General features: G+C 41.7%; 40 protein-coding genes, 2 long non-coding RNA genes and 3 other non-coding genes across 73 annotated transcripts in view; 20 read left to right on the top strand and 25 right to left on the bottom strand.

Moving 5' to 3' along the window:
- The window catches only part of LOC102719831 (cationic peroxidase SPC4-like), a 2281-nt gene extending 184 nt beyond the window's left edge, over positions 1-2097 (bottom strand). The window contains exons 1-2 of the mRNA XM_015838927.2: positions 1360-2097; positions 1-586 (exon numbers count right to left, since the gene is read on the bottom strand). The exon at positions 1-586 is cut by the window's left edge and continues 184 nt beyond it. Coding sequence (XP_015694413.2) covers positions 1-586; positions 1360-1842 — 1069 coding nt within the window. The 5' untranslated portion in view covers positions 1843-2097. The remainder of the gene's footprint in view (positions 587-1359) is intronic.
- Positions 2098-4212: 2115 nt separating this feature from the next.
- On the top strand, positions 4213-6680 carry LOC102715628 (40S ribosomal protein S10-1-like). Its single transcript, XM_006645291.3, has 5 exons — positions 4213-4305; positions 4406-4454; positions 4923-5205; positions 5766-5901; positions 6330-6680. Exons 1-5 carry the CDS (start codon positions 4303-4305, stop codon positions 6396-6398), a joined length of 540 nt encoding a protein of 179 aa, XP_006645354.1. The 5' UTR covers positions 4213-4302; the 3' UTR covers positions 6399-6680.
- A 160-nt stretch (positions 6681-6840) lies between these two features.
- Positions 6841-10391, top strand: LOC102719550 (putative box C/D snoRNA protein SPCC613.07). The gene is made up of 5 exons (XM_006646652.3): positions 6841-7361; positions 7460-7670; positions 8281-8349; positions 8747-8879; positions 8965-10391. Exons 1-5 carry the CDS (start codon positions 7085-7087, stop codon positions 9946-9948), a joined length of 1674 nt encoding a protein of 557 aa, XP_006646715.1. The 5' UTR covers positions 6841-7084; the 3' UTR covers positions 9949-10391.
- Positions 10392-11351: 960 nt separating this feature from the next.
- On the top strand, positions 11352-13398 carry LOC102715902 (ubiquitin-fold modifier 1). Its single transcript, XM_006645292.3, has 4 exons — positions 11352-11603; positions 11740-11837; positions 12551-12583; positions 13166-13398. The coding sequence occupies exons 1-4, from the start codon at positions 11506-11508 to the stop codon at positions 13243-13245; spliced, it is 309 nt and encodes a 102-aa protein (XP_006645355.1). The 5' UTR covers positions 11352-11505; the 3' UTR covers positions 13246-13398.
- Positions 13399-13950: 552 nt separating this feature from the next.
- Positions 13951-14771, bottom strand: LOC102719266 (V-type proton ATPase 16 kDa proteolipid subunit-like). The gene is made up of 2 exons (XM_015838944.2): positions 14642-14771; positions 13951-14543 (listed from the first exon to the last, which is right to left on the bottom strand). Exons 1-2 carry the CDS (start codon positions 14718-14720, stop codon positions 14125-14127), a joined length of 498 nt encoding a protein of 165 aa, XP_015694430.2. The 5' UTR covers positions 14721-14771; the 3' UTR covers positions 13951-14124.
- Positions 14772-16077: 1306 nt separating this feature from the next.
- Positions 16078-19994, top strand: LOC102716178. Its single transcript, XM_006645293.3, has 7 exons — positions 16078-16444; positions 16996-17095; positions 17185-17305; positions 17684-17805; positions 17894-18015; positions 18304-18463; positions 19535-19994. Exons 1-7 carry the CDS (start codon positions 16273-16275, stop codon positions 19662-19664), a joined length of 927 nt encoding a protein of 308 aa, XP_006645356.2. The 5' UTR covers positions 16078-16272; the 3' UTR covers positions 19665-19994.
- A 193-nt stretch (positions 19995-20187) lies between these two features.
- Positions 20188-21448, bottom strand: LOC102718984. Its single transcript, XM_040520213.1, has 3 exons — positions 21243-21448; positions 20963-21142; positions 20188-20876 (listed from the first exon to the last, which is right to left on the bottom strand). The coding sequence occupies exons 1-3, from the start codon at positions 21405-21407 to the stop codon at positions 20250-20252; spliced, it is 972 nt and encodes a 323-aa protein (XP_040376147.1). The 5' UTR covers positions 21408-21448; the 3' UTR covers positions 20188-20249.
- Positions 21449-26537: 5089 nt separating this feature from the next.
- LOC107303473 lies at positions 26538-27506 on the top strand. Of its 4 annotated transcripts, none has more exons than XR_001549451.1 (2): positions 26538-26658; positions 27212-27506. XR_001549451.1 is itself a non-coding variant. In XM_015832757.1 (2 exons), exons 1-2 carry the CDS (start codon positions 26575-26577, stop codon positions 27454-27456), a joined length of 312 nt encoding a protein of 103 aa, XP_015688243.1. In that variant the 5' UTR covers positions 26538-26574; the 3' UTR covers positions 27457-27506. The 4 variants fall into 4 exon arrangements, 1 of the variants encoding a protein (XP_015688243.1); XR_001549449.1 differs by having other exon boundaries at positions 26949-27506; XR_001549450.1 differs by having other exon boundaries at positions 26912-27506.
- Positions 27507-28508: 1002 nt separating this feature from the next.
- On the bottom strand, positions 28509-33382 carry LOC102718708 (CBS domain-containing protein CBSCBSPB3-like). Of its 3 annotated transcripts, XM_015832756.2 has the most exons (15): positions 33189-33382; positions 32914-33073; positions 32412-32544; positions 31272-31442; positions 31115-31193; positions 30917-31030; positions 30714-30780; positions 30506-30611; positions 30376-30434; positions 30103-30206; positions 29904-30025; positions 29723-29805; positions 29331-29420; positions 28954-29094; positions 28509-28809 (listed from the first exon to the last, which is right to left on the bottom strand). In XM_015832756.2, exons 1-15 carry the CDS (start codon positions 33302-33304, stop codon positions 28783-28785), a joined length of 1572 nt encoding a protein of 523 aa, XP_015688242.1. In that variant the 5' UTR covers positions 33305-33382; the 3' UTR covers positions 28509-28782. The 3 variants fall into 3 exon arrangements, 1 of the variants encoding a protein (XP_015688242.1); XR_005810984.1 differs by lacking the exons at positions 28509-28809; positions 28954-29094 and having other exon boundaries at positions 29332-29420; positions 29904-30030; XR_005810985.1 differs by lacking the exons at positions 28509-28809; positions 28954-29094 and having other exon boundaries at positions 29332-29420; positions 30107-30206.
- Positions 33383-43361: 9979 nt separating this feature from the next.
- On the top strand, positions 43362-46019 carry LOC102718423 (protein NRT1/ PTR FAMILY 2.3-like). The gene is made up of 4 exons (XM_040528519.1): positions 43362-43531; positions 44031-44248; positions 44354-44934; positions 45013-46019. Exons 1-4 carry the CDS (start codon positions 43453-43455, stop codon positions 45839-45841), a joined length of 1707 nt encoding a protein of 568 aa, XP_040384453.1. The 5' UTR covers positions 43362-43452; the 3' UTR covers positions 45842-46019.
- A 505-nt stretch (positions 46020-46524) lies between these two features.
- Positions 46525-47747, bottom strand: LOC107305112. Its single transcript, XR_001551204.1, has 3 exons — positions 47708-47747; positions 47346-47411; positions 46525-46679 (listed from the first exon to the last, which is right to left on the bottom strand). It is a non-coding gene; the product is annotated as an uncharacterized LOC107305112 (long non-coding RNA).
- Positions 47748-48276: 529 nt separating this feature from the next.
- On the bottom strand, positions 48277-48683 carry LOC107305170. Its single transcript, XR_001551275.1, has 3 exons — positions 48627-48683; positions 48477-48542; positions 48277-48336 (listed from the first exon to the last, which is right to left on the bottom strand). It is a non-coding gene; the product is annotated as an uncharacterized LOC107305170 (long non-coding RNA).
- Positions 48684-70698: 22015 nt separating this feature from the next.
- Positions 70699-72687, top strand: LOC102716463 (mitochondrial import inner membrane translocase subunit PAM16 like 2-like). The gene is made up of 4 exons (XM_006645294.3): positions 70699-70986; positions 71081-71168; positions 72137-72267; positions 72406-72687. Exons 1-4 carry the CDS (start codon positions 70984-70986, stop codon positions 72523-72525), a joined length of 342 nt encoding a protein of 113 aa, XP_006645357.2. The 5' UTR covers positions 70699-70983; the 3' UTR covers positions 72526-72687.
- A 1006-nt stretch (positions 72688-73693) lies between these two features.
- On the top strand, positions 73694-73766 carry TRNAR-UCU. Its single transcript has one exon. It is a non-coding gene; the product is annotated as a tRNA-Arg (tRNA).
- Positions 73767-74848: 1082 nt separating this feature from the next.
- LOC102716741 (E3 ubiquitin-protein ligase RGLG3-like) lies at positions 74849-79323 on the top strand. The gene is made up of 12 exons (XM_006645295.3): positions 74849-75121; positions 75870-76011; positions 76326-76410; positions 76532-76672; positions 76766-76879; positions 77502-77599; positions 77673-77749; positions 77818-77923; positions 78149-78276; positions 78380-78524; positions 78617-78673; positions 78864-79323. The coding sequence occupies exons 2-12, from the start codon at positions 75883-75885 to the stop codon at positions 78945-78947; spliced, it is 1164 nt and encodes a 387-aa protein (XP_006645358.1). The 5' UTR covers positions 74849-75121; positions 75870-75882; the 3' UTR covers positions 78948-79323.
- Positions 79324-79942: 619 nt separating this feature from the next.
- LOC102717586 (tRNA uridine 5-carboxymethylaminomethyl modification enzyme MnmG) lies at positions 79943-86385 on the top strand. Its single transcript, XM_015843780.2, has 13 exons — positions 79943-80216; positions 80325-80464; positions 80909-81000; positions 81294-81407; positions 81638-81968; positions 82520-82699; positions 82848-82928; positions 83274-83492; positions 83575-83717; positions 84223-84389; positions 84526-84743; positions 85400-85492; positions 85821-86385. The coding sequence occupies exons 1-13, from the start codon at positions 80051-80053 to the stop codon at positions 86016-86018; spliced, it is 2142 nt and encodes a 713-aa protein (XP_015699266.1). The 5' UTR covers positions 79943-80050; the 3' UTR covers positions 86019-86385.
- Positions 86386-86452: 67 nt separating this feature from the next.
- LOC102717313 (protein ALTERED PHOSPHATE STARVATION RESPONSE 1-like) lies at positions 86453-89789 on the bottom strand. The gene is made up of 4 exons (XM_015835616.2): positions 88442-89789; positions 88128-88339; positions 87788-88011; positions 86453-87693 (listed from the first exon to the last, which is right to left on the bottom strand). The coding sequence occupies exons 1-4, from the start codon at positions 89787-89789 to the stop codon at positions 86922-86924; spliced, it is 2556 nt and encodes an 851-aa protein (XP_015691102.2). The 3' UTR covers positions 86453-86921.
- Positions 89790-99605: 9816 nt separating this feature from the next.
- Positions 99606-99678, top strand: TRNAF-GAA. The gene has a single exon. It is a non-coding gene; the product is annotated as a tRNA-Phe (tRNA).
- A 1234-nt stretch (positions 99679-100912) lies between these two features.
- LOC102717036 (probable gamma-secretase subunit PEN-2) lies at positions 100913-103847 on the bottom strand. Its single transcript, XM_006646646.3, has 2 exons — positions 103452-103847; positions 100913-101332 (listed from the first exon to the last, which is right to left on the bottom strand). Exons 1-2 carry the CDS (start codon positions 103762-103764, stop codon positions 101169-101171), a joined length of 477 nt encoding a protein of 158 aa, XP_006646709.2. The 5' UTR covers positions 103765-103847; the 3' UTR covers positions 100913-101168.
- Positions 103848-105684: 1837 nt separating this feature from the next.
- On the bottom strand, positions 105685-107055 carry LOC102716472 (NAD(P)H-quinone oxidoreductase subunit O, chloroplastic). Its single transcript, XM_040530005.1, has 6 exons — positions 106762-107055; positions 106587-106642; positions 106410-106475; positions 106263-106304; positions 106122-106181; positions 105685-106018 (listed from the first exon to the last, which is right to left on the bottom strand). Exons 1-6 carry the CDS (start codon positions 106985-106987, stop codon positions 105989-105991), a joined length of 480 nt encoding a protein of 159 aa, XP_040385939.1. The 5' UTR covers positions 106988-107055; the 3' UTR covers positions 105685-105988.
- A 2430-nt stretch (positions 107056-109485) lies between these two features.
- Positions 109486-116605, top strand: LOC102716188 (phosphatidylserine decarboxylase proenzyme 2). Its single transcript, XM_015835598.2, has 21 exons — positions 109486-109801; positions 109969-110048; positions 110527-110551; positions 110664-110723; positions 110871-110939; positions 111327-111419; positions 111505-111555; positions 112269-112352; positions 112458-112549; positions 112656-112811; positions 112918-113002; positions 113172-113283; positions 113561-113661; positions 113919-113966; positions 114437-114583; positions 114963-115058; positions 115188-115262; positions 115392-115484; positions 115930-116016; positions 116101-116151; positions 116246-116605. Exons 1-21 carry the CDS (start codon positions 109589-109591, stop codon positions 116387-116389), a joined length of 1962 nt encoding a protein of 653 aa, XP_015691084.2. The 5' UTR covers positions 109486-109588; the 3' UTR covers positions 116390-116605.
- A 6510-nt stretch (positions 116606-123115) lies between these two features.
- On the bottom strand, positions 123116-123188 carry TRNAA-UGC. Its single transcript has one exon. It is a non-coding gene; the product is annotated as a tRNA-Ala (tRNA).
- A 114-nt stretch (positions 123189-123302) lies between these two features.
- On the bottom strand, positions 123303-127088 carry LOC102715914 (pentatricopeptide repeat-containing protein At3g13880-like). Its single transcript, XM_006646642.3, has 3 exons — positions 127085-127088; positions 124780-126517; positions 123303-124596 (listed from the first exon to the last, which is right to left on the bottom strand). The coding sequence occupies exons 1-3, from the start codon at positions 127086-127088 to the stop codon at positions 123864-123866; spliced, it is 2475 nt and encodes an 824-aa protein (XP_006646705.2). The 3' UTR covers positions 123303-123863.
- Positions 126947-127760, bottom strand: LOC102717023 (abscisic stress-ripening protein 1-like). The gene is made up of 2 exons (XM_015840807.2): positions 127458-127760; positions 126947-127332 (listed from the first exon to the last, which is right to left on the bottom strand). Exons 1-2 carry the CDS (start codon positions 127605-127607, stop codon positions 127168-127170), a joined length of 315 nt encoding a protein of 104 aa, XP_015696293.1. The 5' UTR covers positions 127608-127760; the 3' UTR covers positions 126947-127167.
- Positions 127761-128522: 762 nt separating this feature from the next.
- LOC102717300 (abscisic stress-ripening protein 3-like) lies at positions 128523-129401 on the top strand. The gene is made up of 2 exons (XM_006645297.3): positions 128523-128733; positions 129050-129401. Exons 1-2 carry the CDS (start codon positions 128608-128610, stop codon positions 129200-129202), a joined length of 279 nt encoding a protein of 92 aa, XP_006645360.1. The 5' UTR covers positions 128523-128607; the 3' UTR covers positions 129203-129401.
- An 85-nt stretch (positions 129402-129486) lies between these two features.
- Positions 129487-133931, bottom strand: LOC102715640 (serine/arginine-rich splicing factor SR45-like). Its single transcript, XM_006646641.2, has 12 exons — positions 133692-133931; positions 132728-132838; positions 132253-132341; positions 131889-131935; positions 131729-131809; positions 131490-131652; positions 131063-131306; positions 130910-130978; positions 130543-130671; positions 130376-130445; positions 130192-130229; positions 129487-129842 (listed from the first exon to the last, which is right to left on the bottom strand). The coding sequence occupies exons 1-12, from the start codon at positions 133871-133873 to the stop codon at positions 129770-129772; spliced, it is 1296 nt and encodes a 431-aa protein (XP_006646704.2). The 5' UTR covers positions 133874-133931; the 3' UTR covers positions 129487-129769.
- Positions 133932-134877: 946 nt separating this feature from the next.
- LOC102715367 (DNA mismatch repair protein MLH1) lies at positions 134878-140728 on the bottom strand. 2 transcript variants are annotated; one of them, XM_040523712.1, is made up of 16 exons: positions 140440-140728; positions 140133-140305; positions 139980-140052; positions 139756-139890; positions 139475-139685; positions 138958-139106; positions 138718-138816; positions 138204-138276; positions 137892-138024; positions 137465-137559; positions 137277-137385; positions 136853-137012; positions 136554-136715; positions 136140-136311; positions 135591-135739; positions 134878-135093 (listed from the first exon to the last, which is right to left on the bottom strand). In XM_040523712.1, exons 1-16 carry the CDS (start codon positions 140674-140676, stop codon positions 135049-135051), a joined length of 2175 nt encoding a protein of 724 aa, XP_040379646.1. In that variant the 5' UTR covers positions 140677-140728; the 3' UTR covers positions 134878-135048. The 2 variants fall into 2 exon arrangements, with proteins under 2 accessions (XP_040379646.1, XP_040379648.1); XM_040523714.1 differs by having other exon boundaries at positions 140133-140326; positions 140440-140470.
- A 695-nt stretch (positions 140729-141423) lies between these two features.
- On the top strand, positions 141424-145243 carry LOC102715086 (lipid droplet-associated hydrolase). Of its 6 annotated transcripts, none has more exons than XM_015843384.2 (14): positions 141425-141572; positions 141721-141758; positions 141838-141962; positions 142074-142147; positions 142255-142326; positions 142408-142436; positions 142617-142667; positions 143011-143061; positions 143584-143643; positions 143721-143803; positions 144169-144316; positions 144457-144467; positions 144589-144693; positions 144801-145243. In XM_015843384.2, the coding sequence occupies exons 1-14, from the start codon at positions 141569-141571 to the stop codon at positions 144913-144915; spliced, it is 966 nt and encodes a 321-aa protein (XP_015698870.1). In that variant the 5' UTR covers positions 141425-141568; the 3' UTR covers positions 144916-145243. The 6 variants fall into 6 exon arrangements, with proteins under 6 accessions (XP_015698864.1, XP_040377316.1, XP_040377314.1 ...); XM_015843382.2 differs by having other exon boundaries at positions 144417-144467; positions 144801-145241; XM_015843378.2 differs by having other exon boundaries at positions 141424-141572; positions 141752-141758; positions 141846-141962; positions 142255-142436; positions 144417-144467.
- Positions 145244-145353: 110 nt separating this feature from the next.
- On the bottom strand, positions 145354-150728 carry LOC102717753 (MACPF domain-containing protein At4g24290-like). Its single transcript, XM_006645298.3, has 7 exons — positions 149769-150728; positions 148775-149013; positions 148291-148492; positions 147725-147793; positions 147457-147643; positions 146615-146781; positions 145354-146204 (listed from the first exon to the last, which is right to left on the bottom strand). Exons 1-7 carry the CDS (start codon positions 150045-150047, stop codon positions 145509-145511), a joined length of 1839 nt encoding a protein of 612 aa, XP_006645361.1. The 5' UTR covers positions 150048-150728; the 3' UTR covers positions 145354-145508.
- A 2375-nt stretch (positions 150729-153103) lies between these two features.
- On the top strand, positions 153104-155385 carry LOC102714803 (GDSL esterase/lipase At1g71250). Its single transcript, XM_006646638.3, has 5 exons — positions 153104-153344; positions 153453-153592; positions 153940-154191; positions 154284-154539; positions 154986-155385. The coding sequence occupies exons 1-5, from the start codon at positions 153104-153106 to the stop codon at positions 155195-155197; spliced, it is 1101 nt and encodes a 366-aa protein (XP_006646701.1). The 3' UTR covers positions 155198-155385.
- Positions 155386-155417: 32 nt separating this feature from the next.
- LOC102718037 (RNA-binding protein 24-like) lies at positions 155418-162606 on the bottom strand. The gene is made up of 6 exons (XM_006645299.3): positions 162076-162606; positions 161591-161732; positions 160240-160351; positions 158375-158411; positions 157835-158150; positions 155418-156676 (listed from the first exon to the last, which is right to left on the bottom strand). The coding sequence occupies exons 1-6, from the start codon at positions 162268-162270 to the stop codon at positions 156567-156569; spliced, it is 912 nt and encodes a 303-aa protein (XP_006645362.2). The 5' UTR covers positions 162271-162606; the 3' UTR covers positions 155418-156566.
- A 3195-nt stretch (positions 162607-165801) lies between these two features.
- On the bottom strand, positions 165802-168976 carry LOC102714529 (CRM-domain containing factor CFM9, mitochondrial). Of its 3 annotated transcripts, none has more exons than XR_001549462.2 (6): positions 168634-168976; positions 167962-168283; positions 167171-167572; positions 166690-167083; positions 166279-166551; positions 165802-165913 (listed from the first exon to the last, which is right to left on the bottom strand). XR_001549462.2 is itself a non-coding variant. In XM_015832831.2 (5 exons), exons 1-4 carry the CDS (start codon positions 168738-168740, stop codon positions 166724-166726), a joined length of 1191 nt encoding a protein of 396 aa, XP_015688317.1. In that variant the 5' UTR covers positions 168741-168976; the 3' UTR covers positions 165923-166551; positions 166690-166723. The 3 variants fall into 3 exon arrangements, 1 of the variants encoding a protein (XP_015688317.1); XR_005810976.1 differs by having other exon boundaries at positions 167962-168232; XM_015832831.2 differs by lacking the exon at positions 165802-165913 and having other exon boundaries at positions 165923-166551.
- Positions 168977-169760: 784 nt separating this feature from the next.
- LOC121053269 (EP1-like glycoprotein 2) lies at positions 169761-171191 on the bottom strand. The gene has a single exon (XM_040519950.1). The coding sequence runs from the start codon at positions 171189-171191 to the stop codon at positions 169761-169763; it is 1431 nt and encodes a 476-aa protein (XP_040375884.1).
- An 863-nt stretch (positions 171192-172054) lies between these two features.
- Positions 172055-174968, top strand: LOC102718317 (cell division protein FtsY homolog, chloroplastic). The gene is made up of 11 exons (XM_015835571.2): positions 172055-172401; positions 172480-172584; positions 172652-172725; positions 172818-172876; positions 173356-173393; positions 173533-173653; positions 173748-173816; positions 173912-173994; positions 174233-174301; positions 174400-174462; positions 174546-174968. Exons 1-11 carry the CDS (start codon positions 172105-172107, stop codon positions 174657-174659), a joined length of 1092 nt encoding a protein of 363 aa, XP_015691057.2. The 5' UTR covers positions 172055-172104; the 3' UTR covers positions 174660-174968.
- Positions 174969-175587: 619 nt separating this feature from the next.
- On the bottom strand, positions 175588-190844 carry LOC102714257 (ribosomal RNA-processing protein 12-like). The gene is given in 31 exon segments (XM_040519945.1): positions 175588-176395; positions 176503-176573; positions 176671-176728; positions 176808-176947; positions 177334-177451; positions 177543-177663; positions 177751-177823; positions 177926-178038; positions 178136-178165; positions 178245-178335; positions 178415-178483; positions 178485-178500; positions 178603-178922; positions 179648-179993; positions 180083-180147; positions 181323-181424; positions 181521-181649; positions 181732-181893; positions 182988-183101; positions 183295-183360; positions 184218-184349; positions 184448-184501; positions 184592-184685; positions 185875-186062; positions 186856-187095; positions 187224-187405; positions 187479-187689; positions 188174-188262; positions 188773-189018; positions 189625-190147; positions 190226-190844. Coding segments are annotated over 31 exon segments (5259 nt in total). The 5' UTR covers positions 190787-190844; the 3' UTR covers positions 175588-175860.
- Positions 190845-192108: 1264 nt separating this feature from the next.
- Positions 192109-194423, bottom strand: LOC102718882 (desmethyl-deoxy-podophyllotoxin synthase-like). Its single transcript, XM_006645302.3, has 2 exons — positions 193449-194423; positions 192109-192834 (listed from the first exon to the last, which is right to left on the bottom strand). Exons 1-2 carry the CDS (start codon positions 194421-194423, stop codon positions 192217-192219), a joined length of 1593 nt encoding a protein of 530 aa, XP_006645365.2. The 3' UTR covers positions 192109-192216.
- A 20338-nt stretch (positions 194424-214761) lies between these two features.
- Positions 214762-216066, top strand: LOC102713980. Its single transcript, XM_006646635.1, has one exon. It carries the CDS (start codon positions 214762-214764, stop codon positions 216064-216066), a length of 1305 nt encoding a protein of 434 aa, XP_006646698.1.
- Positions 216067-220558: 4492 nt separating this feature from the next.
- On the bottom strand, positions 220559-221953 carry LOC102713709. Its single transcript, XM_006646634.1, has one exon. The coding sequence runs from the start codon at positions 221951-221953 to the stop codon at positions 220559-220561; it is 1395 nt and encodes a 464-aa protein (XP_006646697.1).
- A 2040-nt stretch (positions 221954-223993) lies between these two features.
- Positions 223994-228958, bottom strand: LOC102713437 (protein RETICULATA-RELATED 4, chloroplastic-like). The gene is made up of 8 exons (XM_006646633.3): positions 228130-228958; positions 227954-228022; positions 225903-226034; positions 225746-225799; positions 225623-225667; positions 224823-224962; positions 224403-224528; positions 223994-224317 (listed from the first exon to the last, which is right to left on the bottom strand). The coding sequence occupies exons 1-8, from the start codon at positions 228709-228711 to the stop codon at positions 224263-224265; spliced, it is 1203 nt and encodes a 400-aa protein (XP_006646696.2). The 5' UTR covers positions 228712-228958; the 3' UTR covers positions 223994-224262.
- A 2992-nt stretch (positions 228959-231950) lies between these two features.
- On the bottom strand, positions 231951-235428 carry LOC102713157 (probably inactive leucine-rich repeat receptor-like protein kinase At3g28040). The gene is made up of 2 exons (XM_040520179.1): positions 233909-235428; positions 231951-233811 (listed from the first exon to the last, which is right to left on the bottom strand). The coding sequence occupies exons 1-2, from the start codon at positions 235363-235365 to the stop codon at positions 232302-232304; spliced, it is 2967 nt and encodes a 988-aa protein (XP_040376113.1). The 5' UTR covers positions 235366-235428; the 3' UTR covers positions 231951-232301.
- A 964-nt stretch (positions 235429-236392) lies between these two features.
- Positions 236393-242141, bottom strand: LOC102712880 (probable NAD kinase 1). Its single transcript, XM_006646631.3, has 11 exons — positions 241847-242141; positions 241575-241691; positions 240143-240326; positions 239896-240015; positions 239527-239819; positions 239298-239392; positions 239083-239189; positions 238475-238548; positions 237921-237999; positions 237459-237766; positions 236393-237131 (listed from the first exon to the last, which is right to left on the bottom strand). Exons 1-11 carry the CDS (start codon positions 241871-241873, stop codon positions 236826-236828), a joined length of 1710 nt encoding a protein of 569 aa, XP_006646694.1. The 5' UTR covers positions 241874-242141; the 3' UTR covers positions 236393-236825.
- A 4882-nt stretch (positions 242142-247023) lies between these two features.
- On the bottom strand, positions 247024-253056 carry LOC102719252 (probable disease resistance protein At1g61300). 7 transcript variants are annotated; one of them, XM_006645303.3, is made up of 6 exons: positions 252843-253056; positions 252374-252468; positions 251919-252099; positions 248682-251799; positions 247570-247630; positions 247024-247481 (listed from the first exon to the last, which is right to left on the bottom strand). In XM_006645303.3, exons 3-4 carry the CDS (start codon positions 251937-251939, stop codon positions 248818-248820), a joined length of 3003 nt encoding a protein of 1000 aa, XP_006645366.2. In that variant the 5' UTR covers positions 251940-252099; positions 252374-252468; positions 252843-253056; the 3' UTR covers positions 247024-247481; positions 247570-247630; positions 248682-248817. The 7 variants fall into 7 exon arrangements, with proteins under 7 accessions (XP_006645366.2, XP_015688069.1, XP_015688070.1 ...); XM_015832583.2 differs by having other exon boundaries at positions 247024-247630; positions 248682-251069; positions 251169-251799; XM_015832584.2 differs by lacking the exon at positions 251919-252099 and having other exon boundaries at positions 247024-247630; positions 248682-251069; positions 251169-251813.
- Positions 253057-258888: 5832 nt separating this feature from the next.
- Positions 258889-260622, top strand: LOC102719720 (xylan glycosyltransferase MUCI21-like). Its single transcript, XM_006645305.3, has one exon. It carries the CDS (start codon positions 258948-258950, stop codon positions 260427-260429), a length of 1482 nt encoding a protein of 493 aa, XP_006645368.2. The 5' UTR covers positions 258889-258947; the 3' UTR covers positions 260430-260622.
- Positions 260623-262243: 1621 nt separating this feature from the next.
- On the top strand, positions 262244-266644 carry LOC102720286. 10 transcript variants are annotated; one of them, XM_040524087.1, is made up of 8 exons: positions 262244-262579; positions 262673-262751; positions 264697-264801; positions 264879-265189; positions 265278-265353; positions 265437-265981; positions 266151-266165; positions 266303-266644. In XM_040524087.1, the coding sequence occupies exons 3-8, from the start codon at positions 264699-264701 to the stop codon at positions 266369-266371; spliced, it is 1119 nt and encodes a 372-aa protein (XP_040380021.1). In that variant the 5' UTR covers positions 262244-262579; positions 262673-262751; positions 264697-264698; the 3' UTR covers positions 266372-266644. The 10 variants fall into 10 exon arrangements, with proteins under 10 accessions (XP_040380021.1, XP_040380003.1, XP_040380015.1 ...); XM_040524069.1 differs by having other exon boundaries at positions 262656-262751; XM_040524081.1 differs by having other exon boundaries at positions 262656-262751; positions 266121-266165.
- A 3025-nt stretch (positions 266645-269669) lies between these two features.
- LOC121053240 (U-box domain-containing protein 14) lies at positions 269670-270931 on the top strand. The gene has a single exon (XM_040519818.1). It carries the CDS (start codon positions 269859-269861, stop codon positions 270846-270848), a length of 990 nt encoding a protein of 329 aa, XP_040375752.1. The 5' UTR covers positions 269670-269858; the 3' UTR covers positions 270849-270931.
- The last annotated feature ends 3656 nt before the right edge of the window (positions 270932-274587 follow it).

Here is a 274587-nt window from a genome sequence, read left to right as displayed (position 1 = left end):
CCACGGCGGCGGACCACGGGAGGCCGCCGGGGTTGGGGACGGAGCAGTTGGCGCGGACCTGTCCCTGCGAGCCGGTGAGCACCTGGATCTGGCCCATCTTGACGACGGAGTAGACGAACTGGTCGAAGAAGGCTGACTGGTCGACGGCGAACTTGGTGACGAGCGGCTTGGTGGTGGCGTTGACGAAGAGGTCCTGGTCGGAGGTGAAGAGGCCCTGCCGGTTGAGCAGGTCGACGTAGTACTTGTTGTCGAAGGTGTTGGGCGTGCGGATGTCGTTGACGGTGGTGTTGGTGGTGTTCTTGACGGGGCAGGTGAGCTTGAGGTGGCCGGCGAACCACTTGTCCATGGTGGCGTCCACCTGCGGGAAGAGGCGGCCGTCGAAGGAGGTGCAGTGGGCGAGGCCGACGGTGTGGGCGCCGGAGAGCGCGATGAGGTCGGCGGCGTCGAGGTTGAGCTTGGCCAGGAAGGAGAGGAGCACGGGGACCTTGGAGCTCGGCGGCGGGAGCGCGCCCAGCACCTGCTCCCTCGTCCCGAACGTCAGACCGTCGCGCCGCCCAAGCGGCACCTTGTACTCCGGCCCGCCGCCCTGCCAACCAGACCGTAATCAACTCACTAAGAGAGGCAGAGAGCTACCAATTAAACTTAACGTCTATTAAAAAAATAAAATACATATATTTAGTAATTAGAATTGCCACTCAGGGTTGCGGTGATCCATGTGGGGGAGACAGCAACACGATTTCCTGTTTCCTCATCTCTATCTGCTGCCATTCAACGCACGCCAATGAAATTGACACAGGACCGATCGATCGTGACGGACCAAATTATATATATATATATATCCCGCGTTAGCCTTTTCCTAAAAGTTGTAAAGGGAGTTAATTAATTGTCTTTTTTAGATCATGCAGAGCTAGGGTGTGCATGCATAACTTTGTTTTTCTCGATACAAACGCATAACCTAAATAATTTGAGATAAAAAGAGTATTTTGATGGGACGATGAATTATTGTACAGGCGCGTACAGGAGTATTGATTAATTTAGAACCAACCAAAACGCAATCTTGTCTGTTGCCAGAGATAGAAGATTGGACGAACACAGTACTTAATTTTCCTTGCTCCGTTCATTAACTCCACTTTTAGATACTGCTTAATCCATCTTTTCCATGAGAAAAACCTCTACTACTATTGAGTGAAAGTTAATTAGTATCTCCGCCCATGACTTGTGTATCTAAGAATTAAAATTTATCCAAAATATAAATATTTTAACAATAATAGTCATGGTTTTTTCTTCTCAAATTTTATTTTAGTCTATATAAATAATTTAGAATGGTAATTAATTTGAAACAGATGGATAGTTCGCTACCAGTTTGACGGAGTCGCGGGCGGCGATGGTGAGGATGTCGGAGCAGGAGACGACGCGGCCGCACGCCTTCTCCAGCAGGGCGCGGATGTCGCCGACGGCCTTGAGCGCCGACGGCCGGAGCGTCACGTTGGGCGGCTGCTCCTGCTCGCTGTCCGGCCCGCCGGGCGTCTTCGTCAGGAGGATCGAGCCGTCGCAGCCGTTGACGAAGCAGTCGTGGAAGTGGAGCCGGATGAGCGCGGCGGCGAGGCCGGCGTCCCTGGCGACGGCCTTCCTCAGGTACCCCAGCACCACGGACTCCGCCTGCGGGCAGCTCTTCTTGTAGAACTCGAACGACAGCCCCTTCGCCAACGGCGGGTACGACTTCTTGTTCTTCTCCACCTCCACCGCCGCCGCCGCCGGAACGCCGCCGCTCACCAGCAAGCACAAGCTCGCGCCCAGCACAAGCAGCGTCGCTGCCGCCATGGCCGTTCTACCAGAAGCCATAGACAAATCAAGGCCTCCTCTTTTAATGGAGAAAGCGGCCGGAGTTGTAGCTTGCTCCGATCCGGCGTCGGGCTTTGTGGCGAACTTGCGCCCGCCGGCGAGTCTTCATTTATAGCCTAGACATCGTTCTTTCGCCACAGTGTGACACAGCAAGCAGTGAGTGACAGTGCAACTTGCGGGCAAGCACGCGGATTTAAGCAAAGGAATATGCCCTCGATGATGATCAAATCCGTATGTAATATTTCAGTCACCAACAACTCTCTATCGGTCTGCAAACCAAGAGGTGAGTGTTCCAAACGTATATTTATAAATAAAAAATAATTTATAAATAAAATTTTTATATACCATATAACTATAAAAAGAAAAAACATTAAGATCAAGGTTAAGCATAACTAGAAGCGAGAATGATGGTGTACGGCTCTGACATTCGTTTTTTTCTACATGTAGTAACTATCGTTGTACAGTACGTAGATTAGTTTGTCAGCTGTCACTTGCAATATTATTAGTGTGTTCTCACCCTCCCTCTATGTGAAAGCGGCATTGCGTTGCATAGAGAAAAAAGATGATCCGAATCATCTGATGTTACGATAATTGTTTGTATAAAACGTGTCAATTCAGAGATTAAAAAACGTGCATAAGTTCTCACTGATGAATACCCATGCGTCGGATCGACGAGATAGCGTCCACACTTTCTAGCCTTGTATGCCCAGCTCCCGAGAACTAATTTTCCTTTTCAAAAACATCACAACCAAGAATAAAATTGTTTGGCTAATTAAAAAACAAACGATATATTTATAAATAATATAATAATTTATGAATAAAAATCTTATACACATGTTTTTGTGACTGAAAAATAAATAGAAATTGCTATGAGTATGATCAAGTTGGACGATTTACGTACGACTAAATTGAGCGTCACTTTGATTGACCGATGGTTGCATGCTTTTACTCGTACGCAAGTAGCATTGAAAATAAACTTCGATCAAAATAAATCCTGAAATATACTTTAATTTAAGGTTAAAAAATAAATTTTAGTTTAAAAACATAAATATAAATGAAAATATGATATCAAAACATCGGCTCAGTCACAGCGCTGTCAGCTTGATAAAACTTCTCAGTAACTTCGCTTTCTGTGACAGAGCTGCACCCTGCACTGTTCTAAGCTGCCAAATAACTGTTCATCCACTGAGAAAAAAAGATTCACTGGCCTAGGCGGCTAGCTAGTCAGATTATCCCAGGATTAATCGAAGAAACAAATATCCTTTAACAATTATGCAGCCATTTTTTGACTAATCAACCGGTCTTTTGCTTGTCTAGCTGTGTCGTCACCATCTATCCCCTCAAAGGATCTTCCTTCTTTTTAACCAACTTGCTAGTACTGCCTTTCCTTTTTTTTTTTCTATCCATGATTCTATCAATCAATGGACTCGCTTTTTCTTCCAAAGATTAGCTAGCAATTCAGCTTGCCTGTTACTCCGAGAGGTTGGCAACCTGCAACTTAAATTCTGTACAGTGACACTGATGTGTTGAAATCATGTTAAAAGTTGTAGCTTCCCAACCAACTCAAAATTGCCTCTTCTTTCACTGTTTTATGACCTGTGCCAAGGCAACATCGTAGGATAAGGTCTTTATATAAGCAGATTTAAGGACTTGATTGTGTCACGTTATGTAAGATTTGTTTTAATTTTTGGTCTTCCAAAACCGACTCGGCTTGTCTCTCTCCTATTGTTTTGTCATATTGAACTTTTATCGCTCCTCAAGATCTCAACCGTGCGGTTTCCCAAAAGCATTATATTTATGATTTTTTAGAAAGTTTCTAAATCTATTTTCGAATTTACAACATTTAATTAACCCCTTTTACCCTCAAATAATCACTATCACAAGTCATTCAGCTATTCAACACGTATATTCACCACAGAAGAACAGACCGACATGCGGCTAGCAGGACATACACAATGACCTTCGACTTTGGTTAAGATTATTCTCAACTTTTATCCGCATACCTTTTCAAATAGCTAAATAGTGTATTTGTTACAAAATAATTATTTCATATGTACGTAAAAGTTTCAAATAGGATGGATGGTTAAACATAAGTAAAAAAACCAGCAGCATCAAATAAAAAAATAATGATGGTACATTCACACAGATAATTACCAGAATACCTAATTAGCTGAGTGTTTCAGTGGAAAATCTACCAAAGTCGCCTGAAATCCTTTTCCAGAAATATAAAATGAAAAATCTTTTGCAGCAGAGGAAAAGGGCAATAGGCCCATTGGTCCATGGAGGCCCATGAAGCCGAAACGTAGGCCCAAGTTGTGGCCTCTATATATGAACCCAGCACAAAGTTAGGGTTTCTCTCCCCGTCAGCCGCGTCGCATCTCGTTCCCACGCCCCGAAGCCGCCGCCGGCGCCTCCCCCCGCCCTCGTCGTCTCCCTCCTCCGGCTCGCGCGCCCTTCATCATGGTCAGTGGCGGCCTGGAGACCAATGCTGCATTCATTTGCTCTGCGATTATCCGACTGTTTCGTCGTGCGACGCGATGACCCGCTTTGTCTTGTCTCGTAGATCATCTCGAAGAAGAACCGCCGCGAGATCTGCAAGTACCTCTTCCATGGTGAGCTTGTGTTTGTGCGCCCCCCTATCTCCTCTATACACCCCGCCTTTGTGCATTGTGTTTGTGCCGATCGTAATTACAGGCTTCGACTTGATGTGGTGCCCTAGTAGGGCTAGGTTGTTGCATTCGCTTGATTGTTAGATTAGATTTTGATTGCATTGAGGTGCAATTGTTCATTCAGTGTGGCTTTCTGAGGTTTAGGCCTGAGAAACTCAGTTCCATTGCTCCTAGATTTATCTCTAGCGATGTGAACCGCGTGTATGATGTAGCCATGTTGTGTAGGGTACTTACCAGCCATTGATTCAAAGTTAAGCATTCGAATTCGCACTTTAGATTTAGAAAGACTATAATGAAACATGTTTCTATCCATGTTTTGATCCTTGTGTATTTTTGTGTGAAGTCTTGAATGGGTACATTTAGTTGTTTTAGGCTGAGGAGCTAAATATATGCTTTAATTTCTATGTGCAGAGGGGGTCTTGTATGCCAAGAAGGATTACAACCTGGCTAAGCACCCAAAGGTCGATGTGCCGAACTTGGAGGTGATTAAGCTCATGCAGAGCTTCAAGTCAAAGGAGTACGTGAGGGAGACCTTCTCGTGGCAGCACTACTACTGGTACCTGACCAATGATGGCATCGAGCACCTCCGCAGCTACCTCAACCTGCCATCTGAGGTTGTGCCTAACACCCTCAAGAAGTCTGCCAAGCCCCCGTCTCGCCCATTCGGCTCTGGCCCTCCTGGTGACCGCCCCAGGTGAGCATTTATTCGTTGTGTTTATCATTTGTATATGCAAATGTGGAAATTGGATTATGTTGTTTTCAGGGAATATTTTATTTATGTATGCTTTGAAAAGCTAGCTGATGGTCCTGTTTCAAACATGTAAATTTTATAGGAAGCCTGTTGAATTGTTTGAAGTGCACCATAATAGTTTCTACTACAATATTGAGTCCTTAATAAAAATGTTATTTACTCTGAATTGATGAGGTAGACTGAGTAGTGGCAATATAAGAATAAAATGAACTATTTATTAACTTATGCACAGAGATGTTGAATTCATTTTACAACCTAGTGAGTCTTTTCTTTGTACTGACTACTGAACATGAAACCTGTTCTTTTGGTCGGGATTGCAATTTCTTACACTTCATAATAGTTTTACTCATCAATATTTACTTCTTCATAACATCAAAATATCAAATGCAGTCAAATGATCTCTCATCTGGATACCCAATGTGACTGCTTCTGTTTATGAATGTGCTGCCTGAAAAATCTAGTGGCTAATTCATGATTACTGATGATTTCTGTTTCTGTGGCAGAGGCCCACCTCGCTTCGAGGGTGACAGGCCCAGGTTTGGTGACAGGGATGGTTACAGGGGAGGCCCGCGTGGTGCTCCAGGTGATTTTGGTGGCGAGAAGGGCGGTGCTCCAGCTGAGTTCCAGCCATCTTTTAGGGTAAGAGCTCTATTGACTGAATGTGTTCCATTGGTTGGTTAATTCAGATTGCTGTTAGATAATTTATTAGCTTGGTAATGTAGAGTTGAATAGGATCTACGGTTTCTTCTAATTGCTGGGAGCTTTAGCACATCTGTTTGCATCCTTGTGTTTACTTTGATCAGTGGTGTCTTTGTACAAACTGTTAGTGTCCTTTACCTGTTAAGCTTCTTGGTTGCTCATTACATGTATGTTGAAGTTCCCATCTTATGCCATGACTGTTTTTCTGTTAACGCGTTTTTAAATAATGGATAGAAATCTGTCCTTTTGTTCGCACAATCTGTCTTTAAACATATATTCAGTGATCATGGTGTTGATTATAGCAAATATATATATGCCTAGTAGCTGCTTGAAACTAACTTGGTGGCTTGTTCATCTTGGTTGTTCAGGGTAGCAGACCTGGCTTTGGCCGTGGTGGCGGTGGCGCATTCGGTGGTGGTGCATCTTCCATGGAGTGAACGAGTGGTGCGCACTGAATCGCCCAATGGCTTCTGAGATCCAATGCGCATAGGGGTCGTCCTCTCCGTTGGTCTTTGAATTATGGGAACAATGAGATTTTTGTTTATGAGCTTTGTAGCAGAGGCTGTTCTAGACATGGCTTGTTGTGCCTTTTGTTCTGTTATTAGGTATCACCCTCGAAATGAATCTGTTGGTTGACCGATAATCCTTTAAAATTTATGAGGGCATCTATCATTCAATCAAATTCATCTGAGTTTTGACGCGCAAGTTTTTGATGAATATTCACGGTTGTTTTAGTCTACAATGTTCTCTGAAACCTGTGCTTGTATATACAAGTGCAAATGGATTGTGGATGAAGCCGATTTTACGACGCACAGACACAAATTCAAATAATAGAAAGTTCACACAGTTGATTTAAAAAGTTGTCTTTGGCCAAAATCCTGCGTGAAATGAGAATTCGGAGCAAATTCGGAATCAACGCAAAATCTCCCTGCGCGGCTCGACCTCCCCTTTCCTCGCGTCGCCGCCGCCTCGTCGGTCGCCGCACTTGGCAACGGAGCCACCACGCGCTTGCCTAAATAAGGCAACGGTCGCCGGCGCAGCTAAACCCCTCACCAATCCATAAACCCTAATAAAATCGCCCGCTCTCGCCTCGTGCCGGCGCCGCACGCTCCCTCGAGTTGAGATGGAGGGGGAGCAGGAGCAAGGAGGAGGGGAGCCGTGGGGTCCCGAGGCCGGCGCTAGCTCTGGCGGCGGCGGCGGGGAGATCAAGAAGGGGAAGGGGAGTCCGTGCGAGGAGTGCGGCGAGCAGCCGTGGAAGTACCGGTGCCCCGGCTGCTCCCGCCTCACCTGCAGCCTCCCCTGCGTCCAGTCGCACAAGCGCCGCACCGCCTGCACCGGCAAGCGCCGCCGCGCCGACCCCGTCCCGCTCGCCCGGTTCGACGACAACCAGCTCCTCTCCGGTACTCCTGCTCTTACCCTCTCCCCCGTCTCCTCAATCCCTTCTTCCTCCTGGGATTCACTCACCCACCCATGTCTCGCTGCTTTGCTGTATGCGAAGATTACAACCTCCTGGAGGAGACGAAGCAGGTCAGGGAGTCTGCGCATAGGCTTATCGGCGCCTTCGGCCGCAACTATGGACTCCGGGGAGCTCAGCTGCCGAAGTGGCTCTTTTTCCTCCGCAAGGCGGCGCACCGGCGTGGTATCTGGCTCCACTTCCTTCCCAGGGGCATGGTCAGGAGGGAGAAGAACCGTTCAAGACACAACCACAGGTATCGTTTTATTATTCTCTTGTTTCATATTGTCATATGATGGCATCAGATGGATTTTGTAAATGCTCTTAAATGTATATAACACTGGAGGCATCATGCATTTGAAGTTTTGAACTGTGCTGCATTGTTGGTGGAAAATACAGTGCGTGTGGCTATCTAGCTGCTGTTGCTGCCCACTAGGTCAGCAGGTTATCTTGACATGCTTGCTAGTGTTTTTCATTTCATATGGTTCAAAAGGGTCATGTCATGATCCAGTAGAACTTCTGCATTATTCTACCATTTGCCGCATGTTTTTACAACTGGTGAGTTTACCATTGACCTTTTTATCCAAATACCGTTAAGGCGTCAACACTTAAGCGGTCAGGCATCTAACAGACTATATATTTATTAAGAAAAAAAAACCTGATCATTTTTTTTTTTGCCAATTGGATTCATTGGTTAATATATTGTAATGTGCCACAGTGTCTATCTGCTGCAAGGCTTCATTTGACTCTGAGCCATTCTGTCTTAAAATTATTTTGAGTGAACTGTGTTGGAGCACCCTCCTTTGTTTCCTTTCCTATCCTGTATGATATAACTGCTGTGTTATATATAAATCTCTCTTTTACAGAAAGGACTGCATATACTGGACAATTGAATGGAGATTCAATTCAACAGATGTTGTCCTAACTGACCACAAGTAAGTTTATACTTACCATTCAGTTCACTTCTGTTTTTCATTTTAATACCTTATGGGTTTGGAACTGATTCAAGATGTCACTATGTCTACATTAAACTGTTATAATTTCTGAAACAGTTTCTCTCTTTGTTATCAACTTATATTAGTGCACAAAATGCACATGCAAGTGTTAGACCTGTGACCTTCATACTTCTTATTAGCACATATTTAATATTTTGTGCTCAAGTGGTTCTATGAAGAAGTCGAAGCAGATTAGAAAGTCATTGAAGTTATTATATTTTGCAAGAGTTACACCTGTGACCTTCATGTAAATGCATTATGACAGCAAAAGCCGTGTATCTAGAGTATTCCCTACCACCCTCTTCTTTCGGTGCTGATTTTATGCCCTCTTTTGCAGCATAGATGAGCACGCCAGCTTGCTATCATTATTGGAAAAACATCTGAGTGCTGGCCCTTGGAAAGATCAGCTCACACCATACCGCAATACAGATTTGCGTGATCTAAGACTTTTCATTCAAAAGTCTGCCAAGGTATTGTAGCCAATTTACCTTTCATCTGTTGCAATTATTGATATTTCCTTTGTACGTTTTAAAAGGCACTTTTAACTTGCTGCAGGAATCAGCATCACCATATCGCCAACTCAATGTAGAAGAACCATTGGGTCCGCAACTGAGGAGCATTAACATTGTTGAGTACCCAACTATTAATGTCTTTCTTCCATCAGACAGTTGTGGCTTCGAAGTTGAAAAGATTGTAAACAAGCTTCCTGCAAATGGGAAGCCCCCTAGCAGCTCGACAGATAGCCCAGATCTAGAAGGCACTGAGTTTCATGAGGAAGAGATAGAAGAAGGAGAGTTAGCATCAGAAACTCAGGTTATAGATCTCAAGGATTGTGGAACTTCACATACCTCTAGCCTTGCTTCAGGAAAGGATACAAGTGAATCTAGGGTAGACATCAAGACAGATTCTTCGAAGGTGTCTTATGTCAGCAGTCATGGTCAACAAAAAGTACTGAATGAACAAAGCAAGATGGCACCAAATACAACTTCTGGGACTTCCAAAACTGACATTTGCATGAAATTCCGTCTGGCGGACATGGAGGAAAGTGGGGATGGTGGGTTGAGCTTGGAAAGGCAGGACATAGACAGTAAGAACCAAGCAGCTTCACGTCCTGATAATCTTACACCAGTGAAAGGTACAACCGTATCTAAGATAGATAGCAACACAGATTCTTTAGTACTGTCGTCTGTCAGTATTCTAGCATCTGATGGCTTCAATTGTCCTCAGGCTGAACATAATCAACAAAGCAAGCTGACACCAAATTCAACTCCTGAAGCTCTAAAAAGGAAGTCTTGCATGAAAGTTTATCCACTGGACACCGAGGAAAATCTGGGGTTATTCTCAGAGGTTCCCAACTTGGCCTTTGAGCAAGAAATCGGAAATGCTTATTCAGATTTGTTTGGGGACATAAATCCTGATGATTTCCTTAACTTTGATCTTGAAATAATGGATGAAGATGAATTGGTAGGAATACCATCCCCACTTAAGCTGTGGGAAGATCTGGAGGAAGGGGAGATTCCAACCGCTTCATCACTGTGACTGTGGGATGATCTTATATTCTTATATATCAGTGTAGCAATTAGCAAATGAGCTTTGCCAAGACAGGAATTTTCTCTAGAGTCAATCTGTAACAGTGAAGCACTCAGATTTATCTGTCAGTGCCACATAGTTTTTGTTTCTTGGTCTATTATTCGTTAGAAATTATTTGTCCAAGTTTATTTGTCTCTTCTCCGTCTTGCGGAGCAGCATAGGTCGCCTGGTCGTGCAAACGTAAGGCTACTTGTTTGCTGGCTGCAGTAATTTTGGGGCTGTAACTTTGTCATGCTTGTCGATTGTTGCCAGTTGTCTTTTTTGAATGGAATCCAATTGATAATGTAAAATTGGATGTAGAAATATTAGTTTACAAAATTTACCATCAATGTTACTGTCCAACGTATCAGCATGTTGGTTACAATAGGCATTTGTGTTTTCTGAACCTGAAATTTCAGAGCCCACCCACGCCGAACCTATGTTTTGAAGCTCCAAGTTCCAAATATGGTTGTCCAGAAATCAAAATTGTGCAAGTTGAAAGAAATAACTGCTGCAAAATTTTGATATGTAACTCTCATATATTTGTTCTTAGCAATACATATGACCGTTTGCACAACCAAAAGTAAACTATAATGAAAATTCAATTTTAGACAAATAAGCATAAGCAAAAGCTAAAATATATAGAAGGTGGGGGTGGGGGTTTAAGATAACTCTTTGCAGATAATATATGGCCGTTTGCATCTGTAATGTGTTTTTTTTATAAAAAACATGATTAAATAGTTTCAGAAAAATACAAAGGATTATATAAAAGAGAGGAAATTGAGGGCAAAATAATAAGTAAGAGGAGAAATTTAAAAAACTAAATAGAAAAGGGGGGAAATTGAAGGGAAACAAATTTTTAAAAAAAGGGAAACTAGATAATAATACTAATACGGGAAAGAAATTGAGAAAAATGAATAAAAAATAAAAAATCGACGAGAAAATAAAAAGAATATTAAGAAGGGCAAATTGAGAAAAAAAATATACTACCTATGTTTCATATTGTAAGATGTTCTGGCTTTATCTAAATTCATCGATGAATGAATCTACAATATATATATATATATATATATATATAATATGTCTAGATTTATTAGTATCTGTATAAATCTAAACAAGGTTTAAACGGATGAAGTAAGAAGCTAAAGAATTCCAGATGGCACGGCACATTGGACACACATTGGCTTATTGGCACATTATAAAGGGGACATTTAACTTTTTGCTACTCTTAGAAATGACAACTAACATATTTGTCATCCAATTCTCATGTGTCTATGACATATGTGTCCAGTAATAAATATGTTAGCATCATTTCTAACGGGCAAAAAGTTAATTATTTCATTATAAAGCGGGCCAAGCCAAGCCACCCGTCTGGAATCCCCTTTTCCAAAAGAAGAAAAGAAGAAAAGAAGAAAAGAAAAGAAGGGAAGAAGCAACCATTCGGCCCGCAGCTCCCGTCGGACAAAACCGCGCATCTCGCCGTCCGAAGCGAGACCACACGCGTCTCGGCGATCCCAGCACACACCCATGGCGGCGGCGGGCAGCGGCGCGGGAGCGGCAGGAGGAGGGGGGAAGGTGTCGTTCAAGATCATCCTCACCTCCGACCCCAAGCTCCCCTTCAAAGTGTGAGTAGCATGCACCCCCCGCCGCCGATCTCAGATCGGATCCCTCTCCTTCCTCGGGATAGGGTACCGGCGGACGGTGGCCGTAATCTGTTTGGTCTTCGGTCTCATCCGCGGGATGGTTGCCTTTCGCTCGCAGGTTTAGCGTGCCCGAGGCGGCGCCGTTCACCGCGGTTCTCAAGTTCGCCGCCGAGGAGTTCAAGGTCCCTCCCCAGACCAGCGCCATCATCACCAACGGTGAGTCGCCCTGCTCGTGTTCGCCCCCCGCGTTGCGGCTGTTCGTGAGATCTCTCTCGTCTGGCCGAACCCTAACTCCGTTTCCCGCTTATGCGGTTGGGAATAGGATTATATCTGTCTCGATGTTCTGTCCGCTGCATCCTGCAGTTTCATGATTAGAGTTCCTTGTGTATGGTCTAGTGAATGCAAGGGAGAATTGATGTGTTATTGAATTGGAAAATCTAGGTTCGTTCAAACTTGAATTCACTATATGATACTACTTCATACATCATACAGTGAATTAAACATACTGTATGACTGGTTGAACTTGGATGCCAAGGTTTATGTAATAATTTCATGGTGCTGTGTCAATCTGATTTGAGATTACAAGAGTGACATGATGATTTGCATGGAACGCTTGTTTCATTACCTGTTGATGTCTTATTGAGGATTTCCATGGGGATGGCCAAGGGCAATGCGTCAGCCTGTAATTTTCGTTGTTCTAATAGATTCTCCTTTTGGTTTCGTTTACTTTGCATGTTGAAATTTAGGTGATGCATTTGTGCATTGTTAATTTTATACCTTTCAAGCTTATGTGCCTAGCCATCCTCATAGCATGTTGTTGTCCTTTAGTGATATGATCACTGATCCTTAAACCCTGCAGTTTTCTTATAATGGACTAGTGATTCTGAATGCCATATCTTGAAATAATGTTGTGTTTCCCTCCTTTGCAGATGGAGTTGGTATCAACCCGCAGCAAAGTGCAGGTACAATTTCTCGATTCTCACACGTATTTTGCTTTGTGTATTTGCTCCTTTCCAGTTTCATGGCATTTAACGATCTGTTTTCGACCACTCTATAAGGCTATTAATGCTTTAAATTTGAAACACTATTTTGTTTTAGAGAACAGGTTGCCTCACTAGCCCCCAACCCACATAGTTGTCTAGACTCTAGAAATTCGAGATTGCTCACGCTTGAATGACCCATTTGATTTGTGCTGACACTTTAGTTCCCAGAATTTTAAAGTAGATGGTTGGAGGTGTGTTGTCCTTTTACGGCTGCATCAGGTTAAGTGAAAGGACTGATTGATCAAACATCAAGTTTGATGTGGGCTGTGGCACAAAGCAAATGCAATGCAAATACTTGCCTATACATGCATGACTTTTTTTGCGGGTTTTGGATGAGCATAATATGCAGTCCTCTAGTTGCTTCAGTTCTCAAAATTAGGTTTCATTACAATTACAACTAGAAATATCTATCTTAAGTATATACAGTGCCATGAATTTTGAACTTCTGTTTTACACTTTATCTTTTCTACTTACTGATGTGAGCTGCTCTCTTTCGTTCAGGCAATGTGTTTCTAAAGCATGGATCAGAGTTGCGCCTCATTCCCCGCGATAGAGTTGGAGCATTGGGTACTTCATTCTAGATTCTACAGTCCATAACTGAGAAACATAACAAACTTAACAGAATAAAGTCTATGTTGAGTGCGAGCTTGCTTGTATAATGTGACAAGTTGATGATAATTTATCGACAGTCTATATGCTACTTTCAACGTGTTGACCGGGTATTATATGGTTAATGGTTGATTGAATGTTTTAAATTGCCAAACACTGCCCTGAAACACTACCAACCAGGGCAAACATTATCAGCCAGGCAGGAAGCCGGATTTTAAAGGAATACCTTCTGGCTTGGCTTCGGCTAGCGACTGCTCTCAAATGCAGCCCACTGAGGCTGAGTCCGGGCTTGAACTTCCTCTGTTTTTTTGGTTGAGAAAGTAACGGCTGCGTTCGACCTTCGTTAGGTCATCTACAGTGCAGATTATTTTTCGGTTTTTACGTGTATGTCTTCCGAACTACTAAAGTGTGCTTATATAAAGAAGTTTATTTATATTTCTAAAGTAGATTTGCAGTTTTGTAACAGTTAATTTCATTGTTTATACCAATTAAATAATCTTTTATCTTCATTCTAACTAAAAACGCAGCTAGTCGTGTCCGTCTTTCAGCGTTTCAGTCCGACTGAACTGAAACAAAACAGCCTTGGTTTGTTAGTCTAAACTGAAACAATATTGAGCTGTTCGCGTTCAGTCTGGCCTTTGGACATAAAACGACATATGAATATGGTTTGGCATTCGGTCGAAATAACTATAGATAGAAATGTATGATAACTATATTCCATAATAAGTAGTTGATTTGATGGAAGAATAAAGCTAGTAGTAGAACAGCAATGCACAAGAGGATCATGGATGAAAATATTGTACACGGCAATGCACAAGAGGATCACGAACTAGATGAGACTATACTCCTAACTAATTGTTGCGCGACTGGCCGGCGCGGGAGGCGAGGATGATGCCGACGATGAGGCCGTAGAGCGCGAGCGCCTCGGCGAAGATGAGGATGAGGATCATGCTGACGAACAGCTTCGGCTGCTGCGCGTTCGCCCTGACGCCGGCGTCGCCGACCACCCCGATGGCCAGCCCGGCGGCGAGGGAGCAGAGCCCCGTCGAGAGCCCCGCCGCCAGGTGCGCGTAGCCGTCGAACAGCAAGTAGGGCTGCGCCATGGGGTTGATGCCCGTGCTGACGATGACGGCGATGATGAGCCCGTAGATGCCGAGCACCCCCGCCATCACCACCGGCACGATGGACTTCATCACCAGCTCCGGCCGCCTCACCCCCATGCTCGCCACCCCCACGCCGCTCCGAGCCGTCCCGTACGCCGCCCCCATGCCTGCAAATTCACCATCTCCTACGCATCACAATGCATGCAAATATGCAATGCACTACTGTTTTGATCGATGCATTTGCTGATATGCATGCTTATCTTACAGGAGAAGACGAGGGCGGCGGCGGCGGCGCCGAGGAAGCCGAAGAACGGGGCGACCTCGTCGCCGCTAAAGGTGGACATGACTCGATAGCTAGGTTTCTCTCGCCGGCGATGCTGTTAAGGGATTAATTATGCCATTTCTAGTTTATGAGTATCTAAGTTGCTTAATTATTGAAGTGTTCAGTACCCGATCACATAATAATAATAATGACAGAGGTGGTGTCATCCTCTGACATGAGCTTTATCAGATACAGAGATAATGTCATGAATTGGGATTGCACTCGCACAAAAAAGATGCCCTATGCTCCATTCTTTTATTGCTGAAAGATAAAATATTATATGATTTTGTGATGTCTATTTAATTACGTAAATGATATAACTAATGAATCAAAAGTTAAAAATACTTTTAAGAAAGATAAGAAGATGGATATTTATATAAAATCTTTTTACCAAATATCGGTTGACGATTTAGAAAGCGTGTAAGAACCAATCTGAGAAAAATCTAGTAAAACAGCACAGCCTACATCCCAATACCAACGTCTTTCCATGACCAATGAGCCCATAAATTCAGGCTTAGCCGAACTGGGCTCCTCGGCGTTAACTACTATAGAATACCGACGGAACAAAAAAGCTTGATTAGTATGGTGGTGATCCTTTAACTTTTTTTAAAAAACAAAAGGATATATTTACAAATGAAAAATAATTTATAAATAAAATTTATATATATATATATTTATAAAGACATAAAGTAAATACTTAAAAATAAACAACGATTAAAACCTTAAAAATATGATTGAAAATTTAAATTTTAGCTTATAAATATAAATAGAAAGATGAACCTAGGTTACAAACACAGAAAGCCAAGAGAAAAAGTTGGTGAATCAACTATACAAAACCATACATGTATGACAAGTGCATATGATGGAAGAAGACTATTAGACTAATAGACACCTCAACTCTACCGGCTTAATTAACATGGAAGATAATATATTCTCTTTCTTTTTTCGATTGAAGGAGGTGGATGATGATGATGAGGAGCAAGAGGGTTTTAATGAAGGCATAAGAAAGAAGTCAAAGAGTGCAAGTGAAGCGAAGGTCACAACACGAAAAGTCAAAAGCAAACAAAGCATAATGAGAGGGCGTACATGTTCTTTATGTCTTCTCTCTGATTCCACCAATCCTCCATCGTGACAGGGAGGATGCGATGACACAAGGGAGGAGGATGAGAAGAGTTGTAACGAAACGTACAAATGAAATGGGGACATGCAAGTGAATCGAATTGAAAGTCACAACACGAAAGTCAAAAACAAACAAAGCATAACAACAAGGACGTACATGGTCTTTACGCCTTCTCTCCCGATTCCACTGATCCCTCCATCGCAACACTGATCCTCCATCACAATATGGGGGACGCGACGACGCGAGTGAGGAGGAAGAGGAAGAGTTGTAACCAAGTGTAAGAAAGAAGTCGAGGCGTACAAGTGAAACGAAAGTTACAAACAAACTATAATACAAGGCGTACGCAGTCTTCACGTCTTCTCTCCCATTCCACCTGTCCTCGAGGGAGGACGCGAGCGAGGAGCAGCAGAAGAAGAAGCAGCGGATCCGGCGGCGGCGGAGACAGCGGGCGGCGATGGACGTGCGGCGGAGGCAGCGCGCGGCGATGGACATGGTCAGGAGGAGGAAGAAGTGGGTCGCGTGGGCGGCGGCGCTCACCATCTTCGTCGTGCTCATGCTCGTCACCCCCGCCATCCCACAGAACGAGGACTACCACGACTTCGCCGACCAGCGCCGCCTCTTCCTCGGTACGGACAACCCCCCCCCCCTCCCCTTCCCCGTCGGAACCTAGGGCGAGCCCTTCCCCTCCTCTTCTTCTTCCTCGTCTCTCCGAGCTGTTGGGCAGGCGTCGCTGCGACGGTAAGGCGAGCCATGAGCATCGGTTGCGCCCCAGCGCCTGGTACTGATGGCGCAATGGCCAATCTGATGGGTTGTGGGGGTGGGAAATCGTAGAGTGACAGTCGACGATCGCAATCGATCGGTGTCACTTCCATTGCCCGAAATTGATACCTTCAGTTCAGTATACTAGGGTTCAATTCAATAACGTTAGCTTAGATTATTAGGAAGAATTTTGCGGGTAGGTTTGGTGTATACTAATTTGGTGCTTATTTCATGATCCACAGTTACCTGATCTCACTAAAGTCGAATAGGGCATAGCTGATGGGGAATTTGAGGCGTGAACAAGTAATGCTTTGATTCTGTGTGCAGTATATGTTTACTGCGAGGGTGGAAATGCTTGTAATCTCGTTTTGATGCTCTAAGTTTGCAAACTCATGTGTGGATTTTTTTCATTTTGCAGGGATCCCTAACACGCTGAATGTGATTTCAAACATCCCCTTCTTTTTCGTGGGTGTTGTTGGGCTCATCTTGTGCCATTACAAAAACTTCTTCAGGCTAAAGTTAGATGCCTACACCAATGTTGGTTCCTCTTCTAGTTCTATTTTAGACTTGAGGCAGTCTGATGTTAAAACCTTGATGTTCCTGGCAGCTCGCAAGGGGAGCTCTGGAGTTGGACACTCTTCTTTGCTGGTGTGACTGCTGTTGCTTTTGGTTCATCTTATTATCATCTCAACCCCAATGATGCCACACTAGTTTGGGACAGATTACCAGTGAGTTGTTTCTGGACCTTTATGCCATACATCCCACATCTGCTCTGGGATTTCTACAAATCCCATAATTTTGTAGCCTAACAAGTCTCAAAATATCAATGCATACAATATTTTTGTCCAGTAACATTTCAATAGACGAGCCTTTCCCTGAAAGGTTGTTTTAGGTGGAATTGAATTCAACTCAGTTCCTTGTGTAGCACTAAATAATTTACTATGGCCCTATTTAGATAGTTTTGTGAAAACAGTGGACCTAATCCACTTGGATTCTTCAAAATTACCTGGCAAAGACATAAAAAGTACAATCAGTTCATAATTCTAATCCTTTCTTTCTCAATTCTTAATATGTTGAAGGGTGACATATTTGTTTGTTCTATCTAGATGACTATTGCTTTCACATCTGTCATGGCCATTTTCATTATTGAGAGGGTTGATGATAGGGCAGGAACAAAGTCCCTAGCACCTCTTGTTATTGCTGGTGCACTGAGCATCCTGTATTGGAGGTAAGCTCCTTCAATTGTTTCACTGTTCTTCCTCGGAGATATTTTTGTTCTTTCATACATGTCATCTTGCTGTCTTAACTCTATGTAGGTTCTATGACGATCTTCGCCCATATGCAGTTATTCAGTTTGTTCCATGCATTGCAATCCCTGTGATGGCTATAGTAATTCCCCCAATGTATACACATTCAAGCTACTGGCTGTGGGCAGCAGGTTAGTGTCATTTTTGATCAAAACCATTTGATATATGTACTTTCATAAGAGTTTAGATAAAGGAAAGGGGTTCACCTGTATATAATGAATCATTCAATTGATCTTCTCTGACAGCTGATAAGTTTTAATGGTACTTAGATTATTTCATTTTAAACTATTTCTACATAGCCTAAATTGATCGGCAGCGGGCAAGTTAATTTTGTTCCTTTCCCCATATCTGTTGTTTCCTCAAAATTCATTAACAGTCAACACTTCACCTTGTTTTCTGACTTCTTGAAACAATTCCAGGATTTTACCTCCTTGCTAAAGTAGAAGAGGCTGCAGATAAACCTATCTACAAATGGACCCATGGAATTGTTAGCGGTCATACCCTTAAGCATCTAGCTGCAGCAATGGTACCTGTTTTCTTGGCAGTCATGCTGGCGAAAAGGACCATCGAGCCAGAAAGGTATTCTTATATACTGCCCATAAACGTTCTTTACTTCATGCCAATGAATCATTGTGTTCAAATCTGAACTGTTCTGATCTTTAACCTGTTAAATGGATCTTGATCAGAATTCAGAAGATATATTTGCGTTGGCATTTGGCCTCATCAATTTGTTATAATAAGTACTCCGTTTATTCTAAAATATAAGCATTTCTAGGATTCAAATGTTGTACCATAATATAAGCATTTATGCACTGATTCCAATTATTCCGGCATTTCTTCACTTAATCTAATGATTCTAGAGCCAATCAGATGCTTAGAAATGGAATCTAATCAATTCAAAATTTAAAAATTGACAACTGAACTGATTTGAAGGAAATCTTTTGATATGTCCTTAGTCTATACTAAACAAACTAAAATGCTTATATTTTGAAACGTATGCAATATAAGTGAAACGGCATTTTAATAAATAAAAAATAATTGGTGAGTAATTTTTTTGCGTACGCGTCCTTATTGTCCTAAAAGTAAGTGATGATGAAAAAACCCTGAAATAAAATTCAAATGTAGGCTTATAAGCATAAGCTAAATGATGGGGGACATTTTTACTTTGTCATTAAGAAATATTCTGTCATAAATTACTAATTTTGCAAATGCAAAAGCTATTTGTTATTTTGGAATAAATTGAAGTTTATTTTGTCATCTGGTTTGATTACTAGAATGGTAGAAATGTAATTGAAACTTTTGCATTAGTATCGTCTGTTGCCCAGTAATTCCATGGTGTTCTATAAGTTCTCCCGTACCTTTGCTTCTTATCAAGTTTGACGGGGAGAACATTAATCTAAATAACGTTATCCCCTACATTTTAGATGATATCAGTTTTGGCATTCATTTAGACATGTCCTCACATCTGATTCACTGCATTTGAAATATTGCCTTGAATATGCATCATCTGTTGTCTGTTGATTGATTGGTCAGCCTCTTTTAGTCTGATAATACCATGGTGTAATTTTTTTAAGTCTTGCTTAACTACATCACTGATGACATCAGTGCGACAGTGCGGGCTCGGGGCTTATGAGATTTTCTGCAATGCAGGGTAAGCTTATTCCAGAAATGGAAGGTCAAGCTGATTACTGTCAGGGAGAGTCGATTCAACCAGGACAGGAACACAGTTAACTACAACTACACTGCCGTTTCCACTACCACATCTGAAGCAGAGCAATAGATGTATGCCTTTTTTTGTCTGTCTTCATACTACATGCGAGGAAAATGGCACTGGGTGCACAGAAACTAGATCAGTGTACAAACGTACGATACAACACGAGACGTGTGACAGTGACACGTGTCATCGCTGCTAATCAGAACTCATGGTGCTAATCAGAGGTATACATATATGTGTATCAGCGTGTCCAGAGACTTTTGCCCTAGTGACCAACTCAGTTGATCAACAGTGAAATCTCCAAGTTCTATTCTCAAAACTTTTTGTACGTACATGATCCTTCCTAAATCTTGTGCATATTACTCTTTAACTCATCAGTAGTAGGTAGGATCTCCTTCAGCAAATACATATATGCAATTTTGCTTCTCTGCTCACAAATAGTACATATTTTAGCCAAGTTTCTCGATCATATCACATTTGCAAAAGTTATAAGATTTGTAGTTTTGTACATTGCTAAAGTATCATGCGAGACAAGTGTAGGGGCTTTACCGTTTAATCCATATGATTAACCAGGCATGCCTTGGTAAGGAAAACACAGTAACAAAGTGTATTAATTTACAAGTGTTTTTATAGTGTACTAGTACGCGGCCACTAGCTTGAGAGTGGCGCAGTGGCAGAGAACCAGGCGACGGCCGGGCCGACGAGGCGGGCGGCGCGCGGGAACACGGCGTGGGCGGCGCCGGGGAGCATGGGGGAGGTGAGGACGCCGAGGAGGAACCAGTTGAGGCTGAGCAGCGCGACGGCGTCGTCGGGGGCCGGCCTGCCGCCGCGGCGGAGCGCGGCGGCGCTGCGGGAGAAGCGCGCCACGCTGCACATGGACATGCCCACCATGGCGAACAGCCCCGCCAGCAGCGGCAGGCACGGCGCGTCCGCCGTCCACACCACCGCCCCCACCGCCGCCGACATGCCCAGGCTGAACAGGCTCCGCCGCCGCGCTACCGCCTTGCCCCGCCGCATCTGCAGGGTGTAGGGCTCCTCCGGCGCGACGCCGCCGCTCTCCTCCCCCTGAAGTGCAGCGGCGGCGGCGGCGTCCTCCACGTCGTCTTCTTGGTCCTTGGTGTTCGACGGGCGCGCGTCAGGCTTGGAGGCCGTTGGTAAGTTCTTGCCATCGCCGCCGCCGCTGCCGTGCACCACCACGGCGGCCGGCGGCTTCTTGTCCCACATGGACTTGCCCTTGTGCTCGTTGAGCCGCATGTTCTCCAGCTTGACAGCCTTCAGCTATACATGGCGACAAGTAGCTCATCGATCAGCCATTGATTGCTTCCATCCTTGAACACCACAGCTGTTCAGTTCAGTTCAATTACCTGGCTCTCGAGGAGAGTGATCCTGGCAATGGCGTCGTCGTGCTCCTCCTCCATCTCGTCAAGAATCTCTTCCATGGCCTTGCTCTCCTTGACCGCCATGCTGAGCCTGTCCTCCAGCTCCCTGTTCTCCCACACCAGCGTCTCCATCTGCCGCTGCATCTCCTTCACCAGCCTATCCAGCTAGAAATTCACAAGCAGCAAATTCGTAATCATCAAATCGATTCCAAGAACTGAACACGCGGCAATAATGATCAAGCAGCAGCAGTAGTAGTTTGCGTGCCTTGCGCTCTCTGTCGACGGCGGCGAGGAGGCGGAGCGGGAAGGTGAGGAAGGCGACCGTGGAGAGCATCACGTCGCAGCAGAGGGTCGCCGGGAGCTTGACGGCGGCGACGGCCAGGTGCCAGCAGGAACGCGCCAAGATGGCGACCAAGCAGCCAACCACCATTGGATGATCTCTAGATGGACATAGCCACACGGCGAGGTGGATCGAAGTAGGCGGAGATGGGAGTGATTGAAGTGGAGGGAGGATTAGATGGAGATTGGGGGAGGAAGGTGGCGTGTTGGTCAGGTGACACGTTGAGGCCCGGTGGCCAGCACACGTGCACGGCGGCGCGTCTCAGGCCGCCGCGTCACCGTTCCGTCGGACTCGTCAACGTCGTTGCATGGTTGCAAATCCTATCCATTGCGACCGATGCTCTTTCTGGATACTCTATCTGTCTGTCGCTTACCACCTTCTTATCTGACACACTGACATTGCCCCCATTCTGCAGGGAGCTTGAAAATTAGCTCCTCTGGATCATTAGAGTTAAAATACATTAATTTTATTTAATTTTTAGTATTATTTTAGTCTAATATAGCAATGAATTTTGTCAGCCGACCCGGACGGTTGTCCATGGTTTCGCCCCTGCAATTTTGCCTAACTTCTCACAGGTCACAACTAAGGGCAGCTTTGTCTTGCATTAAATTACCCTTCTTCTCGTCAGTCATTTGGGCGAGAAGAGTAAAGTAATCTATTCTTTTATATCCTCGTCATTTTGTTTGTGTTATTACAATAGTCAAAAAATGGGATAACATATAATATATTACCCTACAAGCAATTGTTAGATAATATATCGTCCAGAAACATTATCACACATGCAATTATGGATAACATATCATATGCTAATCTATGTTTTTTTATAATTACTAGCTGAAATGATTGTGCTTTGTAAAAGATAAAAACATATTATGTTAGTCCTAGAATAAATAAAAAAATATTTTTCATAAAACAGGGTATGTGACCATTTTTTTATATATGAAATATTCATATTAATTTGATTTTATATGGATATCCATCTAGATTTGATTGATTTTTAATATTACGAAGTTAAGAAGGTAAGTTGTATAAATGCAATGGAAGTATAGGGTGGTGGCAAATTCACACTAGAGACTTTTATAATAGTTAGACACCATTCTAAAAAGGAGAAAACATCTTTTTGAGAGATTAATTTTTTTATTTTCTTCGCCAATAAACGTTTGAAATGGAAAGAACCTCTGAAAAATCCATTTTTTTCAGCACCAGTTTATGTACTACAAAAAACGTGATAAAAGGCGTTTGCACGAGGGTTCGGCCACCACGCCACGGTGGTCCAGTTTGGAACAGCCCGGGAGGAAGGATGCGATGGCCCAGGAGGAGGCGATGACACGCTTTTGTTCGCCTCAGCCTACAGTTCTTCAACCACCAACCAAGCAGTCCATTTTGGTATTCTGTCACTGGAATAAGTTCATCTGAAGTCTTTGTCAACGAATTTGATTTTCGTCGTTCAACTGAAAAACTAATACACTACAACACATGTGACCTTCTGGGATGAATTTCTTGTAACATTAGATCTACTCGTCATTATGTTGTGACGTTCTCAAAGATGTGGTGTGGCTTGGTAAATGGTGACGAAATTAAGGTGGTTGTGAGTTAGTCACTAAGACCAACAACAAATCGTCATAGACTAGCCCAACAACATATAATGACGAATGTTTTGCTGTTATAAGAGACTTATCACCAAACGTCATAAGTTCGTAGCAATGCTGGTTCATCTAAATATCATTATTTTATTTTATTTTCAAAGCTGACATTTGAGCCACCACTTGTTAGCCTACTTGTGCAATAGCCCCAATGGTTAGTAGTTTCAGCCTAGCCACTATTGTACGAGGTGTGCCATCAGTCCATGTCACCGCCTAAAATTATTTTATTTTAATAATGTATTTTAAGAATTTACTTAAAACCCTATAGAGAGGCTATGTTAAATTCTATAGAAAATTTTCAACATAAAAATGAGAAATATAAAATTTATTATATAATTAGAATTTTAATAAGTCCTATTTTTTCTATAATTTTTTGGAGGATATAAAATATTTTTGATAAAATCAAAAAGTATTTCAGAAATTATTTTAATTAAAAAATCCTTTTAAAAGCCCTATCCAAGGCCACTGGGCTGAATGTGGCCCAAAGCCCCTCTCTCTCCTTCCCCCGCGCTTGGCCCACACGTCCCATCTGCAAAGTCCACTTCCCCTCTCCTCCTCCTAACCAGCCAAGTCTAGTGTTGTCTCCCTGCTCTGAAACGCAAAGCCTGGCTGGGCCAAGATAATTCCAAGGGAAGTCTAGTTTTGATACCTTCTGCCACCTCCAGCACCATCTCTTCTCCCCGCAAAAATCCTCTCTTTTACTCTGAAATCCGGTCAAATCTGTAGGGGAATTCTCAAATTAGTTGAGGGGTTTTGTTTCCCACAATCTCACCTTCCTTTTACCCAAAGCAAACCATGACCTATTTAAGTAATATATATGTTAATGCTTTAAATTGATCCAATCTTCAAAAAATTACAACTAATCCATACGAACTCTGATTGAGTCAATTAAAGTTTCTAAATTCATTTAAAATAAATATATATTTAATGATAGTGTTTTTGCATACGTTTTGTGTGTTCTTGTGTACTTTATTTTTTCTCATTTGCTTTTGCCCTATAGTTTTTTTTGACACTTTTGAGGAGAACATATTTGTAAATGAAAAATAATTTGTTAATAAAATTTTTAGATATGTGTTCTTATCTATTTAAAAGCAAAGGCTGAAAAATAAATTATAAAAAACTTAAAATCAACTCCAAATTTATTGATAAAGATTCAAAAAATAGCTTATAAACATAAAGCAAAAACAAAAAGATAAAACTATAGTTTTGGTTATGAATGATATCTTGTACACATAACCAATAAACCCTTTAACCGGCAGATAAACTCTGTATATAGACATATTAAAAAAACTCTACAATGCCTATTGGAAGAAAATAAGTAACACTCTAATCAACATAGTTTGAATATATATCCCTCTAACTATTTATATGTTACGATCATATATACCCTCTACCTCCAACACTACCGAAGGGCAGATGTCCACACTAGTTAAGTTCAAGTCGTACTTTTTTGCTGGTGAATAACAAGTAGGATTTATCGCAAGGAGTGTTTCTTGTCACACTACTACGGTCAGATCCATGATAGATCATAAATTGCTGACAAAATAGTAAAACATTAAACATTAGAGACAAATCTAGAAAAGACCATCAACATAAACATCATATTAAAACAACACGGTACTTACATTCGGCTGCATAATACAATACAAACCAAGTATCTTATTTCCACTCCTACATTATCCAGAGAAAACCATTACAGTCCTTCAACAGACCCGTTTAGCAGAAGAAATCGGGGTCAATAACTTATTAAACAGAATGTGGGAAAAATTTCGAATTGAGTCACAACTATCAAGTACCTTCAATTGTTTTGGTAGTTCATTGAAATGATTGTAAGTGTTTCTACACAACCTGACATAGTCCAAAGATTTTTTCTATATTGTAACTTGCTTTCTTATCAGCATCAATTATACTTGTGAGAAGTGACTCTATAACTCCCTTAGACTCTTCTGCCCATTTGATTTATAAACTATTAACTTTTGATATTATTATTTTTTTGGAACATAAATATGTCAAGTATTCACCCTTCAAGTCCTTACCCACAGATTTGGTTATTGAAGGAGTGTTGACACACGTACAGGCCCAATAAATAAACAAAACATCATAACAAATTCATGGGGGGAGATTTTACAATTAGAAAAACACTTATTGACTATAATCCTTACATTATCCTAAATTGTACCTTAATCTACTTTTGTAGTCAGGCACTCAGGCTTTGCATTGCATTGAACAACAAAAAGAAACTTAAAATGTGCTGATCAATATAAGTATTGGCAATAACTGATAGAATGCAGTTGAGTACATAAAAAATAACATTCTCATGGAGCAAGACTTGTAGCTTAGGTTGATGGCTAACAGCATGTTTTATATACAAATCATTGATATTTAAGTTCTCGATGTACTTGCTATGGTTCCGTAGACTCTTGATAAGACTAACCAATGAGCTATATGTACAACAAGATACAACAGATTAGAAAAATTTACACAGAATAGACAATCGAGTGTAAAGTATAAATGAGCAATTACGTTATCATGTCTCTTATTAATGGCTGTAGGTGATCTTCAGGACTAATCAGATTATCAGCAGGTGTCTTCATCAACTATTTATGAAATGTGCCATCAACATGACACAATCAGGTCACCAGAGATCATGAAATTTTCGACTAGTGAAGTAGCTGGATGCATAAAAGTGCTAAGAAACATATAACTTGATGTCAGCTTTGCAGAAGTTTCTTTTTTAAGCATGCGTTCTGTTTTAACTGGCCCAATCTTGTATACACAACAATGAAGTTTCATGTCACTTTTATCAAATATGTCAATGGTTTTTTGGCCACTTTTTGACCTTTTAAACTACTGGAAACTTATTATGTGGTTGTACATTTGTAATGTACTTTTTATGAGAACCATTTCTATTTTTTTTGTTAAACTTTATTATTGTGTGGGTAAAATATTTAGTCGGACATATTCCAAAATTTTAGGCTAGATATATTTTTGGATTATTTTTTCGGGGTTAATTTGACAAACTCTTATAGCCATTTGATTTGTAAACTATTAACTTTTGACATTGTTATGTTTTTTCGAATATAAATTAAACTTTACCAAGTCTAGCAAAGTTTATTAAAAATATACTAACATCTACAATATTAAATTAGTTTCATTATATCCACAATAAAATATGTCTTAATGACGTATTTAGTAGTTACTCCAAAATATTTATTGTTACTAAATCTCTACAACAATATTGGTGTATTTTTCTATACATGTATCAAGTTAGAGAAGTTTGAGCTCACTTGAAAAATATTTATAATGTATTATAATCATTAGATTTATAACAAGTGTCACTCCCTTATATTATAATCTTATATTATAATCGTTAGATTTATAACAAATGTCACTCTCTTATGTTATAGAGTATGACCTGCTAGCTAATGTTAGGTGCAACAGTTAGTGGTTGTAAATAGTAATATTATTATAAAAAAACAAAGGTAAAGAAAACAAGAAAAAGAATAATAATACAATGATAAATAATATATACTATATAAAGTATGGCATCTCACCCTCTCTCTCTCCGTCACTCCCTCACTCCCTCTTGTCGTCACATCCGTGAGCAGCAGGGCATGCCGGGGTATCTTCCATGTTTCATTATCTCCGATCGGCCAGCTAAAACTCGTCCTTGCATCCTCTCATCATCCGTCACCAAGGTAAGGAAACCCGAAACCCTAGCTTTGGATTTTCTTTATATTTGCCAGATCTGTTTGATTTAATATGTGATAAACTAGTAGATATGAGAAATAATTAATAAGTGATGTGGGTAATTTCTGATGAGATGATTTGTTCAAGACTATGACATGGCATCATTTTTTCTGGGAATTGCATTAACCCTATGTTCTCTTCTTAATTTGCCTTAATAATATTAAGGGTGACCAAGGACATTTTTTTTTTGTTCCGAAAAAGTTCGGAGGTTCAACTAAACCCCCATGTCCCACATTAGATCCGCCGTTGGCAGCAGCAAACAAAAAGATGATGAAGAAGAAGAACAAGACCAGCTTTGGGGATCACGAGTGGAGATCAGCTTTCCCGAGTTCCATCGATACTCCGAGCAATTGCTTGACAACGTTTCTAAACTCTGCTATCCGGAGCTTGACGAGATCATAGAGCACCTTGCACGCTATCGCATTAGATTCTATGTTTATAGCTTTAGCCCTCTCGTGTTTGTGTTAATAATTCCTTGTTTAATCATCTTGTTTCAATTAGGTCTTGCCTTTGTTTAGATGTTTGCAGCAGAGTCCGGAGATGAGCTGAAAGATCCAACATATTACTCTCTGGATGAATTTCGGGAGGAGAGGTATTTCGTGCGGTATGAGAAGGATAAAAGTCTTGGTCAGTACATCCATCCTGACCACATCCGCCTTGCAGGCTTGAGTGATTACCATAAACTTGTGCTTATAAGTGTAAGTGACCGCTCTAGCAGCCTTAAGCCCGTAAGCTACTTTCTTTAGTTGAACTGGTTGCTTTATAGGTCAATTGAATCTTAGCCAGTTTCTTCTTACTCCTTTTGTTCTCGTTCCCGGCCAACCGTGCCATGAAGAGTCGAGCAAGAGCAATCGCAGCTTTATCTCTGCCTTTGCTGCTCTTTAGCTATTCAGTCGACTTGTTAATTTTTTTTTTGAACGTAACACCGGAGGGGGGAGGGCCCCACCTGAATCGATTGAGTAGAAATAAGCGTAACAAACACCGAAGCAAACCCAAAGTAAAGAAGAAACAAAACAGTAGCACTACAAGGCCTTAACAAAAGAAAAAGAAAAAGAAAAGAAGAAACAGGGACAAGTAAGTTATTCTAGCAGCCTGCAAGCCTCTCTGAAGATCAAATTCCAGACTAGAACATTCGGCTGAATTTCATCTTTCGGAAGTCGTTGTGCCCAGACTGTCGTTGAATCAAGTCCTGTCAGAAAGAGTTGATAAAGGGAAGGCGCTTTTCCATCAAAAATAACCCCATTCCTATGGGTCCAGAGAAGCCAGAAACAAAGGGAGAAAAAAACCACCGAGTGTTCTTTAGGCAGACAGAGAGGATGTTATATGCGGAACAGGTTTCGCATCGTTGAAATTCCAGTGTTTATGCGCAGAGCGGCCCAGAAGGCAGAAGCGAAAGGACATAGTAAAAGCAGATTATGGCTCTTGATTTAGATTCACACAATCATATCCTCTATACATTTTGTACCACCTACGATTTTAAATGTAGGTCACTTTGAATTTTAGTACGTCTGACTGTTTATCTTATTCGAAAAAATAGTATAAATATATACAATATTTTGCTATAATAGTACCTTTGTTTTTAAATATGTGATGCTGTTTTTCTAAAAAAAAATTGGACATTATGTTAGGTTGAGTTTAGTTTTTAACCAAACCCTCACTTTTACTTAGAACTAGCAAGGTTTAGTTTTTTAGTGAAGGTCCTCTCATCCACTGCTCATCCAGTTGATTAGCTGATAATTAAGACAGAATAGATGAAGTCTACAGATGAAGAAGTTTCATGGATATAAACATGCCATTGAGGTTCATCTGAAGAGGGACTGCAAATACTTCAGATTGTAATCATATAATTCAGTGATCGCACATGCATGATAACGGAAGTTAATTAACTGAAAGCAATTTCTGTGTACAAGAAACTTTTCCAAGCTGATTGAATTGTTTACATTGTGAACAAACTGTTGCAAAAAGGAGTAGGAAGATAAAAGAAGACTCCCAAAAAAACGCTCTGCAAACCTCTAGTAGACTAGTAGTGGTACAAGCTTGGCACGCGGAAAACTTTCACCATGGTCCACGCCTTATTGCTGACGGTGTGACTCATGTATCTGCTATGTAACGTACTTAAGTAATTTTATAGTACTACTTATACAACACATCTCACCTTCCGTAGAAGTATTCTTACGATGTTGATGTGTTGATGTATGTGTGGAAATTAATCAGAGTTCAGAACGTTTCAAGTAGAAGATTACCCCAACACCGGCAAGCGCAACTGCACCGGCTGCGATGCCTAACCGGAGAAATGGCCGCCCTTTTTGCGCTGGTGAGGTATCTACAAGCGATGTGGTGTGCTCTGCATTGCTCCAAGGCTCATCCATATGCAGCCTCAGAACCTGGACAGGAAAAGAAAACCTCTGAAAATTAGTGTGTGTATGGGTAAAGAGTGAGAGATGAGTCCCAAAGGAAATGCCTGCAGCTAGGACTTACAAGAATAGTGACAAACTAATACTACGTAAGTGAATGCTCTCTGTTGTGACTTGTGCTTATGTTGCAACATACTAGTAAAAGTGCATATGATACTTGAAGTAATAAAGTTAGTGAATCGGTCAGCAAACAAGAAGAGAATAACCTTCCATCCAGCTGATCTTGCATGCTGAATTGCCGCACTGAGGTCACCGTCGGTGGTCAGAACAACCCTGTCACCTTCGTCGTCGTCGTACTGCTCAGTACAATTTAAGTTAAGATTCTAAGGTGTAAATACTAGGGTAGTTTGATGAACAGATTCCAACCACAAGCTGGAGGGGCATTGCATAAACAAGCTCAATTTTAAAAGCCTTTGCGTAGTAAAAGATCCTCTAGAACTAGTGAAATATCATTAAACACAATATCTTCTGAATGAACAGGGAACAAGATGGGCTTGGCCTAACAGGCTCGATCATAATCTATACTGAAGCACTACATGTTGCAGTACTAATATTGTGTGTACAAGTTATAAGTACAACACAAGAATTCTGATCTTACCAGAAGATTAATCCTCGCCTTGTCATTTTCCATTCCCAATCTGTATGATACGGCAGAAATAAGCTCATCTAAGCTTTCTGAAACTGCACCAAAGGAAGGATGTAATTAAGTACGAAATCACAGTTTTGCACTACAGCGTCAACAAACTGCAATAATGAAATAAAGATGAGAATACACTAACCACAACTGAATCTATGCATACGCCCTTTTCTATCTTGAAGTTTAAAGGAGAATGAATTGCCAAAATGAGGGTGTATATGCTTCCCCTCAGCATTGTCTGATGTTGCCATACGAGATTCTTCACTGCGCTATAACGGAAGAATAACCATAATGTTCTTGAAAATGGGTTGAATTAAGCAAGTAAAAAGAAAAGAACAAACCTACGGGCATCGGATTCCTCTGCAGGTTGCAACGCAAGAGCTGAATCCCAAAACTTCTGCATCATAGTATTTGCCATATTGTTTGCTTCAGAGGTTCCCTCAACCTAATACAAATAAGTGGCCTTTAATCCATCCAAACTCCAAAGTACTCAAAATAACGAGGCCACAGGGACTAAAATCCTTTTTTAAAAGTTCAGAATGGATCCCTTTATTTGGCCAGAAAATATAGAAAGAAAGGATTTGTTAATGAAAAAAAACACAGCTGGCTCCTACCATGGAAATAGCTGCATGAGTTAATTGTAGAGCATCCAAACAGGCGATGATCTGTCCATCTAATAAAATACTAAGTTAGATATGCACATTAAAAAAGGATTTCCTGATGCTATTAAAATTTGGTACTTGCTTTTGTCTGTAACAGGAATATGCAGAAATTTTCCATCTTGCATTGAATGTAGGGCCTCAAGGATTGATGTGTCCAATGTCGCACAATCAGGGTTTGTGGTCATAACCTTCAGATATGAACCAGAGTATTCAATCAAATTGTAAAAAATAAAAAATATAATGAAATCACGATGGTTGAAAATGTGTAGGCTTCAGCTTTGTAAAGGCACCTTTTCTACAAGAGTCACATCTGGGGATAAACTTTGCGCCAGTACTCGCAAAACCAAATCCTTGGAACTGCAGAATATCCATCACAGCTTCAACTAATTACTCAAATAGAATTGTGTCATAGAAAGCACTCCACAGCATCTTAGTGCTAAAACTGAGCAAATATCTGTGATAAGAAAGGAAATTTTATTAAAAAATGCCATACGTAAAAATTCCTAGCAGCATGTTCCCTGTCATGACAACCACAGAGTTTGCTCGGTATTCTCTCATCTTTTTGGCGGCAACTGTTACAGGATCTGAAGGAGATACCACTGGAACACTAGAACGGGAATTGATGTCAAAAGTTCGGTACAAACATTTGGTATCATAAGTCTAAGTCTTCCTGGAAATATAGAACAAGTACCTGCTATTCTCTGTTATGATAGTTGACAAGGAAGGCTTGAACAATTGGTCTCGCAAATTTTCAATAAAAGCATGTGGACCTGAAGTGAGGACAAAAAATGTTACATCGGTTAATCAAAAGAGACGGTAGAAAATATATAAAACTAAAACAAAGCAACCTGGAAAGTCATTTCCCCACTGTCGTTCAACCCCTTCCATAGCAGCTGCTATTGCACTGCCTTGTTCTGCTGCCTTCTCCATTCTTGAAATTGCGTCATAAAGGAATTTAGTAATGTCCAGCATGGCAATTACCTCACCATGTTCCACTACAGGAAGATGTCTGAACTTTCCTGTTAAAGAATGCCAAAAGAGAACATTCAGACAAGAAAAGAAAATGCACTCAGAAAAAAACATGGCAAGAATCTAACTTCCAATTTTCAGAAAAAAAATAGTTCTTAGCTGTGGTTTTCCTGTTGTTGTAAGCTGCAAGTCTGTAACACGCGCTGCCGTGCTAGCCCTTTGTAACTGTGTAAACTCTGATTCTCTCCCTGCTTAATAAGACACTTTGGCCGGCTTCCGCTGGCCTAGCGGAAAAAAATCTAACTTCCCCCAGAAAAAATGCCCAGCGTTTGTAATTTTTTTTCGGAGAACATTTTATATCAGACATTTGGCCCTTTGTCCCTAGTGTATTTTACTAGTAGCATAATACTACCGGTAGAACTAACCTCATCCGTTGATTTAAAATGGTATTTTGATACTTTGTAACTAATTGATTTGTAGTATTTTGTAATTTAGCAATAAAGATCACAATAAAAAGGACGATATTATCCCTTTAAATTTCTACTGCACCTAATATTGTTAGTAGTATAATTTAATCACAGCCGTCCGATAAAAATAGATCAACGATATAGATTAAATTTTACTACCAGTAAAATACACCGGAGTTAGCCCCTTGACCCTTAGGCTATATTGATGAGTTCAAAAAGGCTCATACACTACAACAATTATTCTGCCATTGCTTTATCATACAGCTATAAACGAACTGAACCGGTTCTAGTTATTAATTAATTACATTATCTACATATTGATTCATCATCTATTTCACACGGTCTATGTGGCGTGCACATTCCAATTTTCGTTGATTTTCTCCTATTGTGAGCAGCTCAACACTACCACTTACCAGACTTATTAGACCGTAGACCTTAGTAATTGATAAGACAAAAGTAAGTTATAATAAACAAAGGTAAAGTATTTCAAAAAAAAAAGAGGTAAAGGGAAGAAGAAATGGCGATGTTGGGAACCAAAAATGGTATAAATACCTTTGACCATCTTTTGCAATGCTTCAATGGCTGATGAGTTGGACATAACAAAAACTGGGTTACGCGTCATCACTTTGGCCACATTTGTTTCCTCAGGTCTGAGTCCCTCAGCTATGACCCGTCCTGATATGTCCTACAAAACAAAAACACATAAAAATCCTTTTGGAAACTTGACCCTCGTCACTAATGGCAACAAAACACGATGCGCGTCATGTTGTACAGTAAACCCCCCCAAAACTTAGCAGTTTATGGTGTATTGCATTCATAGCATTCATTGTCAAAATCTGATGCATACCATGCTCCACATTGAAAACTCTGTTATCACTGAAAATAAGTTCTATTTGGCTCAAATAACATGATAATGAGCTTATGAGGTATTTTGTCATGGTCAGGCTGCATAATCATCACCGCCTATGCAATTCAAACTGATTCAACACAAAATAAAATGCATTTGGCTTTGATCATTTCGCGACAAGCCAATAAGAGATTCAGAGTTTCGGACCTCTGCCGTGAGTATGCCAGAGAGCATCCCGTTGGCGTCAGTGAGCAGCGCGGCGTCCACCCTCTTCACCGCCATCCTCCTGCACGCCTCCGACACGGCGGTGGCCTCCGGAAGCGTCAGCGCCCTGGTCAACCTCAGCTTCTTCACCGTCCTCTCCGCCCTGCGCCCAACAATCACAGAGCTCCAGTTCAGCATGGGCCAGGGTAGGCAGGTAGGTAGGTAGGAACTCCCTTCCGGCGGAAGCCATGACGAGAGAGCGGGCGGCGTCGCCTTACGATGGCTGGATGGGCGAGGCAGGAGGCCTGGAGGAGGCGGCCTTCCCATTGGGCTCCGGAGAAAGCGGCGCACGGCGGAGCGACGTGGGCTGGTGGCGGCGGGCGGAAGCAGCCATCGCGCCTAGCTCCTCCTCCTCCGTGAGACGGATGCGGCGGCAGGCGGCGGCGAGCGATCGCCTGAGGAGGCAGGCGGAGGGGGGATTTGAAATGGTGGGTGGAGTCCAAGGCAAGCGGAAGGAGACTCTCGTTGCGTGCTGCCGCGAGGGGGAGGGTGGTGGGCCAGGGTCGAGGTGGGGTCTACCTGTCAGTGACTCCTGGGACCCACCTCGACGGGTAGTGCGCGCCAAAGCGGGTGATAGGAGGAGTAACTGATTGGCGTCGAATCCCCCAACCCCCCCCCCCCCAAAAAAAAAAACTGATTGGCGTCCGGATCATCTGTGAACAACTTGGGAGCATGAGAGCATACCCTGGTTTTTCACTATTTGACCATTTTCAAGAACTTATGAAAATGAACTGGTTTAAAAATATTTTTTAAAAATAAACTGTTTACTCCATGCCACCCGAAGGCATGGAAGTCTTTTATCTCCACGCCTGAGTGATTGGCGTGGAGGTCCTTGCCATCTAGATGCTAAACATCACGGCACTAAGTTAACAAGTTTCAATTCAAGCCCCGGTGGATAGAGGAGATGAAGTACCTTTGCGTCTTCAAGGCTGGTGTGAAGCAAAACGGTTTATTTTTAAAATAAGGTTTGAAACTGATTCATTTATATAATTACTTCTAAAAAAGAATTAAATGGCGTAAATTTCAAGAGTATACCTCTATTCAAAACAATAATAGCTTTAATTTATTTTGGGAAAGAGAGAGTAAACATCTTGCACAACATATCTATTCTCACGCAGATTGCAGTGCTTTCACTTTATATGATGCGATAGCTTTAATTTGAAGAAAAATGAGTTGATGTGTACTCTTTCTATTTCCAGTAATAATATGATTTGATCCTATCTAGATTTATCTATGAGTCAATAAATATGTATTATATATATATATATATCTTTAGATTTCTTAGCATATATATAAATATGAATATAGAAATGAAACTTAATCTTTCGTCCATGGATTTATACCGAGACAATTCACCCTCTTAAATGTACGTGATGCATAATACTGTTATGAGTTATAATAGTACTTTAAAGTTGGTTAGAATAATAGTACTCCTACGTACCATAGTCACATTGCTCATGAATTAAGTTTTCTTTCTTGACCTGAAAGGCTGAAACATTCTTTGTACAATCGGTTGGTGCACAACATCCGATTAGCATATGATTAATTAAACATTAGCTATAAAACTTTAAAAAATAAACTAACATGGCTTTTAAAACAAATATTGTATAGAATATTTTATTAGCAATTCGGAAACTGTGCCTACAGAAAATGAGACGATAAAAATTAGAAACGTGTAGATATTCTCCAAACCATCCACCCACCCATAGAGCACATTACTCAGTGTGCACAGAAAATCAGATGAAGGGGGAGAAAGCGGCAAGAGAGAGGAGTCATCATGTGTTAAGAATTAAGATGCTGAAGCTATTTGTCTAAAAAAACACGCTGATGCTATGACGGAAACGTAGTTTAAAGCTGGAAAGCAACTTTCAGATATGCCTCCGGACCTTGTAGAGTTCAAATGTGGTCGGCTGTTTCTTTTCTTTCTTTATTTACATTTAGGTTCTGTTCTTTTCTACGGAAAATTAACAGATTATGAATTATCTAATTTCATATTTATTTAAGAATGCATACAAATAAATTGATTGAGTTGAAAAGTTATTTTAGAAAAGTATTTGAAGAAACTTATCTATATAAATCATTTATACAAAACACGTCGTTTATGAGCTTGAAAAATTTGTCCACGTAAGCTATAATCCATAATACATTCTATTGCAAGATTTTTTTAATTGTATAGATTAATCTATTGATTAATACTACCTCTGCTTTATATTATAAGACTTTCTAGTTTTACCTAAATTGATAGATATATATATATATATATATATATATATATATATATATATATATATATATATATATATATATGTCTAGATTTATTATAAGTCTAGAAAATTTTGCATTGTGAAATGGGAAGAGTAGTCTATATATGTATTCATATTCATTAGTATTTATATAAATTTATGCAAGACTAAAAAGTTGGGGGAGTATTATATACCGTTGCAATGTATGATGTATTAACTTTCAAGTCATGTAAAGCCTTCATTAAGAAAACATAAAAGAAGAAAATATACGGAAGTTTTGTTTAAAAAACATAGAAATCGTTCTAGTGTAAGTATATGTTGTTGCGTTTCTAGAAGAGAACAGGAAAACAAAGCCCGGTTGACGAGGCGTGCCAGGAAAACTATCATCACCAAGACCCGTTCTGTAGCCCGTTGCCTTGAGCATGATCCCATCAAATTAATTAACTAAGCTGGTAATATATTTCGAAACTCAAAAGGCTGTCCCTTTCCATTTCACAAACACAATTAATTAATCATTCCAGTGTATGAAAGGAGAATTACAGTCTACAGCACATGGTTTCAGGTGGACCAAGTACTTAATCTTCTTCTCTCTCAACAAAATAGGCCTTAATTTCTTTATTGCAGAAAGAAACAGAGAAATGACTTGTTGGTCAGTGTGTTGATTTTTTTAATTTACGATCCAAATGTCAAAACTTAGAATTATTTCAAACGGAAATCCGGAAAATGTGAGCTAAGCTACAGGTTTATGCAAACCGCTGCTCATTTTCTGTGTACCAAATTCCAGATGGTTGGGACGTTCTTCTTTCAGTGAATTTGGGCCAATAATGTGATGGGCCATACTAGCTTTTACTGGGCCAAAGCCTGTATAAGAAGCCTGAAGAATTTGACATTTTTGTCAGCGTCCTTCACTTCTTCAGGCCTCTCGACACAGCTATATATTTATTTTTTACTAGTAATAGATAGAATGCGAAGAAGCTGCAGTGATATTTTATTTATAATTACCGGTATCTTATATGTCCAATGCATCTCTTCTCTCGTTGTTGTCCTGTTTAGGCAAAAATATACATGACACTTTAATCATGGAGAATTTAAACTTGCAAGTGAAACCGATATTGTTTCTTCGAATGATGGTTAGAAAAAATAACTTTAAATGGAATAGTTATCCTTCATTTTTAGGATAGTCCTAATTCAGATCCTAAGTGTATGTTGCACTGAAACTAGATGCCTACAGGGACGTTGATTGTACTCCCTCCATTCCATAATATAAACCATAACCATATTTTACTTTGTCCCATAATATAAGGCGTGCATGTAAGTATACATTAACTAGCATATTTTTCATCATCAAAACATCCAACCACGTTACATGCATGCATACATGCAATTAGGTAATTTAAACGAGTTATAACTCTTTCTTAGTCTTTGGGTTAGTGGTGGTTGTGCCTTATATTATAGAACGGATGGAGTATTAGCAAATGCAACGTGGCCTGGTCAGCTGCATGTGATCCCCTAAAATTGGGCCCCCCTAAATCCTAGCCCACTTTCTTAATTGAGTACGCTACTTAATTAGAGAAAAACAATTATATATCATTATGTCATTATCATTACAGTTATTGACGCATGGGTCCCATTATCCGTGAGACTTACATGTCAGTGACTATAATAGCACTACTGTAATGGTAGAGGATCCATATCCATCTTATCCACAATTATGAATGGAAAACAACACTTGAAAATGATGCCTTGCATAATATTAGGTCTAAAGATGTAGCTGCAGATTGCATTTTAAGAGAAACTAAAAAGATGAAGCTTTTCGGTAGAACATCAAGTCGGTTTATTGCTTTAGTACTACATTTACTGTTTTCACATCAATATCTGATATAAAGTATTGTACATGTTGTTTGTATTTTGCAAGCCGTGTCTCCTTAGCGCATGGCTTCGTTTATTTCCTATTAATAGTATTGATAACAATTTCTCATTATAATTGGCTAGAAGTTTATTTTACAACTACTCCATTGTTCTATAAATCTAGGGAGGAATAAATCGTCTCATAATATAAAATAGAGGTAATATCTTTTATTCAACAACAATCATGTAAATCTATGAACATAAGGATGTCAATATCTCTCTTTGGTTTTTTTTTAGAAAAACAGATAGATTTATTACCACCAGCGAAATATATATAGAAATTGAGCATTTTCCAATCCTTGACGAGGTACCACTGTTTTCTATATAAAATTTGTTACCTTTTATTATCTAAGATATCAAAAGATATGAAAAATAGTAGTACATCGTGCTATCTTCTTAAAAATGATAAAATTACTCATAGAAATGAAAGAGATCCATAAGACGATAGACAACATTAATGTACCTCAAGACAAACATATGATCAGCCATTGATGGCCGGCCCTATTCTCAAGAAGACCGACCAGGCCACTACCATGACCACTATATATATATCATTCGAGCAATAATTCATTTTAATATTGCTCTTTTTTTTTCAATATGCACTACCGTTATTTTTTCTGGTCTTAATTAAACCAGCGGTATATATGGGGAGTATATATAGCTACCTATCATTAGCATTTTCTAAATTTTTCCCAGTTTAGTTGCATATATATAGTTACATATTCGTGCTTCAGATGTGCTTGATTACTGAACAATTTGCTATACTATTCAGATCTTAATTGTTCCTCAAATCATGAATATTATTATTACACGCACATGCCCCTAAAAATCCGGCTAGGCCAACTGGGTATATGTATTATGGTTAGGAAGTATGGGTTACATAACACGTGATCATAAACAAATCGAACCCCAGGAGAAAATCATCACATTTATGTACTATGCAGCAACAATGATCTGCCTGGTATTTAATTTCTCTCCAGAATTAAGATCCTCACCTATGAATTTATGAATTTATAGGAACTGATCTCTAATTAGTTTGTTATCTGTATATTACCCAACCTCTACATCTTATCAGGGATAGATCTAGCGTGTGAGCTGCGGCACGCTGGATCCCCTTAGAAAATAGGGGAGAGAGATTAAGAAGGGGAGAGAAGAGTGGAGGAAGAAGAAGAGAGGGTTGGAGGAGAAGAAGGTAATAAGCCCCCCAAACTACAATTTCTATATCCACCCCTACATCTTATAAACTTTTTCTTACTAGGTTTTGTTCACATACGATTACATACAGATAAATCAGAACTGAAAACGAAGCACTTAAGAATTTAATAAGGGGAATAGAGAGAAACTGATATGTATCTTGAATCTGAATGTAATGATCATTTCTACCTGAACAGTAATTAAGTGAAAAATTCACAATTTCGCACGCAATATAATCTCAGTTCCTCAAAGAAATGACCAATCGATCGGCCGATCGATCAACATTTGCCGCTAATTGAACAGCACTCAACTTAATTCGATTATCAAACAAAACGATGATTAATTATTTAATGGAGGCATGGGTAGCTACCTAGCTAGTTCACCCTAGCTAGTGTCTGTCAAGCCTGGACATGCCGATCATGGAGGCCGCCGCCGGGGAGTAGTAGTACGTCGTCGACGTCGCCGATGTGGCCGGCGAAGACGGCGGCGGCCGGTGGAAGACCACGCCGGAGAACCGCACCGCCACGAGGATCGCCGTGCCGAGCTCCATCGCCATGGCGAAGACTTCCTGCAGCCTGCTGATGCTCCTCCTAAGGACCACCTGCATCACGATCGGGACCACGCAGTCCATCGACTCGATCGATCCGCCGCGCGCCGATCGATCGTTGCCACCGCCGGCCGGCCGGTCAGCCAGCCGTTTGACTCGCCGGCGGCAGCCTCTCGATCTGCAAGAAAGCAAAAAAAAAAAAAAGCGCAGGTTTACTTCGAGTCTCTCTCTCGGTCTAGCTGTTTATTATTTGGACTTTGAAGTGTTTGCGTTGCGTGAGCGAAGGCAGCAGGTGAGGTTGGATTTGTCATCTACCATCCAATAATTAATTGATCGATAATTTGGATGACAACAGCATGTCTGGTTAATTATTGATAGCAACTGATATAATGTGGCAGACGTATGCTGGTATACGATGGATGCAATTTTAGTTAAATTTAATCTCCAGAACTATATATTTTGATGATGCAGGGAAATGGACATTAGAACTATTTTCTTTATTTCATATTATAAGATTTTTTAAAATTTATCTAGATTTATCAATGTATTAATGTAAGATCAGAATATCAGAGCGGAGAGAATAATTATGAAAATATGGATGCTAGCTCCTTAATTTTTCAAGTTATAGGCGCAGTAGATGGTTTGAAATGGCCGCATTTAATTAGCTCGTGCGGATGCATGAAATCACGATAAAAACCGGGGGAAAAGAAATTTAGCATGAAGAGATAGTGAGAGAAAAAAACAAATGAAAAGGACGGCTATGAAGACATGCATGATGCAGGACGAGGTGTGTGTGTTTGGAAACATGATGTGCTCATCCCCATGTGGTCCGTGTACCCGGCTGGCTACGCTGTACTCTCTCTCTCTCTCTCTCTCTCTCTCTCTCTCTCAATGGGGCAAGCAAACTTGCTGAAATTCATACAGTAGCATTGAAGTACAAATTTGCACTAGCATTTTCCCAATTTTCCCACACAATTCCACATCAGAATATGCAACAGATATAAAACAAAGCATTCTTCAACTGTTTTCTTCGGATAGATATGATTTGCAATCTTTTTTTCTTTCATCAAGATATATATTAGACAACACCACGTTCAAACCATCTTATCACTGCCGATTAGGGTAAACCTTGATGACGTATAACCCGGTCTGTCGACTTCACTGTTGCATTTAAATTAAGCATAAGAGACATGCCTTATTAATGCTTAAAAATATTTTGTGGATAAAACTTTTATATATATATATATATTATTAGTGTTCTAAAAATAAAGGCTGAAAAATAAACTATGATGACAAAACCACAAAGTCAAATTTAAATTTTAACTTATAAACATAAGTGGAAAGATATGAAGCCATATATGCATAAAAAACCATAAGTGGAAAGATATGAGGCCATATATGCATACAAAAGCCGGCACCGATAACCTTGATTACGTTTACTAAGATAGTGCACTCTCATATATAACTTCAATGTATATACTAAAAATTAAACAAGGCAAAAAATGATTTTAGGATATAACTTTCATATTTCTAACATTGAAAAAAGAAAATAAATAAAAAGGTATAGTATAATTTTTAAAATTTGGGTGTTGCTTATATGCTACCTCAGGCCTTATATGTAAGGGATTGTACGGGGTCACATCAACGGCCTTCTATTTATATTTCTCTCCTCCTTACGGCATGCTCAATTAATGTATATTGCCTAAGAGGGTATTAAGGTGGATCCTAACAAGTTATGTTGTAACCTCCACGATGATACTTTCTCTGATCAAAAATATTTATCGTTGAGAATAAGATTTTATTAAACTTTTAAAAGTTTGACCATCGACAATTTCTTAAAATACATAGTTTAAATACAAGGCAAATGATACACTTTTCCTTGAAAAGTAGTATCATATCATAAACTTATTAGATTTTATAAGTTTATTTAACACACAATTATTTATCAGAATTTTACAAGTTTGATCAAATCTTGTACTAAAGGTTTCTATATAGAAGTTCATCATCCCACCTTTCTAAAACAAGCCTTCAACTTTTTACTAGATTTGTTTAATAATATAACATTTTCTAACATTATCTATATTCATATTGATTTCATATTGATGCTAATGAATCAAACATGTATTATATATATACACAGTATACCTTAACAAACACATGGATTTAGGTATAGCTAAATCTTCTTACATTATGAAATAGATGGAATATAGCTAATTTTTGTAGTCTACACCATTAAATAGGTATGAAAAAAATCAGATAATGAATCATCTCTAATTTTCAGCTGAAAAACATCAAAACCCTAGTAACAAACAAACAAGGTACATGTATAGGAACTTGTCATCCGATGATCGTAACATGACGACAAGATTGCATGGTCGGAGTAGCAAGCGAGCCCTACTTGTCGGTGAGAAGCCGGGGATCATTGGTGCGTGCGTGAGGACAGAATGTGCTCATCTCTCCTGGCCCGGTTGCGGCGCGGCGGCACCCATCTCGATGCACCCACTGGGCGGGGCCAACGGGCATCAAAAGGGTGTCGGCAACTCGGCATACACATCGGTGCCATTTCGATCCATCACGGTCGATCGATCGAACAGAACGAATCCATCAATCATAGGTGGTGTTTAGATTAACAAAAGTTTTGAGAGAAGTATCCCGTTAAATGTTTGACCGGATGTCGGAAGGGATTTTTGGACATGAATGAAAAAACGAATTTCACGGCTAGCCTAGAAACCGCGAGACAAATCTTTTGAGCCTAATTAATCCGTCATTAGCACATGTTGGTTACTGTAGCACTTATGGCTAATCATGGGCTAATTAGGCTCAAAAGATTCATCTCAAGATTTCTTTCATAACTGTGTAATTAGTTTTTTGGTTCATCTATGTTTAATGCTTTATTTAGATATACAAAAATTCGATATGATGTTTTTGAAGAAAAAATTTGAGAACTAAACAAGGCCATACTACCGTCCGTCCTTACTAATCAGGCCGCGTTCTTCTCTCCTTTTACTAAATCAAGCTCTCTCGCTTTTCACACTCAACTTCGTTTTAGATATGTTTATTTTAAAAAATCAATAGAAAAGTTCATTTAAAAAATCATATTTATTTATTTTATAATTAATTATTAATTAATTATATACTAATCTATTAGTATTTTTTTACACCACGTAACTTACCCTCAGCCAAACGCGACCTACGTATATTTTAACTATTCATCTTATTCTAGGCAAACCTAAGTTAAAATCAAAATATTAAGTAACGAATCTAATTATAATAAAATAAATAATAATTATTAATTTTTAAATATAACGGATAATGATACGGTCCACGTGGCAATGCATTTTTGCAACTGGCATCGATCTAGATGCTTTTTTTCCCGATTAAATCTGCTTATTTGCTACCCCTACTGAATACATATAGATAGATGCAGTGCACCGAATACCTGACAATAATAATACTCCCTTCGTCCCTAAATATTTAACGCCGTTGACTTTTTTATATATGTTTGACCGTTCGTTTTATTTAAAAATTTTACTTAATTATCAATTATTTTTATATTATTTCGTGTATTGTTAACTATATTTTTATGCATATATAGTTTTACATATTTAATAATTTTTTTTAAATAAAACGAATAGTCAAATGTGTATAAAAAATTAATGGCGTTAAAGGGATAAAAGGCACCTCGAATATTATTATATCCGTGCAGTGCACTGGTTAAATACTGTGACAGAAGTGATGGAGGTATATATCCTGATGCATCTCCCTTAGTGGCAGACCTACTTATATATACGCTTTAATCAATTAGTCTCACAGCTACAGATATATAGATATACATGAGAGATCTGATGCATGTATGATGCTACATTATATTTATATTCACCATTAGCCAATGGAACGACGACGGTATATATACTGTAGGTATTTTTATTATATATATGTGCATATGCACGATGATCTATGTGTTAACAAGCATGCTAAGAAAGGTCCTTCAATTCCATCCAACCATTCATCGAGCTGTAGTGTACCCCTCTAGCCATGTGAAAAGTTATTCCATTCTTCATCATTATACGTGCACTACCTAGATCTCTTTAGTTCTTCGCCTCATGTCCTCAGGTATGTGTTTAGTTGTTTATATCTATATTTCTATAAAAAAAATGTAGTGGAGATGACGGTGAATTTGTAACCACCACCTACCCTCACTTTAGTTTTACAGTTTAGCCTTTAAATTTCTTGATATTAAAAACCAGTTAAATATAGATTGATATCTACATATAAATTTAAATTAAGATGACTATTTCATATAAAAAAATTTAATAACACATCATAAAATCCGTAGCAAAGCACATATATTTAACTGTCATATACGTGTTTGGTTGTCTATATCAAGGGTGATTCGTATTTAAAAAATGTTATGTTTGCTCCTCTGTACATGCTGCTTGCCTATATATATTTGTGCTATATCCTCGTTGTATCTCTATGTACTTAATTAACTAATCATCTGGTTATTGATCACCATTCAGTGACAATAAATAGCTAGCTTATTAGGAGATCGATCATTCGACCGATTGATGAGTCGCTCGGACGACAAGAATGGCATTTGACCATGAAAACCAACTCCAGGCGTCTGTCACCAAGAAAGGAGGCTGGATCACTCTTCCGTTTCTCGCAGGTCATACTAACTATCATGCACTTGCAATCTCGTTTTACTTAGATTCTATGTCTGTTTCATATTATAAGTAAGATGGATTATAAATCAAACATCCATAAGTTTAAATAAATTTATAAAAAATGCTGATTTATACACCATCAATTTAGTTTAATTAAATCTACGATTGAATATAAGTTTGTATTATGTTTATTTGTGTTGAAAATAGTGATATATTTTTATATAAATTTAGTCAAATTTAAAAAGGTTTGATTTAGGATAAATCTAAGGTAGTTCCTAATACCAATATAGTCACTTCTAATTAACTACATACATATGATTAGTGCTAGTAAGTACATGCATATTGTAGGTTAGCAGATCAGTCTAATGGGAATGTTTAATTTGGATATCTCCAGATTAAAATCCATTTGCATAGCTTGACACATTAACTAAGTTCCATACATAATTTTGTGCATGGTTAGAGATCTAAGCGTGTATTAATTAAGTTGAACGTTGCATGCAGGAAGCGTGGTAGGGTTGGGGATGGCCATGAGCGCGACGAGCAGCAACCTCATCGTCTACCTCCTCCACAAGTACAACGTCAGCGCCATCGACGCCGCCCAGATCTCCAACGTCGTCCGCGGCTGCATGCAGCTCGCCCCCGTCGCCGGCGCCGCCGTCTCCGACGCCTACTTCGGCTGCTACCCCGTCGCCGTCGCCGGCGTCGCCTTCTCCCTCCTCGTAAGCTACTAAGCTAGCTGCTATAGCATATGCACACGTCATGTTACACGTACGTGTCGTCGTCGACGTATCAATGTCGTGAAAGCGATCGAATTGGGCGTGCAGTCGTTTGTGCTGTTCACGTTGACGGCCACGCTGCCGCCGCTGCTCCCGCCGCCGTGCCAGCGTGCCTCTGGCGGCGTCGGCGCCACCGCGTCGTCGGCGTCGTGCGAAGCGCCGAACGCCGTGCAGTCCACCGTACTCTACGCGGCGCTGTGCCTCATGGCCGTCGGCAACGGCGGGACGCGGTACAACATGGCGGCGCTGGGCGCGGACCAGTTCGTCGGCGAGGGGGCGCCGCGGCGGCGGCAGGGCGCCTTCTTCAGCTGCTACTTCGCGCTCCTGTACGCCGCCTACGCGGCCGGCGACACGGTGCTGGTCTACGTGCAGGACGGCGTCAGCTGGGCCCTGGGCTTCGGCGTCTGCGTCGCCACCAGCGGCCTGGGCCTCGCCGCGCTGCTCCTCGGCTCCCGCCACTACCGCCGGTCCATCCCGAAGGGGAGCCCTTTCACGGCCCTCGCCAGGGTCGCCGTCGCCGCCGCGAGGAAATCAACGCTGGATTTGGGTTCACGAGTCCAGTATTACCATGGATGCAATCGTGAGGCAGAGACGACGACGACTCACCAAGTTCCAAGCGAAAGATTCAGGTTAATTTGCAAATTATTAATTCAAATTGGTGAAGAACATGAAGGAATTTTAAACAAAAGTTAAAGAAATTTGTTAAGGTTTTTGAACCGAGCTGCGATGGTGGCGCCGGGCGAGACGAGGGAGGAGGATGGGTCAGTGGCGAAGCCGCGGCTATGCACGGTGCAGCAGGTGGAGGACCTCAAGTCACTCCTCCGCGTGCTGCCGCTCTGGTCGTCGGGGATCCTCGTCGGCGTGACGGTGAACGCGCAGGTGAGCCTCACCGTCCTCCAGGCGCTCACCATGGACCGCGCCGTCGGCCCGCGCTTCGCCTTCCCGGCAGCCTCCATCACGGTCACCGTGCTCGCCGCCTTCGTCCTCTCCGCCGCGCTCTTCGACCGCCTAGCCGCGCCGCTCTGGCACGGCAAGCTCGTCGTCACCCCGCTCCGCCGCGTCGGGCTCGGCCACGCCCTCAACGTCGCCAGCATGGCCGTCGCCGCGCTCGTCGAGCGGAGGCGGATCCGCGCCGCCGCCGCCGTAACCGTCGTACCGATGTCGGCGCTCTGGCTCGTCCCGCAGCTGGCGCTGACCGGCGCGGAGGAGGCGCTGCACCTGCCGGGGAACACGGCGCTGTTCTACGGGGAGTTCCCGGCGGCGCTGCGCAGCACGGCGACGGCGATGCCGCCGCTGTTCATCGCCGCGGGGGCGTACCTGAGCACGGCGCTGGTGGACGCGGTGAGGCGGGCGACGAGGTGGCTGCCCGACGACCTGAACCAGTCGAGGCTGGACAGCGTGTACTGGACGCTCGCCCTGCTCGCCGCCGTCAACTTCGGCTACTTCCTCGTGTGCGCCACCACGTACAAATACAACAACAATTACGGCGACGATGGCGACGCGAAGGCACAGACACAGAGAGACGACGGCTCGTGACAGATCTCGACATGTATTAGTATCTTTAGTAAATGTATTGCGAGTATATACGTTAATTTGTACATATATGTACGTATTGCGTGTGCCACAGTGACGCATATTTGGTACGAAATGTTGACCAAAATCTATGGCATTTGACATTTGGAAATTTGCTTTATTGGTTACACTCACTACAACAGGAACCCCTCTTTAGCAATAGATCTTTGTATTGCTAGAACTCCAGATAAGCATTGCAAGGTCCTAAAGCAACGCATTTGGTTTGCGTTGGTGTTGCTGGCGTTGCAAGGGTAGCAATACAAGCTATTCGTTGGTGATAGTAGAAATAATTGTTGCAATATTGTAACGGATAGCAGGGTAGAGGTGTACTGGCATACTACTATTATGCGTTGCTACCAATAAATCACAATATTATTTTAATGCATATTATGCATATTCCAATTTTAATAGTAATTTGAATCAACCAAATATATAATATCAAAAGCTTGGACTCACATCACCAGAAAACGCTTATAAATATTGCAATATGGATAACTATCCATACTATCTGGCATTTGAATATTTTATTTCTGTTGCCTTAGGGACAAACAAACTCAAAGCAGAGAAATTCCAAAGTCTAATCAATCATAATTATCATTCGTATATTAAATATAAAATTTTGCATTGCAAAAATAATTATCCTCATAATTCATGCCAATAAAAATGTTGTTCAGAACATCATGTGCAAAATAAAAACAATCTAAATTATGTACACAAAACATCTATAGTTGCCACCAATGTTCGCCATAGCCATGTCCCTTCCGGTCACCATCTTCCCTACTAATCAACTGTTCTTGTCAACCTAGAAGACAAAAAAAAATATATAACCATTAATGCACCATCAAGTTGAAAATAGATCATATATGCGAAGTAAGAAATTAAGAACTAGCATCGTACCATAATTATAGGCCATGCAATATCAAGTCCTACGACATTACCAATAATTTTGTAGCTTTTGTATGGCCTAATCAATTCTTCAGATTTTGCTAATGGAACATCAACATGCACCATCAAGAACTCAGTTCCCAGCTCAAAACCTCCAACTTTGCGTGCTGGATCACAACTTACGACAGTGGCAAGGGCCACATTTTTATTTCAATTTTTCCAGCTTTTTAAGTAAACTCTAGTTCCAATCTATTGCATAAACACATATCCATTACATTGTTTGTTACACATCAAGAAATTTATGTATCGAAAACAATCACAGTAAGAACTTTGGCATGCATTGAATTGTTAGAGATAAAGTCCATCATGTTGCACCGTTGCTTCTGCACAAATTATTTTAATCATGACTCCACATGTTAATTGTAAAATAGAAAGAGATAGACTAAATAGAGAACTCCACAGTTAATGCATATATTAGTTGGCTACTATTGGTATCTAGAAAAAGTACTTTCAAACATTGGAATCAAATAACTTTGATGCCTAGCCATGGCTTTGAGTTCCAAAGAGGAAAGTTAACACATACCTGGTATGAACTAGAAATATTTGTCTCTAGTTGCATATGATCATTCTGTTCCAAGGTTCTTTTTTCCTGCAACATAACAGATCATAGTATTAGCACAAACTATAGTAATTTTATTATTTCTATGACTAAACATTGTTAGTTTGAGTCAATAAGAAAACTGAAAACTAACATTTTCACAAATAATCTTCCTTTTTTTTGTCAATGTCATTTTGGGCCAAGGTTTGTTTGTTCTAGAATAAAATAATATATAAGAACATAATGAACAACAGTAAACATTCATTGTTACAAACAATACTGAAATAATATCATGCTATGTAATGATGGTAACTGTAGAATAATAATACAAATGTAAAGACAAGAACCTTCTCTACATTTGAGTGCTTCCTTGGTGGGTGAAAATCCTTGTTCTGAGCATGCTTTGTGTGTTCTATTGTAACAGAAAGCAAACATTCTCAGTTATAAAATGTGATGCTATGCTCAATTAAGGAACACTGTAATTTGTATGCATTACCATCATATTGTTTTCCTGCTCAACCATAACAGACTGTTGCAAGGAATGGTTACTGTACACTCTCTGTCAGTAGTAAAACCCACATAGAGACTTAGCTATTATTTTATAAAACTATGTTAAGTAAAATAAAATTGATTGTGTTGCACTGTCTTTCTTTCTTTTCTTTTAAAAAAATTAGAGTTATTTGGATCATGATTCTGTAACTTAAACAGAAAATAGAAAGAAAGAGTCCAAGCTGAGTTCCATAGAGTAAAACAAAAAACATGCCTGGCATGTAGTGAAAATATTCTTCCCATGTTGCATTCTATTGTTTTGTTCCGAGGTTCTTTTTTTCTGCAAAGGAATAGCTCATATCATTGAAACTGTAGTGATATTTTTTTATGGTTGAACATTGTGAGCTCTATTCAATAAAAGACTGACCTCAGTGTGAATAATCTTGGTTTGTTTCCCATAAACATGTTGAGCCAAAGTTTGCTTATTCTAGAATAAAAGAAGGCATAAGATTATACTGAACTATGTTAATTATTCATATTTATAAACAATTTAAATCATATAATAGTATATAATAGTATGTAGCAATGGTTTCTTTAGTATAATAATATAAATGGAAAAGCAAGGACCTTGTCTACAGTGGAATGCTTGATTGGTGGATGCAAAACCTTATCCTGAACATGGCTTTGTGTATTCTATTGTAAACAAGTTAAGATATTTCCAATTAAAAATCAGCAACCATTCACAGTTAAAAATTAGTTCAATTTTCTATACATTACCATTGTGTAGTTTCCATGCTCAATCATATTGTTTTCTCCCTCGACCGTATTATTTTCCTCCTCAACCATATAAGTATCTTCCAAGGAATGATCACCATACACTCTCTATGAACAGAAGAAAAGAAAGGGAGGATTAGATCTTATTTGGCAAAACTATGCATACAATCTTTCCAGGAAATGCATACCCTCCTTTTTGAACTGGGTCCGCCACCATAACTCAATATTTATTACAGGTGACAGCATGCTTGAAACTGGCGCTCAAATTCAAGAACTAAAAACCATCATATAACCCAACTACTAGTAGTTATTAACCGAAAATAACCTGCCAAACCAAATGCACCACACAACCATACACGGTTAATCCAGTTCAAATAATTTGGCACGTCCAACCAAAAATAACCATGGGTCAAATTAGACCACTAACAATTAGTTCATGCTATCCCAAAATTCTACAATTATAAAAACTCCGAATTCAAGCTAGTACATCAGGCTAATAAACATAGCAAAAATCATTACAGCCGCCATACTGAACCATGGCACAAACGAAAATACGATATGACTGAATACCGAGCTTTTGCCATGTGGTTCTTCAGTATTATACTACCAGCTTCGCTGAAAGCCATGGCAGTTAGTAAACTCTAGAACAAAGGATTACATGATCATATATTCATATCAAAACTGAACCTAGCTATCAAGTCGGGTAGTTAGCCAGGACGTCTCCACCTCGCTGCTCCTCCGCCGCAGCAGCGAGCTTCAGCTCCTTGCCTTTGCCCCAAAGGAACGCGTACAGCCCCAAGACAACTAACACTCTGTCCCCAGAACGCTGCATATGTAGATATACATCGCTTAATTAGTTCATCATCACACCCAATGTGTACAATCTCACGCTAGCCAATAGATTAGAAAATCTAAGCAATTACACGGTAGATTAAAGATAGATTGATTCGCATGAGTAAAACATATGCGAACCTGAGATTTGGTGGAGAGATCAGCGACGGATTGTTGTTGTTCCTCGCTGTTCAGCTAGATAACCTAAACAATTAAACGGTAGATAAATTTAGATTGATTCGCAAGAATAAAATATTTGCAAACCTGAAGATCGGCGACAGATTAGATCGGCTTCGGCAATTGTGAACAGGAAGCAACAGGGCTGCTATGGCTTGCTACGCAGCTGCTGGACAGGAGGCGGCGCTTGCGAAGCAGAGCGACGGCGTAGGCGCAGCGCGGCTGAAAAAGGGACGGAAAAGATGGGGGCTTGGGGGGTCTATTTATAGGAGAAAACTAGAGATAAATCTAGTTATTCCGATAAGGTTTCAAAGGGATAAAAATTGGAGTCCTAATCGTTTGGAATTGATTGTACCGTGAGAGAGGAGGTGGGGGCTCACGGTTGGCAGGGGGCAAGATGTGCGTGCGGCACTGCATGGGGGTAGGGGGAGTACGTGCGACCAACAGGGAAAAAAAGGGAGATCGCACAGGAGAAGGGATTCGGCCAAGGTGGGAAAAAAAGAAAAATAAAAGGGTAAAAGGGAGAAAGGAAAAAGGGAAAAGGGGAGGAAAAAAGAAGGAGGGAAAAAAAGAAATTGCCTCCAATTTTATCGATTTTTATTAAGTTTATTTAAGCAAATTTTATTGACTGCAATTCAAATATAAATCCTATTAATAATTTAAAATACTTTCGGGATATTTTAGAACATTCCGAAAAGCTTCCAATTAGATTAAATTAAATTAATTTGTACACTGGGTTTTCTCCTGAACTTTACTTAACAAATTATTTTTAATGTATTATTTAATTAATTCTTGACTTGTGACACACTACAGGTGATGTGTGAAAAAACCCTAGCGATGGCCACCGCGGCTGCTCCATGGCCCCCCGCCAACGTCAATGAGCGAGTTTAGCTTGTGGAAGATGCTGCGGGCCTCTTTCAGCGCGACATCCATGACGAGGTTGCTGTCCGCAACACAGGCATGGTTCATGGCATCGTTGTACGATGCATCAATCTCGGTCAAACTCCATGGAGACATGCCGTGAGCCATCTCGAAGGTCGTGCCAGCAGCAGGATCCCTGAACCACGCTTCTAGATTGAAGAATGTGGAAACTGTTGTATGGGGGCGCGTAAAGAGGAGAAGCAGCGCAGACATGTCACACGAAGTTGAATCGCCTTCCTCCTGGACGAGGAGGCGGGATGCCGGAGAGAGCGTGTACAAGGTCTGACTCTCACCGGCACGCGATGACGTCGTCGACGATTCGCCGAAGATGCCAAAGACGGTAAGCGCGCGCATGAGCCGGCGGAGGTACGGGAGCTTGGCCGTGTGGAGTCCGGTTTCGGTTATGACGTCGGAGATTGTCGCCATTCCGCCACGGTGGTAGATGGCGCTGGGGATGCCTAGTCCAACTGCACACCTAATTGCTGATGACTTGAGATGAGCGAGCCCGCAGTTGTGGAGCTCCGAGTAACCTTGCAGCTTCTCGGTGTTTAGGATTTCTCCATCTCGCTGCTCCTTCGTCTGTGCTGCCGCCGTTGCAGCACCGGCCTTCAGCTCCTTGCGTTTGGCCCAAAGTAATGCATACAGCACCAAGACAATAAACACCGTCCCCAATACGCTGCAGATATATGTCGTTAAAGTCATCATCACATTCTATATAGAGATTCAATTATTCCTATAAACTTATACTAATATATCCCTAAAATTTTAGCTAATCCTTTCTATGTCCCTGGATCTTGCTTACTTCCTTGTATACCCCATAAATTTGATTTTGATCCCTTTCATATCACTTCCGTCAATTGACCGTCTAATTTCTATAAAAATAATAATTTTACCTTTTGGATGAACATAAAAACTTATGAATTACATTATTAAAAATCTAATAGTTTATCATATGAGACTAAACCCTTGACCTAGCTTTCCATCTAGGTCTTCCACCGCCCCGGTCAAGTTGTTTACTGGGACTCCTGATCGTACATCGGCTGAATCCCAGTGTCCGATACGCATAGAAATTCCCCCGACCAGGGTTTCCTTGAGATGCATTCGTAGCCTTCCGACTCCCATGTTGGTAGGTCTGTTGTGGACACGTTGACGGATCTATCGGCTGCTATCACCTCTACTTGGTCACCGTGCCATTGTATCAGGTTCTGATGCATGGTGGACAGGATGCCGCAATTAGCGTGGATCCAATCTCTGCCTAGAAGTAGGGTGTAGGACCCCTTGCCGTCGATAACGAAGAACGTGGTCGCCAACGTTTTGCTTTTGACTGTTAGCTCCACGTTGAGACAGCCCTTGGCCTCCGATGAGTTGCCCCCGAAGTCTTTGAGGACCATATTTGTCTTGACGAGATCCTCGGGGGTCTTGCCCAACTTCCTGTAGGTGGAGTATGGCATTAGGTTGACTGCCGCTCCTCAATCGACCAAGATTTTGGCCATTGGCTTGCCATCGACGTGCCCCTGGATGTATAGGGATCGAAGGTACCGATGGTCCTTCTCTGCCGGCTTCTCAAAGACAACTTGTTGTGGCGGGAGCACCAGTTGGGCGGTGGCTTCTTGGGCTTCATCATCGGACCAGTCGGCCCTATATTCTACCGGGAGTATTATGACCATGTTGACATCGGTCGCCGGCTTGTGGACTTCAGATTTGATGCACCACTCTTTGTGTGTCCTCTTGGGCGTCGATAGCTCCTGTTCGGCTTGTTGCTGCTGCAATTCTCATTGTCGAAGGAGCTGCAGCCACCTTTTCTAGTCCTTGGTGAACAAACCAGTCAGGCACCACTGCTCGGGTTTCATCGGCTGGTGTTGCTCTTCATCTTCAACAGTACTGCCCGAGCTCTTCGTCGTCGTATTCTTCTTCCCGCGGGCCCAACCGATCGTGCACGGAGACGTGGCGCTTGTTTCCTCGGTGGCGTTCTTGGTCTCCTGGGGCGTGAGTGTCGGCTGGTTTCCTGCCACTCTTCGGGGTTCAGGGCAGTCTTTCCTCGATGGCAGCCGAATCCTTCGCTCCCAACAGTATTGGAAGAAGGGACAGTCCCAATGGTCGTCGTAGTCGGTCCGCTGCTCATATTCCTGACTCCTTTCTTGGCGCCGATGGTACCTGTTCATCATGGATGCTGAGGTGATACGCGTCGTATCTTCGCGCTTCTTAGAAGATCGGCCTAGCCCATAGCCGACGCTGGTGTGCACCCATGTTAACCGGGAAAGGATGCCCATCTATTTTCATCGGCTTTTAGCCTCTTCAAACTTGATGCGGCCTTGCTCCACAGCCGATTGGATTTGCTGCTAAAACATGTGGCAGTTGTTTGTATGATGAGACACGGAATTGTGCCACTTGCAGTACCGCTTTTTCTTTAGTTCTTCAGCCGATGGAATGGCATGTCCTGCTGGCAACTGGATATGCTTCTCTTGCAGTAGAAGATAGAAGATTTTATCAACTTTATTGACATCGAAGTCAAATTTTTCTTCAATCTTGCCACCTTTCACCCATGGGCAGTTAATCGGCTTTTTGTTCCTGGTCCACTCTGCAGGCCGACATCGGCTTCTTCGGAATCGCTGTCTGATGGCTTGTCGGCCAGATAGGCCACTCTGCGCTGAAACTTCTCCTTCCTGGCTTCTTGGTATCGGATCTCGTGGGCCGATACCTTTTGGACTAGATGAGTCAGGCTCTCGAACTCTTGGGCCGAGAACTTCTCCCTGATCTGGCTATGCAGGCCATGGTATACCAGTTTGGCCAGCTGCTGGTCGCTCAGGTTGAGGCTGTTGCAGCGGCTCCTGGTGTCCCTGAATCGCTGTATGTAGTCATGGACCGACTCGTCCACTCTTTGTTTCACGGTGGTTAAGTCGGTCAGCATCATCTCTTGTACTCCCGCGAAGAAGTACTTATGGAACAGTTTTTCGAGATCGGCCCAACTTCTTATAGAGTTTGGTGGTAGAGAGGAGAACCAGGTGAAGGCCGATCCCGAGAGCAACAACGGGAAGAACCGCACCTTCAATGCATTCTCGGCCGATGCCTCACCACACTGGGCTAGGAATCGGCTGACATGCTCGATTGTGGAGATGTCGTCTTTCCCCGAGAACTTGGAGAAGTCCGGTATCCTGTACCGGTGTGGTAGCGGCACTTGATCAAACCACTCTGGGTACGGACGTCGGTACCTAATTGTCTGTTCCTTTGGTTTCAAACCGAAGTGTTCCCACATCACTTTGGCTATGCGGTCTGCCCAGTCTTCGTCCCTGAATTGCCCTCCAGGCGCATGGTTAGGCTATCGATGTTGGTCATCGTACATCAGCTCCCTCCGATGTGGCCATGCTGGTGGTGGCTAGTATTGGGCATCCGCACGATGGTATGGCTCAGCTTGTCGAGCGTATCTTGGCGGTGTCTGCTCTTGGCAGGGTTGCCGAGGCCTTTCTGGGGTCCTCTCGGGTTCAAACCGAGGAAGTTGTTCTATCAGCTCCTCATCTGCAGGGGGATCTCTCATATCCCTGTGGAGCCGATATCTGGGCCTTTCTCCCCTTGGGAAGTAGATCGACCCTCTCTGGCGTGAATCTTGATCCGGGGCCCCGGAGTGTGCAAGTGGGCGGGTAGCCTAGTTACGATGGGGGTGACTGGCTAGGTCTGCCCCAGTGAGTTGATTGTTTTGTGTATTTGTTTCGTGTTTTACTTCTCCCCTATGAACGCCAAAACTCCACTCACTGCTAGTAAAGGACGTCTAGAATGTAATGGGGCTTAAAGTTCATGGAGCGGGCACTGCCAAAGTAAGGTTATTGAAAAGTTTTGCCATGACACATCTCATGTGTTGGGACGAGGCTCATTTGTTGGGCAGTCATGGAGCAGGGGTAAAGTATACAACCACTGCAGTGTGTGAAGGAAACTATTCGAATAGCCGTGCTCACGGTTATGAGCACTGGAATATGGCATACACTTGGCTAGACTCATAAAATTAACTTGATGGAATTGGGATTGATGCATAATGGTGTTTTTAGACTAGGTGACCTTCCCCTTGAAAGACATGGGATTGGTGCACCTAGAAAATCATGACGACACCACGGAGGAAAGCTACCCTTGGGAGAACATGGATGGTGGACATAATCTATACGGTGAATAATGAACCATGGAGTAAAACCCGCTACTAGAAATACGTTTGTGAAAGTATTTGTAAACTCGTAGTTAAGCAAAAGAACCATATGCCTTCCTTTGTTGATACCCTGCATGTCCATACGTTCCGTGGTAACTTGCTGAGTACTTTCGTGCTCACCCTGTATAATCTTCTTGGTGAATACTAATGAACTATGGACTAAAACTTGCTACTAGAAATAGGTTTGTAAAAGTTATTTGGAAAAATTGGCATTTAAGCAAAAGAACCATGAGCCTTCCTTTGATAACCCTATGCATATGCATGCTTTCCGTGTTGACTTGTTGAGTACTTTTGTATTCATTCTTGCTCTATATAAATCTTTAGCAGAGTGTTGAAGAGAAGCCCTTGTTAGTGCGATTGCATACTTAACGGGATGTCCGAGTGTGGTTCATTTCTAGGTGTCGTGTTCCCCCAGTCGGTTGCCGTGGCATGTTAGCTGGCCCTGTTGCTTCGTTTGTCTTCCGTCGTTGTTCTTTGATAAGGCACCGGTGTAACCGGAATTGTTATTGTAAGTAACCCCTTTAGCCTTATTTTCTTCGTGATATGCTATGATCCGACTATGTATGTGTGTACCCACTACTGATTCAGGGATTGGTCCTTAAACACAGAAGGTTACCTATTATTGATCCTATTAAGCACAGAATGTTACCTATTTCTAAAATCGGTGGTCTAACAAGTTTACCTCCTTTAATTGCCAATATTTAATAATTAATTTAATCATTTTTCATACATCAAAATTCCACTATAAATCTCGTTAATATTTTGGAATGCTTTTGGAATATTTTAGAATATTCCGACAGCTTCAATTTAAATAAACTAATTTGGGGATTTGCTCCAGATTTATTAAACAATTTGTTTTTTCAGTGATTTACTTTGATGTTTTGGGCTAGGGTAGAACTTCAGGGCGTGACATCGGCGCTCTGGCTCGTCCCGCAGCTGGCGCTGACCGGCGCGGAGGAGGCGCTGCACCTGCCGGGGAACACGGCGCTGTTCTACGGTGAGTTCCCGGCGACGCTGCGCAGCACGGCGACGGCGATGCCGCCGCTGTTCATCGCCGCGGGGCCGTACCTGAGCACGGGGCTGGTGAACGCGGTGAGGCGGGCGACGATGTGGCTGCCCGACGACCTGAACCAGTCGAGGCTGGACAGCGTGTACTGGACGCTCGCCGACGTCAACTTCGGCTACTTCCTCGTGTGCGCCACCACGTACAAATACAACAACAATTACGGCGACGATGGCGCTGCGAAGGCTCACAGACACAGAGAGACGACGGCTTTATAGCATTGACTAATGTATATGCAAATAAATCTATACACATATATAAAACATATACATGTATACATGGAACATGGAGGTAAAACATATAGAGGTAAATATGGATGAATCTAGATAAATTAAAAACATTTATAATATAAATCAGAGAGAGTAGTATCTTCAGTTAATATATTACGAGTATATACGTTTATATATGTACGTATTGCGTGTGCCACAGTGACACACATTTGCTATGAACTGTTGACCAAAATCTACGGAATTTGACCTTTAGAAATCTGCTTCATTGGTTACATTGTAAGAGGTAATGTTTTGGCTTTTTAATGAACAAACGAAATAGCATATTTGCAAAAAAAATATTTTCTAAAAAAATTTCTATATATGTGTTCTTAGAGATTTAAAAGTCAATATATACGTGTTCTTAGAGATTTAAAAGTCAATGATGGAAAATAAACTACGATGAAAAAACTCTAAAATCAACTCTAAATTTAAGGTTAAAAATTAAATTTTGGCTTATAACTAAAAGTAAAAAGATAAGATTAATGAGTATGCATCAATCGTGTTATCTAGATCCCCATATTCTTAAAAAAATTATGGGTTGGCATACTACGTCAGCGCCACATAGAGTTCTAGGTAGCTCATAGCGGTTTGGAACCAAAATGATATACCTTAGCAAGTTCTAGACATGTAGTTGAGAGCAAAATAAACTAAACTAAGTTAGGACGCGCCATTGGCACGCCTCCTGTTTATAATTTTGTATTTATTTGGCTAGGAAAAGTCACTCGGGATCTCAACCCGGGGGCGGCTCCCGTCCGCTCACATGGGGCCGAGACAGTCACTCGGGGCCACCTGGGGTCGGACCGCCACCCAGGGCACCTGACCCAGGGAAGGGTCCCGTTGACTGCCCGGGGTCCAAGGCCGAGGCCAGGGCCCTCACCCGAGCTGGGTCCACCGCGTCCTCTAAAAACATGACATCACCGCTCGCCGCCGGGGCCGCTCGCCGGGTGTCAAGGTGTCCACCCGTGGCCGGTGACCACCGCACGGTGCCGCCTCGCCCGGGGTCCGTGTCCGCCGCCCGAGGCACCGCCTCCGATGGCTAGGGCCTCCGCCCGGGGGGACACGAAAGCGAGGGTCCTTCACCACCCGGGGTCGGGTCCTCGAACACGGGACCGCCACTCGGAGCCCTTAGCCTGTTTTTCCCACCAGGGGTTCCGTAGCCAGGGCGGGTCCTTCACCTGGGCCTCCCTAGCCCGGTGCCGAACAAAGCGGTTTCTCGGGATTTCCACGTTATTGTTTAACAACGGGTACCGATAAAAAAATATTGGTAATCCATGGGCCATCTCATAAAGACTAAATGGATCCTTTCATACACTGTAAAAATAGTATTCGTATTGTTGGTACGTAGTTGAGGAGCTTTACAACAATAGGTGTAAGACATAATGTGAGAATTTATAGCCAAAATATAGGCCATCACTGCAAACCATACTCTCGCAGTCCACCATTTTTGTGTCTAGAGAAATAAAAATAATTCGGTCGTTCCTCCTATCACAAAAATTTTCAACCTTTCATTGCTTAATCTTTTTGAAGCGCTTCAATAAAGGAAAAGGAAATATTCTCTGTAATCTGTTCAGATAATGATCGTTCGACACATCAATAGCCATACATGGCTGACGAGGAAAGATGCAATTCAATCGTCATTTTCATGTAAAAAACATTTTGTCTTTCATAAATCCGAATGAAAAACTCGAATGCAAACAACACTAAAATTGTAACAGTATTACCTCGGGGCACTCTTCCTCGAAAAAAAAAAATTACCTCAGGGCACTGTTTCTGTTACCTATTAGCAGGAACAACGAGGTCGGCGGCCATGGGCTTTCCACCAACGGATTTTAATTTACATGTAATATTTTGAAAAGCACACCTGTATCACCATGGAATATACCGTATTTGCATGCAGTAATGCTGAATTCTTCTACCACTAAATTTCAGTAGAATTGCTGGCCTTATCTTCATATTATGGCCAAACCTTTTATTTTGCTAATATTTGAACAAAATTATTTGCCAAAATTAAAATGCCGGCCGCCTGTCTCGTGCGCGAGTCGGAGATGAGCGCAACAGGCGCGCAAGTCGAAGCGACGGCTGAATAGTTTGCGCGAGTGCTGTTGTGGGCACGGAGACTGAAGCGTCAGGCGGAGACGTCGCACCGGTCACACGGTAAAGGCGCAGATAGTGGGAAGTCACACGGCCACACAGTAAAGGTCACAAATCGCGACGATAGTTCAATTGCTCAGCCCCTTTTGCCCGCCCCGCGTCCTCACACTTCGTAACGATGCCGCGCGCTGATCGCAACCCTGCTCCCTGGGGCGGAGGGGCCTGCTGCCGCCCTCGCTGATCCGGAGTGCTAAGGCGGTGGAGAAGGTGCGCCTCCTCATGACTGCCCCGAGCGAGCGCCGGCCGGCCGTCGCCATCGAACCAGGCGGGCGATCTGCTCAGGGCCCAATGAGCCCACCCAAGTGGTCTTCTACCTTGCCTACATCTTGGCAGGTCTGATCCCCCCTTCTCCGACTTCTTCTTCCAGGTACTGGAGCTGTACGGGCTGCAGATGCTGCACCTGACACCGCACGGGATGCTGGTGCTGGACATCTTCGCTCACTTCTGCGAGATGTTCTTGGGCATCTTCCCATCGATGGACTTGTTCCCCCGCCTCTTTACCGTCCGCTCCATCGGGAGGAACAAACGGTTGGGCGTGCCGGTGCTGGCTGGGTGCGTGTACTTCTCCCCTCGCGCCGGCGTGGAGTTTCCACCGATGGTCGTGAATGTTAGAAATCACCAAACAATCGGCAAGCTTGATCATGAACAGACCTACGTGCAGCATTTGGACAATCTGAAGAACGAGGAAGATCAGGATTGGTGCAGCGTAAACTTGGCTGCTTTTCTGGTTTTCTTATTGCTGTATATATAGACTCTCCTAAACATAGAAACACTCCTAAACATATAGAAACACCCCTAAACAAAGAAACAAACTCTAAATAAGGCAGGAGAAACACGCTAATCCAAAATAGGAAAATAAGCTAAACTTAGGAAAATATAATCAGCATAGGATTATCTTTAACATTCTCCTCCTAATCCTGATGCTGGAGTTTGATGTTGATGACGCCGAGTTGATCACGCAGATCCTGGAACTTCACGCGACCAAGCGACTTTGTCAAAATGTCCGCGAGCTAATCCTCCGTAGAAATCTGCGCGAGAACGATCTTCCCGTCCTCCATGCACTCTCTGATGTAGTGAAATTTTGTATCTATGTGTTTGCTCCGAAAGTGATGGACGGGATTCTTGCTTAGATCAATGGCAGACTTGTTGTCCACCCTGAGTACCGGCGCACTAAGCTCTGACCCGACAAGATCGTTCAGCAGCCGAGATAGCCATACGCCTTGGCATGCTCCATGTGCTGCAGCGATGTACTCAGCTTCGCATAACGAGAGTGCCACCACCTTTTGCTTGCTTGACTGCCAGGTGATGGGTCTGCCACCCAGGCAGTACAGCATGCCACTGGTGCTCCTTCGATCGTCGATGTCTCTGGCGTGATCGCTATCACTATAGCCGATCAACCGGTTGGGCTCTTCACCCTTCTTGCTGTAGAACACACCAAGTTCCTGGGTACCCGAGATGTACCTTAGTAGATGCTTCACTGCCGCACGATGATCCTCGCGTGGCTGCTCCAAGAATCTGCTCACAAACCCGACGGCAAATGCAATGTCTGGCCGGGTATTCACCAGATATCGAAGCCCTCCAACGATACTCCGGTACTCCGTAGCATCCACCAATGGACTGCTACTCACCTTACTCAGTTTACACCGCGCCTCTAGGGGCACAGCGCAGGGGTTGCACCCCTTCATACCGCTCTGCTCAACGAGTTTCGCGGCGTACGCCGCCTGGCAGATGCTGATCCCGGTCGCCGTCTGCTTCACCTCCAACCCAAGGTAGTAGGACAGCCGCCCCAGATCGCTCATCTTGAATAACTTCATCATCTCGCCCTTGAACTTGACGATGTCGCCGTTTCCCGTGATGATGAGATCATCGACATATACGCCGACCACCAGGCGGGAGCTCCCGGTGCCCCGAACATACACGCCATGTTCCGCCATGCACTTCTGGAAACCAAGTGACACTAGACTGTTGTCAAGCTTGGCATTCCAGACCCTGGGTGCTTGTCGAAGTCCATACAACGCCTTGCGCAGCCGCAACACCTTGTGCTCGGCTTTGTCGACGATGTACCCCGCCGGCTGGGCGACATACACCTCCTCCTCAAGATCACCATTGAGGAATGCGCTCTTCACGTCCATGTGATGAACTTCCCACCCTGCAGAGGCAGCAAGTGCAAGTAGCATTCTCACCGACTCCAGGCGAGCTACCGGAGCGAACACCTCCTCGAAGTCGATGCCGGTGCGCTGGACATACCCCTTTGCGACCAGGCGTGCCTTGTGTTTCACGATGGCACCGTGTTCATCGCGTTTCACCTTGAAGACCCACTTGAGGCCGATTGCTCTGTGCCCGGTTGGGAGGTCGACAAGTTCTCAAGTCCCATTTTCCCAGATGGACTTCATCTCCTCGTCCATCGCGTGCTGCCAACGCGCATCCTTTTCCGCCTCGGCAAACGACGTCGGCTCCTCCGCGGTTACCACGAATAGCTCCTCGCGGAGTTCGCGCTCAGCCTGTCCCGGTGGTGACGCCGAGCCGAGAATGTCGTCGATACGACGGTAGCGAAGCGGGGCGTCGTCGTGGTTAGCATCAAGATTATCCTCCTCCACGGGTGAAGGCAGGACAGATTCCACCGGTGGATCTTTGTCCAGGGGTGGGCTTGGAGACGGCGCCGAGTTTGGTGCAGGCGTGTGCGGTGAGTCTGGAGCTTCCCCTGGCTCCACCCCGATTTGTGCCGAGGACGTTGTTGCCGGGTGGTATGCCGTGGTGTACTCGATGGTGAAGTCGGAGTCGACGTCAGCAGCTGCCTTGCCACCCCAATTCCATTGGGCATCTTCGTCAAACACCACATCACGGGAAATGTGGATGCGTCGTGTCACCGGGTCGTACACACGATACGCCTTGGAACCAGGCTCATACCCGACGAAAATCATGGGCCGACTGCGATCATCTAGCTTCTTCGCATTCGGCGTCGTCACCTTAACATGGGCCACGCACCCGAACGTGCGCAAGTGATGCACGTTCGGTTGAGTTCCATTCCAGAGCTCATAAGGTGTCTTGCCGTCGATGCTTTTGGACGAACTCCTGTTCAGCAAATACACGGCGGTGTTCACCGCCTCCCCCCAGAACATACCTGGGAGCCCCTTCGCCTTCATCATACTCCGTGCTGTGCCCACCACCGACTGGTTCCGACGTTCGACGACGCCGTTTTACTGCGGTATGGGGCTGTCAGCTCACGTCGCAGCCCGAGCTCCGCGCAGTACTCGGTGAAGTGTCCAACCGTGAACCGCCCCCACGATCAGTGTGAAGCGCTCGGAGTTTGTGGCCGCTCTTGCGCTCGGCGGCCGCCTGAACTCGCTTGATGGCATTTGGGCAGCATCCTTGGTGGCAAGGAGCGTGAGCCACATATAGCGGCTGTAGTCGTCCACGAGTAGGAGGAAGTAGCGATTGCCACTTGGGGTCGCTGGTGTGATGGGCCCGCAGAGATCACCATGAATCAATGCGAGCGGCTCGGAGGCGCGATGCAGGGTCTTATGGGGAAATGGGGCTCGTCGATGCTTGCCGGCGAGGCATGCTTCGCAAACCTGCTCCACCTGGGACAGGATTGGTAAGCCTCGTACGAGAGACTCTCTCCCCATCTTGCGCAGCACAGCAAAGTTGATGTGCTCGAACCGACCGTGCCAACACCACACATCCTCACCTGCGCGCGCCATCAGGCAAACCGGTTGTGCAAGGTTGACGTTGAGCACGTAGAGTCGGCCTGGACTGCGCATAATGCGGGCAAGCAGACGTCGTTCCTCGTCCCACACGCGCATGACGCCGTCCTCGACCTCCACCTTGAAGCCAGTTTCGTCCGGTTGGCCGATGCTGATGATGTTGGCGGCGAGGCGCGGGAGATAATACGTATTATGGAGCATGCGATGTTCGCCGTTCTTGCATGCAAGCAGGACCGTCCCACGTCCTTGAATGCGCACGAGCGAACCATCCCCGAGCCAAACATTCCCGGTTATCTTGGTGTCGATGTCGCAGAAAGCCGCCCTTGAGCCGGTCATATGGTTAGATGCACCGAAGTCGAGGATCCATTGTTTGTGATCGTGGTCGGCGGCGGCGTCCACCGCAGCGAACACTTTCTTCTCCACCAACTCAACGATGTCTGAGCATGGCCGCGACATGGGCTGCGACGGCGACACGCATGCGTCGTCCGTTTGTTCCACCACATCGATGCAGCCACCTGTCAAGAGCATAAGCGTGGGCTCATCCTCCGTGAGCTCATCCTCCTCTTGAGTGACATGAACCTGCTTCTGCTTGGGCTTGCTCCTGCATTCTTTGGCCCAATGACCAAGTTTGCCACAATTTCGGCACTTGTCCGTCTTACGCGCCGGGCTTGCATTATCACCACCACCACCGCCACTGCGCCCTTGCCTGCCACGGCCGTTGCCACCGCCATTGCCCTTCTTGGCCGCCTCCTTCTTCTTGTGGCGTTCAAGCCACTCCTCCTCGGTGAGGTAGAGTTTGCCGCTGCCACCTAGTGAAGACGAGGATGACGACTGGATGGAGTCCTCAGCTGCCTTAAGGCGTTCGGTGACCTCCTCCAGGGACAAAGTAGAGATGTCGAGCAATGTCTCAATTGAGAGAACGAGTTGAGAGAACCTAGGTCGTGCAACGCGGAGGTACTTCTCGACCACCTTGCCGTCTGGCTCGGGATCGCCCAACGTGGACAACTGTGTGACGATGGTGTTGAGCCGCATGGCGAAGTCTTCGACCGACTCCCGTCGCGGAATGCGAGAGCCTCATACTCGGAGCGCAGTTTTTGTGCACTTGCCTTGCGAATGCGGTCGTTGCCGACGCGCATAGTCTTGATGCATTCCCATGCCGCCTTCGCCGTCTCCTTGGTAGCCAACGTCGAGATCATCTCGACAGGGACAGCGCTGCATATGGCGTCCAACGCCATCCGATCTTCATGGAATTCCACCGCAATCCCTCCCGGATCGATGGCTCCCCATAAGCATCGTGCTTGCAGCTTGATCTTCATCAACAAAGACCACTCGTTATAGTTCGTCTTCGTGAGCACGGGGTAGTTCGCCGGGCCTGCCGCCTCCTTGACCACGCGGTGTATCACCAGCCCGCGGTCGTTCCCGCCACCGCCCGGGGCGTGGCTGCCGGAACCTCCTGGAGTGCACTCCGTCGGGGAAGGGGAAGACGAGCGACGGCGAGGCATGAGTACGACTTCAGTCGCACGATCTCGTGTTCAAGCTCTAAACCTCGCTCTGATACCAATTGTTAGAAATCACCAAACAATCGGCAAGCTTGATCATGAACAGACCTACGTGCAGCATTTGGACAATCTGAAGAACGAGGAAGACAAGGATTGGTGCAGCGTAAACTTGGCTGCTTTTCTGGTTTTCTTATTGCTGTATATATAGACTCTCCTAAACATAGAAACACTCCTAAACATATAGAAACACCCCTAAACAAAGAAACAAACTCTAAATAAGGCAGGAGAAACACGCTAATCCAAAATAGGAAAATAAGCTAAACTTAGGAAAATATAATCAGCACAGGATTATCTTTAACAGTGAAGAGCAAATGGGAGGAGTGGCGGCAGCGCTGGGTCTACATCGGCGTCGACACAACCGATCGGCTGCTTCTTCCGGTTGCCTCGGCGGTACCCAATCCTTCGTGGACCGCCGTGCCCCCGTCGGATCCGCGCTTGGAGTCCACCCTCGCACGGATTACGGAGCTCACTAGAGCCGGCGTCACTGGCCCCATGGTGCTCCTCCTCGGTGGGGTGCAGGCGGTGGTCCAGACCTCACTATTGCTGAGGCCGGGTGAAAGCTACGAGCTTCCTCCAATCGTGCAACCGCTGTGCGGCCACCCTGACCGGGTAAGGCGAGCTCCCGGCCTTCACCATCGATGAGAATCGGGCCCAGGCAGCGGTTGTCGATGTGCTCCTGCACGTGATGGAGTCGGAGCCGGACGACGAGGAGACCATGGAGGTGAGGGAGCGCCGCCGGAAGGGGAAGCGGCACATGGTGAACTTATCTGTGCCGGGGGGCGGTGGTAAACGCCGTCGCATGGTTGTTGCTCGATGGGCGATGATGACGAGAACTCGGTGCCACTGACGCATCTATATTCTAGGTCCACCAGCAACCGGGGGAGGTCCCGCCAGACACCAACGCTGGTGCCCCAGCGGATCTTTCCCCGGAGGCGACGGCGGGCGGCGGCACGACCCGTCCTACCCCCGTCAGGTCACGGCCTCTCTGATAGCGGCGACCCTCGGGGGCTCGCCCGTGCGGTCTGTGGGCTTTCTCACTGCCAGGGCGTGTTCCTTCTCTAGGCCTTCCTCTACGTCAGCCCGACCACTCACACTGTTTTCGGTCTTGACCTTCTTGCTTACTGTTATCTTGTTTTCGCAGGCCGGGACCCTGTGGAGCCGCTCCTCGGGCACGGTCACACGCTCCCGGGTCAGGACCGACGGCGGCATTGACGACGCCGGTGGTTGGCGTGCCCGCGGTGAAGGCGGCGGGGGTGGAGGCAAACGCAAAGCTCTCGGCCGCACCGGCGGGAGGACCACTAGCGTTGCCGTTGGGCTCTACGACTCTACGAGCGATGACCTTCCCCCAGCGCCGGCGGAGGCTGAGCTGGCGGTGGTACTTCACCCCACAGCCAGCCGACCTCAAACTGCCTGCGTAGGGCCCCTAGGGGTGGTTGATCGTGTCGTGGCGGAGGCGCGGAGTGCGGCACAGCGGATCGAGGTTGCTGCCGCGGAGGCTCGGCGGTCGGTGCGGCGCTAGCTAGCGGAATTTGAGCGCCGCTCGTCAGCCTTATCGGCCCGGGAACGCACGGTGGAGGCCGCGGAACGGGAGCGGGTCTCCCGGCAAATGGCGGCAGCCCAATCGCTGGCGGAAGACCTGGCCTCCCAGAAGGCCGAGGAAAAGTTTGTTGCGCTGCAGGAGCGGGCCCGGGCACTGGAGTTGCGGGAGGCAGCAGCCGCCATCCACGAGGAGGGGTTCATCTCCAGGGAGCGCCTGATCAAGGGCCTCGAGGCGGACCTCGTCGCCTGGGAGTTCGTCATGGCCTTCGCCGAGCAGCTTACCGAGGCCCGCAAGGAGGCTGCCCTCCGCATGGTCACCTACGCCCGCGAGCGCTTGGAGGGGGGTGAACCGCACGAGGGAGTGCCTGGCTAACTGGGAGGCCAAGGTGACGGAGGAGGAGGCCGACGTGGCGCGGCAGATGGAGCAGCTCGAGCTCTAGGAGTCCCAATTCGAGCTGGAGGATGCTTCCGTCTACACCCGGGTCTCCATCGTGGAGGAGCACGAAGCCGCCTTAGCGGCGCGCGAATCCGCTGTGATTGCCCGGGAGGTGGCCGTCTCTCGCCAAGACACAGGACCGTCTGACGAGACCCGGCTCTGGGCACAGTTGGAGACGGTCCGCCACTCTCTCTGCTGCCTCCGTAAGGCTCGGGACCTTTGGGCGGAGAGACTACGGGAGTCCATTGACCTCCTTCGTGGAGTGCTTCGACGCTGGCGGCTCCTGGACGCTAAGGGTCCGGTAGTGCGGACCCATATCCTCCATGAACTCCTGACAGAGACCCGCGAGGTGTCTCTGGCCCTGGGGGGCTGCCCCGCCGTGCCCATGAGGTGATGGCGACCGAGGGACGCCAGCTGGCGGCGGCCGTCGCGGAGTACATCCTGGGATGCCTCCGCGCCAGGGACCCAAATTTCTCCGCCGCCCTAGTGCTGGAGGACTTCCCTGCCGGGACGGAGGAGGCGGCCGACGTTGCCAGGGAGGTCGCGGCCTTCCTCGATCGGGGGGAATATGAAGACTCTGAGTTGCCAGAGTCCCCGCAGGAGGAGGCTAGTGACGCGGCGGAAAGCAAGCCCCCGACTCCCACCGCCTAGGGCTCCTTCTCGTTTACTGTATTTTTCTTTGCCTTGTAAATACAGCGTTTAATACGAGTTCCGGATCATGCGTGCGCGGAAGTCCCGAAAGTATCCGCGACCCGCGACCCTTGGTGCGCTCGGTACACTAGATCCAAAATGCTTCTCTCGTCCGCCTGAACGTCAAAGCAACATAATTTCAATTAGGGGGAACAAGGTGGAATGAGGGGAAAAGAAAAAAAATAATGACTTCAGAAGTCGTACTTTGCCAAATTTATTCTGCTTTCATATAGTACTCTATTTTCTAAATTAGTTACATTCACTAATCATTAGTCAACAGAGAAGTACTTCATTGTTTGTTAATTTAGACAAGCCTGAAACTACTATCTATACCTTTACATTGAGATTAGTATGACGAGAGTATGACAGATGAAGCTTACACTAACCACCCTCATATACGCAGCGCCCTTCTAAAGCTTGTTTCGCTCAGTCATATATCCAATAAACTTTGAAGGAATCATAATAATATGCAGATTAGATATTTGAAAATATGAATTAAAATAGTCTCCAATGGAAAGTGATGAATCCATTTGTAAGGCATGTTAATCAGGAAAATATTTCCATTTGATGAAGTCATTTCAATAGTCGAAGATTTGATCAGACCCCACACCCCCCGCATCCCTTGCCGGATGGAACCAGTCTTAACTACTACCCCACGTCGCCGGCAGTTTCGCCCCGGAACCGGCCACGCCTGAGCTCCGCGCGCCTATAAAGAGATGCAGGTTAAATCCCACTGACTGACTCACTTATTGAAAGATCGACACGGAGGGTTCTGCAGTTTTGCTCATTGTCAAATCCTCGTTGCCTAGCTGTGAAGCAACCATGCACTGAACAGTGCATGATGAAAGAAGTCCAGAGACTGGAAAATAGGTAGTAAACATGTATTGTTAGGTCTCACGGTACATTTACCGGTGCCAATTACAGTAACCTAGCATTTCACTTAAAAAGGATTCTCATCCTGTGAAAATTGTATTCTGAGAGAACAAATTCATCTTAAAAGAAAATTATGATCCCATGCAGTAGTATCACAGAAGTTGCATGCCAACAACTACAAATACTACAAAAGAATCTTAAAAGAAAATTATGACCCCATGCAGTAGTATCACAGAAGTTGCATTCCAACAACTACAAATACTACAAAAGAATGGAAATTTACACATTTCTAGTGCATCTATAATATCTACATTTACTAAGCAAGGCCTCGGCGACGAACGCGCCCCGGGTCTTCTTGTTCGCGTACTCCGACATGATGGTCGCCGACAGCGGGTAGTCGTCGCCGATGCCGAACCCGAGCCAGAAGCGGAAGTAGCAGAGCGTCGCCATGACGCTGGTCGGCGTGTTGGAGAACGAGAGCCCCGACGCGACGGAGCAGATGACCATCATCACCAGCGTCATCCCGTACACGCTCTTCCGCCCGAGCTTGTCCCCGAGCCAGCCGAAGAAGAGCTGCCTGCAACGAACGAACTAACGCACGCGCGCAACGGTACGTGTACTTACGCTAGGTCGGCGGCGGTGGGAGGTTGGTTGCCGGGGCCGCCGCTGGAGCTGGACGACGCGGCGGCGCCGTCGCCCGATCTCGCCGACGCCTCCTCCTCCTCCTCCGGCTGCGCGACCGCCGCCGTCGTCCCAGCCACGTCCTCCGTTAGATCCAGCGCTGGCACATCATCCCCCAGCTCCGCCAGCACCACCGACGAGTACTCCACGAACACATCCCCATGAAACGGCGACCACTCCCTAGCAGCCCCAACGGTTATATATTGTACTGATCCTCGTGAGTTTATTTATAGCATATATCTCTAGAATTTTATCTTTATCTCTAGAGTTTTAATTGAACTTTGTTATATCTAACCGTATGTATCTATATCTCTAGCATTCTCCCTCGGTTGTAACAGGAGCGAAGCGAACGTTTGCGACTGGATTTGAAATCTTGTGTTTCATCATCTTCTTTTCTTTGTTTCTCCATTATCAATTATATCTTTGATGGATAATCCTCTACCGTGGTGGATGAGTCCTCTTCTATGTCATCTCGGTCCTCCACCTTGGTGACTGTGTCCCCTTGTATATCGTCACTTGTCTCTCTCCTCTATTCCCTCCCGTAGTCATAGCGGGACTGTGATGGACAATAGCGATGACACAGACGCTTTTGACTGAAGTTGTCGAGGATGACTTGTTGTAATGTTTATCGAGGTAGCCGATCATGTAGAAGTTGTGGTCGTTGTAGACATGGTAGTTGATGTAGCTGCATATAGCCGAAGGCGAAAAAAATTAGAGACGGAGCTACGATCATAAATGAGGCACCTTACAGATGTCAGAGGATGCCATTGAAAGTGTTTCTGCATATGTCAGAGAATGCCCTTGGGTCATCTTGCAGATGTCATCAGAGAACGCTGTTGACGTCAGGTCACCAACTTTTGATTGTACTCCGTACGTCGTGTAGGAGGTCAATAGTATAGTCAACTGTTGGCTTTAATTTGTCTATAGCCAACTTAATAGTCAATTCATACAGTAGTTACCTATAAATATATACTACACAATTAATATCTAGTCTCACATATCATACACATATATGTCTTGGAGTTTGTACTGCAGTTGGCTACAAATCTGTATAATCTTTTGAGCCTAACTAATCTATCATTAGCACATACGGGGTACTGTAGCACTTATAGCTAATTATGGATTAATTAGGCTCAAAAGATTCATCACACGATTTCTTTCCTAACTGTGCAATTAGTTTTTTTATTTCATCTATGCTTAGTGCTTTATTTAGGTATCTGAGGATTCAATATGATGTTTTAGAAAAAGTTTTTGGTAACAGGGCCTAAACAGGGCCGATAGCCGAGGCAGGAGAAGAGGCGGAGCTCAGAAGCAATAAAATCGACACAGCACACGACAACTGAGGGCTACAACTCAGATCCACAACATGCAGAGAGCCAGGCTTTTCTTGTGGGGATCCTCTGACTTAAGTCACCGCGGTGACATGTAGGCTACGATCGGTGGGACTCACATGTCAGCCACCCGCGTCCCTTTGACTTAAATCAGAGGAATTGCGTCTGACTTTCCTTCCTCCACCACCCAGCTAGGCCGAAAGCAAACAACCGAGCGTGCTGTTCCTATCCTACGTGGCATAGGCCAGCGGCCTCGCCCGCCACTCTTCTATATTAAGCCCCGGTCAAAATTTCTAGGAAGGTTGCCATATAGATATACGAATATATATATTTAAAGTATTAAACATAGTTTAATAATAAAACAAATTACAAATTTCATCGGAAAACTATGAGACAAATTTATTAAATCTAATTAATCTGTCATTAGCAAATATTTATTATAGCACTACATTGTCAAATCATGGCGCAATTAGACTTAAAAGATTTGTCTTGCAATTTACACGTAATCTACGTAATTGATTTTTTTCCTACATTTAGTACTTTATGCATGTGTCCAAACATTCCGTGAGTACGTGAAAATTTTTGTTTCTGAGAACTAAGCTGTAAGTACATGTGTACTTTACTCTAAAATAAAGTGTTGATATAATTAAGGGTGTTAATGGGCCAAACTTTTTGGATTGTTTCACGATCCTACTTAATTATTAGAAATTATTAACTCAAAATCTATAAAATTTTAATCCATTCTATTTTAGAACTAACCCTTAAATTTATGGAAAAAAGGTTAAGCCTCAGCCACATGTCAGGTTTTTTCTCCCTTCTTCTCTCCCTTCCTCTCTTCTCTGCTTCTCTCCCGTCCTTCTAGCTAGTGGCCGGCAGCAGGCGGTGGCGACCTGTGGGCTGGGGCACAGATGACGATCAGCGGGCGGTGGTGGGGAGGCGGGCACACCCATACACGGAGATGACGCGGCACCGGAGGGGCTCGCGCAGGCGGAGCGACGCGAGGAGCTGGGCGAGGACGAACTCCATAGCCGGGAAGAGGCGCGCAGCGGCGAGCTTGCAGGCGATGATGGAGGGAGTAGCAGAACAATGCGGAGGTGGTGGAGGAGGAGGACGGACCGACGGCCATGGGGCTGAGGAAGAGGCGGAGCGCAGCAGCTACGTCAGGATTCGGGGGGCTAGGGCGCGGATGGCAGCGAGGGCCGAGGGTTTGGGGCGCGGACGGCAGGCGGCGGCGAACGGGGCACCGGGGAGAGCAGAGCCCCGCCGCAACCACTCACTAGCGCACTCTGCCTCACGCTGCTGTGCGTGAAGGGAGAGAGGAGAGGAAGGGAAAGAAGGAGAGAGAAAAAAATAAAAAAACTTATGTGAGACTCTTCGTTCGTCACATTTACAAAATCAGTAAAAAATGTGACGAACGATTTTTTTAATGGATTATACGAGTTTAGGGGTACACATTTATATCAATTAAGCAACGAAAACCAGATTCGTATTTAAGTTCGGAGATGTTTGATGGACTTTTTCCTTAAATAAAACCACCAACAAATTGAACTGGCCCAATGTAGACCTGACAGTAAAATCGTAACTGGGCCGAACGTAGTTCGCGTTCTGCTAGGACCACTACCAGTGGTCTTTCGTGCTTCGCAAGATGAGGCCGAGAACCCACAAAGCCGAACCCGACCGCTCCTCTTCGTTTTCAGAAGCCGAACACCACCGCCTCCTTCGCCGCCGCCGCCGAGAAAGAGGAGAGAGAGAAAGAGGAGAGAGAGATTCGCCGCCGCCGCCGTCGCCGTCGTCTTCAGGTTTCGCGGGAGCAACAAGCCAGCGCCGCCTTCCCCTCCCTGCTGCTGCCTCTTGGGGATTCGCCGCCTCCTGCGCCGAGGTCGCACCCTAGGGTTCCACCGCCGCCGCCGCCGCCGCCAGCGGGAGGAGCAGGAGGATACAGCGAGATGGTATGCTGATCCTGATTCGTTTATCTTTTACTTGCGATTTGTTCCCCCCTTTCGATCTTCGCCGCCTCATGCTTGCGTCTAATTTTGGCGGCAGGCCGGTAGGCTTCTCGCGAATCTCATCGTCATGGGCGGGACTGTGCTGGGCAGGGCCGCGGTTCAGGCGTATCGCCAAGCCATCGTCAGTGAGTAACTCTTGTCTTGATGAGCTGCTCTAACATGCCGTTGCTCGCGTCGTGATTGATGGTCACTGTAATAACTATTGTTAATTGTATTCGTTGTAGCTTACTCATAGTGACTGATGGAAATACACAGCCCTGTGATTGATGGTCACATTAGTAATTATTCTTAATTGGATTCGTTGTAAATAAGTAAATTACTAATAGTTGTCTAGCCCAAATAGTATTTTGCGTATTTGGAAATACGCGGTCTGTTCCCCTGTTCCTTATGGCTTTTCTTTTTTGCCACAGTTTGGATGTGCCAGGCTGCCAGACATGATTTATCATGACTTCTGTTGTCAATCAAAATGAGCATAGCAAAGAGTAACTTGATAATGGATAGGAAATAAGCACTTGTTCTACGCATATATTGTGTTATGTTGTGTATTGAAGTCATTTGGTAGATTAAATAACCATTTGATAAATCAAAATGATGCCTTGAACTTTATTCCTTTGTGCATCATGGGTCTTTAGTTCACATCCTTTTTATGCATATGAGGATCGTACAATAGGTTTAGGCTGTGTTTGCAATCTGTAACTTTTGATGATTCTTGATCATGACTGAGTTAATGGGATTACACATATTACACTGTTCCAACTTGTTTGCTTGAATATTAGCTCTTCTGTTGATTGCCTGTGATGCAAACTGTCTGAGAATTTTCAGTCTGGATATTGCTGAACAAATATTTTTCCTGGCATAATCTTCTTACCAATATTTATGCAAAAACACCTGTTTTTTTTATTATTTTCTAAAGTGGCATACGTGAATTTGCGACCAGGCTAATATTCCATGCCATGTACTTTTTCCGAAAGGCAATATATACATGTAGGAATTGCTTCCTTTTTCTGTCAGAAGCAACATCTCTTTGAATACATCATCCATGCCATGCATGTTTGCGTTAATGAAATTAATAATTTCTACCTTTGCCCTGTAGATGCAAACAAAACTGGAGCTGCCCAGGAAGTTGTAAATGGTATTCGAAGGGGTAGCAAGGCCATGACTGAGCAAGAAGCCCGGCAAATACTAGGCATCAGCGAACAGTCCACTTGGGAAGAGATTATCCAGGTTTGTGACAATATGCTCTCATTAATTTTATACATTCTATCAAGTGGTATTTTGTTTCAGTCTTAATTTCATGCCAATTAAGACTGTTGAAAGCACATGGCAGTCATTGAATTTCTGTCTTGTTCGAATATTTTGCAGAAATACGATACCATGTTTGAGAGGAATGCTAAGAATGGGAGCTTCTATCTCCAGTCGAAAGTTCATCGGGCTAAAGAATGTCTAGAAACTGTATATCAGAAGCCCGACATGCCTAGCTGAGGTCGCGTAGTCTGTATTTGAAGCGTTAGGGATCTAATCGATGAGCATGCCGGCGTGGCTGAAGATCGCGATTCTTGTTAATTGGTTGTAACGGGATGTCACTTCACCTGGCAATAAGTACTGTTCCACAAATGAAAAACACAAATTTCGCATATTTTCATCCGTTGTGTACCTCTTTGTGCTTCCTCATCGATTCTTGTTAAGCCGTTCGTTGTGAATTTGTGGTCACGCCAGTGCCTAACAAGCATAGCAAGAATTGCATCCGCGATTTGTGATCTTCAGGCTTCGAGCTTGTGTTTGGGGTTTGGAACTCACCGGGACTTAAGTTTCATACCGTATTTCCCTTTTTCTTTTCCTTGCCAAAAAAAAAAACTCCCAAACGTGAACCAAGGAGATACGATGCACCAGATGAAAACGTTCGTGGAAAGTGATTGTTTCTGAACAGATCCCGTTTTCATACAGAGAGTTTATTCAAGGGCTGAGTCTAATGGACGAACGTCCAAAGAAAGTTTATATATATAAACTTTTATACTTTATTTTTTTATTTTTTATATGAAGTTTATTGTAGAAACAAATTTAATATATAAAGTATCTGCTAGAAAATATCCACATAAAGAATATTATCTTAGAAATACAGAGATTATACACTGAAAAATTGCACGATGTTTCTTCCGTGTACCAAGTTAGTGTGTCCTTTGTCAAGTACTCTCACTAGTCACGTTTTATTTGACGTTGGATGTACTTCTTCTGTGTAAGTCTTTTCAGTCTTATCTAAATTCATATGGATATCAATGATATATATATTTATCAATTGATGAATTTAGATAAGGCTAGAGAGACTTATAATATAAAACAGAGCTAGTACGAAGTTAACAGTACTTGTAACACGGGATCAATTTCAGTAGGTGCCTGGCTAGTTGCTTTGCCTATTCACTGTCTTCTTCCATGCGACAGACTGTGAATACTCCTCGGTAAAATGGCAGTAGAAAACAAGACGGGAATAAAATATTCTGCAACAAAAATTTCTGGGGGACCTCTCTAATGTTCTGTTCAAACTTCAAACCCATTTCTTAGCTATATTTTGGAGGGTATTTGGCAATAAACATGTTACAAACTTACAATGGGTCTAAGGATTAGTACTAAAGATTTTCTTGTGAGAATCAGAGAAGCGCCCGTGGCCTAATGGATAAGGCGTCTGACTTCTAATCAGGCGATTGTGGGTTCGAGTCCCACCGGGCGTGATTTTGTTTTTGATATTTTTTTGTTTCGCTACCGTTTGTACTAAACAATAGCACTGACGCCGTTCGTTTTTTTTTTTTACAAAAAAATAGTAAGTTATGGGTGGTGATTGCCAAATAGCATATTTTTAAAGAAAAAATAATTTATAAATAAAAATTTTATGTATGTATTATTAGCGATCCAAAAGCTAAAAATAAACATTAGTGAAAAAAACTAAAATTAATTTCAAATTTAATGTTAAAATTTTAAATTTTGACCGTTAAGCTCACTAAGTCTAATTCATTAAATAATAAATTTAATTATAATAAAATAGATAGTAATCATATATATTTTTTTAATAAGACAAACGATGAAACATGTACAAAAGATTAATAACATATTAAAATTCGGAGAGTATCGCGTAATTTTCTGCCCATTCGGCTAAAGAAGATTGATAAGAATACGGTGATGATAGACGACGACACGACGACTGCGTCCTTCCTCATTCCCTGTTTGTATCTTTGCCTGCGGTAGTGCGGTGTCGTGCGTCGTCTTGTCTTTTGCCATCATCATCGGATGGCATCAAGGCATGGCGCTTGATTTTCGTGATGGTTGCTCTCACGCAACATCAACCTGTTGTGTGCTGTTGGCACCCTCGCCGGGCCGGCGTGTCTACAGAAGGAATATCCATGACCATGGAACTCACCTGCCAAGGGACGACGGAGCTTTCTTCAAATCGACAGGCACCTCTCTCTCCGTTTCGGGTTAATTGATATTTTGATTTTATCTAAATTTATCTATAAATAATATGTATTACATATATACTGCTAAAACATCTTATAAAAATAATTTTTTATTTAACACCGTTATTTTTTAAATCTATATTTAATAATGTCTTAGGTAAATTCTTTTACAAATATTCAAATGGTAGGTCATGTTTAAAATACATTTACTAATAAATCTAATCTCGAATAAATAATTTATAATCATTATTTTTAATATAAATAGTTAAATGCAAAGATTAAATGGGTCGAATTTAACCAGTGGCGTGACTAGTATTAAAGCCTTCGTTGACCATCCATCCGGTTCGGCACCTCCTCCTCCGTCGGTCTCGTGGGTTGCGTGGACGGACCGGACCCACCACTCCACTCCGCCACCGCAAAGCTTCCGCTTCGCTGGCCCGTCCAGCCGCGGCCAGGCTTGCGTTGCGACCACGCCTCGCCGTCGCCGGCCACTCTCCTCCCGTCCTCCGCGGCGGCGAACCTCACCATCTGCAGGACAAGAGCAGCTCCTCCTCGTCCCCGTGCTTTGCTTTCGGCTTGGGGGATCCATCCATCTCTTGTTCCCTTTTTCCCGCGGTTCTACTCCAGGCTGTCTGGTAAGACTTGCGTGCGTTGTTCTTGCTTCTTTTGCTTTATTACGCCATGGCGCTTCTTCAGTTCATCACGAATTTCCACTTTATTCACCGAGTTGGGGCGTCTCATACATGCTTTACCAAGAATCAGATTAACGCTCCATAGTCTCTCAGAATCTCCAGCACCTCCAAATAGTTCAAATTCTCACCCAAATTGATTCTAAGAATCCATAGCTGTAGAATCAAAAAAAAGAAAAGTTGAGCTAGAAGCAAGAAGCTGGAAACCAGATTTTCCAGATTTTGAGAACATGGCTTCGGTTCTCACCGGTTGCTCTTAAGCTCCTCCAAACAGGACCGACATCTTGCTCGGTAACTCAAGTAATGCTAGCTGAATTCAACATTAGTTTCATGTTCTAGGATGTCTTATGGCTTATCAATTTCTTCCTATCATAGTTGTTGTTAGTGTTAAGCAACTTACAGACTGATGACAACTTTTGCTTCTGGAGTACTAGTGCCTTTCGCACTTTTGACTTGGCCCTTTGTAGTTTGTAGGATTAAGGGGGCGGCAAACCTTGTACTTTAGGTTGCAACTTGCCTCTATTGCTACCGTGAAATACGATTGCTTTACAGTTGATGAATCCAGAACTGTTTACTCTCCATTTTCTCTCTGTTTGCATCCAAACTACGTGTATGCAATTTACAGCTGGAAATGTACTTCCTTTGGGGGTGTAATTTCATCCTAATGTATCGGGAATTCCTTATGGTTATGCAGATCATTACTGGCCATGTGGGGTGAGCGAACTCATCACAAGCACTTGCATCAAGCTCATGCTTCCTCTGGAACTTCTAAGGAGAAATTTCAAGCCAGAGGACAACCAAAGTTCATACCTGACAACTACAGCTCAGTGGATGAGGTGACAACCAGTAAAGCTCTTTGTATTCCTGTGTTTATATCTCAAGCCTAAACAACTCGCTCTCCTACTTTTGATTCTCTCCTATTGTGTTGGACATAATAGACAGATACCAGATACTAGTACTAAATCTTGTTCTAAAGGACAGATAATTTTAACTGGAGGGAGTACTTATTTTGTTTGCTTCAAAGATTTGTTTGTTTCCCAAAATTTCTTCCCACAATTATTCAAGATTGAAATGCTCTTCACTAAACGAAAAACATGTCATGTGCTTGTATGTACTGTTGTATAACCTGTTACATGTTTCTGGTTTGAAGGTAACTTCTGCGTTAAGAGAGGCTGGTCTTGAATCTTCAAATCTTATTCTCGGTATTGACTTTACTAAAAGCAATGAATGGTCAGGTGATGATACTTCTGTGTTACTGTTACATACACTGTCTGTTTCATTTAAGGCTTTCTTGCGATTTTACTTGAGGGTCCGTTTTGGTTTAAACAAACAAATCTTTCTGCTGATTTTCTGTAGGCAGATATTCCTTTGGAAGAAAATCTCTGCATGCTATTAGTGGCGCTCCTAATCCATATGAGCAAGCAATTTCTATAATTGGGCGAACACTGTCACCTTTTGATGATGACAACTTGATACCATGTTTTGGGTTTGGTGATGGTGAGTATTATCTGAATTTCCTCTTTTCCCTTTACAGTCTAATTCAGCAGTATACTTCCTGTATGAACTGCTACTATCTAATTCATTCTGTAGCCTCTACGCATGATCACTCCGTCTTCAGCTTCTACCAAGATAATCGTTCTTGCTGTGGCTTTGAAGAGGTTCTTCAAAGATATAGGCAAATTGTCCCACATTTGAACCTTTCAGGTAAGAAGGACCCTTCATTAAGCACAGTAGAACAATGGTAACAGGTTATGATTTTCACTGAATATTTTATTTCAGTAACTACCACAGTACATACTTCAGTATATTCTATTGTTCTTCTTTCTAGCATGGATTATAATTTAGAGTAGCCAATGTTTTTGGTGTGCATCTTTATTTGTACAAGTTGTTTTAAAAATATCCAAGATTTCTTGTATCAAATTGTTAATGTTATAGCATAGCACACACTGAGTTCTCCTTGAGAATGCTCAGTAATCTGGAAACTAGTTTCAGTCACTTTTTCAGCGTTATTTCCTCTTTATTCATGACATCATGATTATATACATTGTTTGATTTCACAAAATTTTGACTAACTCCCCTAAACAAAAGTTATTGTGTAATATAGCTCATTTGTTGTGTTTCACTGAATAATAGCTCAATAAGTTGTTTGTAAGCATTACCTCTGTTTTAGGTTATAATGTATTCCCTAGATTCATATGGATACTAATGAATCTGGCCATATATATAAATCATATACATTAGTTCATAGATTCTAGTAGGTAAGTTTACTTGCACTACTGTTTTGTACTTTTTGCCTGGTTCATTATTTTTCAACTGGTGTGTGCAGGACCGACTTCTTTTGCTCCTCTTATCTATGCGGCAATTTCTATTGTCAAAAATAGTAACTGGCAATACCATGTCCTCGTCATCATAGCTGATGGGCAGGTAATTGTTTGCAACAGCAGAAACCTTCGCTGGCATTGTCAGCATGTCTTTCTTACATAAGCAAAAAATGTAGGTGACCACCTCAAATACTAAGGATGGAAAATTAAGTCCGCAAGAGCAAGCAACTATACAAGCAATTGTTGATGCAAGGTAAATTAAATTCGTTCTTAATTAGAACTCGGTGTTAAGGTTTTACTGAAACCTATTTGGTTGCTCAGCTATTATCCTCTTTCAATTGTGATGGTTGGGGTGGGAGACGGGCCATGGGATGCTATGCAACACTTTGATGACTGTATTCCTGACAGAGCTTTTGACAATTTTCAGGTGATTATAATACGATTATTTTGTCATTTCAATTCCACCATTCCAAATTTTCAACATTGCTCCACTTAATGATGTGAGCAAACTGATGATTCTAGTGAGAAAATTATACTACCTTGAATACAACCTACTTTCTGGCATTGCCTTCTGAGTAGAAGAGACCTGTGAAACGATTTCTCAACGATTTATTTGACTAGAAGTTAGAACCTTACTGATAAACTACTGCAGTTCGTGAACTTCACAGATATTATGTCAACAAGTAAGGATACGCCGAAGAAGGAAGCGGCATTTGCCCTTGCAGCCCTTATGGAAATACCTTCTCAATATAAAGCAACACAAGGCCTCCGACCTCCTGAGTACTTGCTCTTCTCAGTTCTTTGCAGTCCTGCATTAATTTCATGGTCACACACTTTCTTTTCTTAATTTTTCTTATATTCTACCTATTTCCTAATATCACAGAAAGCATGCGGGTCACGCGGCCAGTTATCTGAGGATTCTTCCTCCTCCAAACAAAGTTCTTGAGCATGATAGTGCTGCAGCATCACGTCCTCCAACTGCAAGCTCCCAGTCAACTGGCTTTGGAAAGAATTTAACTGATGAGCAGGTAGGCACCTCTGGCTAATAAATATAACCAAATCTTTTTTCCAGAACTGTGGCATGTAAACCGTTCTTATTTTCTTTTATATCATCTTCAAGGTTTGTCCCATCTGCTTAACCAATCCAAAGGACATGGCTTTCCAATGTGGTCACCTGGTAAGGTTTTCTGTGCATGAGTACTGTTGTTGGCGAAACATCAAACTATGAAATGATCCTGTATAACTATGTTTCTAGTTAATTATAGGTGAACGTTGTGGGAAATCATGTTTTTACCAAAACTTGAAATGAACAAATCAGTAGTTACTTTGAGTGATTAACAAACCTTCTTTACTTGTGTTTGTTCAAGACATGCAAGGAATGTGGCCCAACTCTATCAACATGCCCCTTATGCCGTGTGCCAATTACGATGCGTGTAAGGCTCTATTCGTGAGGTGATCTGACCTTCTAGACTGCAGGAATAAAATATTCAATTCAATCAGTACAGTACTACAGTGTATATGGTGTTCGACATTAAGGAGCTCAAGAGCTCGGAAGCACAAGCACACTTGCATCGCATGCCGAGATGTGGATGACATAAAAACCATGTAAAAAAAAGCTAAACTAGACTATGTTGGATTAGTTTTGAAATTTCAGGTAGTATATACTTTGGGCTATTGTATTTGTTTCTTGTATGTACCAGGAAAAGAGCTGACTTCTGATGCTTGAATCAAGGCTGAAAAATTTATAATGTGTATTTTTGGATGCATTATGCTCTTCAAAATAAATGAGTTCATTTACGCACTTCCAACATGTGCACAATTTGAGGCGTATTCATGCTATGTGTGAAATCTTGCATAGTGTGAATACATGTCTACGTAGTAGGCTAAATTCGTTCCTACTGTCTCTGTCCCATAATAATCTCATTTTTCGTTTTTCCGTGTCTAACGTTTGATCATTCGTTTTATTTGAAAAATTTATAAAAAACTTAAAAAAAATAGACATGTATAAAGTACTATTCATATTTTATCATCTAATAATAATAAAAATATTAATCGCAAAAAAAATTCAAATAAGATAAATGGTCAAATGTTGGATATAAAAAAATAAGATTATTATGGGACGGAGGTAGCACTTATCAAACATTAAACAGGTAATGAGGCTAATGAGTAGTACTTCCTCTTTGGATTTTTTATCTAAGTTTGACTTTTCATTTTATTTAATTTTTTTATAAATATAAAAAACTATAAATCATGCTTAAATTTACTATAGTAATAAATTAAATTATAAAAAAATAATTAATAATTACATATTTTTAAATAAGATAAATAATGATAAAAAATGAATGACATAAAAAAAGCGGACGGAGTAGTATGAACTATGAAGTGCAGTGCAGCAGCAGCAGGCACGCAGTCGGGTAATTCAGAAATCTTGCAAGGGTGTTTTTGTAATTTCTCCTTCCTCAACAAAACCTGAGCCACAGCCGCGACGAGCGGGGAGGCTCGCGGAGGAGGGACAGATAGCGCCGCCGCCGCCTCGTCGTCCTCCTCGGCCGGCATGCTGCTCCGCATCCGCCCGCCGCCGCAGCCGTCCAGCCTAGCGTCCTTCCTCCCCTTCTCTCCCTTCAGGCGCTTCCTCCACTCGCCGTCGTGGCGCTCTCCTCCTCCTCCCCCTCCCCGCCGCCGCCGCCGTCTCCTCTCCACCGCCGTCGCCTCCTCCAAAGGTAACAGCTGCTCTCCTCATACCTTCCCAACCGTGCTCGATGGCTTGGCTGGCTTTGTGGAAAACGAACAAGAGATTGCTCATTGATGTGTTTCTGCTCTGGCATTAGACCCGACAAGTCTTCAGGAGCGATACGATGTCATTGTGGTTGGGGGAGGCCATGCCGGCTGCGAGGCAGCGCTCGCGTCGGCTCGGCTTGGTGCGCGCACCCTCCTCCTTACGCTTAACATTGATCGGATTGCGTGGCAGGTCTAACACTGAGCTCCATTGCAATTTTCACTTGTAGATTTCTTCAATTGTGCACTACCATATCCCTGAATTAGGCCAAATTGTACTTTCTGATTTATGTATCTTTGAAAGATCTTATGCTAAAAATATGTCCATGAAACAAGCCATTACACCATGTATTTTAAGAACAGTTCAGTGCTTATCAAATCCATGAATTTTCTTACAAGTTTATGATATGCATGTATACTGGATGAAAGCCTACATGAATACTACTTTTCTTTTACTCCATAACTCGTAGCTGAAGAATAATTTTCAATACGGTATGGTCTAAGTTAAATCCAGATATGTTATAAGGATCTTAGGAATCATCTTTTCTAACCAAGGTATTATGTGTTGATATTGTGATATTACAAGGACTAAAATTGTGGTTATGCTTCCTAACTGTTCTTTTATTCCTTATGTCAGCCTTGCAACCCTGCGGTGGGAGGGCCTGCAAAGTCTCAACTTGTTCATGAGGTAGATGCCCTTGGTGGTGAAATGGGGAAAATTGCAGACAGGTACATTTAGATGGTTATTTATTTTAGATGGATGAATTTTCTCTTCCCCCTATTTTCTAGGCTTGTAGTTTGTGCGTTGGGCTAAGAGATGAAAACTATGCTACTTCTTCCATTTTATATTGTAAGACTTTTTAGCCTTATCTAGATTTATCCATTGATCAATGTATATGGTTTGTATACATGTCTAGATGTATTAGCATCCATATGAATTTAGATAAGGCTGGAAAGTCTTACAAGGGAGTACTACCAAATCCACAAAGATCTTGTAGTATACTGATTACTTCATCTCTTAGGTGCTACCTACAAAAGCGTGTGCTAAACAGCTCAAAAGGCCCTGCTGTACGTGCGCTGCGTGCTCAGACTGACAAGAGGGAGTATGCAGTTGAGATGAAGAAAGTTGTCGAAAGGTCAATACTTACAAAACCTGTACTTTTTACTAGTTTAACTTATGAAGCTTTATTCATTTGACATGTGGTTTTGTTGGTACTGACCAGATTTTATTTCTAATTTCTTGAGTTGAGGTGAATCTGTTTCTGTGTGTTTTTGTACCTATCAAATCAACAAATATAGGTAGGTGTTTTCATTAGTGTAATATCTTTCACGTTATTTACTGATTAGTGCATATGCTATTTTTCAGTACAGAAAATCTTTTCATTAGAGAGGCAATGGCTACAGAGGTTTTGATAGGCCAGAACGACAGTGTTGAGGGTGTCCGCACTTTCTTTGGCATGGACTTCTATGCCCCTTCTGTTGTACTTACCACCGGAACATTCATGAGTGGTAAGATTTGGGTTGGTAGGACTTCAATGCCTGCAGGGCGGGCTGGAGAGTCAGCTTCACATGGACTTACTGAAAATTTGCAGCAGTTGGGTTTTGAAACTGACCGCTTAAAAACTGGCACACCACCACGAATTGATCGCAGGACTGTTAACTTTTCTGGATTGGAACCCCAGCATGGTGATGAAGAGGTATAGAACATCTGACAATATGTTTGGGTGAAGTTTTGTGTTATTAGTTATCTTTGTCTTCCACTTGTACCTGAAAATGATAATTCCATCTTTCTCATAGACTTTTGCTTGTTTCTTTTCCATTGGCCACTTTACATTGCATTGTTAAGGCAATGCCTTTTTATACTCTTATTAGTAAGATCCAGAAGCACCATGCTTCTGTCATTACTTATTAGATATCAAAAGTACCCCTTGAATAGTGTGTGCTTTATGTTAAGGTTGATGAAAGCTGTGAATACTTGTGGATAATGGATTCTTTTGCTATCGACTTGGCACACAGAAAATAAATTTAATGGACTTTGCACAAGTTGAACCTTGTTCAAACCTCTCCAAATTTATGTGGTAATTTTTCTCTGATAGACTTTGAACAGCATTTCCTGCAGATGTAGTATCTGGTGCATATCTTGTGCACTAAGTTGCATTTGTATATCTAGGACTTATCAGGAAGTTAAGTTTGCAGTTCAAGTTTGCTTGGACCATATATGTTCAAAGGACGGTGTCTCTTGAAACAGGTTGGCTGGTTTAGTTTTGATCCTGAATTCCATATTGAGAGGGACCAAATGTGCTGCTACTTAACACGGACTACCAAAGAGACACATCAAATTGTTAGAGACAACTTGGATAAAACACCAACTTATGGTGGTTGGGTAGAAGCAAAGGGACCAAGATACTGTCCAGCAATTGAAGACAAGGTACAGTTATATCATCTGGGTTCTTTTAGTTTGTAACATGGCAGATTATTCTGTTTTAGTACATGTAATCAAACTCATTATTAGAAAGAAAGAGGCCATTCTTCTTATTGCACAATCATGAGGATAACCAGGTATCTCTTTGCTTCAGATTGTAAGGTTTAAAGACAAAGAGTCCCATCAGGTATTTCTTGAACCAGAGGGCAGAGATGTTCCTGAGCTTTATCTGCAGGTCAATCTCCATCCATAGCTCCCTCTATCAGTTCAACATATTTTATATCATGATCATATTTCTTAATCATCTATTATGGTTCTCGTGTCCCCTATCTGTTAGAAATTATGCCATGTACACTGTTTTGCACTTTGTGGTCATATTTCTTAATCATCTATTATGGTTCTCTTGTCCCCTATCTGTTAGAAATTATGCCATGTACACTGTTTTGCACTTTGTGGTCATATTTGTTAATCATCTATTGTGTTCTCCAGTATTTTGTCCCCCGTTTGTTGAAAATAATGTCTTTGCACTGTTGTGTATCCCAAGTCCAACCACTCAAGATCACTTGTGCATCTTAAGCAGGGGTTTTCCACTGGGCTTCCTGAGCGATTGCAATTATCACTTGTGAGAACAATACCAGGGCTGGAGAATTGTGTGATGCTAAGACCAGCTTATGCTGTTGAATATGATTACTTGCCAGCTTATCAGTGCTCAAGGTCACTTATGACAAAGAAGTTTGAGGGCTTGTTCTTTTCTGGCCAGATTAACGGAACAACAGGATATGAAGAAGCTGCAGCTCAGGTTAATTTATTTTCTTTGCTGTGTTCATATGGTTGTTCAGCAATTTTCTCAGAATCCTAAGCTTGGTTACTATTGTTTACAGGGTATAATTTCTGGAATAAATGCAGCTAGGCATTCTGATGGAAAGCCACTTATCATTCTTGAGAGGGAAAGCAGTTATATAGGGACTCTGATTGATGATCTTGTCACAAAAGATCTTAGGGAGCCTTATCGCATGTTAACAAGGTATAGGTTTTCACTTTTCAGTACAAATCCTGTTCGTATTAATGCTTACAGAAACTGATTGAAAAATGATGGTTGTATTAAACTGAAGCAGTTGGTGAATTTTGTGTATCCTAATTAATACTAGAGTGTGTTACTCTGAGAAGCAAAGAGTCTGTGCCTCTGTGGGCACCAATTTGCCATATAATAATGACCACAAACATTAGAGAATATCCATAATCAAATCTAAATGTAGGGCCCAATGTCAACCTGATTAGAGCAATGTTGCAAGGATGTTTAATTGGTGATACTATCAAAAATTTTGCTTTTCTTCTGCTACTAATATCAGAAATATGCCCTGGCGTATACATTGTTCAAACCATTAGAAACAAGAAACTTTACACATTACTTGTTCAATATGAGCAGGGAAAATCAATAATCTGGTAACCGGCTTTACCAGTAGCATTATGATTCCTTTAGTCATAATAACTTGTTGACATTTTTTGTTGTTGCACTTACGTACATTCAGCCGTTCAGAGCACCGTCTATTGCTTCGAGCTGATAATGCTGACAGTCGGTTAACTCCTTTGGCACGAGATATTGGTTTAATAAATGATAGACGATGGGACCTTTATCAATCAAAGCAATCCAGGATTAAAGAGGAAAAAAAACGACTTAAGTCTACAAAAATCCCAGGTAAGTTCTTATCTTTTATGCCGAAGTACTTCTATGAATTCATGCCAAGTTTTAAAATGCTAATACCAACATGCACTTGTTCAGTATAATTACTAGCATGGATTCAGATTCTCTAACTCGGTATTTCTGTTCTCAGGAGGTGAATTTTCTGCTGCAGTTACTGCTGTATCCAACCAACCTGTAAAAGAATCATCAACACTAGAGGCCATACTGAAGAAGCCGCATGTACAGTATAAACTTCTTGACGAATATGGATTTGGAAATGAACATTTGTCTCGAATTGAGAAAGAATGTGTGGAGATTGATATTAAGTACGAAGGCTTTATAGCACGGCAGCAAAGTCAATTGCAGCAGGTAATTTGCTTTGTGGATCATGCCTATCTTGTAACTCCTAAGATGCATTTATAAGGGAAGGTCTTTGAACTGAGAGAAAAATTGTGCATGAACACTTAATATGTTTAACTCTGATCCATGTTGCATCCCATGTTCAAATATTTGCAATCCTATGCGTCTGGATTCTTTATTAACTTGATTAACTCTTTGGTAGCTGTGTTCTGTTGGGCCTCCCAACTTGGGAGCAGTTGTTGATTATTTATCATTTCTTGTGTAGTTGTGTTCTGTTGGGTCTCCTAACTTGAGAGATGTAGTTGATTACTCCCTCTGTCTTCGTTTACTTGTCACGGTTGACCATTACCATTTTAAATTTGACCATTAATAACAATTAAACGATCAGCTGATGATTAGTGGAAGTTGTACTGCTGTATATTTATAAGTCATACATCATAAATATAACATATTTTTCGATATACACAATATTTTTTTTAAAAAAAACGAATAGTCAAAGTTTCTAGATAAAAAGTAACTGGTGTCAATTATTTGAGACCGGAGGAGTATTTATATTCACCAATTTGGTAAAGAATGCTGATGTTGTTTCTTATTCCTTTGTTTAACATCTCTTGCTTTTCTACCTAAAAATATGCTGACCCCTTCTTGTATTTTTCCTCTTTAAGATTGTAAATCAGGAGCACAAGAAACTTCCTGAGGACTTAGATTACCAATCAATGACAAATCTGTCACTTGAAGCTCGTGAGAAACTTTCAAAGGTGTGTGATCTTCTTTAAGACTATGTTTTTCCCAAAATAGCTTGAGGATGTTTTAAGAACCTTATATAGAAGATGACCTGTAAACATATATCAGTGAAATGCATTATGCGGTTCTCGATTTATTGACACATGTTACCTACACCTCAGTCTTCTGACATTTTTTTTCTTTGAATGGTTTAGAATTGTCAATGTATCAGTTGCTAAGTTTTAGAAACTGGCAACTGAATATCATTCAAGATCTGTAAGAAATTCGAGCTGACAGATTTGCATTTTAATACAACTAATTTTTTCGCCGTGCAATGCAACTCATATTATGTTGTATGTTTAGGTAAGGCCACAAACAATAGGTCAGGCTAGCAGAATCGGCGGGGTGAGCCCAGCTGATATGACTGTTCTTCTCATTTGGATGGAGAGCAACCGTCGCATGGCCAACTACAAGCGACAGCAAAGCATGCTGAGATCTGCTTCGGCCAAGGCAGATGATTCTTCAGATGAAGTGGTTCATGCCAGTGCCACCAATGCATGATAATTTCCAGACGCGTGCGTGTGGCAGAAGTAGAACTAGACAGGATGTGTATATTGATGTGGTATGCCTCAAGGTGCTTTTTGATACTTGAAGGAAGGGGTGGTGTCCTCTGTCAGTTCTGGTGTTTCTCCATACCTACGCTGAATTGCTAATGTGGTTTTATAATGTCGGATCATACTGGTAGGATTAACTGTGCTTGGTAGTGGACAAGAATGTAAAGAGCGACAAAAATGAAAGTGATACGGCAAAATTTATGTATATATACATCTAATTCGCCAATGCAAGGAAGCAAAATGTCATTTACAGAGAAGTGTGATGTATGTAATCTGTAAACAGAATGAGCAAACTTGTTGCAGTTTTATCACTATATGTCCTATCACCAGAATTAAAATTTTGTGCAAGATTAAACAGAATGCATGATGGATCACTGCGTCAATTAGCAAACATGGATACATTATATAGTCAGTTACCATGATATAAGCAATGAGTCAGTACATCAGCGGTTCCAGTTCGCAACCACTTATAGTTATGTACAGAATAAATATCATATGAAACTTCTCAATAATACATCATTAGTCTACTCCGTGTGCTCAGCTCTCAGCAATTAAGCATCGAGCCAGACAACAGTAAGAATCTATGGTCTATGGATAATCTTACATCCTATGTGAGTCAAAAATCAATAAGAATATATGGATAACACTAACCTTCTATCACCACCTGCACTGTTAAGTATTGTAAGAACTGAATGCCTAAACCCCAAATTAACCAATAACTCTACAAAAAGAATTCCAGCACTGTCCCTCGTTCAGACAGCAACCAACAAGTTCTCCTTTGTGCATGCAACAAACTGTTTAACCTCTGGTCACCTATCAAACAATTCTGTGCAACACCATTTCTAGGCGGTCAGTGGGCTTGGGCACCTTGGACTCTGATGCCTTTGTACATTTGCACATTTCCTTGAGAGAAGCTGACAATTTGGTCCAGCACGGGGACCAAACCGACTGGTAGCGTGGCAGAAGCTGCAAGATGAGCTTGTTTTACAATCTCCTCATGCTTGGTCTTCTCCTCATCCCTTTTTTTCCTCATCTTATCCAGCTCCATAACACGGTTGTCATGGCTGTGGTCAGTGTTCTCCATGACTGCAACCATATCCAAACCGGTACCCAATCCAAATTCCCTCTGCAGAACCTCGCGCCTTCTGTTGTAATCTCTGGAGGCATGGTCAGCTTTTCGTTTCTGCCTGTTCTCATTTTCCTGGCTCTTCTTGAACTCATGCACAAGCTTAGAGAATTGGTCAATTGTCTTCAACACTTCATTTTTGGGAACCCTATCAATCGCTTGGAGCCAATCATTTGATACAACGAATACAGGCGGCGCACCAAGCCTGCCTGGGGAGAAAGGCGGGGCGCCATCCGGTGTATTTTCCTCCGGCACCTCAGGAAGCCATTTCCTCAGCCATCCGTTCAGTAGTTCAACAAAAGACCTCTGTGAGCTGATCCACTTGTTGAAGCAGCGGTACCATTTTGTGAGCTCCCTCTCTAGTTCTACTGTGGCTACTGCAGCAAAATTGGATTGGCTAATGGTCACTGCCTTTACCAGGTGCATTTTGCTGTCCTGAATGGCCGATAGCTGCTTCTCATGACACAATAGCACAGATTTCCACATTCTTCTCAATCTGTCGTGAAAACCAGCAAGTCATATGCATTAGATGAAACTGTTAACAGGATAAAGTGTGCACGAGCATTAATTAAAATCATGAAGCTTCATACCCAAGAATGAGATCGACCAGTTGAGGATATAGTTCTTCATCTCGGATCTTCTGTATCTTTGATGAGAATGCATTGGCTGTTCTAATATTGATGGTAATCCTGGACTGCAAGTTCCTTACTGATAACCGGGTGGAGTTGATCGTACTTGACTCTGATCCTCCTTCATCCAGAGATCTTAACCTCCTGTACCTCTTCTCATATTCAATCCTCAGCTTCTCTTCATCCTAGAACAACCACCTAACCATCAAACATGTGTTCGGCGGTAAATCATATAGCATATGAATTAACACCTACATCCTGTTCTACATTGCGATAGCTAGTGCAGAGGTAACGTATGTACCTTAATCTCCTGGTAAAGCTTCTTTTCCCAAGCACATAGCCTCTCCAGAGTTGATGAGAGGTTTCCATCAATGTTTCTTCTACCAGCCACTGACGGGTTTGATGAAGTGCTGGCCTTTCTGCTCAATGATCTTGACTTTCTATGTGGCCTTGGCAGGCACGAAGATGATGGCACAGATAGAGCTAGAGGATCCATCACTCTGGAAGACAAATCTGCAGGGATAACACAAGGAAATTTGTAATGCTCTAGCATACATGACATAGTCGCAGCGAAATGGTAGCTAAGAAACACAATGCAAATGCTGCATTACCCACATCTAAGAACTCGGGGTGTGGAAGAATGGTGGGGAACCTTCCCCACCTCAAGCAGCCTGGAAACTTCTGCACCACAATTCAGCGCCTCGTCGAACCGCTCCTTGATCTCATCCATCGCCTCCATGACATCCCTCTTCCCCTGGTGAAGCGGCGAGAATGATTCGCTGCTCACAGTAGTCGACTGAACAGACTTGCCACTTCCTCCTTCACTCTGAACAGTAGCAGCTGGGTGCTTATTGTCATCGAAGGCTATAGCTTTCTTCTTGCTGCCGGTGGAGCTCCCACCATGGATGTCCCCTTTCTGGGCTTTCGAGCTGGCATTCTCTGGCTCGCCATTGCCACCGGATCCCTTCCTCTGCAGCTTCCCATCAGAAGCTTCCCCCTTTGAACTGACATTTGAAGAAACTGGTCTCTTCCCTTTCCCACCATGATCGGCAACGCCCGAAGTCGATGGTTTGGACGCCTCCAGCTCCGCCTCGTCCTCCAGCTCCGGGATCCCCTCCATCCGCCTCAGCTCCGAGTAATTCGGGCTGTTGGAAGGCATGCTGCCGTCGTCGTGGCCCTTGCCGCGCGAGTAATCCTCCACCTCCAGGAATTGATCGTAGGACGAGAAGGGGTCGAAGAAGTCCCACGCCGAGACCTCCGCGGTTGGCGGCGACGGCGGTGGGCCGGGGGGCCTCGCCGGCGCCGTCTCCGGCCTCTCCTCCGCAACCACCTCGCCGTAGGGCCCGTATGGGTACGTGTAGCCGTAGCCGTAGCCATGGCTGGTCTCGCCTTGGGCATACTGCGTATTGGGATCCTCGTACACCACGTTGGGCACGGTGGGAGAGTTCCTCATGTAGTGATGGTGATACCTCGTCGATGACGCCGGCGCCTTCCCGCTGCCGGCGGCGGCGTGTTTGGCGTCGCCGTGCGCCTCCAGGTCCTCGTCGGAGAGGGAGTGAGAGAGAGGCGAGACGGTGGAGGACGAAGACGGCGAGGGTGGGAGGCTCGACCTGCCCGCGGCGGTGGCCGAGGCGTCGACCGGCTTCGCCGGAGACGGCGGGAGGGTGAGCACCGGCGAGGACCCGGACGGCGGTGTGGCCGGCACGAGCGCGGCCTCCGCGAACCTCCGGAGCACGTCCCCGACGGCGGCGAGCGAGCGGAAGTACGCGGCGTGCGCCGACGCCAGCGCGAACCGCCGGTCGGCCGCGGCGCGGATCAGCGCCGCGCGCTCGCGGCACAGCGCGGCCGGGTCGGCCCCACGTCGCGGCCTCGACGACGAAGACGCCGCCCCCCGCCCCCTCGCCCTCGACGCGGCTGCTGCGGCGGCGGTGGTGAACGCGTCGTGCGAGGTGCTGCAGCCCATGCGGCGTCGAGCACCCTAGCGGCCGGCGGCGCGGTGGGAAACGGTCTCCTCCGGTGGCTCGTCGGCGTCCATTACATACACACACGCACGCACGCACACGGAAGCCGCGCGACGCCGACTCCGACTCCTCGTCGGCAACGGGGGGAGGAGGAGGCGGCGGCGCGCGCGGCGGAGGAATGGGGAGAGGAGTGAGAATGAAAGAAGCAGTTGAACCTTTTCTCCCTTTCGGTTTCATTTTTTTTTATGCCAAAATCTCCTTTCGTTTTCGCCCTTGTGTTCCATTTAATTTAGACTTGACCACTTTTCTTGTACTATATAAATGCAGGCCTAGTACTAGTACTACTCAAATCGCACAAGTTATACCCAATATTAATAGATAACACTTTATCTAAACAGTAAATTTGAGATAATTATAAGTATTTTATCAAAATTATCTGTTTGATGTAACTTTAGCTAGCAATTTCAAAAAACCACAATAATAGTGTATGATTTTATCGTAATGCTACAATTTTATTTGTTTGAAAAATTTTAAGACCATATATCATACACATTTTTATGACAAAAGACAAAACTGTTTGTCACTATTTCAGCTTTGTGGAATATCACTTTAAAGTTGTAGCAAACTGATAGTCTTGATAAAAGAATTATGGTTTTATAAAATTTAATCTTGTTTAAATAAAACACGAATTGGAAAAATACATAACCCTGCATTCCATGCTAGATATACCATTTCCCTTGATAAACTTCAGTACGTACCACTCCTGTCCGCAAAAGAATTAAGAGGAATCTAGATAATTATTTTCTTGGAAACAAAGTGATTATCTTCTTGTGTTTTTAGATTGGGTTTGTTAAAACCACAATACTCCATTCAGATTTTAGTAGATGGGAATGTTGATTTTTAGACATATGTTTAACTATTTTTCTAGAAAACATAATTATCTGTGATTTGATTTAGCAATAAATGTACATTAAGCAAGACTTACATCAGTACATATTTGCATAATTTTTTTAATAAAATAAATGATTAAACATACAACCGAAAATCAATGGTATCATCTATTGAAAACCAAGAGTAATGCTTTCACAGTGTTCTATTTTAAGAAAATCAAATCGAAGTAAAAAAGAACATGTATTTATGAATGGAAAGAACATATGCAAATATATGATTGCATGGTAAGGCTAAATGCAACTTTAAATGGTACATGTTTAGAATGTGATTAGATCTTACCAAAATGAGATGATGTAAGGCCAATCAAGTAAAAAAAAATCTGCAACTATATGATTGCATGGTAAGCTTTTGATGACCATAATTTGATATCATAAAAAGGTTAGAAGAACATCGGTGGTGTGGTGGTGGACTTTAGATGTGGTTATGGGTCGACTCTTGTGTATTTTATAGTTGAATTTAATTTAACTAAATAAACTAATTTTATTTTATAATAAAACTTAATTTATTTTATTGAATTAGAATTACTCGTGGGTTAACCCGTGCCTATCCTTACTGGACTTCACCCATTAGATTTAAATTATAACGTTAGGGGACGTATTAGTGAGTATATGAATGTGTGCGTATAATGCAGGTACGATAGTGTGTGCATGTAAATAGAAACATTATTATAAAATTTCACACAATATAACGAACTTCATGCATGTTTATTTGGTTCCTTATTCTTAAACACTACAAATTCCAGGATACGTAACAATTGGAGGATGCATATGCAAATTTGTTGTAGCAGGTGTACCTTTTTGTCCCCCATCGACCCATCCGTCACTGACACCGTCAGCGAAACTTTTCGCTGTAAGAAAATTTAGCGATGAACAAATGCAAAACGATGCAGCCTCCAAGACTGGACGCCGCCGGAACGAAATCAACAGCGGAAAATTACGAAAATCCATCCATTGGGTCGATGAACCATGCTGATTCGTCGTCGTCTTCTTGGTTTCTACCGTTCTAGATGCAGCAGTATGTATGCGTGTTCTTGCTTTCAGACATATACACATACATGTTCTTCGAAACAGATTTGAATTCCTCACCTACGATCTATGAGGTGTTGAGATGGAGAAATTCAGAACCAACTCCTCCTTGCTTTGAAACCGAGAAACATTAATTCCTCGTTTGAAGGTCAATGGGATTTTGGATGTTTTATTATCCGATTTATGTGATATCAATTTAGTAGTATATATTAAACGACTCAAGTAAAACCATTTTAAATGTAAAAAAAATAATTAATTAATCGATTAACAGCTATGCCTAAACCTAGTTAGTGCGATGGTGCAAAACATTACAGAATCTAAACGGTTTAGAACAAGTGTGTGCAATAACAATGCAGAAGGAATTGCAGTGGGTGCTGTACAAAACTCCAAATGGTAGTTGTTTGTCTCAGTCAGACAAATTCATTCAGTCAACAGATTACAACGCAACATGAAAAGTACAGATGAGATGTGTAGAATTCGATCGTTAGGAGAAATTTTTTTTAACTAAATTGCAATAATATATGGATTAGCTGAGAAGACTTGACGCATGATCTCAAGTCATCGATCGATCTCCTTCGATCTGTTAGTGAGTTGATCAGTTGAACCTGACATCAGTTGGAGGGAGAGTTAATAATAATTAAGAACAAATGGACAATACTGAAAAGAAAATAAGATAGTAGGTGTTAGTTGTGGACTATATAATGCTCCAGTTAATGAATTTAATAAATAGGATAAATAAACACTTCCATTTCTAAAATGTTTTCTGTAAAGTCAACCACCTCATCTTTTTATTTTTGATTATGTTTATAAAATTTAAATTCTTAATTTAAGTTGATTTTGAATTTTTTTTTTGGTCATATATGGTCGTCTCATACGACGCAAAAGCAAAGTACACGCACAGAGGCTACGTATGCCTGTAGAGATCATGATGTGATGTGATGGATGTTGTGATCCTACTACCTGTCACATGCATGAATCATGATGCATACACATATGCTTGCTGCTGAGCTTAATATGGTTGAGTTCAGTCTCGATAAATGTTCTATCAAGTATTATACATGTTAGATAGAGTTTTATAAAACGAGAGAAATTTTATCATATAAAATTTATCTAACTCGATTATCTAATCAACGGTATGTGTCATGAAACTATAAATTCAGACTAGCCTAATAATCTCACCATGCTAACCGCTGTCAGATGAAATTAATGCTAGCTGCGGCGTTGGCGTTAACGCATAGTACAGCATGCACACATAGATTTCCTAGGATCATTACTTTTGATCAAAGTCAACCTGTCCGCGTGGATCACATCTCGACGATCTCTTTTTTCGCTTTGGTTAGGCCTTGTTTATTTAGTTCCTAATTTTTTTAAAAAACATCGTATCGAATTTTTGGACACCTAAATAAAGTATTAAATATAGATGAACTAAAAACTAATTACACAGTTACTGAAAAAATGTTGAGACGAATCTTTTGAGCCTAATTAGTCTATGATTAGCCATAAGTACTACAGTAACCAATATATGCTAATAACAGATTAATTAAGCTCAAAAGATTCGTCTTGTGGTGTTCAGGTTAGCCGTAAAATTCGTTTTTTTCATTCGTGTCCGAAAACCCCTTCCGACATTCGGTCAAACATTTGACGTGATATTTCTCTAAAAATTTTCTCAATCTAAACACCCCCTTACTCTTGTAATCTAAACTTAGGCCCTGTTTAGTTTCTAAAAATTTTTCCCAAAAACATCACATCGAATTTTTAGGCATCTAAATGAAGCATTAAAACTAATTACACAGTTATGGGGAAAATAGTGTGACGGATCTTTTGAGTCTAATTAGGACGTGATTAGTCATAATTGTTACAGTAACCAACATGTGCTAATGACGGATTAATTAGACTCAAATGATTCGTCTCGCGGTTTCCAGTCGGAATATGAAATTTGTTTTGTAATTAGACTACGTTTAATACTTCAAATGTGTGTTTAAATTTTTGATGTGATGTTTTTGCAAAATCTTTTTGCAAACTAAACAAGGCCTTAAGACCATGTTTGGATGCCAGGGTTTTTAAGTCCCTGTCACATCGAATATTTGGACACTAATTAGAAGTAGTAAATATACATTATTAATAAAACACACCCCACATTCTGGACTATTTCGCAAGAAGAATCTATTGAGCCTAATTAGTTCATGATTAGCAAATGTGATGTTACAGTAAACATTTGCTAATCATTACTTAATTAGGCTTAAAAAATTTATCTAATAAAATAGCATTTATTTATGCAATTAGTTTTGTTATCTGTCGATATTTAATTCTCCTAATTAACGTCTAAACATCCGATGTGACAAGGGACTAAAAAAGCCCCTGGATCTAAACAGCCACTTAATTTTTTAATAGTAATTTAAAGTTAATTTTAGGATTTATCGTGATTTGTTTTTAACCTTAGCAAATTATTTTAGTTTATAAATATATTGTTTTTTTTTCACATAAAGACAAACAATCGCCCGGACTCATTTGGTTTGGTCAGGAAACTTTTAATAAAGATAAGTGATGTGATGGGTATACATGGTTAGGAAAATTGACTTTCCGGACAGATCTGAGAACACAAATCGCTCAGTTTCTCAGTCATATTTTTAAATTGAATATTACTTTTTTTAACAAAACTTAAACGGATTTCATCGGGTATTGTCGATTTATTAATGGTTTTGTAAAATTCGGAGATACCTCGAGTGAGCGAATTTAATCCTATATGAGGACTGTGAACCCTGTACAGCGATATGATCCAACCAACAGTCAAACCCAAACCCACGTGACACATGCATGATGAAAATATATGCTAGCAGTTGAGCTTAATTGTGAATAATTTATAAATAAAAAATAATTTATGAATAAAATTTTTATATACGTGTTTTTAGAAGCTTAGGCTGAAAAATAAAAATCTCAAAATTAATCTTAAATTTAAGATTAAAAAATTAAATTTTGCCTTACAAGCCTAAACAGAAGCGAGAATATAATCTTTTGGTCTCTCATCAGTTAAGGATTAGATCACCTACCCACAGCTTAATCTAGTGTTGTTAATCATCCCAATCGAGTGGATCTCTTGTCTGATTCCAAACGAAATCCAAATATTCAAACGTTCGCAATCCAGATTTTGTAGTGTAGCACAGCCACTTGATGATTATTACAAAATCCAGTTCAGTAGTCTGTATAATTTACACATTTGATCTACTGTCACCATCGATATTGATCGAGACAGGTTTACTAAACTCTAGAGATTATATAATTAACTGAAAACCAATATGTTTTGTATTGATGTGATAGATCGAGATCAGGTGCAGTCGTAGCTAAGGGCTGCAGTTAATGTGATATATAACCATACTAAAAATGCTCTCAGTCATTACATACCTAAGATATGTATACAGCCAAGTGATAGTTGATGGTTAGGAGTAATCGGCTAATTGCTAATCATCTTTTGTGAAAGTACAGTACGTATGCTTAGGAGTGCTAACACACATAACTTTTTTTCTTATAAAATCTAATTTTTGGGTCCAAAATAGAATGGACTACAATTTTGTAGATTTTTAAGTTTAAAATTTCGTAAGAGCTAAGTAGGGTTCCGAAAAGATACAATAGTCTTTGACCTATTACTACCCTTAAGTATGCTACGTACGTAGGAGTGATTATTTGATTTTTTTCATGAAAAAATAAACAATATATTAATTTGTAAACGAAAAATAATGTGTGTTTTTAACGATCTAAAAACAAAGGGTGAAAAATAAACTATAATAAATAAACCCTAAAAATCAAATCTAGATTTAAGATTAAAAATTCATTTTTATAAGAAAATTGAAAAGATAAAAGATGCTGGTACATATCTCTGTCAGCTGAGCTGAGGCCTTCGTCGCTGCTGTACCACGTTCAGTTGGATCTCAATCGATTGATACACAGGTCGAAACTGAGTTACTAAAAACTTTTTAAAACATCGTATCAAATCTTTAAATATTTAAATAGAGCATTAAACATAGATGAAAATAAAAACTAATTGTACAGTTACGGGGAAAATCGTAAGACGAATCTTTTGAGTTTAATTAGTGCATGATTAGCCGTCCGTGCTACGGTAATCAATATGTGCTAATGATGTATTAATTATGCTCAAAAGATTCGTATAGCGGTTTTCAGGTAAGCTATAAAATCTGTTTTTTATTCGATATCCGGTCAAACGTTCGACGTGACTCTTTCGTCAAAACTTTTTAGCAACTGCACAAGGCCTCAGTGTACGATTGCACGTACTATCGAATAAATATTTTCATTATTTTGGAAAAATTACAAAGATAGCTAAATAATTGGGTAGATTAACCCCACAAAATTACGTGGCATACGCCATGCGTGCAACAAGACCATCATATATGTAATCAAGATTAGTCATCAGGATGTTTGTTGGTGCATCTGAAGTTGTAGATCAGAGCTGGCTTAATTATGCCAATGGTGCATAAAACTCCGTTGCAATGATACGAAGCACACGCTAATAATTTGGTCGACACTAGCTATATAGGAGGTGAAATTATTATGGGATTTTTATTTTTATAAATGGTGTAAGCTAGTTACTCTAATTGAAATCAGGCTTAGTCTATAGCTAGAAATTTGTGACGATATTTTATAACACTCTGCCTCCAAAATCCATATTAGTCTGCTCTATGCGTTGAGCGGACCCACGTTTGCATGGTATCTCGCTTACACTTTTATCCTCGCTCCGTGTAAAAGAGTCAACCCGAGGATACCATAGTTGGAGCACCAAGACTTATAAGCAGGCCACCACCCTCCTAAACTTCCAAGGTGATACTAAACCACCACTACACATCCACTTCTAGGCCACTCGGGCCACACACTACTAACAGGCTTCAAACGGGCTAGTGTGTTACATATTTACAATGCAATGATTATGATTATATCTATAGAATTAAATGAGCTATAAAGTAGGATAAAAGATGATGTTGTAAGTGAGTAAATCAAGAAATAAAAGAAAATACTATCTTGTACGATATATGATTTATACACTCCAATATTTAATGTGAGAAATTATTAGGAATGAAATGGGTCATCTTTTGGCTTTTTAATGAAAAAAAGACAAATGACTTATTTACAAACCATAAATAGTTTGTGAATGTTTGTAAAAAATTATGAATAAAACTTTTATATACGGGTTTATAGTGATAAAAAACCAATTAATGCTAGAAATAAACTATGATGAAAAAATCTTAAAATCAACTCTAAATTTAATGTTGAAAATTTAAATTTTGGCTTGCAAGCAGAGGCAGATCTAGTGTGGGTGCTGAGGGGCTCAAGCTCTCCTACCCGTTGGATCTCCATGGAAAATAAAAGGGAGGAAGGGAAAAAAATAGAAAAAAATGAAGAGTAGGGGAGCTAAAGGAGAAAGAAGTCAATTAGCCCTTCTAATTTCCTGATCTGGATCCGCCCCTGCTTGCAAGCATAAGCAAAAGTCAAAAGATGAGGGTGAAAATACGGTAATATACCCCTCATTAAATGATAGATGTTTAGGAGTGGGACAGTGGTTAAGGGTAAGATGGAAAGGACATTAACATAAAAGTGGTAGGTTAGAGAAATAATACTCCGGAATGATCATCACTTATTGTGGAAAAAAATTTTAAACCCAAAATAATCATTTATTTTAGAATAAAGGAGTATCTAAAAGATATCATAGTTATCTATTAAAAACCTATGGGAGTATATTTAACTTTGTAACTTGGTAGATTATTTAATCACACATAACCACGTGGCGTCCGGCATGCGCGAAACAGACCATCGATCATAGATGTCATGTAATCAAGATTAGCTATCACGATGTTTGTTGGTGCACGTGAACTGTAGAGTGTAAACCATAGCTGGCTTAATTATGCTAATTATGCATGCCAACTCCGTTGCAATGATATTTATGAAGCCCACGTTAATAATTTGGTCTACGCTAGAAGGAATAAATATTATGGATTCCAGAAGAAAAAAGAAGTGGTGTAGGGTGCGCAGTCCAGTTGAATCAAGCTTGGTCTAGCTAGAAATTGTTAATGAATTACTTCGTCCATTTAACATGGATTAAAAAATATTAAAAGATTCGTCACTTTAGCAGTTAATTTTTAAATTTTACATTGATTTGATTCCCTTCATATGCATCTAATTGGCTTTAGAATTATTGCAACAATGGAAATTATAAGAATCAATGTAGACATATTTATATTATGGTATAAATTTTAAATAGTAAAATTGTTTATATTTTAGAACGAGTGAATTATTCTCTAATAATTTACTCAAATATATCTGGTGGTTATAAAGTTTCTTCACAAGCCAAAGAGCCAAATGGCGAAAACGTCAAGCGTTACCACATCAAACTTGTACTACGTGGATCCAACTGCCTATATATACTACGTAGTTGACCTTACCCATATTAGGCATTAGCCTTTGACTTTATATTTTAACTTTACATCGACTAGTCTGACATTTTTTTAAAAGAAATTTTCTCGAAAGGGAGTATATATAACTCGGCTAGGAACAAAAGAATTAACACTGTTAATTCATCCAGAAATAAAGAATATTATAGAATGATCAGATATACTATATATCTAAAGTCAACTACTTTAAGTATTTAACCGATCGACTAGTCTAAAGCTTTGTTAATTTTATCCCCTCAAAGCAGGACCCGATTTTAAAACTTTATTTGATGCTCTTAACTTATATATATATATATATATATATATATATATATAATTAGTTTGTTATGATTTATTACTAAATAAACTTTAAAAACGACTTATAATTTTGCTGCTAATGCAAAGACCAGTAATTATAAGTTATTCTTAGAGTTTCTTTACTAATAAATCAAACTATAATGAAATAATTATAATTCTTTTAATAAAACGAAAGTTCAAACGTAGATTCAAAAGTCAACAACATCAAATAAAAAACCGGAGGTAATTGAAAAACCATTTATTCGCTGGGGAGCCCCTACTTGTTGGGCTCCTTCTTAATTGAAAAATCCTTGCATGTATTTACTGTATCTGTCCAGAGCTAGCTGCTTAGAGCATCTCTAATAGATGCCTAAAAATATAGTCCAAAAATCCTGGATTGGGGTCATCCCAAAAGATTTTAGTCCCAAAAACATGTGTCAACTCCAACAACCCCCTAAAATTGGTTGCTAAAAATATTTTAGTTGACCATGTATGAAAATAAATAGAGATGATAGCTAACTATTATATTCAACTATATTCAACGTGAAAGCTGATAGAATGGACAACCATTCAAACTAGCCAACATGATAATGAATCAACAAATTAGTCCTGGAAGGACACCATCATGAGTTGTATACTATGCACAGCTTTAACTACTCAATAGGAATATTTGAACATACCAAACAAGGGATCCAAATTAACTGCGATCGATGAATTTGACAAATGACAAATTCAGGGACAAGGGTGCATTTGAAATGAAAAGGAAGTCTTGGATCTGAAACAAAAAGAAAATAAGTTCTGTCCCTATAAGATAAAACTAAAGAAAAGTCCTGTGGTGGCGTTTAGCCGGTTCTAGAGTCTGCGCATGTGGAAGTTTTGGTCCATGAAGATGACAATTACTGCATGCAAATCACTGGAGTAAGTTACAAGTTAACGCGCTTCGATCCCAGTAAACTTCTGGAGTGTAGTTGTGGAAGTGGAATACATATACTACGCGGCATGACTTTGACCAGCGCTTCCTGACTTCATTAGCAATTTGGACCATTAATCACGGTGATTGAGGATGAAAATGTAGAAAAGTTGAATATACAATTTAGAGGATATAAAACAGTGTGTGGGGATAGCTCAGTTGGGAGAGCGTCAGACTGAAGATCTGAAGGTCGCGTGTTCGATCCACGCTCACCGCAAAATATTTTTTTTGCCATTCGAGTCATTCATTAATTTCAATTCGTCCCAATTTGAATTTTGCCTAATATTTATTTTTGCCAATTCGACTCACTCATTAATTTCAATTCGTCCCAATTTGAATTTTGCCTGTGTCTCATTACTTTCAATTCGCCCCAATTTTCCCATCCATTTATGTCATCCCAGTCTCCGTTGCCATTTCTGTGGTAAATTTGAATTCGCCGCTCGACAGTTCATCCTCGTCGTCGATGGCGCGTTGGCCTGACCAGCGGCCAAACGCGCGAATTCTCCTCCCTTTTCCGCGCTTCTTCTTCTTCGTCTTCGCCATCGACTCCCTGCGCGTGCGTGTGACAAACTGGCAATAGCATGACCGCATGAACTAGCGGTACTTTTTGGGCTGAAACTGTGGGTTCAATTGTTGATCGACGTCGCTGGGCTGAATCTGCTGTTCCCTTTTTGGGCTTTGGATCTGGACCCACTTGACCAGCAGATTCCAATCAAATTCGTTGGTTTTCACAAAGAATTTCCTTGCGAGCATCTCGTATCTAAAATTGATCCCTAAAACTGAATTTTAAAAATTAAGCTAGAAACCATATCTCTAGCAAATTCCCAAGTCAATTCCTAATATTTTACATGCATAAAATCAACTCTCTTGTATATTAAATTTGGAGCATAAATATGAGGTCCTACTCTTAAAACCCTGTTGGTATCACATAGACTTTTTTTAAGTCCATGTCACATCGAATATTTGGACACTAATTAGAAATATTAAATATAGACTATTAATAAAACTTATTTCATACTCTAGACTATTTTGCGAGACGGATCTATTGAGCCTAATTAGTCCATGATTAGCGAATATGATGCTACAGTAAACATCTGCTAATCATAGCTTAATTAGGCTTAAAAATTTATCTAATGAAATATCATTTATTTATGCAATTAATTTTATTATCAGTCTATATTTAATACTCCTAATTAACGTCCAAACATCCATCCGATGTGACAAGAGACTTAAAAAAAAAATCTGTAGACCCAAATAGCCACTAAGTTATTCAGTTTTAGGCTACTTTTAGAAGAGTGTATTTTTATGCTCAATATTATTTTGGAGAGACCCAATACAAAGTTTTGAGAAGTATTTGAATTCTCTTGAAGATGCTCTTATACGGTGACATGGAACACACCCTGTATGTCACTTCTGTCCTATATGCTGTTTTTTCAAAGCTATGATAAATTTCAGGTTATGATAGACCGTCTTGTGGCAATATATCCATCCTTTTCTTTCTACAAACTCGACGAGTCCCACCGAACTTCAGTCTAATCACTGGTGGTGACTGACATTTACAGTACATCAAATTGTATCAACAACCAGGAAGCTATCAATGTGGGTGAAACTACATTTACCGGATAGAAACATCGTTCTACAGACTACAGACAGCAAGACAAATAATGGTCAGAGCAAGTCTGCTCAAAAAGGGGCAACTAAAGGAAGCTATCCCATGAATCCAGAGATACCAAGCTTGTCCGCAACGTTGTACATCACTAGATCGTTCCACCCTGGCCCGAACAATCGTTCACCACCAATTATAAATGTTGCAGCCCAGGTGAGTAGAACCACGGAGAAAATGGTGAAGCCGATTGCCGACCGGACAACATCTGCAAAAAGAAGCTATAATATGTAAGAAAAGTGTAGACCACATGGTTGCCACTAGTTTCACATCTATGCTAGTCAAAATAGCATCTGCGGTAGGAAAGTTTGCAATCATAAGGAAAGACATATGCTCCTCAGGGTGAGGGATAATGTTGTATTTCATTTCCAGGTGCGGAGTTCAGAACTTACCCCAAGGCTACTGCATGAGAGAAAACCAAAATGACCATTGGAAACATTGCGATATCCTATTAGTTTAGGTATTTTCACTTCTGTTAATTGTGTGACTACTATGACTGAAAAATCTTAATGAAATGAATTGCAGTTCTCCTGCGTTTGCGAGAAAAAAAAACTGACTGAAAAATTAGAATCTATAACCTCTTTAACGGTGAGAAAGCAAATGTCAGAAACTGAAAAGGATAGAATTATCTCCTACTATCATGGTGAAATGTCTCATCTGGAATAACCCAGTGATGCCACTGAAAAAGCTAGCTCAAATCTTGTGATGTTGGTCCATATGACAACATCCTCAATATCTTCACTAGACAGTAGCACTCGCTGGTAACATACTAAACATTAACTTTCCGTTCAACCAAATGTGTACGATGATTGTGCAAGAACTATGCTGGTATTTCAAGCAATCACCTATTTCAAAGCCTTGCACCATCGTGACCTGGTTAGTTTACTACAGATTGGACAAACTGATTAAATATTGATGGTCCAACTTGTTTTCCTAAGTGTGAAGATGAACTATATGTTTCCATGGAGTAAACTATAATAAAATCATGTTTACAGGATCACAGTCTGTTCCTTAGGTTCAGATTGTCATTACTGACCTTGGAAGTTTGTTCAACAGAAGACAATACAAGGTCAAACTGCCAAGGGCACTCATAGGTCATGGCTCAGGTTTGTATAATCAACGCTTATAACTTAGTGCCCGACTATCAATAGGATCAGACTGGCATGCTTATTCTGGTGCACAAGGAATGCTTTTAATGCCAATAAAATAATAGATCAATTAAAAGGCAAAAAGAAAGCCAAATAACCAGCTTCCTGAGATGAACGATAAATAACTAAAATTTTTAGTTTCAAAACCTACTTTTCAGTATGGAAATAACCATATCTGGTGCCGTTTCTACGAAGGAATTTGGGGGCCCAGGATGAAATCCAAATTGAGGCCTAAAATGTCTCTTCTTACAATTCTCAACATGAGAATCATACTTCCATTTTCTATTTCAAATAGGCATGATAACCCATGAGGAATTGAGGATTGAGAAAATAAACACAAACAAAAGAAAATTAATTTGAATCAAACATTCAAAGTCAGGATTCAGAACTTGGCAAGGGCGAGATAAACCAACATCTTCTTGGGTTCTTGTAGTTGGTAGGCGAGCAGCCAGTGACGCGGCGCCTTGGTGAGACAAACAAGCGGTGTCAGCATTGGCGTCTTAGTCTTGCTGGCTCTTGGCCTCTCGCAAGTCATCTCCTCTCAGCACAGGCACAGGCGGCAGGCTGCAGAACGACGCAAGACGAGATGGACTTGAACAGGCAATCTAGCGAAGGCGGACCATGGATGCTTTGACGGTAGGCTGGACTAGGCATCGATCGTCCATCGAGCGATGCGGCACTAAGCAGCTGGGCCTATCTTCATTGGGGGGCCCAGCACGCCTTCATCGGTGGGGCTGACCATATCCTATCAACATCTAATTAAGATAGCACACACTGAATGTGTCTGAATACAGATGCAACATATTATTTGCATGACCAAATCGATCTTCAGTTGTCAGTTGCCACTAACAGAGAGTGAGCAACACTCTCCGAGGCTCCATTAGCGTCCTCGATTTTAGCACAAAATTCTACACCAATCAAGATAGATCGCACTGAGAGTCTAAGACCAGCCACTTTCTGAAGATCCGCTAAACTACGGGTACTATGTTTGCACAAAATTAGATACAACGGCAATATATCAGTATCAAATTCTGTAACAGATTAATTCATCATGAATTCACGATATGGGTAGCTACCAAACCTAAAAGACGGCCCAGATCGATCAAGAGCAACTCAAACCACCCATAAAATTCGCGCACAAGTCAAACATGAGATCTCAGGAGGGACGAGGCGGCTCACAGGGGCGGATGCGGGAGAAGGCGGAGGAAGAGGAGGCAGCGGCGGCGGCGGGCGAGCGGAGGACAGGCCAGAAGTAGCAGCAGTTGATGGCCCAGAGGAAGGGGAGGCACGCGAACCCCCAGAGGAAGAAGCGGCGCGCGTGGCCCTCCGCCTCCTCCAGCGGCAGCCCCAGGGGCCCGTCCACGGTTGCCCAGACCGGCTGGGGAGGCGCGCGGCGTGCGGAGCCGGCGGATGGCCGGCGGCCGGCGGCGGATGTGCGGGGGAGGAGGCCGGACTCCTCGTCTTCGGGCACTCCTGCAACCCTTGCCTCCATTGCTGGTTCTCTATCTCTTTTTCTATTTCCTTCCGGTTTTACTACTACTTCCGTCCAACAGCCAGACTTTTTTCTTGCTTAACTTAAAGTTAAGTTGATTTTGTATCTTTTATAGTGGTTTATTTTTTTAGCTTTTGTGTTTAAATAGAACACATATATAAAAGTTTTATTTATAAATTAATTTTTATTTACAAATATATCGTTTGATTTTTCCATAACAATGCCAAACAATCTAAACTTTTTATCTTAGTATTTTCAGCCCTCCAGAATAGTACGCATTTTGATCAGAATTTTGGACTTAACAAAGAAAGTCATGATCTAGCCATTGCAATTACTAAATAATTAACTAGAACAATAATAAAAAAATATAGAAGTATCTTAAACTTAAAATGATACGATAAGTAACAACCATACAACTAGATTAAAATATCAGACCGAATCGAGAAAGTATTAATCTAGCCGCTATGGCTAACACGACGACGAGAATGAACTCACATGTCGAAGGTCAGACCTAATCAATGCAACCTAGCCAAAAGTCTGCTTCACCAAAAAACTACTTCTAAGGGTGGCGATGTGTTAAAATTGTTTTGATCTAATGACATTAGATGCATGCCCCTTTGAGGTCACATATATATACTCTCAGGTCCTAAGAGTCTAACTTGGGCACGCAAAAAAACTGTTATAGAAAATATTTTAAGAAAGAATAAAAAAGTGTCTTTGTCGTGGTCTTGTCAGCTTCTTTTTTAATTCGGTCTTTCCATACATAGATGAGCTTCTTTTCTTAACTAAATCTAGTAAAAAAACCATATCAATTCTAGTGGTCATAATATCTTTAGAATCAAAGTTTAATCAAAATATCAGCGCGACATGCGCAGTAGTAAAAGTTGTCACACGACAATTTTAGAACACCGACAATGATAATAAGACAGTGAAGTTCAATATTCAATATCATACTGTAGTTACGCTAATCATAAGATTGATCACGGCTATAGACCACTATTGTTGACCCCAAATATCCAAATCATTAGCAATAACATTAGAGATAAATTTCTAGTAAATAAAAATGAGTATTTGGGTTTCTAGAAATGTTTTGTTGACACCATTTGTTAATTAAATAAATTCCTTGATCTTTCAAATGATGCATTATTTGCATAATATTGTTTAATTACAAACGGGAAGAACAACTAATGGAAACATCATTAGTAATTTTATTTTGTTAAAAACTATCATTTTTTTAAATTGAAATGAACTCTTGCGATAAATATTTGCTAGGTATTATATGATCACTTAATACTTGATTTAATATATTTTTATGTAATATAAGAAAACACAATGAAATTTGTTTTTCAACTCATTAAAAATTAGACTTTGAATTACGTGATATATAAGAAAACAGAAAGTTATATTGGATGCAAAACATGTTTGTATAAAGTAGCTTCCATTAAATTTGGCTTGACATAGTTTAAATTTATTCTCAATATTAGATAATAAAAATAAATTATTTAATTAAAATTATCCTTGGAGTGTGTAAATTTAATCCTGTAGTGATTCTGAAATTAGTGTATCAATTTGTTGTTGCATTGATTATGAAATTAGTGTATCAATTCGTTGTTGCATTGATTCTGAAATCAGTGCATAAACTTGGCATTGCAAGTTCTGGAATTATCCTCTAAACTTAAAAACTTGTAATTATAACTTGTGTCAACCTATAGTTAATTATATAAAGATACGATAGGCACTATTAATTGGTGGTTCGTTGTTGTTAATCAGATTAACAAATGCTTGATAGACAAATAAGTTTGAATATTTAGTTTATATGATCACATCTGAAAAGAATTTATGATATTTTATTTATATTATTAAATTGAGCCGTCGCATTAGCATGCGTACCATACTAATTTTAGTTGGTGTACTTCTCTTGAAAACTTGTTTTTTTGTGCGCATGGTAAAGCTCACAGAACACGATTAGAATGAATGCAGGTTGGCAACATCCAAAACGAACGAATATGAACTGTTGTGTAGCTCTAAATATGACCACTTGAATTTGTTCAATATACAGTGGTCAGAATAAGGGGGAAATGGGGAATAACTGCAATGCAGGGAACAATTGCCTCCAAAAGAAATCACTCCAGTCTAGCAACCCCATGGATGGATCGATCGATCTCCCACCGGAGCACAATTCTTGCGGAGCTAAGCTTGAAGGCAGCCTTCGATCTCGTGCACATCATATTCTCTCGTAGTCGAGTTTATCCGACTGCAAAACAAATGATTAATTGGTCAAAAGAATGATACATTTTGCATTTTGGCAATGCTGCTGCATGTGTGATGGTGATGGATACAGAGATACTGCATTTTACCTTGATGAGCATGTAAGTTGGCAGCCATGCCGGTGGAGTTGGGATCCCAACCCAAGCGATCTGTGCAAGAACAATAAAGACTCAGAAACTTAATCCTACAGCTAAGTAGATTCAATATCACAAATTGGCAAACTTGATTACCAGGGCGTATTCCCCAGTCTCAAAGATTCTGATGTCCAAAACCTACACGACAATGACGATCGAAGGAGGTTACGACAGCAGCCGAAATCAAAAGTTGCTAGATTCTAATCAGCACTAAATAACTGCAAGAACCAGTGGATTAATAACCTCGCCACGGTCCTCGTAGATGTAGTCTAGTCCCTTGTAGAAAGGAGGGTGTCCAACTGACAGATACTGAAAATCAATCATGTGCAGGAATCAAGAACTGAAATTGCAGCCAAAGAGTAGATGGAAATGGAAGAAGCAAATGCAATAATATTATTAGTATCAAGCGGTGTGCTTAACGTTGATGCTGTTCAAGTATTTCTCCTTATCGACGCGCACAATCTGGCCCTTCTTCACTGATCAATCAATGGACAGTCCAGTTAGTCAGTAGCTAATTAAACGCCTCGTCAGAATTTTTCAGAACTAAACACAAAGTCGCGAAGTGTATTAATTAATTAATTAATTAATTAATTACTTGAGTAGACAGGTTTCTTCTTGAGGATCTTCTTGGGCGCCGGCGAGGCCGCCTGGCCGTCGCCGGCCGCGGCGGCGGCGGGCTTCTTCTCCTCCCCGGCTGGCTCGGCGGCGGCGGCGGCAGGAGGAGCGGGGCGCCTCCGCCTGGCGGACGCCCACCGCGAGGAGGACGGTGTCTGCGGCGTGACGGAGAAGAGAGCTCGCGGCGAGGAGAGGAGAGCTTCCATGGCGAGAAGCTTGGCAATGGCAATGGCAAACCAGTGTGAGTCGTGACGAAGCGACAAAGCTAGGTGATGACAAGTGCACGTAAATATGTGCCACATGAATTGCACGCGGCAGATAAGGTGACCACTCCTGGGCCTGAGCTTTGCTCTGAATTTCGTCTCATTTCAGCCAGGCCCATATATGAATGAACTGGCAAGAAAGAGAAAAAAATTGATGCTCAATTTTAGAGTTGGATATGTGTTTTTTATGGTAATCTATTTTTCAAACTTATGTTCTAAAGCTTATGAATAATATAGATATCAAAATTTATATATGAATTATATTTGGTTCGTTCTTTCATATTTGTGTGGATGTACGAGCTATAAGCCTATAACCCAATCAATCATATTGGAGGAAAAGGAGTTAGGGTCGTGGAACGTAGACTATGGATCATGACATTATGTTCATGAGTAATTTCGGATCTGACTCTGGTTAAACTTAAAAAATAATATCCTTATCTTTTTTTTACACATATACATTAAAATTTGAATTTTCAACCAAATTAGATTTTTAGGTTTTTTATCGTATTTTATTTTTCAGCTTTAGCTTTTAGATGGCTAAGAATATATATATATATATATATGTATATATATATAAATTTTGTTCGTAAAATATTTTTCGTTTATAAATATACTTTTTTTGATTGATTTTTTTTTAGAAAAAACCAAACATACCTCCTCTAAGTTTCGGTGCAGAATAAAGTTTAATTTATTTAATTGAATTAGATCTAACCAGGGATGCGACCCACGGTCATGCATTATTATGCATAGGTTGACCTCAGGCCCTCAGCAAATGAGCAAACGAGAGAAGACGTTGCTTTTAGCTTGGGAAGAGTGGGAAGGGAGAAAGCGTGAGAGCAATTCAAGGCCACTTTGGTCATCGTCTTACTTTTGCTGCTGGCTCGTGGCACTTGTCGTTTCCTCTGCGATTGACAGTGTAGAGGATACTTCCGGGTGCGGGGCAGTGGACTAAAAAGTTTAGCCACATATCCATTCATATTATATTATATTATATTATATTATATGATTGGACAATTAAGAATAGAATAATAAAAAATTAATTTTATAAATAAGAGTTAATCCATGAGATGAATTTTTTAAGCCTAATTAATCTATAATTAGCAAATGTTTACTGTAGCATCACATAAGATAATTCTAGATTAATTAAGCTCATTAGATTCGTCTCGTGAATTAGTCCAAGATTATAGATGAGTTTTATTGATAGTCTACGTTTACTATTTATAATAAGTGCCCAAATATCTAATATGACTAGGGTCTAAACTTTAGCCCCTAGAAACAAACACCCCTTCGTCCTCCGTTGAATCCAAAATATGAATCCATTTTTTTTGAGCTTCATATGAATTCATTGATTCGTCCATTCCACCGTGTCTTCCATTTGACCTCTGCTTTATCCGTCAAAAAAAATTCTTTTTTGGTTTCTATCTATAGTGTCTAACCATCTATTTTATTTAGAAAATTATAAAAATTCAAAAAATAGTTATGCATGGAATACTATTCCTGTTTTATCATATAATAACATAAAATAGTAATAGTATTTTTTAATAAAACAAAAAGTTAAATATTGTAATTAAATATTAAAGAATGAAACAGTACCACCAACCCTTCGATGATATTCCGATCGTGCCGGGCCACGCCTACCATAATTTTGTCTTGCGACTTCTGCTCTGGAAAGGAAACGAAAATGATTCCACCCAAGGCATATCCCCTCATCCACATGTCTGTCCCTGCCACCGGGTCCCTACTTTTTTGGGCCCCACATGGCAGTCACGTAGGCGACTCCTGATGGGCCCTAGCCTCTTCGTTTACTCCCAGATGTAACAACTGACGGGCCATTAGTGCCTTGATTTTCTTGAATTTTGACCATTTTAAAAACTTATTTTATAAACAATTTTTTTAAGAAAAACTTAGTCTAAAAATAGACTATTTTCTTAGCACCGATGCCTCGGTGTCAACTATTTTCACGTCAACACCCATACATCATGACAGCTAAGAACATATCTACAAATAACTTATCTTATAAACAGATCGATAGGATAAAATATAAACAACTTATTGTATAAATATGTACTTCATGCTAATTATTTTGGCATCAACTCCCTTGATGTGAGCGTTATGAGACGAGGTCGTCGATGCCACCAATGGCCTTGACATCCAAGAAAATGGCCAATCTTTGGAATAAACTTTTTAAGATCTATTTATGAAATAATTTTTTATAAAGGACTCGAATGTAAAAAGGGGTGGACATGGTCCACAGTGCCATGTGGGAACTGCCATTAATTAGTCAATCGGATTCGTCGGATGACAGGTGGGACCCACCCAGCCACGTGTAAACCACCTCTAACTGCTCACTCTATGACATGTGGGCCCTCCGGGTGACGCGTCCCTTTGCGTTGGTTTAAAAGGCCATCCCCTTTGATCGAGCGAGCGAGCGAGAGAGAGAGTCTTCGTGCGCGTTGCCGTCGAGACGTCGAGTCCAACTTCCCGCAGGCGGGCGGAAGGCCGCAACAACTCCAACCACTCCGCCGCCCGCCGTCTCACTGACAGATGGGCCACTCCCCCTCCCGGCACAATGCCTGCGCCGCCGGCGACGGCGAGCACCGCCCGTCGCCGCTGCCGTCGCGCCTCGAGCGGTTCCGCCGCCGCCTCCGCCTGCGCCACCGCTCCGGCCGCCCCTCCGACGCTGCTGCCGCCGAGTCGTCCGGGAGGGCCATCGACGCCGCGGAGTTCGCCGGCATCGCGCGCATCCGGATAGTGAAGGTACGGAGGGGCGTGCGGTCTGCTGTTCCATCCGTGCGCGCTGGGTGCGTCTGCGAAGGAGGGGTGGAACTGGAATTTGGGGATCGGCGGTTTTTGATTCGGTGTGTCTTACGCTGTTGGTGTTTGTATGTATGCGTTTGTTTGATTGATTTGGTTGTTGCCCGCAGGCGGATATGCAGTTCAAGGACAAGTTCATTGCGTGCCTCTCGCTCGGGGAGCGCACATACCGCACCGAGAAGTCTGACAAGTTGAGCATTTTTTTCTTTCGTGTACAAAATATCTTGCGTTGGTTCCTTGACTTGTCAGTTTCTGGCTTCATTTTTCCCCATTTTGACCATACTCATGATCTGTTCGTCGTTGAGGTGGTATTGTGGTAGCTTTTGAATTTTACGCTTTGATTAGTTTTTTTTGTTCCAAAATAAAAGCGCGTAGTAAGTTTTAGGACAAGCTTAAACGGTCCGTACAATCTGTCTACAGGAATTGGATTGATGTTTTTGCTATTGGGATCTGTTAAAATCCAAACCTAATTTACCAGGCCTTTATTGAAATTGAATTTCCTTTTTAATTGCAATATGTGAAACAGCCTAAAAAAGTCATGTAGTCAACTGTAAAATTTACTATATCTACTTTATCTTCTTAATTTGCCTCCTTTTACCTCGGTTCATATTTGGAATCTAACACTGTTTTCCTTTCCCCTCTTTGCCAAACCCACACATTTTATACAGCACTTCTACGCCCGAATGGAACTCTGTGAGTAAGCTGCTAGCTTTCAATTCACCTATGGAGCTGTATAGCGTTGTACATGCTACACTGCTGCTCCGTCAAGCTAGTTATTAGTTTGACAATGTTAATATATTTGCAGGAAAAGAAGGTTGTGGTAGAAACAAATGGACCTCATATTGCACGCATATCTGTATTTGAGGTATGCTGCCATTGTGTTTGACCTTTGACTATAAGTGAATCAGTGAATGTGCTTATGCTGTGACATGGCAGTTTAAACTTGAATTGATGGCAAGTGCTAGTCAAACCAACATGGCACCTAATGCTGTCAATGATTTTTATTTTGTAGACTAACAGATTCTCCAAGAATACTTTGGTTGGTTACTGTGAGGTTGATCTATTTGAATTGCTCACTAAGGTAACAATATTCCTTTGCTGTCTCAGTCTCACTTTAACCAAGCCATCTTTTTTATGCAGTTTGCTTCGTAGTTTATTTTGACAAACCATATTTTCTCTAAATCTTGTTAGTTGAATGATTTTTTGTACGAGAAAACCCTACAATCATGTTTTTATTTAAGAAAGTGACACATTGTACAAATATTGTGATTCAAATCTATATGTATATCCATATCATACCTCCCCTAATACATGGATGGCTGGATGCAGTTAAGACTGAAACTTATAAGCCCTCTTCTTCCTTAGGTCTTACTGTGCCATAACATACATATGAGTAATACCTTCAAATTTGTAGACATATTCCAAACTTTGTATAAAACTATTAACATGAAAAAAATTTCCATGACAGGATTTGGATGAACACTCTGAAGTCCTTTCTCTGTTGGATCCATCATCATCAGCTACTATTGTGGGCAGCATATCTATCTCATGTTATATCGAAGTAACTACTTTTCCCCCTTTATTTTGCCGTTGGCACTCATGGAGCATCTTCCAAGTGGTAAAACTGTTCTCTGTTTCTGTTGCAGGATCCTGTTGAAACAGAACAAAGTTTTGCACGTCGTGTCCTGGCTATAGTGGTACTTTCTCAATACTGAATAAACATTTGTTGTATATATATCTGAATAATACCTAATAGCCTTCTCTTGAACAATAGAACACATTGACGTCATCGTTTTCAAAATTAAAAAAAAAAACTTATCATTTTCATGCTGTTCCTGATTGGTTGTGAATTTAAAATGTCTGGATATACTGAATGTTCCCCTGGCCATCTCATGGTCTATGAGGGTATATTTGACCAATCCTTCAATTTTCAAGAAGCCAGGATATTAGGGCTGCGTTCGGCAGTTGGTGAGGGGAGGGTTAGTTATCTGGCACGGAAAACATAATAATAGATTAGTACATGATTAATTAATTATTAATTATTAAAAAATATATAAAATAGATTAGTACATGATTAATTAGTTATCCTATAGAAATTGTTTGCAAAAAATATACCGTTTAGTAGTTCGGAAAGCGTGCGCACGGAATACGAGGAGAGTTAGATAACTAAGCTGGCCGGCCGAACGCGGCCTAGGTTGAATATGGCAGCTTGGATATACCTTTTACCATCTCTGGTTGCGTTATTTATAATATTAGTTAGCTCAAATATTCTTCTTGGAACAAACTTAGTCACCTGAGCACAATTACATTATTTCCAAAACCCTTGCCTATCAATTTCACATTGCATGTGTTGCCTTCATTGCTTTGTATTCCACTCTACAGAGCACTAATGTGTTATTTTTACAAACAGGACTACAATGAAGATGGAAAGCTGTCATTATCTGAATTCTCAGACTTGATGAAAGCTTTTGGTAATAAATTAGCAGTTGCAAAGGTCTGTCATTATCTGAATTCTCAGACCTTGATTTCTAGATTTTTTTTGTTCTAGTTGTAATAAGGTTGCTTCTCCCTAGTAATATTAGTTTCTCTCATATGCTAGATTGAAGAGCTTTTCCGCCAAGCTGATACAAATGGTGATGGCATAGTTGACATGGACGAACTGGCAGCTCTACTAGCTGATCAACAAGAGAGGTAGCCAACCACTACCTTATCATATTTAGTTTACTTTCCAAAGTTAATCATTGTTTATCTATAAAACGTAATGGTATCACTAGTTATTCTCTGTCTTCTTTTTCAGAGAACCGCTTATCAGTAACTGTCCTGTCTGTGGTGAAATTCTTGGAAAGCACGATAAAATAAATGATATGATACACATGACACTTTGTTTCGATGAGGGAACTGGTAATCAGATTATGACTGGAGGATTTCTAACAGATAAGCAAGCATCATATGGGTAAAGTGCCCCACTTTACTTAGCAGATGCAATATTTTTCTATTTTTTTAGAAACTTCATGTGAAATGAGTAAGCTAATATTCTAAGTCATAACTGTCATGTGTAGGTGGATGTTTAAGCTCAGCGAATGGGCTCATTTTTCCTCATATGATGTTGGTTTGCACTCAGGCTCTACTGCCTCGCATATCTTGGTATATTTCAATTAATCCACTTGTGAGATTAACAGTCACTCTCTAGTCCTATGTGCTCATTTAAAACTTATTCTGGTCCTTTGGGATCTGCTTCAACATGTTGTCTTCGTGAAGTTGTGTATGTTGATTGCATAGCTCCTTTCTTTCACTAACTTGATACATGGGTTAGGTTTTCGACCGGCGAACTAAGAGGCTAGTTGAAGAAGTCATAGATGGAAAGATTGTGTTGTCCATGAGGGCTTTGTACCAATCAAAAGTTGGCCTCACTCTTATTGACACAGGTATATTGGAAGAGGAAACAGTGCAGTTTGTCCCATATTTTCCCATTAGCCATTTATATACCTAGAATGCCAACAGAAATTAGATTCTTCAGTCAAATACTCAAATTATCTGTATTTTCTTTCACTGGTACATACATTCAACAACAGATTGACAAGCATTTCTTTTGATCTTCTTTATGGCTGGTGCTGGTCTTTGTGATTACTTAATGTGTTAATGTGTAGACTTCTCGATGGATGCTAACACCTACCTGTTTTCTTTGGGATTTTTTCCATGCAGGCGTCAAAGATCTCTTGAAGAACTTATCTGAGAAGCAGGGAAAAAAGATGAACTCGCCTGAATCTGCCAAAGATATTCCCAAGTTCCTTGAGTTGTTTAAGGTATGGGCTGTGTTTTTTCTTGTACTCATATGGACTATGTCATTGAAGATGTTCATTTTTAATATAAAAAACTCCAAATAGGGCTCTTAATGCCAGAACTGCTTTAAAGAGGACTCTGTACCTGTTATAGAAGGCCCATGGCTTTTTTTAGTGTCTGGGAGCTGCATGCTGCACCTTTTACTTCCATTACAAATGTTTACACATTTTATACACAGAACTATTGATATCATCCATGGCATGATTTGCACAAAATGCAGGATCAGATCAATCTGGATGAAGTCAAGGATCCTCTTGAGAGTTTTAAGGTATGGTAGCAATGTCTGTCTCCACTTTTATCCACTAATGGCCAGAACCTTCTTTTATAGGCAATATCTTAGTCTTCAGTTTTTTTTCCTTTGGGGTGGGGTGGGGTGGGGGGGGGGGGGGTGGTCATTGCCACGTGGCTATACAATATTTACAGTTTCTAAATTATATAGATACATGTATGAATTAAAGGAATTTTCGATAACTAATTTCTGAATTCCAATAATGATTTATAAGGATATCTTTAATTGCACGTTACGAAGGATTCTGACAAACTCTTGGTTAGCGAGAAACCAAATGTTATTGTGCATTAAACATGCATTTTGCAAAATGATTCTAACTATCCTTTGCTCATTACTTATAAGTATGCAATGCCCGATAACCTAATAGTCTAGCAAATGCACCTGCTGTTTGAGATGATCATTAGTGGTTACTGAATTCCTGTTCCTAATAGCATTAACACTGTTTTCAGACATTTAATGAATTCTTCATAAGACAACTGAAGCCTGGGGCCAGACCAATTGCATCATATGAGGAAGACACTATTGCTACCTGTGCTGCTGATAGTCGTTTAATGGCTTTCAGTTCTGTTGATGAGAGCACACGATTATGGATTAAGGTAATGCATTCTTTGGTTAATATTTGTTAAACTGACACTTAGGCTGATTGCATACTTTGAACCAAGCAAGTTAATAGTGTTCCTATACTGTATTTAAGCAATCTGGAAGAGTGCCATGCTTGAAATGATATCTACTAAGAAAGTGATTGTGATGGGTTGATTGTCAGTGGTTCTTACAAATTACAGCACACTGTCGACTTAACATAATTTGCCAAGGGACAATAATCAACAATATTGGACAGTATAAATGGAATGACACATCAACTTTGAAATCAAATTGTTGTGAAATAGTGTTTTGTTTTTAATGACAAGTTTTCAGTACTTTTAATGATAGATTGTTCAGCTAGAAGTCTCATTGCATTTTTCTTTCTGTTCCTAGGGTCGCAAATTTTCAATTGAGGGCCTCCTTGGGAATGATTTACACTCTAATGCATTTTGCAATGGTTCATTAGTAATTTTTCGTCTTGCACCTCAGGTAAGCTTTACATATCCTTGTCAATCCATGTTTATTAAGGTTTTTGGAGTAAACTCTTTGCTTCCAAAAACTCATGGCTTTGTTAAAAGACATGTTGTAGTTCTGCAACTCAAATTTTGCACTCTGCAGGATTACCATAGGTTTCATGTACCCGTCTCAGGAACTTTGGAGAAATTTGTGGAAATTCCTGGATGCTTGTACACGGTATAGTAGTATACTTATCATTGCTTGGTGCCTCTTTGTGCAGAGTGGAGGTGGATGTCTCGTGTCATGTGATCTGTCCATCATTCCTCAGCATTAAATGGCTGACACTAATATATTTTCATTTGATAGGTCAATCCTATTGCTGTGAACAGTAAATATTGTAATGTTTTCACGGAGAACAAAAGAGTTGTTTCAATAATCTCAACTTCAGAGTTTGGAAAGGTTTGTACTTCTACCCTTTTCCCCTTGCAGACTTATCAGGCACCAACTTGCCGCTTTTTGTGCATCTCGTTTGCTGTTTCTTTTGTCAAACATAAGTAGGTGACTGATTTCCAAAAAAGAAAAAAGTTTTGTAAAACAAACATCAGTAGGGGCATTTGTAATGCTGAAATTTCGGATTATTTTTTTTTCTAAACAAACTGACCAAATAGGATGCTACTGGTCATATAGCTTGGTTTCATTCTTGCTGAAAACTGTAATGTTTTACAGCATGTTCAAAATACATGAACTCACGAAGTATTGTTATGCACTGACACGAAATTTAATTATGCACATGTGATGTGAAACAACCGTAGTCTCATAAAACATTATTTTTTACCACAGAATACAGTACCTATAAATTTGCCTTCACTCACAATGTACTGCACTGCCCGTGACATGGTTTTAGGTGGCATTCGTGGCCATTGGAGCAACAATGGTAGGAAGCATCACGTTCTTGAAAGAGAAGGGTGACCATGTCCGCAAAGGAGATGAGGTTTTTTTATGCATTTGTGTTTTATGCAACAACTGTGCTCTGCTCGCGTCTACAAATTGTCTAATGCATAGTATTTTTCTCCAGTTTGGGTATTTTTCTTTTGGAGGGAGCACAGTAATATGCGTCTTTGAGAAGGTTTCCCCATTCTCAATTTTATCGTATTCGACCAGGCACCCAAATTTCATGCGGCATATCTATCGCTCAAATGGTTTCATTCTTTTGATGGCAGGATGCAATAAAATTCGACGTTGATCTTCTGGCTAACAGTGCCAGATCACTTGAAACTCTCGTCTCCGTTGGCATGACTCTGGGCGTCTCCACGAGGGGCAGAGATCTGCAACCTCCAGAGCTGGAGAAATGTTCGCTTGAATGACGTGCCTATAGTATTTTGCAGGCAGAAAGGAGAAAGGTGTGCTTGAAAATTAGCAGCTTCCATTTCATGGTAAAATAGTGTAGTGTTGTGTTCATAGTTAGCTTCTTATTTTGATCTACTTTCTGAATTCTTGTAAAGTAAATATATTAGATCCTGCTACCAGGTGTAGCTACTCCCTGCACACTCATGATATATATATACACACACATTTTTTCTATCCAATGCTTCCTTCTTTTCATTTTATTTAACATACTTTGTTTTTTAACACAATCATTCTTCTTATAAAAAATTCACATAATTATTAATTATTTTATTATGATTTGATTTATTACTTAAGATAATTTAAGTATAAATTATAATTTTATATATTTGTATAAAAGTTTTAAGTTAAACAAATGATTAAACATAAGTTTAAAAGTCACCAATTTCAAATAGTGATAAATTGGTGGTTGGATTTTGACTGGGCTGTACCGTTGTATGACAGAAACACGCTCGGAATTGTTCCGCTTAGCAATTCCGTTGAAACAAAAAACATCCACAGGCAATGGCAGAAACACGCTCGGAATAAATTTGTCGTGCTGGACCTGTAGCGGCGTATTATTTTAATATCACCGTCCCATTCATCAACTGCCATTAGCATGCAATGGCAGGTGATCCGATTCACAGGCAAGGTAGGTTCTAAGGCAGCCTTTAGTTTTGAATTTTTTTCGGAGAGACGTAGCATCAATATATACGGTCACACATTTAAAGTATTAAACACAGTCTAATTATAAAATAAATTTCAGATTCCTCCTAAAAACCACGCGACAGATTTTTTTAGTCTAATTAATCAGTCATTAACATATGTTGGTTACTGTAGCACTTATGACTAATCATATACTAATTAGACTAAAAAGATTCATCTTACGATTTCCTCCATAGCTGTATAATTATTTTTAATATTCATATATATTTAATGCTTTATTTAGGTGTCCAAAGATTCGATGTGATGTTTTGGGGAAAAGTTTTTGGGACCTAAACAGGGCCTAAGAGTTTCAGTGTCAGCCTTAGCAGCGTACGACTAAGGGGGTGTTTGTTTTCAGGGGCTAAACTTTAGCCCCTAGTCACATTTGATGTTTAGACACTTATTACAGTAAACGTAGAGTATTAATAAAATTCATTCATAATCTTGGATTAATTACGAGACGAATCTAATAAGTCTAATTAATCTATGATTAGCCTATGTGATGCTACAGTAAATATTTGCTAATTATGGATTAATTAGGCTAAAAAATTCGTCTCGCGAATTAGCTCTCATTTATGAAATTAGTTTTTTATTAGTCTATGTTTAATATTTTAAATTAGTGTCCAAACATCCGATGTGACATTAGGCTAAAGTTTTTAGCACCATCTAAACAATCCTTAAGGCTATAGTTACTCACTCCGTCCAAAAAAACGTGTTTTTCGATTATTGTGTCCAGCGTTTAACTATCCGTTTTATTGAACTTTTTTAATAAAATTAGTCACACCTAAGCTATTATTCATGTTTTATCATCTAAAAACAATAAAAATATTAATTATAGTTTTTTAAATAAGACATGGTATCTAAAAACTAAAACTAAAATGTAGGTTTATTTTGGGACGGAATGAATACTAACGTAAACTATGTACTTTTTTCTAATCAATAGATCAGATTTATACCGCTACTAGTAAAATATATTTTTTTACTAATTATAGAACCAAATTAACGATTTTTCTACCGCCGATAAAAGTTCCAAGCTCTATTGAAATTGGCTGGCCAGTCTTCAACCCGGCAAAAATTATGTTCAGGGGATTATTGTTAGTATGCAGGTGGAGAACATCACTGGAACCAAGAGCCGTTCAGAGGCATAAACAGAAGATTCACTGCAGTAATCAACGCAAAACCAAAAGAGAGAACTCGCAGGGCAACCATCCTGAATCCAAGTCGAAGCTTCAAGATAACTAGAAATTGAGCTACTACAAATCGAGAAACTTAACTTTTTGCCATTTACGAGTGTTAAAACAGATTTGTCGCTCGATGCCTATGACATATGAATCCTCATAAGTCTATAATATATAATATATATAGATCCAGTAATAAATCTGTTATTAATATTCGTAAGAAAAAAAAAAGTTAAATGCCCCGCCCGCTACAAATCTATCACAAACCTACGCCTAATATACAACGTGATAATTCTTGATGATGGAATAGGATCAAACGTTTTAGAGGAGGCCGGGGCGAGAATGGAAGGGGAAGTGTGGCGTCACGACGGCGGCGCCATCAAGGTTGCTCCTCTTCTTCTTCGCCGCCGCCGCCGCCGCCATCGTCTTCCCCTCCTCCTCCTCCTTGCCGCCGACCTGCTGCTTCACCACCTGCCTCTGCTGCTGCTTGCTGCAATCGTCGTCGTCGGAGTCGCCTCGGGGCTTCTTCGGGACGACGACCTCGGCGCGCGACGACATGCAGCAGAACAAGCCCATGGCTGGGTGCTTAACCAGAGTAGATTTCAGCTAATTACCAGTGGTCACTTTCTGCTGCTGCTCACTTATCTGCAGCTTTGTAGTAGCAACTCTCATTGCAGTCGTTTTTATAGGAGAGAAAGAGAATGGCTCCAGTCTTCCAGGGGAAGGAAGATTAATTATCAGTTCAATTCTACCACTATCCTCGTAATAATAAGGTGGTGTTTAGTTGGCAACAATTTTTGCTAAAGGGGTCACATCGAACGTTTGACCGGATGTCGGAAGGGATTTTTGGATATGAATGGAAAAACAAATTTCAGATTTCGACTGGAAACTGCGGGACAAATCTTTTGAGTCTAATTAATCCGTCATTAGCACATGTTGGTTACTGTAGCACTCTTATAGCTAATCATGGACTAGTTAGGCTCAAAAGATTCGTCTCAAGATTTTTTCCATAACTGTGCAATTAGTTTTTTGATTCATCTATATCTAATGTTTTATTTAGGTGTCCAAAAATTTGATGTGATGTTTTTGGAAAAAAATTTGGGAACTAAATAAGGCCTAATTATAATAACAATGAAAAGAACAGTTCCAACAGACTACCTCTGTCCCATAATAACCTTATTTTTTGTTTTCCGTGTTCAACGTTGGATCATTCGTCTTATTTGGAATTTTTTTATGATTAATATTTTTATTGTTACTAGATCATAAGTACTTTATACGTGACTAATTTTTTTAAGTTTTCGTACAAATTTTTCAAATAAGATGAAAAATAACATTATTATGGAACAGAGATAAGTATTAGTATCATCATCATCTTAATAAAAGAATCTGGCCACGTGGTCTGCTTCGTAGTTTTCGTTGGAGACCAGAGAGCAGAGCATGTTCAAATCTTCACCGATTGTTTAATTAGGTGTTTTACTATATGTCTACTGGTTAGTACGAACTCTAAATCATTTATTTTTTCTAATTTATTTCTTTCTGATTTTTATTGTAAAACTTTTTTACTATATCCAAATTAATCTATATATCTACGTATATTACTTTTTTATATATAAATTTATTACTTTTCATATAAATATACTACCTCATCTTATTTGAAAATTTTGTACAAATGCTTTAAAAAAAAATTAGTCACACGGAAAATACTATTTATGTTTTATCATCTAGTAAGAATAAAAATATTAATCGCAAAAAATTCAAATAAGACAAAAAGTCAAAACATTGTATCCAAACACTAAAAAATGATCTTATTTTGGGACGGATGTAGTAGTCAATATAAAAAAGGTCTTCCGAAGAAAGTACTAGGTATGTATTCTCTAGATTTTCCAGAAATGTTACCAGAATAAGTTACAACTGACTATATCTTCTTTTCCCGTTCATTTTTCAGTTATTAGATACACTGATTTAACTCTTTGTTTTATTAATTTTTTTGTAATTAATATTTTTATTGTTAATTTGTTACTAGATGGTAAAACATGAATAATATTTTATGCGTAATAATTTTTTAAAGTTTTTAACAAATTTTTTAGATAAAACGAATGATCAAACTTTGAACATATAAATCGAAAAAGAAAGTTATTATGGAACGTAGTTACTATGTAGATCAGACCTATGTATCATCACATTAATTAATTAGTGGAATATTATTTTACTGGTACTAGAGTCAGATAATGATACAAGCCAAACTCCTGATTAATTGGTTTTTGGTGGTCTCGCTGTCGAGCTTCCTTGGCAGGCAAGGTAGCTTCTTCTTCTCGTGATTGATCGCTTTCATGGTCTACGACTCCTTTTTTTGGGATTGCGAATTTTTCGTTGGTCCCAATTGTTATTGTAAAATTATCGGACGAAAATTATAAAGCTGTCATCAGAACTATTATTCGAGTGACACCCTTGTTGTAACAAATAGTGCTAAATTTATAAAAGCCCATTTTTCTTTATGTTTGCGCTTATGTTTATGCTTAAAATTTCAATTTTCCAAACTTAAATTTAGAGTTGTTTTTAGGGTTTTATATCATAGTTTATTTTCATCATTTGCTTTTAAATAAAAAAACATATATAAAAATTTTGTTCATAAATTATTTTTTTCGTAAATATATTGTTTCGTTTTTTCCTCTCGAGAAAACCAAACAGATCATTCTATGTTAATGCAAGAGTGGATAGCCGTCTTGTTCCTGAGTGTTGAGATAGAATGATTGTAGACCCTCTTTCTTTTTTTCAGCTGTTCCAATTCCTAATCTATACTTTAAAGCAAAGCCTTTTTAGCGCGAGGTTCAATCATTTGGCCCCAACTTCTCGATTCTGCTTATGGTTATAAGCAATGGCGGATCTAAAAAAATATTAGGAGGGGCTGGACGAAAGAGAACTATTTCTAGTCTATTCTTCTCTTCAGTAATAACAGAAATTTTGTTACGGGGCTAAAGAAAGGGCTTCGATGGTGCAGAGGGGCTAGAAGGGGCTGAAGCCCCCTAGCCCCGGTGGTAGATCCACCCTTGGTTATAAGTTAAAATTTAAAATTTTAATCTTTAATTTGGAGTAGATTCTGAGGGTTTTTTATCGTAATTTATTTTTTAGCCTTGACTTTTATATTGCTAAGAACATGTATAAAAAATTTTATTTATTATTTTTTATTTACAAATATACGGTTTGACTTTTTCTTTTAAAAAATTAAACAATCACTCCCATTTCTTCTGACGGAAGCCAGGTGGAAACTCTAGGCAGGGTTCTTTTTATCTTATGCTTCACTGGCTGCTAAGAAAATTGACATGTATTCAATGCAGTTGCTTCCATTTTATGCTTTAAGTCCCAAAAACTTTTTCAAAAACATAACATCGAATCTTTAGACACCTAAATAAAACATTAAATATACATAAATATTAAAACTAATTATATAGTTATGGAAAAGAGCCTAATTAGTACATGATTAGCCATAAGTGCTACAGTAACCAATATGTGTTAATTACGAATTAATTAGACTCAAGATTCGTCTCGCGGTTTCTAGACGGAATCTGAAATTTGTTTTGTAATTAGATTACATTTAATACTTTTAAATATATGACCGTATACGTCGATGTGACCTCTCTCCCAACGGTTTTTGGAAACTGAACACAGCCAAATATCGTCTTGAAATAGAAAAATCTAGCAGTAACTTAGGTCTTGCTTAGTTCCCAAAATTTTTTTTCAAAAACATCGCATCAAATTTTTAGACATCTAAATAAAGCATTAAATATAGATGAACCAAAAAAACTAATTGCACAGTTATGGAAGAAATCTTTATACGAATATTTTGAGCCTAATTAGCCCATGATTAGCCATAAGTGCTACAGTAACTAACATGTGCTAATGACGGATTAATTAGGCTCAAAAGATTCGTCTTGCGGTTTCTAGGCTAGCCGTGAACTTCATTTTTCATTCGTGTCCGAAAAACCCTTTCCAACATCCAGTCAAACATTTGACGTGACACTTCTTCCAGAAATTTTCTCAATCTAAACACCACCTTAGATAAAAGTGTACAACTACATGGTACTATATATTTATCTAATTCATTGTTATTTTTTCTTCTATTTTGAGAGAGGTACAGTATTAGAGTGAGATGATTCATCGTTTCCTGGAGCAACTCACAATTAAGCTTTAAAATTTAAATTTAACTAATAAGATAAGAAAATTGATATGGAATTAGATATTCAAAATTTAACCGTTGAAGTGATTAAAACGGAATCTTTTGAATACACAATATTATTTGCTAAGTAAATTAGAAATGATTATACGTTGGAATAGAAGCTGTATCTTTCTTTTAATAAGAACACAAACAAACGTTCTGCACATGGTAGGATTGACAAGTCCGGGAGTACGATACTGTTAACCGCCTGTATCATTAGCCAGTTGCCAATCAGTGGGTTGATGGCATTTGGCACCTAAGTATCAAGATTTGATCGATTCAACTTTCTCTGAAAACGAAAGACAGTCTGCTGGTTAAACAACTGCTTGATGCAAGATTTGATCGATTCAATTCCTTTTTTTCTGAAACCGAAAGAGTGAGCTGGTTAAAAGACTCCGATGCAAGTTCGGGAAAAAACAACCAAAAATGAGGAAAAAAAAGATTCATTTTCTTTTTTTTCTGAAAACGAAAGATAGTGAGCTGGTTAAACAACTGCTTGATGAAGGGTTTGGGGGGGAAAACAACCAAAGATGGAGAAATAAAATGATTCAATGCAGCTGGTTAAACAACTGCTTGATACAGGGTTTGGGGAGAAAAAACAAAAAAAAAAGTGGAGATGCGGGGGATCGAACCCCGTGCCTCTCGCATGCAAAGCGAGCGCTCTACCATTTGAGCTACATCCCCTTAGCTGACACAAAGCTGCCGTGCTAATATGTTCTGACTGACGCAGGAAGATTTGCTCTAGAGGGCGATCAATCAGTGCAACCATCTCCATAATTTTTTTTTTTGGCTCATCTTGCGAAATTTATATAGTAAATAAAGTGCATGTAAACTTTATAGAATGAACTCTCTTTTCAATTTGTACAGCATCTGTAAACAGATGGTCGATGGGTTAGGGTAACTAGAATCAGCTCAGGAATAACATCGTGCTTCAACAAATGAAGAAAATGGGGATACCATTCGCCTGTACAAAGTACTCTCATCTTCACTGGTTATTAGTTAAGTGAATCAACTCCATTCGGCCTTAGTCAGATAACAACAGAAGAATGCAGCGTAATCTCACGAATAATACCTGTAATAAGTCTCTGGTAGTCTGGTTACAGAACCATGATCCATGACTCCATGTCGTCAAGCAGAGAATTACCCCAAAAAACGATGGTTCATGCTGATTGCCCACTTTCCAGAAACCAAGACACATGTACCAATTAGATCTCTTCTGAATGTTCTTTTTTTAAGAACTTACTTGCAGGGCTTTGGCTGGATCTCTACTGAACATATTCAACGCTGTCCAAGTGTCCCCTTGGGGCTGTCTGGAAGGTACAAATCCAATAATTCACTTTATAACCATTGTATGAGTCACTACCAGTAATCCGTACAGGAACAAGAACCATCTCTAAAGTGATGGAAGCGAATTGGATCTCTCAAGATGATTTCTCTGTTTTCACTCTTTGATATCAGTTTCATTGTCAAGTGGCAATCACGGCAAACCCTCAAGTTCTTCATTACTTTTATAGGTGCTGACTGAGGCAAGTGAATAATTCCTAATGCCACAGCTAGTTTTTCACTATGGCAATTCATCAAATTTTGCTCCCTTCTAGGGATTTCAGTACCAGTGTTTGTCAACTTCTCAATCCTGGAAAGCATGTCGGCCAGTTTTGTGTATATTGCACTGCTCTCTGGATGGGACTTGTCACCAGCAACAAAAGAGTGAACTCCACACTTCAGTTCAATCCAACTAAGGCCAGGTTCTTTCTTCACACCTCGCTGTTTCATCATATCCCTAGTTTTTGAAGCTAACGAGAGCTCTCCAGCATCCAGGTACATGTTGTAAAGAATTACATAGGATGCTGACGAAGCAGGCTCTAGTTCCATTAACCGAGTTGCAACAAGTTGACCTCTCTCCAGATCTCCATGAATCCGACACGAGGCCAGTAATGACCTCCAAATGACTGGGTCAGCATGGAAGATTGAGTTGCTTATAAAGGCCTCAGCATCAGCTAGTCTCCCAGCTCGCCCAAGAAGATCAACAACACAAGTGCAATGCCTTATGGTTGGAGTCAACCCATATTCCTTATTCATTATTTCATAGTACCTGCATGAAGACATCAAAGGAGATGGCATATAAGAAGCTGGAATAACTATTGCTAAGGAGGTTGTATGCACCCTAGAAACATAACAAAGTTGAAAGTTGCATTAACATATTCTTTTCCTTTTTGTGACAAAAAATGTACTGCTAACTGAAAGAATGAACTGATAAGAAATGGTAATGACTTACCTGAGTCCCTCATCAACCAATCCTCCATGGCTACAGGCAGTAAGGACACCGAGAAAAGTAATCTCATTTGGCACCACCTTTGCATCCACCATTTCATTGAAGAAATGTAATGCATCCCTTGCACAACCATGCTGTGCATGGCTTGATATCAATGCAGACCAAGAGACAACATCATGTGATTCCATTTCCTGAAATCTCCGAGTTGCAGCATCAACATCTCCTGACCTTGCATACATATGCATGCAGGAGTTTCCCATGACAGTGAACCGATCAAAACCAGATTTTGTGGCAAAGCACTGGATCTGCTCACCAGCCCTTGCAACAGCTAAACTTGCACATGCATTCATCACACTTGATATAGTGAAAAGATCAGGTTTCAATCCAGCACCTAAAGATTCATGAAACAAATTCAGCGCCTCCTCAAAAAGTTCATTTTGAACACACCCAGAAATCATAGTTGTCCATGTGACAATATCATGCTCAGGTATGGATCTGAAACACCTAAATCCGTCTTCAATACAGCCAAAGTTGAAGTACAAATCAATGAGTGCGCTACCAATGAAATCATCTCCCTGAAAACAGTGCTTAAGCACCTGGCCATGTATTTGTTTCCCGAATTCAAGGTATCCAGCAAGGTTACACGCCCGTAAAACACTGGAGAACGTGAACTCAGTAGGCTGCATCCCACAACTTTGCACCTCTGAATACAGAGTTAGCGCTTCACTTGCAACTTCCTTACCGATCACAGTCTCAGTGCGACAGAAACCGGCAATCATAGCGTTGAACACAACCACATTGGACTCTTGCACTGACCGAAAGAGCGCAACAGCTTCCATTAGAGCGCCTTTCTTGGCATACATGTCAATCATGGCGCTCACAAGAAACAGTTCAGAGTCCAACCCAGACTTTACAACACATCCATGAACTGCCTCAGCAACGTCCATTGCCCCGTCTCCGTGGCCAGAGCAACACTTGATGACACTCCCAAGAGCAAACGAATTCAGACCCATCCCGCAGCGGCGCATCATAGCAAACACGCTTACCATCTCGTCTCGTGCACCGGCGCGCACGTACCCAGAGACCAACGAGTTCCAGGAGACGTCATCCCGCTCCTCGGCAATGTCAAAGACACGCCTCGCCTCAGCCATGTCGCCGCACCTGGCGTACATGCTGATAAGCGAGTTGGAGACGAACACCCCGCAGGAAAGACCGTCAAGAACGGCCAGCGCGTGAACGGCCTTGCCCGACCTCAGGCCCCCTGTCCGCGAGCACGCGGCGAGCGCGGCCGCGTACGAGAACCGGTCGACACCGACCCCCGCGCGCCGCGCCCGCGCGAGGGTCTCCAGCGAGAGGGAAACGAGCCCTTCCCGGGCGTAGGCATCGATGAGGAGGTTGAAGGAGACGGCGTTGCGGCGGGGCATTTCGTCGAGCAGGCGGCGCGCGGGGAGTGGGCCCCCGAGGCGGCGGTAGGCGGAGAGGAGGGAGTTGCGGAGGAAGAGGGAGGCGGCCGGGTGGGCGCGGGCGACGTGGGCATGGACGGTGGCGGCGTGGCGCAGCGAGGTGCAGCCGCGGAGGAGGTGGAGGTAGAAGGCGTCCAGCGACGGGAACGACGGCGGCGGCGGCGGCGGCATCTTGATTCCCGCCTCCGCATGAGAGCAGGCGCGGTTTTTTTTTCTCTCTCTTTTTCTTCTTTCCTTTTCTGTTTCCTTTTGAGACTTATGGGCGGCCCAATAACGAGCTTTCGATTTGGTGCAGCCCAAGGATGAGATTAGGACTTATACGTATGTAGGATTTAGGCTTACGTGGATTTTTTTTTTAATGTATCCTCGAATGCTTGTGAACATTTCGTTGCTTTTGAATTTAATGGATATGATTTTATTATACCATACTAGTAGCATATATAGTAAAATTCTATAAAAATAAAATTAAAATTAAAATATATAACTTCGGGATAAATTTGTTGTCATATATCATATTAAAATGGATAGATTGATAAATATATATTACTAAAGTTTTAAATAAAATATTCAACATAATTATAAAAAATATATTTTTGATCTAAATTTTAGTACACTGCTATCGCGATGAGTAAAAATTGTTCACATTTCTGAAGATGGGCTTCTCTCAACCGTGCCGTAATGAAACTAATGACTACTGAAGATTGTCAAGGAGAACATGATATTTCTCTTATTTATTTACTCGTATTTTGTACATACACATATATAGTATAGCTACTACAAGCAGAATAAGAACAAGAAGAGAAACGTACTAAGAAATGAATGAAAAAACAATCAAACATAAATACACATGTAGTGGCATATATATCCGTACGTATACACGTACGATGAAGCTAGCAAAGTAGCAATGCAATGCATATGGATGCATGAATCAGTGGTGGTGGGCATGGCGGCGGTGCTTCTTGGCCTCCTTCTTCTCGTGGTGCTCGTGGAAGGCGAGGCCGGCGCTGCCGACGGCGACGGCGGCGGCGATCCCTTCCTTCATCTTGTGCGACCGCGCGTGCTCCGGGTCCTTCTTCGCCGCCTTCTTCTCATGCTGCAGATTCAGCAAGGACGGATGATTTGCAGGTGTTAAGTACATTACATAATTATAAGATCACTAGAATCGATTAGAACACAATATAAATACTAATATATAATTTAATGGAGCATGATATGTACCATGGCGTATGCTCCGGCGGCGGCGGCGCCGAGCTTGGCGAGCTGCTCCATGTGCTTGTGGTGCTTCTCCTCCTTGCGGTAGTCGCCGGCGGTGGCCACCTTGGCCGGCGCCGCCGCCGCCTGCTCCTCGTTCTTGTGGTGGCCAAACATCTTGTGTTCGTAAGTTGGTGTGGAGATAATCAATCGATCTTATAGAGATGTGCTTAATTTCTGTCTGTGATCTGCAGGTGCGTTGGAACTTGGATGAGCTGAGACTGAGATCTTGGCTGGGATTAAGATGATTATATATAGGAGCTGGATGACGCGTAGATTATTGGAGTAACTGCAAGAAGGTTAATTTGCTTACGCGGGTAGTGTGGAACTGTGGATTAGTTGGTTGCTTCAGAGCTAATCGTCCAATGGGAAGAAGGTTACAGGAAAGGCACGTACGAAACGTACTACTGTTGCATTGGCTTGTTTAATTGTCTCTATTGCCTGGACGTACTCTTCTGGTTTATAGATCAATGACTGAAACATCTATCACGAAATGGACAGGTACAGGTATAACTGCTCTGTTGAAAAGAACTCTGTGCCGGTAAGAAATCGGCGGCTCGACGCGGTTAAGTCTCCCACACAAAAAAAATGCTGCTTTAATTCATTACTTAGTTGATTGATCATGCGTGCCACTTTCGAGGCTTTAGAAGAAAAATAAAAAAGTGTCCCTTTCGTTGGACGGTCGATCTGGCTTGAAACTGAGCCACACGTACGTACGAGTTACAACGTATACGTTGGCTTCCTGCTGCCTTCGTGCGTAGTTCGTACACGGCCAGCGCCCAAATTTGCTTAATCGCGTATACTAAAATTACAAGCAAGAGTCAACGAAAATGCGCGTTACTTGGATTATTCAATCGATTGCGTGCATCAGAAAATTATAAACAAGAAAAAAAATTACACGTCAAATTAATCTTCAAGTTAATTTGCAGGCCGGCCGACATGGCGTACGTGTGTTCTTGTCTGCGTGAGTGATCGAGCGCTATATGAGAAGCAAAGCATGGGCTTCATTACACACACAGCTATATCAAAGCATCACAGCACGTTCATAGTAAATTTCACGTACGTACTCGCTCGTAGAATCGATCGCAAGCTAGAGAGAGACTAGAGAGTGGCAACAATGGGGCTCCACAACAAGAACGACGACAAGCTCGCCGCCGGCGACCACCGCAAGGAGGAGAAGCACCACAAGCACATGGGGCAGCTCGCCAAGCTCGGCGCCGTCGCCGCCGGAGCATACGCCATGGTATCGTATTCAAAATATAAGTCACATTTTATTTTAGTAGAACCAAGACTTTAACTAAAGATTAATTTATTAGATTATTCATGTAAAAAAAATTTTCAATACAAGTATAATAATATAAAAACTATACTACAACAAAATAATGATCGATCTAACTTTCGTTCTAGCGAAACAAAATATGCGCACAATTTTAAACAAGAAGCAATAAATACACATACATCCTAAATTAATCCATCCGTATTTATCCATTTCGTTGTAAGCTTGACGCGTGCGTGCCATGTCAGATTCTAAACTTGTAATGAATTTTATGCGAGGGCAGCACGAGAAGCACAAGGCGAAGAAGGAGCCGGAGAACGCGCGGTCGCACAGGGTGAAGGAGGAGATCGCCGCCACCATCGCCGCCGGCAGCGTCGGCCTCGCCATCCACGAGCATCACAAGAAGAAGGAAGCAAAGAAGCATGGCCAACATTAGCTGGCTAGCTTAGCTACCTTGGTTATCTTGTATCATGGCGTCGTTCCATGTGATTATCTTGTTTCAGGTGTTGGATGCTCATGTATATTAAGTGATTTGGTTGAATAATGTATGCACACTTGTACAGTACTCTTTTTACATATACAATATGTTTCGTTGTGCTAGAGACAATACATCGCTACGATAACATCCAAGTCTTTTTACCGCGATCAAATAAAATTTGATCATCAAAGCAGCGCATACTCAAGAGAAGCATGGTCACGCACAAATTAACAAGTACCAAATTGAAGTCAGAACTTTGGCAAACGATACCAGTATTAAGAACAGGAAGTCAACACACCGAATAGACAGGTTCAGATCGCTGAGTGAAAGTCTAGAACAGAAAATACTTCCAGTACAGGCATGACCTACATAACCAATCACAGGCTAGAATCCACTGCTAATCTAGATGACTAGACCCACTGTAAGCTTTTGAGTTCTCTTCATCCCCTCAAACCAGCCGCTTGAGCTCTCAGCAAGACACAAGCACAGGCAAACGATAGAGATAGTCAAGAAATTTAAAAAGTTTTACCTGCCACGCCTCGGGGAAGGTGAGCTGCTGCTCCGGCTGTCACTAGAGATGCTTCTTCCTCTACGGTGCCTGAAAAATATTGGTACATTTTATAATGAGCACATCTTAGCTACCTACTACCTGTCCTATATTAAATTTATTTTTCAGTTATTAGATAAAATGTTTTAATTCTTCGTCTTATTTGAAATTTTTCGTGATTAATATTTTTATAGTTACTAGATGTTAAAACATGAATAGTACTTTGTGTGACTATTTTTTTTAATTTTTTTATATATTTTTTTTAAATAAGACGAATGGTCAAACTTTGGAGCACAGAAATTGAAAAATGAAGTTATTATGGGAAGGAGGTAATATCAAATTAGAATATCTAGACAGACAGTGCAAAAACATGAGAAAAGACAATAGATAAACGTGTTACCTTTGGGGGCTGCGACTCCTTGATACCCTTCTTGGTCCCTATTCACGGGAAAAAAAATATTAGCATCTAACCACATTTTATGATCAGAACATTTAAATAAGAAGCATTCCACTACTGCAGACATAAGACAAAATATATAATCAACATACAAGACTACAGATAACAGAACAGGTATAGCACTTACCCTTCTTGGAGGACTGGGCGATCGAGAATACGATGAATCAGACCTTCCACGCCTCAATGGAGGTCCTCGCCTGTCACCAGAGAATTAGAATACAAAGTAACAAAAAACGTATATCGAGGATTTTAGAGGCAGCACACACAAATATGTATAAGAGTGAGTTATATTACCTTCGAGGAGAAATTGATCTAGAACGTGAGTGAGGGGGACGGCGAGGAGGGGGAGAACGACTATGACGACGTGGAGGTGGTGGCCTTCTTGGAGGAGGGCTTCTTGGCCGCCTTGGGGGTGGTGGTGACCTGGAGAAAAGCAAAATTAATTAGCACAATGGTTATAGTTGGAAACGTGGAAAAGGCCTCCACACACTTCCCAGGCAAAACAGAAATCAGGAATCCAACACAAAATATATGGGTAAATAAGTGAAGGAACACACATAGGTAAGTTTCAATGTATACATAGTATATTATATTGCTGAATGAGACAGGCACATTGCACAAAAATGATGGACAAGAATCGAGCTTAAAGTGACTGACTCACCGCCGCCTAGGAGGCCCAGGGGAGCGTCTGCGCGGTGATGGACTGCCACGGAGCCTCCTAGGTGAAGGACTGTTGTGAGAACATTGTTAGGAATTCCAGTTACAATATCCAAGATATATATGAAAGAAATCAAGAGTTCAAGGCATTACTCACCGCATTGGTGATCTATGCCTCCTCGGTGGTGCAGAGGGAGAACGTCTTCTAAGTGGAGATCCTGGTCTACGGCGAGGTGGTGTGTCACCACGCCTGACAGGCGAAGGATCTGCTCGACGACGAATAGGCGGAGAATCAGGACGACGCCTAGGAGATGGATCAGGTTGACGCCTAGGTGATTCAACCCTTCGGTTTGGAGGAGTCCTCTTGCGTGGAGGTGAAGCTGGTTTCCTTCGTGGAGATGCTATTGACAGGGAAATATGGTGATTAAATCATTGAGGACTATAACATGAGCCTAAAAACTTAAATCCAGATGGAGCAAAAGCAACAATAAACAGATATAAGTGCCTATGAAAGAACCATAGCATATAGTACATGTCTACACCATCCGACAAAAGTACAAGCGGTAAAAGCTTCAGAAGCTTACGTTCTCTGCGCTGTTGTGCATCCTTTTCAGCACTAGTAGCACCTTTCTCATTATGTGGAACATCTCTTTTTGGAGGAGGGGGAGGAGCCTTCACAGGTGAAGGAGCCCTTTGGCGAGGTGCAAGTGTGAATCTCAACTTAACAACATTTCCATCAATTTGACCCTGCACATGTTTCAGCTTTGACGTTAGTGGACACTTATCAAATATACCAAATAAAAACATTCGGAAGAAGCCATACGCCATCCATGTAAAGAAGAGCTTTCTCAGCATCACTTCTCTTCTTGAACTCAATATATCCATACCCACGAGGAAGGTTAACCTAAATAAGACAAAAGAAGAGTTGATGTCAATAGGAGTTTACTCAGGTAATGTGAATGAAATGCAAGATGTTAACTTACCATTCGGTCCATTGATAGCTCCACATTAACCACTTCACCAAACTTTCCTGAAAGATAAAGTCTAGTCAGCCATTATATTTCATGGTGTTTCATTAAACCACAATTGTGATAGAATACAGAATAATTGAAAAACAAAGCAATGCTATTATGTTGTTTCTGCAAACAGTCAACCATGATACCATGCAGCAGTAGAGTCCTGTAATGATCATGTGGTTACTGTAAAAAAAACATGGTTCTACTTATTGTGGGGCTAGGAGTTCAACTGTGGTTGCTGCCCTGTAGCTCAAGGATAATCTGCTGGTCCCGAAGAGTATCATGCTTCCAATAAGAAATAATTCACATGAAAATATCAGGACTAACTCACCGAATATCTCTTTCAAATGAGCTTCATTAACATTCCTGGACAAATGATCAATGTGGAGAACAACTGATTCAGGAGCAGGAGATGCTTTCCTGAAAAAGAAATAACCACTATTCAATAATGTAGGGTGGAGACCGAGAAAGCATAACACATGCACAAAATAAATGAGGGCACCATACATCACAATCGAAACATGAAGAGCAAGCAACAAATAGAAGCTAAAAAAACTATATCAGAAGCTACAGTTGTTAACTAAGGAGTTCAAAGATCAAAACATAATAGATGCTATGACAATAATTTATTGATGCCCAGTAATTAGCATTATATGCATACTATGTTTATTGTTGAATACTCAGATAAATTTAACAAATTCAAACTTCAAACAGCATGCTTAAACATATAAGCATCAAAGTAGTGTCAATAGAAAGGAATAAAACCACATATATGTGCAAGGTCTGGTCATAGTTGATAGTTGTACCTAGGAGGCGTAGCCTTTTTAGGTGGTGGTGATGGTGAACGACCTTTCTTTGATGGCGATCCTCTTTTAGCAGGGGATGAAGGCGATCGACCTCTCCGTGCACCAGGTGAGCTGCACAGATAATATCAACCATACATAACTGAGGGAGAACAAATATGATGAGAATACTAAATTAAAAACCACTTATTATATCAAGGTTAATGAAAGCAACAAGCATGAAGGGTAGTGAAGCAACTTAGTGAACCTTTTGGAGTAATCAAAGTGACAACAATGAAAGAAAAAGGAAATAACATAAGAGGAAATAACATAAGATGAAAAAGAATGAAAAACATAAGGCCAAATGAATTCATAGAGCAGATGTTGGGTCTCTGAAATTCAGAAAGTCTGCTTCATATGTAAACCATGTGGTAGCGCATGCCTACAAGGGATACTGGACTGGTACTCTCACTGCAATAATGTTCCTTCAGTTTCACGGTAGTTGCTCATATTCTTGTGGGGAGAGACTTCACAGTTTTTTGGCACTAAGCCACTCTTAAATGGTTAAGCCACACCATTTTTAGTTAATACATACACATCAGAACCAATACCTCCATGTACATACTCCAAATCTCCAATTGCAATATGTTCCTACTTCATAGGAAATCGTGTCTTAACAATGTCAATGCCACATTCAACTGCCCAACTAAATCCAAGGAATAACTCCACACAGTTAGTAAATCTAAATCTAACGAGTTTTAAAAACCAAACTCTCATGTACTTCATGGAACAAATCGATTGCACGGAACAATAATAACCTAAAAATCGAACCTAAAATAACCCAAGAGATAGTGTACCGTCACTCATTCGAAAAACTACAGACAACTCGAAACCCCCGCAACTCTGAACAAGTGCACACCAAAAAAACAGAACAAATCTGAAGACGGAAGCAGATGGTACCGCGGGGAGGCCAGGGGGTCTCACTCACCTGCCCTTGGCAGCGGGAGGGGAGCGGCTCCGCGAGGGTGACGACGAGGAGAAGGAGCGGGAGCGGGAGCGGGAGCGCGAGCGGGACGAGCCGGACCCTGAGGAGGCGGAGCGGGACGGGGAGCGTGAAGAGGACCCCGAGGAGGAGCGCGAGGCGGAGCGGCCGCGCCGCGGCTTCGCCATCGTCTCCGGCGGCGAGGCGGGTTTGGGGACTAGGGTTTTTGGTGGTCGGGATCGTCAGCGAGGCCAGATGGATGGGTTGTTTATCAGCTCGGGCCCAAGCTTTTATTGGGCCCACCTGCAGCGACTCGAAACACTTCGAGCGTTTTTTTTTTCAGGAGGCTTGGATTTTGTAGGGACTTGCTTACAAAGAGTTGGGAATTGAATTTTGCACGAGTTTTGCAAAGTTTTTGAGCTACTTTTGGAAAAAAAAACTCATGTTCCAAACTGAACATACACAACCTCATATTTAGCTTATTAACAATTAAAAAGTAATTTATGTGTAAAGCTTTCATATACATATTCCTAGCAATCTAAAAAGTGAAGGTTGGAAACAAACTTTATTAAAAAAATCTTAAACTCAATTCTAAATTTAAATTTTAAAATTATATTTTAGCTTATAAGCATAATCATAAGCGAAAATACGAGACTGACATATTTTTAAATGTAGATATGTATCATAATGGCGAAAGTAATATTTGCATATTAGACCAAAAGGTACTTTCATAATAATATATGGCTTTCAAAAGGCATTACCGATACATGTAGACAACATTAGAAATCAATTTGGAGAGCCTTACGAGATACTCCCTTCAGTTTCAGTTTTTAGCTCGCATATATTTAACCATTCGTTTTATTAAAAAAATAAATATGTTTTCATAATTATCATTTATTTTGTTATGATTTAATTTATTATTAAAGGTACTTTAAGGATAACTTATATTTACACAATTTTTTTAAATAAGATGAATTATCAAACGGAAAAATCAACATCATCACCTATTAACAAACAACCAGAGATAGTTAATCTATAGACAATGCGGTAGATCTGATTTTGAGCCTAGAAAATGTTTCATTCCAATTTTGGGTAGATAAACTGGGTACTATAAAATATACATGGACTGAGTGCATCACAGAGTCAAGCAGAACAGAAGAGCTATGGCAGATCACTTGATAGTACACGCAATGACCAGAATATACAATTGATCGCCCTAACTTTCAATTCAGAAGTAAAACCTTCTCTTCATATTTTTACAGACACTATCAGTGTACATAATACGATGACATTATTTTTATATACACATTTCAAAGAACATTCCAGCAAGATCTTACTCTGCCTTCATCTTGTCACTTAGGAGCTAACACCTTTCAAAAATCTTGTAGAGTTTATCCAGGGAAGCAACCTGCATGACAAGTTCAAAACCAAAAGTCAGAATGTGCAACTGTTCTCATCTTCTCTCAGTATTTGTGATTTGCAATTCTTCTTGTTATAGTACTTCAATTCATTTCAAAGTTTTTTTCCCCAGAAACTAGATGATCTTCTCAAAATACTGTCACCAGCATGTGGCCTTAAATTCAAGAAATCTTTCCTTCTAGAGGATCATTCTTTCTGTTCACACAGCTATCCTAAAATTTAAATAATTTTCCAAAATAATTTCTATAAAATAATTTGCAACACCGTTGGATTTTTTTAACAATATAATGTCAATGCTTGGAACTTGGAAGAGTAAGCGTAAGCTTGTATAGAAGCATGATAACAAAATTAGGATGGACAAATGCACTATTCATTTAAAAAAGGTACAGCTTCAGTGGTTATTCCATATCTATTTTTTATTCAAAAATAGAAGCATATATGTTTACTAATGATCATAAAAGACCTGAATCAAAGTTAGAGAAGTACCTGCACAAATGTTCCATCTGTCGCCATCGACTTTGGGGGCTTGAGGAAAAGTCGCATGGACGGAAACAAGACATGCTGAATGGTCCACTCGCGTTGGGACCATGCTGCTTCTGCTTCCGCAAGTAGTTCTTGATCAAAGTCATTTTCATCTGTAGTGCAATTTGTGTTTAGAACCATTAGCAGTTAACTTTGAATCAAACCCACATGCACTCAATGCCACAATTGACCATGAATATCTAGCTGTAGCGTCACATGCAATGGATTTTTGTTGGATATGTCATCAAATTACATGCCATACTGTCTTTTTTTAACAACACAAGAGAGTTGGGTGTCAATTCATATTTTCATTGAGGAAAAACTACAAGATCATGATGTAAATCCTGACCCAAACACACACACCTCAAACATTCAAAACATGCCATGCTATCTGACTGGGGAACGCGAGGGGAGGGGGGATCCGGGTTCAGTTATCTACTAAGGATACAGTCTATCATATCTGTTCTGTATGCACTTCAGTGGCTGTAAAATGTAAATATATAGTAAGCTCACCTGATGTTAGAGCACTCTCAGCATGTTCATCAGCCATGCGATCTCTATTTTTCTTGTATAAATGAATGCCATTCCCAGATGGATTTGGAAGGATCGGAGGATGAAGTGCATAGAAGTTTCCAATAGCAGCAGCTACTGTTCTGAAGCACTCTTTCTCGTCATCCCAAGTAACCTGTTACATGATAGTAATTACAAAAAGAAAAAAAGGATTGCCAGAATTGAAGGAACTAGTGTACAATCTCAAGCAAAATATTCAATGAAGCAACACCTCTTGGGACTGAAATTAAGAGATAAACAAGAATAGTATAACCTAAGGAAAAACGAGTTACTTTCAGATTGAATAGGCGGTTAAACATAACGTCCAAATTTAAATTGGTGTAGGTAATGTACATAATTCAATAAGTAGAAACCTACATCATTTCCTAAAGTCAACATAAATTCTGGAAGACGGTCCATATCAGGGGTATACTGGTCAAGTACAACAGGAAGTCTTGTCAATTTGCCATCGTGATCAATGTGAATAGAAAAGTACTCATTAACCATCTCAGCATTTTCTTTTAGTATCTCAGTGTTCACCTGCAAACAAATAAACAATACTTCAACAAGTAGTGTGGACTGCACCAACGGTCCAAAACATAAAACAGCATGCAGATGGATGGGAAAAAAATATATCACAAGAGTAACAAAGCTCAAGCAGTGAGAAGAAAACCTACCTCTGCAATCTCCAGTTTCTCATCATCCTTTTCATCACTCATCAATTCATCATCTTTCAGTGCCATCACCAGCAACTCCCGAAGTGGAGGTGGTTCACTGAGCTGAATAGCATTGAAGTTCCCAAAACGGCTTAAAGCTTGCTGGTACATAAGTTCTTTGCTGCATTGCAAGTTGAACAGTCAATATACATAAGAAACAATACCAGAGTGGTTTGGCGACAAAACCAATGCAATAAAGGTTGGTAGTTACAGCCTTGCAGGTGTGCAGCTGTATATGATATGCATGAGACAGCAATTTGATTATGGTGTACTGAGTGAAACTGTAGTTCTGCTCATGCCAGAAATTTTAAATTGATATAAGACAGAAAGGCATAGAGCACTACTCAAAATGGAAATGGAAAAAACCAATGTACCGTTAATTTACCTAATATTTACCACATTTACAAGGTATAAGCGGGTATTGTGTTGTATCAAAGCAAAGGCTTCATCCGCAAGTCCAACATATGTGCAATTCTTAACAATGTCCAAAAGGCCTAAAGAAAAAATAAATAATAAGTCTAGAACAATGGAGGCAAGAATTGTGACAGGCTCCAGGGAGTAAGATGCAATTACCAGGATGGAAACTAGAATCTATTTCCACAAGAAGCTCATGACGGCTTGACAAATCACCAGCATCTTTTGGGTTTCTCCTTGATCTTACAACATTTCTTGGAGAACAATGTACAAGTAGAACAGGAGAATCCCAGTGAAAATCGATGAATTTAAATAATCATTCTCACATCTTTAAATGGATTGTCTGAACTTTAGCAGCCAATGTAATTAAATAAATAAATTTCCAGCACTTCCAACTAAACCAGAGTATTGTAAACACCAAATTCCTCACATGAGGATGCATAGTGCACATACTTGTTAGACAAAATAGGAGCGTACACAATAATGTTAGGTTAAGGGAACAAAATATAAGATCAAACTGAACAGGACAGAAAATATGAAAACAGTGAACAGTTAATAGCTTGCTAACAATCAACAAAGGTCATACCTTACAGAAACAAGGTCAGACTTCTTTTCAAGATTTGAAGACTGCGCATGCCAGTAGGTGTGCAACCTTCCAGATGGATTCCGTGGATCTGTTCTGACCATTTGGCTCACAGGAATTTTTTGAGATTTTGTTCCTGCAGTAAGAGATGCCTGGGTGAGGAGGTGGACTACTAACTTGATAATTCAATATGAGTAATCTACCGTAAACTAATGAACTAGTAGTACACACCATATTTTTTTAAACACTGTAGCTCAAAAAGAATTTGATACAAAAGTATATACCCGATATATATGTTGAATAGATCTTACATACCAGAACCCATGATGACGTCAGAAGCCTTATCCTTTTGTGTGTTGGTTTGAGCAATCCCTGATAAGTTTAATGCCTGCAATGTACATGAAATAGCATTAATGGGAACAAAGATTGCATCATCATGAAAAATGCATATGTAAATCTTTTTGATGATGCAGATGTTAAAGTTTATCTGCAATACGATAACTTGAACTTAAAGCCACAAGCTGATAGTAAGCAAGTCATAGTTTTCTCAAGTATTTAAGAATGGCTAAAAGTTAAGGCAGTCATGCGACTTTGATAGAATTGTAACGGATAGATTGTCCCCAAAAATGATGATCAGCCACACAATGAAAAATTAACAGTCAAACAAAAGGATGGTAACAATAAGAAGTTAAGAACATTTTAACACTTGTCACCACAATTGCCACAACTCCACGACATATTGATTTTGGTAATACAAATGCATTAAAGGAAAATACATGTTCTATGTAATCCAAATGCAGATATAGAGTGCTAAATAAACCTGAATTACCTGAGTTTGAAATATCCTAGTTGTATTAGAATTCATCAGTTTTTCCTCAATAGCATCTTTTATTGTTTCAATAATACGCTCTTGATTCAAGAGGCTAACCTGCAAGAACAAAGGGATCATCAAAAAGGCAACTAATTGTTCTCTTATTGGAACATTGTAAAGGTGCTCAAAATCTAAAAGAATAATTAGAAGTTGTGCCATCTTGAAAAAATCCTTGCAAGTATCTGAGTCACAACATACCTCTTTCTTGGTTGGGTGTATATTAACATCCACATGTTCTGATGGAAGATTGATGGACATGTATATGAAGGGCTTGGATGCTTGAGGCAATGTTGCAGAGTACACAAACTCAATAGCTCTTTTCAAAGCAGTGCAGTCTACAAGCCTATCTGAAACATAAATATGAAATAATTAATTGCTAAAGCATAGAAACATGTATGACCGCAATAAAGAAGGGTGGCCGCAATATAAATGAGCTGTAAACTATGGTTAACCATAGATTTGGGGGATATTTATGCAGTTTCGTACTAATGGGTACATAAATTTATTGCACACAAATTAACCATTTTCGACAGTAATAATTCAGTTAAATGAACAGCATCCAACCAAATTGACAAATCGAACCACGAGTCCACAACAAAATAGCATGCATAATCTACATGGGCATCATAGTGCACAAAAGTTCTTATGCTGATAATAAATCATTAGTATCTTGAGATTCACACATATTCCAGTGAATGGCAACTATCTTTTGTACCATTTATGAAAAGAATCATCGTAATCTTCTTTGCCACATAATTTGCATTCGAGATGTAACCATCCATCTTAAAGATTGCATCTGCAGCATCCTCATCCGAAATCTTTATTTCCATCAGATCGCGAACGACAGAAGCCCCATAGACATTCCTGATAGCATCTAACCTTGAGGATGTACTTGAACTGTGAACATCTGCTCTATTGGCTCCATGCTGTAACACAATAGGAGGAAAATGTCAACCCCTTCAAGTCAATGAGATCCACACAAGACACTGTATTTACCTTTCTGCAAGAGAAGGTCACGTTGATGTGATGGACTGCAAACCGACTGATGAAGTCAACAATCTTGGGGTAGTCATCGTTGGAGTTCTGCAATGTTTTTCTGCGGGCTATCATGTTGTAAAATAGATTTTCAACCTGCAGAGAACCTTCTTTTGGTTAAAAAGAACAATACATATCCAACTGACCCAGGAAAAATTGCTTCCGGAAAAACTCATTTAACTGACCATGACTTGAGTTCCTTTCACCGCAGCACAAGGCTTAGGCTCATTCTCCATTACACCATCTCTATAAGAAACTCTGGCGGGCAAAAACATGATAGCACTAGATTAAAAACTGTATAATCAAGCACAAAAGTCTGATTTTGTTCAGAGACTGACCTGTAGCCGTGCAATTGGCCTTCTGTTATTGTTGTCACAGTAACATGTCCAACATAAGTCATACTAGCCAAAGCCTCCCCTCTGAACCCCATCGATTTTATGGTCTGCAGATCCTCATATGCAGACAACTTTGAGGTCGTATGCCTTTCGCATAGTATTGGCAAATCCTCGAACTATTTAACAAACCGAATTAGCTGAGATCATTCCTACCATTAGCGACATTGAGGGTTTAGGAGATGGAGAGTTGGGAGGGGAGGGTTTAAGAGGTGGGGGTTGTTTGGGGGGGGGGGGGGGGTTTAGCGTGTACCCGAATGCCGTGGCCATCGTCGGAGACCTGGATGAGCTTGAGGCCACCGTCCTTCACTGCGACGGAGACGCTGGAGGCGCCAGCGTCGAGGCTGTTCTCGATGAGCTCCTTCACCGCCGACGACGGCCGCTGGATCACCTCCCCCGCCGCGATGCGGTTCACCACCGACTCCTCCAGCCGCCGGATGCGGGGCAGCTCCGCCGCGCACCCTACGCCGCGCGGCAAGGGGTCGTCCATGCCGCCCACGCTGATCTCTTACCAAGGCGGTTTCGCCGGCGGCGCGGCGAGGTAATGGTAGCCGGTAGCGACGAGGGAGATTGAAAAGGGGTAAATTGTAAATGTTCCATCAAACAGGATGATAATTGATACATTGGTGGTCCTTACGCATAATGTCCCAACTATGCATCCTGTCCGTTGCCTCCACATCCAACGGCTCACATCCGCTTGGTGATCTGGACCACGACCACAAGAGCGTCCCGGAATCATGGGAGCAGCAGAATCGAATGGTATATTTACATATATATCATTATAATTTTATAAAATTAGAATATATTATTCTGATCCATATGTTATCGAGATATCAATAATATATTTTTAATTTTTTAAAATTATAATGACACGTTTGTAAATTTTTTTTATTTTTATGTGAATTCTGTGTTAACTTTTTAATTTTTAAACCACACGCTTCCAAAACTTATTTTAACTTTTTCCACCGTAATATTTTTCGGCTTTTAGACGAAAGGTTGTCTAATATTTTAAGCTATTTAACCGTGCTAATGATAGAATTAACCAATATAAAGTTTAAATCTATTTGAAAACAGTCGATAATGAATTTTTATAAAATCTTTTTTAAAAATATATCATTTAGAGCACGTAGGTAAAAATCGAGAAAAATACAGATAAAGGAGTTATCTGAAAATTACTCCCCAGTCGTGGATTTAGTTTTAAAATTAAGAAAATAAAGATGTTCGATAATAACAATAATAATTCGTTTCGGAGTGACAGTTGGCTGCTCTCGCCCTCGCCGTCGCCGGCGCCACTCCCCATCTCACTCCTCTTCCCGGCAACCGCGGAGACGAGCGGGACGCGTCGAATCACCGGTTGATCCGCCCTCTTCCGCTCCATCTGGATGGGTAAGCAACTCCACCCCCTCGAATCCCCCACCCCCTCACTCCAGTCATCGTCCATGGCGGTCACTCGAAGCAGCGCTAGTTTCGAGTTTTTCGACTCCCCGAGCACAGCCGCCCGCTGATGCGCGCTCTTCGTCTGCGCAATCTACAGGCTCGTACCGATGCGCCGTCGATTTGTGCAGGGCACAGGTAGGCCCGAGGCGGACGCGTTTGATTTGGTAGCTTTGTGGCGAGCGAGCGAGCGAGCTCACCGTGTCTCGTCGGCTAGCGCTCCAGGTTGTTTAGATCGGCCTGCGGCGCCGGCGTGAGGTCGGGAGCTGGATCCATGGAGGAAGCGAGGCTCGCGCCGTTCCGAAGGGAGCAAGCCACGGCCAGGACACGTATCGTTTCCAGGTATCTGCATTTGCGTCTGGCTTCCTAGCTCTTTGGCTTGGCTCTGTACTGAACTTTTTACAGTGTGGGCTGTTGATTTCTGTTGTTACAAGTAATAGCAATTATGTGCAGGTTTGTGACGGATTTTGTTGAGATAAGGGCCAAAGAGCCATCCATTCATGTTCTGCTTATTCCCGGGAATCCAGGTAAGTTGCGCACTGGAGATTGATCTGTGAGAATTAGTATGTTGTACTGCTCATGAAAGAACATTGAGGTCATTGGTGCTCTGTTGCTTTTTTTTTTTTTTTGGCAGGTATCGTTGCATTCTACAAGGACTTTGTTGAAGAGCTCTATGAGAACCTCGGTGGGAAAGCATCTATTACAGGTAAGTGTAGTGTAATTCATGCATTTCTTGTATGGACTATCTATGTGGCTTGCTGCTTGCTGATAGAATTTCACTATGCAGCAATTGGACATATTTCGCATAGTAAAAAGGTAATGTATAGCTTGGCTGATGCATGCTACCAGTTTACCTCAAGTTTTCCTGTAGCACCATATTGAGGTTTATCACCAACGAAGCCATTGCTTGAAATTTGAAGATGATGGTAAACCATGCTATCAGCAAGAAATATTATCATTGCTATTGCAGCTGATTTTTCACAACAATCATAACAGGATGCAGAGCGTGGACGATTATTTTCATTGCATGAACAAATTGATCACAAGGTACTTTTGATATGCTTCCATATTTCCAAATAAAATTGTGGTTTTGCATATCCAGCTTTTGGTCAACTGTACGTCTGAGAGAGAGAGAGAGAGAGGGGGGGGGGGGGGGGGGGGGGAGGGGGGGGGAGACAACCGCTCAGAGTCCCCCAGAGGCCCGACCCTCCAACCATGTTGAAAACATCCTGTTCCTTTTCAGTCTCACTTCCCTTACTCAAATTGTTCTGGAAATGATTTGTGTTGTTTTATCTATGTGGTTACTGCTGTCCTGTTTCTGAACCCCCCCCCCCCCAACCCCACCCACATTGACAGATTTTTCAAGTTTAATTCATTTTCATGCATGCAGGTCGATTTCATTGAGCAAGAATTCCAACATTCAGAGCAATCATTAGTTTTGGTATGTCTTTGCCTTCACCACTGCAACACTACTTTGATTGAAGTTCTGTTTTTTGTTTGTGTGTTGACTGGATATTCAAGTACTTGTAATTTATTCCATTATAACATATCTACATGTGCTTTAAAGTTAAATACTACCTCCGTCCCAAAATAAGTTTTTTTTTTTAGTTTTTGGATACAATGTTTTGACTTTTCGTCTTATTTAAATTTTTTTTGTGATTAATGTTTTTATTGTTACTAGGTGATAAACATCAATAGTAGTATAGTACTTTATGCATGACTAATCTTTTAAATTTTTTATACAAATTTTTCAAATAGGACAAATGGTCAAATGTTAGACACAAAAATCGAAAAATGAAGTTATTATGGGACGGATGTAGTAAGTGATTTCTACTTGACATGAAGAATATGGCAAACCTCCAATTCAAATTTCAGAATATGTGCTCAATACTTGACAACTGTATGCAATTCGCTTTCTGTGTGAAGTAGTTCACCTTGATTTTTTTCCTTCTTACTAATGAAGGTTGGCCATTCAATTGGTGCGTACATATGCCTTGAAATCTTCAATAGACTTCAGAAGAAGGTATGGGTACCTGTCCAAGTTAGGCACTCCTTTACTGCAATATTGCTTCACTTTCTATGTTGATTTCTCCTGGACAGGTAAAATTTTGTGTAGGACTCTATCCATTTTTAACGCTGAACAAGAATTCTATAAAGCAATCAGCTATTGGGTACATTGCAAGGTACTGAAATGCTCTGGGTAGTGATGAAATTATTTATAATTGTCAATATAGTTGTGTCCTTATAGGTTAAATAATTCAACTCTGTATATATGGTTGGCAGATAAAGTCGAGTGGTGTGATATATGGGAAGGCCTAACTTAAAATCTGCTTGATGTTTATTATTTATTGATAAATGCGACACTGGAGGGCAGACATTAGAAATATATAGAGGTCTGCCTGTAGCTATTCAGATTAGTGGTTTACATCTTGTGGGTGTTTTTTGGTAGTTGACCTTTGTCTTTAGCTCCCTCGTGCAAATTACTACATTATCCCGCCCTCAATTGACTTTCATTTTGCTGATGTGGGTTCTCAAATGAACATGACAGGTCATCTTTCCTATGTAAAGGGGTTAGCTCATTTGTTTCTTTTATCGGATCCTTCCAAGCTTCAGTAACTAGGAGCATTGTGAGAAGGTTACTTGGACCTTCATGGTCTGTAACAGCTGTTGAAGCTACATGCAGTCATCTCTTATGGGTGAGTTTTGAGCTTCATCATCCCACTAAGTGAGCTGTTTCCTATGTTTCTTCTATCTGACAATGTCTGGGACATTTCTCCTATATCGCAAACTGTGCAGTACCATACGATGCGTAATGTTCTTTTCATGGCAATGACAGAATTCACGAAGGTAATTTTTTTTCCCACAACTAAAAGAGTAGAGTAGACAAACCATACAGGTAACAGACTCACAGTAGAGCCATTCTCTGTATTACCTGTCTTGTTTTTCTTAACTATTGTATGCACTCCAGCTATCTGAAGAACCGGACTGGAATTTCATCAGCGCAAAACAGGACCAGATTGCATTTCTGTTTGGTGTTGACGATCATTGGGGTCCACTTGCACACTTGGAAGAGGTGAACAGATCATTTGCTATTCCAACATTGCTCTTATTCTCTTATTGTAGGACTTGGGATCCTGACTATCTTGCTTCTCTTTAACTTGCCTCCCTGAGAATTGACAGATCTCGAAGCGTGCTCCTGGGGCTGCCTTGTCGGTCGAAACTGAAGGCCATACACACGGCTATTGCTGCACGGAAGCTGGATCATTTTGGGTTGCAGACTACGTCGCTAATTTGATTAAAACCCAATTTCTGACCAGAAACTGATGGTGGAAATTGTACTCAATCTTCTATTCTCCAAAGGTAGAGAGTAACAATAATAATAGTGTAAATTATGCTCAACCTTCTCTTCTCCAAAGGTAGAGAGTAATAATAATGAAATGATCAGCAACAATCAATGGCATCAATCACGGTCGTCGTTTGTCTGATCACTTGGCAATCGCACATGTTTACCCTGAATTTCTACGTTGTCTGCTGCGTATGCCTGTTGTATTCAAAACGTCAAACTACTCCTGTTAATCCATTTTATATTAAGGAAAGCTTGATCTCAACTCGATCTTTTTTTTTCTGTATCTCTCCTTCCATGGACGAGTTTTTCTTTTCTAAAAATTTTGAAAAAAGTAGTCATCTAACTTTGTCAAAGTCCATTCCAGGCAACATACAAGCTGCAAAAGGATGGTACAACAAATTCTCTCGCTCCATTCAACAATTTACAAGCCACAATGTACACAACAGAGACTTACGGCTAGTGCACTTACAAATGCTACGAAAATCCTACATCCTTAATTGTGTTCTCAATGTTAGCTGCACACAAAACAAATGAGCATGGTTCTAAAATTCATCATCAGGTGAAAACTCATCATCAGGCAGCATTACTGTCAAGAGTGAGTATTTCACCCGCAGCGAAATCTTGCCCCTCTCAAGATGCAGCTTTGCACCTGAAACCACCCAGTAACCTGGCAAGTCCTGTGGTCCACGCATCATCTCCGTTGTATCTACAAACCTGAGCAACTTTGGGGTCTGCACTGGAACAGGTGGACCTCCAGGGTACACTGCTGAGTTGATGTTCACCTCGGCAGGGCGTGGTGCCGGTTTTTGAGCTGCTGTGGAGAAATGTGTGCTGATGAGTGTTGAGATGAGGCCTGATTTCTGACCCAGGTTTGGAGAATTATCCCACTCAGGGTTCTTGACAGAAGTGGCATTGCAGACTTTGGAGAAATGCAGGCGAAGGAAGAGTATTTTCTTGAAACCTTGGCTGACCACTTCTAGCTGTGCCCCTGTGACGATGGAGGAATCATCTGACTCAACTGGTGCAGTGCAGACATGGGAGAAACGCTTCCACGAACCAATTGGTTCGTAGTATCTACGGATATCTGCTTCTGGAGTTTGGTTATTGCATGTGTCATCTGTGAGCTGAATAATCTGAGGAAGAGAGCAAAGATGCTGGAGATGGATAGCTAGTTTGTTGCTCTTCTGTCCTTCAAGAAACAACCGAAGTCCTGTAACAGGTTTTTTGCCCACATCAACCTGCACCAAATTTTAAAAATAAATCAAAATATGAAATGAAAACCATAAACAAAAAATGTAGTCAGAAAGTATTCTTAAGAAAGAAAATTGTCATTGTAACACATGGGCACACTGCTAGTTGTTAAGGCTATTGGTATCGCTCGTTTCTAGTCAAGAATTTCAGTGTTCATGACTTGTCCCTTTGAACTACCAGGTATTTTAAACGAAAGACTTGGCTGTTATTTTTCACAAAAGGAGATGAATTGACACATCAGTAGTTTTTCTTTCTGCAACATGCATGCTGACTTATGCTATTTTCCAATGGGAATAGTAGCATGCTTCACATGCAATTATGATAGAGTATGAATAAAATCAAAGAAACATAAAAACAAACACTGTTTCAATTATGGTTTCAACAGAAGCCCGCTTACCATGTTGGTACAAACATAAAGTTTTGGACCAATTAAATTTACTGGTAAAGATGCACTGCTTTGTCTTTTCCTCTGAGGACCAAGAGGGAGGTCACTGTAGACAGGTGCCCACTGCCTTGGAAGCTGGAACTCTAAAAACTGGTGCAATTCCTCGACTCGGGGCTTATCTGCACAAAAAGAAAAAAGAAAAAATGTATCACCTAACTGTTTAACATTGCTTTCAGTTTTCTGGCCCAATGCCACTTTTTGCTAGCTAGAATGCTTATGTGTGTGACAACGTTATGATGATGACCTTTCCTAAAGAAAAAACCATATGATGGTGACTTATAACCTAAAAGCTTGCAACCCAAACATTGAAGAAGATTTAGAATTACTTTAAAAACTTGCAACCACTTGTTTTTCTTCTCCTGCAGCGCATTAGCAGAAAATGCCTGATTTTCAGTTGCACTTGTACACTTGTACTAAACATGAGCAATAACACATAGGAAGAAATCCATGGAAGCTAATGATGTGCCACAAACTACATCAGGTGTTATTCGACACAGAGAAACACATAGGGAATGAAGCTAGTGAACAAAGATATAATATAAAGCATAACAATAGAAATATTCCCCCGGAAGAATCTTCTTTACATACAATCTCTAAACTAAACAACAGGAACTTTTTTCTTCCATGGAAGAAGTCTATTACCATAAATTATAAAACAGGAATAAGTAAGATGCAACATGGAAAAATAATAGTAATGCAATCACAGGAGTGTTTCATGTCAACTAAGAAAGGGGTAAAGAACTGAAATGACGCAGAGGAATCTGCATTTTAGAAGATTGTGAATTCACACTTACACCGAAGGTACAGATTAATTGCATGGTTCAAAAATCCACAGCCAGGAACTCCATTCAACAGTGAAGTAATAGGTATGAAGGACATTGATATAACATCAGGTTCTGCTTGAACAGTACTCAGCCAGTCGCTATGAGAAATGATATCTTTATCCCTTCCACCTCTTCGCTTAGGAATCATGACCAAATCCTGTGGTGGTCAAAACTTATAAATGAGATTATAAGACTTTATATGAACAGAGAAAAACAACATCAATACAATAACCTATACCTCATTAGAAGCGTAAGAATTTAATGGACTGGACTCTACAAATCTCAGCCGTTGCTCTCTTGTGTCAACCTGCCCACCATGTAAAAACTTTCACTGTAAGTCTTAGATGAGAAAAGATTAACAAGAAGGTGAAGGTGAATCAGCACTATTGTCACAAAAATATGCCTGCTAGAAAACAGTAAGATCTCGTGTTAAATTACAATTGACCTACACATACAGAGGTTGAGAATAATTGCAGGTGTAATAGGTTTCTAAAGATACTCTATTGCCAGACAGCCATCCAGAAATTAGCACATGTCTAAGCTTCTAAGGTTATAGGCGCACACGCAGATAGAAGGTGTCTAGACAACAATGATAGGTGATAACACAAATTTCAAGAGGTTAAAAGCTGCACCATGTTGGATGCTGACAATGAACAAAGGATATCAGTTATGCCGCATAAGTAAAAAATGCTCAACGACACAATGAACAAACATAATTGATAACATAGAAGGATATCAGTTATGCCGCATAGAAAACATGCCCAGAAGATAAAGGAAAAGAACACTTAGAGGCTTGGGAAACACCTTATCTTTAGCATATGAATCTGCCAAACTAATGTCAGAGTTCCCATTTGCATCAAGAAATCGCCGATCTGACATCTCTTTCAATCGTTTTTGAACATCAACAGCTTGCAAGCTCGATGAGTGTTGTTGCTTCAAATAAATTACATCCTTTCCTCCAATTTTTACACCAACGACTATATGAGTCCCAAATTTTCTAATAAACCTGTTAGGGTAGAATAGTTAACAAATTGGTCAGATAAAATCAGAACAATTCAGAAAAAACTTAAACATAAAAACCAAAACTAACAATGTGACTTTCCTGTAGGACAAGACCACCAATTGTTTACTACCTCCATCCCAAAATATAACAATTTCTAGCTATGAATGTGGACAAGTGCTTGTCCAGATTCATACCTAGAAATGCTTATATTTTAGGACAAAGGGAGTACTTAATTTAAGTCAACCATGCTTTAGGTATGAGTGCAAATTCAAATAATCACCTAACCTTGCTAAGGCAGCAGGTTCCCATGTTGATGGAACAGCCTGTTTAACATGATCCCGCAGTATTATCTGTGCCTTTGAGAGTGCAACAGTGTACAGTGTGATACACCAACCATCAAAGGCAAGTGATTTGGTAATAGAAGCATCTTTCTGCCAGCATCCAGTAAATTCAAACATTGCATTGAACAAGCCAGATGGAATTTTCCCAGACAATGACAACTCTCGGTTGAATTGCTCGGACATCTGCAAAATGTTTCATAACTTGAGTAACTTGGGGAAGGTTGCGAGTGTGAATTACTTTTATAGATGTAATCCTACTCTACTACTTAAATACATGACAGCTGAGGAGGAAAATTGAACACGATACAGACAAAGACAAAGACTTGTATCAGTAAGACATAATGTTCAGCCAATGAGATACAATATCAGTTCGTCAGTTTGAAAACCTAGCAACAAGACATATATGAATTGCTCATGCAGCAGATCAATCATAGCTGTGTGTGATACTACAATAGAATCACAGCTGAACTCTCCTTATCTCTAAGATGGAGATGAAATCACTGCCTGAACTCCCTCGCTCCCTCCTAAGTTGGAAAAGGGGAACATTGGCTGAACTCATTCCCTCTAAGGTGGACAGTAATAAAATGTTTTTATTTGTTCTATGGGAAGTTTAACTGACTTAAGTTCTGACTCTACTTTCTCGCTGGATAATAAGTTCTTCAAAGAACAACAGGAAAATGATCCTACTTACAATTGACTTCTCATAACCATAGCAAGTTGAATTAGATTGGCGATATCCTTCAAGCAACACGTGACATAATACTAATATGTAAGATCAAGATAGTAAGGGCTCGCCATGACTAATAACAGTACATTTACAGAGCATTATATAATAGACACGATGTCTTAAACATGATGCTACTGTACATTTTCGAAAAGTGATGGTGCTACACAGCAATACAGCATACACAATAACTTAATGGCCATATAAAGCATACCTGCTGAAATGATAGGACATCAGACCGGAACCGCATACGCTCTCCTTTGTCGCACTTGATTGACTTAGGCACACCAGCAACCGTCAGGTTACCAGGAAGCACAATATCCTGAACCTTGTCATGTTCAAGCTCAATGAGCAATGGGTCAGGCAAACTGCGCTGCTTGCAGTATTTGAGACGGATATCGGTAGCAATGTCGTAGCCAAGACCAATGGACCGTATCGCAGATTCTGCAACACTTTGCAGCTTTGCTTCTTTACGCGCCATCTTTGATGTCATACAACGATCATAAATCCAAAACCTTTCTGATCAAGAGTTGGAAAAGCAACAGCTACAAACTCTTTTTGGGGAACTGAGTAACTTCCGAATAATTACCAAACACACAATCCTTTTTTGCAGTTGAAATGGTCAAGGATCAGGTAATCCCTTTTCCCCAAACTGAATCCACTAGAAATGGAAGGGAACGACCACTCACTAAAAATTCGAAGCTGATTATATCCGAAAATTTCACACTAATTTTGCCAAATCTTGTGACAAACAACCGAATTGTTGAGCTCTCTCGCGGCTCACTGACCCAAAGCAGCAAACGAAATAGAGACTGATAACATCAAGATACCTTCAACTAAACTAGAACCAAATCACAGACCCAACAGAACTGAATTTCCCACAGATCTCCACGATTCGTAATCAAGCTATGAATTTGACCAACTCCTCCTCCTCCTCCTCCTAAACCAGAACAGCGCAAGCCGAGCACACAAACCACCCCCCCACAAAAAAGCTCAGAAATACTCCCACGGCAGGAAGAGCCGATTCGTTCACGGATTCTCACGTGGCCGCGGCGCTTCCCCTCTCGCGGAATCGCGGCGGAAACCGTGGAGGAGCAAGGGGAAGGAGACGCAGTGGCAGGATGAGGTAAATTTGGCTCCAGTTTCCTCTATTTTTTTTTTCTCTTTTTGAAAAGCTTTGGTTGGAGTCCTTTTTTTTAAGGCCTTTTCGGTTTGGTCAAATCTGAGGTGGTTGTTGGCAGGTAGGTCCACCTGCAGTTTTCTTTGTTTTTGTTGACAGGTGTCTCATCTCATTGTCCGTTCCTCTCAATTATGCTTATGGTTTTATTCCTCTTAATGAGAAATCAACAGAAAACTCGGGCATTAGGTAGAGAGCTAAGATGTGCATCTTACCTATCATTCTATCAACTCCATTCAATGGTTTTTTTCCTAGAGAAAACATTTGGTTATTATTGTTTGCTTATTGACTTACTTAGGTGCCTTCAGTCAAAATTTAATTTTTAAAACTTTATTTTTAAGTTTTTTATTGTAATATATTGTTTGGTTTGGTTTTTAAAATGCTACTAGTATAGATGGAAATGTTTTACGAGTATATTGTTTTTTCACTTCGTTCACAGGATTTAGATTATCAACGTTGGTTTGGCTGGTCATCGCGGTTTTTAAAGGTTAAGTTCAATTAATCAGTTCATTTAGGCAGTGTTTTTTTGGCTTAGTGGAGGTTATTTCGTTCATATGATTTTAGATTATCAACCTTAGCTTGATCGATCATTTGCACATCAATTGTTATGGGTATTTTAACCTTTTCTCAATTGAGGTGGCGCACATGAGCCAAAAAAAACCCTACATTAGTATATGGTACGTTATCTTAAAAATACGATATATTTAACATGTTTAATGGTCTAAAAAATATTTTTAAAATTATTGATGGCGATGACATCCTACAGATAAGTTTGACGAGTATTTGCACATTAATTTTCACCATCAACTTAAAACTATTCATCCTCTACTGCAGGTGACCTCCCAGTGTAAAAACCATCTGCATGTGAGGACACATGCTTATGGTGGACTGTTTCTTCTCTTGAATCTTCCCAGACAAAAAAGGGGATATTTGTAAATTCCATGTTGTTTTCTCTATTTTATAAAAATGTCACTCTAATGGTAGCTTCATTTTTTTTCAGTTTACAATAATAATTTAAACAATGATAAAGTTACATTACCTCTACTTAAAGTTAAAATCTCGTACGGCTACCGACCGATCAGCAAAGCACAATGCAATGCTAACCACTCGATGCAAAACGATGCATTTGTCAACGTCCTGCAAACTAAAGCAATAACTCGATTGGAAGACGACGACGAACTTTCTCTATGAAAGCAAACCAACGATGGGATTGCCAAAGCACTGTACACGACCATATATACAGTGGAATTAATTAAGTTTTCAGAATTAATGGCGACTAGTCAACCTTCCATTTGCCCAAATTCATGCATGGCCAGCCGTGTCTCTCTAGCCTACGACCGCAGCCAAAAAGTCAGAGACAACTGCGAATTTGCTAGTATGATCCAAGGTGCTTGATTATTCTTTCAGCTTAATCAGCTGGATTACGCCAACTAATGACTTATCTTAGTTAGTCGCAGCAAAATTAATTCGCAGAGAACTCGGCGATTAATACTCCAAGCACCGGTCAATATAAGTATGATCCATCAAGATTAGATTAGTATAGCAACTAGTAAGCTATTGATTTTTAATCGGAGCTCTCAAGCATACTAGTAATATCATTATCACTCGCGGTGAAATCGACTTTTACTGTGTCTTTTCTCTTATACTTATAAGCTAAAATTTAAATTTTTAACTTTAAATTTAGAGTTAAATTTAGGATTTTTTTCACCAGAGTTTATTTTCCAGCTTTAGCTTTTAGATCGCTAAGAATATGTATATAAAAATTTTATTTATAAGTTATTTGTCATATGTTGTTTGGTTTTTTCTACTATCACCTCAGATTTGACCATGGAGAGAATCCATCCTTTTATAACCGGACATTTTAACCGTTCTATAGATTTTAAGATACGTGTTATACATGGTTTCTACTCACATCAATTTTTGAGGTGTTTGTTTGTTTAAGGGAAACTTACATAGTTAGCATCGTCTTTTTATTTCTGTTTATATTTATAAGCTAAAATTTAAATTTTTAATATTAAACTTAAGGTTGATATTAGAATTTTCAATGTAATTTATTTTATAATCTTAACTTTTAAATTGCTAAAATTATATATATGTGTTATATTTATAAACTATTTTTTATTCGCAAATTCAGCGTTTGTATCCCCGTCCGCCCACGAAGAAGGCTATGCGAAAACGAGGGAAAGAGAAGGAAACGCTCACCGGAATCAGGGCTGGAAATTTGCAGTTTTTACCGTGCCCTTCTTTGCCGAAAATCCGTTAAACTTATCAGTAACCAGTAGGCGTTACTTTTGTCGGCCAATTCTGATTTCTGCCTATGTAAAAGCTTACCATTGCACTCACTGTAACTACACCACTATACAGAGAGAGAGATGGCGACTGCTGCCGTTGTCGGCACGTTGGTCCTACTGTCGTCGTCGGCGGCGGCGGCGGCAAGGTCGGTGCCGGCGGCGCTGTTCGTGTTCGGCGACTCGCTGGTCGACGACGGCAACAACAACGCGCTGAGCTGCCTCGCCAAGGCCAACTTCTTCCCCTACGGCGTCGACTTCCCCGGCGGCGGCGGCGCCGCCGCCGGCCGCTTCTGCAACGGCAAAACCTTCGTCGACGCACTCTGTGCGTACGCTATATCCAGCAGCTGACGAATATTTCGGTTTGCAGCAGATCAGTCGTATCTGACTAGCAGTTTTAACTATTTCAGTGACATTTTGCTTTGATTTCCAGGTGATCTTCTTGGTCTCCAGTACGTTCCACCGTTCGCGACGACGACGACGACCACTGGCCTGAACGGCACGAGCTTGCTAGCCGGCGTCAACTACGCTTCAGCTGCAGGAGGCATCCTGGATGAGACTGGCCAGCATCTGGTATACTACACACTAATGCTGCACACAGATGCAGAGAAAATAAATTGCGCTCTTATCTTTTTGTTTATACTTATGATTTTAAAACAAAATTTAAAATTTTACCCTTAAATTTAAAGTTGGTTTTGATATTTTCAGTATTAGATTATTTTTCGTTTATAAATATGTCGTTTGGCTGCCAAAATACCACACCTTATATAAATATAGTTTTATTATATCAGCCAATTACATAGAGTTGATATAACCATTCCGATTCGGAGAACACTCTCGACATAAATAACGACCCTGACTTGACTGCAGATTTTAACTTAATTACTGTATAATGATTTGTTTCTGTGCTCTGTTTGCAGGGTGAAAGATTCAGCCTGAGCGAGCAGGTGCTCAACATGGAGAGCAACCTGGAGACGATCAGGTCACTGATGGAGGACAGAATTCAGGGAGGATACGACATGTACTTAGCAAGATCCATCGTCGTCATGGTGCTTGGAAGCAACGACTACATCAACAACTACCTCCTAACATCGCTGTACGATTCAGGCTACACCTACAGCCCTGAGGACTACGCTGACCTGCTCATCAACCATTACACCAGGCAGATACTGGTCAGGCTAAAAAAAATCAACTCTAATGAGTCACTGACAAGCGGGTCCCACTAACAAATTAATCTAACTTAATTCGCTGGAATTTCATGCAGGCTTTGTACAGTGTGGGGCTGAGGAAGTTTCTCCTGGCTGGAGTGGGCCCACTGGGCTGCATACCCAGACTGAGGGCCTCCGGATTGGGCCCACTGGGCCGGTGCGTGGATCAGGTGAACCAGATGGTGGGTTTCTTCAACCAAGGGCTCAGATCTCTCGTTGGTGAGCTGAACGCCGATCACCCTGATGCCATCTTCCTCTACGGCAACACCTACTATGCAATATACGACATGCTCAACAATCCTTACAAATACGGTATATCATACTATAACTTCAAATGTTTAATATATTGTCCCGCACAAAATATACTACCTTTGTTTCATAATGTAAGACTTTCTAGTTTTGACTAAATTTACCAGTTGATATATATATATATGTCTAGATTCATTAGCATCCATATAAATTCAGGTAAAAATATAAAGTCTTATATCGTGAAATGTAATATGCATGCATATTACACTATAACTATTAGATTGATATAAAGCCGTATATAAAGCCAAAAGATAAACTTCTTTAACTTAATTTTAACGAGTCGAGCTGAGGTAAGCTTTTAACTCGTTATGGTTAATGAGCTAAGCCGAGCTGACTCGTTATCCATCCACCCTTAGCTTAGGCAACGACGAACGTTTTTTTCCGTCGCTGGGTAATTTTTAGACCATTTATGGCAGTTTTTTATTACTATTTTGTCGTGAATTTTGCAGGGTTCAGGGTGGTGGACAGTGGGTGCTGCGTGGAGGGTGAGGACGGCACGTGCGAGGCGTACGCGGAGCCGTGCGAGAGCCGCGAGCAGCACGTGTTCTGGGACGCCTACCACCCGACGGAGGCCGTCAACCTGGTCCTCGCCGAGAGCGCCTTCAACGGCACGCCGGATCATGTTTACCCGCTCAATCTACAACAGCTCGCCGATCTCTAGCTAGCTAATTAATTACTTGCTGAAATATACATAATTGTATGGTTACTTACATGACCAAACATGCTGCATGCATGACTGATGCAACAATTAAATCCATGTTAAAAATGATAGGATCGATCTGATCGGTGTGTGTGTATATATATGCTTCAGATCAGAGGGAAATTAATACTAGCTTTTCATGCATGAATACAATGTGTCAATGTTAATCAACCAAGATTAATTATCAAGTATGCATGATATATATTATTATTGGCGCTTACACACAAAACATTTGCATGCAGGCTAAGTACTAAGAGATACATCAATGCAGCTGCGATCTGGTAGCTGCATGCTGTGTAGAAGTTTGCCATTTAGCAGAGAGTAGTTCATGTAAATGTGTTGCAGATAAGCGTGGTACATTAGCTTCTCAGAAGGAAGCTACATATAGTCCATACAATTAATTTGTTACATGCATCATTGGAGAATTGATGTAGTATATATGTCGATCTGGTAATGGCTTCTTTCTCCGTCAATTAATTTTTCATCTGATGTCTTGGCCTGCCTAACCATATATGCATAATGCATATTGCTGCTGCCTTAATGCATGGAGTGATCAAGGAGATGGTGAAAAGGAGTGGAAGAGATCCAAGATGAAGGACTTAATGGAAGCTAATGGGAATTAATTAATGAAGGACCCTGACCTAGTTAGTGTACAAGAAAAAAAACTGAAGATGTATATGTGACTACGTACTACGGATTAATGCACAATTAATTGAACTCTTTCAGTAGCCCCCATAAACTTCTGTGGAGACATATTGAGAACTAAAGCTGCATATGAAAAATCAGCAGCGACTCTACCACATATATTCCCCTGCACTCTCTTCCTTAAGAGTACAAGGCACAACAAAACTTTTTTCCTAGAAGCTAATATGACCGCTAAGATGCTAATTAACTAACCTGTGACCTATACATGCATGATGGTTAATTACTTGTGTACTAGACTGGACGACACAACTGGACACTTGCAGAGGGAGATTTTTCTTATAAAAAATTAATGTAGCGTTCATCTAATGAAGAAGAGAGAACTTAACTGCTAGACCAGATTACACAATGCAAAATTGGACTTGCCACAGTCCTTCTGTTAGCATGCCAAATACACCACTCAACCCAAAAGTGGGGTAAATTAGCATCAGTTTAATTAATCAGTAAATACGTGATGAGCTAAGAGTAAGTACGTACGTGCAGAACTGCAGACAGATGCATGGAGCGTACTGCAGTAAAGTGATAGGACAGTGGTATGCATATGAGATATGTGACTGACACAAGTATGGAAAGGAAGAAGATATCATGTATAATGGATGGAGATAAGGGTTAAGGCAGCCATGGTTTTCTAGGCCAATGGCTTCTCTGGAGCTGCAGCGACTTGGGAAGAAATGAGCCTGTACTGGTACTGTGGTGCTGGTGCCGGCAGAGTTGGAGCCGTCAGAGACATTGTCATTCCTGTGGAGAAACAAGAATAACATTTCAAGATATCATGTATACCAAGAGCAATTAGTAAATTACGATCCATTCTTATTTTCTACGTTAAAAAAATCCATTGTGTGGTACTACTTAATTACACTAGAGATTATAATTACTACGTGCTGAGTTTATTTTTAGGTGAGTAGGCATGCATCACGTACTTTGCATGTGTGCCAGTCTGATAAGCTAGCATTCATGTTTTGCGCAAACAAAATGCTTTCTATGACTGAAAAGTGCTCTAGAACTAATGGATGAGTGTAGCGTTTTTCGATATGCTCAACTCATGCATGCGACATTGGGTTGCTTGCGGATTAATTCAGACATATATATGCAAAGTGACCGTACTATATATATAGCCGTACTATACGTACGACAGTTCTTTATTTACTACGTTGTACGATAACTAACGTCTTTTAGCGATGAAATAGATCCCTCCTTTACTGCTCAGAAAGCATTCTTAACCGCGCACGCTGTCAGTTCCTTTTGAATTTTAGACATCTAAATGGAGCATTGAGCATAGATGAAATAAAAACTAATTGCACAGTTACGGGAGAAACTGTGAGATAAATTTTTTAAGCCTAATTAGTCCATGATTAGTCATGCGTGCTACAGTAACCTATATGTGCTAATGACGGATTAATTAGGCTCAAAAGATTCGTCTCGCGGTTTACAGGCTAGCCGTGAAATTCATTTTTTTATTCATGTCCGAAAACCCTTTTCGATATCCGGTCAAATGTTTGACGTGACATCCAAAAGTTTTCTTTTTACCAACTAAACACCCCTCATACAAGAATGCACGATGCATCGTGCTGAATGATATACCCCTACGGTTATCAATATTTTGTGGAGAAGATTTGGTGAGTATTTGAAAAAACATGATGATTAATTAATTATATACTAAGTTTATAAAAATTTCAACGTAAATCTACCTATATAATTTTCCCTATCTAATTAGACTAAGCATTTGAAAAATTAATCGTCAAATTTTGACTAAAATTCTTATCCTAAATAAACGTAAAATATTTATAATGGAAGAGAAAATTAGTTACTGTATGAATTTATATATGATGAAAAAAAAGATATCCCATTCAGCAAGAAAATTAAAACATGAGATGAACTAGAGTAGATCTGACAAACCTGCTGCTTGGCCGGTAGAATTAGGAGCGAGAGCCACAGTGCCACCGTACTGCGGGAGCCCGGCCACTGCGGTCAGGCTGGCCGTCGTCGCCGTCGGTGCGCCGACGGCCGCCGCCGCGTACTGGTACATCTGAGGGTACTGCATCCCGGCGTACCCGGCGGCAGCAGCAGCCGCGCTCGCCGCCGGACCGTACTGGAAGTACGGCGAGTAGAGACCGCCGCCGGTAGGATTCGCCATTGTTAGCCCCGCCGCGCCGGCGCCACCGGCGAACATCTGGTACTGAGCTCCAAGCCCAGCGTACGCTTGATAGTAGTTCTGCAAAAAAAAAAAAACATATATGGGTGATAATTTCCGATTTTTAGATGCATATCCCTGTCTGAACTATAATCAGCTATGTATATATCTAGCTATAAGAGGATCAAATTAAATTTGAGAATTAATTAATCTCCAGTAGATTGATCGAAGTACCGGAAACAAGATCAACCAAAAATAGCAGATGATGATGATGAATTTTTGTGAATAGAAGTGTATGTACGTACCAGCGGATAGCCGTAATCCGAGAAATATGGAGAGTACCTGAAATCAATTTTGCAATTAACCAAGAGGAGTGTCATTTGCTTTTCTTTTGAAATGTACATATAGGAATAAAAATGCTTGGTTAAGGCGGTACATATAATACATCCATCAATATTTCGTGAATTAATACATGCATGCATCTGGATAATGATGTTGATAAACTTTCACTTCTCTACTATATCCTAATTAATTCCTAACTAGCTGTAGTAATCTTGGGAACTCTACAGTGCTTGAAACACGTCGGTGTTCATCCTAGAGTACTAATACTACATCTATTTTTTTATTTTATTATGATTTTTTACCATTAAAGATATTTTACGTACGACTTAATTTTTTTATGTTTAAAAAAATTAAATAAGGTAATTGGTTAAATATAAATCTAAAAGTTACCGTTACCAAATAAAAACCGGAGAGAACACTATGTACATGCAGGATTATCAGTTCAGAGTACAGATACTCAATGTCTAGCACTACTAGTCTATTTAACGTGTGACCAAGTGAAGTTTTATATGAAAGTCATTTACAAGAACCAGTGTTTATATAGACAGTAACACCAAAATCATATCAATCATTTAACAGAATTAAATTAAGGGTGGAGGGAATTGAGATATCATGTTGCTAGCTGTTAATTTTTCATCAGTAGTAACTAGTACGTACTGCGCCATGCGCATGCAGCAGGCAAGCGGTCGAGCTGCAGGGGAGTGTGCGTATCATTCATGCTTCATGGCGCGCATGCAGGAGCAGCGACTGATCGAGCAGCAAGCAACCAAGGGCAAAGCGCGCATGCAATGCAAAGCTCTTTTCTAAAGCGGCGCGCATGCATGCAACACTATATACTAATACATGTATACATACCGGCCGTACCCCACATGACAGACGCTGTGCCCGAAGCATGAACGCCATGCATATACACAAATTCATATACTAATACAAAGTGTGTGTATGTATATATATATATATATATATATATATATAAAAGCATGTCGTATATAGATAGCGTCGTTGATTTTTAACACGTGTTTAACCATTTATCTTTATTAAAAAATTATGTAAATTTATGAAATATAAACCATAATTAAAATATACTAGATAATAATTCCAATAACAAAGAAATAAATGATAACTGTGCAGATTATTTTAAATAAAATAAATAATCAAACGTATCGAAAAACAAAGACATTATATATTAGAATACGGATGGATTAGTACGTACTCTAGTAGCACGTCAAATGATCATCAGAGCACATGATCATGAGGTGCTCGATCGGTCGATCACGCCTGCAGTATATACACTAACAGCTCCAAGTTGCACATCATCTGCTTCTCTCTCACTCTACTCACTAGTCACTAGTACACATGCACACATGACATGGATGAGAGAGAGAGAGAGAGAGAGAGATGAGCAGGCAGCTAGCTAGCTAGCATTGTGTGGGCACATGCACATGGAGAGATGGAGGCGATGGATCGAGCTGGAGAAGCACATGATGCAGATGGACGGTGCAGTCGTTGGCCCCTCCCACCATTAACGAGCTGATGAGCAGGCCGGCATGCACCACCACCCAGCGCCTTTAACCCCCCCAAAACCATCCCTCTTTACAGCTAGCTCGCTATCTCGATCCCCCAGCAGCAGCAGCAGCAGCAGATCGATCGATATGACCCAGAGATTATGCACAAGCTAAGCCGCTAGCTAATTAAGTTTAATTAGCTTGTAGCTGCCGCTTGCTGGCGGTGGTTAGTAGTAGTACTTAATTTGCTCGTTACGTGCATAACTGCATAAATAGAGGAGGAAGAAGAGATTGATATGAGTTAGTAGTGTAGTAGTAGTTACCCATACACATTGTAGGTTGGGATCCCTTGCTGGATGCCATGATCTGCCATGCTCAAGCTGGCACCACCACCGGTTGTCTGAATTATGGACTTCATTGCCCTCATATGACCACCTGCTTCCATTCATTTCAGTTCAATATTAATTAGCTGCGAGTAAGTTAATGATCAAGTCCCAATAATGGTTTATAAATTAAGCTCAATTAATATATATGAACAAGATGAGAAATAATTTTTGGATATATAATCCAAATAGTACAGCAGAGAGATACACAATTAATATAGCCAACAGCTGACTATAAATTGTCTATAGCTAACTTAATAGTCAATTCATACAATAGTCATATACTACACACACAATTAATATCTGGCCTCATCTGGTATACACACATGTGTCTTGGAGTTCATGTTGCAGCTGGCTACAAATCTGTAGACCGCTGCTCTTTTCTCTTCTCATCTTAAAATATACTTATAGTTGACTTATAGTTTGCTGTTGTACTGCTCAAACTACTACTGCATATGCCTGACAGTATGCTGCACAGGAAGCAAGCAAGGGAGCATAGATGGCTGGAACGTACGACTCCCGAGAATAACTAACCGTGCTCGCTTTTAGCGCTTTTTTCTTGCAGAAAAGCTTTAGGTAGCATGCAGCTGGAGACCACGCAGCCTTTTCATTTCCGGTGAAATACTGTCGGATGCTTGGATAGCAAATAGTAGCTTTATCTAGTTTCGATCTCCATTCATTAGCATTATCCAACTAACTAACTATGCAGCTAGTTTGCTTGATGCATGACAGTGACTGGCCAGCCTTTAGCGCCAAGCAATACCATATATGTGTTTGTTAGAGGTGTATATACATAATGTGTATAAGTATTGATTAGTTTACATCACAATTAAGGAGAAGAGTTGATATTGATATTAATTAACTTCCCCGGAATTAGCATATCCAAAAAGTGACAGGATTTCAAGTGCTTTCCGTTAGCAGGAATTTGTTCTCAATTAATTGATTCTAATTAAACAAAGCGATGTGGTTTTTTTTATCAGCTAAAATTATTTGATTCTGAAATGCGATCTTGCTCAAGGAAAAATGACGATTAATATTTACTAATTAAGCTAGCTTACTGGGGGTGTGCTGACACAGTATTAGCATAAAATGACGCACAATCTCACATCTATCTGTAATTAAGATGCAACTCCAAGAACTTACACTCAGGCTCATCGTCTGATCTACATGATCATGCATTGACATGACACTTCTGTGTCAGTTATATATATGCATCATCAGAAGCATCACAACTAAAACACCAGACAAAAAAAATTAAGATGATTTATGCAGTAGCAGTAAATTAGATTACCATAAGGTTGCAGAGAGGCTGCTGCTGCCTTGGACCTCTGGACTCCAAGATACGCAAGATTGCAGTTAGCCCTCCTCCCGTCGATCACCGGGTACGGATCAAAGCAAGCTTTCATGGCGGCCTCCGGCTCACGGAATGTAACCTAGCATGCATATATCCGGATGCAGAAGCAGCAGCAGGAAAGATTTAGAGAGATCGAAAGATACAGATGAACTGATCCAACAACACAATAAATCACCATGTAGCTAGTTAATTATCTAGACAGATATATCGATCAAAAGAAATCAGTCGGTTAGGCTGTTCAATTCAGTGATAAACTATATGCAACATGCTTTCATTGATTCGAATAATTAACCTGAAGAAGTAGCTAGAACAAAACAAAACACGCTATTAGGTAAGGTGATCCAAATTGAAATATTATTCCAATCAAACAGAATTAGAATTGGAAGACATAATTAAGGTTTGGGAAGAAAGAATGAACTCACGAATCCGTAGCCCTTGGATCTGCCGGTGTTCTTGTCGGTGATGACGACGGCCTCGAGGATGTCGCCGAACTGCTCGAAGTAGCCCCTCATCCCCTCCTTCTGCGTCTCCCACGCGAGGCCTCCCACGAACACCTTGGTCAGCGTCGTGTCGCCGAACTGCCCCGCCGCGCCGCCGCCGCCAGCCGACACAGCCATCTATCTTCCGCCGCCGCCTCCGCCTCAAGCTACCTAGCTCTTCTTCTTCCTCCTCCTCCTCGACCGCGCGCGCCCTCGCTCGATATATTGATCTGCACCAGTACAGTAACCTGATCCGGCCACCACCACCACCAACCGAGGCGGAGGGACTCACAAAAGGCGAGCGAGCGATCGGTCGATCGATCGAGGGTTATCAAGGCTTGATATCCAAGATAGGTAGCGCACCAACCCTAGGAAGGAAGCTAGATAGCCTCGAGATGGATGCTGGCCTGCCTTTGCTGCTGCTGCTGTAGAGGGATGGATTGGAAGAGAGGAGGAGGCAAAGGAGGAGGGCGGAAGGGGAGGACGAAAGGAGGAGGAAAGAAAAGCGAAAGCTGGCACCGGGAAGAAAAGAGAGAGGGGAGGCGGGAGGGAGGGAGGGGCCTGCCTCTCTTCTTGCACGGTACTAAGGGCGGCTACTCTCTCATGATTATTAGGTATATCTGTATCGATCGACCCCGGCGAGCCGGTACAATATCAGGCTATAAGCTGGCCATAAATATATTTTAATGAGATAAGAAAGGAGAGAGATGAGCAGTGGGCTATAGATTTATAGCCAGCAGTAGCACAGACTCTAAGACGCAGTGTGTGTATGATAGGTGGGGCATAGTAGTATATGTTTTGTAGGTAACTATTGTATGAATTGACTATTAGATTAGCTATAAATGAATTGAAGCTAGTAGTTGGCTATGCTATTAAACTCGCTCTAATTGCTTGGCTTTTGTGCGCATGACTTCTTCGCCAGGTGCATCTAACATTTAAGTATTATTATAGTCGGCGGAAGAATCTCGACTGTTAATTTAGAATTTCACTATCAGTAAAAAAAATTCTACCGGTAATTGATATGATAGTATAAACAGATGTGATCCGAATCAGAGAAAATAAATGCAATAGTCTATTTTAGAGTAAGACATACCATCGGTCATTAAATTTGGACAGGGTGTTATTGTAGGTTCATGGATTATATTTGGGAGTGACAAAAATTAGTCTCATCTTTTCGCTGCTGCTTATACTTATAAGTAAAATTTTAAGTTTTTAATCTTAGATTTAGAGTTAATTTTAGATTTTTTTTTTATGATAGTTTATTTTTTAGCCATTGTTTTTAGATCGTTATGAGCACATATGTAAAAATTTTATTTATAAATTATTTTTCACTTAGTTTTTTCTAAAAATCAAACGATAGCCATCTCGATTTAAAGGTATTCCACAAGTGAGGATCTAAATGCAAAATTGTTACCCGTGTGAACGACCACGTTAGCTTTGGAGCTACGCCATCTGCGCGTTAAACTTCGTTTGATACATTAAAACGAGGTTCAAGGACCAAAATATGTTGGACAAGTTTACGTATCTAGATGATATTCGCAGGATTACACTGTCGCCTCTCTGACAGCCTCTTGCTTATCGATACTAGCCTAGCAACTGTCGGTAGCATGCATGGGCTGACAAGGGGATAGCACAGAAAGGATGGAGATGGTTACCGGCGCCAGCTCGATCTCTAATATTTCTTAGGAAAATATTTTATTTTTAAGTTTATAATAGTTAATATATTCGACTTTATTTTCGAATAGTAATTATAAAGTCATTCGGCTATTCAGGACAAAAGAAAGAACAGTCCCTAAAACAAAATCACAGGTATGTGTCACCAAGCAAACAAAGGGGTTAGCATGCATTAAAAAGCAGGTGTTTAATTAGTGTACTTTGATCCCTACTTACTGTCGATGGATTTATGAACAGTTGTTTAAACAGTGTTTCGACCAGTCCTAATGGATCTGTAAGTAATTATAGGACCGGCAATTCATTCATTGTGAGAGCTGTAGAAAAGATGGCAATTATAATGCTTAAGATTGATTGACCTAGCTATTTGCTTTCGCCGTATGGATATTATTAAGTGTTGGCAAGTTGCAAGCCAAGGCCCCCAGTCACTAGGGATAATATTGCCAACACGTACTACAGCTCTATGCACAATCCAAATAAAGGGTTAGTGTTAATTATGTGCAATCAGTAGATATGTACACCTATCTGTAGGGCCTAAGTGCAAATCCATGTATATTTTGTGGTTAGTGATGCGCTAGCTCTTCATTTAGTTCATAAAGATCTCAGAAAGTTTTAAGGAAGAAATGATATTCACGTTTAGGTGGCCATAATGTGTTTAGTTTAGGTGTAATGACAACCCAAAGTGATCATCATAGCTATATCTAACCATGAAAATGACACCAGAAAAGATATCAACAAAAAGCTAGACTAGCAACCAAATAACTACACGAGAGAAAAAGAGGGGAGAATGTGTGAATCTTGTCACAAAAAGGTCGCCATTATATTGGCTGAGTGGGAGACCAATACATGAATCTTCCTTGAGATGACAGCTAGCCTTATTAACAATAACTTGGCTTTAACCTTAGCTGTGACCATACATGTTTTAGTATTGCTCTAATCTGATATACTACTAGTAAGACAAAATGCTTTTGCAGTTGACCACTATGAAGTAGTGGAAGAACACATTCCAAGCTACTACTAGCCAGATATATTTATGATACTAGCTACTTAATACATATAAATTAAGAAATCTTGTTCTAAAAAATACAATCAAGAATTCTGGGATTTTATGAGTATATAGCTATATCTTGTTAATTTTCATTTCTTGAGAAAAACAATGAGTTTGAATGGCACAAACATATATTCAGATAATTATTGAGTATTGGAAGTATATGTGCTGCTAGCTTTTGGATTGAGTGGTTAGAATGGTCAAAACTGTTATGTTGGTTTTGGTGTGTTTCACCAACCTTTATATTCATGTTGACTTTTGATGTTGAACTTAAGCTAATCTGTTACTAACTTTGCATCACTACTAAGAGAAGGAATATGTATGATAATACTTGTTAATAAGACAGGCAATTGGTGGCTATGGGTAGTATATCTGCAAAAGCATACCCATAGGAATAGAACAATATGCTCATTTTTCTGTAGACTCTTCAACCCTGATCTGGCCAACTTGTCATCAAAAAAGTCTTTTCTGGTAGAACAGAATAGTGGAGGTTCTCCATTTGCATTTTTTAAATTAAGCCTTGCGTCACAAGTGATCCAGAGCAAATAATTTTCTTCCTCCCAAAAAAGTCAATTGATTCACATCTATTCTCTAGATCTCATCCCAAACTCTCTTAATTAGCAGATAACTTAAAACTTAGAGAACTTTAATGATAGTGACGGGAGCATTATGCAAATGCATTACATCTTGAGTAGAAATTTCTCAGACTAACAGATGCTGCAAAATCATTGTTCTTGAGTAGAAAACCAACAGGGATGAATCAATCGCAGCCAAATTCAAGATAGTTTTGTGATCTATGAACAAGAGGTGCGAGTGTCGTGTGAACTACTCACTATGATCACATCGAATCCTGACCTGGACATGAAACATCGTTATTCATCAGGGATTATCCAACTGGGTTAGACGTTGATGGCCTAAAAGTGAGGTCAAGCTTTCTTCAGTAGTACATCATATCGTATCTTTGGTCTGTCGCTGGTATTGCATACTTTAGCCTTTTGACAACTGTCTTGCAGGCACCAAACTTCTCCTTTTGACCATTGGGGTGGGCCACTCTGTAAGAACCTGCAGAATATATCACTGAATTTGGTGACAGATGACAGATCGAAGCTGAATTTGCAGTGTATTCACAGTCAGTGTATATGCAAAACCACAATAGAAGTGATAGATTTAGCTGTTAGCAGCAAGACAAATATACAGAGTATGAATATTGAGTACATCAGTAGGCAGTAATTTGCATCATCCTAAAGAACTGGCAGATATATATGGAATGAAGAGAATGGTTCATGTCATAAGGTGATGGCTTAGTCCAAAGTAATGCAGCCATATTCCGTGCTCTGAAGAAGTGTGTGCTCTGTTTGGCACTCCCAACAAGTACCTCTATGATAACTCGATAACATGGCAATGTAATTGTAGATGGCAGCACTTACTGCATGAAATGCTGCATCTTGTGATGGTACTCATGCCGACAGCTCTCATTGCTCAAACTGATACTGCTCGCCAGCGGATACTTTTAGAAGTTGAGAATATCTACCAACCCACGTTGCTTTATGGACCACAGTTAGCTATGTACATAAGATGTGTCTTATTGGCCACAAAATGCAGAGCAATCCTTCTGTTGGAGTTGAGTACTGTCAACTTGGCATTTGTTTAAATTCTTCCAGCTAAAGACCTTTTATTTTCAAGTGTTTGCAACAGCATGCCTGCATAACGTCAGCTGGATCAGATCTAAGTATATAAAGATGGTAACTGCCAATTTGGGTGATAACTTTGCTGATCACGGCTCAACAAATCCAAATGTATAGGGGTCTATACAGATGAAAAATCCATTTCGAACTCACCAAGTGTGTTGATGCCACAAATGCTATCACTTTGTTACCTTGAAGGCTTGAACCCTCCATGATCATAAAGAATAGTGCCTACAGCATCTCCAGTCTCATCATCATTATCATCATAGTCACTATAATTATCTTCTTCATCAGGCTCAGAAGCATCAGTGATATCAGAGAAACCATTGGTACCCATATGAGATACATCATCGTGCCCTTGACTCAGATCTTCTGTTTTCAGAGAAGAGGCTGTTCTATCATCACAACAAACTGGATCAACATTATGGGATTTTGGGTTTCCATAAAGTGCAACATGTCGATAATAAAGTTCAAGCTCCTTTTCGGATATGGCTATAAAACGCCTCACTGTCTCCAGTGATTGTTCATATTTTGATTTTTCAAGCGCCTGGTGAATAAAAGGAACAGATTTAAGTTAATCATACGAAAGAGTCCATCTGAGAAAACTGGGGAACAGAATCAACCAATAACCTACCTTTTTCTTTGACAGTGTATCAACTGGTGACATGACATCTGGCTGAACATAGTTCCTTCCCCGGTAGAAGACTATGGTGTCATTTCCAATAACATTAATAGGGATACCACCACTCAGTCTGGCTATCTCACTTGCATACTCCTGGATTTGCCCAGGCTTGCAGGGTTTGCAGATAACCTTCACAGTCTCATGTTTCTTCCAGTGCAAATGCATGTTTAGAATAACGCCACCAAAGACTCCTCGCCTTCCAACAGGGACATAATTTGACTTTTTCTGCGAAACCTTCTTCAAATAAAATCTTTCCTCGCCGTCAAGATCATCCTGTTTAGCCATAGGGCCTTGTGCTTTAGCAACCTCATACTTCTTTAGCTTCTCAACCAACATAGCTTCCTTCAATTTGGCCTGGAAGAGAAACAGCTAGTCTTAGTTTGTCTTCTCCTAGAAACAAAATAAGGAGATAGCAAGCACACTGTATTCCAACAAATTTAGCATCTGTACTTCTGAAAGTAATGGAGATTCCCTTGGAAACCAACTAATGCTGATCAAAGAAATAGCAAACCTACTTGTAAATTCTGATTATATCACAGAAATAGAAGAAGACAAATTATGAAGCAAAGCAGATTGGCAGTGAATTGAAGTTATATATAATGGCTATTCAATACTGAGTGGCAATCAGCAAGGTCCTATTCCAAATGATACATACTTAATTTGATTCATCGATTGTAAAGATTGCTTCAACAAGAAACTAGTGAAGCAAACCAAATCAAGCAAATATGTAAAAAGAGAGATACCTTCTCAATCTTGTATCTGAGTCGAGCTTCAGGTGTAGGAAATTTCTGCTTTATCTTCTTTCCCTTGGGTCTGATACGCCGTGGATCATTTTTATTGGCCTCTTTCCTTTTCTTCTTTTCCCTCTTCCTCTGCAGCTTCAATCGCTTCTTTGTCAAATACCCCCTCTTTCTTGAAGGTTCCACCTCCTCAATCTCAAATTTGGGTTTCCCATCATCGGACAGAACAAGATGGACCGAGCTATGGCTAGCCCATCTGACCATCCATGGAGGACTGAACAGGTAAAAGGGATTTAAGCATTTTCCAGACGGAGCAACAGCAGGTCTGCAACAAGTAGTAGGCAAAATATGACGGAAATTAAACACAAATTTTCATTGATTACACAAACACATAAATCTTAGTGAACAAGTAGGTAATTCTTGCCAAATTGGCATCAGTGCTGTATGTTCTACAGAAACAACAATCATTTGGGGACACTCCTTTATACGATTATTTGGAATTAAATTTGCACACATGCTTCATGTTGCATAAATCATTTTGAGCATGCAATTTCAAGGTCCTCATAAACAAGCATCTCTCCACAAATTAGTAACAATGTGATAGTTGCTCCACCTATGTGATGAGACTGTACTTAGTGTTCTAAGAGAGAAGAACCGATTAACAGATAGTGTTACCTGAGAGCTTGAGGGGAAGGCGAGGTCGGTGCCCTCGGGGACAGATTGAGGAGCGAGAACGAGGCCAACTTTCTCAGGCTTTGACGTGAGAGGAAGCGGCTCGCCATAGCCTACACCAATGCATTGCAGATTTTGTGCCACCCAGCGGCGGCCCCGCGGAAACCCTAAGAAAACTACCGGAGCAAGTCGCCCATGGAGGAAACCGGTCGCCTGGGGGAGGGGAAGCGTGGGGCTGGTCTGCTCTGCCGCCGAGGAACCCGCGCCGGCGCCGTGGAGCGGAGAAGCGGAGGCGAGGGGAGCGAGACGGCGGCGATGCGTGCGACCAGAGAGGAGGAGGTGGACTGGATCACGCATTCACACAGGCCGCGGCCTATGGGCTACAGCCCAATAAGTTCGCCTGAGGTCACTTGACTTGGCAATAAATTCAATTTTCATCGTCTAATCGAAAAACCAGATATAACAATTCTTTTACTTGTTAGAATCAAGCAAAATAAGTCAAAATAGGGTTTATAAGGTGGTTTCAACTGACATGGCGTATACGTGATTAATTTAACTCAGTCTTCACCTGATGTGGTATTGACATAGCATATGAAGCGAAATTTAACGATTAAAAAATAAAACAAAAATATGTGGGGCAACGATGTCGGGGAGGGAGAGAGGAGGCGTTGTCAACTCGCTGTAGAGATAGCGGTGAGTATGAGACCTCTATTTTTGTCTAACTAGTATAAGGATCCCATAATTTTTAGTTTTTAATTTTTAAATTTTGCTTTTCAGTGCCACATCTCTACATGAATGAGGAAAACTGGTTTTGACAGTTAAAAGAATATGTTATATTTGGTATTATGGTTCAAACCCAGAAATCGAACTCGATGTCAAATTAAGATACTTCAAACAAACATATTCCTTCGTGGAAATACCATTCCGGCCCAACTGGTAAGTAGTAAATATTGTTCTTGTTATTAAAAAATGAATCATTTTTCTTTTGGTTTCTTACAAGCTAATTAAAAATATTTGAATACAAACCATATGAATCTAGAATTCTAAATTTTTAGGGGTTTATCTATTCATGTAATGTATTTGCAAGGATCATTCATGGTGTTGGGTGTAGTAGCAGACTGTACGAGTGCTCAGAATAGTCGTCTGGGTGACTTGCCCTGAGCAATCTTGATGTGCATGGTGGAGTTGTAGTGGAAGATCTCCGGCCGCATCGTCTCCAGCGACAGCACCTCCGATTGCAGGTAGCAGTAGCCGTCGTTGGGGTCGAAGCCGTAGACGAACTGCGCCGCCATGCACGCGCAGTCGCCCAGGCACGCCTTCTTGCAAGCCTCCTCGTTCACCCGCTCCAGCGTCCGCATGCTGGTGTCGCGGCTGTTGAAGTAGGCCATGTCGCGCAGCGACAGCAGCCGGGGTGCCCGCGCGCGCCGCGGCGGCGGCGGCGACCGGCATGTCGGCGGCGGCGCCGTCGGGACGCAGCCGCGGTTGGGCCGCCGGAAGTCGATCGCTCGGAAGTTGGCGGCGTCGGGGCAGCTGCACTGCATGTCCGTGCACACGCCGTACGCGCCGCACACCGTCGGGTAGGCGCAGTCGTCGGGGTAGGGGTGGAGCACGTCGGCGACGGCCTCCCATTTCATCCCGTTCGAACGCCACTCGTACAGACGGAGGTGGCCGTCGTACTCCAGCCGCATGTACTGCACCGTGCCGGCGCCGACGGCGGGGAGCTGGACGGTGGTCAGTGGCTGGCCGCCGGGGCGGTCGAGCACCGTGAGGCTGCCGTTGTTGTACATCGCGTAGGCGGCGGCGTTCTTGTTGTAGCCAAGGACGTAGTACCGCTGCGGTGGCTTGGCGGTGACGTAGGCGGCGAGGCCGTCGGCGGCGACGGTGAGGTATATCCTGCTCCCCGACCAGTTGTCGAACGACGTGTTGGCGGTGAGCCGCGCGCCCTGCCTCAGCGACTGGCCTACGACGAGCGTGTCCGTGGGGTGGTCGAACGACTGCCACACCGTCCTGTTGCTTCCGTCGACCATCACCAGGTTGCCGTCGCTGTTGATGCTCATCCCGGCGACGCCGCGCCCCGCGGTCCCCGCCGACCACACCACCGCGCCACGAGGCGACTTGAGGACCAGGTCGCCATCCGCCGTGAGCTCCGCCGTGGCGCCCTCCCCGACGGGGCTGGCTCGGTTGGCTGACCACACAACCTGCGGGACGCCGTTGGTGACCACGGTGATCCCGGCGCCGCTGTTGCAGTACACGACGGCGACGCCGAGGAGGAAGCCGGCGCACGGCGCGCCACCGCCACCGCCGCCGCCGCGGTGGTTGATGCAGAAGAAGCCGAACGCGAAGGAAGGGCCGAACCGCGCCGGGTTGAGCCGCAGCAGCGCGGCGCGCGCCACGGAGCCGTCGGTGTAGGCCACATGGTGCTGCAGCGCGGCGTCGGTGTTGGCCCACGCCGTGGACGGCCTCGCCGTCGGGTAGTCGTACGGCTGCGCCCGCGCCACCAGGACGAGGCCCAGCGCGAGGACGCCCGCGCCGAGCAGCGCCGCTGCGTGCCGCCGCCGCATCGTAATCTTTGCTACTAATCCGTCGCAAATCAACGAGTTCGTGCGAGTTGGCGTGGCGTGGCGAGCGTACGTACGTTTTCTTTTATAGCGTTGGACGCGTGACATGTTTTCACCGGACGCGGTTGGCGGTGCATGGGCATGTACGCGCGGCGCGCCGTTGGTTGGCGACGAGAAGAATCTGAGACTGAGGGATCAACGCGGAGCGGTGCACCGTGCACGCGACCGCGCGTTTGCGAGCCAGCTCATGTCGTACGAGCCGCCGCGTCGTCTCGCCCCCATCTGTTTTGACTATGCTTTCGTTTAGTATATAGTAGTGCAAAACAGCGAGCGGATAGCAACTGTGGCTCGCGACCACAAACGTTTCTCGAATGCCCACTCGTTGAATCGCCCGTTTATTCAATTTAAGCCCCGCAACATTACCTTCTCCGTTTCAAAATATAGTAACAAACCTTACGAAAATTTGAACATACGATCCAAGTACCAAAATGCTATGTTTTAGAACGGGAGAACAACCTGTCAATACAATAGAATCCTCGGGCCAAGATTTGTCATTCATTATTAACAAATTTTCAACGATCTTAGCTCTGGCAACCACTGCAGTTTAAGCTTTGGCTAAGACGACACGCTGGTAAGGGCGATGAAGCACGGCACGGCGCGTCGCATGCGCACGCCAAGAACGAAATCCCGCCCCGCCGCGCACACGGGAACCACCGGATGCCACCGTCGCCGGCATGGGCCGCAAGACGCCAGGGCCCAGCAGAATCGAGGCCTCGTGGGCCTCAAAATAGGGCCTTTTACATGGGCCGTGAATTCAGTTTCAGGTCGCCAAATTTTTCGGCCCATCAAACGAGGCGCGGCGTGGCTGCCATTAGCCGGGTCGCAGCGCTATCCACCCGGAGCTCGCAACCCCACAATGGCGGCACACTCCCACGTCATCCCCTTCCTCTCCCCGGCCACCGCCTCCGCCTCCGCCTCCGTGCGCTGCTCCCGCTACGGCCGCCGCGCCGGCCTCCTGCGGCGCGTGGCCGCGGCGGGGCAGGCGGGGTTCTTCACCCGCCTGGGACGCCTCATCAAGGAGAAGGCCAAGAGCGACGTCGAGAAGCTCTTCTCCGGCTTCTCCAAGACACGGGAGAATCTCTCCGTCGTCGACGAGCTCCTCACCTACTGGAACCTCGCCGACACCGACCGCGTCCTCGACGAGCTCGAGGAGGCACGTACCTGCTCCTGCTGGCCGCTGACCACCAAGAGTACTTTCCTTTCTCGTTTTTGACGTCTTCTGCTTGCTCAGGCGCTGCTGGTGTCGGACTTTGGCCCCAAGATTTCATTCCGGATCGTGGACACTCTCCGCGAGGAAATCCGTGATGGAAAGCTCAAGTCTGGGGCTGAGATAAAGGTCATTTCAGCTTCCTTTTAGTGCACACTGACATTGTGATTGATCTGATGATTCGTTGGTTGTGCAGGAAGCGCTGAAAAGGTGTATTCTTGAACTGCTGACAAGCAAAGGAGGCAATCCGGAGCTGCAGCTCGGCTTCAGGTTCAGCTCTCTACTGAATTCTTTGTCAGTGAAATTTGTTGCGTGAAGTTTGTAATTTGTGTCTTCCTCAATGTTCTTCATCGTTATGGCAGAAAGCCGGCAGTTATCATGATTGTGGGAGTGAATGGAGGTGGAAAAACTACCTCACTAGGTACTCTTGCATTCTTCACTGTGATGTCGCCCTTTACTTAGCTCACGTTGAGCTTAAATTCTATGTCCATTTCATAATTCCTTATCTATCTCTATCGAAGTAACTGTACAAATTATACTGGTAAGATGTGCTCCAGCTTTCTAATGCTGTAGCGAGGACACGGTACACTGGAACTAGCTCGTGTGCCATGGCACACATACTAATGCTAGTTACTTGAAGTGAATTTGTAACGTGCAAGACATATAAACCAATCGGTTCCATGCGAAAACTACTCCATCTTTGAGTTTCGTAGGCTTGAAATGTGGCATAGCATTGGATTAAGCTTCTGTAGACCATGCAATAAGGTCCCTCAATATACAGATTTGGTTTGGGCGTGTTCTATTGACTGACAATCACTGTTTAGTTGGACATATTTTGTACAACGTGCTGCCATTAAGTGTTAGTTTGACCCTACTCCTTTTTTGTTTGTGATATTGTAGGAAAACTTGCTTATAGATTCAAGAATGAAGGAGTGAAGGTGAGGCTATTCCCTGGACATATCCTGGTTTCTAGGCTATGCTTCCTCTGCACATTTTTGATGAAGTCAAAATCTATCTGGGATGTAATGATAGATGAGATTAAATGAACTCATGTTCCTGTTTTCGACAATAATATAGGTATTGATGGCAGCAGGTGATACCTTCAGAGCAGCAGCTCGTGACCAACTAGAAATTTGGGCAGAGAGAACAGGTTCAGAGATTGTTATCGATAATGATAAGAAAGCAAAACCTGCATCAGGTATAGATTTTTGATCTGCTAAGCATTATGAGCACACTATGTTCCCATGAGGAGCTCAGATTCTATGTTTCATCTAATTTGACTTGCTTGGTAGTTCTCTCGCAGGCAGTTAAACGTGGGAAGCGTGAAGGATTTGATCTTGTTCTTTGCGACACGTCAGGACGTATGATTATTTTAGTGACTGAGGGCAGGATATGCATATATGCTTGGTAATTTACTAATTGTGGGAATGACTTTGTTTCAGCACTTATGTTTCAGGACTTCATACAAATTATGGTCTGATGGAAGAGTTGGTTTCCTGCAAGAAAATCATAGCTAAAGCCCTTCCAGGTGCTCCTAATGTATGTGTTTACATTCAAAGGCTTTAATTTTGTGTTGATTATTAGGCCCTTTTGGCATATGCAGTTCTTTTGAGTCAAGCTTAGAGAAGCACAGATATCATCAATATTCTGATACTTTATTGTTTGGTTAATCTTAAGTACATTGGTCAGCCTTTTCTTCGGCTGACCTGGCAAAAATAAAACATTTTTATTTGATTTCATTGTTCTTAACAAGTATCATTCATTCCTTGCTTAACAGGAGATTTTGCTGGTTCTGGATGGCACAACCGGCTTGAATATGCTACAGCAAGCGAAGGAGTTTAACGATGTAATAATCACTACTCCCTTGCCATTTTGGTGCTTCTTATTTTCACTTTTTTCCTGTCACTGCGATGGTGATAAAGAACTCTGTCGGCTTAATGTCAGGTTGTTGGAGTCACAGGATTCATCCTAACGAAGCTTGACGGAACTGCTCGGGGTGGTTGTGTGGTATAGATATATTACTTGCCACATGCAGTTTAAAAATCAGCATTTGCGTACTGACTTGAAATCTGTTGCTTGATCTGCTGCAGGTTAGCGTTGTAGATGAACTTGGAATTCCGGTGAAGTTTATTGGTGTTGGTGAAGGGATGGAGGATCTACAGCCTTTTGATGCAGAGGCATTTGTTGAAGCCATTTTTCCTTAAACTTGGACCCCCTGTTTTTGAGATGGAGAATTTGAAGTTTCAGAGGAATACTTATGTTGTACATCATTCAGGTTATCGTGTAGTATTCATGTAATATATTTGCTGGCATGCTAGGAACTAGAAGCAAAATTTTGGACCATCGCAGTTTTTTTCATTGTTGTCTGCTGTCTGGTTTCTCCGGTCATTCTTTCGCCAAAGCATATGCAAAATGCATGATCTACTAATATCTACGAATAGTTTTCGGGTTGGTCCAACGTATTCCCACATTTTTTTTGTTGGATAATCCTAATCATATGCGCCGCCCAGATACTAATGTTCCTGGCAATTCTGTTCCGGCCCAATAAAATATGAATTTATCTGGTACAGGCAATCCTTGAGACAACGGTAACCGAACGGAAACGCAGATGGATGGTCTAGGGGTGTTTGGGGTGTTTAGTTAGTGAAATGAAAATTTCTACGTGTTACATCAGACGTTTGAGCGTATGTCGGAAGAGATTTTTGGACAATAATGAAAAAAACGAATTTCACGAAACCGCGAGACGAATCTTTTGAGCGTATGTCGGAAGAGATTTTTGGACAAGAATAAAAAAAACGAATTTCACGAAACCGCGAGACGAATATTTTAAGCTAATTAATCTGTCATTAGCATATGTGGGTTACTATAGTACTTATGGTTAATCATGTACTAATTAGGCTCAAAATATTCGTCTCACGATTTCTCATGTAAATGTGCAATTAGTTTTTCAATTTATCTATGTTTAATACTCTATTTAGATGTCCGTGATGTTTTTGGGTAAAAATTTTTGGCCAAACTTTGCATTACATCCTTTATGTGCATCATACAATCATTTTGACCAAACAGAGGGCATCGTACAATTATTTTGACCAAACAGAGGGCAATTTTCCCATGAAGAGTAATAGAGCAAACTGGAGAAAATTAAACGGTGGCAAGGTTTGATACTCGGCAACAGTCATTTCATGTCTTTTCACATTTTTCATCGGTAATACAAGATAATACATCAAACATTGAGAACCACATCGGCGTCGTACTGTACAGCTTAAGTGACAATCACCATGCTTCGAGAGCTGCCTGATTGGATTATACCATGCAATAAATATATCTCAAATACAACAGAAGAGGTTTTTCCAACATACAAATCCTACTGGAAGGGCATGGCATTTCACTCACGATACTGCCGTATCATTGCCAGTTTCCTCCATACTGCTGTTGATTGCGAGAACCACCTTGATAGTTCGGTCCTCGACCTGGACCAGATGCACCATAAGGTCCACCCTGTTGATAATTTGGTCCGCCCACACCATAGCCACTGCCACCACCACCGCGCGGGCCACCGGCTCCGCCCATGCCACCACCGGGATAAGGGGGAGGTCCTCGTCCTTGCTGAGGATACGGGCCATTCCCATAGCCACCTCCCTGTCCACTGCGGTTCGGATTGTAGCCTCCTTGGTTACTGCCTTGTGGGTACCTATTAGGGCCACCTGGTCCTCGGGGCTTTGCATAGTGATGACTTGGACCAGCTGCCACTGGTGGTGCATTGTGCATAGGCTGGCCAGGCCTGATTTGGTGTGGTTGGCCTGGGTTCTGGATTGGAGGCAAACGGGAATGGGGTGGAGGATGCTGCAATTTCTGGCGCTTTGCAGCTTCCTCTGCTTGCCTCTGCTGCTGCCGTTTTTTCTTAGTTTGGAATTCATGGGATGCCTCATACTTTGGCAAGCTGTATTGACAAACAATTAATACGGTAATGATTCAATTAACTTCAGAAACAGAGTTATTATAATTAATCTAAGCAACCAGTATGACAAATGCAGACTTCATCTGTACCTTTTCGGATCACACGGTAAGGGATCAGTCCAGAAATACTCTGCATCAAGTGCATCTTTCGCTGATATCCTCTGTACAACCAAAATGATTGTCAATACATATAACAAAAGGCAAATGGAAATGATAAGTCACGTATCTGAAAAGTCGCGAATGATTAATGCAGCATACCTGTGATGGATCCAAAGTTAACATCTTCTCTAAAAGATCCAGAGCATGCCGATCAAAGCTGCAAATATGTAAAACAGTGAATATCAATGGCAAGACCAAAGCTAAATAGGTAAAACATGGCCAAGTATATCACTCACTGCTTAAAGGACTCTTTAACCCGTCTCTTCATTGGCCGTTGAGGCTTGAAATTGTTGTACCATGGCATTTTTGTGACACCAGGCCAGATTAACTCATCAGGGGTACCACAGAGCTCAAAAATTTTTGACAGTTGCTCTGGCTGTGGTAATAGCATAAAATCAGACATAAGGTTATAACTATTGCATGAATATGTACAAACATGAGCTCCCAAAGGATGCTTTGACTCTCTAAAAAGGATGCACATAATGTTAATTGAATTTAATGCATGTAACCAATGCTGTGTAATATAACTTATCAAGAAAAAAATCCAGAAGCTTAGCTGGAGGTGATTAATGTGAACCCACAAAGCAGCAAATACCTACCAAATATAGAAACTTAAAGCAAATACATATGTGCAATGCATGTAATCAATGCGTAGGGGGATTGGTTTTAGAAAATTTAATGCACTGAGGAGGTAAATGGAAGACTAAAATGTAAGGGCGCTTCAGTTATCCAATTGATAGCTCAAAGCCTAAAATGTACTACCTCATTCTTTCCGGTCAATATTGGCTTTCCATTGAGAAGCTCTGCGAAAATACAACCCACTGACCACATGTCAACAGCTGGACCGTACCTTGTGCTTCCAAGTAGCAACTCAGGAGGCCTGCAAAGTTCACACAAATAGGAGAAAAGAATGAAAAGCAAGTGTATAAAAAATATAAATACAACAACCTCCTCAAGGGAAGAACCCATACCTATACCACAAAGTGATCACACGGTTAGTTAAATTCCCATTGTGGTCACTAGAGAATGATCTTGCAAGGCCAAAATCAGCAAGTTTCAAATTACCCTCATTGTCTATCAGGAGGTTAGATCCTGCAAGAAAAAAAACGAATACAGTATATTAGCTCACCCCCCAAAAAAAACATGTAGGAAGACACAACCAGTATCTAAAGATGGCACCTTTAATATCTCTGTGTAGCACTTGGTTGACATGGCAATAGTGCAGGCCTGTAAGAAGCTGCCTCATGTAGCACTGGACCCAGACAAGATCAGACATCAGAAGATCAGCCCGTTTGTGATAAAATTCGTAACATTGAAATAACAACAATGAAGTCACGCAAACAGGCGGTTCTACCTTAATTTGAGGTACAGTGAACCGCATCCCAGGCCTATCAGCAAGCCCAGTAAGATCATGATCCATGTACTCAAAGACCATGTAGATGCTCCCCTTGTACTTGTTACCCTCGACTATTTCAACAAGATGACAATGCATCAGACATTACAACCTAAGACCACCCCCAACAAACCGAGGGCACTAGAATTGCAAGAATGAAATGAGCTATACTTGGCTTCCCTTGCTCATCTCGCTCTGGGCCTGAAAAAGAAAAAAAAATCAATTAGTAACTCAGTTCTGTGACGTCAAAACCAATCCGTGCTTGTGACGATGAAACTACCTGGAGAGGTGACGATCTCCTTGAGCTGGATAACGTTTTGGTGGTGGAGTTTCTTCAAAATCTTGATCTCGCGTATGGCCGTGATGGGGAACTGCGCCGAGGCAATCAACATAATCAGTAGGGGGGAAAGATGGAAGGCGAGGAGGGCAAAAACGGGGGAGAAAACTTACGCCTTCGCGCTCGTTGTCCATGCGGATCTTCTTGAGCGCGACGATCTCGTTCGTCTCCGTCTCCCTCCCTGGCCATGTAAACTTGCCTAACGACGGAGACAGAGCGAGAGAGAGAGAGATCAGCCTAGACGAGCAATAACCCCCTCGATTCGATTCATGGCTAGGGTTTGGGCGAGCGAGATGTTTACCCGTAGGTGCCCTCGCCGATCTGCTCGAGCTTCTCGAAGCAGTCGACGCTGCGGGAGCCCCACGAGGGGGACTCGTCGAGGTTGAGCTGCCCGGGCCCCGCCACCGCCATGGCCGCCGCCGCCGCGACCCCCTCCTTCTTCTTCCTCCTCCTCTCGACGGCGGAGCCGCAGCTGATACGCAAAGCTAGGGTTGGTTCGGACTCCCTCCCTCCGCGTCTAGACAGGCAGAGTCCACTTGGGCCGCGCAAGTTAGATGGGCCTTGACTACTTGGATTCCAAGTCGGATAGAAGAAGAATTCGTGCCGAAATTTGTATAAAATCTGCTCAAAAGTGCATCTGATAATTCCGCGTGACGTTTTTTTTTTCTTTTTCTTTTTTTACATGTTTGGCAGAGCTCTAGCATCTTTGTTAGAGCTGGACACTACCCAAACACAACTAGAGTGGAACGAGGTTTAGACCGTTCCACAACTGTAATTCTAACCCCTCTCTACAAATTATATCCACGTTTACAAAATAATTTTTAAATAAAACTTTAATATATGTTCTTATAATAATAAAAAAATGATAAAAAATAAACCATGACAAAAAAGACCCTAAGTTAACTTTAAATTGAAGTTATAAGACTTAAATTTTAACTTATAAGAGTAAGCGAAAAAAATTTGGAGGATTATGGATTTTACTCTTAACTAGATTGACAATACCGGAATGTACCAAAAGGTAAAAATTTTCTGTGTAAAATTGTACAGCTAAAGAATTGATACGGAATCAATATCAACAGTAATTTCATTGATCAATTGGTTGATTAACATAAAAAAAGGCTAGTATGATTTAATCCACCCACAAGTCAAAATTTTACTGTACAACTGGGAGGATTCGCAGTCGACACACCACTGCCTCACCTGTCGCAGTGCGAATTCCCTGACGATTTGTTCCATGATCTCGTCGCAGTCGCAGCTCTCAAAAGTCCGGTGCATGAAAATTCATGGTAATATCATGAAACTAGCTGTATGGTGCCAACTGGCAGACTTAGCTTTCATGTTGTTGCTGCAGTTTTAGGCTTCTTGAATCTAGAAGGCCGTGCAGATGCTTTACCCCCACGATTCTGCGTCTTGTCGAACTTGCCAGTTCTGGTTCTTTTGTTGTAACCATGAGATTTGTCACCTTTGGTACTTTGTTCATTTCTTGGCTGTGCTTCAGATTTTGATTTGAAATTAGTTCCGTCGCCATTGCGGCCTGATGGTCTGCTTCGTTGGCTTTTCACACCAGGAGAACGAGCATTCTTGGCCCCTTTAATGAAGAATTCCTTCTTTCCAACTGGCAAACTCTTCGATGGTGGCCGTGTGTGTGTTTCCTCTTGTCCAGATTCAACATTAGAATCGGACCGTTTTCTTCTGCATATATACGATACGAAATGATACTATAAACTTGTAAAAATGGTGAAGGGGGGGGGGTGAAATTTGGCACAGTGCTGCAGGCTAACCTCTTCGTAGCATGTTGTTCCTCAGACTCTGGGCCATCTGCTGGATTATGATTTCCCTTGCGACCCTGCACAGTTGCAAGGAGTAAATATTTTGAACTGCCCCGAATCGAAATTAGCTGTCTTTAGAAAATATTGAGTTATCAGAGTGGTCTTAGGCGGATTTGAGAAGTACTGAGATACGCCCTGTGCGTAGGATGTATATAGTTTCAAAAATAAATCATGCAAAGGCGCAAATGTACCCAATTCTTAAGAGTACCTAATTCTTCCCTATTCCTCTCATTAAGGGTGACCAAAGCAAAGAAAGTTGGCTCATTGCTACACAAATTTAGCCATAATACGCATTAAAGGATAATCCAGTTCAGCCACCCATTTATTAGTAACATGCTAACCACTCACTAGTCCATACATTAGGATCAGGACTAGAGTAAAGCCATCTCAACATTACCAGGGTAGAATTAGGGCCTGTTTGAGGAAGCTTTAGATTCTGAGAAGCAGCTGCTTGGTAGCCAGCTTCTAAGAATCTGGAAAAGCTCCTAAACCCAACTTCTCCAGCTTCTGAATTCTTAGTTCATTTTCTAGAATCTGTAACTACAGATTCTCCGAAGTTGTGAACCGTTTAGGACAGCTTTTGGCAGAAGCAGCTTTTGGGAAAAGTTGCAGCTAGGAGAAGCTCTCCCAAACAGGCCCTTAGATGGGTTCTTAAACAAAAATATAATTAAATAAACTTGCTATATAATGTGTATGTTATGCTACAATTAATACAAGCGTGTGTCAGATCACATACCAGAGATAACTTTGCTTGGTAAATTATGATTAAAGATGTTAACAATTTGTTGTTTAACTGAATATATTAAAAAAAAAAGTAAATGGTTCAGGGAATTGTGGCCCTTGGTTTGTTGTCGCTCCTTCAGACATTAGCCAACAGTCCTGTAACCACTGTCCCTTAGATTGAGCACCGATTTTGTAGTTTATGTAGTGCGTATAAACTTTCCTGTGCAGCAGTACTAAACATTTCATATTAATTCAAAATATGCAGCTCTCCAAAATGGAGCAGTTGACCTTGCATTTTAGTTTTATATACTATACAAGTATCCAAGAAGCCCAAATAAGATAAAATATTTTGAAGAAGTTGACCCTATTAAGCATTTATATTTGATAACTGAAGCGCCAGTAATTCGCTATGGCTACAAACTTACAACTAGTTTCCAAAGGTAGACCAAGCAGGTAAAGGGAATCTGACCTCTTCAATAGTTGTAACAAAAGATTTGTACTTTTCAGGTGTAACTAAGTTGATAGCATCGAGGCCACATTTCCTAATTAGTATTTCCAATATTAACACAACCTGCAAATTGAATACCGAGTCATATGGCGTTATATTAATAACATCTATGAAAAATATGTGAATGGGAGAACAGAACACTGGAATTATTTTACTAACCTTCCCTTTGAAATGGTGCTTCGTAACAGATGACCATGGTAATATGCCACTCATGATATCTTCTTGCAAATCCAATAATTTTTCTGAGTGCAAAGATGTTACCAACACCTTTACAAAGCCCAAAGATGCCTGAAACATGTCCAGTTGAAGTGATTTAACCCTCAATAATAGGAAAACAATTGAGAGAGAGACACAATGAAACATTACTCACCTTGATTACTTCAATAGCTTTATGCTTCAGCAAAACTAATACAGATGGTATCAGGTTTGGAACTTCCAAACAAAAGTTAGCATCATTGTATATAAGCAAAGATAATGCAGCTATTGCCCCACTCACTATGTGTGGAGATGGACTAGAAAGATATCCCATCACCTGAAAAATAACAAGATTTTAAATCAAGTCCAAGTTTGAACCATAAAAATCTTCAGTATTAAATACATAGATGGTCGATCATACAACAATTCCAAGTTCAACGAAAGGAAATCCTACATATAGACATGTAAATGATCTTCTTGTGAACTTCCCATATGCAATTATATTGCTTGCTTTTCATAAATAGTACTGCTAACTCAAACTGAAGTTGAACCATATAGATATTACAACTGTACATATAAGTTTATATATATGGGCACATTCTTTAAAAAAAAAAAGACATGACAAATATCTAGCATGTACCCCATTTGGGAATGGCAGATATCTGTCATGTGATGATCATGGTCATCATTAGTAATTGAATATGCATTTATCTAATGCAGCAAAAAATTCCATAGCTCAGTTGGATTGCCTATAGGAAATAGTTTTGCATGGTCTCAACTCCTAACATGGTAAACTGCAAGCAAAGCAACTATGGAATGACCCTCAGGATAGAAGTAAAAACTGAGATCACCTTTTTTTTTTAAATAAAGGAACCTTATTGATCTCAGAAGATTACATTGAGATGACACAATTAATCGAACACCACTCTTGGCCTCACTTTTAAAAGGCAGAAGTTGCTGGCTTGTGTTTGACTAAAACAAATTCCAATAAAAGTCTATCCTTCTAGGTCAGTTATCATTACAATGATCCTAGGGCTTGGGCTCTCTCAGATATAGCTAATTAGCTATACATTCCATAGCATGGCTGCTGTGAATTGTTAATCCTTTGTACATTGGAGTCTATCAAGAGATTTATACAAGCTTAATGCACTAAGCATTCATAACTGATGAAAGGACCTATAAATGAAAGTCTTCATATTACAGACATTCAGACATTCAGTTCAAACAAAATAAATGGAGAGAACATGTCCTCAGATTTCCTTCACAAAAAATGATTTCTTTTAGGTGTGATGATTAGGGCATTAATATAGAAAAGTAATTGTATTTGTGTCCCTCCAACAAGGCTGCACATAACTTCTCCAACTATGACAGACAAAATCATAAAAACATAGGGGACATCTTGAGAGCAGAGAAAACTTTTCTTTAACATACCATTGTGAATAGTCGTTGAAGATCTGAATCTTCACTGTTTGAGTCACAGCTTCTCAGACTATTACTAATAGCCAGGAGTACATCGTATGCCAATTTTCTACTTACCTTCTTGGACTGCAAGGATAAAATAAAGCATATGATGACAGCAGGGCAAGAACAATTGTCATCAGTGGCCGTGTATATGTTTTCAGAACCTCGCTTCAAGTACTTAAAACTATCCATCTATAGCAAAGGGCTTGTAACTAACATGATATATCCTCTTAATACATAATTGATAACGGATAAAAAATGAGGGTAGGGAATAAACCTTCAATGCAACTATTAACTCGTTTAGAATCAGGAAAGCCTTCTTGCTCGTGCTCTCTTCATTAACCTTAAAAATGGCAGGGAAAAAAAGTTAGACATGAATATACAAGCAAGATTGGTAAAATCAAACAAAACAGTTATAGAAGTAGACTATAGGAGTGTAGGTACACATCATAGACAACGTGGGATAAATGCTAACGCCATCAAAGATCATGTTGATGCCTCAGTACTCTCTTCGTAGCAGACACATCCAATCCAGAAGATATCCAACCTAGGGGGTTGTGTCATTCTAAGCAGTTCAAAGAAATATTTATAGCTGTAGAATGTACCTCTAGCTACCACAGTTATTGTGGTGCATAAATATTTTCTAGTTGTATGTAAGTATGTTTATTGCAGTTATAGTAAACACAACCTTCTAGAGGTACAGGAACATCGATTAGTTATTAGTGTCCACTTTCTACGCAATTTAAATCAAATAAGATTAAGGTTCTGAGCTTTCCGACTGGAGTATATATTAAAAAAGTTTTGTTGCTTCAAAATAGATGTGAAATTGTGAAGTGTGACCAAATTGTTTAATTACTTAAATGCACTTTCAATGTAAGGAAATTATATTCGCACCAGGTAGGACATCATTTTCATGTTTATGTGCTAACAATCAAGATTGACTTAACAAATGTGCAACAAAACACTCCTAGCACTAAACATTACATGCAGGCAGAACAGCATGTCCTTTTACTGTGCAGATGGCTTTATTAAGGGCAAACAACGTGAACAGGCTTTGATTTCTACACATTGGTTCAGAGCTCAACATAGAACTTCGACAAAACAACCTTGAAATTCGACAATCTAAGTCATGAAAAAAGAGGAAAGATCCAGAATGTGCCACATTAAAGATTGTTGCGAGGATAAAAATTGTCAACCTACCTTAATCATGTGAAACAACAAATACTGGTAGCATAATAATTGACCTTCTAAAACTTCATTATCCTCAGCCTTTATTCCATGAAGAAGCATCATTATTTCATCCAACCGAGCCAAAGAATATTCACTGTGTTCCTAAAAGAAGAAAGGGATGGTGAATTGGTGACTAAGAGCAAAAGAAATAGCCATAAAAATTGTGCAAGAGGGTCCCACTCCCATACAGTCATGCTGACCTTCAAAATTATGCTTAGTGCAAATAGAGCTTTGCCCTCACATGGCTTCTTGTTCTGTGAATAATAAAGTGGTATGAACATTGAATGCTCTGATAGGAGTTGGGATGTCAGGGACTAACAAGAGAACAAATTAATAGGCAGTACCAGTAAAGATGATTTGACAAATCCAAAAAGTAAATCAAGCAGATCCTCGTCAGCAGCTTCAGCAAATGTCGAAATAAGTTCCATTACAAGAGACCTGCACAAGTAGAGTTACAATCATACCATGTATAAGGCCCTGTTTGTTTCCACTTAGGAGTATTGTAATATAGATTATTTGAAATAATCTGAAACAAACAAATAGATTATTGTGAAAGATTATTATAATCTAGAACCCAGATTACTATAATCTGATAAGCAGCTATAAGGGTGTTTTCTTCAGATTATTGGGTGGCCACCCTTGGGTACTTTAAAGTAATTAACTACCTTGCAATCCATCACCTATTTGAGCTTATAATAATATATTCCAGCTTATAGTAATCTGACTCAATAATCTAGATTACAATAATCATAAGTGAAAAAAAAAACAGAGTATAATAAACACATGCTAGCAGAAAATAACCACGTGAATATCAATACATGATGATGGAAATAGCTATATCGTCCCTCCATTGAAAAATAAAGGGCATGCAGTTTGAATAGGTTTGTTGATATCCTTGAATGCAAATTTAATGAGCATTTCCCAAACACACCCTTAAATATTTCTATGCATTTATGTTTTACCATCACAAGTACATCAAGATAAACCTTCTAGAAATAGAGGGGTAATAGTCTTCTAACATATCTAACAGAAACTCCAACCACAAATCCTTAATGATTATCTCATGCAAGTTACTTTGCGGCCTAGAGCTCTTGCACCACAATGTAAAAACTCACAGTAAAAACTGAAAGCTGCAGACTAAGTTCGACAGAAAGGCGTGCAAGAACGACAAGAAAACAAGATTCCAGACAACTGGATGACACAGATCATGAAAAATTTCAACAGTGGTGTGTTTTTTTTTATTTTGCTAAAAAGGTGAAAAGATGTTCCCTCTGGTCACAAATACTTGGCTTTTTGTGCAAGATCCAGCCATTTTGAAACTTTGACTAACAAGACTTTTAAATGCTTCAAAACCATATATATGTATTTGCAGATTTTTCTTTAAACACACTTTCATAATCTCATAATTTAGGTTTTATAAACTTATTGTAATATAAATTGTGGTCAAAGTCACACCTCCAAGATCGTACAAAGGTCAAACATTACTAGGACAGTAATTGCTTACAAGGTTCTAACTAAAAGAATAAATGATACTGCTGAGAACCAGACAAATTTTGTGGTGTATGTTCTTTTTCTACAGCAACATTGAAGACAAGTATGATAGATGCATAAAGGAATAATAGCAGACCTCTTTTTATCCTTCTCCTCATCCATATCAGTACCCTCTTCATCCTTATTGTCTACCTCATTAGTTTGGCATTCAGTATTCTCTTGCTCCAGCTGATTATCTTCTAAGCCAAACTTTTTAACCAGTGAAAGGAAAAGGTTGCAAATGTCTGTGCTACCAGAAAGTTGAGCCAAGCATCTTAATGCATCCTGCAAGAAGACAAAGATGATATAATAAAATATAGTGTGATACGTAGTTCAATAACTAATGATGTTTTTATGTATAAATAAAAGGTATGCTAAAGCAAAGGGTACAAAACCTAATGTACTAACACAACTAGTACAGCTCAATCTCTCCCAGGTTCAACAGCAAAGTTAGTTGGAGAAATTATCTATTCAATATTTAAAGGTAAAATTGTACTTTGGTTGTTGTACAATACAAGAATATAGTGTATCAAACCAACTGTACAAGTATTCAGTGCCATTCATGGGCACACTTGGATATGGAATAACCAACTGGACCAGGATACTAATGTCTCGGACATTTTTCAGTTGGTATTTGTTATTTAGGCATATGAGTGTGCATTGCTCAGAAGAAATAAGGTTGCGGTAACTTTCATATATATTGAAAAGAACATGCAGAAGTTGTTTTATAACTTTGTTCCTATATAACTCATCCCTGTTACACCTTTACCGGTTTTATCAATATCAACCAAACATGGTTAAATAATAACATAACCATGTTGTACTAAAATCAATCTCTCATAAATATACATATATAGCAAAACAAACAACAGTCAATATTGAGCTGCATCAAGCAGCATCGATCCTTTCACAAGTTTGTGAGACATGAACTCATTTAAATCCAAACTGCCAATGCCACATGATAGAAAATATGGCGATGTTTCAATATGTGAGCCGTGACTGATTTAAGTAGGTCTTTGAAGACCTCCAAATAACATGACAATCAACTGGAAATAGTTAGAAATACTAAGTGACACACCTTCAAATCAGAACGCTTCTCTGGTGACGAATCAAGGAAATAATCTGTGATAGTAGAAAGAAGATCCACAGAATGTGATACCAGAACTTTCATGTTCTTACGGGCATCTTTTTTAGAAGACCTCTCGAAGCATGGGCAGTTTAAGTTAATAATATTTGAGGAGAACAAAGTAGAAAGGTCCACATATATTTCTCTGTTTTGATCACTGCTGCTTAATCTTCTAGTTCCATCTACAAGTTGCTGAGAGAAAAATAAAACAAATTGTCTGAGAGAAGGCATCGAGCAGCCTTGTAGTATGAAATTCCAGAAACAAAATGAGTTTAGAATACACAATAAAATTGAAGTATATCTGTAAATGATATATGCACCTGCAGGGCTTTAACAGCAGGTTTGTACAGATACCGCTCACACTTCAACATCTCTAGTAGCAACTTGGATAGAGAACCAAAATTCTGACATAGATCAACTGGATAGCGGCAGAAAGCAGGAAGCAAATTCCACAACTGATCACTCCATGATTTTAAATCTTTACATTTCCGTGCTGATTTTACTGAAGGTAAAGCAGAATGTTAGGAAACTATGGTGTGTGTGCATTTAAGACCTAATGAATTGGCTTTACCGACCCCTGTTAGAAGCTTTTTGTAAAGATTCTGCTAGTGGTGCAATGCACTCTAGGAATTGTTGGACAGAGGCCCCATGGATATATTTCTCTAAAATGGGCAGAAGCCAAGTATTTGAGCATGTTAACCGGTCCTCATCAAAGACTATTTGAATTAGCGAAAGGATTTTATCTGGCCCCAAAGCAATCAGAGCAGCCCCAATGCACTCTTCAACCTGAAAATGTGAAAGTTAAATTGAATTTCAATAATGCAACACTCATGCCTTTTTTCCTTTATCTGACACAGACAAATAAACATCCAGCTATAACATGACTAAAGTACTATAAACTTCGTGTTTTTATTCTGTACTTAACTTTCATAGGCATAGCGGCTCTAGTTTCCTACTGGAGTGGAGGTCTACAAAGGCCTGGATTTTTCCATGAGAAGGATTGAAACATAAGCATGGCCATAAAATAGTTATAATGCTCACTCTACCGGCACCTGCTAGGGAGGATTTTTTTTTTCTTTTTGGGTGAAACCTGGGTTTGAGCCTGGGTCAGCCTCCCCTCTACTGGGGGCTCTACAAATGCGCTACATGCGCATTCGCAGATCATATAATATTGTATGTTCACAATATATGGAATGCGTATGCAGTACACACAAAAGAAGCAAATAGACGTTCTATATTTGATGTGAGAACAATCAAGAAATAAACTTACATTCTTCTGCTCTGGGTCATTGTCTATTTTCATGGCAATTTGCGACAATGTAAGTATGATATGTTTCATAAAGACATATGAACTCTCCCCTGGAGAAGAACCAAGGAATATAGATGAGTTAATCAAATGAACTATAAAAAGCAGGCAGTACATTCATCCCAAAAAAAAGGTGCACAATGTATGACGATGTAGAAAGTTAAAAGGTACCATGAGACACTTTCAATCTTTCATATGTCTAAATTAGTTTTGTTGGTGCTTGCATTAGCAAACAGTAAACAAATATTTTTAAAAGTTTTTGTTGTGCGAGATGTGATTATTTATACCCAACATGCATATTTTTACAACATGCTGCATGCTGGAATTTGCATGTGAGATAGAATAAATGGTACCTAGTGTTTCATGTAGATTGTAGAGAATATGTATATAGGAATTCTACGTACCCTATTACCTACTGTTTCATGTACAAGAAATGCATCTTTACAGCAAAGATAGTTACTTCTGTTCTTCTATGAGTTCAAAACATGCTTTTGAATGGTTATTTACATACCCTGATACATTTATAGGCAAAAGGTACTATACTGAAATTATTGACGCCATACCAAGTTTGAGAAACAAAACCAAGGCTGTTTTTAAGATAGTATTGGGAGGAGAAGCACATGCACAGAGCATGTTATTAACTGACGAACAGATTGATTTAACAGCAGCCACATCACTTAAGCTCTCATAATCACGTTTGCATAACTGTGATCCAGTCAAAATAATATTCCGGTCAATATGAGAATCAATACAGTCTTGTAGCAGTCCTGCTATATCTTCAGAACATTTTCTGTCCTGAATCAGGTACCCTGGCCATTTCAGAATTTTACGAAGTTAGCTCTGATAAGTGTAGACCATAATACATATAATGAAATAAGATAATGTCTAAATACACCTATCAGAAACCCAAAAGCTGTGAACTGAATCCATCAAAATGGGCTAACTGCAGGAATAGTAAAGAAATACTCTATCTGACAAACATAAGTTTTTCTTAGAATGAAGACAGCGTACAACATTAGCATATAGTATCTCAAAGTCCATCTAAAAATTAGAAGAATTAGCTGTCATTGTGAAGAAAGAGCAAAGAGAAGAAAAAAAATTCTCAAATGCACTGGTACAGAAGGGGAGAAAATTGCATATCCGTCATCATTAAGTCATGGTTTCACTGGAATAGCATCAATAACATAGGCTTCAATAGAATGCCACTGTTAATAGGGTGTTACCAGCTGGGATACCATTTTCTTTACTTTTGGTTTTTCCTTAATGGTGGAGGAAGAATGTTGAAGGACTAAAGGTTCAACATGCCCCATCGATGATAACAAGAATAGCTCAAACAAAAGTATGTCAACAGAAAACCCATAAAAGAAGCATTATCATACTGAAATGTTGACATGTGAAACAGTAGATGCACAGACCTGAAACTGCCTCAAATGCAGATGGAAGAGCCTCCATCCACAAATTTGGTCGACCAACCAGTTTCACCAAGCAATTTTTCATCAGCTTCAATGCTGCGACAATGGTATCATCAGGTTTCTTTTCATCATAATGCAGGTATGCCAACAACAAGGGGATAAGATCCACCAAGTCTGACTCAACATCCTCAGCCTTCAGATGGTCCAACAAGGTCTCCATAAGCTTCAGGACATGCCTTGTAAGTGGGTTAAAACAAGGGCTTAACAGCTGACAAACTTCTGAAAACACCGTCTTCATTGCCTTCTTTGATAGGAATGGAGCTAAAACGACCATTGCACCTAGCATATTTGCAGCCTCCATCTCCTTACCCTCAGAAGCAACTGAATTCAAATTGGCATTACTTTTCACAGATGAAATGTGATTCTCAAACATGCCCATTGCAGCATTACTAACTTTCTTCCCACAACCACAATCTTTCAAGTGCGCGAATAGCTTCTCCACACTCTCCTGTGCACATCTTCGAACCTACCAAGCAATAAGTGACAATGTGATATCCACATGAGCGTGATCCTGAGTGTGTGCATAAACTACTAACTTCCTCACCTTGGCCCGCTGGTCCATGGAAGCAGCAAGGAGAGCCTCCAGAGGAGAAGCCACAGAACCCCAATCGGTTGCAGCGTCAACATGTAGCACCAGGTGGCCAAGGGACTTGACCACCGAGCGCACGGTGCCGGTAGATAGCTTGGAGGCATCAGGGGAGGAGAGGAAGACGGCGAGTGCGGAGGCGGATTCAGAGGCGGACGCTGGCGGGAGAGAGGAAGGGGATGAGGGGATATGGGGCAGGAGGATGGCGAGGAGTGAAGCGAGCGCAGAAGCGGCGGCGGGGTCAGCCGGGCCTGCGGCTTGGAGCGCGGAGACGGCGGCAGGAAGGTAAGACTCCGGTGTCACGGGGACGCCGTCGTCGACGAGAATGGAGCGTATGGCGGCGGCGGATGCGAGGAGGTGGCGGTGCTGCGGGGCGGCGGAGCGGCCGTAGCGCGCGGCGAGGGCGGCGCAGACGTCACCCGAGAAGGCCTCGAGAGGGAGCGGAGCCTGGGAGGGCTCGTCGGCGTCGAATTCAGCGGCGGCAGCCGCAGAGGCCTTCTCCTTCTGCTTCCGCTTCATGGCCGGCGACGCGACACACCGGCCGGAGAAGGGTTTTGGGGGGTGGCGGCGGCGGAGATGGTTTTGCCTGCTCTAGGGTTTAAACGTACGAGACTTTAGTCTATTGTAACCCTGATCTTCTTGCTTAATTACAGTGGTGCCTTCACACGTTTCCCTCGGTCCATGGAGAAACATGGGGTCAATCATGTCCATTGAAGATTGCAGTACAAAATGACAGATATTTAAGGATTTACAAAATTAACCTATTTGTACATATGCACCCTGAACACATATATTATAGATACATAGAGTATCACATCTATAAATATGTTATTTAGTCATTGCAAATAAATAAATGACCCATAAAATAGTGTTACAAACATTATCTTAGGATGCTCCATGCCTTTCATATTATAAGTTATCTTGGATTTGTTATAAGTCAAATATTTATAAGTTTGATCAAATTTATTGAAAAATATATCAATATTTAACACAAAAATAAGTATATTATTGAAATATATTTAATTATAAATTTAATGAAACTAATTTAGTGGTGTGGATATTAGTATTGTTTCTATAAAATTGATTAAACACGAATATATTCGACTTAAGACAAAACTGAAATAACTTATAAATATGAAACGAATGGAGTGACTTTTATATCATTCCAATGAAAAACATGACTTAAAACATTTTTTTATCTAATATGAATCTCAAAAAATGAATCAAGAAATCATATTCTTCAAGTGCAACGAGACGAACGTTATATTCTTTTGTTGATGGAAGATGAAAGATTGTCTAATTTTCTAATAGCTTATTTAATAGTATAAACGATGATATTAGTTGTTATGAAGTTAAAAATCTACCATAGAAAAATGGTGTGATGAATTTTGTATAGAAACTTTTTCTTAAAAAAGTATCGTTTAGTAGTTTGGGAACTATGTTGATTAACTTAATATAATGTTTGACTATTTAATTTATTTATATTTTTAAATAACGTTTATTTTTTATTACGACTCAAAGATCCGTACAAAAATAGAGGTATTAAGATTTTTTTTAGTTTACACGAGAACAAGTTAACGAACCGATGAAAATTACAGAAGAACTGTTGCTTTGACTCTGAGCTAGCAGACATGTTTTCTTGTTGAGTTGTTGTTACGATAACAATATGTTAGTGCTTATAGCGTCAAGTTCGACGCAGAGGTAAATATTCTTTTTCTTGGATAATGCCATGCAAAAGCAAATAACTGATCCACAAACCAGAGATATCTCAAAGTCTCGAATCAACCCATTGTAGCCACCACATCTACGATTCTTAATTAAGGCATAATCATCCTCCCTCCTCCATTCTTAATATAAATAAAATATAATAAAACATGGACAATAATTTTATTAAAAGGTCAATCATTTGTGTTGACACTGTAAACATATATACTGATGGACTAGTCCAATCATACATATACACGAGTAGCTTTGAGTAAAAGATCAGTTCGGCGACGTGCAGTGACCCCTTGAGTTTCTGACATATCTAGCTCACATCCCCCTGTTTCACCAGGCAGCTTCCAATCAAAATGGTATAGAAGACTTGCAAGCACAATCTCAATATTGGACACTCCAAACGTTAAACCCGGGCACATCCTGCGACCGGCACCACCAGGAATAAACCTAAAATCCGTGCCACTAAAATCAACGATATCATCTTTGAATCTTTCGGGCCTAAACTCATATGCATCTTTCCAAATCTTCTCATCTCTGCCAATCGCCGATACATTCACTAACACTACAGTGCCCAGAGGTATGTCGTACCCCGTGATTTTACTATTTGGTTTAGAGCATAGCCTTGGTATGACAAATGGCACCGGAGGATGCAGCCTAAGAGTCTCTCTGATAACCAGGTGTAGATAATGGAGCTGGTCTTCGATGTCCACCTCACAAACCTTGGTTTTGCCATCAAGGACCCGTCGAATCTCAGATTGTGCTCGCTCCATCACATGGGGATTCCTCATGAGCTCGGACATGGCCCAAATTACCGTCGTTGATGTAGTCTCCGAGCCAGCAGCAAACAGATCCTGATAAATTAGAATGTAAAATCTATAAACTTTGATAGATATAATTATTCTTCTAGAGACAATGGATATGTTTATATAATAGTTATGATGTAACATGACATAATTAGTTGTGGGCTTAGAGCGTGGACCGGGGTCGATCCATAGTAGATGTCGGGGGCTTGAGTAGTCCTCTCTTACCCGCTAGATAGCTATATAAAATAAGATAAAGATAGGGAAGAGAAAAAAAAGGAAAAAGAGTAGGGAGACAGAAGGAGGTATAAGACAATTAGGCCCCGATTTTCTCTCACCTATTTAACACACATTGCCTCTTTTTTACGCGCACTCTTCCTGAACTGCTAAACGGTGTATGTTTTACAAAATTTTTATATGAAGAAGTTGCTTAAAAAATCAAATTAATATATGTTTCAACCTTTTATAACCAATAATTAATTAATTATATACTGATCTATTACTATATTTTTCCGCTTCGGTTAACTCGTCTACCGCCGAACGCGGCCTTATCGATCCTTCTTCGCCCGGCTAGATCCATCTGTGGGGTGGACATAGGATTTTTGAATTAGAGTATTCACGAACATGTGTCTTCTAGATAAATGAGAAATGGAGTGAGTACTTACAAACAACACGGCGCTAACAATTTCCTTAGTGAGGGTGATTCCAAGCCCACCGTCTCTCTGAAACCGCAGCAAAACATCAAGGGTGTCCTCACACTTGTGGCGTGTTCCTACGTCGTAATCGCACTTGTTCCCATGGCCTTGGATAATGGTGTCACTGATCCGATGGAACTTCTCGTGAACTCGCTTCGTGGCGCGCAGGGTCCGGCCACCGAGCAGCCTTGCTAGCCGCGAGCCGGGGAACAGGTCGACCAGGTTGAATCCGGCGAGGAGATCCATGGCCTTGTCGAGAGCCTCCAGATACTCCTCCTGCTGCGGGCACCTGTCGCCGATCATGACCCTCATGATGATGTTGTTCGCCGTGATCTTGACGAGCTCACTGACGTTGACGGCCGCCGGCGACGACGATGCCGCGGCGGCGGCGGCGACGGAGCGGACGAGCCCCGCTGCCTCTTCCTCTCGGACATGGCGGAAGGAACTGACTCGCTTGGGGCTGAGCAGCTCCAGCGTGCACAGCTTGCGGAGCTCCCGCTGGTGCTTGCCGAACGGCGCGAAGACGATGTCGCGGGCGCCGTAGGTGAGGATGCTCGCCGTCGGGGTGACCGCCCGGGTGGCGAAGGCGACGTCGTGGGTCTTCATGGCCTCCCTCGCCGCCTCCGGGGAGGACAGCACCAGCGTCTGGACGTGGCCGAGGCGGAGGAGCATGACGGGGCCGTACCGCCGGGCGAGGTTCCGCATGGTGGCGTGGTGCGGCAGGGAGCCGAGCAGGCAGTGGATGCTCCCGATCACCGGCAGCCCCCACGGGCCCGGAGGGAGGTTCACGCCGCCGTTTTGCCGGGGAGGAGTCGCCTTCTTGAGCTTGACGACGAGGGTGACGAACAGCAAGGGGCCGCACAGCAGTGTGTAGAATGCTGCCGTGTCAACCATCGCGCCCATTATTTTTGCTTGTCTATTTTGGGAGCTCAATCTGTGCTGCATTTCAGTGGCTATATATACACACGCTAACACTGCACATTCCTACCGTGGAGAATACTCCATATTTTTTTTCGTACTTGAATAAACAGCGTAGTTGACTTTTCTTTACCTGCTCCACTGCTCATATTACGTTAAAAACATACGTATATATGATGATATAAGTTATGTTTAAAATATATAATTAGATCGCACACTTGACTATTTTTACCCGCTCGATTGCTTATATTATGTTAAAAATATACGTAAATATGCGAGAATATAAGTTATGCTTAAAATATATTTAGGTATAGATCCGACCATAATAAAATAAATCATAATTATATAAAATTTTAAATAAGATAAATGATGAAATATATATAAAAAAAACGTCTTCGCCGTAATATATTAAAACTAGGGATTAGTTTGATAGTTATGTATGCCTACCAAAGATAAACAACTAGGATTTATAATTCTACATGGTCCTCGTGATTTGGTTTGCTACTAGTTTAATCAGACGTGCGTCAATTTCACTCTCAACGTATATGCACAAGGACAAGCACAACAATGTGCTAGTACTGTCACTGCATCGAGCACGTCTGTTCTTCTTAATTATAAATGCTTGAGTCCGTTGCACGATCCTGTCAATCCAATTAACTTGTGTTTATGGTTACAATGAACTGACATGTCACTCTCTGCATGACAAAAATGTTGCCATATCAAGTATGGATCCGTTCAGAATGCTAGACAATTAACTATTGGCAAGGCCCAAGCAAGATAAGGGATAAATGAATATAAAACGATATCTACCACTCGCGTTTGTTGCGTCTAGATCATACAAGACGTCTAGATGATGGGCTGTAGGCTTGTGTCATCCATCAAATAGGATCTGCACGCAACAAAATGTATGCACATTCAAATGCCGACGAAATGGTGGCCACCGGACCATATATACACTCTCCGCTCTACCTCTACAGTTTCCGGTGTTTTAATTTAGGGTGAGAAATTTTATCGTTGTTGAGAACATGAGGGGTCATCTTTAGGGTTTTAAAAAAACAAATGATATATTTATAAACGGAAAATAAATTGTGAACAAACCTTTATATACGTGTTCACAGTGATATAAAAGACAAAACTAAAAAATAAACTTTGGTGAAAAAACCTCAAAATCAACTCCAAATTTAAAATTTAAATTTTATGTTATAAGAATAACCCAAACCAAAAGATCGGGTGATATTATGCATGTCTGAATAAACTAGACAGAGCTCCTCCGCCGCAATAACAGGATTTTCAACGGGACTACGGCCGTAAACCAGCAGATATTATTTTCTTAGGGTCCTCATCGTTTTGCAGTTGCAACTGCTTATAAGCCAAAATTTAAATTTTAGAATTTAATTTTAGACTTAATTTGTGGTTTTTTCATCGTGGTCTGTTTTACACCGTTTACTTTTGAATCACTATGGACACGTATATAGAAGATTTACATACAAATTATTTTTCGTTTGTAAAACATGTTTTTGCCTTTCTTCTAAGAGTGAAACGATTGGAGCCTAGATCTTCTTAAAGAGCGATTGTCAGTCTTCTCGTTGTAGTCCTGCCTTTTTGTTCTTGACGGTTGGTTCTTGTAATTTTATATTCCCTCCGTTTCATATTATAAGACTTGTTGGTCTTGTCTAGATTAATACATGTGTTAATGAATATAAACACATGTATAAAATATATACATTGATACATGGATGAATCTAGACAAATCTAGAAAATCTTATAACATAGAACAAAGAGATTACCTCCTTAATGAATAGGCAGAGCTCCTTCCATTTTCCCCTAAGGAAGAATAGTCCACTCCTTCACAACATCTCTCATCCTTACCAGTAGCCCATGAGGATCATCTTTCGCTTTTTAAAGGAAATAACCCCAATAATAAATGATATATTTGCGTCTTTTCCATCTCAGCCTGTTGCTCCTGAAAATATATTTATAATCTAAAATATCGTTTTTCTTGAGCATGTTAAAGATTTTATTTTCATCATTAGCACTTGCAGAACAGTATCAACCTCAGTTTGTACTTGATCAGTAGAAAGAGTGCAATTCTCCGGTGAATTTTACTGGTAGAATTATACATTCATTGATTAAAGAGAGTATTTTGTACTTTATTAATTTTTTAATTTGTATTTGTTAATTATTTGATCCGCAGCTGGAGCACCTGGAGCAGGCGGGGGCATACATCAAGCAGCTCAAGGGGAGGATCCATGAGCTCAAGAAGAGGAAGCAGCAGCGGCGCCGTTGAGCAGCAGCAGCGGCAGCAACAAGCCGATGGTGCAGGTGCGATGCCAGGAGGGGAGGCTGGACGTGGTGGTGGTGAGCGATGCTGCCGGCAGGGGCGAGTGACATGGCGGTGCCGCTGAACGAGGAGATCGTCGTGCTGGAGGAGTAAGGCGAATGCGTGTCGCCTCCGGAGTATGGGAATAGACCAGAAAAGCCCAGCCCAGCCCAGGGATTAAGGAGAGCAAAGGATTATTCCTCCACAGGGTTGGGAGGGTTGTACCCAACACCGAGAAAGCCCTATAACTTGCGTTCGCTGGTTGCGGCCGAACGATTTCTTTGCCCCTACACGTTTTTCGGTTTTGTGCTCTGAGCCCACACAAACTTGATTATGCTCCACGCGCAATTAGGCCAAGCTTGCCCTGCAGATGGCGTTGGCCAACATTTTAAAGTTTGGAAGTTTCATGACTACTCCCCCATCCTAAAATTACTTTATTTTCAGGCTACACCACATATATCAATACGAAGCTAAGGATCAGAATGTCCTTTTTTTTTCAAATTCCAATACATATATTTCCTTTTTTAAAAATTTTTTTAATAGACGTGTCCCTACTTTACTAAACTCCAATGCAATAATTACTCTAAACATAAATTTTTGGTACAAATAAGAAGAGCAAAAAGTAAAGTCTTCGTAGAACGGAGATAGGCAAGATTTTCCCTTAATACAACAACTTTTTTATCATCCCTGAGAGGTTACCTGGAGCACCACATTTTATAATGTACCAAAACTTGGTATTTTTAGGTACTAGCTATCTAGATGTACTAATTTTTTGTACTGAAAATTTGTTAACTATAGGTAATTTTTAGAAACCATAAATTTTCTCTTAATATATAATTTTATTTCTCAGTCTCATATAGAATGTTTTTGTGCATAATTCTTAGGGTAAAGTCCATCTATGTTCATCAAACTTTCCTTTTATTTGAACGGTCACCATTGAACTTTCCTCAAAGTTTATTTCTGTCCGGTTATGTACAACGGTAATTATTAGTTGACTCTCTCTGTCGCCGTGTGAGTAAATAAGATGACATAAAGAGAAGAGATGCGAAGAGAGAGAAAAACGGTTGTTATGCATGACAACAACTTAAAGTCCACTCTTCACATTTATTTAAGAAATTTTTGTTGCATAGGGTAGATTGAAAGGAAAGAAGAGTAATAAAAATATATTTTATAGTATTAATGAAAAAAAAACATCTGATTCTACCTTTGTAGATACGTTTATAAAATGAGTTAGTGTTGCTAACGTGGATGAGAGAATAGTTAATAGTAGGCTTTACATTTGAACATGCCCTCATAGTGCAACAAAACCGGTTGTTTTTTTTATCTCCAACTTTTAAATGGATAGATAGGAAAAATCCTACTTCACCCCCTGAACTATCAGGGTTGATCTACTTAACCCCTACCATATGAAACCAAATATTTCATCCCCTAAAATACGAAACCAGTTCAAATACCCCCTAGAGTAGTTTTATAGGTAGTTTTGCTTAGTACATGATGACATGGTTGTGATTTTGGCCATGTAGAGTATGGAGGAGACAGTGATATGGTGGTAGCCAGTTCAGTATTTTTTTTCTACAAGTGAACTGACTTAAAAATGATAAACATTAGTGATAATAATATAATATATCATTTTTAGGATTGTTGATCAATGAGTGAAAAGAAATATTTGATTTAACTTGGGTTTGATGGGTCAATATTTGTGCCATGCGAGCAATAGCGCTACCACGTCACCATCTACATGGTAAAACCAAACCGCTTCAGGGGATCTATTTTTTTTACTTCAGGTGGTAGAATATCCAGTTTCATATATTACGAGGTTAAGCAGATCAACCCTGATAGTTCAGGGGTGAAGTAGACTTTTCCGGATAGATAAGACCCTAAAACAGAAATCTGGTTTTAAAAGCCGGGGTAGGGGGTGGTTGGAAAGCAATCAGTTTAATAATTTATTGATTCAATTACGCTCCATTTCAACAATTTTGTTGTATTTTTATTGATTCAAGCACACCCGATTTGAACGTCTATACGAATCTGCATAGCCTTACCATGTCAACGCAGAGAGCAAGGCCGCGTCGGCCCAAATGTCCACCACCTTCAAGTGAAGGAAATGGAAACCGACGGTACTGAATTTGCTTATTTGAGTGAAGTAAATTAGTAGTATGCGATGCGAAATGGACAACACAAATTACACAGCTACATGAGGATCGCCATCGATTAATTGAGGAATATAGATGCATGGAGCAAAGATACCAAAATGGACGCTGAAAACGACGAAGTGAAACTCAGCACAAATAATTGTAGGGCTGGCTAATACGGACGATCGAAGCAGAGTCAAGCTGTGAGCCTCATTGGGTGAATGTGGAGCGGCCGTATTCCCCGCTGAAAGGGAAGGCTCCGCCCCATGGATCGGGGCAGATGCTCGGAGTGGTGCTCGGGCCACGCCTAGGCATGGCGAACGGGTCGACGAAGCCGGGAGGGGCAACGGGGACAAGCGGGTTGTCCTGGTTCACGAGTGCTTTTAGCGGAGGCGGGGGCTTCATTGATGGTGGGATCACCTTGCCAAACTGTCTCATGCGGTTGGGGATGCCGTTTGGTTCGTCTTTGGTGTCGTACGGGCAACCCAGCAGGTAGTGGCTCTCCGGGATGCAGTTCGCATGGAGGTTGATTAAGCAGAGGCAGCATCGGTATGCCCAAATGCACGGCGCTCCGCAGGCACGGCACATTGTCGGGAAGGAGCAGACCAGTGTGAGCTCGTGCTCCGGGTGCGCTCCACTGCTCGGGACCGTAGCCGGGAGCTGGACGCACACCGGGTGCAGGAACACACCACACGGCGTACACTGGTAGTGCATCCCCTCGATCTCGTTGGTGCAGATGACGCAGTAGACCGGGATGCGACCATCGGCGGCCGGTGAGGACGCCATGAGAGCCTCCGCGAGGTCTGGTCTTCCTCTTCCGGATTTTATGATTCCTGCCAGGTCCGGGCCGGACCTCACCAGCTTCAGAGGGTGGTGGGGGTGGCCCCAGAAGGAGATGGAGTCGGGCGAAGTCACGCACTGCCCGTGGAAGTCGAAGCGGCAGCCGTCGCAGCTGTACCGATAGGCCTGGGAGCTGCCGCGCTTACATGCGGCACAGGTGAAGGCGCCACCGTTGCCATTCAGCACCAAGGTGCAGCTTGCGTGGAGGCGGTGTCCTTCTATCGTTTCCTCCATTGTGGCACTTCCTTGGACATTCATTTCAAGCGCTATCCGGAATTGAGCTTGTGGGGTGCGTTATATATCAACATGTTTGGTTACCGGCTAGGGACTTTTGCCCTCACCTTAGGGGTGTTTAGATTAGACTGTAATGTTCGGTCACTGTCGTATTAGATGTTTGGGTACTTATTATAAATATTAAACTTAGGCTATTAATAAAAACCGTACATAATCTTGGACTAATTCACGAGACGAATCTATTAAACCTAATTAATCCATGATTAGCTTATGTAATGTTACAGTAAACATGCGTTAATTATGGATTAATTAGGTTTAAAAATTGTCACGCGAATTAGCTCTCATCTATGTAATTAGTTTTATAAGTAATCTATGTTTAGTACTCTAAATTCATCCAATACGATAGGAACTAAAATATAGTCATGAATCCAAACATCATCTTAATCACATATAAGGGCAGGCATGTCACAATTCTTTAACTTAACTATTTAATTCATTGTCACAATCATAACTCATCGTGTCTTTCAAACCACGTATCAATTGCTTAATCTTCTGACTAAACTTGTCTAAAATGTGATTAACAATTTTTGAGCTGCACTTTCTCGTGGCACAGCACGGCGCAATCGGGAAGTTCTTGGTCGCGGCCTACGGCGATGGAGCCGTGTGGAACGTCGCCAGGACTTGTTTCAGCCGTCCGATCCAAGATGGGTGGCTGGGATTGGTCTGAAGTAATCTTGTGGTCAGCTTGCTCTGCTGATTTTCTCTACACCGAGAGATCTGCGTGGGCCCAGCTGGTTGGATTTGGTTCACTCTCCTACCGATGACCATGCTCCTTTCGCACGGCGCTGCTGTGGCCCGTCGGCGCCCTCAGACTGCTGTGCGGGCCTAGGGGCGTTGGACCGCAGTCACCGCACGACTCAACTGACGATACATACACTAACCATCTCACCCTCATCAAAGGACTTGTTTGTATGTTGCTGGTGTTACTTTATACCCTCTCCATTCCATAATAAAAACATAACTATTTTTTTATCCCATAATATAAGATGTACATACAAGTATGCATTAACTAGTACATTTTTCATCATCAAAATATCTAAATACGTTACATGCACGTAGATAATCTAAACGATAAGTTAGCTATAACTTTTTCTTGGTCTTTAAATTAGTGGTGGTTGTGCCTTATATTATGGAACTGAGAGTATCTAGTCACTTAGGCCACGTTCGGCAGACCTAGTAAGTTAACTTAACTTCTTCGTTTTCTATGTGTATGCTTCTCTACCTGCTAAACAGTGTATTTTTTAAAAAAATTTCTATAAAAAAATTATTTTAAAAATCATATTACTCTATTTTATATTTTTTAATAATTAATAATCATGTGCTAATTTATTACTAAGTTTTTCGCGCTGGATAACAAACACACCCACCACTTCTGCCGAACATGGCCTTAGCACGGAATAGTCTCACAAAAAAATGCATCTAGAGAGGTTTAAATGCTCTTATATACCTGGCAAATTATAGAGTACCTAAAAAATGCCTCTATGATATAAATTTGGCAAATATCTCTCAAAGTGTTAATGGTTGTACATAAAAAACCGTTACAGGTAAGTTATCACTGTTAACCGGTTTTTACACCTCGCTATTAATATATTCAACCATTACAGATTGCTCCATCCACCCTAACATAAGTTCATACTTCAAATTCAACTAGAAGCTGTACTTATTTTAGAAATACTTCAAATTCAACTAGAAGATTGCACTTATTTTAGAACAGACATACAGTATGGTATTGCAAATGTGAGAACTGTCCTATTTAATTAAGTCATTATAATAATTGACCGACTATAAAAATGATGCTTTAGCCGTACTCTCCCGTCTCAAAATAAACCAATCTTTCATTTTTTACCTACGATGTTTAACTCTTTATCTTATTAAAAAATTTACGATTAACATTTATGTTTTTATTAGATGATAAATCATGAATAGTATTTTACGTCATTACGTGTGATTTTTTTTAATTTTTTGAAAAATTTTCAAATAAGACAAATGATCCGACGCTGGACACGAAAATCAAAAACTTATCTTATTTAGGCACGGAAGGAGCAGGATATAGTGTTCGTGACGGAGGAAGCAACAGTACAATAGAGACCTTGATTTGATGTTTCTTGTTTTTTAAGAAAGCTTTCTTTGGTGGGGGAGATGGCCGATTTAATAGAGTAAAATATATGGACGATTAACTTATGGTGCGATACCATTTAGGTCCATAAAAGTCCATAAATTTAAAAAATGCACATTTAGATCCATGAACTCGTTTTAACGTCTAAAATTATGGACTTGGATGATATATTAAAACGAGTTCATGGACCTGGATGGTATATTAAAACAAGTTCATGAATCTAAACGTGCATTTTCTAAATTTATAAACCTAATTAATACCACGTCACAAGTATAAAGACCGTCCATGTATTTTATTCTTTTTAAATTGAGGCCTTGTTTAAGGGCTATTTGGATACATACAATTTTTTATGTCAATGTTTAAACATTAATTAGAATATTAAAAAAATAAGTGCGAAGTAATTAATGAGAAGATATATCGGTGACTTCGTGCATCTCTCGAGATCTGTGATATGATTCTCTTTTATTTTTTACCAGATCTGTCAGGGACGACTTCCTGGTTGCGTCTTTTCTTTCACATTTTAGCCGCTGTGCTTATGCTCCACTCCAAACAAATGCTGTCAACTTTCTTCCTCCGCTATAAGCAAACCTAGCGAATCATGCATCATATTATTCATATTAAAATAGATGATATAAAGAGAAAAATAGATTTCAGCGGATCATGCATTCCATCATAGCAGAAATAGATGATCATCTAAATTGGCAGTGACGAACCCAGAAAAAAAAAGTCCTATACATATCATAACACATATAATATTCTTATTTTCAACTAACAATATGATTAATATAGACTAGAATAACTAAATATTTTAATTCTATCCAGGGTCCGGTGACCCGGGGTAGCACAACGTAGGCACGCCCATGTAAATTGGAGAGATATCATCCAAATTGTTCTCTCTCCTCCATGCATATTTCAACATCCAGTCATGACATGAGAGAGTAATATCAACATGACAGTAGATTGTTATAAAATATTAATAAAATAAATAGGGATGTTCCATTGGAATGCAAGGTGATATGTATGAAAGATCTTTTTTGGATGGTCATCCAAATGATCATATAAATGATCAAATATGTATGAGCTGCTGCATTCAGATTTCCTCTTCTTAACCCTAAATTTCTTTTTTTTGCACGTACGCTTTCCAAAATGCTTAACAATGTATTTTTTATGAAAATTTTCTATAGAAAAATCATTTTTAAAAATCATATTAATATATATATTATATTTTTAATAATTAACAATGAATTAATCATGTACTAATCTATCACTATGTTTTTCATAGCAGATAACTAACTATCCTTCCTCTACGCCGAACACGGCCTAAGTTTATCCTTATTTAGAATTACTGTTTGTTCCTAAAACATGTAATTCCGATTCTTAGTAGACAAACATATAATTCCACAAATTAAATTTTGAAGTCATGTGCCTAGTTAGAGTATCTCCAACCGCCTCTCTAAAATACTCTCCAAACATCCATATAGCCAGCTATCCATTTGATTTAGCGAGTCAAAGGTGCTGCTTTCTCCAACAGCCTCTCTGTATATTTTCTCCGTTGCGAGTGTATGACAAGTAGGACCCACGAGTCAGTCACATCTAATCTTCTTCCTCCTCTTCCGCCCCTTCTCTTCCTCCTCTCCTCTTTTCTTTTCTCTAAAGCAGCGAGCTAGGAGCGGCGTGGAGGGCAGAGACCGTCGGTGGGGCGGGCAGCGACGGCGTCGGCCTCCACGAACGGCGGGCGGCGACGGCGAGGGCCTCTGCGGGCGGCGCAGCGACGGTGACCGGCTGACTGCGGACATGGGCGGCAGCGACAACGGCCTCCTCGGGCCGCGACGACGACGGCGACTGCTTTTCCGGGCGGTGACGGCGACACACGAGATCTGGACGGCGACGACCGATGGCGATGCGGCGATGGGAGGCGGCGGGCTGGCGGCGCGGCCAGGCGCGGGGAGGCGGACGGCTTCAGTGGGCTTCGGCGGACGTCGGCGGGAAGATCATCGCGCCGCGCGCAGCCGCCTTCCTCCTCACACGGCCTTTTCCTCCCTACCCCGGCGCCTCCGGGCGCCACCAGCCTCGCCGCCTTCCTCGCCGGGGCCTAGGGGTAGGTCGTCGGTGGAAGCGTGGGCGGCGCACTCATCGCGGCCGGGCCGGTGGTCGTCGTCGCCGCATCGTTCAACAAAGTCGCGTACGAGAAGTAGTGCATGTGGGGCCCACTGTTTGGCAACCCTTTTTGGCTGGGCAAAGACTGGCCAAATTTGGCCAGGGTGGGAGCTTGTTTGGCTAGCCGGATGCCTTGGCTATCCGGTTGGCAAGTCTGTTGGAGGTGTTTTTTTGCTGCGAATTACTGAAATTTGGCTTGGAGAGGCTAATGGACAGACTATTGGAGATGCTCTTAAGGAGGAAAAAATATCTTGTATTTCAAAATCATGAAGCCGCACCTATTTGAACGGAGAGACACAATGATGAAATGCTATACTTTATTTACAGTTGAGTTTAATTAAGATACTTGTGGATGATATAACCTTACATAGAAGACATAACCAACTATAGATAGGGGTACGACGGATCCAGAATATATGAGATAGACTAGATCTTAAATGAGAAAATAAAGTCTCAATCAAGCGACGCCTTCTAAAGATAAAGAAACCAAAATTGTATTCGGTTAGTTGGCTACCTTGTAACCATGTCTCTCGGTATATATGAAAAGACAGGTGCCTCTCAAGGGGGTAGGATGAGATCCCACGATATTAAACACACCTCAATATACACGGCTAAACCGTAGCTCGCAATACTAGGGTACTAGTTCCTATTTAGAAGCCTGAACCTGGATAATCTTCTATCTCCTGCTCATTATCATACTTTCGATCTCAGGTGTCACCCCTGATATGCTAAAATTTCGACAATTAGGAAGTGCCAACCAAAACCATGGGCTAGAAAAAAGCATAATTCTGGTTCGATTCTTGGAGAAAGCTATAAGATAAATTATTTGAAATCATGATTGAAATCTTGATGCTTACTAATATTAGTACATACTAGCACATTGGCCGTGTGTTGCAGCGGGATTTAATTTTTTAAAAAATATCATAACATGTTATTAATATTACTTTTTTTTATATGTCATATTTTAATTGTTACATATATTTGTTATTGACATATGGATCTATTAATCTCAGAATTCTTTTCTTTCCATAATAAATAGAGTCAGTGGGGACAATTAATATATGGAATCACCATTATTTTTTCTTTTAAAAATAGAGTATAGATAAAAAAAACAAGGAGTTGGTGGTGGCGATAGATTCACTGCCACCACCACTAGCAATATTTATAATAGCATAGATACACAAGTATACTTTTAATACTTCCTCTAGTCAAATATCTGACATGATTAAATATTTATTGATCAGAGAGGTCAGGAATTTGCTGCCAATATCTACGTATTCCTTAAGGAAACACAATTCATGGGTTTTATATGTCTCTGATGTCTCTTCTTGAAATAGGGAGTCATCCTCATTTCACCCCTCCATCCTCCATGCATTTACACTTGAAAGCATCTTTCCTCCAAAAAAACCTACTAGCCTAAAAAAACAACAACTAAAAAAACCAAATAGGCCATTCAGCCCAAAACCTTCATAAACTGAATAAAGAAACCGTCGCAAGGGTATGCACATGCACGATCTAATAAAAAATCACAACATTTGTTAAGCTAGGAGAGAGTAGGAAAGGAAAATCTAAGGATTTGAGTCATTTGACACATCCACAGATTCTAGGGGGCGGATGGTAGATTATTCTGATTTTATGGTAATTGTTAAAGGCAAGTAACAAATATATTTAATAATAAAAGGTTGAATATATTTTAAAAGTTATTTAAAAAAATCGCCAAAAGTTGCACGTACACCCACGATGATCCAGTAGCTAGTCCCCATTTGATACTTCCACCGTACTTTTCTGTCAAAAAGTACAAGAAAGCCCAGTCCAGTATCCAAAATTTGATCTGTCCAGAATTAATGCTGTCCATTCAAATCCGGCAAAATATTTTTCAATAGTTCATCCTAAAAAAGTTTTTGTTGAAAATATAGTGTCATATGATTTTACTGGAATAGTATGTGTTGACCATCAAATGTGGACGACTCTTTATATCCAGTAACATTATGATAGCTAGGTAGCTACCTCCCTCTCTCTTATACGAAATATGTTTCTATATATCTGATCCTTTGTTATCTAGTTATCGAAGTAAACAATTATAAATTGATTTTAACCCAATTGTTTTGTATTGTGTATACTACTTACTCTATGTGTTGTAAAATATAGTTTTTATTATAATATGGACACTGGAACAATGATAAGAGTGTAAGAGCATCTCCAACAGCATGTCCAAATTCCGCTCTTTAAATATCTATTTGGCTACTCTCTATTTCATTTGGCATGTCAAATTCATTTTTTTACTCCAACAGTCTATCCATCCATCCTCTCCATTCTGAGTCTCTGACATCAGGGTCCCACATATGAGTCTCTTTCTCTCCCTCTTTCTCAATAGCCTGTGAGGCACAAAGGCAGGCGGCGGTGCGGCAGCGCGGGGAGGCACGTACGGAGCCGACACGGGCTCGACAATGATGGGGAGGCAGCCAGAGCGGTCGGGAAGGCGACGCGACGCCCGGAGCGGCGTGCGGTGGCGGCATGGCGCCGACGCTAGGAGGCAGCACCCGGAGCCGGTGGCGACGACAACGAGAGCGGGCGGGGCGCCCGAAGCCGGTGCGGGGTCGACGATGACCCGACGACGACAACGACAGGAGCGGACGCGGCGCCGGCGCGGCACATCCCGGAGCAGCGCGGTCGACGGCCTATCTCTAACGCCGAAGTGGAGAGCGGAGCGGCGATGGAGAGCCCGGACGGCAGTGGCGACGACGACGCTGGTGGCCTGGCAAGACGACGGCGGCGACAACACTGGATCTGGAGGGGAGGGGTGCGCTGGGCAGGATGAGTGGGTGGGGTGTGGACCCCACGCGTGGGGCCCACGTTTGGTAAGCCTGGTTTGGCTGGCCAATTTTGGCCAGTGGGAAGAGTTGTTTGGTCAGCCGGATGACCAAGCCAATTTTAGCCAAATCTGTTGGAGTGTCAATTTTAGCCAAAATTACTAAATTTTAGCTTGGAGAGTCAAATGACCATGTTGTTAGAGATGCTCTAAGTATTGAGATTTAGCATGTAAGAGCAAGTTCAACAATATAGCCAACTACTAGCTTTAAATCATATATAGTCAATCTTATAGTCAATTCATATAATAGTTAGCTACAAAGCATGTACTACACGGTCCCACCTGTCATACACACATTACGTCTTGGAGTTTATGTTGCAACTGGCTATAATTCTATAGCTCGCTACTGTTCTCTTTTATCTTCTTAAAATATGTTTATAGCTGGCTTATAGCCTCCTATCGTATCCGCAGAAAAAAAGAACTTTAAGCAGCTGTGACATTTAAAACTCGATCGCATGAGGATCGCCACATATATAAAGGGCTGAGACTGAGATACATGCATTCCAACTGCCCAAATAGAAAAGCAAAGAGAAGCTAGAGATCGAGCACGGCTGAAGGCAAGGCAAGGGCATATACAATGGAGCAAGAGATAAAAGGCCATCCTCTACACCCGAAATGCCCCCTCGTGATTAACAAGAGCGGCAAGCGGTTTGTGTGCAATGCGTGCAAGGTTGCCGGCTCCGAGATGTACATCTACAGCTGCGCCGGCGGGTGTGATTTTAACCTCCACGGGCAGTGCGCGACATGCCCGGAGAAGCTTAGCTTCTGGGGCCACCCGCTACACGAGCTCGTCCTCCGGCGGACGAGCCCGGACGCGGGCAAGGGGCTGCTGGAGGCGCGGCCGGACATCCACGCAATGATCACGTCAACGATGCCCAAGGGTGTCTTGCCGGTTGGGTGCGAGATGTGCATGTGCGGGATCGAGGGGATGCATTACGCCTGCCCGGCCTCCTGCGGCCTCCTCCTGCACCCGGTCTGCGCCATGCTGCCCAAGCTGGTTCGCAGCGTGGCCCACGAGGAGCACGAGATGGCTCTCTTCTGCTCCGCGCCCACCATGTGCGTCGCGTGCAGGATGCCCGCCATATGGGCCTACCGGTGCCTGCCTTGCCTGGCCTTCTACCACCTCAACTGCCTCCCGGAGAACGACGGGATGTTCGTCAGCCCCTACAAGGGTTGCCCCCCGAACCCCATCTTTGTGCCACCGCCGATGATGCCCATTGTCAGTGCCGGAGCCCGCGCTATATTCAACGAAGCCAATCCGTTTGGCGTGATACACTCGTACCGCAACCGAGGCCTATAGTCGTGCTGGCCCGGCGTACCAGCTGTGCAATTGAATACTCCTATCTGCATGCATGACATGTACGTCACCGAGTAGCTAGCAAAAGTAGCCGCCATGCATGTGGATTCTGTAGATGCAAGTCTCTCCTCCCTCTCATTATTTCCTTAATTAATAAGTACTACTATTAGCAATTCTTATCGGCCAGTAGCAAATTAGAAGGAAATAAAATAACAAGAGGATGTATACGTTGCGCTTTGCCGATGTACTCGCTCTCGTTATTTTTATTAGACGCCCTTTGTCGATCAACGTTTGATCAACCTTCATAGTATTTAAAAATTTTGTGTAAATATGAAAAATTAGTTATTTTTAAAGTTTATTTATTAATAAATCAAATCATAACAAATAATGGATAACTATATAATTCTTTTAAATAAGACAAATTATCAAATATACATTTAAAAGTCAACGACGTCAAATAAAAAAAAGATCATGTGCTAATTAAGAAGTATACGATGTATAGGGTGATTATTTGGCCTTTTCGTACGACATATTTACAAAGAAAAAATAATTTATGAATAAAAGTTTTATATGTATATTCTTATCGACCTAACAACCAATGCTAAAAATAAACTTCGGTAAAAAATCCTTAAATCAATTTCAAATTTAAGGTTACAAATTTAAATTTTGACTTATAAACATAAGCTAAAAGATGGGGGTGGCAGGCTATGCCCGGCCAAGTCATCGACAATAAAAATAAAGGAAAGGGAATTAGAGCTAAATCTTTTTGTTTTAAAACATAAAGATAACATATTGTTAGATCTAAAGTCTTAGCCAAACCATCCCCGTTAATAACGTGATGTCAACTAAATTTGGCTCTTTGAACAAAACCATGATGTCAACTAAATTTGGCACCTAGAACAGATATAGCAAGATTTGGCCGGATTTGGAAAAAGCTCGACCCTTTCCTAAGAGACCAGTTAGGCCGCGTTCAGCAGTAGTAAAAGGAAGAGTTAATTATCCAGTGCGGAAAACATAGTAATAAATTAGTACATAATTAATTAATTATTAATTATAAAAAATTAAAATAGATTAATATGATTTTTTAAAGCAACTTTCCTATAGAAAATTTTCGCAAAAAATACACCGAAAAACATGCGCATAGAAAATAAGGGAATATAGGGGTAAGTTAACCTATGCCGAACGCGGCCTTTGGACGGTATCATGGGATGTCAATCAGATCGGTGGTACAGTGATGGTCTAACTAGTATACTTCGAGACCGAGTTGAATTGAGATCATTTCGTGTTTTCTTTGGTATATACGAGGTTTGCTAAGTGGTAACTAGTTCTAAAACCTATAATAGGACGTAGGAAGGTCATATGGAAAAAGTCCAACTCTTTTATACGGAACCTAGACTAGTTTAACTGAAAGCAGCCAACAACATAATAAAAAAAAATCAATCCAATTAGTCAATTGAATCTTTCTTTTTTAAGTTTATCTTTAGCTTTTGCCCTAGTTTTAGCCCAATTCATCCCTTTTCACTGTGAGTGTGAGCCTTCTCTTAGGTTTGTCCTAAAAACCTTTCGTTCCCTGATGAGGTGTGTTTATTTCTTCGAGATTGCTGTTTATTTCATCGTAGGTTTATCCCTGAAATCTTTCGTTTTGCCAACCAGACGAGCCTTATCCGTAATCTATTAGTATCGGCTCCGCTAGCCAATTTTAATCTTGAAAACCCATCTTGATTAAGATCACCATAAAACTTGAGGTGACTCTACGTTGATTAGAAAAAGAAAACGCCAACGGTAGTTTCACAAGCTACAATTGTAGAGCGTATACATTGGCCAAAACATTCTTTTTGTGTCAAAAGGCTATTGAGCGTATATTTTGAATTTAGTGGAACAAAGGATTAGTATTTAAAAATATACAAAGTCCGAAGCACAACAACCTACAACCTAGAATGTAATGGTGTAGGGTTTATTGTAGTGATTGTAGATTCAGACTCATTTATATTTAATATGATGTTGTACATATTCCCTCCATTAATCAAATTTAAATAAGTCTGAATTTAAAAAAATTACAACATAGTATTAAATATGGAACGGAGTGAGTGGCATATACAGATCTCAGTACATGAATAGTATTGTTGCAGCTAGTATATACTCTCCTTCTGTTCCTAAAAAACATTCATTTTTTGTTCCGGTGTCTAGAGTTTGACCATTTATCTTATTTAAAAATATATAAAAAATAAAAAATAGTCTTGTTTCAACAACTATTGATGTTTTAACATCTAATAACTATAAAAATATTAATCGTATTTTTTTGATAATACGAAGAGTCAAACATCGTATAAAAAAAACTTATGGTGGAACAGCACAAATCACAATAAAAAACGATGTCAAAAATTTGACCAAAGATGGTCTTGGTATTGTTAATTACTCTATTTTTCTTGTCAGCACAGGTTTTGACCTAAGATAGCTTAACTAGTTGTTCAAGTTTGGTAGTATTTCTCTAGGTTTTTGCCCCCCCTTCTTGTAACACGGATCACTGGCATGAATGGAGTTAAAATTTTGACTAAATTTATTCAACCGTCCGCTAGTCTAGTTTTACATGTTTCTAGGCACAGATCTCTACACAATTCTGACTAAAGTTATTCAACCGTACGCTTGTCTTTTTTGACATGTTTCTAGCACAGATCTCCACAACAATGACGCTAAAAACTCGACCAAAGATAGCATCACTATTTGGTCTTGGTATTACTCTACTTGTTACTTTCGCACAGATCTTGGTGCTAAAATTTTGACCAAAGATACCTTAATTACTTAATTCAAGCATGGTATTAATCTAGCTCTTTTGCCCGTTTATAACATGGATCGATGACATGAATGGAGTTGAAAATTTGACTGGAGTTATTCATCTGTTTGGTCATTGTATTACTTCGGATTCCTTTCTGGTTATAGAACATTATCACCACATATCGTCGGTGGTGTTAAAAACTGCTTAATTATTTGGCCGTTTCACTGCTCCAATTTTTTTCTCCACGTTATAATTAACATATACTCTATATTATAATAGATAACCTTGTTGAATTGTCAATTTGCAAATAAGTCTGAATTTGCAAAACATTACAACATCGTATTAAATATGGAACCGAGGGACTAGCACATACAGATCTCGATACATGAATAGTATTGTTGCAGCCAGTACATACTCCATCCGTCTCAAAAAATATCATTTTGGTTATGTGTTCAAAGTTTGGCCATCAATCTTATTAAAAATATATAAAAAATTCAAAAAATTAGTCTCGTGTAAATTACTATTGATGTTTTATAACAAAAATATTAATCGTAAAAATTTTTAGATAATACAAAGAGTCAGATATTGCATTAAAAATAAAAAACTTATTTTAGAACGGAAGGAGTACTCGTTTGTATAGCACAAATCACAATAAAACGATGTTAAAAATTTGACCAAAGATAGCGTCGCTGTTTACTCTTGGTAGTGTTAATTACTCTATTTTTCTTGTCAGCACATAGCCACAGATCTTGGTGTTAAAATTTTGACCTAAGACAGTTTAACTAGTTATTGAAGCATGATACTATCTCCGTTTTATAATATAAGATGTTTGACTTTTTTGGTTGTAATGTTTAACTATTTGTCTTATTCAAAAAATTATGAAAATATCATTTGTTTTGCTTGTGACTTACTTTATTATTATTAAAATAACTTTAAGCATGACTTGTTATGTTTTATATTTGTACTAAATTTTTAAATAAGACGAATAGTTAAACATTAAAAAAAATCAAACATCTTGCGCAGTAGCTTTTTGCCTCCCCCTCTCCTTGTAACACGGATCACTAGCACGAATGGAGTTAAAGTTTTGACTAAAGTTATTCAACCGTACGCTTGTCTTGTTTGACATGTTTCTAGCACAGATCTCCACAACAATGACGTTAAAAATTCGACCAAGGATAGCATCACTATTTGGTCTTGGTATTACTCTACTTATTAATTTCGTACAGATCTTGATGCTAAAATTTTGACCAAAAATACCTTAAATACTTAATTCAAGCATGGTAGTAATCTAGCTCTTTTGCCCGCTTATAACACGGATCGATGACATGGATGGAGTGTAAAATTTGACTGGAGTTATTCAACTGTTTGGTCATTGTATTACTTTGGATTCCTTTCTAGTTATAGAACAGATCTCCACATATCGTCGGTGGTGTTAAAATCTGCTTAATTATTTGGCCGTTTCCTGCTCCAATTTCTTTCTCCATGTTACCATTAACATATTATTCTCTCCGTATTTTAATAGATAAGATTGTTAAACTTTTCAATTTGCATATGTTTAATTATTCATCTTATTTAAAAATTTGGTTTAAATACGCAAAATGTATGTAATAATTAAAATACATTTAATAATAAATCCAATCACAACAAAATATATGATAATTATGTAAGTTTTTTGAATAAGAAGAATTGTCAAACGTATGCCAAAAAGTCAATGTCGTTTTCTATTAAAATACGAAGTGAATATATATCTCTATTACGATTTTTTTTAAAAAAAAAGAGGAATGAATAAATGACTCTTTGGCTGGTGGCTAAGAGAACACCAAATAACATTAGACATCATGTATCTTGTATCTGTCGTATTCAATATGAATCATATACACATAGCTTATTTATAAGATATTTTTTTACATATTTGAGAAAGTGTAAGGAAGTTTCACGTTTTCTAGTGTAAAAACTTGGTACCTTCGGTATGGTTTTTAAAAAAATTCACTAAAAATTTGGTGCTATACCAGAGACCATAAAATCTAGAGCATTTTTACCATACTTGAGGAGGTAACGTGAGTTACCACTATTTCACTATTTTCTATGTAAAATTTGGTACCTTCTAGTATCTAAGATACCAATAAGTATCAAATTTTACATAGAAAACAATGGTACCTTCTTCTTAAGGATGGTAAAACTGCTCTAAAATCTGTCATCCTCATCTTTTTGCTTATGCTTATGCTTATAAGTTAAAATTTAAATTTTCAACCTTAAATTTAGAGTTAATTTTGTGTGTTTTTTACTAAAGTTTATTTTTCAGCCTTGTCGTTTATATCGCTGAGAATATGTATATAAATTTTTTCTTAACAAATTATATTTTATTTGCAAATATGTCGATCAAGCCCTATATATTAATAAACTATATTTCCTTGCGCATAGTTCGTATAGTATGAAACCAATAATAAGTTTCTTCATCCCTCCCCCTCCTTTTGTTTGGTGGTTTATGTTAAATTTTGTGACATAGATGCCTACATGATCCATTGATCCCTAATGTTAGTTGTTTGCCTCAATAGTATGCCTTTTTTGACGGATCACCTAGAGACGAAATGTTCACCGGAATATATTACATCAAATGGTCTTAAACTTAACGAGCTTCGGCCGCTCAAGTACAAGGAAAAAACAAAAGAGACATGGCCTTAATATATTACACCTCAAGGATAAAATAGACCTAGAAGAGAAAAACAAAGAGCACACATGTCATATCTAACATGCCCTTGTTAAGACATGATTTCTATTTCTCTTCTCGTTAACTCTCTTGTCACATCATATCTGATCCTATACGATAAATTATTTATTGACATGCACACTAGATTACATTGATTATTCGAGCAATGACAATAAGATGACATGAACATATTACAGGAGTTGTTCCATTAGATCTGTGTTGAGTAGATAGAAGCAAAATAAGCTACCGATTTGTTGTCAACTGTAGCGTTAGATCCAAGGAGTTGTTTGATAAAATAAGAACAATTAAACCACAAGTAGCATACCTGAAGAAGAGAGACTAGTAATGCAAGAACTAGTTCTACATGTATTCCAAAATAGATGCAACTAGAGAGGAGAAAAAATAGATCGAGGCAATCTCATATAGCTAATATATACGCTATGAACATTTTTTTCATACTTAAGGAGATACCATGATGTACTACTGTTTTTTATGTAAGATACCACGAGGTACCAAATTTTACATATAAAACAGTGGTACCACATGATACCTCGTTAAGAATGGGAAAAATACTCATACGCTATACATATTTACTCTAATGCTTAATTTGGATTAGCTTGTAGGTAATCGTTTTTTGTACTATTAAATTTGCTCTAAAACGGTTCAGTGTAAATGATGTACAATGATCTACAACTGACTACTGTATAGGTAGGTTATTAGATGACTATAAACAATATAAAATGATAATAAGATATATACCATTAGCAGTGGGCTGCCCTCAAACGGGAAATATAAGTAGTGATTTGGCTTGCTACCGACCGAATGCATTTCATCCTGCAGTCTCGGGCAAGGAAAGCAAGATGGAGTCCAAAGGCAATAATGGCTACCGTGATCCGCATTTGGACAAAGTTCTGACCACCATGAACTCCACCACCATCGAGAAACTAAATCGGAACTTCATCGGCGACGGCAAGCCACTCATTCAGAAGGTTCCCGCGTTCCTCCGTAGCATCGAGAAAGCCGATCGCCTCTTCGACCCGGACATCGTCGCCATCGGTCCAATCCACCACGGCAACGACAATCTGAAAGACATGGAAGAAATCAAGAAGATGGCCGCGATGGAGTTCTGCTGCAGTTCACTCAAGTTCTCGTCTTTCTACCACAGTGTGCGAAAGGTCGCCGCACATGCTAGGGCATGCTATGCCCATGACTTGAGTGGCGTCGGTGACGATGAATTCACCGATATGATGTTCTATGACGGCTGTTTTCTCCTTCAGTTCATGACGATGGTGGCGCAGGACCGTGGCCCGCCAGCCCACTGGAAGGTACCGCGTCTGAGCGAGAACATGGTGCGGCGCATCTCGCGCGACGTCCTCCTCGTCGAGAACCAGATCCCATGGGTCGTGCTGGAGTCCCTGATTAGCCTCAAGCATGTCCACGTCGACCGCTACATTGCGGCCGCCATCAGCGACTTCGACGTGCAGTGGGCGAAGCCGCAGGTCGACTTCGAGGGGGCCGACAAGTACCAGCCATTCCACCTCCTCGACCTTGTTCGGCACCGTCAGTTGGGCCCCTTAGCGAGCCAAGAGGTCGACGAAGCACCACGGCCGATGCTGAACATCTGCTCGGCCATGGAACTCGCCGAGGTCGGCATCCAGCTCACTGCCAGCAAGACCGCGCGGTTCGCGGACATTGGCGTGGGCAAGAGCCTACTCATGGGGAAACTTTGGCTCCCTCCGGTGTTCCTCGGCGAGCTGACCATGTGCTGGCTGACAAACATGGCGGCCTTCGAGATGCTGCAGGGCGGGACATCAGACTATGGCGTGAGCTCTTACGTGCAGGTCATGGCGGTGCTAATGAACTGCGCCGACGACGTGCGGGAGCTGCGCACCAAGCGCATACTGTACCCGGTTCTCAGCGACCAGCAGACGCTCGACTTCTTCAAATCCATCTGCAGATATCTGCCGTATGGGCAGCAGTACAAACGCGTTCTGCAGCAGCTCAGCGATTACCACCACCACCGGCCGGTGAGGGTCACTCTGCACAAGTTCGTCTACACCAACTTTAAGTACATCCTCACTGCCGGCTCGGCCTTCGGCTTTCTCATACCCATCCTCAAAGCCATCTTGTCCCTCAAGCAGAGTGCTCCACCGCACGCCTTCTAGCTAACAGGTGAACTGCACAGAGTGCTCTTGCACGTACGGATGCTGCGCAGCTAGCTGGCGGCGGCGCCGGTGCCGGCGGTCGTTTAAGCTATTCTGCGCGCGGTGCTATTGTCACCGTCCTCGTCCTTTGATAGATCTCGCTCTTTCCTGCTGCTCAGCAGCTGTTGTCTGTCTCTCTTAATTAGTAGACTATTTCGTTGGCGTGTCCCAATTGTGCTGTAACCCGTATTCCCGTTAAGTCATGTCACTGGAAATAAGTCGTAGAATATATATGTTTTCAAGACAAAATTATGTCGGTCCAACCCTCACCACTTACTCGGATTCATGATGCACTAATTACTCTAATTCAGAATCACTATCGAAAACGTACCAAACATGAAAGCACTACCCGATAAAAGATCCAAAACAAACACTGAAGCGAGGTACGATATATGTCACGAGGTTCAATCATAGCCTAATCCTCAGAGCACTGGTTACAAGTACTCTTCCTTGATCTAGCATATATGATGCATCACGGTAGTCGCGAACGTCGATCAACAACGCCGCTAGTCAGTCATATCCTCCTTTGCCGGGATACCCCTAATACGGTATTTATAGACATAGGGTTTGGCTGATGCCAAAGTATAGGAAAAAGTACGAATTACCCCTCTGAATTATCGCGGTCGGCCGAATTACCCCTCTAAACCAGAAAACCAGACATCCTTCACCCTAAACTTTCAATACTGGGTAAATTACCCTCCCTCGACCCAATCCAAGACGGTTTTATCCTACGTGGCGTACACGTGGCAGCCCAGTCAGCATTTTCTTTTTTTTAACCGTGGGGCCCACAAGTCATAACCCTCTCTCCCTCCCTCTCCTTCTCCTTCTCCTTCTCCTTCTCCTTCTCGGGCGAACAGGGCGAGGGCTGCGCACAGGGATGGCCGGACAGCAGGCGGGCACTCAGCGCCGTGGGGGGACGGCCGGATGGTGGGCTGATGCCCGCGCCGCGTGGGGACGACCGGACGGCGGGCGGACGCCCGCGCCGCGATGAGCAGCAAGATGGGGCGGTGGCGAAGCGGAGGAAGGCGATCACGGCAAGCGGGGATGGCGGAACGGCGGGAGGGCGCGGGCGAGCGAACGGCGGGTGAAGGATGCCGGCGGCGACGAAGCGGAGGATGGCAGCAGCGGGCGGCGCCATCGATCTTGGCACGAGGGGACGAGGGCGAGGGCAGGCGGGGGTGAGGATGGCGGACGGCGTCGCGCGGGAGAGAGGACGGCGGACGGCGACCGGAGTTGACCCGTTGCCCCCGGGCAACGCCGACCGCCCGCCCGACTGCCGCTCACCTGCTTTCCTCTGCTTCGCGGCCGCCGCCATCCTGCTGCTCCACCTCGTCGTCGTGGCACGACCGTTCGCCCGCCCGTCGTCCGACCGTCCTTGCGCGACGCCGAGCGCCTGCCTCCATCGCCCCGTTCGCCCAAGAGAGAGAGGGAGAAGGGAGAGAGGGTTATGACATGTGGGCCCCATGGTTAAAAAAAGAAGAAAATGCTGACTGGGCTGCCACGTGTACGCCACGTAGGACAAAACCGCCTTGGATTGGGTCGAGGGGGTAATTTACCCAGTATTGAAAGTTTAGGGTGAAGGATGTCTGTTTTTCGGGCTTAGGAAGTAATTCGGCCGAGCGCGATAATTCATGAGGTAATTTGTATTTTTCCCAAAGCATACGTGTGACACAGTAATGACAAGACATGTCAATTTTTATACATGTTAGATTATACTTATCATGATATATACTTATCAAGACTGAATCACCTGATGATTTAGATGTAACTTGCGCTCAAAAGAAGTACAAACTTCATAGTCTAGGTACGATTCGTAGCTCGGTCATGTTTAATTTCTACGGCCTCCGTCCTATAATAATTTTATTTTTCGATTTCTGTCACCATTCGTCTTATTTGAAAAATTTGCATAAAAACTTGAAAAAATAGTCACGCATAGAGTACTATTTATGTTTTATATTTATATTTTATCATCTAGTAATAATAAAAATATTAATCATAAAACAATTTCAAATATGATGAAGAGTCCAAGTATTATATCTAACGACTCAAAAAAGATCTTATTTCGGGACGGAGTATTTTGCTGCGCGCACCAGAGGAAGGGCAGTCGATCTGGTTCTGCACCACGCACGGATACAACGCCACACTCGCCTTTATAGTTTTTTTTTTAGCTTTTTACACGTTCTAATTTTTTAGAGATGTTTTGTGTTTTTACACATTTATTCTTATTTTTTGTGCAGAATTTTTATATCAATCTCAAATTTATTTTTTTCTCTACTCACGATAATTTGTGTATTTCTACACAATCTAAAATCTAGCCTTTTGTGTTTTTCTGTGCAATCTCAAATGTTTTTGTGTTTTTCTCTACCCATAATATTTTAATTTGGGTGTATCAAATAAAAAAAATAAAAGGGTTTAGGACTTACATAACTTGATTAAAAATGGTATTATAGTGTTTAGTGTATGCCTATTAAGTCAATTGTATATGGACCATAATTTACTATTTTCTAACTCGGCGCATAATTTATTTTCAACACTTACTTTTAAAATTTATTTTGATTTGGATAATTAAAAATAACTTGACTAGGTGCCACGCAGGTGAATTTTTTCTAGTTAACTTAAAAGTTTGGTTCAAGGTTAGATAAGTAATTTGATTGTAATGTCGAAACACAACGAAGCGGTGAAGGGTGGATCAAATCGCGATTATTCTGTCTTATGTGGCCGGTGGCCAGACCGAGAGAGATGGAAAAGGACCTAAGTTCTGAGTGATTGATTGATTTACTATGTTACTGAGCAATAATTAACGCAGCATAAAGATGATAGAAGTAGTGATTAACGGATCCGGTAAAACTAAATAATTGACATAAAAGTGACTAAATGACATAAAACTAGCATAATTTCATCGAGTTTAGAACACCAACCGATTAAGGCCGTGTTCGGCTCTCCACTTCTTAACCTTAGATTCCCACGCTTACCGAATTGTAGAATAGTATATTTTTTATAAATTTTTTATAGGAAATTATTTTTAAAAATCATATTAATATATTTTATATTTTATATAATTAATTAATCATGTAGTAATCTATTACTACGTTTTTTCACACCGGATAACTAACTCTTAACCACACACACAACCGAATACGGCAGACACAGTTGAATACCCAAGCACTTGTTAGTTTATAATTTTTGTAGATACAATTTTTTAAACATGATATTTCTAAAGTATATATTTTTCTATTAGATACTTAATATGTTAAATTTGTTTCTATGTATACATTTTTTATATAAAAATTTACACCGAAAAGATGAAACTTTATATATAAAAATACAAATTAAGTATAAAAAGTGTGGGATACCTATACCGGATGTATCCGGAGACTACACAAATACGTATGGTCAATAGGGTATCGAATAGGAAGGAGAATATATCTGTATGGTGTCGGTTAGGAGTCTGGTACGTATCGAATTGTATACCGTGTACTTTAGACCCGAGCCGTAACCGAACTGAGATAGATCTTAGTCTAGTTAGATTAGGACTCTATCATATCAGTAACTCTTTCTCCACTATACAAGGGGTACGGGGTGGCTCCTTGAGGGCAACAACAGAGATTCATCTACGTAATACAATCGCCAAGCACGAGTAATATATTATCTCGCCACGTCAAGAGCCTGAACCTGCGTAAATCGTCTCCCTCTTTATCTTAACCATCAAATTCCAAGCCCGATAGACACCCTGTAAGTTTATTGTCGACGTCAATCGTCGATAAAAAGTTATATGCATAACTTTGTTCGTATAAGTTAATGGGCACGCAGGCGTTCACCCATTAGACCGATTTCAGGTAGGAAGGGGTGTGAGAGATGGGCCAAAATCAACTAATACATGTATATAGGATTAGGCATAGGTTATCTAGAGGTAAAACATAAAACATATTTGTTGTCCGCAAATTTCTCAGGTCTCGGAATGATTTGCACATGAACAAAAAAAATTAAATACATATCCGTCCATCAATCACGATTCGCGTGGATACCTGCATCCATGGATATAAATGGCATCCTATCTAGAGGAAAAAGCAATGAGCCCCCTCTTCTCACCTGTTCCGTTAGTTTCTAGGCTTTTTTCCATTCCACCATATTTAAGATCATTTCTAGAGGGTTTTCTTTCGTAAATTTATTTTTTTAATACGCGGTAAATCGATTGCTAAAAAAGATGGCATCCTAAACCTATCCCTAGTGTCTCAACAAACTTTTATCGGAAGATTTGCTCTAGCATAATAAAAAATATCTTAAGATACCGGTATCTCACGGTATTAAATCGTCTCTAATCGTTGAATGTAGCAATGTACATCATACTCAGCTATATCTAATAATAAAAAACGATTTAATAACCGTGAGTTACGGGTACGTCGAGGAACCGAGCAAATCTCTTTACTGGCGAGTGCCGACCAGTGTGGGTTACCTAACTTCCTTGCTGCTGCGTGGTGCGGAGGGCACCAACTTTGCTCCAACGCTGGTAGCAATCGTTCATGTCGTCGATGAGGTGTGAGAAGCAGCGCTCGTATTTGGAGCCGTGGCTAACATCTGCCAGCATCAGAATTGGACAAATCAAGGTCTTCTCGAAGTCTCCACTGATGTTGCTCCCCTGGACGATGCCCATCTTGAAGAGCAGCTCAGCATCTTCCTTCTTCATGAGGAGCTCGGACAAGAACATGACATAGCTGCAGAAGAACCGGTTCTGGCGGGGCCACCACCCGGACATCTCAAGGCCCACGAGGTTGGTGAGCAGCCGGATGTGATACGGCCGCCACGCGAAGGCCGGGATGTCTAGCTTCCCGTTGTTGAACTTGACTTGTGCAAACCGGTACGTCTCCACCCGCTTCAGCTTCACGCCAACTCGAACGAGCTCTCGCAGCGGCGGGATCAGCTTCCACTCTTTCCAGCCCACAGGTAGGATGGAGGAGCGAGAGAAGGTCCGTTTACAAGACGCGTGCAGATCCATGCGCTTCTTCTTCAACTTGTCCAGGGTCCTGTCCAGCAAAGTTGGCCGTGGAACCGGCGGCCCCGTCTGCAGAGCTGAGACTCGAGTTTCTTCCTTGGAAAATGTCAGATGTAAATGCACCAGATGCAGGATATGGTATACAGGGCCCTCGTAATCCGCTAGTACACCGCCACCTCCATTGCCGACGAGATAATCGAGTACGATTTCCCTGAGCTTTGCGGGTTGCTTCTGACCCTCCCCGAGCTCGGGGACCTCGGTCATCTTGAATAGCTCCTCCAGCACGAAGAAGGGGATCTGGTTTGGGACGACCACGAGGTCGTACCGGAGCGCGTGCGGCTCCCACCTGACCTTCAATGGAGTGAAGTCCTCCCTCAACGCTTGTGGCACCATCGTGGGCAACAACGGCGACTGGGAATCGGGTTCGTCGTTTTCAGGCGTCTCCCGATGAATTACTACTTTCTCAGCCTTCACCTCCGGCGACGCCGATGCTTTGTTGATCTTGCCCAGCCAGTGGTCGATCAGCACCTCAATGATGAAGAGGCCGTCGAGCACCATCATCTCCACAAGCTGCTCGGGAGTGACCCAGCATTCCGACGGGTCGTAGCGTTGCCGGATTTCTGGCTCCCTCGTGTCGATAAGCCTGAGGTATGCGTCCACCTTCTGCGGGATATCTTCGTTGAGGTGAGCTCGGCGGATCAGGTTGTGCACGTACGTCAACTTGGTCGCTTCCATCCCCTGCCTTTGTTCCATGAACGAGAAGAGCGGACCAAGGAACACGACCATTGGGTTGCACATTCCAGGTGGTATGGCCACGCTTTCCAACCTGCCGATGCAGCCGTCCGGGGGCGGGAGCATAGCGGCACTTAGGATTTTAGATGTCAGGCTCGCCGTGGCCGGGAACGGTGCTCCTCCTCCTCGTGCTATGCCAGCACCACGAGGAATTCTCCAATTGACCGGAGCCGGATGCGTCGCGCCTGCTGGAGCTCGAGCCATCGACGGCGGACGGCCAGCGGCCGGCGCTTGAGGCTGTAAAGGCGGAGCACCGGCATCACCTTCTGGGCTGCTGGCTGCCGGTAACGTCGGGTCCACGCTACGCGCATGTGTAGCCATTGGCGGTGCACCATCGGCTGGCGCGCGAGGCTGTGAAGTCGCAGCAGTGTCATCGCCAGCTACGCAGCCGGCTGCCGGTAGAAGGTTTGAGAGTACCGCGGCGGCGGACGCCGCCGAGACCTGGATCGCCTGGTTCGGCAATTGCTCTTGGAGGCTAGCAGCGGCCATGGCTGATCGGTTTCTCTACTTTTGCTAATGCCCACCCTGATGGGATGATTATATAGTGAGCAGAGCAGGAGTGCAGCTTGCAAGAGCACAAGTGCATATCTGGTGCCGGCGAGCCTTGCACATGCAAGATAATTTTAATGGGTAAATTGATGGGAATATCTAAAGCGGACGTACGTACAGCTAATTTCGACCTTATTAAAAGACACGGTGACCAAACCTCCTCAAGTCTGGTCACATTTAATTTTACTGACTGCTATGATGCGGGACCGTTTTAAAACGGGATATCAACCACAATATTTCATCGATATCAGACTTATACTAATCGATATCAGACTTATACTAGAAACTAGATAACTCCGACAAGATATCAAACACCATACCTCATCGGTCAGATCTGATACTGAAAACAATACGATTCTGACGAGGTATCAAACATACTTTATCGGTGCCAGATCTAATACTGGAACTAGGTGATTGTTAATACCAGTACGGTAACATCTGATATTCGTTTAATATCACCCAAAAAGTCCTTCGTCGCCGCCGCCGTGACAAGCCAAACCAAGGATGCATGGCCGCAAAGCAAGTCCAAACCTTCACCAACTGTGGCTCCCCAGTGTCGCCGGAGTGCGCCAGCGAGGAGGTCTTGCAGCTCAGCAGCAGCTTGCCGCTCGCCGCCGCCGTGGTGCGATTAGCAACGCCGTGGTGGGATCAGATTAGCAGCAGTTTCCCATCCTCTCCCAGCAGCCTCGAGTGGCGCCGTCGTCGTCACCACCACCATAGTGGGATCCCGTCAACGAGATCCCATACTACAGTATTCCCGTTATTTTTGGTTTACCAGGTCACCCTAAACCCTAACACCAGCGGTGCCAACTGCCCAATCAATTAGCTAAGGCATTCTTTTGTTTCGGTTTAAGCTTATTGATATAAGCTTTTTAGCTAACTTTTTGGCTTATATCATTTATAAATTTGTGGCTTAAAAGCTTTATATTTTATGGTGGAGTTTTACTCCTATTTTAATTTTTTTTAAAAAAAAACGCCTAAAGCTAGGTTTTGTTTTAATAGTATACGAGTGGTTTATGGCTTTAGGGGAAAAAGGGTAAAATACACTGCTCGTGTGTTTAGGATTATGGGGGTGATTTTTTTGGCATTGCATATTTTAAAATAAAAACAATTTATGATAAAATTATATATATATATATATATGTTTTTAGCGAGCGAAAAGCTAAGGTTGAAAAATAAATTAAGATGAAAACTCAAAATCATTAAAAATTTAAATTTTAACTTATAAACATAAAACATAAGTACAAGATGGAGGTATATGTTAACACAGTTAACCCATCCACCGAAAAATAGCAGGAAGGTTAACACAGTCATTTTCCCTTCATTTTCCGCCCTTCCCCCACGAAATCGGGTCGCTTTGGACTTGCTAGCTGAAGAAATTCAGCAGGGGACAAGCGAGCGAGCGAGAAAGAATCAACAAAAAAAGTGAGTCCCTACTTTTTTTCGCTGCTGCTTTATACTTATAAGCCAAAATTTATATTTTTAACCTTAAATTAGAGTATATTTTAAGGTTATTTCATTGTAGTCTATTTTACGGCTTTATCTTTTAGATCGGTAAGAAGATGCATATATTAGTTTTATTCACAAAGTATTTTTTATTTACAAATATATCGTTAATCACCTCTGTTTCTCTCATCCCATAAAAGATACCATGAAATCTATCAAGAAAATTGCAACAACAGCCTCACGTGAATTTAACTATGATATTATCTTCAGTTTCCAAAATGTGAAATTTGAGCTTAAATGCTTCCACCATGCTAAAAGTGGAAGGACAAACCACCGAATATGCATGATAAATAAAAGTCGTATTGATCACTTCAGTAACTTCAGCTCTCTTCTTGAACCTTTTGAACGCCAATCCACCTGGCATAGTCAACCCACCTGCCCACGAAGTAGCTTCCCAGTAAATACCATAGGATGCGACAGGACCAAGAACTCTAAATTTCAAGCGGCAAAGAAAACTCACAGTAGAGAACCTAAGAATGTGTTGCCCGTCCGGACCGCAAAGCACAAGGCACTCAGCAGTATTTTGTGGTTATGCAATAGTGGTTCCAGCATCCGCTGTTCAATTACACCAGCCAAAATCTGGTACCTGACGAAGCATATTGTTTCTATTGTTAAAAACAATACAAAATGTACAGGAGACAACTGTTAATCTGAGGCTGTGGAGTACAGCTTTTTGGTAACTGTACATTTTTTTAATAATATGCCTGCATTTTTCCCAGGAAAGGCAAGTAGAATAAGGAAGGATTTTTTTTAGAGGGAAAATAAACCAACTTAAAGAAGGCAGTCCCTCACTGCCCCATGATGAAACAACCAAAAATAGACTAATCAGAGATTTAAACGAAACAAAAGTATATCATATGAATATTGAAGACTACTTTACCTGAGATTACTAGAAACTGCCATGTATATACCATAGGCAACACTAGTTGAGACAATTGGAATATCCTCAGCTTCATCATCAAATTCCTTGTCAACAGCCTTCCTTGCTTTGATCAGTGCATTGGTGACACCAGTGCCAATCTGAGAAAGACAGTAAAATCATGGACATCGTAAGTTACAAATTTTCCTGAGGATGGAAGTGATTTAAGATCAGAGATGCAACAGGATTACTCATTTGAAATTGCTAAGATCAGAAATGCAAACACAATTATATATTTTTTTTCCTATTGTCTGCTACCCAGAATTCTAGAGCAAAAAGGAATTTCCGCCGTTCTCATTCAGAAAATTTCTCTAATCAATTCGAAGATACATAAACCTAATGAACTTTGGCATGTCATGAAATCTGCATACATGAATCTCGGCAAAACAAAACTTTGATGGAAAAGTACCACAGCTCTCACCTTTCAGTATTGTCACAGTCTCAGTCTCCTGCATAACATACTACAACCATAGAACCCCTAGATATGAAGTATAACAACAATTGACAGAATGAAAACAGCGATGCTAAAGATCTTTTCTACTACATATTTTTTTCCCAAACTACGTCATTTCATTAGTTTCTACTACATAATAATAGTGCATTAATTTCTAAGATATATTCTCCATTCTGTACGAACTTATTGATCAAAGCTAATAGGATGATACCCTTCTGTATACCCACTAAAAAAGAATGTCAAATTCTCTAAGAAAAAAAAAGGAAAAACATAAATTGTTTAGCCATGGAGTGAGCGACAGACTTACCAACGAAGCACTAGTGCCAACCGCAAAGAGTTTTGCACCATTTCTCTATGAAACAAGACAGATATTGTTAGTCAATGTAAACAGGGCATAAAACAAATTAACAATCATTATAAGGTACCTTACCAGAATAGCTCCTAGCCTCTGCAGAAGGGAGAATGATCTTCCAGCTAAAGCAATCTGCAACATATGGTTTACATGAAAGTGTTTCAAAATAAAAGGAGGACAATATAGAGAAGCATATTAAACTTGTTAGAAACTGAAAGTTAGATAATCAAGTTACCTGGAATGCATTATCTGGGCAGTTATGGAAAAAGTTAGCAATATGTCCAGCGTTTGTTGCAAGTGGTGGCTGCAGAGAGACAGTTGGAGCAGGAAGATAGACAAGCATAAAATCCGCAACTATTGCCATGACCTGGATGGGTAGTATCGGAAGCAGTAACTGAATTAGATTTCACAATCCCCGCAAAAAAAAAGATTTCACAAATCATGATAAAAGAGTTAAAATGGAATAAATTTCTCTATTTTTAATAGGACCTCAAGACCATAGAGTCCTCCACAAACTTCTAATTTTATGGTTGTTTTGCTTCCAGACATCATTATTCATATACCTTCAGCAAAAAAGTAAAACAGATCCCCATGACACGACATTGACTCTCTTCCTAAACTAAAATCAGCACAAATAGGTTTCCTCGTTGTCAATAGCAAGAAACTAAAATCATTATCCAAATAGGTGCTCATGTGGAGTTCATAATAAAAAGCCCAGTGCTGAATTTAGTTAATCAACCATAGACTATCTATTATTCAGAAACAGTTACGGAAATGACCAGGAGCTCCTGGTGGTTGAAAACCCTTTGGTTCCTCTCCTTCCACAGCTCCCAAACTATGAGCAAGATGATCATTCAGGCTCCGTTCTTTGGCAGACCATTGGTGTTTGCCAACATCGTCCACCAATAGTGAACTGTTGATGCTGTGCCCCATGCTGCAGGGTTGAGCTGCTCCAGGGGTGTCCATGCCGATATCCTCCCCCATACTCTCCTTGCGTATCTGCATTGTACCAAGAGGTGGTAGGCTGTTTCTTCTGTATGTTGGCAAAGTGGGCAGCACGTGCTGTTTGGCCATCCACGGGTTGCCAACCGGCTGGAAGTCCAAACTCTATTTTGAATTACAAGCCAAGCAAACATCCTGCATTTCTTGGGGACCCAAGGCTTCCAGATGATCTCCTTGTAATTTGACGTTGATTGATCCGAGGAATTGTGCTTGGTAGGTGGACCTGGCCATGTACTCTCCATGATTCGTCAATTTCCAAGTTATTTTGTCCTGCTCATTTTGTTGGAGACGCACTTCATTCACCCTACTCCACAGGATTACTAGCTGGTCCAGCAGTTGTACGTTCATGCCTTACCCCAACTGTAGGTTTAGGTTCCGAATCCAACTGTCCTCTTGAATGGCTGTTTGAGCATCAAGCTTTTCTTTCTCGATATTGCATATACTTGTTGAGCTAGGTCCTTTGGTCATCTGCCTTGTGCCCAGGCCAAGTCCCAGAAACGGATTGTTGCTCCGTGGCCTATTGTTATCATGGTCATAGCGAAGAAAAGGTTTTTGTCCAATTCATTACATGGTGTTTCCAATCCTCCCCACGCCTTCTTTGGGTTTTTCCATTCTTGCCGGAGCCACCTCACCCTCAAGACGTGAGCAAATTTTTTATAGCTAATAATTAATTAATTATATATTAATTTGTTGCTGCGTTTTTCGTACCGGTTACTTACCCAAACAAAGAGCAGGGCCTAGGGCTCTCAAGCCATGACATTACACTGCGACGGCGAGACGGGGATAGAGACACAAGAGAATAACTCAATTCTAATGCCTACCTTGACCTGGGATAGGGGCCCCTCCCCAAACGTACTGATAGAGGTATCGTTCCAGTGTACTGTTCCCAGACTAGGGCTCTTGAGCCATGGCAAAACCCTCGAAAATATAAACATTTTTAGAGTGAAAAATAGAAAAGATTGCATATTCATAATCAGAATACTTTAAGCCTGCCTGGTATAAATCCCCAACCAGTATAATAGCAAAGGATTTTTTAAAAGTTTACTAGCTAATGATCTTAGTGACTAATTTACAAAGCAAGGTCAATTATTAAATTCCACGATGTATTTGTGATCAGAATAGTTGACACAAACATAGAAATAGTACGTCATATGATAATTGTTGTTTGCTAAAAAGGTGATTACTCTAGTAACACCAAATGTAAACCAAACAATTAAAATCACATTGAGCTAAGGTCTTTTGTCTTATTGTCCGATATTGTTAGAAATACTATCAGAAGCATACCACATCCGCAATTACGATATCAATCTCTTTGATAAAATTTTCCCTTCTCTTCTCATATTCGGCAGCAGTCTGAACAACGAGAGCAATATTAAAAAAAGGTTAGATTGGCTCCATTATACAACAAAGTGCAATGATGTCTAAATAAAAATACGTGGATGGAGAATTTGTATAGGGACCTTGGCAATGACACCGACGCCACACTCCATGGCAAGCTTAGCAAGGAAGAGGTCATCCGCAAGGAGGCGCTCCCTGAACCCCTGGAACTGGAGCAGCCACCGGAGCAGCGCCGAGCCCTCCATCTCAGCGAAGCGCCGCACGATCTCCCCGGTTACACGGCCACCCTCCACGGCGGCAGCTAGGTCGGACGGCAGCGTCTCGAGCTTCCTCCCCATCTGCGCAAGCACGAACAGCGCCGCCTTCCGGTTGTCGGGCGCGTTGCCGTCGTCTCCATCCCCGTCGCCATCTCCACCGCCACCACCACCATTATTACCATCGTCGTCATCGTTATCTCCGCCTCCGCCTCCGCCTTCTCCGCGGGCGAGGGCGAGGGGGAGCGCAGGGAGAAGCGGCCGTGGAATGCGGAGGCGGAGGGGGAGCGAGAGCGGGAGCTCGCGGGGGAAGGGGAGCACGGAGAGGCGGGAGGACGCGTGGTTGGGGAGCTGGAGGAGACGGAGGTGGTGGAGCGATGACCAAGAGGAGGAGGAGGAGGAGGAGAGCGAAGAGGAGGGGGACGCCGCCATTGGGGAGTGGAAGGCCATGGCGGCGAAAAAGCGTTGGCGCTGGGCGGCGATGGGTTGGCGGAGCTTCGTGTGGGGGGTGGTTTTGGAGACGACGGCGGGCGCGCGAGGGCGGAGGCAACGAGGCGGCGACCCCGGGGGGAAACGGTGGTGGTGACTACGGCCGGCCGGCCGCCGAATGGTTGGACGAATCCGCGGGGATTCGCACGAGGGATTCTTGTGATTCCTCGTCAAGGTGGGCGGCGGAGTGGAGCGAACCGAACCGAGCGGCGAAATGACGTGACGCGCACTTCCCGTCGGCTGATTCGCGGAGGATGTTGCGGGCTCGTTGCGTTGCCGTGACGACGGGCGGCCGGCCCGTGGATTCTGAATTCCGCGTGGAGTCGCTGGGCTGGTCAGTGGGCGCGGCGCTCGGTGTTGCGGAGCGGCCCGTTCTAGACCTTTGTTCGGTTGGAGAGGGATCGGGAGGGATTGGATCACACCCCTCGTAGATTTCTCTCTCACGGAATAAATCTCGGTTCACAGAAAAATCAATGTTCGGTTAAGCCCATCCGGGATTCTAACCGGGTCTATTCTGGGATTTTTCTACTGTCTTAACCGGGGAATTAATCCTCTCCATCGGTGGTGTGGAAAAAAATCCCGTCATCTTATGTGATAATGTGTAAAATCCCCAACATGCTACTTTTTTAGATCTCTGTCAAAACGAACGGATATTTTTATAAAAGGGATTATGGGAAAGTTGAGGATTCAAATACTACATGGATTGGGTGAGATGGGAGGGGTTCACCCAATCCCCTTCGGGGGGATTAAATACCAACTAACGGAACCGGTCCTTATTGGGTGGGCCTCGTCCGGTTGCGGAGCGGCCACTGGGTAGTTTGGCAGTTTGGCACGCTTGCAACGTACGTGGGCTGCTCACATCCAAATGGGCTGTGGGAGGGCCCGTTTCGTTTGGAATTCACCAATTTCACAGGATTTTTTTTTGCTGGAATTTCACAGTAAGAGCAAGGCTGAGAGCAGAGGCTATTGCTAACTGTAAATATTAACAAATTATCTGCAACCAATTTAATAGGCTATCCATATAGTTTGATTTAATCCGTGCTACAACTGACTAACTATAATCCCTTTTTTTTCTCTCCCATCTCATTTTTTATCCACTTAAAACATAAATATAATTTGTTACTACATCCGTTTCATAACGTAAGATGTTTGATTTTTTTAATTATGACATTTGACCATTCGTTTTATTTAAAAATTTAGTATAAATTGGCAACGGCTGTAAATGCGCACATGCCGTATCCCCTGAGCACTCATTCCAAATCTTGAACTTAAACCCAGGTAAACAATTTTTACCTAAAGGAACATAGCTAGTTGAGGTACGCTCACAACGACGGTAAGTGATTTGTTTCATCAAAACAACACAACCATTCATCCAATCGACTGCCCTATCCATTTTAGCTAGCTCGTGCAAGTCCAAAATGTAGAGAGATACGTGATAGTCAGAGATGGACAGTTTGAGCAGGCAGTTCGAGTTCGAAATTCAAACCAAGGCCTCAAAGAAACTATTCAAACCAGGGTTGGTGATTTATCTGGAAGATGCGGTTGGTTAAACTAAGGCTCTACTACTGGACGCACCACTCTCACCCCGAAAAAGAATGAAAAGCCTACAGCATATGGACAAACAACAACAAGACGGTCACAAGATCAGACAAACCGCCTCGTTGAGTGCTGCTGCTGCTCAGTGCCACTTCGATATGGGATTACTCCCTTGTCTGCATTTCAGTGAGAATTCTCACAAACTTACACCGTGTGGCGTTCTTCGTTTGAATTCACTCTTTACTACAGCAGAGGTGCCGAGAATTTCTCCTGTCGTTCTCGAGCTTCAGAAACCAACAGCGTCTGCCAGTAAGGACATGTGTTTTATGCGTTGGAAATTTATCAGTTTTGTGAAGAAATGCAGGCTTGCAGAGACCACTGTCTCTGTGTTGCTTCGTATTTGTCGATTTTAGCAGCGTTCAATTATTGCTGCAAGGTCTCTTTGTACAGATCCGAATCATGAAAAACACTAGAACAGAGACCTCAGTATGAATATTACCTGGCAGCCTGGCATCAATTTTGTTCAGTCCTGAAAGTGACAGCGATCCAGCAAATTAAGGTGCTAATTAATTGAGGCAGTCCTAGACTTAATTTATCACCATTCACAGCCAAATTCCATGCAAGTCTACGACACTAGTTTCTGACTTTCTATCCAGATGTTCGTAGGACACAGCATTTGTAATTAGGAAAGCTAGAGCAGCACACAACAACACGTACATCATTCAACCATCAAAAGTTCAAAACTGTCAAGGAGGAGACTAATCAATGCCTGACCCCAATTGGACGTCACCATTCTGCACAAGCAGTGCAAGTGTGCAGCTGGGTAGGGTAGTCACATTCCAAATAATCGTTCCAGGTACGGGGCCAACAATAAACTACCCCAACCGACACGTCAAAAGAGTCGTAAACTGACAGGTCACAAAAAGCGAAGGCAGAATAAACCCGAACTGCGTGCCCACAAATTAGAATTGCTCCTGAACCCAGTAAAAATTCTGCACAAAACCACGTTTTGACATGCAGTAACTCACTGGTTGCAGCTTGCAAACGGTACACTCGCAGGCTCACGGACTAACAGTTTATTGGTAAGATGAGAATGACCCTGCAGAGGCCCTACATATATACAATGCATTGATTTGACGTTTTTATTCCATGTGTTAGTCACTAAACTCTGAAACACGGTCAATTAACCGATTAGTAAATTCAGATTTAGCAGAAAACATATAAAATGACACCAGCATGGAGTGATAGCAACTACAGTACTCAACCAGTTTGTCAGGTAGCACCCGGTGCCCTTCACCCAAGGGAAAACGTACGCATGCAGCACTGAACATCTGTCCAATGGCAAGATCCAATCCGATCAATGGCGCCAAAACAAACCTCCATTATTTTTTCTCGCAAGATCCTACCTATCCAGGGCTCATGTGTATGTGCAATAGGTTTTAACCTATCTATCCATAAAACTTGTCATGCTTTTTTGCGTAGTGGAGTGGGCCCCGAGTTCACTCACACTTTAGCTGTGCACTCACATGCCTCATGCAGCTCCAAGTCATGGGCATCTCGTCAACAAAACACAAGCTACTACTACTATGGCAGTATCAGTATGGCAGAAAAAAATTAACGCCCAGATGGAACCAACCGTCCATGTGTTAAGCTATTGGCCACGATGCAACACGCCAACTTCGTTACAACTCATACTAGTCACAAGATGATGAGCATATTTTAGCCGCATCGAACAATGGCATCACGTAGGAATGATTTATCTGACATCCAAAAAGGCAGAGACAAAAAAATTAAATTAAAACCTGAGGAAAATTAGCTAGCACGGCCAGCAGTGACTCAGTGTACGTACTAGTAGTACAGCTGGGGACCTGTGATTTTTTGCACTAGGGAACACGTACATGAACACGTACTGGTTGCGGATGAATTGCATGGCATGCATGCAATGCAAGTGAGATGCATGGATCGGTCAAGCGATTACGTGTGGTTTAGTAGAACGTAAAATGTGGAAGAGATGGTCAGACGAAAGCTTCCATTCGGGTGGCAGATGGCGATGCAGCGACGGGGGCCTTGATGACCTGCAGGATCTGGACCACCTCGACCATGGAGGGGCGGTTGGACGGGATCTGCGACGTGCAAACCATGCCGAGCTTGAGCACGGGCAGCACCTCCTCCTCCGGGAACTCGCCGAGGGCCGGGTCGACGCACTCGAGCACGTTGTTGCCGCCGTGGTCGAGGAGGACGCGGACCTGGTCGATGAGGATGACGACGTCGTCGTCGCTGTACTCGACGGCCCGGCGGCCGGTGACGAGCTCGAGGACGAGCACGCCGAAGCCGTAGATGTCGCACTTCTCGTTGATCCGGAGGCTCTGGCACGCCAGCTCCGGCGCCACGTACCCCATGCCGCCCTGGAACCGGCTGCTGATCATGTGCTTGTCCAGCTTCGGCAGCAGCCGCGCCAGCCCGAAGTCGGCGACCATCGGGTTGCACTGCTCGTCGAGGAGGATGTTGCTCGGCTTCACGTTGTAGTGGATCATCGGCGGCCGGAACGACTGGTGCAGGTGCGCGAGCGCCCTGGCGACGCCGGCCACCACGCGGAACCGCTCCGGCCATGTCAGCGGCGGGAGCGCGCCGTGGTGGAGGCGCGCCTCCACGCTGCCGTGCGGCGCGTAGTCGGAGATGAGGAGCTGCAGCTGCGGCGTCCAGTAGTAGCCCTTGAGCGGCAGCAGGTTGGGGTGCCTCGCCTTCCCCAGGATGCGGACCTCGCGGTCGAAGTCGTCGCGGGACTGCACGATGCTCGCCGTCGCGAGCTTCTTGATGGCGACCACCCTGCCCTCGCCCACGGACGCGCGGTACACCGTCCCGAGGGCGCCGCGGCCGATCTCCGTCGCCTTGCTCAGCAGCGCGTCGGCGCCGCCGACGAAGTCCTCGGACCGGAGGCTGTTCCCCGGCCCGAACGTCACCATCTTCCCGGTGGCGAGCTTGCTGGACTTGGTCGAGCTGGACACGATGCTCTCCAGCTCTTTCTCCGGCAGCGAGTCGCCGGACCTCCGCCGCGCGGAAATGTTGAGCAGGGTGATGACGATGACCCCGAGGATGATGAACACCGCTGCGCAGATGGCCACCATGGCCGACACGCTCAGGAAACGGCGCTTCCTCGGCGACGCCGGGCCGCGGCCGTTGGTCTCGAGGTTGTTGTCGCCGTCGCCGCCGTGCGGGTACTCGTTGGGGTCGAGCACGAGCGGCTTGGGCACGTCCATCCTGCATGGCTCCGTCACCAGCGGGCTGCAGATGCCGAGGTTGCCCTCGAGCGCGCTCGCGTCGAGGCTCTGGAACACGCCCGACGCCGGCAGCCGCCCGATGAGGCGGTTGTGGGAGATGTTCACGGCGAGGAGGCTCTCGATCCCGCCGAGCTGCTGCGGTATCTCGCCGCTCAGGTTGTTGTACTCCAGCCTCAGAATCTCCAGCTTCTTCAGCTCCGAGATGCCCACCGGTATCGGCCCCGTCAAGCTGTTGTGCCCCAAGCTCCTGCCATGGCGAAGCCATCACACGTCACACAAGTTCGTCGTCTTCGTCTTCAATGCGACGACGACATTGGAAATGTGATTAGCAATTTTGGACTTACAGTAGGTACAGGGACGAACAGTTGCCGATGTTGTCGGGGATGGGGCCAGCGAGGGAGTTGCCGTCGAGCTGGAGCACGGCGAGGCTTCCGGCCTCACACAGATCGGTCGGCATTGTCCCATACAGGCCGCTGCTCCGGAGGTCGAGCACCGTGAGGTTGCGGAGCAGGCCGAGCTCCGGCGGCAGCTGCGTGCGGAGGTCGTTGCGGGACAGGTTGAGGTAGCGGAGGTTCATGAAGAGCGCCATCTCCGCCGGGATGCCGCCGGTCAGCTGGTTGACGGAGAGGTCGAGCCATTGGAGGGTCTCCGCCAGCTTCGTCGAGCCCGACGGCAGCACGCCGGAGAGCGCGTTCGACGACATGTCGAGCGTCTCCAGCCCGACGTCGAACAGAGCATCCGGGATGCTGCCGCTGAGGTTGTTGGCCCTCAGGTGCAGCTCGGCGAGCTTCGTGCAGCCGGACATGGCGTCTGGGATGGCGCCGGAGAGCTGGTTCTTGGACAGGCTCAGGTACCTGAGGTCCTTGAGCTTGCCGAGCGACTCCGGCAATCGGCCGGTCAGAGCATTGTCGGAGAAATCGAGTTGCTGCAGCGCTGCCAAGTCGCCAAGCCAAGCAGGGACATCACCGGAAAACCGGTTACCGGACGCGGAGAGGTGAACCAGCGAGCTGAGGTGACCGATGGAGTCAGGGAGCTGGCCGTCGAACGCGTTGGAGCTAATGTCGACGCTGCTGAGATGAGGGCACATGCCAATGTCGTTGGGGACGGCGCCGAAGAACCGGTTGCCGCTGAGGTCGATGGTCTTGAGGTTGTGGAGGTTGGCAATGCCGGCGGTGACGGGGCCGGAGAACTGGTTACGGGACAGGTCGAGCGCGCGCAGCCTGGAGAGCGGCCAGAGCGCGCCAGTGAAGTCCGGCGAGCCGGAGAGCTGGTTCCCGGACAGGTTGAGGTGGAGCAGGAACGAGCTCTTGGAGAGCCCCTCCGGTAGCGGGCCGGAGAACTGGTTGCCGGAGAGCATGAGGAAGCGGACGGTGGGAGGGAACGAGGACGGGAGCGGGCCGGAGAAGGCGTTGCCGGTGAGGTCGAGGTAGCGGAGGGACGCGAGCATCGGGACGTCGTCGGGGAGCGCACCGGAGAAGGAGTTGTAGGAGAGGTCGAGGGACCGGAGCGACTTGAGCAGCGACAGCCCCGGGGGCAGCTCGCCGGAGAGGTTGTTGCGGGCGAGGGAGAGCGACTGGAGCGCGGCGAGGCGGTCGAGGCCGCGCGGCATGCGGCCGGAGAGGCCGAGGCCGTCGAGCGCGAGGCGGAGCACGCGCGACGTCGCCGGGTCGCACTCGACGTGCGCCCACCCGCACGGCGTCGCGTCGGACTCCGCCCACGTCGCCAGCGCCCCCGTCGGGTCGGACAGCGCCGACCTGAACACGACCAGCCCCAGCACCTCCTCGTTCACAGGCATCGGCATGGCGCCCTCACCCGCCGCCGCCGCCGCCACGAGCACCAGCAGAAGCACACTGACCGGCGTCGCCATCCCAGCCAGCGATCGAGCGCCGAGACGACGACGACGTGAGAAGAGAAGAGGAAGATAAGGTGGTGGTGGAGATGCGCATTGCATTCTTTGCATGGACGAGGAGCTCGCCCGTGAGCGGGGGGTGGTAGGTTGGACAGATGGAAAGCAACAAAAGGCCTCACGTTCCTCCGCCGCGGCCGGTCGCTGCCGGATGGGGTCGCCGGCACTCGGAATCCAGCTCGCCGGAACACGACACCGCACGCCAACTGAGGCGCACAGCCAGTAACCAGCACTCCCGGCCACTCTTACCACTGCGTCAGTAATTCAGTATCACCACTAGAGAGAAGAATAATTAAAAGATGGATTCTTTCATGGGCCGGTTGTTTCTGATTTTCTATACTTAGCCCAGAATCACGTTCGAAGCTACACAATTCGTAGCCAGCTGAGGCACTGGCCGACCATGCCATGCATCAGTTGCGATTTGTGGAAACTGGGAGTGAACTGAAGCTTCCACTGCTCCACACCCCAACTGCCACAGATTGCATGAACACCACCTATAACATGTACATTAACAGCAGAAGACACACCTCGGCGTTTCCTCGTCAATTTGAGCTTTTTTACCGTACTTTTAAAAAATATCTCGATGTCCTATATTATATTTTTTATGTAAAAAGTACTTTAAGCTAAAATATATCTTAAGGTACCCAAATATTATACTAAAATTTTTACTAACTCAAGACATATTTAAGAGCAATTTTACAGTCATTGAGAAGGTATCATAGGGTACTACTTTTTTCTATATAAAATTTGATATCTCCTGATAGGTACTAGTAGGTATCATAGGTACTACTTTTTTATATATAAAATTTGGTATCTCCTGATAGGTACTAAGTAGGTAACAAGTTTTATACTAAAATAAAATTGTTCAAAATTGTTCGTACATTTAAAGATACTTTTAAAGACCGGTAAAAGAGCCTTTCAATTTTGCATAGTCAAATTATTTCATTCGGATCATCGGAGGTACATACACCAGTATACATGTTGTATGTTACAGTTTGATGACTTGTCACCGGCACCTACTCTCCCATGCAGCTACTATAGATGCAGTCCATATCAGTATATGTTGTCTGCCATGTATACTGTTATACATTCATGGCCACTGTATATACTTCTATTTCGATTCATTCATTCTTCAGTCTCCAGTACTACCCCCAACTCTACACGCAACAACCTTCTGTATCTATATGGAATGGTAAAGGAGACATACCAACAAGAAACAACAGGACTCTGCTAGGTACATTTATCCGCTTTGTGTTAGCTGGACTGTGGGAAACTCTTCTGAAATCTGACGGACAGAAAACGAATCAACCAGCGCCTTTGCCCAGCTGACGCTGGACTCGTGTCTAGGAGCTGGATCAATCACGCGGGCCGTCGAATGACTGGGACTTCCTGAGGTTCCAGTGGAGGCCCTCGTGGATGCTGCGGAGGAAATCGGTTGTTGAGTCCACCAGGCAAGCTGTGGGCACGGGCCATGGAGAAATGCTGCAGATGAGAGCGTCGCCGGGTGACAGCAGCTTCCGATCTTTGCCATCGAAAGATGCCCAAGCTTGCCCCCTGCTGTTATATGGCACTTGCACTCGGAGAGTTACATACTCGGGCAGTATCAAAGGCCTGAAGGACAGGGAATGCGGACAGATCGGCGTGAACAGGATTCCTGGAACCTGTATATACCAGCACAACGGTTATGACCACAGAAAGAGTGGGGCCGACAGTTATGTTGAGCAGCTGGGCAAAGGATCTAGCAACATTGCTACAAGAATTACAGGTAGCATAGGGTAGCCTATGTTTGTGAAACAGATCAGATTCTGGTCTTTGGTGCAACCTATCAAACTTTTTAACCATATTACACAATTTTAGAACCAAGCATGGGAAAAAAGCTTCAAGATCTATTGCCGACAGTTATCAGGAAATGCCCAATAGAAGAATCCAACAGAACTTAGGAGTAAATACTAAAGTGCTACGGATGTATCCTGCAATGTAGTGCATACCTGTGGATGAACCATGGATCCTCCGGCTGCCAATGAATATGCTGTGCTTCCAGATGTTGTTGATATGATTAGTCCATCCCCTTGTACACATGTCACGAAAGAACTATCACAGTAGCACTCCAAGTAGGTAAGGTAAGATGATATGCCACGGTCAATTGTGACTTCATTTAACACTAGGATTGGCTCCTCGGTCTCAAGTTCATCCTTTGCTGCATCACGGATTAAATGGCACTGTAGACGGTTTCTCAGTGTGATGCTAAATGGTCCATTCAGCACATTGTCCAGACAATCACGATATTGCTCACTTGCTGAAAAGCATGTTAAGGAGGACAACATACAAATGCCAACAGGAGAGCAGAGTGCTCCATGCTAGTTTTATTGGATAGCAAAACAGTAGGAACCAGTCACTACAAAAAACGATAGTAGATTGAGAAAGCAGTCAACATCCATGATAAAGGATACGGAAAGGTGTCATGAATCCCAGTGATCCTAGTGAGAATGCAACAACCGGAGGCACCGGCCCTTTGAACAACGATGCAGCCTGTTAAGAGATTGATTCATCATGTATTTAAGTAGTAGCTCAGCATAGCAATATACAAAAACTAGTTACTTATCCAAATTGAGAAGTGATTAGTTTAAATGCAGGAATAATCAGACGCCTAAATATGGAAGGGCAAAATAATAAATACCAAGTAAGTTGGTTTTGATAGCTAATTTGTACTTTAACTTTCCAAATTTTGACATTGATAGGTCAGAATCAGAAAAGAACTCTCTGTAGTAACTATAACTGTGAAGCAATTCTCATGCTAACTTACGCTGCAATACCAACAGAGCTTCCATTTCAGCTGTGAGCCAATTTCTACCTCATACATGCCATTAACCAATCATATTGATTATTGACCAAATATAGGGACCTTTGCAAAAAGGTTAATTCTCTAGTTGGTCTGATTGGATCAAAGATATGGACCATACGGTGGTTGAGGCAGGACTCTAGACAAAGAATTGAACTTGCTTACCCATAAAACAGTTCCATCACCGCCGAGAGTTACAATGAGATCAACCTTCGTGTGCAACATCTTTATCTCCTCATCTAACAGAATAATCTAATTAGTTGTGCAGAAAAGGGAGAATGCTAGATGAATGAATAAAAATATATTACTCAAACAAGATGTCTAATCTTCCCATTTGACACAAAATAAAAACTTTATAATATCCAATTCAACGCCAAGAATGATTTGTACCAAAATCTAGTGCAAGGATATAACTTTATTGAGATGTGATTGCCTGATTGGATTATTTCAGCAATTATTGAGAGATGTAATAACAGAAATTCATGTGGTAGAAGGGGATTGTAAACTTTACCTCCATGCAAAACAAGATACTAGGATACATACGAGTAATGAATTCAGCAAAAACATGCTTGTACTATATACCCATGCCAACTTTTCAGTAATCAACTAAATCAATTCTTATGACAGTTTTTTCATGTTTCAGAATATCAATGATAAAGAAAGAGTTCATAACTGAAACGTCATTTTTTCTCCTAAAGCATATGAAGTATTTCAGAAAGGCAAAATCTGGGCAAGCAAGAAACTAGTGTATTAAATCAATAGAAATGCCTTACCATCATCCCATGTTTGGATGAAGTTATAGTAGGAATCTTCTGTTAATAGTTCCTTACTAACACGTGGCTCTACAACAACATTTATATTTTTATGTTCCTTAAGCCATCTGCAGAAAAAGAAATAGTACATTTAGCAATGCAAACACAATACTTAAAATGTGCATGCATCTGTCAGATATTTAGGGTATCTCAAATTTAAAAACCAAAGAACACACCTGACCATTTCAGCACAAAGTACGCGCACAGAGTTAGAATTAGGTTTGGTTATAAAAAGAACTGTTTGTGGTGAGGATTCCCATTTCAGCAAAATCTGTCAAAAGAAATCATTGTGAGAGAAATAAATATGCATAAGAAACGATTCATTAATCTAGTTATCTCCATCTAATGGTGAAATAAATAGAATATTCTTGACCACTCCAAAATAAATCAAACAGGAGGACTGACCTGCTTGTTGCTGCGCTCCGCTGTTGTTATATCTCCTTTTTCAAATGACACAAAATCATGCTTGTGCTGGCCGTTTTTATCCCCATTGCATCCCCATGAAAGTCTAAATGATGCCTTTCTACTCACCATCTTTTGACTAGATCGGGGGTTAGGACCAGGACTTTCATCCTGTAGAACCTCATGTGAGCATATACCATGATTTCCACAACATCCCGATTGATCGGATGCAGGCATCTCCAGTGTTAGTTGGCTGGCCAATTTTTCTAATTCACTATTGGTACAACTGCCATAGCCTGCACAAGGAAGAAATCCAATTTAGATATTCGGAGGTACTATCTTGGAATAGCAACTAAAAATGTAAAAATTAACCTTTGATTTTACTCTGTTGTTTGTGTGCCATCTCTAATTCATATTTACGCCTCCACTCTGCTGCCTCAGCTTGAGCAGAAGCTTTCCCTTCTGCAACTCGTCGCAATGCTTTTGCAACAGCTTCAGTTTAAAAAAGTATATCCATCAATATTTGTTTTTTGAATCCAAGAAAAAGAAGTGAAATGTATATATAACTGTAAATAATGATTCATTTGGTAGTGCAATGTAAAAGCTTGTGTCTCCTTACTTCTCATTGCTTCTGAAAACTCAACAAGGTGTGCATCAGTTGACTTGATAGGAGTTTGAGCAAGGAATTCATAAGCTGCCTTCTCTGATTCAATTGAACTAACTGTTGAGCTAACTGTGGAGATGGACCCGTTTTCACTTTCATGTGATGTCACAATATCATGGTTTAATCTCTCGTCAGAAACCTACAATGTGAAGGAACTGATCTTAATTTTTTAATGAAATGGAGCAATGTAAATGGACTAAGCTTTTAGTCTTATCCTGATAAATAAAACATTCCACCTTTATTGGGATTATTTTGATGCTAGTTAGAAATTCAAAGTTTAATCATAATATCAAAATTTGGTCATACAAGCAATTACATGATCAAGTGCACATACAAATTTAATGTCCATATGCGAATACAAGGACACACAATGATATTGTCCAAAATTGTCCAATTATAAACATGGAAACATCGGTAAGGATCACACTTGCCATTATATGAAGAACTGTGGGTCTAGGCCCAAACACTTTCAACCAATTTATGACTTTTTAGGAAGGTTTCTGTTTATGCTTGCATGGCTATTGAAGAACTCATGAGTCATGACCAATGCCTGGAAGCCATTGATTTATAGGTGGGCAGGGTCAAAATAAATAAGAAATGAGAAAACACCTAGAGCAGTTGGCAACAACACCCGTGCTCAACTCCTAAGCGCACAGTTCTTAATTAAATTGATACTCCTACAAGGTTCCCCCCTGGTATCCAGCGTTTTTTGTCACAAAATTCTACCGTGAGAACCTTCCACGTTTGAGATTTTTTTTCTCTGTTTTTGCTCTAGTCCCTTGTACTAATACTTATGCATAAAACCTCCAACTTAGTAGAAATATACACAAATCTTATAAGTATTCCCGAAAATAAATAAAGAAGAAAACAAAATATGCTTGCAGGCTATACATGAGCCCTCCCAAAAAATTCTGACTTCATTTGCGCTTGTGCGAGCAAGCTCTCTGCTGTGCTTGCAAGATCCTCTTTTCCATTTTTATCTAGTAAAATTTCCACAATTTGCCTTTAAAAATTCAACAAAAAGGTAGGACCGTAGTGGTCTGCCCACTCCCCTCCCAAACAATAAAAAAGACAGAGTAGGACTCAACACAACGTGCCTTACAATGCGAATGTCGATGGCCAAAGCTTCCCCCCACAAAAATGGGGGGCACGAGCTCATGACCTACGGTCTTCAAACTTGCCAATGATGCGGCAGAAGAAATGAAATACATTTTGTGAAAGTGACCGTGGAAAACGTGACTTTTAACTTAAGAACAGTGGTGCTACAGAATCCCCTAATGCTACGCAAGCGATAGCAACCAACATGCCTACGAGCTACGACTACGAGACGTCGTGGAAACGGACACGCATCGTTGCAATCCAAGAATACCCAATCGGGAGCACGTACCGGGTCGACCAGTGATCTGAAGCTTGGGGCAGTTGGGATGGGGATGGGCGCGGGGCTAAGGCTCCGGAACCTGGAATCCGACCGCGCGAACTGAATTGCCTCGGAGGACGCCAGCTCCTGTGGCGCGCACACACAGAGATATAGAGAGAAACCACCCATCAGCGAAGCTCGAACACGGATTTCCGCGAAATGCTAAATTCGAAGCAGCCACGGTCGGAGCACGCCGCAAGCAAGCTAGCTAACCCTCCGGGATAACCCAACCCCGCGCTTACCTTCTGGGGGAGCTCGTCGAGCGACATGGCGGCGCGATCCGGTTCGCCTCCTCAGCTCGGCAAAGCACAGCTCCCGAGCTCCGCTCCGCTCCGCTCCGGTCGTCGCCGCCGCACAAAAAAGGAAATTCTCGTGTGGTTGGGCGGGCTCGCGCAGAGGGGAGGGGAGGGGGAGAGGAGAGGTGGGTGGTGGTGGACCGGTGGTTGGGTGGTGAGAGGCGACGCCGACCCGAGGTGAGGCGAGGCGAGGTGACGCTGGTGATGGTGAGGAGGAGCACCACCACCACCTCCCCCCCGATTCGGTTATTTATCGGCGTCGGCGAGGCCGGAGGAGGAGGGAGAGACAAGACGAGTCCCCCTCGGCCCGGGAGTTGGCGCCTACGTGGGGCTGACAGGTGGGGACGGGGGCGGGTGGGCCCCGGTTTGCAGTGAGGCTCCGAGTGACGCGTGCGCTGATGCCGCTTGGGGTTGGGGGTGCGTGGGCGTGGCGTGTGGAGCCCTCCTGGTTACTGCCTGCCGGGGCAAGCTAATCTAGTTGGTGGGTCTGTTACTATTACTCTATATCGGTTTCACGTCATATGATGTCTTGGTTATTTTCTAATTTATATACTGCTAGTAAAAATATACTAGTTAGAGCCAAAACATCTGGTAATATGAAAAAGTATTATCTTCTATTTTTACTGCTTCAGTGCCTATTTTTGCCACCGTTTTACAACATAATGCTTTCTATCATTTGGTAGATTTATATAGATGTCAATATTAATATATATATATATAATATGTACTCGTTTTTTCCCTAAATGTTTGATACCATTGACTTTTTATATACGTTTCACTGCTCATCTTATTAAAAAATACATAATTAGTAATTACTTTTATATAATTTTATTTATTGTTAAATATATTTTTATGCATGTATATCGCTTTATATATTTGACAAAAAGTTTTGAATAAGATAAATAATCAAACGTTATAAAAAGTTAACGACGTTAAACATTTAGCGACAGATGTATTATTGATTAATAGATGAATATAAGCTAAAGCGACTTTATATGAAAGCGAGGATGGTTTTTACACCACACATTCACATGTACGTACACATACGCAACCATGCTTGTTTATCGATAAATCTAATCACCCTACCACTACTATAGAACAATTTTGACGAACGGTACATATAAGTAGTCACAAGGGTCTTATTATCGACGAGTATATAATCTTATTCTTATTATTAAAAAAATAATTAGCGAAAAATACGAGCACGTACAGTACCCGGTTAAGTAGAGATGATCTAACTAGCTGAGCTTAACTTAGTTTGCAAGACACCCCGACATTTGATTTCATACATAAATAAATGCCTCCCTTAAATATAAGCCAAATTATTTTAAATTTTTAAACTTAAACTTGAAGTTTATTTTAGAACTTTTTCACTGAAGTTTACTTTACAACAATAAATATAACATACTATCTCTAAGCATTCTAAAAGATAACTTCTTCGATGGTCTATCTCTTAGCAAATAACTCAGAGTACAAATGACCATACAATCCATTCTCACTTGACATTAAAATATATGCAATAGACTATCTCTTGATTAAAATATAGCTCTTATCTCTTTTCTATTATTAAAAAATTGTATAGTATACCTTTATAGATAGCTTATAGATACCCATTAAAGGTGGCCTTAAAAATACGTATATAAAATTTTCATTCATAAAGTATTTTTATTCATAAATATGTTGTTTGACTTTTTTTTATAAAAAAGCCCCATGTATACCAAATAGTAATATGTAAATCATATGCTATAGGCTACATTTCCCCTTTTTATTACACATCAGGCATAATATAGTCAAGAAATACACGCTGAAATACACAGATACCAGTAACACATGATGATTCTATTAAATTCTACTTGAGTATGGATAATATATTCATGGTACGTCCAGCGTAATTTTAGATTTAGAAAAGTGCAAACCTATTTTCTCCATGACCTACCTTTTGGAATCATATTAACCCCCACATTTCAAGGAGAAGCACATGTTCTTTACCTAGCAGCATAAGCTTATTTCGTTGGCTTACATGTTAGATTTGCAGCGGATCCGAAGCTTACGATTTTGTTGTCTCATTCATCATCTATACACGGATAAGCTTGACAAGTATATATAGTGACTTGCCTTCTTATTTTGGGGCACCCATAGTTGCTTTCATTCTGAACTAGCGTAGATTAGGAAGCCACTAAACGTACAAGTATACATATCAGCCATTTTTTGAAAAAAATTACCAGTCAAGTTGGGAGTATTCGTCAAATGTCAAATGACACGTACCGCTAAAAGAAGCTACATTTCCACTTATTTGAAGTTTTGAACATGCTCAGGATTGATAGAGACAAGCAGGAAAGAATGTCTCAGGAAACTTATTTCCAGACTTGACTGGCAAATTCTAGGTATTTTTTTGGCCGGGATGGTCGAAGACAGGCCATCCAAAATTCATTAAGAAACAGAGAATATACAAGTGGTTTTTTGTTTTGCAAAATTATGTATTGCACGCATTAATGCACATTTCTCCACGAAAGCAAGGAGCAAGATCTCCTCTCTCAGAATAAAAAAGAAGATTATCAGCAGTTGCAGTCAACAGCTGAAACATTGCAACTTTGCAAGAACACCATTTAATTACCAAATTGCAACGAGGCGTACGTAATATTCAAAAGCAATTGCAGAGTCATGGTCGTCGGGTACGAAAGGTCGCCGCGGACAAAATCTTAGTGCGATTGCAGTATAGTGGGGAGGTGTGGTTGGCATGGCAACAACATGCAAATGCAAATGCGCAGGTATGATCGCCCAGTCTTGGGCATGAAAAAGAGCAAGCTGCGATTCAGCTTGGACTTGCTGAAAAGTAACGAGCTTTTTAGCTGCTTGAATTCAGGCGCATCAGAACAAAAGCGTTTCAGACCAGACAGGCACACGACTGTTTCAAAGTTTTTATTTTTCTTTGTTGTTGTTCTCCGGTGGTTCAGAGTTGAGAGAGTCCAATTGCCGTCCTGCAAGCACAAAACTGCACATGGAGAGAGAGAATGGAATGTGTTCGAGATGGCCAGAAAAATGGGGATAGAATGTGTTCCAGATGGCCAAGGAAAGTAATAGTGGAAATGTGAGCTAAGTGACGGTAGCTTTCGGCGGGGTTGGGAACTTCTCGCCGTGCATGTAAAATGAAACGGTGCACTAGTACATAATTAGTAATATATATAACTTAAAAATAAATCAATATAAATTTCTAAAAACAACTTCTCATGTATGCACACATACTTTGAGAAGTGTCCTATAAAAAAAATGAGTACAAGTTGATAAAAGGCTATGCCAAACACACACGATTAACACTCAACCTGTCGACCACTAGGAAATGCCATATGTTTGTTACTCAAATGACGGCTACGGGAGCGATTATTTGAAAAAAAAAACTAAACGGTAATTTATGATAAAAAATATATATGTATTTTTAGTGATATAAAAGACAAGTATAAAAGGTATATATAATAAAAACTCTAATTTAAATTTAAAAATTTAAATTTTGTTTATAAACATAGGAGTACGCCTCGCCGCGTGTTACCGGTCCACAGGGGTTCGCTGTGCTGATCTTGGGTAGGTTGGCCGGCGCGGTGAGAAACGGGGCGGGGATCATGGAGGTCGTCGTGCAGGCACGGCTGCTGGCTGGGTCCTCTTGACTTTGGGCGGTTGGTTGGCGGAGCAGAAGAAAACGCCGCATTTGGCGCTGCCGCGCGCGGGTGGTCAGCCCAGCCGCGCTTCTCGTACGCGTTCGCTGAAAGCGCTCGCATTGGCGAAACATGTACGATCTCGCGGCGCTCGCGCTCGCGCACGGGAGACCGGAGACCGCGGAAAAACGCGATCGGGCGGACCAACCGATTCGCCCACGCGCGCGCGCGCGGCGGCTCGATCTGGCCCAGCCGGTGTAGCTGGTGGCTCCGCTCTCGCTCTCGCATCGCATGCCCAAGATTTTTTGCGGGTCACCGCGGCACGAGGTCACGAGGGGCATGCGTTTCGTTTCGTTTCGTTTCGTTTCGATATCCTCCACCGGCCACCGCCGCAACCGCACAGCCACGTTTTATTTTCCACAGTTTCACCCACCAGATTACCACAAAACACGGCGACAAAACCACATTTAATATTTAATAGCATTAACTACACTGCATTAGGGCATATTCAAAGGTAAAACTTATCAGGGCACGTATAAAGGTGCGTATTAGCTGACTCTCTCAATCGCCACGTAAGCAAATTTGGTGACGTAGAGGAAAGAGAGCGAAAGAGAGAGAAAAACTGTTGTTATACATGGGCAACGACTTAGAGTCGACTCTTTGTATTTATTAAAATAAACTTTCTTGCATGAGAATGTATAAAAAAAACTAGGTTAATAAAAAATATTTTATTGCATTAATAAAGAGACCATACCTGACTCTACCTTTGTGCGTATTATTTTAAAATAGACTCTTATTGCTGACGTGGCTTGAGATAGAGCCCACAATAGGCTTCTACTATTGAACATGCCCTTGGGCTACGTACAACAAATATGCCTATTAGCTGACTCTTAGCATTTATTAAAGGGAACTTTCTTGCATGGCAATATATAAAAAAGAAACTAGCTTAATAAAAATATTTTATTGTATTAACGAAGAAACCACACCTTACTCTACCTTTGTACGTATCATTATAAAATAGATTCCTGTTGCTGACATGGCTTAAGATAGAGCCTATAATAGACTCTTATCTGATCCACGTCAGCTACAAGAGTCTATTTAATAATGATACGTACAAAAGTAGAGTTAGGTATTATTTCTTCATTAATATAATAAAATATTTTTATTATACTAGTTTTCTTTTTATGCACCCTCATGCAAGAAAGTTTTTTTAATAAATGCTAAGAGTTGGCTCTAAACTGTTACCATGCATGACAACGACTTTACTCTCTGCTTTCTCTCTTTCCTTCACGTCACTAGATTTGCTCGTCTGAAGATTAAGAGAGTTAGCTAATAACCACCATTCTAAGTTGCCCTTACTGCTGCGAAATAGTAACTGATGCATATACTCCTAGTATGATACTATTGCAAGCAACACCCCATAAGAATAATAGTCGTAATACAGCACTCGGCTGTGTTTGTGGCTGGTTGCCCAACTTTACTACACTCGTGGCATGCCTTTGATTTATGTCACAACTATGATGTACCACATCTTATCATACACTTAGTTTTTTTGCCACATCTTGTCACAATTATGGTCAGCAAATTGTTGACCACAAAATACGTGGCATGCCACACTTTGCCGATACAAACAACCCCTTCATGTCGTTCCCAAGAATCACAATCATAATACAGTACACGCGACATGGCGTTCCCACACAATCACAACCCATGGTACTTGTACATGACTTGCTGCAGATTTGTTGGCTGTAGTTGTACATGGTCAAATCATGATCAACGCTAGCTTTCGTCAGTCGTCATACATCTGTTCCAAACCTACCAATTCAGCAGTGAAGCGCTCAAGACCGGAAGAGGACCGGAGGATGGCCAGCTGCTGGTGGCGCCATCGCCAGGTTAGGTGGTGGTTGGCTTCGCTTCACCTGTTCTCTTCTCTTCTGTTCACCAAGTTTTTTCGGTTCATTTTGGAGCTCATGGAAAATAACACTGAATCAGTCAATGGATAGATAGGTCCAAGCAACTAACATGATCCCTTGGAACTGACAATGACCAATAACAAATCCACCGTGTCGTCGTTACTTGCCACCTGCCCATGGAATAGATAGGGGAGAAAAAAAAAAGGTCCCCATCAGTAATTCGGTATCAGAAATAGAATTGCTGCATATCGATTTCCCTAACCACGTGGAGCTTACAAGGCTACACTGAGTCGGTATATGATGAGCTTAGATTAGATTGGATAATCCTACATTCCTACTTGTTTGTGAGTTAAGTTGCTGGGGCACTAGCTATCTGTGTTAGTAACTACACTAGTACTCACTGGTCTAACCAATACAGAGAAATGCATTGGTTTAACTGTGTTCACCTCCAGAGGGTCATAATTGTTTACTGGCCGGCATAGTAGCGCAAGATCTATCCAGTAACCAGGAACCACTGTCACGCCATCTTCTCGCTTAAGTTTATAAGCCAAAATTTAAATTTTTAACCTTAAATTTGGAGTTGATTTGTTTTTTTTACCGAAGTTTATTTTTCAGTTCTAGCTTTTAGATCACTAAGAATACGTATATAAAAGTTTTATTCACAAAATATTTTTTTTACAAATACACCATTTGGTTTTTTCCATGAAACACCCAAACAATCACCCCATGTTCATAATGGACAAGAAAACAAGTAAATTATCTGTGTCAGCGAAGACTTTAAAGGGAGGAAGACCAAAACTGAGACAAGAATTATTTTTTGATTTTAGAAAAGCTTGAGTTGGTCCAAATGGGTGACAATGTCACAGTAAGAACATCTTTCAGATGATATTGTAGCAACTTGGGGATAAGATGGTACTAATAACTTACACCTTATATTTTTTAGCATTATTGTTTTTTTAAGTCAGTGTTATAGAACAAATACTCAATTCAAATTGCCAAGCTGACACAATAAAATCGAAATCCAACATGACCTGGTTCACCTGGCAAATGTGGAGCAGATCAAATAGCGCAACATCTCGTTTGTAAGAGTCAGAGGATTAAACTTTAAAAAGTGTACAATCTTTGCTTAGCTTTTGACCAGCAAGTGAATGCGAGCATTGATGCACAACATTTATAATCAAAACAACAGTTCAATGTGCAATTGAACCATCAACAACGTACCTTGAGTCTGTTGGATGTCCTCTTTTCGGTCATCCCAGCAGTATAGAGCCTTAAACCTTTTGTAATCCAATTCTTGTAGACAGCATGAATGAATGATAGGACAATATTATTGAACAGGTAGCTGCAGTCCCACTTTCTAAGGGCTAATAAGCTCCTCATCTTCAAATATAGATTTTAGGTAAGTTGTGTACCGAACAGATGAACGCAAATGGGGCTGCCTTTTGGTGAAGAAAGCTTTGGGTGAGGATATCACATCAGTATCTAGCTCCGGTCTGAAGGATGCTAAACGAGTTTCAGATGCTTTAAAAAATGGAAATAGTGACAAAGAAATGCTTTGATTGTCCCACTTAAGATTGTCCCACCACATTTTCTCCCCCCTGATACACTTTAACTTGACCATCTCATGCCACAAAGGTAGCTTTTTCAGCTTAGGACAAGCAAACACATCAAAGTATTCCAAAGAAGGAAATTCAAGCCTACAGTTACAGAAGTTTTCCAAGCTTGGCAATGAATTCAATTGCAAGATTCTCAGTCGTTGAAATCCCTGGATTGGCATTTCATCTCGTACTTCCATATTGATATTATTCTTTATATGGACTAGCTGCTTCATTTTATTGCAGCAAGACACATCCAATTGCTCCAGATACACTAGTTTTAGAATGCAAGATAGGTCCATCAGTTGATTGGCTTTCCCTACATTAAGGAAACGAAGGTTCTGAAGATGCCCCATACTTATCTTCTCAAGTCTAGGAAGATCCCAAAAGGTGAGAAACTCCAGCCTCACAAGATGATCATGATAGCGCTGTGGCTTGTTAATAATAGAGAATTCCTTCAATTCTGAACAGTCCATTATATTAAGAACAAGGACACTTTCTGGTATAGTGAGCGTAAGAGATGCCTCACCATTCAATTTATATAGACCAAGCAATCTCATGTGAATTCCATGAATATCAAGAAGCTTCTTCAAGGTACTCACTTTCTTCACTGTTATTCCCAGGGCTTTTAATTCTCTACTTAAGCAAGACAATTCTTCTATTCTAAACTCATCATGATCCATATGATTTCTTGAATGCAATTCCTCTTCACAGCCTGCATATCTGCTACCATACAAGTTCAGCACTTGTAGCATTGATAAATTTGAAAAAACACCATATGGTATCTTCTCCAAGAAATCCATATAATTCAAATGCAGGCACTTCAATTTTGTTAACTGGCCAATTGCCAGAGGCAGTATTTTGATGTGTGTTTGCTTCAGTTTGAGATACTGGAGTTCAACTAGTGTGCCAATTTCTTCTGGAAGTATTTCGATGGGAACCCAAGACAAATCCAAGTATGTAACAGATAACAAACTTACAAAAAGAGAAGGCGGAATCACCTTCAACCGAAAGTTCTGCTGCAGTGACAAATATTGGAGGTTAGGACAGTTGATGGCCTGAGGAAGTTCACTGATATAATTGCACATGAGTGATATCATTCTGGCTGACCTCCATTTCTTAATATCCCTGTTAGCAATGTTATGAATTCCAACCCCTGCCTGAACAATCCAGTTCATGCTTTGATCACTACAACCAGAAGATATCCACAGTGCCATATCTCGGATAATGTCATGTACTCTCACCTCACTATCTTCTAAGTAACCAGTCTCCAATAAGCATGCGTTCTTCAAGTACTCAATAATAGAGTGGCCCTTGTTGTACGCTTCCTCTATAGTATCATATTCTATCAAACCCATCCCCATCCAACAGTCTATCAATTCAGCTTTCCAAATTGAGTAGTCTTCAGGCCACAGAGAACAACATAAAAAACATTCTTTGATCTGTTTATCCTGCAAATAGTCATAGCTTAGTTTTAGCCTAGTGTATATATAGCTAGCATTTCCCATATTTGGGATCTCATGAATGCGGGACTTCTTCAGATATGACAGTGCAAGCGTCCATTCATGCCAGGTCCTCTTGGTGGACATTGCACGACCAATAGTTGCAAGAGCAAGGGGCAAGCCCCCACATTCTTTTGCAACTTCCTTTGCTAGCCTTCCAATCCTTACATCTGAATTAATAACTTCTTCTGTGGCTTTTTCTTTGAACAATTGCCAAGCCTTTTCTTGGTCCAGGCATTCCATAAAAACTGTCTTGTGAGCTCCCATATGTCCACAAACACTCTCGGAACGTGTTGCCAGAACTACTTTCTGCTTATTTAGGCCATTGGGATATGGAATACCAGCTTCAGATAGATCCAAATAACCCCATAAATCATCTAACAGAAGTAAGAATTTCTTTCCCCTTAAGAAACTTAACAAAAATGAAGCTCGTATTTCAAAGCTAGAACCTGGTTTCAGGAACAGCCCAATCCTTTCAGCAATATCTGCTTGAAGCTGCTCTATTCCACTGGCTGTTGATGCCACAACATAAATAACAAGGTCAAATTCATAGTTTTCTTTTATTACACCTAAGAAGTGATTGTTGATTTTTCTGAGCAAGGTGGTCTTACCAATTCCCCCCATTCCCCATATCCCTATAATTCCAACTTTCTCGTCTTTGAGGTACTGGAGAACTTCTCTTAAATTACAATCTGTTCCTTTAGTTGAAGGTACAGTGGGCACTTCTTGCATGAAATATGATGGTATCTCATACGATACCTGTTTGAATGCACCTTTTTCATGTAGCATTTCAGCTTCCTTCAATTTCTTCGCAGCCTGCATCCCAATTTCGTATTTTGACCAATAATTGAAAGATTGCTTTCTCTTCTTCTGCACATTTTTTATATCATGCACTTCGATTTCCATCGCTGCTACCTTCTCTAGCCATTCTGTAACTTCAGGATTACATGTTTCTTGCTTCCCTTCAGAGTTCTTAAGCCGGATTTGGATTTCATTTTTCCTAACTTCTAGGTCTTTGACAGTGTTGTCCAACTTTCCGATATTTTCTTCCATCTCTATTAGATATCTAAGCCGTGTAGCCACAGGATTCCATAAATGGGATGCCAAAGTACTAGATATGGAATCAATCAGCATTAAAACAAACATGTATAACATGAAAATAAGGTGATGAAAAAGGCAATGGTTTGAACTAGTTGTTGCTTCTTTAATTGGTAACGAGATAAATGCTGTCGAAATTAGGACCTGCAGATGAGAAACTGTGACTTAAAAGTTTAGTGGGAAAGACAGAAAGATCAGGAATTTTCGTACTTCCTACCGTGTACGCATAATATGAACAGGCATGAAAAGCACAAAATTCATACTTTGTTGTTCTCATTTTTCATCCTTGTAGTAGAGTACTGAACTCTTTAGTATCTTATTTAAACATTTCTGACATAAGTGGTTCAACCTAGAAGCCCAGACGATAAATCCAAGTTATAGATTGCTACGAAAACCTAGAATATTTTTACCTAAATTCCAAAAACCGGATTCAGGACGAAAATCCTACAAACACAAGAACAAGATCCATTATGATCGTAATAGCATCAGCATCCTTAACTAAACAAGTCAATGCCCTCCAATTTTTTGGCCTTATTAGCTATTCCAGTTACAGCTGAATAGGAATAATTGATAGCACTAAAGTATATTTATAGTGAAAAGGGAGCCTGAGACTTCATCAGCACTTAATCAAGCACATGAAAGGCTAGTTGTGAGGCAAAATCAACCATACACCATCCCCATAAAAATGTTTCCAAAGAAGAAAAGCAAGGCTACTTACCACCACAGGTAAAGAGAAGACGTTGGAATTAGGCCGCTAGAGGAGATCACTGCACACAATGTAATCTTTGTCTTGTGAGCAAATCTCATATCAAGCTGTGAGACAGAGTGGTAAAGTTTCAGGAAATAGAGAAAGCGCGTAGACAGTAAAGAGTTAATGGCTGCATCATTATTTGGGGCATTCACTGGAAAATGCAGACATGACGACATACCTATCCCAGCCGAATCTTTGATCTTAACCTTAAAATTAACTTAAGAATGTTGGTTTAAAAACAAGTCCGAACACTTACTACTCAACCATCTCTAGTAAGTTAATAATAAATCTAAGTTAATGATCGAAAGGATTGGCTAAAAAATTAGGGAAAGCACTCTGGTCCCTACTGCATACGGGATTGTGGTCAAATCAAGATCTGGAATTTCGCCTAAACAAAAGAAACAATTGATATGAGATCTCGGCCAAGAGGACTGACTCGATGGAGTTGAGGCGAAATTCCCAGCATGGACTTTGAAGAACAGTGCCCCCAGTGACCTGCTTTGCGTCAGCAGCGACGAGCTGCAGGCCTGCCGCGACGACCATCGCGATTCCGCCAACGGCGTATTAGCTGCGAGGTCAGTCATTGGACACGGCAGATCTCACCCGGCGCTAAGCAGCGACGCCGCTCGCCTGGAGGTGGCGCGCATGAACGGTCGCAACGCAAACTAACCACAGTACGGAGGTGCCTGCGATTCCCTCGGCCGCCGTCCGCCGTCGATGCCTCGGCGAGTCGGCGACGGCGGCCGGGCCACCGCCAGTCGCCGTCGTTTGGGCACCGACCACCACCATCAGCCCACACCCACGCGTGTAGGCCGTGAAGGACAGGATTTTGGCCCATCCAAATCAAGAAAGGAGAATTTTTTGAATTTTTGATTTTATTTATTAAATAATTTAATTTTAATTTCAAAAAATCATAAAACTAACTCCTGCCGCACTCTACGAGGCCGGAAAGAGGCTATATAAAAAAAAACTTAGACCGCCGTTTGCGGCCATTTGTGGCCCTCTGTAAGGGCAGCGAGGGGGAAAAATGCAAAAAGCGCGGCCCAACCAAGAGGTGAGGGAGGGCTAAACGCAAAATCGTCGAGCCATCGTCGTCGCCTATCCATCCCGTCGTATGCTACGTAGGCTTTTCGTCCTCCTAGAGGACGGCGGGAGGTTAGTTTTGTGATTTTTGAAATGCAAAATTAAATTTGCAAATTATTTAATAAATAAAATCAAATATTCAAAAAATTCCAAGAAATGACATTATTCACTGGGCCGACGAACTCCAGATATGGGCCATAAGTGCATGGGCTGTTTATGATGGGGAGATTTGCAAAGGTTGGGATGTAGGCCCATCCAAACGAGGATTGAGTTGGGTAGCTGGGCTGGAGGGCTCGGCCTATTATTTATTTATTTGGTCGCATTCTTTTGTGTCCAAAAAAAAGACGATTTGGTAGAATTATTCATAGGTCAAATTTATTAGGTAGACTTATTCAGAGGTCAAATCTGTTTGAGGGTGTGTTCATTGGCGAGGATTGAGAGCTTATGATTAGTCTTCTCTGTCCAACAAAGAGCTTTCATTGGAATTGATCATCGGAACTTTCGATGATGCCTCTCACCCAAAAGAAAAGTTGATCAGAATTTTTGATCATCTTAATCAGAACTTCCAATCACCACTAAATAGCAGATACCAACGTCAAGCTATGCAAGTACCCCCATTAATAGTACATTTTTCCTATGACTTAACTTAAAAAATAATTAAAAATGCATTTATCCATCATAAGCCCTTAAACCTTTTTCTTTGTTTTGTTTGGGTCATCAAGCATATTTCAAATATCCTTAAGGACTAACCATGTAGTTAGCTCGCCCTCGTTTAGATTGTTATGAATATCCAAAACCCACAGGTGGCCTAGATGCACTTTCAACACATGTTTTAATCGAGCCACCACGGTTTTTAAGGCAACACTGCATAATATGTCTTGATCATCGTTGCGGTTTTAACGATAATCATGGTGGATTTCATCATATTTATAACTGTTATATTATTGGTGATAATTGTAACAATTTTCTTAATATATTGTTTTTTCATTTTTTTAAAAAAATTAAATATCATCATTTTTTATTTTTTAAAAAAATTAAATTCTTACGATATTTTCTGAACGGAACTACGGCAACCATTATCTCGGCTTGATGATAATTATGATTATCGTGATGATCATTACGATAAGTGAAATCTACTTCCCACTGGATGGAAATTATTGCGAACGATATTGTCATCCTGAAAGGGCAGGCGAGTAATATCTACCTTTGATGGATGGACTCATGGACTGGGAAACACCGATGGGAACAGGAACTCAGAGCACCGAAGTGGATTATGATGACGGTGGCAAGGGTGGGTAGTTTATCTGAAAAATAGTTGTCTAACTGTCACCGTAAAAAAAATTTAAGTAGTATAGATTTGTCTCACTGTCCCCCGCAAAAAAAAAAGAAGATTTGTCTCACTGTCACCGGTAAAAAAATTTTAAGTAGTATAGATATAAATATAAATGAGCTGGTAAAAGCTTCTTTCATTTATTAATCTCTCGAACAGTCACTATCCACGCTATTTGAGTGTTTTTTAGAACAGTCAGCCCCCATGTTCACTAACGAAACTGACAAAAACATCTCTTACAAGAAAGTATTTAAAAGAACGAAAGGAAAAGGGGAAGACAAAGACCTCATCATCAACATCTCGCACAAGATTAGCATCAACCCACAGTTTTGCACCAAATACTCATAACCTCATCTAACAAGGAGTTGCAAATTGGCACACTACATCGACTCAAAATGGGCCCTCACCGGCCTGTCACATTTGTAGGCTATATGATTTGAGCCAGTACAAACAGGATCAATCAAAACAAATGGATAGTCTGCTGTATGATTGCGAGACTGTCATCCACATGGTCCCATAGAGGCACACAGCAGTTTCCCCCCCCCCCCCCTCCCCTCTATTTCAGGATATTTTATTTTTAAAAATTTACATAGATACTGATAAATTTGGACTAGAAAAATCAAAACATCTTTGTAACCTAAACCGAAGGGATTATAAAACAGTACCACCTAGAGATGTCAACACAAACCTACCATTACCAAAGCCCTCTTGACTGATCAAAGTTCACAATACGTGTGCGGAGGCCATTTTCAGAAACCCACAGAATTTTCAGAAGTTTGGACAAGCTATCAATTAAATTTGGTCATTTTGACAAGACTTTTGCTGTCCTTGCTGCAAAGTTTGTTTTATTTGTACCTTGGTAGGATGAGGGAGCTCTCCTACCAATATTTCGGAAAAAAATCACTTTTCCAAATGAACCAAACTACATGATTATCTGTGGTGAGGATGCTATTTCTAAACAACCACCACACACAAACACTCTGATTTTTCATGGAACCTTCACCATCCAGATGGATTCAAAGGTGACAAATTAAGATAGCGCTGTTTTTCATTGCCACATAAAAAATGAAACTGACAATTGCTTCTTCTGAACTGCTGGTAACATGCATGCTAACAGAAGATGGCCAGCACCAATTCAGTTTGCCGTCAGCAGTAAGTTCTTCGTACTGAAAATGCGAAATGAGGCCTAATTATCTTAGTAACATGCTTAATCAGCACGTATTATAAACTGCTGGTTTTAGAGGCGTGTGCTCTTTGTGCAGCCATACGTGTTGACCGTAGAGAAGATTCTAACTTAATTAGGTTGGTGCGACGTTTCCCTGAACTCTCATGTGCTATTGTGCTGGTGAAACGTCTCAAGCAGTGAAGCAGATTGACTGTATTATTATTCAGCAAATAGTCAAATACGACATTTATATACCCAAATGATAGTGCCAATGATATGAGCTCTACTCTTGATGCAGCTTTACAATATTGCTCATTTTTCTTCTGATCATACATCTCGACATCTCTTATATGTATATCATATACACATGGAAAGTATGGAGCTCTGTACCTCTGAAGTTCTTTCTGGAAGCAAAGCCTGAACTTCAGACTCTTCCCTCCCGTGTCTTTAATCATCATCCTGAACTGCAAATATGGTTGGCAGCTGCTTCATAAACTAACATATCTATCCCAAAAGCGTGGCATCGTTGGGAAATCTCGTTAAGACTAGTTAAGTACTCTCAAGTCACTTCACGGATTTGTGCTCGTCCATGTCGACAAAAAGTATTAAGTTTTCGTGCTTTGGCCGGACGCTTTGCGATCGTTTTCCTGCTAGCTGCATCCACCAACAAACCTGTCGCGATCTAGCTGCCCGAGGGCGTGTATATACACACACAGGCTACGGATCACTGTAGCAGCTGATCGATCGCTAGCTGAAGGCTGAAGCGATCGACGGCGAAGCTAGCTGTCAGGCTGGCCGGGATAGCAGCGGGTGCAGCTGGTTTTCAGAGTTGGGATGCGTCTGACGTCGTGAGCCGTGACCTGGTTGATTGATCGTCCGTTCGATCGGTAGCTAGCTCTTGCTTCATCCGAGGCATTTAAAATTTTGGCCTCGTTCGTTTTCAATCGGTGCAGCCATGTGCGACCTAGACCGCATTCTTTTATGCAAATTATTATCTCCAGTTTTATTTATTATATTTTGAGTACACTTACCGAACAGTTAAAGATGTATTTTTTAAAAATTATATATAGAGATTCATTATCTTATATTTTTAAAAGTAGATTTTTAACTTATATAACAATTAATTTCATCGTTTATATTATTAAATAACTTAAAAGAATCAGATAATCGATCATGTTTATCTTGTATCCATAAAAAGAAAACATCCCTAGTTCGCTCGCGTGTGGGAGTTTGGACTGGAGGGAGCATCTGTCAATATTAATTTGGCCGAATGACCAGGTCCAAACAGAGAGGATGAACAGTGGATTAGTAGGAGTATATAGGAGACCTGGTCATTTAGCTAGCTAGGATGCCCTGTCATTTGTGGTCAATGACGGCAAGACAGTTAAGAGGAGTACAAATTGATGAAAGGAACCGGCAGCACGGAGAGATGGGCTTGACATCAGATAGAGAGAGAGAGACCAAGCACCTACCGTTATTCCTCTGACTAGCTGTAGTAGTGTAGTACCAATGTACTATACGTAACATGATATCTTCTGCCAGCTATTCTCACTGTCATTTCATTCTATCTTCATTTAATTATCCCATTCCATGTATGCTAATGCATGTCATCTGTGGAAGAACATGCATGCATTTCATTGTGTCATTTCAGGAAGAACATGCATGCGTAATACTCTTGTTAACCGCCGCCTGTTTTAGCATTTGTGGTCAAATTATATTATATATATGGTACCAAATAAAACGGCCAAATTAATACACACCATTAGATTGTTCAACACGTATCACTGCTATCTTAACATGTAGTACGGTTACAGAAACTGATCACACTAAATTAGTATGGAGTATAAATATAAAGAGACAGCACATACATATATATTGCAGGAATAAACCAGCATCGACCAAAAATGTTACATTTCACACGCTGAAACCGGCGATCGCGGTGTGAGTGACAACGACGCGAACCGATCGCTGCATCGTCTGTATATACTAATTAGCAATTAGACGAGTTTGTGTTTGGCTACATGTATCTAGTATTGGATACAGTCCTGAGTTTACAAGCATCTAGTCTCTTGCCTCCGAATATCTATTATTTATATTTCGTTTGATCATCCGTCTTATTTAAAAAAATTATAATTAGTATTTTTTATTATTAAATGATAATATGAATAGAAACTTATGTGTAGCTATTTTTTATGTTTTCACAAAAATTTTTAATAAAAAACAGTCAAACATTAAACATAAAAAACTACAATAAAATTAAATTAGGACGACAGTAGTAGTCCTCCTAGGTTAGGGTGTGGGCTGACCTGATTTTTGTTTATTTAGTATTTAGTAAAAGCCAGGGATGTAATTCATCTTTCTTGCTAGAAAAAAATTGTAAATCACGGGCTATCGGTATCATCCACCTATTTATACCGACAATATATCCGTACATTACAACGTTATATAAGCCAAGTATTTCCTTTCACTGGTTCAGTTTTAAGTTTTTTTTTCTCATGCTGTGCACGAACAGTGGACAAGAAAAAAAAAAGGAAGACTCCACTTTTACGTTAGAGATAGTTAGGGGCAGGATCACGAAATTTCTAAGCCTAGAGTTCAGCCACTGAGTATATATATTTTAGACAAATTTTATCTAAAATTTAGTATTTTTATAACGCTTTTTTGTTCATGGATATAGTACACATGTCACTCTTTCAGACCATGAGTTCCCGGGAGACGGGTGCCGGTGCCAAACCATTGGACAGAAGCAGAAACGGACGCCATCACGCCACCCAGATACGAGAATTTATCCGACCAATCTATCACCATTTTCACCAAATGACCGCGCCGACCTGTGACTCTGTGAGACGACCCAGCCGCCGGCCGCTCTGGCCTCGCTGGTCTCTCTTTATATGCCCACGCGATCGAGACGCCGGCCGGCCACGCACGCGATTCCATTTCTCCCCCACGCACCAACACGAGCCATGGCGTCCAAGCTCCCCGACGTCAAGAGCCACGGCGGCGGCGCGGAAGACGGCGGAGGAGGAAAGAAGTGGCCGGGCTTCGTCCAGTTCTTCTTCGTCCTCTCCGTCGTCCTGTGCGTGCTCCTCTACGCCCCGCGATTGTTCGTGCTCACGTCGACGTATGGCATCGACTTCTTCGCGCAGCCGCCCCCGCCCAGGACGTCGAGCCGCGTGGTGGGACAGGCCGACAATGCCGGCGTCGGCGACGTGGTGGTTCTTGATAACCAGCTGCACTCGCCGTGCTCGTCGCTTCCCGGCGACACCATCTGCTGCGACCGCTCGGATTTCAATACTGACGTCTGCTTCATGGCCGGCGACGTGCGGTTGGACCCGGCGTCGCTGTCGCTCCTGCTGTTCGGGAAGCAGCCGCCGGCGCCCAACGCCACGCTGGAGGAGAGGGTACGGCCGTACACGCGCAAGTGGGAGACGTTCATCATGGGCAAGATCGAGGAGGTGCGTCTCCGGATGGCCCATCCGGCGGAGGAGGACGGCCATCGGTGCGACGTCCGGCACGACGCGCCGCTCCTCGTCATGACGGCGGGGGGTTACACCGGCAACCTGTTCCACGCGTTCAGCGACGGCTTCGTGCCGGCGTGGTTGACGGTGCAACACCTCCGCCGCCGCGTGGTGCTCGGCGTCCTCTCGTACAACCCCTGGTGGGCCGGCACGTTCAGCGAGATCATCTCCGGCCTCACGGACTACCATGTCGTCGACCTCCTCCACGACAAGCGGACCCACTGCTTCCCGGGCGCCATCGTCGGCACCCGCTTCCACGGCATCCTCGCCGTCGACCCCACGAGGCTCCGCGACAACAAGACCATCATCGACTTCCACGACCTCCTCGCCGACGTGTACGAGACCGGAGAGCCGCAGCAGGAGCCGGCGGCGGCGCGTCGTCCACGTCTCGGGATCGTGTCGCGCAGGGGGACGCGGGTGATCGAGAACCAGGCGGCGGTGGCGCAGCTCGGGAGGTCGGTAGGCTTCGACGTGGACATCCTCGAGACGGCGAACGGGCTGCCGCTGTCGGCGTCGTACGCGGCGGTGAGCGCCTGCGACGTGCTGGTGGGCGTGCACGGCGCCGACCTGACCAAGTTCCTGTTCCTCCGCCCCGGCGCGGCGCTGGTGCAGGTCGCGCCGCTGGGCGTGCCGCCGATCGCGCGCGGCTGCTACGCGGAGGCGTCGGCGCGGATGGGGCTGCACTACGAGCAGTACGACGCGGAGGGGCACGAGAGCTCGCTGAGCCGCCGGTACGGCCTCCGCGACGCGGTGGTGTCCGACCCGGAGGCCGCCAAGCGCGACAAGGGGTGGGGCTTCGTCGCCCGCGTCTACCTCGGCGGCCAGAACGTCACCCTCGACGTCGCCAGGTTCCGCGAGACGCTGTCAAGGATGCACGCGCACGCTCTACGCGTTCGCTCGTCGCACTTGCAGGGAGCCCTAGATTAATCGGTAGCAGCAGCAGAAGCAGCCATTGATCCATCGGCTTCTCCTTCTCGGATAGATTTGTTCGTGACAAAATCTTCGATTGCAACCAATTTAGACTCGTGCAGTCTTTTTTCCTGGAGAATGGAGATAGCTTCCGGGCTCTGCAGTGTGTACAGTTGGGCTAAAACATACGATCCCATTTAGCTTTTTTTAAGGGATAAGTGCCACATTATGATCTAATTATTGCTAGCTGGATATTCGCAATTCAATGCATTCTTAGAAATACACTTGCCTTTTTTTTTTCCTAATATCTTTAAACTCCATTGATGTTGTCCTTTGCTACTGTTGCATTACATATGTGATATGATATATCTCAACACAACCTACACCCACCTTTTTCTTTCTTTTTTTTAGAACAAAGAAATGGCCGAGTCGGTGTAACTGGTTTAGATATATCACTACATCCGTTTAAAATATAAGTATTTATGGCTATAAACACGTATGAATTGTGGTAACATAAGAAAACAAATCAATACAATGTTAACATATTACCTTTTTCTTGCGCAATCCGTTTCATCGATGCGGTTTCTTTTGCACGCATAATTTCCATTTTATTTCTTTTACAACTCGTCTTTGACACAACCGAGTTGATTCAAACTTACTCAGTGACGGAGTCAGAAATTATTTAAAGACTAGGCAACGGGCAAGCATAACTATAATCAAATATATAATCTATACTCTTAATTGTTTGGTCATTAGTGTTTTGTATCACGTAATTACTAATCATCCAATGTTTCGGCGCAAGAAAGCCCGGGCAGCCGCCCTGGCTGCCCAGGAGCTGAATCCTCCACTGAACTTACTTGAATTTTCATTCAACAAACAATTAAATACAAGATGCATAACCAATATTCACAATACTGCCAGTGCAACAAATGTGAGATACCCATAGACATGTATTTACTTCGGTTAGAGTTATACATACCAAATCCTATACGGAAATAAAACTCATACACATGGATAAATACTCGAGCACACGAGGAAGGAGTTCTTGATAAAGTAAACAGATACAGGGGCCTATTCGGTTCCTAAAATATTTGTGTAGCATCTCTACTTGTCTTCTTAGTTCTAGTTATATAAGGAGCATCTCAAGGTATAAATACAAAGCCCCTAGCTAAGAGGGCGGAAAGAGAGTCAGAACAATACAAAACACATGTCCAGGGAGTCCACATTGAAGAAGTCCAACAACGATATCTAGTGGCCGATGTGTACAACATCAGAGAGCCGCAGTAGCTGCCTGTGGCAGCCTACCGTCCTCATCTCGGGGGAAAAAAAAACAAATAATCACTCCCATTGACGTCTGATAAATCTGTCTAATTTTGGTGGAAATCGCTAAAGAATTTCAGCAAGATCAGGCTTGAAACCATTGAATGAAGCATTTGTTGAATTCATTTGGGAATCCATCTGGTCCGGGCTTTTGTTGTTGCCTTGTTGGGATTAGGATGGCAAACATTGAAACAAAGTTATGGTTGCTGCAAGTTGCTTCTTGTTTGTTTCGAGGTGCAATGCAACACCCGAATTTGGGCCGTTGGGGGCCTTGGTTTCCCCACGAGATAGGAAAGCACACCCTGCCTTAAGGCCCAGGGACTTATAGCCCAGTAAGGCCTTGTTCGTTTCGGCAGGGGTTGAGCGGGTTTGGGCCTTAATACCTGTGTATTATCCCGGCCTGGACTGAAATTCTCTCGCAGCCCATTAGCTTGTTCGGTTGGGCCAGGGTGGGAGAAATTCTCTCCTCAACCCACCTCAATCCACCGGGAAAAGAAAAATTGTCTCGGAGACGATTTTTTCTTTCCCGTAGCCGTCTCGTGTCGCATCTCCTCCAGCGACTTCACATCGCCGCCACCACCGCCTGCTCCTCCGCCGCTGCCCCTTCCTCCTCCTCCACCGCTGCCCCTTCCTCCTCCTTCGCCGTCGCCCCTCCACCGCCACCGCCCCTTCCTCCTCCTCCACCGCCGCCCCTTCCTCCCTCTGCCACACTCTTGTGCCGGCACCGGTCCGTTTCTTCACACAGGGGAGGCAGCCACATAGACGACCGGCGACGGCGCTGCTTTTGTCCGGCACACTTGAGAGGTCACAACCATCTCCTTCCTCCGCCACAACGCTCTCCCTCTCCGGTTAGCTCTTCTCATCTCCTTCTAGGGTTTGACCTCCTCCTCATCTTCTCCTAGGGTTTGACCTAATTTCTTTCAGATCTGTTCGAGGGGTAGAAAAAGAAGAGGCAGAGAGAGGTCGACCCGGTCTTCTTGAGGGCAACAACGACGGTGACTGCCCGGACATCAAGCACAGGTTTGCCTCTAGTCTCCTTTTTTTTGTGCAGCTTCTTGGTCTCCTCTTTTTTTTTGTGAGGCATATATCAAGCTTGGAGTGAGGGTTTAATTTTGCATCACCATCTCTCACACAATTTTTCCTATCAATATATTGATGTGCCTTTTATGCCAGCAAACATCATGAATCATAATAACTAAATGATATTTCCCTCCAAAGATACAACTGTGTCCACAACATTAGTTATATTTGTCTGGTCCTATTTTTGTTTCGTACAGCTACTATTTCTCTTTGATTGAACTAAATTTTAAAATTGTAATGATCTGTAAGTACCATACATAACAATATACTACTTACAAGAGAACACCATATCTATGAGACATGAAGGAAAATGAAAATTGAAATATTCTTAATAATCTTGTAATACATATACCAAATATTTTCATGCTTAGTAATCTTGTAATACATATACCAATTATTTTATTTTTCACATGTAGTTTAAATTATAGCAATTTATAATCTCTTTTAGTGATCAAATGAGTTCGAGAATGGCGCATGAACTTAAAAGGAGGAGGGAAGAGGATGACGATATGATGTTTTTAATTTTTTCTGCATTGTATTTGATGTCTGGTACAACAAATAGTGAGAAAATACCTAGACACACCTCAAGACTATCCGGTAGAGAGCGGCTTCAAGAAATCCTTGAAGGGCATGTAATGGATTGTAAGGTTGCATTCCGTATGGAGCCTCATGTTTTCAAGGCAATAGCAAATTATCTTAGAGAGGAGAAGTTGTTAAAGGATAGAAGACATGTGAGGATTGAGGAGACTCTTGGAATGTTTATGTTCATGCTCTCTCACAACGCAAGCTTTCAAGATCTACTGTATGAATTCAAGCATAGTGGGGACACAATCCATCGGCATATTAAGTCTATTTTCAAGATAATCCCAAAACTCACCTACAGATTTCTCAAGCTTCCTCATGTCGAGCAACCACATTGGAAGATTAGAACAAACCCTAGCTTCTTTCCTTACTTCAAGGTGAACTTGACACTCAACTAAAAATAAATATCTAGTCTTTTTTCAACTAAAAAACTCATGTACATGTCATTTTCTTCCTTTTTTTTGCTGCAGAATTGCATAGGGGCTATTGATGGCACCCACATTCCGATAACTATAAATGGAGAGAAGGCAGCTCCGTATAGGAACAGAAAGGGGACTTTGAGCCAAAATGTGATGGTTGCATGTGATTTTGACCTAAATTTCACATTTATCTCATGTGGTTGGGAGGGGTCCGCAACCGATGCTAGGGTCCTTAGATCAGCAATGAATAGTGGGTTTCAAGTCCCGGATGGTAAATTTTTTCTAGTCGATGGTGGTTATGCCAACACACCACAGTTCATTGCTCCTTATCGTGGTGTTCGGTACCATCTAAAGGAGTTTGGGCGTGGTCATCGTCGACCTAGAGACTACAAAGAGTTATTCAATCATCGACATGCCATCCTAAGAAACCATGTAGAAAGAGCTCTAGGGGTTCTTAAGAAGCGATTTCCCATCCTCAAAGTAGGCACATTCCATCGGATAAAGAACCAAGTGTGCATTCCAGCAGCTTCTGCAGTGTTCCACAACATGATACGGATGCTTAATGGTGATGAGGGATGGTTGGAGCACCAACCTGATAATATAAAGCCTGCTGACTATGTTGATCTACCAGAAGGCGATGACGAATACAATAATGATGTGGCATCTCTTAACAATCAAATGATCAATGGGAATAGTATAAGAGATATGATTGCTAAGAAGATGTGGGAAGATTATGTTCGTAGCTAAGTTAGCAAAAATATTTTGGTTTTGAATGATCTGTATTTATTTATGTAATCAACAGCTATGTTATGAATAATTAATAGTAAGCAATGAAGTTTGTTTTTGGACAGTCAATAAATTTTGGTAATAAATGTGTAATACAGTTATGATGTTTGGAAGAATGTCTCCGAAAGCATGTCTATTGCAGCAACAGAGGAAGGCATCACCAAAGAGCTACATCACACAAAAGAAGAAGGTTTCTCCGAAAGGTTGGCTTTGTGAAGTGTTTTTCTTTCATGTTAATTGTTGCACACTTTTCTCACTATCATCTAATTTTGTCTAATAGCTCAACAGCCAAGGGCTTCATGGAATCCAGGATTAGAGAAGGCTTTAGTTGATCTACTTCATGAGCACAACAATCCACATTACCATGGCCAAAATGGTTGGACAAGTGAAGCTTGGAACAAAATTGTCAAAGAATTCCGTGACAAATATTCCTATGTCACCATGAATAAGCAGCAGATCCAAGATAAGGAGAAGGAGTTAAAACGCGATTATAGGATGCTAAAAGAAGCTAGGAAACAAAGTGGGGTTTCTTGGGACAATCAACGGTGTATGATTATTGGTGATGATGTTGTTTGGGCAAATATGATTAAGGTATGATATTTGAATATACTTATATGTTTATCTTTCAAATCAGTATTATTTGTATTCATGCCATAATATCTAATTATATCTCCTGCAGTCAAATGATAAAGTAAAGAAATACAGCAAAAACAAATCCTTTCCTCTCTTTGATGCGTTGGGTGAACTCTATGACGGTAAATTTTCTCTTATGCATTTTTTCCAACAGATTGTGCATTGTTTTATCTATCTGCATTAGTGAATCACAACTTTTTTTCAGGGCAAACTGCTGAGGGCAGCATGAACTTCACTTCTATCGAGCCGCCCAGACATGCTAATCTTACACAAGTGAGTGACTATCTTGAGAGAAGTGACTCCTTTCCTGATGTGAATTGGGGTCCTCAAGATTATGAAGGCTTGACCACTGAAGTTGAAGAAGAAGAAAATACAATGGAGCATGAAAATCAGCAAACCCACATTGGTACCACCTCAAGAGGTTGTGGAGAGAAGGATGGCAACAAGAGAAAATCTGTATCAAGAGAAAGGGTAGATAAGCCTGTGAAAAGAAATAGGAAAAATGATGTTTTTGATTTGATGGGAAGCTACTTAGAGATGAGAAAGGAGGAGGAGGCAAAGACGAGGGCGGAGACAAGTAAAGTTGATGAATGCTCAATAAGAAATTGCATTGCTATTGTGGAATCGATGGATGAACTCTCAGTTGATGAGAAAGTCAAATCTTTTGGAATATTCAAGGATGCCCAGAATAGGGAGATCTTCATGAGTGCAGGGTCATTGACTCGTCTTGTGTGGTTAAGAACAATGCTGGTAAGTCTAAATTACTGATTTTACTAGCATCATCTTAAGTTGTGCAGTTCTAAAATTCAATTCTCATGTACTTAATTTAATTCTGAAATTCTAGTCTTGTGTTGCACTTGTTTATGATCCAAATGCCTTGAGAATACAGTCCATGTTGGGATGACCATTGGACCAACAGGATACTGTTTTTCAGGTACACATTCAAACTTTTGTAAGTTTAACGCTTCAGCCTAGGTCATGAATTTGTGTGCTCATCCTAGTGCAGTCCTGAAATGCTTGCTTATTTGATTTACTAAACCTTGTTCAGCCATTATACATTTCTTTCTGCAGGTGAAGTCGTCAGGCTGTCAAGGAAACTATCGTGCTCACGGAACAAACCCCTGCATCCTCGCTGTCTGAATTCTTTTCTTTTCTAGCGAACAAAGAAAAAACACGATCAAGAAGTATGTAGTTTTGCGAACTTGAGGCACCGTTTTTCCATGAGCCATCGACTGTTTACTTTCACTTTCACCTAACGACATTGTTTGAGCTGCTTCCAGAGTCAAAGTGTACCTAAGATAATCCTCTGTCCTTAAAAAAATTTGAGAGAGAGACAGCCAACAGGCCATCAGTTTGTGAATGCAATATGAACCAGATGGATGTATATATTATTCATATGCCTATTTGCCGAAATGATTCTTGTCATAATTACTGGTTCATAGTTATGGTTTGCAGTTTCATATTACTTTTTGCCATTTTATGAAACTGCAAATCACTCAAATCATGTCATAATTACTGGTTCATAGTTCTGGATGAATGTCTCCTTGGTCTGATTTGTTTATTTTGATTTTGTGATATTTTATTTTAAAAAAAATCTAAATGTTTTTGAACTTTATATGTACTACAAATCATTTGAAATGGTTATGTCTAAGATCTATGGAAGCTAGTACGTTCAATCCCCTGGAAAAAACAAACCCCCGAACAGCAGGGGAGCACCTGGTGGGGGATTTGGTAAGGGGAGGGGGATTTGGTGGGGAGAGGGGGGTTAACCTAATCCCCCCTTGGATTGTTTCTTCCTTGTGAAATCCTCCCCACCAGCCGAACAAGCCCTAAGAGAGGACCACTTCTTCGGCCTAAATTAAATTGGCCCATTACAATGGCCCACAGCAGAAAGCACTACTGGTGAGGCCCGTGTGGGTACAATTATAAGCGAGTCACACTGTCACACTGTCTGTCAGTTAAAACAGAAAGAGTAGAAAAACAAAGCTCACTGGGAATTATTTTTCTGAGGAATACTTTGAATTATCATCTCATAAGAATAATGATAAGAAAGAACTACATGATCTCCCTCCGTTTTATAATATAAGATGTTTGATATTTTTGCTTACTATATTTAACTATCTGTCTTGTTCAAAAATTATGAAAACATCATTTATTTTGCTTGTGACTTAATTTATTATCAAAACAACTTTTAACATGACTTGTCATTATTTGTACTAAATTTTTTAATAAGACGAATGGTCAAACGTTGTAAAAAAAATCAAATATCTTATATTATGAAACGGAAGTAGTATTTACTAACGTTTATGGCAAGATTTGGTCATAATTTGAAATTTCGAACCATCAGTTTCAGATTACAATATGTTTAATTATATTGTAATGGAACTTGTCGAGGGAAATCTCCTATATAATTTATTTTGCCTTTTAACTTATTAATTATTGTAATTTTAGAAGTTTAATGGAAACATAATTTAGACAGGAGGAAATACTACAGCAGAATGGATTCTGTTTGGCATACATTGGTGGCTTGGTATACAACAACCAGTGGTTCTCTACTACGGTAGTACATTTCTTGGCTCCGGAGGCAAAGTTAAATAATGGGCTCACATCATCAGGCAACTCACAAAACCAGAGATCATTCTAGAACAGCAGTCTGAAAGGGTTCATTAGTTAAGACCCTTGGAAAGGATCATCATCATAGCAGATGAGACAGTCCAACTTTGCTAAAGGTGTCAAAGTGTGATGTACGGGATTATATAACATCACCAACAAGCCCCACATCACACTATCTGTCATCACCAAGAAAACAACTTGAATACGGCAATCAACTTGAACTGCCATCCTGTCTTCAGACTGAAGCTTTCAAAAAGGCCTGGCTGGCCTCTTTCAGCACAAGCCTCTTTAAGCCAAGGGCGTGAACTGCAACTCTGCAAGATACTCCTCCTTTGTGTCGAGACCTCCAACTCCAATCGAAACATTGAAGAAATAGGACAGGATATGTGTTGTTGTTAACCCCATCCACATTCTGAACTTCTGATTGAGTAACATGCACATGGCAATTCAAAAGTACAGGTACGTATCCTGAATACCTTGTCATTGCCAATGTTGCACTTTGTCGACTACTCCCTCTGTCTCATAAAAAACGAACTTTTTGGTTTTTGTGTCGAGCATTTGACCATTTGTCTTATTTTAAAAAATTTTAATTTTTTTTTAAAATAGTCACATATAAAATACTATTCATGTTTCTCTAATGAAAATAAAATTATTAATCTTAATTTTTTTAATAAAACAAAGGGTTAAATATTTTATCTAAAAATTGAAAAGTTGATTTGTATTAGGACGGAGGGAGTCATATGCTAGTAACTGATCGTGCATTCGTGTCAATGTTCAGAACTTATACTATTTTGTATCCTTCAACATGTGTAAGAGGAGTCTACGAATACGATGAATCTCTGACTTCGCTACAGCAAACGGAGCTGACCGATGCGATTAATGTTAGCCTGACAGGTCGCGTTCCGTCGTTTTCAGGTGTTAAGCAACATGATTTCTTACCGCTCTTAACCATTAAACAACCTCCCGACTTTCCTGTTCGATAGCAGACGCGCGAATTGACACTTGGATAGCTGCAAATGTCCTATACTCTTTTTAATGCCTAACCACCCACGATCAAAATCAATGGAATTCCAAAGAAAAATCTACCACTTGAAAATTTCCAGGTATTCCAATGTTTGAGGGAAGTTAAAAATGAAATGGAAGCAGCTAAGGTTAAAACTATCCTTTTTTTCCTATTGAAAATTGGATTAGGGTTAAAATGACTTTATTGTTCCGCAATAATAAATTAATGGATGATTGTGTGAGAATAAGCGGACCTATGATACTAAGAAATATGAAAAAAAAAATGATCAATGAGACAAGTAGTATTTCAAACAATAATATAAATCTTTGCATCGTGGGATGACTTGAATCATAAAAGTTCTTATACATTGGAAAAAAGGAATATGTTAATTGAACATTTCTATATGTTTGGAGGTCCAATAGAATCCAATATTCCGTTTTCTAAGATGATGAAATCTTTATTAATTATATTAAGTTGACACACTCTCAGTACTCCCTTCAATTTGATAATTTTTGTTCTTTTGGAAAAGACATGTTTTTTCTCAAAACTTTTTCCTACTATTTTATAACACGTACAATATAAAATATATATATTTACTTTTATTAAAGTACTTTTTAAGGCTTTTTAAAGTCATATTTAAAATTAGGTGATTAAATCCCTACGAGATCATGTAACCACCCGTTGTACATGTACCGCGTTTCCCACTATAGCAGATCTACCACGGCCCACGGGTTCTCTTGAAAAAAATTAAAGACATTCAAAGTTCTCCACCCCGAACGCGAAAGGTAAATAATGCGCGGTAGAAACGTTCAACCGATCGAAGAAAGAAAATATATATAGCACGCCATCTTCCTATTTCCCGCCATTTTTTTATTTTTCCCACTGGTTTCCCACGTCGCCTTCCCCGATCGATCCATCGACCAACCGACTAGCTCGACTGCTCGAGAGCCGTTTCCCAACTACTCCGGAACGCATGCCCGCAATCCTCGTCGAGAGCGAGGCGATCGATCGATGGAGGTGAAGCTGCACACGGCGAGGACGCTCGTCGGCCGGCTGCGGGGCGCCGCCGCGGTGCGCGACGGGGCGGCCACCGCCGTCGCCATCGCCGAGATCCGCCACGCCACCAAGAGCGACCCGGACATCCGGGCGCCGCTGGCGGACGCTGGGGCGGTGCCGTTCCTCGCGGCGCAGCTCACGGCGCCGTCGGCGGCGTCAGAGGACGCCGCGGCGGCGCTGCTGAACATCTCGATCTCCGCGCGGGAGCAGCTGATGTCTGCCCCGGGCCTCCTCGACGCCCTCATGGCGGCGCTCCGGGCGGAGGAGTACTCCGCCGCCCACCACGCCGCCGCCACCGTGTACAGCCTCCTCTGCGTCGAGGCCAACCGCCCCGTCATCGGCGCCAGGCGGCCGTTGCTCGCCGCGCTCGTCTCCCTCATCCGGGCGGCTCCCAACACCCGCGCCACCAAGGACGCCCTCAAGGCCCTCTTCGCCGTCGCGCTCTACCCGCCCAACCGCGCCACGCTCGTCGGGCTCGGCGCCGTGCAGGCGCTCTTCGCGCTCATCATGACGGACGGCCGGACCGGCATCATGGAGGACGCCACCGCCGTCGTCGCGCAGGTCGCCGGGTGCGAGGAGAGCCTGGACGCGTTCACGAGGATGTCCGGGCTGCGCATTCTCGTGGACCTCGTCGAGCGAGGCGGCGCCTCCACACCGAGGACAAGGGAGAACGCGGCCGCCGCGCTGCTCAACCTGGTCGTGGCCGGCGGCGAGCGGGCCGTGGCGGAGGTGAGCGCGGTGGGCGGCGCAGAGGAGGCAGTGAGGGAGCTCGCGGAGGACGCAACGGCGAGCGCGAGGGGGAAGGCCAAGGCGGAGTCGTTGCTACGGGCGTTGGAGTGCGGCGGCGCGAGGCGGCGGGAGCACCGGCTCGCCGACTTCCTGAACGGGCTGGTGCAGTCGGACCCGTACATCTCGTCGCCGGCGTCGGCGTCGACACGCGGGTAAACGGCTGACGTGTTAACCTTGACCCTTGCACGTTCACGCTTCTCTCCTGCCATATCTAGCTTGGATGAGGACAAATTATATATATATATATATATATATATATATATATATATATATATATATATATATATATATATATATATATATTTGGAGATAGGCCATCATTGTATTTGTTCATCATTTGTTGTAAATACGTGTACTAAGTAGAGATTAGTATTGACCCACGCAATGCTAAGTTGCTGCAGATTTCAGTGTTACGTTAATACTCCATTCGTATTTTAATTGATATGTCACTGACTTTTTAAGCATATTTTGATCATCCCTTTTATTAAAAGATCTATAATTATTATTTATTTTATTGTGATTGAACTTATTACTAAATATATTTTACCATAACTTATATTTCATACGTTTGCATAAAATTTTTGAATAAGACGGACAATCAAAATGTGTGTCAAAAGTACTTTGGTTTGTAGATAAATAAAAAAATTAAAACATCTTGTAATAGAGAGCAGTAGAAGTTTCATCTTCCATGGTCTTGCTCACCAAGAAAGGGTCCATGGACAAAGATAGGCATATCATGATGCGCTGCACGAGAGTTCGTAGGATTGACCATGTCAACACATCGAGAGGGTCCAAAGGATTTGGGTACGCCATGCCATCGTGGCATCGTCGTCAGCGCACGCCTGATGGGCCTACGCGCGCATTGGATTTCAGCCCGAGGAAGTTCACGGCGCAGTTGGGCCACACGATACCTGAGCCCTGAGGTCTATCAATATGGGCCTAACAGCAAAACTAGCAAAATATTGGGCCGAGTGATTTTAGTTTCGGCCTGCATCCGCCTACCAGGCCGGCCCATATCCCTCATTATATTCATCTGACAGCTGCATTTTGGGGCCTTGGACTGCGTTAACTACTAATACTAGTGCTGGACGATCTCTGATGCAGTAGTATTACCGATTGCAAAGTTATCGCTGTTTTGAAACGTTATTGGAATATTGATACTAAAAAATTACAAAATACCATTAGAACTATTATTCGAGTGTCATCTTTAAAATTTAGAAAAAACCAGTGATAAATTTGCAAAAGCCCTATTTAAAAATTTATATGATTTAATTTTTACCAAAACAATTTTAATCCTGAGTACTCAATAGTATATAAGCTTGAAAAACTTGAAACCGGCCTACATATCTGAGGAAAAATACTCCTAAATAGGGATTGGAGGTAGCAACTAGCAAGACCCTCATCCAGTAAAATAATTCCTTTTTTAAAAAATAATAATAGGAGTATAAGCGATGCTTATCTTTGTGAAAAAGTCGTGTTAGTCTGATATAAGTATGTTGAATAGTATACTATCCTAGTGTCGGTAAAATGGGCTCGGGGTATGCCCCGTGAAGAGAACATGTTGTCCAACACATTACCACGTTATTTTCGATAAAAAAGTCAAAAGCCGCTATAGTACGAATTTTGGCCTACAACCCTCGTCACACGAAGGTGGTCGCTCCAGATCCACGTGGCCCGCTCTGAGGAGGATTGGGCCCGAGATCTAAGAGGCAACCACCCTCTCGTGGAAGCGTCGGGCTCGTCCAACCCCTCGGGCATTCAGTCCGCTTGTTAAGAGGCGCGTGGGACTGAGGGCCTAGCGCACAGCACCCTGTCACCGCATTTTATTCGCACTGCCACCCGCGTGGTGCTGTATTCAATACAACGTGCAAGTGGCGCGGTAAGTCGCCGTTAGGCTGACAGACGTGACGGCTGACAGAAAGCATTTAAGGGGCATGCGCTTGCCCCGGTAAGAGATAAGACTGGTGTTAGCCCCGTCTTGTCAGCCATTAATGAAGAGATTTTTGTCTCTCCGCTGTATGGGAGAGATAGCATTCCATTTTCGAGGAACCACATCATTGCTTCCGTAGCGCCTTGATATAAAGGAACTGTGGCTCTTCAGCATTTAATGCGGAAGATGCGTCGGCCGAACACACGTCACAACAAGACGTGTTCCACACGCAAAAAGACATGCACTGTTGCCGCACGTCAAGGATTAGACAGGTATTAAATGCCCTAAGCCGTGTATTTCTTTTTTTTTCTTTAGGAGGTGTTTCTTAGGCATCTGCGGGAGCCTCTTACATTATAAAAGGAGACCATGCAATTAGTTATTTTTTATCTATAATTAATGTTATGTACATAAGTCCAAAGATTTGATGTGATAGGTGAAAGTGAATCTTTTAGTAACTAAACAGGACCTAAACCTTATATCGATATACCAATAATTAGGACAGGTTTAATTTAAAGCGGTTTCAAAGATTCTCACCTGTATTTGCAGTTAAAAATTATTTGCAGTTAAAAATTATGCCACAACACGGTTTGGAGTTCGATTCCTGAATATTTTCTAATCATACATGTGTACGTACGTGATAACTCATGACTGCCACTTGCGCAAGCAGGTTTATGATAGAGCCTGCTTGCAATGGCGCCCGGTTCATTGCATCCTGGTGAAATGACATGATCCATTCCAAAGTATCGAAAAAAAAAAAGAGTAAAGGCACGTACTACTACACCTTTGCGAATACTCCAGAAGCATATCAAGATCATTTCAAATTGAATTCAGGAGAGCTAGTTAGCTGCTAGTAGCTCTGACGACAGACATATGCACGGATATATGCAAGCATGCTTAGCTGGTTTAGCCAGTGTCCACTTGAGAGTGGTATCCGGTATTCCAACCCTTCTAAGTGGCTGTTTAGTTTCCAAAAATTTTCACCCAAAAACATCACATTAAATCTTTAGACACATAAATAGATATTAAACATAGATAAAATAAAAAACTAATTGCACAGTTATGTAAGAAATCGTGAGACGAATCTTTTGAGTCTAATTAATACGTGATTACCCATAAGTGCTATAGTACCCCACATGCGCTAATGATGGATTAATTAGGCTCAAAAGTTTCGTCCCGCGGTTTACAGGTCAGTTGTGAAATTCGTTTTTTTCATTTGTGTCCAAAACCCCCTTCGAATATCCGGTCAAACGTCTGATGTGACATCAAAAATTTATCATTTCACCAAATAAACACCCCCTAAGGAAAATTTGACTAATCTAATAATAGTAAAACTATATTTAAGATTTATATTTAAACTTTGTAGCATAATATAAGTATTCGTGTTTTGATTCCCATGGTACTCATCATTGCGTCAGCTAATCAGGTGTTTGAAAAGGAAATGCTCATAATTAAAATTAAAATTAAAAATACTCACTAGAGTGACCTAAAGAGAATAGTTTGATTTAATCTTAACACTATAGCTGTACTAAAATAATTATAGCCATCTAGTTCTGCACGTATTTTAGAACCAAGAGATTATCTGTTAAGAGCAAGTATAATAGCAGACTGTAAGCTAACTAAATGCTTATGTGGAGGGGAGAGAGGAGAGAAGTGAACTATTATAGTCAGCTTGGACACAATAACCAATAAACTAAAACTGAGAGAGACACGTGGATCCTATATTTAATAATAAAACCTAACTATTATATGAATGGATTAAGATAATACTATAAAAGTCTTATAGACAGCTTATTGATTATATTATTAGCATTTAAGTAAAAAAGACGTGAATAGTTTAGGACGGAGACACTGCTAATAAACAAAGTTTGCAGTGTACTGCACGCAGTTTCGTCAGTTTGCAATGTCCCCTGGAATATATAAATGTCCTTTCAAAAGCGAGAAGCCACTTGCGGTGTGTTTGGTTGG

This window comes from Oryza brachyantha, chromosome 1 (genome assembly GCF_000231095.2).
Source record: "Oryza brachyantha chromosome 1, ObraRS2, whole genome shotgun sequence".
Classification (NCBI taxonomy): Eukaryota; Viridiplantae; Streptophyta; class Magnoliopsida; order Poales; family Poaceae; genus Oryza; species Oryza brachyantha.
The sequence above is the reverse complement of the archived record's forward strand: the minus strand, read 5'-3'. Positions and strand labels throughout refer to the sequence as shown.

Bases quoted from the DNA above. Each gene is read 5' to 3' on its own strand.
- LOC102718882 (XM_006645302.3), bottom strand. From the start codon at position 194,423: ATGCAGCACAGATTGAGCTCCCAAAATAGACAAGCAAAAATAATGGGC. The intron at 192,835-193,448 runs GTAAGTACTCAC...CTAATTTATCAG, and splicing joins TTGTTAGCGCCGTGTTGTTT to GATCTGTTTGCTGCTGGCTC.
- LOC102715628 (XM_006645291.3), top strand. The intron at 5,206-5,765 runs GTGAGCATTTAT...TTTCTGTGGCAG, and splicing joins CCTCCTGGTGACCGCCCCAG to AGGCCCACCTCGCTTCGAGG. The intron at 5,902-6,329 runs GTAAGAGCTCTA...TTGGTTGTTCAG, and splicing joins AGTTCCAGCCATCTTTTAGG to GGTAGCAGACCTGGCTTTGG.
- LOC102713157 (XM_040520179.1), bottom strand. From the start codon at position 235,365: ATGCCGATGCCTGTGAACGAGGAGGTGCTGGGGCTGGTCGTGTTCAGG. The intron at 233,812-233,908 runs GTAAGTCCAAAA...TCGCCATGGCAG, and splicing joins TGTTCGTCCCTGTACCTACT to GAGCTTGGGGCACAACAGCT.
- LOC102715914 (XM_006646642.3), bottom strand. The intron at 124,597-124,779 runs GTAAGTCATTAC...GTCTTCATGCAG, and splicing joins TTGGTTGATGAGGGACTCAG to GTACTATGAAATAATGAATA.
- LOC102714803 (XM_006646638.3), top strand. From the start codon at position 153,104: ATGGCGACTGCTGCCGTTGTCGGCACGTTGGTCCTACTGTCGTCGTCG. The intron at 153,345-153,452 runs GTGCGTACGCTA...TTTGATTTCCAG, and splicing joins AACCTTCGTCGACGCACTCT to GTGATCTTCTTGGTCTCCAG. The intron at 154,192-154,283 runs GTCAGGCTAAAA...AATTTCATGCAG, and splicing joins ATTACACCAGGCAGATACTG to GCTTTGTACAGTGTGGGGCT.
- LOC102717036 (XM_006646646.3), bottom strand. From the start codon at position 103,764: ATGGAGGCAAGGGTTGCAGGAGTGCCCGAAGACGAGGAGTCCGGCCTC. The intron at 101,333-103,451 runs GTGAGCCGCCTC...TTCTTTTTGCAG, and splicing joins CTTCTCCCGCATCCGCCCCT to ATGTTGTCCGGTCGGCAATC.
- LOC102717586 (XM_015843780.2), top strand. From the start codon at position 80,051: ATGCTGCTCCGCATCCGCCCGCCGCCGCAGCCGTCCAGCCTAGCGTCC. The intron at 83,493-83,574 runs GTTAATTTATTT...TATTGTTTACAG, and splicing joins ATGAAGAAGCTGCAGCTCAG to GGTATAATTTCTGGAATAAA. The intron at 84,390-84,525 runs GTAAGTTCTTAT...TTCTGTTCTCAG, and splicing joins TAAGTCTACAAAAATCCCAG to GAGGTGAATTTTCTGCTGCA.
- LOC102717313 (XM_015835616.2), bottom strand. From the start codon at position 89,789: ATGGGCTGCAGCACCTCGCACGACGCGTTCACCACCGCCGCCGCAGCA. The intron at 88,340-88,441 runs GTGGGTAATGCA...TTATCCCTGCAG, and splicing joins CACACCCCGAGTTCTTAGAT to ATTTGTCTTCCAGAGTGATG. The intron at 87,694-87,787 runs GTATGAAGCTTC...TTTTCACGACAG, and splicing joins CTGGTCGATCTCATTCTTGG to ATTGAGAAGAATGTGGAAAT.
- LOC102718037 (XM_006645299.3), bottom strand. From the start codon at position 162,270: ATGGCTGTGTCGGCTGGCGGCGGCGGCGCGGCGGGGCAGTTCGGCGAC. The intron at 161,733-162,075 runs GTGAGTTCATTC...TATGCATGCTAG, and splicing joins GATCCAAGGGCTACGGATTC to GTTACATTCCGTGAGCCGGA. The intron at 158,151-158,374 runs GTACGTACATAC...TTTTTTTTGCAG, and splicing joins CGGATTACGGCTATCCGCTG to AACTACTATCAAGCGTACGC.
- LOC102713980 (XM_006646635.1), top strand. From the start codon at position 214,762: ATGGAGTCCAAAGGCAATAATGGCTACCGTGATCCGCATTTGGACAAA.
- LOC102714529 (XM_015832831.2), bottom strand. From the start codon at position 168,740: ATGGCGAGCCGCTTCCTCTCACGTCAAAGCCTGAGAAAGTTGGCCTCG. The intron at 168,284-168,633 runs GTAACACTATCT...TACTTGTTGCAG, and splicing joins CCTTCCCCTCAAGCTCTCAG to ACCTGCTGTTGCTCCGTCTG. The intron at 167,084-167,170 runs GTAGGTTATTGG...TTTATTCACCAG, and splicing joins ATACACTGTCAAAGAAAAAG to GCGCTTGAAAAATCAAAATA.
- LOC102713437 (XM_006646633.3), bottom strand. From the start codon at position 228,711: ATGGCCTTCCACTCCCCAATGGCGGCGTCCCCCTCCTCTTCGCTCTCC. The intron at 226,035-227,953 runs GTATGCTTCTGA...CTACCCATCCAG, and splicing joins ATATCGTAATTGCGGATGTG to GTCATGGCAATAGTTGCGGA. The intron at 225,668-225,745 runs GTAAGGTACCTT...CTTGTTTCATAG, and splicing joins AGAGGCTAGGAGCTATTCTG to AGAAATGGTGCAAAACTCTT.
- LOC102713709 (XM_006646634.1), bottom strand. From the start codon at position 221,953: ATGCTCCCGCCCCCGGACGGCTGCATCGGCAGGTTGGAAAGCGTGGCC.
- LOC102717753 (XM_006645298.3), bottom strand. From the start codon at position 150,047: ATGACATCAAAGATGGCGCGTAAAGAAGCAAAGCTGCAAAGTGTTGCA. The intron at 148,493-148,774 runs GTTAGGTGATTA...CTACCCTAACAG, and splicing joins GAACCTGCTGCCTTAGCAAG to GTTTATTAGAAAATTTGGGA. The intron at 147,794-148,290 runs GTGTTTCCCAAG...CATGGTGGGCAG, and splicing joins ATTCATATGCTAAAGATAAG to GTTGACACAAGAGAGCAACG.
- LOC102718317 (XM_015835571.2), top strand. From the start codon at position 172,105: ATGGCGGCACACTCCCACGTCATCCCCTTCCTCTCCCCGGCCACCGCC. The intron at 173,817-173,911 runs GTATGATTATTT...CTTATGTTTCAG, and splicing joins TCTTTGCGACACGTCAGGAC to GACTTCATACAAATTATGGT. The intron at 174,302-174,399 runs GTAATAATCACT...GCTTAATGTCAG, and splicing joins AAGCGAAGGAGTTTAACGAT to GTTGTTGGAGTCACAGGATT.
- LOC102719550 (XM_006646652.3), top strand. From the start codon at position 7,085: ATGGAGGGGGAGCAGGAGCAAGGAGGAGGGGAGCCGTGGGGTCCCGAG. The intron at 7,362-7,459 runs GTACTCCTGCTC...CTGTATGCGAAG, and splicing joins CGACAACCAGCTCCTCTCCG to ATTACAACCTCCTGGAGGAG. The intron at 7,671-8,280 runs GTATCGTTTTAT...TCTCTTTTACAG, and splicing joins CGTTCAAGACACAACCACAG to AAAGGACTGCATATACTGGA.
- LOC102716188 (XM_015835598.2), top strand. From the start codon at position 109,589: ATGGGCCACTCCCCCTCCCGGCACAATGCCTGCGCCGCCGGCGACGGC. The intron at 111,420-111,504 runs GTAACTACTTTT...TTTCTGTTGCAG, and splicing joins CTATCTCATGTTATATCGAA to GATCCTGTTGAAACAGAACA. The intron at 112,353-112,457 runs GTCTGTCATTAT...CTCATATGCTAG, and splicing joins ATAAATTAGCAGTTGCAAAG to ATTGAAGAGCTTTTCCGCCA.
- LOC102718708 (XM_015832756.2), bottom strand. From the start codon at position 33,304: ATGGCTGCTTCCGCCCGCCGCCACCAGCCCACGTCGCTCCGCCGTGCG. The intron at 30,612-30,713 runs GTGCCTTTACAA...TCATATCTGAAG, and splicing joins ATGTGACTCTTGTAGAAAAG to GTTATGACCACAAACCCTGA. The intron at 30,435-30,505 runs GCAAGTACCAAA...GTATTTTATTAG, and splicing joins TATTCCTGTTACAGACAAAA to ATGGACAGATCATCGCCTGT.
- LOC102716463 (XM_006645294.3), top strand. The intron at 71,169-72,136 runs GTGAGTAACTCT...TTTGCCCTGTAG, and splicing joins GTATCGCCAAGCCATCGTCA to ATGCAAACAAAACTGGAGCT. The intron at 72,268-72,405 runs GTTTGTGACAAT...AATATTTTGCAG, and splicing joins CTTGGGAAGAGATTATCCAG to AAATACGATACCATGTTTGA.
- LOC102720286 (XM_040524067.1), top strand. From the start codon at position 263,267: ATGAGTTCGAGAATGGCGCATGAACTTAAAAGGAGGAGGGAAGAGGAT. The intron at 263,771-263,863 runs GTGAACTTGACA...TTTTTGCTGCAG, and splicing joins GCTTCTTTCCTTACTTCAAG to AATTGCATAGGGGCTATTGA.
- LOC102719266 (XM_015838944.2), bottom strand. From the start codon at position 14,720: ATGTCCACCTTTAGCGGCGACGAGGTCGCCCCGTTCTTCGGCTTCCTC. The intron at 14,544-14,641 runs GTAAGATAAGCA...GTGAATTTGCAG, and splicing joins CGCCGCCCTCGTCTTCTCCT to GCATGGGGGCGGCGTACGGG.
- LOC102717300 (XM_006645297.3), top strand. From the start codon at position 128,608: ATGGGGCTCCACAACAAGAACGACGACAAGCTCGCCGCCGGCGACCAC. The intron at 128,734-129,049 runs GTATCGTATTCA...ATGCGAGGGCAG, and splicing joins CCGCCGGAGCATACGCCATG to CACGAGAAGCACAAGGCGAA.
- LOC107303473 (XM_015832757.1), top strand. From the start codon at position 26,575: ATGCCGGGGTATCTTCCATGTTTCATTATCTCCGATCGGCCAGCTAAA. The intron at 26,659-27,228 runs GTAAGGAAACCC...GCCTTTGTTTAG, and splicing joins TCTCATCATCCGTCACCAAG to ATGTTTGCAGCAGAGTCCGG.
- LOC102716741 (XM_006645295.3), top strand. From the start codon at position 75,883: ATGTGGGGTGAGCGAACTCATCACAAGCACTTGCATCAAGCTCATGCT. The intron at 76,411-76,531 runs GTGATGATACTT...GATTTTCTGTAG, and splicing joins TAAAAGCAATGAATGGTCAG to GCAGATATTCCTTTGGAAGA. The intron at 78,525-78,616 runs GTAGGCACCTCT...ATCATCTTCAAG, and splicing joins AGAATTTAACTGATGAGCAG to GTTTGTCCCATCTGCTTAAC.
- LOC102715640 (XM_006646641.2), bottom strand. From the start codon at position 133,873: ATGGCGAAGCCGCGGCGCGGCCGCTCCGCCTCGCGCTCCTCCTCGGGG. The intron at 131,810-131,888 runs GTAAGTTAACAT...TGTCTTATTTAG, and splicing joins AGCTATCAATGGACCGAATG to GTTAACCTTCCTCGTGGGTA. The intron at 130,979-131,062 runs GTGAGTAATGCC...TTCTCACAACAG, and splicing joins AGGCATAGATCACCAATGCG to TCCTTCACCTAGGAGGCTCC.
- LOC102719720 (XM_006645305.3), top strand. From the start codon at position 258,948: ATGGCGTCCAAGCTCCCCGACGTCAAGAGCCACGGCGGCGGCGCGGAA.
- LOC102718984 (XM_040520213.1), bottom strand. From the start codon at position 21,407: ATGGTGGTTGGCTGCTTGGTCGCCATCTTGGCGCGTTCCTGCTGGCAC. The intron at 21,143-21,242 runs GCACGCAAACTA...GTGAATTTCTAG, and splicing joins CCGTCGACAGAGAGCGCAAG to CTGGATAGGCTGGTGAAGGA. The intron at 20,877-20,962 runs GTAATTGAACTG...CGCCATGTATAG, and splicing joins TCACTCTCCTCGAGAGCCAG to CTGAAGGCTGTCAAGCTGGA.
- LOC121053240 (XM_040519818.1), top strand. From the start codon at position 269,859: ATGGAGGTGAAGCTGCACACGGCGAGGACGCTCGTCGGCCGGCTGCGG.
- LOC102716472 (XM_040530005.1), bottom strand. From the start codon at position 106,987: ATGGAAGCTCTCCTCTCCTCGCCGCGAGCTCTCTTCTCCGTCACGCCG. The intron at 106,476-106,586 runs GTTAAGCACACC...ATTGATTTTCAG, and splicing joins AATACTTGAACAGCATCAAC to TATCTGTCAGTTGGACACCC. The intron at 106,019-106,121 runs GTAAAATGCAGT...TTTGTTTTGCAG, and splicing joins CAACTTACATGCTCATCAAG to TCGGATAAACTCGACTACGA.
- LOC102715367 (XM_040523712.1), bottom strand. From the start codon at position 140,676: ATGGACGACCCCTTGCCGCGCGGCGTAGGGTGCGCGGCGGAGCTGCCC. The intron at 139,891-139,979 runs GTCAGTTAAATG...GGTTCTCTGCAG, and splicing joins TGAAAGGAACTCAAGTCATG to GTTGAAAATCTATTTTACAA. The intron at 138,025-138,203 runs GTATGTAAGATC...CTCTTACTGCAG, and splicing joins TGACGTCATCATGGGTTCTG to GAACAAAATCTCAAAAAATT.
- LOC102712880 (XM_006646631.3), bottom strand. From the start codon at position 241,873: ATGTCGCTCGACGAGCTCCCCCAGAAG. The intron at 239,190-239,297 runs GTGTGTTCTTTG...CTTTTTCTGCAG, and splicing joins CTTTGTGCTGAAATGGTCAG to ATGGCTTAAGGAACATAAAA. The intron at 237,132-237,458 runs GTATGCACTACA...TGGTATATACAG, and splicing joins GATCCATGGTTCATCCACAG to GTTCCAGGAATCCTGTTCAC.
- LOC121053269 (XM_040519950.1), bottom strand. From the start codon at position 171,191: ATGCGGCGGCGGCACGCAGCGGCGCTGCTCGGCGCGGGCGTCCTCGCG.
- LOC102716178 (XM_006645293.3), top strand. From the start codon at position 16,273: ATGGACGTGCGGCGGAGGCAGCGCGCGGCGATGGACATGGTCAGGAGG. The intron at 16,445-16,995 runs GTACGGACAACC...TTCATTTTGCAG, and splicing joins CCAGCGCCGCCTCTTCCTCG to GGATCCCTAACACGCTGAAT. The intron at 17,306-17,683 runs GTGAGTTGTTTC...TGTTCTATCTAG, and splicing joins TAGTTTGGGACAGATTACCA to ATGACTATTGCTTTCACATC.
- LOC102718423 (XM_040528519.1), top strand. From the start codon at position 43,453: ATGGCATTTGACCATGAAAACCAACTCCAGGCGTCTGTCACCAAGAAA. The intron at 44,249-44,353 runs GTAAGCTACTAA...TTGGGCGTGCAG, and splicing joins GCGTCGCCTTCTCCCTCCTC to TCGTTTGTGCTGTTCACGTT. The intron at 44,935-45,012 runs GTTAATTTGCAA...AAATTTGTTAAG, and splicing joins GTTCCAAGCGAAAGATTCAG to GTTTTTGAACCGAGCTGCGA.
- LOC102715086 (XM_015843376.2), top strand. The intron at 141,963-142,073 runs GTATCTGCATTT...AATTATGTGCAG, and splicing joins AGGACACGTATCGTTTCCAG to GTTTGTGACGGATTTTGTTG. The intron at 143,062-143,583 runs GTATGTCTTTGC...TTACTAATGAAG, and splicing joins CAGAGCAATCATTAGTTTTG to GTTGGCCATTCAATTGGTGC.
- LOC102715902 (XM_006645292.3), top strand. From the start codon at position 11,506: ATGGCGGCGGCGGGCAGCGGCGCGGGAGCGGCAGGAGGAGGGGGGAAG. The intron at 11,604-11,739 runs GTGAGTAGCATG...TTTCGCTCGCAG, and splicing joins CCCAAGCTCCCCTTCAAAGT to GTTTAGCGTGCCCGAGGCGG. The intron at 11,838-12,550 runs GTGAGTCGCCCT...CCTCCTTTGCAG, and splicing joins CAGCGCCATCATCACCAACG to ATGGAGTTGGTATCAACCCG.
- LOC102719252 (XM_006645303.3), bottom strand. From the start codon at position 251,939: ATGAAAAATGAGAACAACAAA. The intron at 251,800-251,918 runs GTATGAATTTTG...TCTCATCTGCAG, and splicing joins TGAAAAATGAGAACAACAAA to GTCCTAATTTCGACAGCATT.
- LOC102717023 (XM_015840807.2), bottom strand. From the start codon at position 127,607: ATGTTTGGCCACCACAAGAACGAGGAGCAGGCGGCGGCGGCGCCGGCC. The intron at 127,333-127,457 runs GTACATATCATG...CTGAATCTGCAG, and splicing joins CCGCCGGAGCATACGCCATG to CATGAGAAGAAGGCGGCGAA.